The 288,358-nt window shown below is 42.2% G+C and overlaps 2 protein-coding genes, 1 long non-coding RNA gene and 3 pseudogenes across 8 annotated transcripts; 3 read left to right on the forward strand and 3 right to left on the reverse strand.

The window, feature by feature from the left end:
- Window positions 1-74,177: 74,177 nt before the first annotated feature.
- On the forward strand, window positions 74,178-76,139 carry LOC133771931 (nucleolar protein 58-like). The gene is given in 2 exon segments (XM_062208354.1): window positions 74,178-74,403; window positions 74,515-76,139. Coding segments are annotated over 2 exon segments (1,602 nt in total). The 5' UTR covers window positions 74,178-74,283; the 3' UTR covers window positions 75,997-76,139.
- An 874-nt stretch (window positions 76,140-77,013) lies between these two features.
- On the reverse strand, window positions 77,014-200,845 carry LOC133771316 (uncharacterized). 2 transcript variants are annotated; one of them, XR_009867560.1, is made up of 4 exons: window positions 199,786-200,845; window positions 198,888-198,947; window positions 78,276-78,339; window positions 77,014-77,300 (listed from the first exon to the last, which is right to left on the reverse strand). It is a non-coding gene; the product is annotated as an uncharacterized LOC133771316 (long non-coding RNA). The 2 variants fall into 2 exon arrangements; XR_009867559.1 differs by lacking the exon at window positions 199,786-200,845 and having other exon boundaries at window positions 198,888-199,153.
- LOC133771881 (SRSF protein kinase 1-like) lies at window positions 163,153-164,561 on the reverse strand (annotated as a pseudogene).
- Window positions 183,537-183,932, forward strand: LOC133771315 (prefoldin subunit 4-like; annotated as a pseudogene).
- Window positions 200,846-216,408: 15,563 nt separating the features above from the next.
- LOC133771030 (sphingolipid delta(4)-desaturase/C4-monooxygenase DES2-like) lies at window positions 216,409-218,174 on the forward strand (annotated as a pseudogene).
- A 23,730-nt stretch (window positions 218,175-241,904) lies between these two features.
- Window positions 241,905-250,111, reverse strand: DMRT2 (doublesex and mab-3 related transcription factor 2). 5 transcript variants are annotated; one of them, XM_062208358.1, is made up of 5 exons: window positions 249,109-249,469; window positions 247,844-248,405; window positions 246,504-246,606; window positions 244,760-244,838; window positions 241,905-242,368 (listed from the first exon to the last, which is right to left on the reverse strand). In XM_062208358.1, exons 2-4 carry the CDS (start codon window positions 248,360-248,362, stop codon window positions 244,783-244,785), a joined length of 678 nt encoding a protein of 225 aa, XP_062064342.1. In that variant the 5' UTR covers window positions 248,363-248,405; window positions 249,109-249,469; the 3' UTR covers window positions 241,905-242,368; window positions 244,760-244,782. The 5 variants fall into 5 exon arrangements, with proteins under 5 accessions (XP_062064342.1, XP_062064339.1, XP_062064343.1 ...); XM_062208355.1 differs by lacking the exons at window positions 241,905-242,368; window positions 244,760-244,838 and adding exons at window positions 242,382-244,368; window positions 250,040-250,111 and having other exon boundaries at window positions 249,109-249,253; XM_062208357.1 differs by lacking the exon at window positions 241,905-242,368 and adding an exon at window positions 244,282-244,368.
- Window positions 250,112-288,358: the final 38,247 nt, after the last annotated feature.

Here is a 288,358-nt window from a genome sequence, read left to right on the forward strand (position 1 = left end):
GTATGAGTGTCTACTAATGACCATAATTCTGCATTCAAAGGAAGTGGGGCTGGTCATCTACTGACAAACTCTATAACCCTCTACAACATAATCTAAAACCAGAACAACCTGTTAAACCTGCTTTGTTACCCAGAGTGCCTGGTCTGCCCAAGTTTTAGCACTAAAAGTCCACACCTATAGAAAAACCTCATTGCTGGACCAATCTAAATAGTGGTTCACACTACTTTAATGCATTCCCAGCAGGCAAGTTTTTCTAAAGAGAAAAAAATAGGATTTTCTGCCACTTTGCTCTGCTTCCTTTCCTTTGGCCTATATCCAAGTACCACAAAGTCTCATAAGGTTGTTTTTCCATTTCTATGAATTCTGTAGAGGGAAATGGGGTTGCTTTGCCCTAACCTTTAGTTTCCCCAACCACACCATTTACTTCCTACTGTGTTGCCCTAGTGTCTAGCATTGGGTGTTGATGAGGACTGCAGGACAAGCGCAGGCTATCTGAGAGTAAAGCATGCCCTCTCTCTTACACTTTGAGGGTAAATTACCTCATGACTTCTGACTCCCATTATATGATCAAGGAGTGGAATCCCAGAACACCTGTTTCTAGCAATGGAGCAGTGTTTACAGCATCTCACGCTCGTCTCCTCAAAGTGAATACAGATATAGGAGCCTTCCTTCTACATACACTAGTTTAGAAGCAGGAATCTTTCACTATCTCAGCATTTCTCTCATCTTTGTTCTTTTTTAACTAGACCAAATGATCAATGCAATCACCCAACAGACTTTTTTTTTTTGACAGATAGAGATAGACAGTGAGAGAGAGAGAGAGAGAGAGAGACAGGTCTTCCTTCTGTTGGTTCACTCCCCAAATGGCCACCACAGCCGGAGCTGCACCGATCTGAGGCCAGGAGCCAGGTACATCTTCCTGGTCCCCATGCAGGTGCAGGGCCCAAGCACTTGGGCCATCCTCCACTGCCTTTCCGGGCCACAGCAGAGAGCTGGAATGGAAGAGGAGCAACCAGGACTAGAACCCAGAGCCCAATGGGGTGCTGGCACCAGAGGAGGATTAACCAAGTGAGTCACAGTGCTGGCCCCCACGGAACAGTCTTACAAAATAAGAATGTCACTTGATCATCATTAAGTATTGTTCAGCTATAGTTATTAATAAAAGGAGTTGAACTCACCCAAGTAATGAAATTTACTTCATTTTATTTGAAAAACTGAGAGGCAAACAGAGAAAGATCTTCCATCTGCTAATTCATTCCCTAAATGCCAGCAACAGTCTAGGCTGGACTAGGCTGAAGCCAGAAGCCAGGAACTGCATCTTGGTCTTCCATGTGGGTTGCAGGGACACAAGTACATGAGATATCATCTGCTGCCATTCAGGATGTGCATAAGCAGGAAGCTGGATGGGAAGTGGAAGACCCAAGACATGCACCAAGCAACACGATATGAGATGCAGCTGTCCCAAGCAGCAACTTAACCAGTGCACCAAATGCCCATCCCAAAATCCATCTTTAAAAGACAACTGCTTTATTATTCAGTAAAAATTCAAAAAAAAAGGATTAGAGAACATCAGTTTTTTTAATTCATTTTGAATATGAACAGAGGAAAAATTAGCACATATATAAAAACATATTTGTGTTTCACCACAAAAATGTTGACAGAGAATACTACTAAAATGTCTTTTAAAAATTAAACATTCAGAGCAGCAAGATGGCAGAATAGGAAGGGAGTACACTGATAGTCTGGGAGGAGACAGTTTAATAAAAGTGGAGATACTGCAGGTTCAAGGAAGAGTTGGGGAAGAAACAGCAGAGGAAACTCTTCTGGAACTAGTGATTCACAGTGGACCTGCGTGGAGGGCATGGGAGCCCATGGCTCGGGACACCAGCAGTGGAACCAACGCACCAGCACTGGAATGCGAGGTGAGCCAAACCTCAATAGGCCAAAACACCAGCGGGAAAGCAGAAGGAGGATCCGAGAGGGAACAAGGCTTGAAGCCCAGAGGGGGAAAGTTCACCAGGCTAACTAGAAGAGAGAGGAAAATTAAAAAAAAGTGACCAGTACGGACACGAGTTTCTCTCTCTCCGCTCACCTCTCAAAGGTGAGCAAGACAAAGAGCAGGAGCCATTTTGGACATATGTGAAAGCAGCACAACCTCAGGGCTGCACCTGCCCTCAGCCAAGTAAAAGACCTGACTCTGGGGGGGTGAAATAACAGGAGATTAGGACCTAGTGAATGTGTGGTGCTAACAAACTGAGACTGTGAAAAAAGAGACGGTGGGTGAGAGAACTCACAGAGTTCACATGAGTACTCTCCAGAGACGCTACAGTTCGGTAACCTTGGCAACCCAGTGGGAGACTGCAGGAGAATTTGAGCCCACACTGAGGGAAGCACAGATTTCCTGTGTGGTCCTTGGGAAAGAGCAGGCAAATGTTATAGCCACAGGATCCAGAGATCGGAAGCTGACTACCTTCAATTCCGTTCAGCTGTGTGGAATTACTCCCCTTCTGAATAAAAAAAAAAAGAAAAAAGAGAGAGAGAGAGAGAGAGAGAGAGAGAGAGAGATTGATTTACCATGCCTAATCTGGGAGTGTCACCTTTGGCACACCCTTAAACCTGAGGAACCAAACAGAGCTCTCTGGCCATACCCACCTCAAGCCTCTAAGTCTCCATCAAAAGCAGACAGTCCACTTAATACAGTCATAGTATAACAAGGAAAAAAAAAACAGTGAGGGAAGAAGAATCCAAAGAATATCTCTACAATGCCAAGCAACAAATGCAAAAACCGAGGAAACAAGAACAAGGAAGACATTATGATGCCCCGAAATGAACAAGACACCCCAAGCCAAGATTATGAAGATGATGAGATAGAAGAAATGCAAGATACGGATTTCAAAAAATTTATGATAACAACAATTAGAAATGTTCAAACAAAAATGCTTGAGCTATGGAAATCCTTACTGGACAGGATAGAAAATCTCTCTCGTGAAAATGAAATCTTAAAGAGGAATCAAAATGAAACGCAGAAACTAGTACAACAGGAAAGTGTGATAGTGAAGAGAAATCAAAATGAAATGAAGAACCTAATAGATCAAATGACAAACACATTAGAGAGCCTTAAAAACAGTCAGTGAGGCAGAAGAGAGAATATCGGACTAAGAAAACAGAGAACAGGAAAGTATACAGTCAAACCAAAGAAAAGAAGAGGAAATTAGAAATCTAAAAAATATTGTTGGGAATCTATAGGATACTATTAAAAAACCTAACATTTGGGTTCTAGGAGATCCTGAAGGCATGGAGAGAAAGAGAGGATTAGAAGGCATTTGTAGTGAGATAATAGCAGAGAACTTTCCGGGTTTGGAGAAGGACAGAGACATCCTAGTACAGGAAGCTCATAGAACCCCTAGTAAACATGACCAAAAGAGATCCTCACCACAACACATTGTAATTGAACTCACCACAGTGAAACATATAGAAAAGATTCTAAAATGTGCAAGAAAGAAACGTCAGATTACTCTCAGAGGATCTCCAATTACACTCACAGCTGACTTCTCATCAGAAACCCTACAGCCTAGAAGGGAATAGCGAGACATAGCCCAGGTACTAAGAGGGAAAAACTGCCAGCCCAGAATATTATATCCTGTAAAGCTCTCATTTGTGAATGAAGGTGAAATAAAGACCTTTCATAGCAAACAGAAATTGAAAGAATTTGTCGCCACTCATCCAGCCCTGCAAAAGATGCTTAAAGATGTGTTACACACAGCAACACTGCCATCAATATGAAAGAAGGTAAAGGAAGGAAACCTCACAGCAAAAGATCACAGGAAGTTCAAAGCATGTATTAGAAAATATCTTTGGCAAATGGTAGGGCAAAGTTACTACCTATCAATAGTCACATTGAACATTAATGGCCTCAACTGTCCAGTTAAAATACAGATTGGCTGATTGGGTTAAAGAACAAAACCCATCTATTTGCTGCTTGCAAGAAACACATCTTTCCAACAAAGATGCATACAGACTGAAAGTGAAAGGCTGGAAAAAGATATGCCATGCCAACAGAAATGAAAAAAGAGCGGGCGTAGCCACCTTAATATCAGACAAAATAAACTTTAACACAAAAACTGTTAAGAGAGACAAAGAGAGGCACTATATAATGATTAATGGATCAATTCAACAGGAAGATACAATGATTATCAATGTATATGCATCTAGTTACAGGGCACTGATTTATTTAAAAGACTTGTTAAGGGACTTAAAGGGAGACTTAGACTCCAATTCAATAGTATTGGGGGACTTCAATACTCCACTCTCAGAAATAGATCAACCGGACAGAAGATCAACAAGGATACAGTAGATTTAAACAACAAAATAGCCCAAATGGATCTAACAGATATCTACTGAACTTTTCATCCTACATATAAAGAATTTACATTCTTCTCAGCAGTACATGGAACCTACTCTAGGATTGACCACATACTAGGCCATAAAGCAAGTCTCAGCAAATTCAAAAGAATTAGAATCATACCATACAGCTTCTCAGACCACAGGGGAATGAGTTGGAAATTAGCAGCTCAGGAATCCCTAGAGGATATGCAAACACATGGAGACTGAATAACATCCTCCAGAATGAATACTGGGTCATAGAAGAAATCAAAAGAAAAATCAAAAACTTTCTGGAAGTAAATGAGGTTAACAGCACAACATATCAAAACTTATGGGATACAGCAAAAGCAGTGTTAAGAGGAAAGTTTATAACAATAGGTGCCTACATCAAGAAACTGGAAAGGCACCAAATAAATGAGCTTTCAATGCATCTTAAGGATCTAGTAAAACTGCAGCAAACCAGATTCAAATCTAGTAGGAGAAGAGAAATAATTAAAATCAGAGAAGAAATCAACAGAACTGATTCCACAAAAAATTACAAAAGATCCGCCAAAGGAAGAGTTGGTATTTTGAAACATAAAGAAAATTGACACCCCATTGGCCCAACTAACTAAAAAAAGAAAAGACCCAAATCAATAAAATCAGAGATGAAAAAGGAAATGTAACAACAGACACCACAGAAATAAAAAGAGTCATCAGAAATTACTACAAAGAGTTGTATGCCAGCAAACAGGGAAATCTATCAGAAATGGATAGATCACTGGACACATGCAATCTACCTAAATTGAACCAGGAAGACATAGAAAACCTAAACAGACCCATCACTGAGACATAAATTGAAACAGTAATAAAGGCCCTCCCAACAAAGGAAAACCCAGGACCGGATGGATTTACTGTTGAATTCTACCAGATATTTAAAGAAGAACTAACTCCAATTCTTCTCAAACTATTCAGAACAATCAAAAAAGAGGGAATCCTCCCAAATTCTTCCTATGAAGCCAACATCACCTTAATTCCTAAGCCTGAAAAAGATGCAGCACTGGAAGAAAATTACAGACCAATATCCCTGATGAACATAGACGTAAAAATCCTCAATAAAATTCTGGCCAATAGAATGCAACAACACATCAGAAAGATCATCCACTCAGACCAAGTGGGATTTATCCCTGGTATGCAGGGATGGTTCAATGTTCACAAATCAATCAATGTGATACACCACATTAACAACTTGCAGAAGAAAAACCATATGATTATAACAAAAGATGCAAAGAAAGCATTTGATTAAATACAATACCCGTTCATGATGAAAATTCTAAGCAAATTGGGTATAGAAGGAACATTCTTCAGTACAATCAAAGCAATTTATGAAAAACCCACAGTCAACATCCTACTGAATGGGGAAAAGTTGGAAGCATTTCCACTGAAATCTGGTACCAGACAGGGATGCCCACTCTCACCACTGCTATTCAATATAGTTCTGGAAGTTTTAGCCAGAGCTATTAGGCAAGAAAAAGAAATTATAGGGATACAAATTGGGAAGGAAGAAGTCAAACTATCCCTCTTTGCAGATGATATAATTCTGTATTTACGGGATCCAAAGAACTCTACTAAGAGACTATTGGAACTCATAGGAGAGTTTGGCAAAGTAGCAGGATATAAAATCAATGCACAAAAATCAAGAGCCTTTGTATATGCAGGCAATGCCACAGCTGAGAAAGAACTTCTATGATCAATCCCATTCACAATAGCTACAAAAACAATCAAATACCTTGGAATAAACTTAACCAAGGATGTTAAAGATCTCTACGATGAAAACTGCAAAACCTTAAAGAAAGAAATAGAAGAGGATACCAAAAAATGGAGAAATCTTCCATGCTCATGGGTTGGAAGAATCAACATCATAAAATGCCCATTCTCCCAAAAGCAATTTATAGACTCAATGCCATACCAATCAAAATACCAAAGACATTCTTCTCAGATCTGGAAAAAATGATGCTGAAATTCATATGGAGACACAGGAGACCTTGAATACCCAAAGCAAACTTGTACAACAAAAACAAAGCCGGAGGCATCACAATACCAGATTTTAGGACATACTACAGGGCAGTTGTTATCAAAACAGCATGGTACTGGTACAGAAACAGATGGATAGATCAATGGAACAGAATAGAAACACCAGAAATCAATCCAAACATCTACAGCCAACTTATATTTGATCAAAGATCCAAAACCAATCCCTGGACAAAGGACAGTCTATTCAATAAATGGTGCTGGGAAAATTGGATTTCCACGTGCAGAAGCATGAAGCAAGACCCCTACCTTTCACCTTACACAAAAATCCACTCAAAATGGATTAAAGATCTAAATCTATGACCCGAAAACATCAAATTATTAGAGAGCATTGGAGAAACCCTGCAAGATATAGGTACAGGCAAAGACTTCTTGGAAAAGACCACAGAAGCACAGGCAGTCAAAACCAAAATTAACTATTGGGATTGCATCAAATTGAGAAGTTTCTGTGCTGCAAAAGAAACAGTCAGGAAAGTGAAGAGGCAACCGACAGAATGGGAAAGAATATTTGCAAACTATGCTACAGATAAAGGGTTGATAACCAGAATCTACAAAGAAATCAAGAAACTCCACAACATCAAAACAAACAACCCACTTAAGAGATGGGCCAAGGACCTCAATAGACATTTTTCAAAAGAGGAAATCCAAAGGGCCAACAGACACATGAAAAAATGTTCAAGATCACTAGCAATCAGGGAAATGCAAATCAAAACCACAATGAGGTTTCACCTCATCCCAGTTAGAATGACTCACATTCAGAAATCTACCAACAACAGATGCTGGAGAAGGATGTGGGGAAAAAGGGACACTAACCCACTGTTGGTGGGAATGCAAACTGGTTAGGCCACTATGGAAGTCAGTCTGGAGATCCCTCAGAAACCTGAACATAACCCTACCATTCAACCCAGCCATCCCACTCCTTGGAATTTACCCAAAGGAAATTAATTTGGCAAACAAAAAAGCCATCTGCACCTTAATGTTTATTGCAGCTCAATTCACAATAGCTAAGACCTGGAACCAACCCAAATACCCATCAACAGTAGACTGGATAAAGAAATTATGGGACATGTACTCTATAGAATACTATACAGCAGTCAAAAACAATGAAACCCAGTCATTTGCAACAAAATGGAGGAATCTGGAAAACATCATGCTGAGTAAATTAAGCCAGTCCCAAAAGGAACAAATATCATATGTTCTCCCTGATGAGTGACAACTAACCGAGCACAAAAAATGAAACCTGTTGAAGTGAAATAGACACTATGAGAAACAGTGACTTGATCAGCCCTTGTCCTGACTCTAGATATACAATTTAATACTTTATCCCTTTTAGTATTTTTTTTCTAGTTAATACTATTGGTTGAACTCTGTAATTAACATACAATTATTCTTAGGTGTTTAAATTTAACTGAAAAGTTATCCCTGTTAAATATAAGAGTGTGATAAAGAGAGGGAGGAGATGTAAATGTGGGACATGCTCAATCGGACTTGCCCCAAATGGTGGAGTTAGAAATGTGCCAGGTGATTCCAATACAATCCCATCAAGGTGGCATGTACCAAGGCGATCTCACTAGTCCAAGTGATCAATTTCAGCTCACAATTGATCATAATGATAGGTCTAAGAGTCAAAGGGATCACACAAACAAGACTAGTGTCTGCTGATACTAATTGATAGAATCAAAAAGGGAGAGAACGATCCAACATGGGAAGCGGGATACACAGCAGACTCATAGAATGGCAGATGTCCTAAACAGCACTCTGGCCTCAGAATCAGCCCTTAAGGCATTCGGATCTGGCTGAAGAGCCCATGAGAGTATTTTAGGCATGGAAAGCCAAGACACTCTGGGGAAAAAAAAAAAAGAAGACCACCTAAATGAAAGATCTCTGGGAGTAAGAACCCAGTAGAAACAATGGGGCCATCAAAGAAGGAGGTACCTTTCTCTGAAGGCAGGAGAGAACTTCCACTTTAACTATGACCTTGTCTGAATAAGGTCGAAGTTGGTGAACTCAAAAGGTTTCCATAGTCTTGGCAATTCATGACTATAGCCGAGGGAGATTACTGATGCCATAAACAAGAGTGTCAAATTGTTACGTCAACAACAGGAGTCACTGTGTACTTACTCCTCATGTGGGATCTCTGTCCTTAATGTGTTGTCCAATGTGAATTACTGCTATAAATTGTACTCAAACAGTATTTTACACTTTATGTTCTGTGTGGGTGCAAACTGATGAAATCATTACTTAATATATACTAAATCGATCTTCTGTATATAAAGAAAATTGAAAACGAATCTTGATGTGAATGGGATGGGAGAGGGAGTGGGAGATGGGAGGGGTATGAGTGGGAGGGAAGTTATGGGCGGTGGGAAGCCACTGTAATCCTTAAACTGTACTTTGGAAATTTATATTTACTAATAAAAGTTTAAAAAAAATAAATGTTCAGGTTTTATTTACAGCATCCAAAAACTGAAAACAATAGAATGAGTACACTGGCATTCTGACAATGAAATCCTACACAGCAGTGCAAAAGAATAAACTGCTGCTAAACTTAGAAGCATGCATAAATCTGAGATTTGCTCTTGAGTTTAAAAAAAAAAAAAAAAAGACGGGCCAGCACCATGGCTCACTTGATTAATCCTCCACCTGCGGTGCCAGCATCCCATATGGGTGCTGGGTTCTAGTCCTGGTTGTTTCTCTTCCAGTCAAGCTCCCTGCTGTGGCCCGGGAGGGCAGTGGAGGATGGCCCAGGTGCTTGGGCCCCTGCACTTGATTGGGAGACCAGGAGGAGGTGCCTGTCTCCTGGCTTCGGATTGGCGCAACTATGGCTGTAGCAGCCATTTGGGGAGTGAACCAATGGAAGGAAGACCTGTCTCTTTGTCTCTCTCTCTCACTGTCTGCAACTCTACCTGTCAAATAAAAAAAAAAGAAAGAAAGAAAGACACAAAAGAACATCCAGCATATGATTCCAATTATATGAAATTTCAGAAGCACCAAAACTAATCTATGGTAAAATTAAGGCACCAGCACACTTGAGTATTCTAACATGAAGAAGTGTGAACAACAGGGAGTCCCCCTCCTTTGCAGTAGAGAAGGTAGGGATGGCCTTACAGAGCCACATGATCCCAGTGCATCACTGCCTTTTCCTAATGTCTTCTTCTGGTGACACAGATTTAGTATCTTTAATATACAAATCCGAAATCCAAAAGTTTTTGGGTAAAAACAAAACACCAAAGGTAGAAAATTCTATACCTGATCTCATGTGATAAGTAACGGTCAAAACACAGGGGTACTACAAATACTGTATGAAATTACCCTGAGGCTTTGTGACTAAAGTATATATGAGATATAAATGCATCTTCTGTCTCGATTTGGATTCCAACACCAATATATCTCATTAGGGATCTGTAAATATTCCAAGACCTCCCAAAAAATGTAACATCTGAAATACCTGTGGGCCCAAGCACTGTGGATAAGAGATAAAAACAAATCTATGTAGTCAGAACTCATTCTTTTCCCCCAGTCAAGAGCTTGCTGTTTATGTACCTTGTAGAAACCCTTCCTTGATCTCTGCCAACCCAGAAAGTTCCAATATGTCACACCATTTAATAATAGTGGTAAGGATAAGAACAAAAAATTAATCATGCTGCAAATTCCAGGTACTGTAGCCAAAGGACTTTGGTAAAGTATTAGGAAATACTTTTATAGCGCTTAGGATACGAGTCAATTTAATCCTCCCAGTTACCTGGGATATGGATACTTTTAATATCTCCATTTTACAGAGAGGGAATGGGACACTAATGAGTAGCAGAAACAGGTTTTGGACCAGGGAATCTGACACCAGGGTCTCTATCCTTAAGCAGTATATATAATATTACCTTTATCCTGCTTCATACTTACTTATAATATTTCCTGAAATATAACAAGTTTGCTTTATTATTATTCTTTTCTATTAGAAATTTTTATCATTTTGTTCTTAATGCTTTTAGGGTCATGATGGGCCTGGATTTCAGAATGTCTATATGGCTTTTTGCTCCCTCCATCTTCTTCTCCTTAAAGTAAGGAGAAATGGAAAATCTCTTACTTTCCATCTTCATACACTACTGCGACCAAGGCCAAGGTCCCCAGTCAGCCAAGCCTGGCAGTTCCAGCAATAATCTAATGTGCCATAAAATGTTTCAGAAAGATATTGTTTCACTCCTTGGACTGTCGATTAAATTCTACTCAACAGAATCAGGGTGAATTTTATACCAAACTGAGACCAAATAAGGGAAGGAACTGAGGGTCTCTGGTTCAAGGTAGAGTTGTTTCAATCTTTTGTGTTTCTTTCTCTGCGGTGAAGGAAAAAGTGCTCTAAATCACAACCATCATTGTCAATGAGTATTAGAAAACATAATGCACCAGAGGGCAGGAAGATCAAAGCTTTGCACCTGGAGAGCTCCACATGGTGTAGATTATTAAAACAATGCCCTCCATTACATAAATCTTGAGCAGGATTTCTCATAGACACACACACCCCAAAAAATTATTGTAGGAGTCAGGTAACTGACATATAATACATGCAGTACCCTATCAGGGAGCATTCCGTTGCCCTAGCCCAGTTGTTGACACAAGGCAGGGAGACTATTTGGTTTTAAGCTTCTTTTGTCTAAAATTGACATTGCAGGTTTTGGATCTGGACACAGCACATCTGCAAGCCAGCGGAAATACCAAGATCCAGCTTGCTCCTTTGATTGTTACATTTAAGATATCATGTGTGCTACCAGCTCAGCTGCTGCAAGGCATTAGACACCCTGACTCTGGGCTTGGAAAGTATTTTAGAAATACTACAGATCAGGCTTAGGGAAGATGAGTATTCCACATGGTTTCAAGAGAGATGATAACCAAGGGCAGAGCCGTACAGTTAAATTGATCTATGAGCTACATGTGGGAAGCAATAGCTTAAGAATCCCATTGAAGGTGTATATGTGAACGTGTGTCTAAGTGATTTTAAGACCAACATATTAGTTAAGTGCTAGAAGAGGAAAACCAGTGAGGTGAGGGCGAGCACACACAAGTTCAGCCTTTCTGAAGTTTTTCTACAGTCTGAAAGCAAAACCAAAGCTGAATCCAAATATCCACTGCTGAATGTCACTTTGGAATTTGGCTGACAAGTTCTGTGGCTTTTTTATAACTGAGAGGCAAATCATATGGAAGCTGTGAGCCCAAGCATAAAGTAGCAGAGGTTTCAGTATTACATTCTATGTAGGAAACTTTAGCACGTGTTGATAATGTCCTGGAAGCTTTCCCAGTGATAAAAATAAGATAACTTTCATTTGGATAGGCCATTTCATGCTGCTGGATCCCAAACAACGCATAAAAGTCTATGCAGGTATATCTAAGAATTGTAAGTTAATGATTCATTATGGTCATATGTTTTATACACACATGAATTGTCCATGTAAGAAACCAATATAGTTATAACAAACAAGCATAAGCATGAAATCAATACACCATATAAATGATAAACCTCTTGCAATTTTGCAGCATAGTACCTCAAACACTTTTCTCATTTGAATCACTCATAACCACCATGCAATGTGGACAGACTGCTATTATCATACATAATTTACAGATGAGCAAACTGCATCCCAAAGAAATTCAGAGGTTTTTTTGAAGTTTTTACAGTTATAAAATAAGAGAACTTAATAGAACTGCAATTTGTTTTCAAACAAGTACAACATACATTTCATAATCCATTCTGGGGGGCACAAGCAGTTGACTTCATCTGCTCTGTCCCAAACCACTATCAAGAAACTTTGAGACTCACCAATACCCCAAAGGTGACTTTGTCATCATTGCCTCTCTAAGAATAAACAGTTTCTTGACAGGAGATTAGGCAAAGATGGCATTTGGTGTGGGTACTAGTGACCAGGTGTTGCCCTTCATTCTATGAGGATTTACATGTTAATCTTTTGTTGATGAGTCTTCTACAACAAATCTTTTGGTTTATTTAATGCATTGGTTCTGAGGTGTTTCACGAGAGAAAGCAGAAAGTAAAAAAAAGGCATGCTCCAACTGAGCTTATACTTATATTTTTTTATTGCTCCTTATGAGCACATAAGCAATATAAACTCACTCCAAAACTAAGAATCTAACTGCAGAACCTGTCTACCAACTGTTTTGTACATAGTTGTCTATATTAGTGCACCAGAATTATAAAATACTATTCAATTTAATTTAAAAATTGCTATTTGTATTCTCGCACAGGAAACAAAACTAGAAGGGTCCCATGGGGAGGAGTTTGATATGGGAGTGAAGAGCATTGTGATGCTGCATGCAAAATCACAGCAGATTCTGATGTTTTCAGATGCTGAAGGGGGACATAGGAGCTGCTCCACAATGCATACCCTGGGGAGTAGTCTGTTTACCAGAGGATGCACAGAGAAGACTTGGTTCCAGAGGAACTGAGAGCTTGGGAACTGGGTAAGAAGCTCAGGCACAATTACATGAGAGAGGTTTTTGTTTTGGTTTGGTTTGTTTGCTTTTTTTAGTAGTTTTGTAGGGTCTATATTAAATGGTTATTTGATTAACTTATTTACTTAATGTTTTTAATAAACTTTTGAGGGAAGAACTACTAACATTTAAGCAATGAAGCAAATAAAATTCAGAAAGATGAAAAGAACTTTCCCAATATCACACAGCTAGCAAGTGCTAGAGCTCGAAGGTGATAGTTTGGAAACCATGGAAACAGAACCCTTAGGAAAAATGGGTGTATAAGTAATTTCATGATTCTTAAGGACCAGATAACTTGCTTTTCGCTCTCACATACACTTTTTTTCACTAAATTCTCATCCAGATTTCCTGAAGTGGGTAGTATTCACCCATTTTATGTGGAAAAATTGAGGTCCAAACAGTATAGGGAGTCTGAAATCATCTTGCTGCAATCTAAGGTTGGATGTGAACCCCAAAATTGATGAAATCTTGGGATATCTTCTGGGGTTCACTGTGAGCAGAGAGGCCAAGGCCACACTTTGTTCTAAGTATCTTCTTAATGCTATTCAGCCAAAAAGCAGTCATTTGTATATTGCCTCCCTCTTTCCCAAAACAACCGAGAAGCCCACTGTTAACCACTCAACTCATTACACTCCCATCAAACAGCGGTGAAAATACAGGGGGAAAAAAACCTGAGAAAGCATTTTAAGCCAAACCCTGTTACACAAGCTAAGGTTTTAACTGTCTTGCCACTGCTGTTTCAGAAAGAGCAGGCCTGGCTGTAGAAGGCAGTAGAACTTGGAGAACAGCTGGCCTATCGAAGGCAGATTGAGATGCTTTAAGCTGATGGCTTTGATCCACATTTCTTCAGCTCCTGGCCTCCCTCCTGTGAGAAGCCCTCCCATTGAAATCTTTGAGAGTCCTGAACCCCTGGGAAAATAGGTAATATAGAATACAGCCCTTTGTTCTTTAGCTAGCCTGTCAAAATTCTTTAATTTAAAATATATCCCCTTTTGCACTTGCATTCACTTATTCCTTTTTGACTAACATGTCTCTATGACTGTGTGTTATTTCCTGCTTAGTCTTTTAAGGTTTTTGTTTAAAAAAAAAAAAAAAGACCTTCTATCTTGGAGAGCAAGTGTGTCTTGCACAGTTTGAAGCAGAAACCATACTGACAAAAAGCTTTTTATTTTTTCAAATACATTAGCTGTGGTTGTAACTTCAAACCCTGGTAGGGTTTCAATCACATAGGGATACACACAATTTATGACAAAATAAAATAATACCAGGTCATTTGGAATAGAAGAATATTCCTAATTTACTTTTTCTGCAATACTGTAAAAATATACCTTTGTGCATAAGTGAATGTATCAGGTTTTAAAAGTTCTTTTCTCCACAATCATAGTAAGGATCCAGGAGTAAGGGCTCTGAATGACTTTTCCATGAGTTTTGAGGAAACTTAGGTTTCTATCCAAGAGTCAGCTGTACAGAGGTTTTGCTGAGCACACTATATTTTCATCTGCCTCCTGCCTTTAAATTCTGAAGGACACAAATTACTAACCATAAATCTGCCTTCTTTCCTAAGACCAAATTCAGCACCAAGTGAAGCCCATGTCTTTTCAGTGATAGTCTGTTGTGACTGGGAACACTGTAGGCAATTCTCTCACTTATCTGCTTAATAAACTATTTCCAAGTGATTTCAATTCTGTATCCTGTATGTTTTGCAGGGGAGCCTAGTCTTTCTATCCTGAATGAATTACATTTACTCTAATCAGTCTTCAGGCCAACATTGTTGACAACTGCCTTTACCACAAGGTACACATCTGATGCTCAGTAATCTTGGATGGTTAAATTCATTATGTAAATTAATTGGGCAAATAATCTTTAGGAATTCCAGGTACAGAGTTAAATTCTTTTTTGACAGTGGTCAAAAGCACAGAGAAAAAAGAGAAAAAAACAAGTATGAGCGAATATGTGTCAATATTTATGGTGCATATATTTATGAGTGTATTCAAATAACATATACATATATACACACATGATTATATAACTACATATATAAATAACTGCATATTTACAATTAAATACAAGGGGCTTTCAAAAAGTCCATGTAAATGCATATTATAAAAAACTATACATGGCTTTGAAAATTTTTGCATCAACATAAACTTATCTTTTAAGTCCATTTTCCACGTACTTTTTGAAGCATTCTCATATATACATAGAAGGTGATACCCAATCAAAACTGACCACATCCCTTTCCTCTCTTTAGGGCAGGGACCAAGCTTTTTCTTATCCCCATAGGGAAATCAAATTCATTTATAAACACCTCACCATGGGGTTGTGTCTGCCAGCTGATCCCAGCCTCTGTTAAGTCCGTGGGCCCACCAAGCTGTCAAAATCCACCCCTCTGTGCAGCTTTGCCACACATCAAGCCACAGGCTTTCGTACTTAACAGAGATGCAGTGAAAAGGCAAATGCCTTGGCAGCCATTTAAAATATGTGTAAAAAGGCACTGAATAGAACCTCATCAGATATCATTTTGGCATTTGAGGGAGCTTGAAGCCTGCCCCAGCACCATAATTTATTTTGCCAGAAGGTAAGAAATTGACCAGGGTTCAGAATGTAATCCTTCTTCAAATATTATTTCTGGGAACACTTTTCTCACCAAGCATGACCCCACAAATTGAATCTTGCCTTCCCATCCCAGGTCTACATTCCATAAGTTCTGTTCTAAAAGTAATTTGTTTATACAGGCAAGAAGAAAGGTGGTCCTCTTATGCAGCAGAGAAAGATTTAGGGTTTTATTCTAACAGCTTTTCACTCCTTTCTTTTCGACTCCCTCCACATTACCAGAAGAATTTTTAGATGTTTTAAGTGGATCCTGTGAAAAGTGGCCATAACAAATTCTGCTCTCTTTCAATTAATCATGGATATGGATGGTCAGAAAAACAAGCAACACTGCAAATAACAGACAACACAAAAGGTTCAGGTAACTGAATGATCTCATTTGTTTTCCTTTGCAAATATCATGCAGATGCTTTGGTTAGCAGGGCAACTAAGCAGAAAGAAATGCTAGCACAAGAATTTCAACTGAACAACAATCTCGGTTACATTAACATTTATGGCTTACTATTTGCAAAAGACTATGGTTTTGTTTCCGTTAACTGTCAAAGTATGAGAGCCTGTTATCCCCATTTTATACATGAGGAAGCTAAGGCCTTGGATGTAACTCGCTAAGTCACAACTATAAGCAGAATTGTGTGGCCCAATAATCCACTGCTGGGAAGAAAATAATCCAAGAAAAAAAAAAAGGTATATAAACAAATATATTAATGGCTTTGAGATATTAAATAACTTGCACAGATCACACAATCACAGACCTGGCCCACTGTAACTAATTTTTCTTTCAATCTAGGAAGATCACTACCTTTAAAAATATTGCTTTGTAACTTGCTGAACTTATTTTTGCAATTTATTTTAACAGGTTTCCGGGTAATCTATACTCAATGAAACAGCAATGGGTAATTAATACTTGTCTTAGATGAAGGCAATTTTAATTTTAATTAAATTCAGATAGAGATATCAGCATCTTAAGTCATTTTGGTGTAACTGCTAATTTAAGTTGGGTAAAGGCGAATGAAATAATGTGTCTAAATGTAAACTTTGGGCCGGCGCCATGGCTCAATAGGCTAATCCTCCGCCTTGCGGCGCCAGCACTCCGGGTTCTAGTCCCGGTCGGGGTGCCAGATTCTGTCCCAGTTGCCCCTCTTCCAGGCCAGCTCTCTGCTATGGCCCAGGAAGACAGTGGAGGATGGCCCAAGTGCTTGGGCCCTGCACCCCATGGGAGACCAGGAGAAGCACCTGGCTCGTGCCTTCGGATCAGCAGCGCAGCAGCTGCAGCAGCCATTGGAGAGTGAACCAACGGCAAAGGAAGGAAGACCTTTCTCTCTGTCTCTCTATCTCTCTCATTGTCCACTCTGCCTGTCAAAAAATAAAAATAAAAAATAAAAAAAAATGTAAACTTTGTATACTCAGCATGTTATATTCTATAAAAAAACTATTTGGGTTAGTTTATAAACTGTATGAAAATAGTTCAATATTGCTTGGAGTAACTCAGGCTGAAATTTGTGTTACCTTATTTAAAAATGTTATCTTAATCTGAAGATTTTTAACAGGTTATTTCAAAATGTAAATCAAGGACATTAGCAGATGGAAAATGTCACAAGTATACTAATCTATTTCTCTTTGACATAAAATTAAAATCTGATTCTCTGTTAAAGCAATGTGTTAATCTATTATGTTCTCTTGATGTCTCTGTTAAATTCTAATTGTTTAAAAACAGCTGAGTTTTTATTAAGCGCTATGGGTTATTTAAGTATGTGTTTATTTTCAAATATTTGAATAATCACCTGGTAACAATGAAGAAATTTGGTCTATATTATGTCAAGATGTTAAATCTTATTTCAACTAGATATTTTGGATTTTGAGCCTTCTTGACATTCTTGACAGGCATTCAAAAAATCAAAAATCAAAGTTTCAAATAATTTGGACTGTGAAATTTCCAGTAAACTTTGGACTTTGGTTTTTCCAGTTTGGGCCCAACTGAAAAAATTGAAGGATATATGTCTCTCATCTTGAAGAAACACCAACTAATCAGGCTATTTGGACTATATTAGTACTGTCAAGATGTGAAGTGGTGTTAAATTTTAAGTTTCTATAATATAAAAGTCTAATGATAATATGAAATTCTATTGATAGAAATGTCTGAGAATTAAAAGGTCTAATGATCTTGTGTTACTAGACATGATAGTTATCTTAATGAGGAAGCCCAAGAGGTCTAAAGAATTAAATGCTTTGTAAAATCCTACAGGTGCTTTAAAAAAATACTGTGAAGTAAGCAAGTGCCTCTTGTTGGTTAATGAGTTTATAATTTTAGACGTGGCAACTTAAAGTCTTTTGTCATCCACAGTTTTATATATCAGATTTGCTGCTCATAAAACTAAAACATTGTTGGTTCTATGTTTAGCTGTCCTCCCATAGGTTCTGATGAACTTTTTCCAGCCACTTCTATTGTATTCAGTACTTTGGGATGGCTCTGTAAACTGATGAAGCCAATAATGTATTAAATATACCAACTGAGAAAGTATGGTTAACTGAGGTTACTAAAAACAAAAATTCAAATCAATTGGTAATTTACAACCAGGAGTTAGATTTTAAAAAAAGCTATTAAAACTGCTATATTGGTCTATTATGTTATATGTGTATACATATTGTATGTCTACATGAGAAAATTTTATTAGGAGTTTTATTTTAATTGGCTTATAGATAAGACTGCCCATAAATTTAAGCTGCTAAAATTAATCAGATATATTTTAATTTGTGTGACCTGAATCTCTATCATATGTTTTAAACTTGTTGGTAGAAAGAAACTAAAAACACTTTATATGTTTGTGCTTAAGTTTACTGGTTAAACAAGTTACACCATGTTAGATATTTAAGAGATGTTTCCAAGTATATGTGTTCTTAAAATTTATAAAAGGTGGCCGGCGCCATGGCTTAACAGGCTAATCCTCTGCCTTGGGCGCCGGCACACCGGGGTCTAGTCCCGGTCAGGGCGCCGGATTCTGTCCCGGTTGCCCCTCTTCCAGGCCAGCTCTCTGCTATGGCCCGGGAAGGCAGTGGAGGATGGCCCAAGTCCTTGGGCCCTGCACCCACATGAGAGACCAGAAGAAGCACCTGGCTCCTGGCTTCGGATCAGCGAGATGCGCTGGCCGCAGCAGCCATTGGAGGGTGAACCAATGGCAAAAAGGAAGACCTTTCTGTCTCTCTCTATCCACTCTGCCTGTCCAAAAAAAAAAAAAAAAAAATTTATAAAAGGCATTGGACCTTCTGGTAAATGTTTTTTAAGTTGTTATCTAATGGTTGAATCTGCTTTCTAAGTTTTCATGTGATATTGCTATTGTCAGTAAGCAATCTGGGACTGGCTCCCCCATTTCTCTATTCTAAGCCCAACTTGTTATCATTTCTCTGTTCTCTTCAAGGTAGGAAACTAATTCTATACTGAAGGACTCTCTAGGATGCACAATTTAATCTTTCGACCTTATAAAAGGGATGGTTAACATTCTTACGTAATAGCATAGCCAAAATAAGAGCTTAAATTATAATTTCATAGCTAGATTTACTTCGCCATCAGCGAAGTAAACAGTAAGTAAAAAAGACCTCCCTTTCAGACCAAAAGAAAAGTAAGTTTTAAAGTAAGAACATAGTTTTCCTCATGGGCATTGTCTACCTCAGAAAAACTACTACAGAACATGCCTGAGACTACAGACTTCTAGTTTAGGCCACTAAAGATTAGAGATGGGACTTGAGCACCCCCTCCAGTCTGTTGGGTGTTCTTTAGGCAACTTCCTAGAAGTAAAAGTGCTGACCTTACGTAAAGCATAAATATTTTAAAGACCTTGAATATATGTATTGTAAAATATTCCAGAAAGTTTACACCAGTTCACATTCCTGCCAATTGAACAAATGTACGAATTCTTATTAGAATTGAGTATTATTATTACTAATAAAACCATTGCTTATGATAATTGAAACTGTTATTTTTACTTCACTTTTTAAATTACTAGTGAGCTTTATAAAAATATATTAGAATTGAGTATTATTATTACTAATAAAACCATTGCTTATGATAATTGAAACTGTTATTTTTACTTCACTTTTTAAATTACTAGTGAGCTTTATAAAAATATATCAGCAAGCAACAAATGCATAATTAGTACCTTTTTGCGACCTTACTTGTAGGGACAGAAATGTAACATTTTGAAGTACTGAAATATATTTGTCTTTTCCTTGTTTTTAGTTTTCTCTCTAGAGGGTCCTTTTACCTTCAGAGGTCATCCACATTTTTCTTAGATTTTTTAAAAATGGTTAAGTGTTGCAAATTTATTTTTTAATGTGCATGAAATTTATTTTAATGTGAATGGTATGAGGTGAGAATTTAAATGGATTTTTCTTAAATTCTACTGCCAATTTTTATGGGTGATTATGTTAGGTATAAACACCACCATCTGCTCTGGTTAACTGAAGCAGACACAGAATCTAGTCTTGGTTTCACATGGCCCACAAAATCACCAAGCTCAAGAGTAGCCTTCTGGTGATTGCCTCCAGAGCTGTGTCCCAGGACTGGCCAGGGGAAGAGTCTGCCCACTGCCTCTGCTGCCACCTGTACCAGCAAAATATTTAGAAATGTTTTCTTACTTTTGAGATTGTTTTGGGAAGGCAGTCATCACAATGTGAGGAATTATCAAACATTAGGGGGACTGTGCATGAGATGAGGTGACTACAAGTGACAGACAAGTAAGCAAACCAGTTGTACCATGCCTTTCACCATGTATTACGTTTATATTTTTATAATTAGTGATGCCAGGTTCCTCATGTATTACATTTATGTTTTTAACAATATAGATTAGCAGCTTAATTTTCTGTATTAGGCAATCAATTCTATATGATTACTTTTTTTTTTTTTTTTTGACAGGCAGAGTGGACAGTGAGAGAGAGACAGAGAGAAAGGTCTTCCTTTTCCATTGGTTCACCCTCCAATGGCCACCGTGGCCGGCATGCTGCGGCCAGCGCACTGCGCTGATCCAAAGCCAGGAGCCAGGTGCTTCTCCTGGTCTCCCATGCAGGTGCAGGGCCCAAGGACTTGGGCCATCCTCCACTGCACTCCCAGGCCACAGCAGAGAGCTGGCCTGGAAGAGGGGCAACCAGGACAGAATCTGGTGCCCCGACCGGGACTAGAACCCAGTGTGCCAGCGCTGCAAGGTGGAGGATTAGCCTATTGAGCCATGGTGCCAGCCTATATGTCTTTTTTACATTTCTCGTTAAAGTTATCCCCAAGCAATATGTATGAGGGTACTTAAAAATGATTGGGGCATGGTGATGTGGCATAGCAGGTTAAGCCACTGCATGCAAGACTGGCATCCCATCTGGACACCATATGGGGTCCTGGATGTTCCACTTCTGATCCAGCTCCCTGCTAATGGCCAGGGAAAGCAGCAGAAAATGGCCTATGTGCTTGGGCCTGTGCATCCACATAGAAGACCCTGATGAAGCTCCTGGCTCCTGGAGTCATCCTGGCCCAGCCTTGGCCATTGTGGTCATTTCAGGAGTGAACCTGCAGATGGAAGATCTCTCTATCCAGCTCTCAATCTCCTACTCTGTAACTCTGCCTTTCAATTAAATAAAATACATCTTAACAGTAAGAAGGTTGTGGGAAAATGGAATTAAAAGATAAGTTTATTTTAAAGATTTATTTGAAATGCAGTATTAGAGGGAGAGACAGAGATAGAGGAAGATCTTCTATCCACTGATTTGCTTTCCAAATATTCACAATGGCCAGGGGTTGGTCCATGCAGAACCCAGGATCTTGGAGCTCCATCTGGATCTCCCATGTGGCTGGCATGGGCCCAAGCGCTTGCACCATCTTCTGCTGCTTTCCCAGGCATGTTAGCAGGGAACTGGATTGGAAGTGGAGCAGCCAAGACTCAATCTGGTGCTCATATGGGATGCTGGCTTTGGCCACAATACCAGCTCCATAAATTTATTTCAGTGCAATTTTTTTTTAAATCCATGCACATTTTCTTCATAATACATATTTTCATGAACTTTTTGAAGACTCTTTGTATGAATGGCTTTCAAGCATTTTGTACCAAGATAAACTTACCATTTAATTCCATTTTCTGTGACTTCTGAAGTGCCCTCATATTCTTAATCTAAATAGATTTCCCCTGTTTTTGCAGCTGGGCAGGAAAGCTATTAAATTGTGCATATGTATTTTGTGTTAGACACTTCATTTTAAGAGAGTTTCAGTTAATTTGGGGCTATGAATATATGCAAATAACTAATTTTGGCATGTGCAAAGGCAAACAACTAAAAGACATGAAAAATGATCTATATATAATTAATTCAATAAGCTAAGTGTAAAAATACCTTGAATGGGAGATGGTTTTAATATTGCAATAATGCTTGTGTTCCCTCTGTACAGATATTCTAAGTAACATGTGTAAAGTTGCTGATTTATAACTTTCAGATATGCTCTGTAAAGCCAACCACAGGCCTCGGTTTCCCTGTCCATCTGCACAGCATACCCAGACACACATGGCACTTTCTCCCCAAATACAGGTTGTTATGCTCACCATTCAGAATCTGGGCAGCAGCATATTATTTCAAGCAGATTGATGCCTCCAGCAGGCTCTGTTGCCTTCTGTCTCCATATAGTTGCTGGTGGGGAGGTGTTTTCATAAAGGAAAACAGGCCAGGCCTTACTCAGTACAGTCTTCCTGCCCTGAGCCATTTTTTTCCTTTCAACAACTAAGTCAGGTGTTTGGAGAACAGTGGTGGTGGTGTCTGTGGAATGTTACACTTAGAAGTTAAAAAAAAAAAAAATTCAGTAAATAAGCCCCAACAAGTGGAAAGAATTTGGTAAATGCCTGCTTTTTAGACTTCAGAAACTCAAAATAATCCTGCCTCTCCCAGACTAGCAAATGACTAAAAAAAGGCATCAGTTACATGAACTTAAATAAAAAGGCATGGGAAGATTAGTGCCTTGGGTTTATAATGAGCATTGTTGGATTTGTGGCATCTAATTCCATAGAGTGCAAGGGATAGAGACAGAGAAACATCCTGAATATGGAAAGGACTGGATTCTGTTTGTTAGATTTTCTTTAGAAATAAAAAAATTTAATAAGCATTCATTTAAAAATTTGATTTACTTGTTATTTATTTGAAACACACACACAGACAACACACAGAGATTAATTTTCCATCTGCTGGTTTACTCTGCAAATGTCTGTAATAGTAGGGGCTGGCCAGGCAAAAGCCAGAAGCTTGGCACTTAATCTGTGTCTCCCACATGGGTGGCAGGGACACAAGTACTTAAGCCATCACCTGCTACCTCCACAGGTGTGTCATAACATGACTGGAATCGGAAGCAGAGCTGGGACTTGAACCCAGGCATTGTGATAGAGGATGCTGGCATCCCACGTGTGTCTTCACTGCTCTGCCAAACACCTGCCCCGCTTTGCTTTTTATTTGTAGCATTCACAGCAGTTCATGGCAGTCCCATTTCGTGGTTGCCCATTGGGCATCCAGCCACACTCAGTAGTATCTGCGCTTGCTGTTTAGAGAACCAATAATGAGGATGAGCAAAGCTGACTTGATCTGTTTATCTGGCTCTGTCCACTCTGAAATCCATGGAAGAGGGTGCCATCTGGGGATGTTTTTGCCCCAAGACCAGCAAAGAACCTTTGTATTTCTCTAGGTTTTTTACTTCCGGAACTCTCTCGCTGTGACTGATCATTCTAGAATGGTTCTTAATGATCTTGGGAATTTTCATCTGAGCTTAACCCAAGCACAGCTTGTATTCTGCTGTTTCCGGTCAGAAACAGAACAGTGAGATGGATTCGGGGAGGCCTTTTGGTGACAAGGAGGTGTGTTAAGTAAAACATGAAAAGACCAGGGTAGGAGCTTTCTAAGTACTTGAAGGATTCAGGATATTTGAGGTTGAGGGAGGTTGCATTTATAGCCGGAAATGCAAGGAGTCCCATCACATTTTGAAGGAGCTCAACAGGGTTTGTAACATTCTCCAGCTGGGCTTAAATACTGGAATCCTTCTGCAGCCCTTTCATGCTAACCTTCAAAACCTGCCTCTCCTGGCTTCACTGTGAAGCCACCAAGCACGGCTGCTCACATTTCTTGCCCACCTGGCAAAGACAGCATGCACGATTGTGACAAAAATAATCTGATGTTGGAGACAGGTCATAACTTGTGGTGATGTCTTTTTAGAAAATCTGTATAGTTGACCAGTTTTGCTATTTAAAATAGTTGGAAACTTATCTTCAAAGAAAAAAAAAAAAAAGGCCACAGTCCCCTTGAAGCTTAAAGACCATTTTGGAAATGAACTAGTAGATAAATGATTAAGAGGCTAGTTATTCAATAACCAGTTAATTTATTGTGGCAATCAGTGTCATGAGGGAATTTGCATTTTTGAGAAAACATCTTACTTCTGATTGAAGAGGGGCTAGTAGGAGTTTTGACATCAAGAAAATTAGACCAGTTTTTTAAGGCCTGGCTATCTGGGGTTTCCTGCCTTTGAAATGTTTTCTTGAGGCCAGCACTCTGTTGCAGTGGGTTCAGTGTCTGTCTGTTAAACTGACCCATATAAGCTGTGCTCCACTTCCATTCCAGCTTCTTGTGGAGGAAGAAAGCTGGGAAAGCAGCAGCAGATGGCTCTGGTGCTTGGCCCCCTTCCACCCACTCTGGGCTCCTGGCTCTGGCCATTGCAGCTATTGGGGGGTGAACCAGAAGATGGAAGATCTCTCTCTCTCTCTCTAACTCTGCTATTTGAATAAATAAATCCTCAAAAAACACAAGTGTCTTAAATGATACTTATTTTTAAGGTAAGAAGTGGCAGATTACTTTAAGTTAATTGATATGCAAATATGATCAAGTGGACACTGTTGTTCAGTCCTATTTGTGTCTCTTGATAGCCGTGTATGCTTGGACTCCAAGGCTCAAGCACCATGGTGGTGAAGTGTGACCCAGTGAAAACTATACATCATGGACACTCAAATGCAGGTTCTGAGGGGAAAGGCACAGACCACATAATGACTTTTTCCTCATTGAATTAACTGCCTTTGGCTGTGTGACTAGACAGATCTTGAAAGATTAGTTTGCATTCTTTTGTCTCTGGAGTCACTTAATCTGAAGAAGTCATTGGCAGAGTTGAAGGTAAAAGAACAAGTCCTCTGTTGTGTCTCTCTTTTTGTTTTCAAGGATGACACCTATAGGAGAGATTAAAGTATCCAAGAAGGGTGAGAAAAGTAGAAAGTGGTAAAGTGGTTGGCAAGAAGGAGGACAGGGGTGTGGCAGGAGCTGTGATTCCCAGAAGGGCTTGCCACAGGTTACAAGAACATTCTCCTGGGCTGGCTGGAAGAGAGGAGGGAGGTCAGGGGGCCTTGGAGATGTGGGGAGACAGAGCATCCTGCAGAGGAAGCAAGGCCCCAGAGGCATGTGTAGGCAGCGGAGGCCAATGATGTTCTCACAGAAACCGTTATTATTGTGCCATGTAAAGAACAGTGAGAAATTAAATTAGGGCACAGAGATTCTCTTGGCAAATTGTGTGGATAAATGGCTGATTACCAACAAACACTCCTTGGTTTCATCCCATAGGACCCAGTTACAAACTAAAGAATGAGGAGCAACTACAGAACCACCGAGATTGTTTCCTAGCAGCTTGATGTGTGCTTGCATTCCAAATAAATTTCTAGGAAATAAAGATGTGCCATTTCTTTCAGATTCGATTTTGTGGGCTGAGGTTGATCACTACTGCAATTGCTTAAATAGATCAGTTATCCCCACACTGAAAACTATAAAACTATTTCAGGTGTAGATATAGTTTAAGAATGGTTCTCTTTTGGCACTGAAGGAAGTAATGGTGAGAAAAATATTCACATTCTGGGGCCTGCACTGTGGCACAGCGGGCTAATTCCCTGGCCTGAAGCACCGGCATCCCATATGGGCACTGGTTTGAGATCCAGCTGCTCCACTTCCGATCCAGCTCTCTGCTATGGCCTGGGAAAGCAGTAGAAGATGGCCCAAGTTGTTGGCCTCTGCACCCACATGGGAGACCCAGAGGAAGCTCCTGGCTCCTGGCTTCGGAATGGCGCAGCTCCAGCCATTGCTGCAAACTGGGGAGTGAACCAGTGGATGGAAGACCTCTCTCTCTCTCTCTCTCTCTCTCTCTCTCTCTCTGCCTCTCCTCTGTTTAACTAACTTTCAAATAAATAAAAAAATTTTAAAAATTCACATTCCATTGTAAGAGAACAGTGAACTGGGATATTTAGAAATAGAATTAAAATTAACCCTCTGCATGAAAATTGAGTTATACAATTGATTATTGGGGTTATTGCAAGTTACCTATTGAATTTTATTAAATTGCTAGAGTCCCAGAAAGAAACACGTGGAAATTCAAATTAGAACACTTGAGGAGAATCTAATAAAAAGGGTCTGTTTACAAAGGAGTAGTTATCAAAAGCAATTCATTCCCATCCCTAGGTCTAAAGGGATGAAAGGAGCTGTTATTGGAACCCACAGAGAGGAAGGGTAGGGGAGTGAGGGAGAAGGGAGATTTATGATTGGGGCCACTTTTCAGGAGTATGGCCTTTAATAGAGAAAGTGGCAAAGGGAAGGAAGGGAGGGAATGAATATCCCACCTCACTGCATTCTCCCCTTTCCTTCTGATTTTCTGTTTGTGTCTTGCTTTGGCTGATCTCAACTAGAAGTTACCAGGGAGCCCCACGATACAGTACAACATGAGTCAACCTCCTGGGGCACAATAAATATTAGACAGTAATAGTAGTTATAACCACCGTGTAGCCATGTGGGAAGATGGTCATTTCTCACTATTGCATGATTAGATTGTAACCTTTGGTTGTTTTGTTTTGCTGTGGCAAATAACATCAAGCAAAAATAATTAGCTTAAAATGAATTAGAATTGACAACAAAACGAGTGAAGAAAACATCTTAAATTCTAAAAAACAGGTGACTTGAGATGTTCACTTTTTTTAACCAGTCTTTGCTTTAATTATTTTTTTATAATAACCAATTTGCTTTTGTGGTTTAGCAAAGTCATCTGGATCCATTTGTTATAGTGTTGAGTAGTGTTGACAGGTTCAGATGTGGACTGACCATATGGTTCATCCCTTTGAAGGAAATCTGGTAGGGTAAGCAGTGATCATGATCTATGTTAGGAAGGCTTTCCATGTCCCCCCCTCCAAGGTGGGTTATTGCAAGTATAGGTGGCCATCTGCTAGTACTTGGTGCTTTTTGAGAACTTGTATCGATCCATCTGATGTTCAACCTCTGTTATCTATAAAATAGGATTATGTATTAATAAATTTAATTCTGAACATATGCCTTGAAAAGTAGCCATAAAAGATACTTGCTGAATATTCGCTGTGTGCATGATATTATTAAATCAAGTGGTCTTATTTTCTAGCAGAGCTAATTATTATCTTCATATTGATGGATGTGGAAAGGTTCAAAGAATTTAAGTAATTTACCTGTATTTTCTCAATTCATAATTAGAAAACTTTTAATTCAGGAGTCTTTGTATCCAAGACCCACACTCTTGAAAACCACTAGCTCCGTACTCTTTGTATGAAAGAAAAAAAATGACTTATGCCTTTAAGCAGTCTCATAAATTCTAAACGAGTGAAGTCACAGTTTATATGCCCATTGGCAGCATGATTGCTCATGATAAAAATGTTTTTACAATAGAAGATACCATATACACATGGGTCAGTGATGGCCATTGGCACTTCATCATCGAAGACATCAGGATTTCAGTTGTAAAAAGGTAGGGCAGTTGTTATCAAAGATGGTCAGGTGCTCTGAGTTTCCATTTCGTCAGCCTGTAAACGAACTTCATGTCACTGGATTTAAATGAATGTGTTATCTGCTACTTACCTATTCTCACTGAGGGGATACATTGTTCATGAGATATGGCCTTCTACTTTCCTGACCTTTTCTGTATTCTGGTTTGGTTTATTTATATTTTCTATATAAGGCAGAATAGCCACTAGCAAAGGAAAAATTAGCTAATCAAATTAGAGCAGAGTAAGGATGTCAAGATACAGCCGCAGGTCACTATAATTCATAGACTGGGTGAATATTTGAACAAGGGATCCTTCAATAAGAATGGAGAGTCACTGACTAAGAAAGTACATGCATTGTAATTGTCCCTTCTGTCCACTGTGATGGTTGTAGATAGGTGGAATATTTTTAATGTGGTAAGAGTTTTACCATAGAGATCATGACCCAAATTGAAGAAAGAAATTGAATGGAGCTACTGTAAGGCATTGGAATATTTGACAGGCAGACTTAGACAATGAGAGAGAGAGAGACAGAGAGAACGGTCTTCCTTCCGTTGGATCACCCCCCAAATGGCTGCTATGGCCAGCGAGCTGCACCGATCCGAAGCCAGAAGCCAGGTGCTTCCTCCTGGTCTCCCATGTGGGTGTGGGACCCAAGGACTTGGACCATCCTCCATTGCCTTCTTGGGCCACAGCAGAGAGCTGGACTGGAAGAGGGGCAACCAGGACAGAATCTGGCACCCCAACTGGGACTAGAACCCGTGGTGCTGGCACCACAGGTGGAGGATTAGCCTAGTGAGCCACAGTGCCTGCCAGGCATTGGAATATTTTAAACCTTCTTCTTTTCCCTGCCTGGCTTTTGTCTTCTTGTCTTAGGTCAGGCTCTCTGAAAACAGAGCCTGAGATGAGGTATCTTGTGCAAATGATTTACTGAGAGTTTGAGGGAAAATCAGTAAGTGAGCAAAGAAATGAAGCACTGGCTGGCTTCAGCCAGATTCTAGCTTCATCCTGATTCTTGGGGGCTGTGGAGGACAGAGGCCCCATGGAGGATTCCAAACTTGAGGCAGTGGAGCTGGGCTTTTGACCCTATATCAATCAGTTATTGGCTGGAGGCTGCACCTGGTGGGAGAAGGATGGTGAGGTGGGGTTCAAATTTTTGTGTTATTTCTTGGTAATATGGTGTCTGCGTGTTAGGGCAGATACCCAGAGGAAGGTGCAGCTGTAAGCTGTTAGCAGTCAGCACTCACAGATGCTAGTGCTGGTAGGTGGATGCCCAGGTTTGGGAAGGGGCATCTCCTGCGCTTACATACTGCTGCATTGTATCACTTCTGCTGTGCTTTGAATGTATGTATCCTTCCAAAATAGCGATACTGGAATCTGCTACTTAGTAATGGTAGCAAGAAGGGGGCTGTTTGCGAAGTTGCTAAATCATGATCACTACCCTCAAGAATGGGATCAGTGTGCTTATAAAAGAGGTTGAAGGGAGTGCACTGGTCCCCTTGGGTCTGTTCTTCACTATGTGAGGGTGAAGCATGCAGGTGCCATCTTGGAGCAGAGTGTGAGCCATCCTCAGACACCAGATGTTCAGGCTGCTTTATTTTGAACTTGCCAGCTTCCAGAGTGGTGGGGAAGACATTTCTGTTGTTTATAAAATACTTAGTGCCTGCTGCCTGCAGCTAAAACAGAATATATTAAACTAAGACAGCTTCTTTCCTAACTCATATATTGCAGTACTTTAGTGCTTTGACTGAAGTAAGGATAAGAACTGTTTTGTGAAACTTCTTTAATGTGTGTTGCATGCCAGATGTTTTGTGAAACATATTTCTAGTTGTCTTCCACAGTCAAGAAAATTTGAAAGCTACTCCATAGAGGATGGATTAGAGAGAGAGAGATTTTTGCTTTTGGTTGTATTTCCAGAGGATTTGCAGACTGATTCAAGCTTTAGTTAGGGAGGAATCTGTCTTGATTATTCTTACCTCGAAGCAGATGGTTGGAAATTGGAATGACTGCTGTTAATATTTGTTGAGAGATTAAGTAGGACACAATTAATTTCTCCCCATTTCCCTCGTTCTCTATCCTGCCCCACAAACTTCCTACAAAACAGGTTCTTCTGTCTATGCAAAAGCTTGCTCTTTAAAGTAGAGCATACATAGGGTCAAAGCCTCTCTCTCTCTGTCTCTCTCTCTCTCAAAAAACTTCTAGTGGAGTTTATTTTGTCATCCACTTTGTTCACTCTACCTAGGGGAAGTGAATGACTCATCCAATTGATAAATTTTGAACGAATGACCTGTCATGCTTATCTCAGCTTTATCATCTCTTCCTTCAGGAATGTTCCTTTGTGCAGAGGACATGAGTTCCCTGGTGCCATGCCAAGTGTTGTGGAGGGGCCTCCCTTCTGGGAGGGCCTGCTGAGCAGATCAGCTTTGCCGTGACTGGGTGGGTACATGTATCTTTTTAATTGTAGAATTTGTTATTAGCAACCCCATTTGGATAGCAAAATTATTAATGATAAAACTCTTGCCAAACTGGGAATACAACAGATTTTCTTAACTCAATCTAGGGTAACTATACACACTTGTGTCAGAAATCAGAGTGGTAGCATGTTGAAAGCTCTCCCTCTGAGATCAGGAGCAGGACAAGGAGGTTCTCAATAATCACTTCCAGTCAACATTTTCAGAAAGGTTCTAGAAAATGCACTGAGGCAGGCAAAAAAAAAAGCAAATAAATAAAAAATTAGTTATTAGGAAGGTGGAATTAAAACTTATTATTTGAGATGAAATCATTGTGTAAAAATGCAAAGGATTTTTCAGTAAGTCATTAAAATTAATATGTACATTAGCAAGATTCTGCATTTTAAAACAGTATAACTAAGTCAGTTTTACTTCATGCACCATCAGTAATCACTTAGACAATGTAATATCAAACAGTTTCATACTTTATAATATTATAAAATTATTAAGTAAACAAGGATCAGTAAAAATGAAATATAAGTCTTGCATCAAGAAAACTAGGCTGCCTTTAAAAGGAAGTCAAGTTCTTGTCTATTCTCCCAAAAGCAATTTATACATTCAATGCAATACCAATAAAAATACCAAAGACACTCTTCTCAGATGTGGAAAAAATGATGCTGAAATTCATATGGAGACACAGGAGACCTTGAATACCCAAAGCAAACTTGTACAACAAAAACAAAGCCGGAGGCATCACAATACCAGATTTCAGGACATACTACAGGGCAGTTGTTATCAAAACAGCATGGTACTGGTACAGAAACAGATGGATAGATCAATGGAACAGAATAGAAACACCAGAAATCAATCCAAACATCTACAGCCAACTTATATTTGATCAAAGATCCAAAACCGATCCCTGGAATAAGGACAGTCTATTCAATAAATGGTGCTGGGAAAATTGGATTTCCATGTGCAGAAGCTTGAAGCAAGACCCCTATCTTTCACCTTACGCAAAAATTCACTCAACATGGATTAAAGACTTAAATCTATGACCCGAAACCATCAAATTATTAGAGCGCATTGGAGAAACCCTGCAAGATATAGGTACAGGCAAAGACTTCTTGGAAAAGACCACAGAAGCACAGGCAGTCAAAACCAAAATTAACATTTGGGATTGCATCAAATTGAGAAGTTTCTGCACTGCAAAAGAAACAGTCAGGAAAGTGAAGAGGCAACCGACAGAATGGGAAAGAATATTTGCAAACTATGCTACAGATAAAGGGTTGATAACCAGAATCTACAAAGAAATCAAGAAACTCCACAACATCAAAACAAACAACCCACTTAAGAGATGGGCCAAGGACCTCAATAGACATTTTTCAAAAGAGGAAATCCAAAGGGCCAACAGACACATGAAAAAATGTTCAAGATCACTAGCAATCAGAGAAATGCAAATCAAAACCACAATGAGGTTTCACCTCATCCCAGTTAGAATACTCACATTCAGAAATCTACCAACAATAGATGCTGGAGAGGATGTGGGGAAAAAGGGACACTAACCCACTGTTGGTGGGAATGCAAACTGGTTAGGCCACTATGGAAGTCAGTCTGGAGATCCCTCAGAAACCTGAACATAACCCTACCATTCAACCCAGCCATCCCACTCCTTGGAATTTACCCAAAGGAAATTAATTTGGCAAACAAAAAAGCCATCTGCACCTTAATGTTTATTGCAGCTCAATTCACAATAGCTAAGACCTGGAACCAACCCAAATGCCCATCAACAGTAGACTGGATAAAGAAATTATGGGACATGTACTCTATAGAATACTATACAGCAGTCAAAAACAATGAAACCCGGTCATTTGCAACAAAATGGAGGAATCTGGAAAACATCATGCTGAGTGAATTAAGCCAGTCCCAAAGAGACAAATATCATTTGTTTTCCCTGATCAGTGACAACTGAGCACCAAAGGGGAAACCTGTTGAAGTGAAATGGACACTATAAGAAACAATGACCAGCTCTTGTCCTGACTCTTGGTGTACAATGTAATACTTTATCCTTTTTAGTACTTTTGGTTGTTGTTGTTGTTGTTGTTGTTGTTGTTCTAGTATTAGTGGTTGAACTCTAATTAACACACAGTTATTCTTAGGTATTTAAATTTAACTGAAAAGTGATCCCTGTTAAATATAACAGTGGGAAAAAGAAAGGGAGGAGATGTAAATGTGGGACATGCTCAATCGGACTTGCCCCAAATGGTGGAGTTAGATACGTGCCAGGGGATTCCAATACAATCCCATCAAGGTGGTATGTACCAAGGCGATCTCACTAGTCCAAGTGATCAATTTCAGCTCACAATTGATGACTCTGATAGGTCTAAGAGTCAAAGGGATCACACAAACAAGACTAGTGTCTGCTGATACTAATTGATAGAATCAAAAAGGGAGAGAACGATCCAACATGGGAAGCAGGATACACAGCAGACTCATAGAATGGCAGATGTCCTAAATAGCACTCTGGCCTCAGAATCAGCCCTTAAGGCATTCAGATCTGGCTCAAGAGCCCATGAGAGTATTTTAGGCATAGAAAGCCAAGACACTCTGGGAAAAAAAAAAGAAGACCACCTAAATGAAAGATCTCTGTGAGTGAGATCCCAGTGGAAAGAACAGGGCCATCAAAGAAGGAGGTACCTTTCTCTGAAGGGAGGAGAGAACTTCCACTTTGACTATGACCCTGTCGGAATAAGATCGAAGTCGGTGAACCCTAAAGGCTTCCATAGCCTTAGCAACTCATGACTGGAGCCTAGGGTGATTACTGACACCATAAACAAGAGTGTCAAATTGTTACGTCAACAACAGGAGTCACTGTGTACTTACATCTCATGTGGCATCTGTCCTTAATGTGTTGTCCAATGTGAAGTGATGCTATAACTAGTACTAAAACAGTATTTTTACACTTTGTGTTTCTGTGTGGATGCAAACTGATGAAATCTTTACTTAGTATATACTGAATCGATCTTCTGTATATAAAGATAATTGAAAATGAAAAAAAAAAAAACCCTGGTGTTAAATTGGAAATTAATTAATTTTTTAAAAATATATCATGTAGGATCTCTGTCTTTAATGTGCTGTACACTGTTATTTAATGCTATAACTAGTACTCCAACAGGATTTTTTCACTTTGTGTTTCTATGTGGGTGCGAACCGTTGAAATCTTTACTTAATATATACTCAATTGATCTTCTGTATATAAAGAGAATTGAAAATGAATCTTGATGTGAATGGAAGTGAAGAGGGAGCGGGAAAGGGGAGGGTTGCGGGTGGGAGGGAAGTTATGGGGGGGGGGGGAAGCCATTGTAATCCATAAGCTGTACTTTGGAAATTTATATTCATTAAATAAAAATTTTTTAAAAAAGGAAGTCAAGTTCTAACTAAAAGGAGGGATGTTTCACATAGCTGGAGAGAAAGAGAAAGATAGAAGTCCCCTTCCAGTTTATTTGTAGACTTGGAGTAACACAACTTGATTAATTAATTCATTGATTGGTTTTTTTTTTTTTTTTTTTTTAGTTTAGCCTCCTGACAAGTTCATTTGAATGAGCAAAGTGCCAAAGTGCTCCTTAGGAATAAAACCACTCTAGAAGATGAACAAGATATGTCCTACTGTGACTTTTAATAAGGCTGTCATAATTCAGACAGTTTTATATTGATGCTTGAATGGAGGAAAAGACCAGATGAATGGAACAGAAAGCCCAGAGACAAAGCTAGGGCATGCAGAAATGTGTTTAATAAAAAAAGTTGGATATGTGGATATCCTATGAATCAGCAATTTTACTACTAAGGAAAGCCTTCAGAGCTCTTAATTCTTGTGTACCAGGAAAGGGGTTCAAGAATGGTCACAAAAGAAATTTTTATAAAGTAAGCAAGCAAAAACACTTGAAATATTTCAGCAGTGCCGGCCGCAGCGCGCCTACCGCGGCGGCCATTGGAGGGTGAACCAATGGCAAAAGGAAGACCTTTCTCTCTGTCTCTCTCTCACTGTCCACTCTGCCTGTCAAAAAAAAGAAAAAAGAAAAAACAAAGCACTGCAGGGTGTATCCATGTAGTAGTATACTGTATGTCAGTAAAAAGAAATTAACCCTACCTAGAGATACCAAGATAAATGTATCTCTGACATAATCTTATTTCTTTGGAGGCCACAAAAAAGTATATTTAGTATTATTTCATTTATTCAAAGTTCAAAGCCAGGCAGAACCAAGCAGTATATCGTTTTGGCTTTGTACTACCAGTAATAAAATCTTAAGAAAAACAATGGAATGGTTATCACAGAATTCAGAGTAGTAGCTACCTCTGCATGGGTAAAGATAGAAGTGGAATGAAGTATACATAGTTTTTTCCCAATACACATTTCAGCAAACTATCTGATGTCCTGTTGTATATGCATATTATATAATCTTATCTGTTTATATTTCAAAGTAAGTATGGCCACATATCAGAGTTGGCAGGATTTGAACTGTTGTCAGAAAAAGGTAGTACAGGCAACACCTGACTTTAGGAACATTAGGAAGCAAAGCATGGCAGCCTTTAGCTGCGTGGGACATGAACTGCTGCCTGCAGCAGCTTGGGTCAGTGTTCCTGCTGGATCTTGACTTTTATGACCTGTGATGGGTGTAGCTCTGGACAAGAAGAGGAAAGCCAGGGATTTGATTCTCTAGGAGCCATGGTAAGAGCAATAGGCACACCCTATGGGCTTTGCAAAGAACTAGAGATGAAACCACTAAGGGTCAAACCCACCTGTAGCACTCTTATAGTAAGAATGGAGCTGATGGATGCTCTGACATCTTCAGAAGTCAGAATGCTTCCTGGATTGCTGAGTGGTTGAGGCGATGAATCACACTGAAAGTGTAGCTGTGAATTGTGTTGTCATTCACCTTTTAGTTACTAGTGACCACAATGCTTGTTTCTTAATAATTTAAATTTTGAATAAGTGATTTGAAAGTTGCTTAAGTGTTAGGGCCCTGTGCACTGATATTCTGAAGTACCTTCTTGAATGGGAGAGTACAGGGGTGCCTTTCATGAGAGGTAGTGTATAGCGATTAGAGATGAATGGTTGTCTTTTCTGTCAAATATTCTTGTGAATGGGGGTGAGCTTCATAAGCTCTACCTTTGCCCATGAGCCAGATGTCATTGGCCTTTGTCACTGCAACAAGAACGTTGAGAATTGCAGGTCTAGGGTACTATAGAAGAACATTACCAGGCTGTTTGGAAAAATTCTCAAGCACTTAAATAACTTCAAACAGGACTAAAGCTAACTAAGCAATGAAACGTTCTGAAGGTGTTCTGGGAAAGATAGTGGCATTATGCAATGCCCTTGTGTAGGTCATGGCTGTTAACTTAAAGTACAAGGCCAGGCTGTCAGGCAGCAAGCCTCTCCCTTCACTGCTTGTTCTCCACTTTCTCTCAAATGCATTTTGAAAACTGGAGTCCTGAACAGAGACTAGCACAACAATGGTTCCTTGAAGTCAGTGGTAGAGCAGTGCACATCATTCTCGAAGCTGACAGGAATGGATTCCAGCTGTTCCTGGAGGAGAGGCTGTTATGGCAAATGCTTCCTTGTTCAGCTGGAAGGATGGTGAGAGATCCATTTCCTGAGAATTACCAGTAACTGACAAATCCTGTCGGACCCTGGGTCTGGATGGGAAAGTTCAGGAACCATGTGTGTGAACAACTGGCACATTGGAAATATTCACTAAAGGGAACACACCTAAAGCATTGTTTTTTTGGCTTAGTTGGATTGGAGGCTAATGAAATAGTAGAAAGTCCATGCCTTTTCTTTTCTGGGACTCAGGCCAGAATGGTGGAAGACTGATCATAGTAAAAGGATTATGCAGTACTCATGAGCTAGGAAGTGGCATCACTGTGTCTCTTCTCAGTTCCTTCTCAGGCTACTGATTGCCTCTCAGAAATGAGTTTCCAAAAACCCTACTGTCTTTTTTCTCTTGTGTTCCTATCAAAATCCTTGACAAACTATTTTCTGTTTGTTAAGAGAAATGTTAATGAGTCATAGTTTCAAACATAAGATGTGAAACCTAGATCTAGATCTTGTATTCTTTTTTTAAATGAACACTGAGAGCTTTTATTGATGTCTTATTTCTTTTTAAAAGATTTATTTTTATTTGAGAGGCCTAATTAGAGAAAGACACACATGCACACACATATACCCACGTACCCACACACCCACAGAGAGAGAGAGAGAGAGAGGGAGAGAGAGAGGGAGAGGGAGAGGGGGAGGGGGAGGGGGAGGGGGAGAGGGAGAGAGAGAGGGGGAGGGGGAGAGAGAATGAATATGAGAATCTTCCATTTGCTGGTTCACTCCCCAAATGGCTGTAAAGGTCAGGGCTGAGCCAAACTGAAGCCAGGAACCAGGAGCTTCCTCCAGGTCTCCCATGTGAGTACAGGGGTCCAAACACTTGGACTGTCCTCTGCTGTTTTCCCAGGTGCACTAGTGGGGAGTGGGATATGAAGTGGAGTAGCTGGGATTCAAACCAGCGCCCATATGGGATGCTGGTGTCACAGGCAGCATCTTTACCTGCTATGCCACAATACTGGCTCTATCTTATAAATATGTCACAGATTTTTACATTTTAACTCCAAAAGTACATTAATTGATATATTATCATACTTCTCCATATCTACTTTTTATTTATAAATAAGCTATTCTTTTTTAAAGACTTATTTATTTGAAAGTTACAGATATATTATCATACTTCTCCATATCTACTTATTTATAAATAAGCTATTCTTTTTTTAAGAGATTTATTTATTTATTTGAAAGGCAGAATTACAGAGAGAGAGAGAGAGAGAGAGAGAGAGGTCTTCCATTTGCTGATTACTCCTCAGGTGGCCACAATGGCCGGAGCTGCACCGATCTGAAGCCAGGAGCCAGGAGCCAGGAGCTTCTTCCAGGTCTCACATGTGGGTACAGGGGCCCAAGGACTTGGGCCACCTTCTACTGTTTTTGCAGGCCATATATATCTTCTTGGTGGCACTTATTAGCATTAGTCAGGTCCTGTAATTCCCTTGATGGCTAAACTGTGTCCTCTTGGTTTAGGGATTGCAATTTTCTTCCTTGAGCAGGGCTGCATCTGACCCATATGAGTTCCCTGAAGGCAATGAAGTGTCAGGAGGAAGAACAAGTGTTGTTGCATGAGGCCATAGAAGGGAAGACTTTCCTCTTTTGGCAAGAGGGAAAGGGCTGCTTCTGCCATCCTAGAGGTTTCAGGGTACCCAGGGCAGTCAAGATGCAAGACTTGTCCATCCAGTAATTATCATAATATTTGTACTGATTAGGGCCTACAGGCTATATACATGTTGCTATCCTGCGTTTTTCAAAGTCATGGATCCACTTGTCTGAAGAGCTGTAAGTGTCAAAAGTGAGGACAGAGGCAAGATAATAAAACTTTGGCTTGTCATATTTTTTTTTAGATTGAACCTCTGTCTCTGTCTTAATTTTGTGCGTTTGTCTCTCTTGGTATCCAGATCTGGCATTGTAGCCACCATAACTACTCTGAAGGATCCCTTTGAATATGAAGATGTTAGCAAGATATGGACAGATTTCTTTGCTTTGATTCAAGAAAAAAAAAGTGTATAATTTCCCTAAAGGAAACTTGATTTGTAAAGGGCATTCTTTGTGTCAGGTTTTGTCCTCTCATTTTTTATCTTTTTTGTCATTCTTGATCCTTTCATGAGTGTTTTTGACTAGTGACTTTTGTTCTTTTTTAGATGAGGACAGGAAAGATCAAAGAGTTTTTATGATTTACCTAAAGTCACATTGAGCCAGGATTTTATGTTTGGCTGTATGCTTTGTACTTCTTTCACTATCTCAAGACTTAAAACAGAAATAATGGCTACTCTGGCTCATTGAGACTTAATTATTTCTGAAACATGTTAATATATTAAAAGTAAGAAATTATTTTTTCAGTTCTACTGTTAACTAGCTATGAGAGCTTGATTGAGTCTGTGAGTTTGTTAACTTATCTAAAACAAAAACATAGAAAGGGTTGGCTCTGAGGCTTTTTAAAGGTCACCATGATCTTGAGTTGTTGTGTGATGATGTACTCTATAGCTGTTGCCTTCCTAAAGAGAGGCCAGATGGGGAGTAGGAAGCACTGGGTGCAGGCTGGGAGACCACGGAGTATTCAGTCACAATGTTTTTTAATGTTTGAGATCTTGGCTTCAATCCTTATTTTTGGATTTCCCCAGTTGGAGGTTCATGGCAATGGATTCCAAATATTTTTTATTTTTCCCCCTCATGGGTGGCAGGATAATAAAACCCCTTGTGGGTTTCAGTCTGAGGACATAGTTTGGAGTCAAACAGGTTAGTCCTGCTACTAGATCCTCATTTGCCAGTTGTCTAAATTTGGGATTTTTTTTTATTTATCAAAAGAGAAAGGGAATCAGTACCCCCTTTTTTAGCCTTGATATAAGAATTATATAAACTAACAATATCTGTGAAACACTTGGCATATAGTTTTGGCACATAGACCAATGAGCTCATAGTAAACATGCTTGCAGTTATTATTGTGTTTTTGGACTTTTGGGAACTTGGGGGTTAAGAGGCCAACTTTTTTTTTTTTTTTTTGCTCCAGAAACCTTTTATTTAAGGAGAGAACACAGTGATAGTGATTCTTCTAATTGTACTCACCCTCTTTCCCCAATCCCACACTTCTTCCTCCTCCCTCTCCTATTCCCATTCTTATTTTTTTACTAAGGTCTATTTTCAATTAACTTTATATGCAGAAGATTATACTAAGTAAAGATTTCAACAAATAGTATGGAAACTAAAACTTGTTCCTCAACACTGCTAATTTGTCTTTTGATTTCTTCTGTGACTCACTGTTCATTCAGGAGCATACTGTTAAGTCTCTTTTTTTTTTTTTCCTGTTAAGTCTCCATGTATTTGCATATGTTCTAGAAACTCTGAGCTGTTGATTTCCAGCTTCATTCCATTGTAATCAGGGAAGATGCATGGTATGATATTGATTACTTTGAAATTGCTGAGATTTGCTTTATGGCCTATGGTCTATCCTAGAGAAAGTTCCATGCAGTTGTGAGAAGAATGTGTGTTCTGCAACTGTAGGATAAAAAGTTCTGTAGGTATCTGTTAGGTCCATTTGGCCTATAGTGTTAACTAAATGTTGTTTCCTCACTGATTTTCTGTCTGGTTGATCTGTCCATTGCTGAAAGGGGGAGTATTAAAGTCCTTCCATTACTATTGTATGAGAGTCTATGTTTCCCTTTAGATCTATCAACATTTCTTTTAAATAGCTAGGTGCCCTGTAATTAGATGCATATACATTTATTATAGTCACATCTTCCTGTTGAATTGATCCCTTAATCATTTCACAGTGTCCTTGTCTTTTTTAACAGTTCTTGTGTTGAAGTCTATTTTGTCTGATAATAGGATGGCCACACCAGCTTTTTTTTTTTTTTTAATTTATTTGACAGGTAGAGTTACAGACAGTGAGAGAGAGAGACAGGGAGAAAGGTCTTTCCTCCATTGTTTCACTCCCCAAATGGCCGCCATGGCTGGCGCTGTGCTGATCCGAAGCCAGGAGCCAGGTGCCTCTTCCTTGTCTCCCATGCGGGATCAGGGGCCCAAGCACTTGGGCCATCCTCCATTGCCCTCCCGGGCCACAGCAGAGAGCTGAACTGGAAGAGGAGCAACCCGGACTAGAACCCGGTGCCCATAGGGGATGCCAGTGCCACAGATGGAAGATTAACCAAGTGAGCCACAGTGCTGGCCCCCATCACCAGCTCTTTTTTGGCTTCTGTTAGCATGGGATATCTTTTTCCATCCTTTAACTTTCATTCTGCGTGTATCTTTGTTGATCTGATGTATTTCTTGTAGGTAGCAAACAGATGTATGCGTGTGAGTGTGTGCACATGTGTTTTCTATTCAGTCTGTGCCTTTTAACTGGAGAGTTGATGCCATTTACATTCAATGTGACTATAGAAAGTAATGACTTGGCCCTGCTGTTTTTCCATAAATATTCCTATTGTTTACTTCAGATTTCCTTTGTAATTTCACTGGGAGATATTCACTCTTCACCTTCTTTTATAATGATGACCATGTTTCTGTGTTTCTGTATGTAGCACATCCCTGAGCATCTTTTGTAAGGCTGGACGAATGGTGACAAATTCTTTCAATTTCTATTTGTTTTGGAAGGTCTTTATTTTACCTTCATTCATAAATGAGAGATTTGCAGGGTACAGTATTCTGGGTTGACAGTTTTTTTTTTTTTTTCTCTCTCTCTCTCTCTTAGGACTTGGAATATATCTTGCCATTCTCTCCTAGCCTGTAGGGTTTCTGATGAGAAGTCTGCTATGAGTCTTATTGGAGATTCTCTGAAAGTAATCTGGTGTTTCTCTCATGCATACTTTAGAATCTTTTCTTTATGTTTTACTTTATGTTTTAGCCTCATAGTGGAAACACGACATAAGTTTTTTTTTTCTGCTACTGAAGACATATCAAGGTTTATTCATTTAAAATTTTCAAAACATCCCCATTAGCACTGCTGTTTAGTTTTAGGCCAGCATTTTAATTTTTGAAGGCAGAATTCAGCTGATAAAGCTTCTGGGTCACCATGTTGTCTGTCCTTCCCTAGATTGTGACCTCTGACCTCCAGAGATTAGGTACCACTAACTATCCCATCCTCCAGTCCTCAAATTTAACAACATCTACAGGGTGTTAGGTCCAATTGTATTCCCTCAGACAAGCATTCTCTTCTAGCTCTAAAGGGAAGAACATTAAGTTCTACCCCTTCCCCTCCTCCTCTCCCTCCTCCTCCCCATGACCCTCCACACTCCCTCCCCATCCCCCTGTCTCCCCTCCTCCCTCCCCCTCCTTATTTCTCATCCTCCTTCACAGATGGAGTGATCATGTGTTTGTTGTTCGAAGCAGTGAGATTCAGCAAAAGTTTTTGGGTACTGAGAGTTATACTCAGTTGTGTTTACCTTCTTTTTTGTTTTATAAAAAATATTTATTAGAGAGAAAGACAGAGAGACAGAGAAAGAGGTGGGAAGATGAGACAGAAGATGACAGATGGAACTCTCATCTGCTAGTTCATTCTCAAAATGCCAAAAATTACTGGGACTGAATCCTGGAGCTTTGATTCCAATCCAGGTCTCCTGTGTGGGTGGCAGTGATGCAATTACTTGTGTTACCGGTGAATGGCAGGTTCTTGTCTTCACACAAGAAAGAATTCAGGTGTGAGACAGAGTAGTGGAAAGTAAAAGTAGCAAGGTTTATTAGGGTAGGGACATCCACAAGAACGGATGGGCACCTCTCCAGATAGGACCTGAGAGAGAGTGCACACAGTCACTCGGACTGGTTGGGGGGTGGGGGGTAAGGATCAAGGTTACATGGTTGAGTGGAGAGATTACACCTGGGCAGGCCAGGTGGGCAGCTCAGCAGAGAGGCAGAGGGCTGAGCACGCCATCCTGTTGAGGCCGGGGGTTTTTAAGGAGATGGGTCTTTGTCTTCACACATCTCTGCCTGAAACAAAGGATCTTATGGATGTAGATATTAAGAAGCTCCTATCTGAGTTTTCCCCTGAAAGTATCAGACAGGAGCAAGCCTAGCTGGTGCCTTCCTCAGTTTAGAGGAAGGGTGAGCAGGACCCCCTGGAGAATGGGGATCAGAGCAGGGTGTTTGAAATGCAGATACTGGGCTGTATCTGGGAGATTGTGGAAGATTTGTCATGCAGAAGGGTCGGGGACCCCACCTGGCAGGTTATCGAGTAGGAGGGAGGAGGGCAGGATGTGAATACTGGGCTGCCCCTGAAACTTTTATCGGGATGACTTTGAGATGCAGATGCACATGCTGGACATAGATGTCTTTTCTTTAGGCCTTTATGTCACACACACATAAGCTCCTATCTGACTTCCTACCTAACACTACCCATATCAGAGATCTGGATTGAGTTCCCAGCTCCTGGCTTTGGCCTGGGGTAATGTGGCATTTGGGGAGTGAACCAGTGGCTGGGAGATCTCCCTGTGTCTGTGTCAGTCTTCTGTATGCATTTCAAAACAAATTAATTTTTTTAAAGATTTTATTTGAGAGGTGGAGTTAGAAAGAGAGAGAGAGAGAGACAGTGAAAAAGGTCTCCCATTCACTGATGCACTCCCCACATGGCTGCAATGGCTGGAGCTGTGCCTATCCAAAGCTAGGAGCCAGGAGCTTCTTCTGGGTCTCCCCATGCATGCAGGGTCCCAAGAACTTCGGTCATCTTACACTGCTTTCCCAGGTCGTATCAGAGAGCTGGATTGGCAGAAGAGCAGCCAGGACATGAACTGGTGCCCATATGGAATGCTGATGCTGCAGGCAGAGGCTTAGCCTACTATGTCACAATGCCAGCTCCAAAACAAATAAATTTAAAAGAAAAAAAGTTGGAAACACAATGAAAACTGGTAGGCTATTGGTTGTTTCTTTAACATGTATTTATCTAAGAAATAAAATAGTAATGAACAAATAAGTTGAGGAAAGATTTTTAATACAAAACAGAATAATAGGACTATAATGAATTTACACCCTCCAAGGAAAATTTGCATTTACTTTTTAAGCATCAATGAACCGTAGACCTGTAAGAATGTTTCTTGATGTCAAAATTCTCATATTCTTTGGTTGTGAAGCTCATAATCCCAATGACTGCTTTTAACTTCAGGTGTATAAGTGGAGGTGGCTGTTTTAAGATTACAAAGTTAAGGTTCATGGCTAGTGTGCAAGGAAAATGGTATGTGGTGTTTTGGAAAGGCTTATTGAGAGGAGGCTGTGTTATATATTAATGTTAGCCATCACAAAACACACCAAACACCAGAGTAAGGGAAAGGGTTTCTTGGGGAACATCCAACAGGCAGAGTGGACGGTGAGAGAGAGAGAGACAGAGAGAAAGGTCTTCCTTTTCCATTGGTTCACCCCCCCAGTGGCCACTGTGGCCAGCACACCGTGCTGATCTGAAGCCAGGAGCCAGGAGCCAGGAGCTTCGCCATCCCTCAACCCAAATCTTTAAGATTACATATCAATGAATGAAACTAAAGAAGGATACATTTAGGCCAGCGCTGGCTCACTTGGCTAGTCCTCCACCTGTGGCGCTGGCACCCCGGGGTTCTAGTCCCAGTTGGGGCGCCAGATCCTGTCCCGGTTGCTCCTCTTCCAGTCCAGCTCTCTGCTATGGCCTGGGAGTGCAGTGGAGGATGGCCCAAGTCCTTGGGCCCTGAACCCGCATGGGAGACCAGGAGAAGCACCTGGCTCCTGGCTTCAGATCAGCGTGGTGCGCCGGCCACAGCAGCCATTTCGGGGGTGAACCAATGGAAAAAGGAAGACCTTTTTCTCTGTCTTTCTCTAACTCTGCCAGTCAAAAAAAGAAAAAAAAAATACATTTAGACTACAGAAGCCTAGAAAAGCAAGGTAACTCTGTCCTTCAAACAGACCAGAAAAAAGTCTATAGAAGTGACCACATTTTCTCTTTCAAGCAGCACAGAAAGAAGGCACAGTCAAGGGTCTCTGATGCCTCTGTGACTTTGGCAGGGTGCAAGGGGAAAAGGAAGGAATGGCTAAATCTCTCTGGGGGCTTCCTTTAGTCCTAGGCTATGTGTATGTAACCTACACTGACCAAAAATACCAGAAAGAAACTTAACCAAAGTCACTGAAAAACAAAGAGGTAACAGTCATAATAACCCAAAGCCATTCATTCCAAATGAAAGCAAAGCAATCCAACCCTGGAAGCTGATGGCAAATGCAGCTGGAAAACAAACTAGAATTCGAGCGTCAAAAAATCCACAGGGTTGTCAGGGTACAGTCAGCACCAGGCCAGACCAGGCAGGTCAGCAGCTATCCTGCAACACCACAGCCAGCCCAGCCAATGAGTTCAGGAAGGTCAGAGAAGAAATACGAATTATTTTTTAAATTAAAATTGGAGACATGCAATCTAACAGATAGCATTGCACTTACATTGACTATAATACTGATCATTTAGGAACTATTCCAGATCATTCAGTCTCATGATCCCCATACAATTCTGACACCTCCTCCATACTTACAATATGGCACTCCAATAGGGTCTAAGCTTCAAGGGTGAGCAAGAATATTTTCTACTACTCAGGTGTCCACAGTGTACAGCCTCTGCCTTCTTAAGTCCCAACCACAAAAACAATAAGCTAGAGAGTAAGAGTCAAAATTTAACTTAAGCTAAACAAGTTCTGGAGGCACCAGTTAGACATAATTCATATATACAGTACAATACAGAAGAATGGCTCTCATCTGAATTTTCATGAATAGTGTTAGCACACTTAAAGTTGGAATTTACTTATCTCAAGAATTTTACATTGAAATTTCAGATACTTCTTCAAAAACTTTTAACAAATTATTAATTTTAGTCCCCATTTATAACTGTCTCAGATCTGCTTCTTAAGTATCACCTCAGCTATAAGATAACTGAGACCTGGAAGTCAACCATATTCAAGATGCTACAGAACATCAATGTGAGAAAGAAAACATTCAAGGGATGAAGGGGTTCAAAGATGCAAAGGCGAGCAGCAGGACGTGGGTGAAGCTGCAAGATGGACACATGGAGACAAGCAGACCTTGTGGTCTGAAACTGCTCCCTGCAAAGAGGGCAGAGTAGTGTCACCCTTTTCAGTCACAAGAACAGGGCTACAGTGTGTGTGTGTGGTGTGTGTGTGTGTGTCCTTCTCTCTGCCTCTCAAATTAAATACAAAAGAGCCAAAATTTACCCTACTGTGTAACTAGAAAATAATCAATCCTCATGTTCTTTATGACTATTCAAAAAGATTATAGGATATAATTCAAGATATATTCTATACATCTTTGAAATTCCATTTTAGTACTATTTATTAACATATGTAATAAATATCCATTCTATGTACACATAATACAGTCAATTAATTACTTCATAGTTAATAGAGAAATATACTCAGCTTGATTCTTTCAATCTCACCAGAAGTAGAAAGGTCCCTCTTTTGCATGTTAACTTTTTTTTAAAAGATTTTACTTATTTATTTGAGAGGTAGAGTTACAGACAGTGAGAGGGAGAGACAGAAAGGTCTTCTTTCCATTGGTTCACTCCCCAGGTGACTGCAACGGCCAGAGCTGCGCCTATCCAAAGCCAGGAACCAGGTGCTTCTTCCTGGTCTCCCATGTGGGTGCAGGGGCCCAAGCACTTGGGCCATCTTCCACTGCTTTCCCAGGCCACAGCTGAGAGCTGGACTGGAAGAGGAGCAGCCAAGACTAGAACCGGTGCCCATATGGGTTGCCAGCACCTCAGGCAGAGGATTAACCTACTGTGCCATGGTGCCGGCCCCACGTGTAACTCTTATTCAAGAAGATATGCTTAAGAGACATTTTCCAAGGAAATCTGAGAAAATGGGGGGCTTAAAACCAGAAGTCAAAACAACCACTTCTCTTCTCCACTCTGCCACACACCTCAGCACACCTTCCCTATTCTTAATCCCCTCCAAAGGACCCAGGTGATATCATGGAGACTGGAACTTCCTGAACTGAAGCTGAATAAGAGCTCTGGCTCTGTGAGAGATTCATGATGTTTTCAAGGCCCTTCTACATGAGGATACCACTGTGGCCTGTATTCTGTGCAACATGGCCCCTGCAGCCCCAGGAAACTAACACTCTAGTCTCTTGATCATGCTCAGCCTTTTTCTTCCTAGACTTATGAACTCTGTGTCTGTTAACAAGGCCACCACTTTTTCAGCCATCCTCCTGTAGAGATCAAGGCATTTTTCCCCTCTCCCTACCCCAAAGCAACTCCAACAAGGATTAACTCTGGAAGGCCCAAAGACCCAGCACAATTTCTGAACCTATCAGGATGGGGGCAACAAGCACATCAGCACCTATGGCTCCAGCTTCACCTGATGGAATCAAGAACTAAGTCAGCTATCTGTAGCCAAAGACCCTGGAAAGCTTTGCTCTGAATCACAACACTCTCAGTTCCGCCCCCATTTCTCACCACACTAGAATTCTCCAAAGGGCAGAGTTTGTGCTCAGTTTCCCTGGTTAGCATTCTGATTGCTCATCAGCACTAGAGTGATACCCATCCATTGTCTGAGGCCCAAGAGCCTAATTTGGAGTAAACTTCTCTGACTACCTGTAGTCACAAATAGACAAATTGCACCTGGCACTGAGCAACTGCATCTAGTAGGTTTCTAAATATGCTAGGTTAACCCCCTCAACCCCGTCTACTCTTCAGCCTTCTATGCCTTTTTCTGTGCCCCACAGGGCTGGCCTCATGGATTCCCTCACTGCTGGATTCAAGTTAGCTTTGAATGACTTGAGGGGGAAGGATAGCGGGGAGGGGAGAACACCAGGAGAAAATTGGAGGGAAGGAAAGTCAAGAGGTTAGGGCACTTCTTCCCCACACCATGCTTCATGCGGTCCTTTGTCTAACAGTAGCTATCCCTTCCCCAGCACCCAGATCACACCACTGGCCTGGCAGCCTGTCTTCCACAGCTTCTACTTTCACCAGGGTGCAGATACACCATGCTCTGCTTCCTCCCTCAGACTTACTGTAGCAATAGCTCCCAGTGGCTGTTAGCCCCTGAGTACCTACCATCACTTCTTGGCTCCCTGAATTCTGTACACATCTTTCCAGGATATCCTTTCATCACCTCATGAATCATCTGAATTATATTCTGTTTCTTACAAACTCCCAAACTCACACCTACCATCATGTCCTTGTTGCCACCCTATCCCACCAACCAGCTTCCCCATCCTCTACCTAAGCCAACTCTGAAATGTGCAGTTATTCTTAGCATCTGCATGCCACCAGAAGTGCCAGCCATGCCACATACACTAGACATTGGGCTCTGCTCTATCCTGGACACTGCCTGGAGATCTCTGCATACTCAGACCTTAGCAAGACATTCATGGCTTCACTGTTTACCTGGACCACTTATGACCTGCAACTATTCATGTCCACCCTGCTCCTGAATCACCATGAACCGCCCCCCCATTTGTACAGCAGATGTACTATACTCGGGGCTATTTCACTGTATTGAAGCCCAATTTTACCCTGACCACCAGCTTCCAAGTACTCCCAGGACTTAGGATGCCATCACATCTGCCCCATCCATCCTTTAACCCTGCTCCAGCTAGTACCCAGAGCATTCCCAGTTCTTCCAGGTGGGGCAAAAGGAGATGGTAGCCATAAGATTTGCCATTAAATAGTATCTCTAATTTCTGGAAGATCCTGTGTCTGCCAAACTGAGCTACATTTGGGATCATATGTAGAAGCAGTATGGTCCTGAGTGACTTTAAAGGAGCTAATAATAGCCACTGTTAGAATTCCATGATGTTTAAACCTAAAAGCTTCCTCAACTTGCAACAGAGGTATGACTAACTCCTGTATAACGCCTTCACCCAGGGCTTGACCTCACTCTCTGGGAAGCACCCCCATCATGGCAATATCCTAACCCAAAGGCAAACAAAACACCACTTCCCCACCCCCCCTCAGTTAGAGTCCACCTCCTCACTCCCCAAAATGCCACTCCCTTTCTTCTGAAAGAACCTTCTCTTTGACATCAGCCCTCCTGCTAAACAAATAATTCCCACCCCTTCCTCTTCCTCCCTTGCCATGCTCACTGACATACTGATGTTGGGGGTCGGTGGCAGAGGAGGGCTCTTGCAGACAGAAGATACATTACTTTCCTGGCATTTTCTAATAGGGTCTTTTTCAAAATTTGAAGGGGAGCTACAAAAGCTGGAACAAATTTCTTTCAAGCCCATTCAGCCTTTCTTGTGCTTTTTCCATTATCATTTTTACAGCAGATATTTCAGTGAGGATTCACAGTGAGTCATTTTATGAGGCAGCTCCATGTGTACCATCTGCAGGCATGACTTTCCCATCACTCTAGACATTACGTATCTCCTTATGGCAGCCCGGACAGGGGGTGGAGACTGCCAAGCCAAGTCACATGTCAGAAGCCCATCACTCATCTGAAGGGGGTGGGCAGAGTCTGCTTACAATTAAGTTTAACTCCTGGTTCTGGATAATATGTCCCTCTGACTTCAAATTCTTTCCTGCCAGCTTCCTGCTGGGCTCAAGAGGAGTTAGGGGTCTTGCTTTCTTGGTTTTTTTTTTTTTTTTTCTTCTCTCTCTCTTTCTCTGATTTCTCTCTCTCCTTTCTCACTCCCCACTGCCCCCATCTGTACAGTTCTCTTACCATCATTCCTTCTCTCTTTCTCCACCTCTCTCTCACTGAATCTTTCCTCTCACATCTGTCTCTCTTGGTCTCATTCTTCATCACTCTTTTCTTGTCTTTTCCTTTTCTTTCTCTCTATCTCTGGTCCTTTGCAAAGGAAATCTTCATGTCTGGCTAACAGAGAACACAGCTGTTTCTTACAATGTAACAAGATGCCAGGATGCAGAACAAATTTAAAAACAATCCATCTCCCAAGGGAGAAAACCTCATGTTGAAAATGTCTTTAAGACTAATCAGGGATTTTATATAATGCTAATTGCTGGGGGAAACAAACCTAAATCTTTAGAGGTAGAGATGGGAAGAGGAAAGTTATTTGTAAAATGTGGATTAGGGAGGCAAGGTCATCATTAAAAGAGAAAATAGAGCTCCTCAGGACAGTCATTACAAAGCTATTTATCATGAATGCAACCCAAAAGGTAACTTAGAATAAGTTTTCCTGATGTCAAAAATCCCTCCACATTCTATTAAATTGATGGTAAAGCATCATAACAAAAAATGAAATTCTGATAATGGATTTTCTCTGTAACTCATTTTATCTGTAACTCATTCATTTGTATATAATTTGCATCTTACTTGTAAATGCTGTAAAAATACATAAACCAAAGACTTGTGAATCTTCAACACTGTCAAATCAATGTAAAGGATTCCTAATGCTGGCAAAAAAAGGGGAGGGGGCTTTTAAAAATTCAGTGGAGGGGCTGACGCTGTGGCACAGTGGGTTAAGCCACCATCTGCAGCACCAGCATCCTCATATGGGTATTAGTTTAAGTCCCAGCTGCCTTAATTCCAAACCAGCTCCCTGCTAGTGCTCCTGGGATGGCAGCAGAGGATGGCCCAAGTCCTTGGGCCCCTGTACCCATGTGGTAGACCCAGAAGAAGCTCCTGGTTCCTGGCTTTGGCCTAGATTAGCCCTAGCAACTTGGGCCATTTGGGGAGTGAACCAGTGGATGGAAGATCTCTCTCCTTTCCTCTCTGTAATTCTTTTAAATAAGTAAATAAATTTAAAAACTCAATGGAATTACATTCTATTAAACAAATGAATCTACCTCATGATTTCTTGATGTCCACCAAAATAAATATTTTAAATATCAAGGGGGATTATTGGGGCTTCTGTTTTTGGTATCACAGAGATATTTAAGCAGGCGGCATAAGAGATACTTAAGGTATTATTAAAATTTTTAAGATTTATTTATTTATTTGAAAGTCAGAGTTATATAGATGAAGAGAGAGAGAGAGAGAGAGAGAGAGAGAGAGAGAGAGAAATCTTCTACCCTCTGGTTCATTCCCCAAATATCCACAATGGCCAGGGCTGGGCCAGACCAAAGCCAGAAGCCAGGGACTTCTTTCAGATCTCAAATGTGAGTACATGGGCCCAAGCACTTGGGCCATCCTCTGCTACTTTCCCAGGAGCATTAGCAGAGAGCTGGATTGGAAGTGGATCAGCCAGGTCTCGAACAGGAGCCCACACAGGATGCCAGCATCACAGGTAGTGACTTTACCCACTATACTACACCACCAGCCCAGGTATTAACAAATTAAAATGGATGATATATGCTTTGCTAGCCAATGTGCTATCTGGTAGTAAACTTCTAAAAGTTTCAGCTTCCTCATCATAAAATGGGCACTTAACACCACACAGAATTCTTAGCAAAATCTTATAAAATACTCTCTCTACTCTAACTAGAACTGAGAGAAGGTTCAACACCTCAAAATCTTTCAAAGATGTACACTGTTGGGTAATAAACCGCCTCAGTGATTTCCAGTGTTTTAAATATTGTTTGACAGCATTTTGCATAACATATTGCATCATCTCACTCTAGAACTGTCAATAACAGCAAAAGCAATAGTTCATATTTATTTAACCAGGTAATATACAACGTGGCTTATATGAGTTTGTCTCACAACCTTTTAAAGTAGATGTTTCCCTTCTATTTAAAGAAACTGAGGCTTACAGGTATCAGAGAATTTTCCTAATGCCACACAATTAGTAAGTGACACAGCTGGGAATTTTAACCAATCCTGATATCAAGACAGGGGGTAAGGGAATTAATTCAGCTAAAAATTATGGCCATAAGAATAATCCTACAACCAGCATTGTGGCATCATGGGGTAAGTCACTGCCTGCAACACTAACATCCTATGTAGGCTCTGATTTCAGTTTCAGCTGCTCCACTTCCAAGCCAACTCCTTGCTAATGAGCCTGGGAAAGCAGCACAGGACAGCCCAACTGCTTGGGCCCCTGCACAACTGGAGGAAGTTCCTGGCTCCTGGCTTCAGCCTGGCCCAGCCCTGGCCTTTGCAGCCATTTGGAGATATCTCTCACTCTCTCACTCTCTCAATATCTCTCTCTCTCTCTCTCTCTCGCTCTCTCTCTCACACACACACACACACACACATACACACACACAGGTATGTTGATTCACCTTCCCACTTTTCAGGGGATAAGTGTCACTTTGTTGTAGCACTTATGTCTTCTCACTTGGTGATTTCCAAAGGATCTAGAGAACACCAAACACTTTCCTGGCCATATGTAGTGAGTTTCTATTTTGAACCATCCATTCAGGATTCAACATAGGCATGAACCTAATGAAAGAAACAGGAATTTAGATTCGTGCTTGTTTTGCCATCTGAAAATATAGTGACTCTTATTGCACTTTCTGCTGAATCCAGGTGGAAAGATTTACTTTTTGGTTTTTTTGTTTTGTTTTGTTTTGTTTTGTTTTGTTTTGTTTTGTTTTGTTTTGACAGGCAGAGTGGACAGTGAGAGAGAGACACAGAGAAAGGTCTTCCTTTGCCGTTGGTTCACCCTCCAATGGCCGCTGCGGCCAGCACATCCCGCTGATCTGAAGTCAGGAGCCAGGTACTTCCTCCTGGTCTCCCATGCGGGTGCAGGGCCCAAGCACTTGGGCCATCCTCCACTGCACTCCTGGGCCATAGCAGAGAGCTGGACTGGAAGACGGGCAACCAGGACAGAATCCGGCGCCCCGACCGGGACTAGAACCTGGTGTGCCAGTGCCACAGGCGGAGGATTAGCCTATTGAGCCGCGGCACCAGCCCAAGATTTACTTTCTTAACTACTTTCCACCAGAGAATAGCTGACCTGGGATGAGGATGAAATGGAATGATAGCCAAGTGGATAGAAAACTGTTCTCAGATGACACCAGCCAGTAGGAGAAGAGCAGCACACAAAAGCTCCAGGGTCTAGTCAGCACCTCTCTCTGGGATCTTGAAAAGCCCCTTAATCCTTCTCATCTCTGTTTTCTCATCTATAAAATTATAACGTCAACTAAACAATCTCTAAGCTGAGCATTCTGTCCAGTCCTTTCAAATATTCGTGGGATTAGGTAAAGATAAAATACATAGATTTCTGCTTAAACTCCTTTAACTATTTATTCCAAGAGAAAAGAAGGTTCCCCTTTAAAAAGAGGTAGACTAAAAAACTGGTAGCCCTGGGAGAGGTAGTATCTCTTCCCTTTTCATGTTAGGTCTGTTCATGGTGGACGACTTTGAAAAAGCCGAGTATATCACTGATAAGTCTACAGTGAGACATAGACTTATCAATGTAAAATGAGCCCCAGTAAATCTTATCTCCCCTGCACACAACCATTCCTCAGATCTACAGTGTACTCCCAAAATTTCAAAGAGGCTGATTTTAGATCTCACCCATCCAATGTCAAAAGAAACTTTCTATGTCACCTGGCAAGCAAGAGACCAATCCCTACAACATCCACATTAAAATTTTACTTGGAGTTTCTTTTGCTTTTCATGTTAGGTAATTCTTCCTTTGTACAAGACAAGCTTTGGGTTCTTTGCTTAGAAATAACTGTGGTGACTTATCACCAGAATGGCACATGATTAACAAGCAAAAACCAATTTAAGTGAAGGTAGTTTCTTTTTTTCTCTGAAAATGGTCTCAAGGGTATTTCTGTCTGCTGAAATTTTGTTTCTCCAGTAGCAGGGTCATGGTATGGAATGTGAGAAGACTACACAAAATTAGGGTCATTTTGGAGGCCACTTGTATTAAAACCTAAGACCTTCTACTTCATGTTAAAAGAGGAATGGCAAATGTCCTAAACAGCACTCTGGCCTCAGAATCAGCCCTTAAGGTATTCAATCCAGCTGAAAAGCCCATGAGAGTATTTCAGGCATGGAAAGCCAAGACACTGTGGCAAAGAAAAATAAATGACCTAAATGAAAGATCTTGTGAGTGAGGTCCCAGCAGAAAGAACAGGCCATCAAAGAAGGAGGTACCTTCAATGAAGGGAGGAGAGAACTTCCACTTTGACTATGGCCTTGTCTAAATAAGATCGGAGTTGGCGAACTCAAAAGGATTCCATAGCCTTGGCAGCACATGACAAGAGCCTTGGGTGATTACTGATGTCATAAATAAGAGTGTCAGTTTTTAAATCAACAACATGAGTCACTGTACACTTACTCCTCATGTAGGATCTCTGTCCTTAATGTGTTGTACTTTGTGAATTAATGGCATAACTATTACTCAAACAGTACTTTATACTTTGTGTTTCTGTGTGGGTGCAATCTGTTAAAATCTTTACTTAGTATATACTAAATTGATCTTCTGTATATAAAGATAATTCAAAATGAATCTTGATGTGAATGGGATGGGAGAGGGAGTGGGAGATGGGATGGTTTGAGGGTGGGAGGGAGGTTATGGGGGGAAAAGCCACCATAATCCAAAAGTTGTACTTTTGAAATTTGTATTTATTAAAAAAAAGTTAAAAAAAGAAATAAAAAAGGCAAGTACAATGGAAAAAATCAAGATGGTGTTTTTTGATAACACCACACTGCAATAATCAGACAGTTCACTATCTAAGCTGCCACCTGCAGCACTGGCATCCGATATTGGCACTGGTTCACGTCCCAGCTGCTCCACTTCTGATCCAGCTCCCTGATAATGTGCCTGGGAAATCAGTAGAAGATGGCCCAATTGCTTGGGCCCTTGTACCAATCTTGGAGACCTGGATGAAGCTCCTGGCTCCAGTCTGGCCCAGCCCTGGCATAGCAGTCATTTTGGGGAGTGAACAAGCAGATGGGAGGATCTCTCTCTCCTCTCTCCCCTCTCCTCTCTCCTTTCTCTCCTTCTCCTTTGTAACTCTGCCTTTAAATAAATAAATAAATATTTAAAAAACTATAAATGCCAGATAACACCAGTTGTCTCTTTTGTTGACTAAAATTCAGAGTCAAACATTCATGAAGCTCCTGGAACCAACATCTAAATGCATTCTACAATTCTAAAATTGTAAAATGCTGAAACAATATACTGTAAACTTCACCAAGGAGCCTTTCTGCATGTCTCCCCATCTACCTTTTCAGGGTCCCTGTGGTGCTCTGTACCCCAACAAGCTGCTTAAGAATGGACTCTGCTTCCTGTTCAAATGCAATGAAGCCTAGTTTCAAACTTCCTGCCCTCTGTCTGGGCAGGCTCACCTCCATTCTTTACCCAACCCACCCCCATTCTGTCCTTCCTAATATAAAGTTTTCTCTGATTAAAAGGAGAGAGAGAGAGAGGCCAGCACTGCGGTGTAGTGGGTGAGGCTGCCTCCTGCAGTGCCAGCATCCCATATGGGTGCTGGTTCTAGTCCCCACTGCTCCACTTCCAATCAAGCTCTCTTCTGTGGCCTGGGAAAGCAGGGGAGGTTGGCCTAAGTGCTTGGGCCCCTGCACACATGTGTGAGACCTAGAGGAAGCTCTTGGCTTCAGATCAGCGCAGCTCCAGCCATTGTGGCCACTTCCGAAGTGAACCAGTGGATGGAAGACCTCTCTCTCTCTCTCCCTGCCTCTCCTTCTCTCTCTGTGTAACTCTGACTTTCAAATAATAAATCTTTAAGAGAGAAAGAGACCAACAGAAAAGAAGACAGCCAACTGGTACCCTTGGTTGCAGGTAAGAAACAGTGCCATTTGCAGCAATGGTGAAGTGGTCCACATTCTCCCAGTAAACCCAAAACAAGATCATTAGACGAAAGACATCAATAAACAGAATTTAAGAGGAGTGGTCTAATGTGTTCTTTGAAGTCCAACCCTCCTTCAGGCAGCTCCATTTAGCACAGGAGGCTGTGTCTTAACACCACAGGGCTGTGACAGAATTGATTCTGCTGGACCCTCCATGCAGGTCAAATGAACACAATCTCAGGGTTCAGGGCAGTAACCCACATGCACCAAGGACCACAGAAGATAAGGGCAAGACTCATTTTGCAATACATATAATCCATGTTTATTATGGCAAATACAGGGGGGCTAATGTTTTAGAAAGTCATTCATATTCTAACCTCCTAAGGATAACCAACTTTTTCATATTTGCATATGTCCTTCAAGAATCCGTTCTAATACAGAACAGTATTTCAAAAAGTTCAGGGAACGTAGAATTAGAAGATGTTCACTTTGGCAAAAAAATTAAAATCCATGCATATGAGTGGTCTTCAGAAATTTCATAGAAAATACATTTATGACAAAAATTGTATGGATTTCACTATTTTTATACCAAAATAAACCACTTTCCACAAATTTTTTGTATATATTCATTCACTAAAAATATTTTTCTACCAGAGTCAGCACTGTGGCATAACAGGTACCACTGCCTGCCAAACCAGCATCCTACGTGGGCACTGGTTGAAGTCCTAGCTACTTGATCTAGCTCCCTGCTTACAGCCTGGGAAAAGCAGCAGAAGATGGCCCAAGCAATTGGGCTCCTGCCACCCACGTGGGAGACCTAGATGATGCTCCTGGCTTTGGCCTGGCCCAGTCCTGGCCATTGCAGGCATCTGCAGAGTGAACCATAAGGTAGAAGATCTCTCTCTATTCCCTCCCACTGCCTCTGTGACTCTGAATATTTTCTTGAAAGTCAAACTAGACATATATTTTTCTGCCTTGGTAAACCATAACATTCTATAGTGCTTTTTAAAACACCAAATCCCCAACTTTGGCACATTTAAGTTGTTTCCAAATTTTATTTGTAAAAATGTGTCTGTACATACATTTCCAAGACATTATATTCTGGAAGATATCAGTGAAAGATAAAAATGCTCTGAACAGGCACCTTTTTTAGAAAACTTTTATTTAATAAATACAAATTTCAAAAGTACAACTTTTGGATTATAGTGGCTTTTCCCCCCATAACCTCCCTCCCACCCTCAAACCATCCCATCTCCCACTCCCTCTCCCATCCCATTCACATCAAGATTCATTTTGAATTATCTTTATATACAGAAGATCAATTTAGTATATACTAAGTAAAGATTTTAACAGATTGCACCCACACAGAAACACAAAGTATAAAGTACTGTTTGAGTAATAGTTATGCCATTAATTCACAAAGTACAACACATTAAGGACAGAGATCCTACATGAGGAGTAAGTGTACAGTGACTCATGTTGTTGATTTAAAAACTGACACTCTTATTTATGACATCAGTAATCACCCAAGGCTCTTGTCATGTGCTGCCAAGGCTATGGAATCCTTTTGAGTTCGCCAACTCCGATCTTATTTAGACAAGGCCATAGTCAAAGTGGAAGTTCTCTCCTCCCTTCATTGAAGGTACCTCCTTCTTTGATGGCCTGTTCTTTCTGCTGGGACCTCACTCACAAGATCTTTCATTTAGGTCATTTTTTGCCACAGTGTCTTGGCTTTCCATGTGAACAGGCATCTTTTCAATGACATCCTCTTTCTGATTTTTTTTCTTTGAAATATCTCAAGAAGTAGAATTACAGATTCCAAGTCTTTGCACGTTTTGAAAGCTACTGAGACTTGTCCCTAGACTGCAGTGCATTTTTCTTCCAGGGGAGCCCCTGTGCTAAGTGTGGTGGCAGGAGAATGCCCAAGAATAGATGCTGAACAGCATGCAAATCCCAACTGCCAAGAAGCCCCTGGGAAACAAATTGGAACACTTTCTCAAGCATTAAGGTGATTATTGCTTAGTGCCCAGAGATCTTTCAGCAATTTCATATAAAATATTCCTTCATGTCAGACCCATAACCACCTTTTCTAAATTGTGCCGTGGAGAGTCATGGATATGCATTCAGTGTGCAAGGCATAAATCTCTCCAATCCTCACTGCAATCTGCAGAGCTTCCCTTCCCACAGGAGCGAGTTGCTCCAGGCAGCCCAGGGCAGCTGAAAAGCACATGTTCAGGTCCCTGATTCTTACCTTCTTTCCTTCCACACCCTCCCCCAGCTCCCTTCCCTCTTTGGGCTTGCATATTTTACCTTAATAAATTCTTTCAGAAAAAAAAATTTATATGGGTCCGGGGCTGTGGTGCAATAGGTTAATCCTCAGTCTGCGGTGCCGGCATCCCATATGGATGCCGGTTCTAGTCCTGGCTGCTCCTCTTCCAATCCAGCTCTCTGCTGTGGCCTGGGAAAGCAGCAGAAGATGGCCCAAGTCCCTGGTCCCCTGCCCCAGCATGGGAGACCAGGAAGAAGCACCTGCCTCCTGGCTTTGGATCAGTGCAGCTCTGACCGTTGCGGCCACTGGGGAGTGAACCAATAGACAGAAGACCTTTCTCTCTGTGTCTCCCTCTCACTGTAACTCTACCTCTCAAATAAATAAATAAAAATCTTTAAAAAAAAAAGAAAAAAATTATAAAATATTGATGGAAATCTATTCTTCAAAATGCTACCCAAAATCCAAACTAAATCCACAAAAGGACTACTGTACTCACTGAACAACAAATGGGAATGTCAGTGTTTTCTGTAGCAGTTGGGATTTTCTGAGTGCCAGCCTGAAGCCTAGTGCCTTACTGGCCTGAGTCATTTGTCCTGATGAGTAGAAAGCAGAACTTGCACTCAATGAATTGGGGACCTGACAGAACATCAACCAGCTCACGTCATTCCCCAAGAAGTTGACATGAAGGCTGATAAATGATGGGCACCCTTCATACCTCATAGTCCTGGGGTGCTCCACCATCAAGAGTTAACACCTCTTACTTCACTCAGGAAAAACAATTCCACTAAGTGTAAACAGCTTCCCAAGCCCAAGGCTAAGGATTCTGGCTCCTCCAAAAGCTGCCAGGAGTCTCCATCCCTATTTCCCAGAGTTTTTTGCATCAGGACGGGCGTGGCTGCCCTCTCTCACACTACCACCCACAGACTTATCCAAACCCAGCTTGTTCATATGCACAATTTTCTAACATGGCAGCCTGTGAAACAGCTGGCCTCTTTTTTCCAATGCAGTATTACCACGGCCAATGCCAAGTGACCTACAAGCTCCTGAAATGCATCCTGAGCCCCTGTCATGGTGGGCTATTTCAACTCCCTGTTTGTGCTGGATCTGGGGTGTCTGCAGAAATGTCCTAGTGCTGTGCACTAGGTCATCGCTGCCAGAGTTCAGAGACAGTTGCTGAGTGAAGGGACAGCTGGTAATGACTGTGTTATGGCAGCTGGACAAAGGAAGACCTTTCATGCGGGTCAGGGAGGCACACAGGCACCCCCGGGGCTTCTTAAAGAAAACACTTTACATCCCTGCTGAGAGGGTGTCTTCCTCCAACCAGGCTCTTAGGAAGGGTGAAGGCTTTTATCTCTGCTCAACAGCTCCAGAGTGATGAAAAGTTTATCAGTGAGACCCCACACTCTGAACAACTTCAGTCCTGAAGCCCCAAATCCTCAGTCCCAAACCCATTGATGGGTAGACAGCAGTCACTGTGAGCAGCCAGGCAGCAGAGACAACAACTGTGACAGGACCTGTGCCATGTGCAGTACTATGTGCCATTATGTGTATCCTGGTGAATGACAGTACATGGTTTTATTTGATCCTAGTCTCTTTGGGAGGCTAATTTACTGTTCACTTTACAGATGATTACACTGAGGCTCAGGGAGGTTACACTGATTGCCCAGGTCACATAGCTAGTAAGTGGCAGTGCTGGAGTTAGAAAACAGATCTGACTCTGAAGCACTGGCACCAGGCACACACCTGCCTGCTCACTCAAGGCTCAAGGCCAGGGCATTACAGGAAGGGGAGACAAGCACACTCTCAAGCTGATACTCTTCTTTCTTTCCCATCGCCAGTTTACGCATCTCCTATCTACATGTGCTTTACAGGGTATATTATTGGGAGGTTGACCCCATATCAATAACAGCACCCCATACAGCCCAAAGAAAAATCACCCTTATTTATCTGGAGCATTTCCTCCTTCAGCTCTGACTATGGACCCACAATCCACATCAACCAGGTGTGAAACCAGAAATCATATTTACCTAATCCTTCTTCCTCACCTCCATGCAGTCAAATAAACCCTGTCTTTTCTCCTTCAAAATGCTCCTTCAGTCCTGTCACTCATTATTACCTCCTCGTTACCTTCAAGCTGTACTCCCTGCCTCCATCTCCCAGCCCTATTAACCACCCCAAAGACCATTTCCAGGTTAGACTTCATTCAACAGCGCTTCTGTCATTTCATACTTTCCCCAAGGCCTACAATCTCATGGCTAAATTCCTCTGCCTAGATAGCAAGACCACCTATAATTGGCCCCAACTATCCTTCTGTACTCCTCAAAGTTACCTGTCACCCTAAAACCGAGACCACCTCCACCACACTTACAACAGCAGACATTTCTTCCACTGAGTTTTTACTCACACCATTTCTCTCACCAACAAAATTCATCCCAACAGTGTTCACTAGTTTCATCTATATCAATGTTTAGGCTCCAGGGCACGTCCCAATATTTCCACAAAGCCTTATTTTATGTCTGCCACCACCACTGCCCTAATTTTGCTTTGACAAGCACTTTTGGTCTGCTGAACATAATTTGTCACTTCCCCATACTATTCATCAATTGCCAATTCTTGATCTTTGCCTTCCATATGAATGATACACTTCTTGAAGTGTATTTATTATTTCTCAAGACAGACTTACAAATGAAATGATCAATGACACTTTTTCTTCTTGATTATACAAATTTCACATTAAAACATTTCACAGAGGACCCAGTATTCAGGCCTAGTCAACACACCCATTTCTAAAGTAAATGAAGTCAAGACACTTTTCCTGAAACAAGAGGCTTGGGTTGATCTGACCTTGTGTGAAAGAGATCTCAGCCAATGCTGGACCACAAACTATGTGAAACATGTGAGAGGCATAGCAACTTTAAAAATCAAACACAAGGCTCATGTTAGAAGAGGCAGATGAACATAGGTCCCAAGGCAGCCTGCACTGACTTGGGCACATCCCAAGTACCCTATTCAGATGGCATGTGCCACATGGTCAAGCTCTTCATCACCCATGGGAGTAGGACAAAAACTGAGGAGAGCATTCAGAAATGACTACTAGTGAAAATTCACTGTAGAAGCCAGTAAGTTCCAAGGCCTGTCCCACAGAAGGGACACTCTTGTGAAGACAAAGATTTGTTCTGTGTCTACTATGGGGTAGAACCAGCAGATGAAAATTTTAGATGAAGAGTGCAAATGCTCCTAGTTTGGTGCATGTATGAACCATGTATAAATACTCATTCCCCAATTATTGAGAATGTTGGAGTGGATATTACAGGTCTGGGTCAGGACTGCTTCACAAAGGATTCCTACCTTGAGGAGATGCCACACTGTGCAGGCCCACCTTCTCGGCTGCTTCATGTGCTGATAGTAAAGGATCCAGGATTTTCCTTGATCATAAAAAAATACAGTCATTTAGTTTCAACATCCACAGACCACAAGCCCTTATTTTCTGAACCAGTCACAATGAACTATATCAAGAATAGAAAATTTGAATTCTTTCAGGGGACAGACAAGTAACTAATAGTTCATATCAGATGGGGATTCAAACAATAGAGTGGAAAGCCCACTGCAGAACTAGTGAGTGTGGGCACCACCCAGAAAGATTCAAATGTTAGTTATTTTATAGTACTCAAACAGTATTTTTCACTTTGTGTTTCTATGTGGGTACAAACTGTTGAAATCTTTACTTAACATATACTAAACTGATCTTCTGTATATAAAGAGAATTGAAAATGAATCTTGATGTGAATGGAAGGGGAGAGGGAGTGGGAAAGGGGAGGGTTGCGGGTGGGAGAGAAGTTATGGGAGGGGGGGGGACCCATTGTAATCCATAAGCTGTACTTTGGAAATTTATATTAAATAAAAGTTAAAAATAAATAAATAAATAAACAAATGTTAGTTATTTTAAAATACTGTGCCAGAAACTGGTATAACTACTAAATAATCCCTGAAACACAGTATGGAACAAAGTATGGAAGGAGTTTGCTTGATTTTGTTCTGTTTTGCTTTGGCTATGGCTGCAGACCACAGCAATTAACAGCATGGACTCTGAGTCACAATGACTTGGTTCATGCACCAGGTAACTCACTTATTTCTAAATTATTTCACATCTCTGGATCTTAATTTCTTCACATTAAAAATATTCTTACCTAATTGGTGGTTTTGAGGAAAAAATAAATAAATGCATACAAAGGGGATTCAAACAGCTTCATGGAAATTTTGCATTATGTTTTAATCACATTTTTAACTAAATTTTTAATTTTTTATTTTCTTAATTTATAAAAAGAGAACAAATTTCATGTAATTCATATAATGATACCTCCCTCCACAAACTGTTTGGCACAGCCTCATATAACACACTTATAAAGCAGTGCCTACCAGTTAATAAGCACCCAAAACTTACGAAGCTATACTTGGAAGGGTATTCTAAGGTACCCTTTTTGGGATTCCTAAGTGGTCAATATTAACCTACAGCAGTAATTTGGGAGCCAGTCTTTTAAACAGCTAATAGTACAAAAATTAGTACCATTGTTATATGCCAATAGAGAATTATCTTAAAAACAAAATAATGCATTTGCTTTTTCAAAACAATACATTTTCCAGTAACTACCCAAAGAAAACTAGTAATAGATTTAACCAAAGAGATGAAAGATCTCTACAATCAAAACTATAAATTATGAAACATAAATATAAATGGAAAGACATCTTATGTTCATGGATTGGGTAATATAAATTTAAAATATGTTATCTCAAAAAAATGGAGAGGGATAAGGAAGGACAACAGGAGGAAAAAGAGGAAAGAAGGGAAGGAGTAAGGAAATATTATTATGTTCTTAAAACCATATACATACTACACTGAATCTGTTAAAAACTAATTAAAAATAAAAACTTTTAAAAATATATTGTTAAAATGTTTATAATACGTATCCAAAGCAATTTATAGATTCAATGCAATGCTTGTCAAAATACCAAGGACAGTTTTTACATAGCTAAGTAAAAACACTATTAAAATCTGTATGGAACAACAAAACACCCAAAAAGCCAAGACAATTTTGAGCAAAAAGAACAAAGCAGAAAGCATTATACAACCTGACTTTAAAAGACTACAGGGAACAGCGTTGTGGTGCAGCAAGGTAAGCCTCCACACACAACACCTGCATCCCATATGAGCAGCAGTTCAAGTCCTAGCTGCTCTATTTCCAAGCCAGCTCCCTACTACAGCACTCTTAGACCCCTGCCACCCACATGGGAGACCCGGATGGAGTTCCAGGCTCCTGACTTTGGCATGGCCTAGCCCTGGCCACTGTGGCCATTTAGGGAATGAACCAGTGGATGGAATATTACTTTCTCACTCTTTCATGCTATCTCCCTCTCCTTCTGTAAGTCTGTGAAAAAAATAAATATTTAAAATATATATATGTACACACATATATATACATCTACACATATACATAATCATATACATATAATAAACATACATATATAAAACTGCAGCAATTAAATCAGCATGGTATTGTCATAAAATTAGATACATAAACCAATGGAATACAATACAGACCCTGAAAGTAATCCCTTACATTTACAACCAACTGATTTTTGACAAAGGGGCTAATAACATACATTAGAGAAAAGACATTCTTTTCAATAAAAGATATTGAAAAAATTGTATATTTTCTGAAGAATTCAGTTCAACCCCCCTTTCTCTCTCCAAGTATAAAAGTCAACACAAAATGAATTAAAGACATAAATTTAAGACCTAAAACTTTGAAAGTACTAGAAGAAAGCATAGGGGAAGTCTTCAGGACATTAGAAAGGCAAGAAATTTCTGCATCAGACCCCAAAAGCATACAAAACAAGAGTGAAAACAGACAAATGGAATGGCATCAAATAAAAGAGCTTCTGTGCAGCAAAGAAAACAACCTACAGAGTGAAGAGATCACCCACAGGATGGGGGAAAATACCTGCAATTATACATCTGACAAAGGGTTAATAACCTAAATATATAAGGAACTCAGACAACTCAAGTAGCAAAAAACAAATGTCCAATTCAAAATGGATGGCAAATCCAGACACTGCTCAAAGGGAGACACAAAAGGTCAACAGATCATGAACACTCACATCACTCATAAACTGGGAACTGCAAATCAAAGTACAATGAGTTGCCACAACACATGTTGATAAGGATGCTGAGAAAACAGAACCCTGGTATACTATTGGTAAGAATATCAATTCCAAAGCCATAGTGGAAAATGGTATAAAATTTCCACAAGAAACCAAAAACAGAACTATCATTTGATCTAGCAAACTCAGAACTGGGTATATATCATAGTGAAATGAAATCTATTAAAAAGACATCAGTACATTCATGTTTATTGTGGCACTATTCACAATAGCCAAGAAATAGAAACAACCTAAGTTCCATTGCTGATAAACAGATAAAGAAAATTTGGTTCATATACAAAATGGAATACTACTCAGCCATAAAAATGATAAAATCTTGTCAATCACAATAACATGGATGGGACAAGAGGTCATTATGTTGAGTGAAATAAGCCAGGCACACAAAGACAAGTATCACATCATCTCATGCATGTAGAGTATAAAAGAAAAAGGTAATTGCATAGATGTTAAAAGCATTTATGGTACTTATCAGAGGCTTCAGAGGGAAGAGAGATGGAGAAAGGTTGATTAATGAGTGTCATTATAATTAGATAGGAAAAGGGAGTTCTAGGTTTCTATTGCACAGTAAGGTGATTATAGATCATATTAATTTACTATAACTTCCTCTATTTAAAAAAAAACTAGAAGAAAGGATTATTTGTGTTTTCATCATAAAGAAATGTTAAATGTTTGAAGACAGAGGCCAATGTCATGGCAAAGCAGATGAAGCCACTGCCTGTGATGCTACCATGCCATATAGGTGCCAGTATGAGTCCCAGCTGTTTCACAGAGAATCCAGTTCCCTATTAATGTGCCTGGGAAAGCAGCAGAAGACAGCCCAAATAGGTGGGTCCCTGCCACCCTGGCTTCATGCTTCGGCCTGGTCCAGCCCCTGCTGTGTCAGCCGTTTGAGGAGTGAACCAGTAGGTAGAAGATCTTTCTTTCTTCCTTTCTTCCTTTCTTCCTTCCTTCCTTCTTTCTTTCTTTCTCTTTCTCTTTCTCTCTCTCTCTCTCTCTCCTTCCTTCCTTCCCTCCCTCCCTCTCTCTAACTCTGCCTTTCAAACAGTTTTTAAAAAATGTGTAATGAGATTATAAAACGTACAAATGCATCAAAATGCCTCATGGGACACCAAAAATACGTACAATTTTCATACATTTTTAGAGATCATAGAAAGTGTTCTGTACAAAAGGCTTCCAGGATAAATAACTGTGAGAAATAATATGCACCATAGAAATCTCTTGGAAATCTGCAACATACATCAGCCTATCAATGGCACCAAAAACACGCCAACTTGGTTTAACCTGGTATGTCTGGAAACATTTTATTGTAAGAGTTTCCAATCTTGTTTCTCAAAATATTTACTTGCTCACCATTTATACCCACTTTGATTTCAAAAAAAAAAAAATTTGAAGCAAATGTTAACTGGATCAAAGAAACTCATTTCTCTGGGGTCATGAAACTATAACACTTTTACCCTTTCCTTTTTCACTGGATTTCCTTTCCTTTTCGAAATACACCACGAAACTTCTAAGGCCAGCACTGGCATCCCCTTATTGATCCTGGATGAAGGTCTTAACGTCTACACACTCTGCTTAAATGGCCACCTCTTCTCCACTACTATCGAGCAAACAGCCCCCTTCCCTTCCTGAAAGCCCTGGGCCATTTGATTCCTCTCTGGGTCAAACTATTCCAACCACTGCTCTATGAGTTTTAAGGGATGCAAAGATAGTAAAAAATACACAGCCTCTGACCTCATGGGTCTTATCACATATTGGAGGATGTGAACCTACAATCATGCAAGAACTGCAGAGATTCAGAAATAGAAGACTCAGTGACAATGATCTGGTAGTCTCTCTCAATTTTTGGAGTGACTGGCAGATTCCATTTTCAAGGGGACAGGACAAAGCTACAACGAACTCTGTCAGAGATAAGTAGTAGGCTTATTAGACCTTCAAGGACGAATGACAAGATTCAACCTCTGCCATTCACAGCCTAACTTGAGAAATGTGGATGGTTTGTATTCCTGAGGGTTTCTCCAATTTGCTCCTAAGCTGACTTTGCCTCTAAAACTCCTTGACTGGTTACACGGTCTAGAATTCAACTGTCTAATACCAAAGCAGGAATTTTGGATATCGAGGGGCAGTTCAGATTGAATGTGGGGGTGCTGCAAGTTGACTGGAGCACTCTCAACTTAGACCAGCCTATGAGATCTCCAGGATTCAATGTGTGATTTGGGGGACAGATGTGAATTTATGAGAATAAAGGAAAATTCATTCATAAGCTATAAGTGCAGAGCAAATATGACCCCTGAACTTGATCACACTCAGCAAAAACTGATCTTCAGTGTAGAAAAATGGCTGTGAAGTTTTCCATCATCAGGAGAGCTGGGGGGCAGAGTAGAAGCAATCCAAGGACAATAACATGAAGGACTCAGTCACTTCATTTAGAACAATGAGTAAGTGATCATTGGACTTGTACTGTGTGACTTGTGAAGCAGTATCAGTAGCACTACTTAGTTCTCCCAAGTTTCCTTCCAGTGGGTATCACTCTCTTCCCTGTAAAGATGGAGAAACCATGGTACAGAAGCAGAGGTAACATGATTTTGCCAAGAACCTTGAGTTCTTCAGTGGCAGAACCAGTACCCAAACACAAACCCTTTTCTAAATTCCACACTCTTTTCCCTTTCCTGCCAACTGGTATCTCTGCTCCCCTCTGATGGCAGCAAACTCTAAACAAAAATTAGAGGGGGAAAGACAGAAAAGGTTTCCCATGCTCCCTACACCATTGCAAAAAAAAAAAAAAAAGTGATGTTCCAGTGTCAACAAAGAGAAGAAAGCCCTTGGGGACTCAAGGCTCATGCAGCCCCCAAGAACTGCCTCACTATTGAGACAGCCCTTGTCACCATGGAACAATCCTGCTATTTCAAAATCATGTGGGACTGATACAGCCAGACAGTGGAATCTTATTCATTACTGAAAAGAAATGAGCCTTAAATACTTCTTATTAAATGAAAGAAGCTAGCCTTAAGAGGCTACAAACTGTGCGATTCCAAATACATGATGGAAAGATCAGTGATTATCAAGGATTAGGGCCAAGGATGCTATGGCAGACTACAGATGATTTTTAGAGTTGTGAAACTACTCTGTCTGATACTATCACGGGGGCACATGTCATTTTACATTTGTCAAAACCCACAGGGAGTACAGTGTCAAGACTTCAGGTGATAATGATGTGTCAGTGTAGGCTCATAGCTTAAAACAAACGGCCCACCCTGGAGGTGATATTAATACTGAGAGAGGCTATGCACAGGTAAAGTAGAGGGCACAAGGGAAATCTCTCTACCTTTTTTCAATACTGCTCTTATCAAACTGCTCTTAAGGGGCCGGCATTATGGTGTAGCAGGTTAAGTCACTGCCTGTGATGCCAGCATCCTATATGGGGGTGCTGCTTCATGCCCCGGCTGCTCCACGACCAATCCAGCTCCCTGTCAGTATGCCCAGGAATAAAGCAGAGAATGGCCCAATTTCGTGGGTCCCTGCACCTATGTGGGAGATCTGGAGGAGGCTCCTGGCTCCTGGCTTTGGCCCTGCCCAACACCTGCCATTGCAGCCATTAGGGGAGTGAACCAGCAGATGGAAGATTCTCCCTCCCTCCCTCCCTCTCTCTCTCTCTGACTCTTTCAAATAAAAAAAACTTTTTAAAAAAGGCTCTAAAAATAATATCTGTTAAAAATAAAAAAGTAGGCTCACCTACTCAAGTGATTATAAGCTACTTAAAGATCCTCCCCCTCCTCTCCTGTGATTGGAGCTGGCAATGTGGCACAGTGGATTCAGCCACCACTTGCAAAACTGGCATCACATTTTGGAGTGCAAGGGTTCAAGTTGCAGCTGTTCTGCATTCAATCCAACTCTGTTAATAAGCCTGAGAAGGCAGCAGAAGATGCTCCCAGTACCGGGGTCCCTGCCACCCATGAGAAACACTGAAGAAGTTCTTGGATCCTGGGGGGGGAGGGGAAAGGGGAGTAGGAGGAGGGGGAGGAGGGGGGAGGAGGGGAGGAGAAGGAGGAAGAAAAGAGTCACCTTCCCGGCTCTACAAGCAATCTGTTCACACCTGGCTTCGTGAGCTTTGATAGTCCTTGACTCCGGCTGTGTAACTACAGGTGTCTCTAATTTTCACAAAGCAAAGGGGCTCTTGTCTGGAATAAATGAGATAGATAAATTAGATGGGGGGAGGGAAAGAGTCAAAGGTGTCTCCCCTACTTTTCATCTGTGGGGATCTGGGGGTTCTAATCTATTGTACAAATGTCTGCACACAGCAGGCCAACACTTGCCTGTAAGCTCACGGGAGAAATCTCACCTGGAGACGATGAATAATGTCTGTTTCATGCCTTTCGCCCCTAATATACTTTTTGTTTTGAAGGTATCATATGGATTAAGTTAGTAACACCCATCCTCACGTTTTCAAGCTGCTATCTCCCCCTAAATCATCTCTCTCTGGAACTTGACAGGTTATCGCACCTTGTCTCATTTCATGCTGCAGCTTCCCACGAGCAGATTAGTCCTGCTTCACAAATCACAGACTCCCTTCCTCAGCGAAATACCTTCGAAATTATAGCAACTTTCCCCAGGGGTAAGCAAAGTTCTTTCTTCCAAGGTCTGTGGTGTTGCACCAAAGGGCTTCACTGTCCTGAGGCACCACAGCCAGCTTCATCTCCTTGGCTGATGGTATTATCATGAAACAGCCAGAGCAGAATTCCCCAAGCCCTATGACATCTTCATCTCTGTATTTAACAGGGTGTCCTCTGGGCAGAGCTCCAGGCTGTCTCAGCCTTCTCAGCCTTAAGAAGGGCAAGGAAATGCCTGGAGCTGCCCTCCCAGGCCCAAGGCACAGAGAAAGGAGGCACACATTGTCAGCATTGTCCTAGTTGTTCTGGAGCTCAAGAAATTCAAGCACAACTGCTTATTTGTAAACTGATTCCAAACCCTGGCTAGACCAAACACACCAGATGAAGCAGTTTTTGTAAAAACAGACAGAGAAGGGTCAAAGAATGTGACTGCTTCCACCACACACTTCTTTGATATACTTTGTACTTGTAGAGGCCATCTGTGCCTTCCACCTGCCCAGAATTCTCTGTCTTGTGCCATTACCACCTCGATTTTTCGTGGGGGATCACGTCTCAGTAGATCCAAAGTGGGAACAGTATGCCCATGCCCAACTAAGGTGAACATTTGCCCAGCTCTAGACAATGTGAAGAATCCATCATCCTGCCCATCGTGATTCATTCAGAGACAGACATGTGACACTGGTCTGAGAACTTCTCCAGCAACCATTAAAAAAGAAATGTTTACCTTCCCATGGTTTTGCTAAGCTCTAACTTAACTTGGATCTGGTGACATCTGGTGAAATTCTGACATCAAGCAAGAGTCAGGGAGAAGATCCTTACTGTGTGATAATGGTGTGTTTTAAGAACAAAGCACTGTCAAAAGTGAGACATAAACATGAATCTGTGGCTTGATACTTGGAATCAGTCATGCCTGAAGTCATTCTCACATGTAAATTCATGAGGACTAATACATTTATTTTCTTATTTAAGATAGTTTTATCTGGGGCTGGTGCCATGTTACACTTGGTTAATCCTCCACCTGCAGTGCTGGCATCCCCTATGGGCGCCAGTTCTAGTCCTGGTTGCTCCTCTTCCACTCCAGCTCTCTGCTATGGACTGGGATAGCAGTAGAAGATGGCCCAAGTGCTTGGGCCCCTGCACCCGCATGGGAGACCAGGAAGAAGCACCTAGCTCCTGGCCTCAGATTGGCACAGCTCCAGCCGTTGCGGCCATTTGGGTAGTGAACAAACAGAAGGAAGACCTTTGTCTCTCTCTCTCTCTCTCTCTCTCTCTCTCTCTCTCTCTCACTGTCTGTAACTCTACCTGTCAAATAAGTAAATAAAACCTTAAAAAAAAAAAGATAGTTTTATCTGGTTTTTATCTTGAAGATAAAGGTTTTGATAAAGATATTGCTCTAAAACAGAAAGGAAATAAATGTATCAACTTCCCAAATGATTCATGAATTGATTTATTATAAAGCAGTTACTGAACACTTAACCTATGGTAATTCCATGTTTGGTATTAGAGACATGGAGATAAGTAAGACACAATCCTTGCCTAAAATGTCATCAATATATTATACAATTTGGTAACCAAGTGTTTGGAGTTTAAGGTACACTGAGGATGTTTGAGTTTATTAGTATTAAGAAATAGAACAGTCTGTATCTGCTCAGGAACCCAGTAACTTTATATAATCCAGATCAGTGTGCCTTGGTACCCCATAAGGAATTTACTTTCACATACTTCGGTGAAATAGGTAAGTGAATATTAAAAAACTTCTAGAAAGAGAGGTGTGGCAGTTACATGTTTTGATGCCTGTACAAGGTCCATTCTTTCCGATAATGACTTGGGGAACCACCTGCACCACTGCCCACTAGTGTTGTGAGCCAGTTAAACATGGTACTCCCATTCCTAGACCCAGGGAAGACCAAGATGCAATTTTGATTAAATTAGGTCACTCCTTCCAATCTCCCTTTTTCTAGTTTCTCTCCTCAAGTCACAGCTTCATGTCTCTTTTCTTTTCTTCCAACTCACTCTCATGTTGATCTCAGCCAGTCTTGTGGCTTTAAATATCAGGCACCTACTGATGTTTCCCAAATGATATTCACAGTACAAGGCTCTCCCTAGATGCCTACAAGCATGTCCACCTGCCTACTCCTGACACCTCTACTTGGTGTCACCCTTAACACACCCAAACCAAGCTCTCAATCTCTACTAAACCTGCTGTTTCCTGTAGCCTTTTCCATCTTCAGAGTGATTCAGGCCAGAAAATCTGGAATCCATCTCTTTGTTTCAGCCTCATATACAAGCTACTATCTAATCTTCTCAGTTCTTTCTTGAAAAAAAAAAAAATCTGAACCCAATCATTTCTCTTCCCCTGCACTGGGATCACTCTCCCAAGCCATAATCATCTCCCATATGGATGACTGCAGACACCGTCTCATGGCTGGCCTTGATTCTGCTTTACATGGCCTTTAGTGTATTTTCAACAGAGCAGTCAGAGGGAACCTTGTAAAACGCAAGTCAGCACTAGCCCCCCTACCAGGAAAGTCACTCCCCAGGCAAACATCAACCTCTGTCAGGTCTTCATCCAAACACCACCTCCTAAGGTAGAACCTTTCTGGATGCTCAATTTAACCCTGCAGCACTGTCTCCATTTCCCTCCTTTATTTATCATCCATAACATGCATTTCCATCTACCTCACTAGAGATTTCATTCACTGTTTCTGGTGAGGCATTGCAAGTCTCTCCTCACTAGAATGGAGGTACCATGCTGGCAGGGATGTCTGCTTGCTTCTCTACTGTGATGCTAGAAGCTAAGAGGGTCCCTTGCACTAGATAAATATGTGCTGAATTATTGGTGAATGGGGGAAAACATGGTATTCTCTTAAAGGAGGGGACCAGTAACAGAAAATGGGGGATGCAGACTGATTCTAGGACCAGTGCCCATATAGAGACTGCACTGACACTGACCACCTGGATCTGCTGAGCTGCCCCACCTTCCTTGAGGCCCACTTCTGCTTTTCTGTCAATTTTATGGTTGCCCATATCCATCCAGGAAAGTTCCCCCTTTACTGTAGTTAGAGTCAGTTTCTGTTGCTGGCCACTAAAGATCCCTGGCCGATTTAGACAGTTTCTTACTACACCGTCATCCTGTGACAATGTGAAAACAATTTTAACTGCAAAGGCACAGGGAGAGTAGTTTAAGTTCATTGAGAATAATATTAATAAATTACTTTTGAACCCTTCCTGAAATGCTGTGGGAGTCTCGGTTCTTACCTCACGTCAAAGAATTTCCATGTGGACAGGGCAGTGAGCAAAGTGAGATTTCTGAAGGCAGAAATCCCTTGCCATAGCAGTCACGGGGGTGGGGGGGGGGGGCAAGGGAGGAGTTGCCAAAGCAGCTTCCCAATATCTTCCCTTTATAAACATTAACTGGCTCCGCCTGATTGGCTCCTTTCTGAAAACCAGGCATAAATTTAACCAATCAGGGCCAGAGCAAACTAAAGGCTATTTAGAAGGCCGGGATTACCAAAATGTGTAGCCTTGATAAATCTAAATGCAATTAACTGATCTTTCTCCCGATAGAAATAACTATTACTTCACCTAACCAGTCACAAAACGACCACTATGTTGCTTGTTTTAAACCGGCAACACCTTATTCATTTATCACATACATCTTTTCTTCAGAAAACAAAAATATTTCCACAGCCTACAGAGGTGAAACCACACGCAGCCGGGCTAAGGGAGAGCGACCTGAAACTTCCGGGCTTACCTTGCCTAACCCCAGGAAATTCTGGGAAACTTCACTTGGAGAAGAACTCGTCAGGACGACGGGACAGCAAACACTAATGTAAGCTACCGACCGCTCTGTCAACTTAACGACCTTTAAGGCCAAGATCTCCAGCCACCGAAGGCGCTAAGACCTCCGTGTGCGCCTCAAGAGGCAGGTTGAAGATCCGCGCCTGCGCAGCCAGGGCCCGCCCCTTCTTCAGCTGACCAATCAACTTCCACGCCTGACGCAAATGCACGCACCGCCTTCCTCTTCTTAATACGAGGCTCCGGTGAAAGCTGTTAGGAGCAGTTTGAGTACAGCTGCCGGTTCCTTGTTGGCGGCTTCAAAGTAAAAAAATTCCCCTACAAGTGTCAGTGAAGGGCCGGTGCTGCGGCGCAGTAGATGAATCCTCCACCTGCGGTGCCGGCATCCTGCATGGGTTCTAGTCCCGGCTGCTCCTCTTCCATTCCAGCTCTCTGCCTGGGAAGGCAGTGGAGGATGGCCCAAGTGCTTGGGTCCCTGCACCCGCATGGGAGACCAGAAGCACCTGGCTCCTGGCTTCAGATCGGTGCTCTGGCCGTAGCGGCCAGTTGGGGAGCGGAGACCTTTCTGTATCTCCAAGCCAGAAGCTTCTTCCAAGTCTCCCAGGCAGGTCCAGGGGATCAAGGATTGGAGCCATCCTCTGCTTTCTCAGGCCATAGCAGTGAGCTGGATCAGAAGAGCAGCCAGGACTCAAATCACTGTCAGAGGCTTAGCCTACTGTGCAACAGCACCGCCCTGGTGATCACTGTCAAATGGCGACCTCCCTCACCTTCCAGCACCTGAACTCCAGTCCCTGGTGTCTAGTTTTCTGTAGCACCTCCCTGATGCGCTAGTTAATTTAATCATTTCTTGGAACATTTACCTGTTCTGTCATTGATCTATTACCCAAATATAACCTATAAAGCATACAGAAGAACAGGAGCTGGCATTTGGTGGAGGTTGGTACATTTTGCTGATTGAAAAAATGTGTACAAAAGGCCGGCGCCGTGGCTCAACAGGCTAATCCTCTGCCTTGCGGCGCCGGCACACCGGGTTCTAGTCCCGGTTGGGGCGCCGGAGTCTATCCCAGTTGCCCCTCTTCCAGGCCAGCTCTCTGCTGTGGCCCGGGAAGGCAGTGGAGGATGGTCCAAGTCCTTGGGCCCTGCACCTGCATGGGAGACCAGGAGAAGCACCTGGCTCCTGGCTTCAGATCAGCGCGATGCCTGGCTGCAGCGGCCATTGGAGGGTGAACCAATGGCAAAGGAAGACCTTCCTCTCTGTCTCTCCCTCTATCCACTCTGCCTGTCAAAAATAGGCGACATGCTCAATTGGATTTGCCCCAAATGATGAAGTTAGAAAAGTTTCAGGGGATTCCAATACAATCCCATCAAGGTGGCATGTACCAATGCCATCTCACCAGCCCAGGTGATCAATCTCAGTTCACAACTGATCACACTGATAGGCCTAAGAGTCAAAGGAATCACACAAACAAGATTAATGCCTGCTAATACTAAATGATAAAAAAAAAGGGGGGTGGAGAGAAGGATCCAACATGGGAAGCAGGATACAAAGCAGACTCATAATGACAGATGTCCTAAATAGCACTCTGGCCTCAGAATCAGCCCTTAAGGCATTCGGATCTGGCTCAAGAGCCTATGAGAGTATTTTAGGCATGGAAAGCCAAGACACGCTGGGGGGAAAAAAAAAAAAAAAAGATGAAGAAGAAGACCTAATGAAGGATCTTAGCGAGTGTGATCCCAGTGGAAAGAACGGGGCCATCAAGGTAGGAGGTGACTTTCTCTGGAGGGATGAGAGAACTTCCACTTTGACTATGGCCTTGTCGGAATGGGATCGAAGTCGGCGAACCCTGAAGGCTTCCATAGCCTCAGCAACTCATGGCTAGAGCCTAGGGAGATTACTGATGCCATAAACAAGAGTGTTAAATTGTTAAATCAACATCAGGAGTCACTGTGTACTTGCGTCCCATGTGGGACCTGTGCTTAATAGGTTGCCAAAGGTGAAGTAATGACATAGCTAGTACTGAAACAGTATTTTTACACTTTGTGGTTATGTGTGGGTGCAAACTGATGAAAACTTTGCTTAGTATATACTGAAGCGATCTTCTGTATATAAAGATAATTGAAAATGAAAAAAAAAACTATTGATTTTAAATTGGAAATTACATAGAAAAATAATCAATCTTTTTTAAAAAAAATATCTTGCAGAATCTTGGTCATTAATGTGATGTACACTATTATTTAATGCTATAACTAGTACTCCAACAGTATTTTTTCACTTTGTGTTGCTATGGGAGGACAAACTGTTGAAATCTATATATATATACTAAACTGAATTTCTATATATAAAGAGAATTGAAAATGAATCTTGATGGGAATGGAAGGGGAGAGCAAGTGGGAGGGGGGAGGGTTGCGGGGGGGGGGGGAGTTGTGGTGGGGGAAGCCTTTGTAATCCATGAGCTGTACTTTGGAAATTTATATTCACTAAATAAAAAAAAAAAAAGTGTACAAAAACCCATGCATCCTCAAACAGTCCCAGAAAGGTGAGGCCTAAAGTGGCAAGGCTTCAGGTCCCCCACACCCCCGCCCACCGTTCTCTCCCTCTCTCTCTCCACTTCTACCTTCTGCAACTCTGCTTTTCAAATAATTAAATAAATCTTTTTAAAAAATTTAAGAATTAAATGAAAATGAACAGATTATAAATTTTATTGAAGTATGTCATTACAAAAATTAAAGAAAAATGAAAAATATACAAATAAAATACATGCAATGGGTTTTCTTTAAATAAACAAGCTTTAAACTATGAAACTAATAAAATAAAATTAAAAATAAAAATTTGAAACAAATTAAATGAAATTTTAAAAGCTAAAGATAAAATATGATTAAAATTAAAAACAATATTTTCCACAGGCTAAAAACTAAAAATTAAATTTAAAATTAAAAACTAAATCTGAAATTAAAATTTAAAAATAAAATAAAAACTAAAAGTTATGAATTACAATGAAACTAATAAAATTAAATACATGAGATGGCTCTTCTTTAAAAGAACAAAATTTTAAAAGTAAATCAAAAATTTAAAAATTTAAAAATTTAAAAATAAAATTTGAAACAAATGAAATGAAATCTTAAAATTAAAGTTAAGATAAAATATGATTAAAATTAAAAACCATACTCTCCCAGAATCCTTGGAGAAGGAGAAGCGAGTTCCTGCGTTCCACATGCAGCACAGCGTGGAACCTCCGCGTCACGCGGTGTGATTCTGCGGGAGATGTGCGGCTTCGTGCTTTGCCAGCCGCGGCCTAGCGCGCTTTTTGGGGGACGCGCGTTGGTCCTCGTGCATTGCTGTAAAGCCCGTGGCGGGCCGTGCGGCCCCCTGACCCGGCTTCACCATGTTGGTGCTGTTTGAAACATCGGTCGGCTACGCCATCTTTAAGGTTCTAAATGAGAAGAAACTTCAGGAGGTTGACAGTTTATGGAAAGAATTTGAAACTCCAGAGAAAGCAAACAAAATTTACCCTCAAAGCCTGCAACTTTATGCTTCTTCAAGCATTAGTAGCCCAACATTTGGAAAACCTGGTCATTTCATGAAAAATATGTAACTGCCCTGATACCCCAATGACAGAGTAAAGCTAAAACATTTTGAGAAATTTCAGGATACAGCTGAAGCATTAGCAGCATTCACAGCTCTGATGGAGGGCAAAATCAATAAGCAGCTGAAGAAAGTTCTGAAGAAAATAGTAAAAGAAGCTCACGAACCTCTGGCTGTAGCTGATGCTAAACTAGGAGGGGTCATAAAGGAAAAGTTGAATCTCAGCTGTATTCACAGCCCTGTTGTTAATGAGCTTATGAGAGGAATCCGCTCACAGATGGATGGATTAATCCCTGGGGTAGAGCCACGTGAAATGGCAGCTATGTGTCTTGGATTGGCCCACAGCCTATCTCGATCTAGACTGAAATTTAGTGCTGATAAAGTGGACACAATGATTGTTCAGGCTATTTCCTTGTTAGATGACTTGGATAAAGAACTGAACAACTACATTATGCGATGTAGAGAGTGATATGGCTGGCACTTCCCTGAACTAGGAAAAATTATTTCAGATAACTTGACATACTTCAAGTGTCTACAGAAAGTTGGCGACAGGAAGAACTATGCCTCTGCCACACTCTCCGAACTACTGCCAGAAGAAGTTGAAGCAGAAGTGAAAGCAGCTGCAGAAATATCTATGGGAACAGAAGTTTCAGAAGAAGATATTTGCAACATTCTGCATCTTTGCACCCAGGTGATTGAAATCTCTGAATATAGAACCCAGCTCTATGAATATCTACAGAATCGCATGATGGCCATTGCACCTAACGTTACAGTCATGGTCGGGGAATTAGTTGGAACACGGCTTATTGCTCATGCAAGTTCTCTTTTGAATTTAGCCAAGCATGCAGCTTCTACAGTTCAGATTCTTGGAGCAGAAAAGGCACTCTTCAGAGCCCTCAAGTCAAGACGGGATACCCCGAAGTACGGTCTCATTTATCATGCCTCTCTTGTGGGTCAGACAAGTCCTAAACACAAAGGGAAGATTTCTCGAATGCTGGCAGCCAAAACTGTTTTGGCTATACGTTATGATGCTTTTGGTGAGGACTCCAGTTCTGCGATGGGAGTTGAAAATAGAGCCAAGCTAGAGGCCAGGTTGAGATCTCTGGAAGATAGAGGGATAAGAAAAATAAGTGGAACAGGGAAGGCATTAGCAAAAGCAGAAAAATATGAACACAAAAGTGAAGTGAAGACTTATGATCCTTCTGGTGATTCTACACTTCCAACCTGTTCTAAAAAGCGCAAAATAGAACAAGTAGATAATGCGGATGAAATTACTGAAAAGAAAGCAAAAAAAGCCAAGATTAAAATTAAAGTTGAAGAAGAGGAGGAGGAGGAGGAAGACAAAGTATTAGTGGTAGAAGAGGAAACACCTGTGAAGAAGAAGAAGAAAAAGGATAAAAAGAAGCACATTAAGGAAGAACCCGTTTCTGAGGAAGAGCCATGCACCAGCACCGCAGTTCCTAGTCCAGAGAAAAAGAAGAAAAAGAAAAAAAAGAAAGATAATGACAACTAATAGAAGGGAACTGTTATTCTCTGACCGGGACACATCAGCTTCAGTTGGGAGTGTACCAGAGATACCATCTGCAGTAACCAAGGGGTGATTGAGTAAAACAAAGCGAATCATCCATCCATAGCTTTTCAAACCAATTTGTGTCTTGACATCAACTCTGTTAACCTTGTTATATCATTTCTTAGAGTCTTTGATAAACAAATAAAAATATTTTATTTGTAAAAAAAAAATTAAAAACCATTACTTAAAACTTTTAACAAAATAAAAACTAAGAAGTTAAATTTAAAACTAAAAGTAATTAGTTGCAATGGAAACTCATAAAATTCAATAAAAATGAAAAATATAAAATAAAATTAAGACCTGAATATTAACAGATAAATTTCTTGAAAGATTGTCCAAAGTGAGTCCATTTTGAATTGTAAAATGGGATAGTTCTGCCTAAGGTAGACAACATCATGAAGAACATTTCAAGCACAGCAGTGTAGGGTTCTGTTCCAGGTATCCAGACTGAGACTGTTCCAAGTGTCCTAAAGGAGAGAGGTATCAGAAGAGAGAGATCTGAAGTTGAAATGAGGAGACAATTCCACCTGAAGTGGCTTCCAATAGACTCAGCAACCAATCACTGTAGGGATGACGACCTCCACAACGTGCAGTGATGCAACCCCTACAACATGCAGCAATGCACCCCAAAAATCTGCTGCACAGCAACCACCAGTTTGCAGCAATGCAACATGACAATCTGATCATTGCAACGACAGTTTGCAGCAATGCATAACTATCTGCTGCAAGGCCACCACAATTTGCAGCAATGTGAGGCCACAATCTGCATCAATGCACCAACCACAATATGCAGTGATGCGACCACCGCAGTGGGCAGCATTGCGGCCAGCACAATTTGCGGTGCTTCAAACACTTTAGTCTGTGGCAATGTGATCTCCTCCAACTGAGGGATATGAACATCACACACTGGAGCCATCGACCTCTCTGGTCTGAGGGACGTGACCATTGTCTGTACTGACTGGGACACTCTTGGTCTGGAATGAGTGTGCCCTCTGGGTCAGAGGAGTTGCGATCTCTTCAGTCTGCGACCTCCTCTGTCCATGGTGAAGGTGACCTCAATGTCTGCAGCCATAGTAACCTCCACGGTCAAGGGTGCCCATGACCTCTGCAGTCCAGAGAGTCTACAAGCTCCACAACTCTGACATGTGTGTGCCCGGTCACATGACAAGAGCTTCCCAAATAATTGATCGACCCTTTGATTCCTTTTTCTCCTCCTTTCCAGGCTTGAATGATGCAGAGATTCTCATCTGTAGGAGGAGGGATTCAGAGAGGAATGGGTAAGTCTTGGGATTTGGGGGAGATCAGAAAGGGAGGTGATGGAAACAGGGATGAAGTTTTCTGTAGCACCTCCTTGATGTGCTGGTTAATTTAATCACTTATTTTTTACTACTTGTTCTGTCATTGATCTATTACCTAAATATAACCTGTAAAGCAAACAGAAGAACAGTAGCTGGCATTTGGTGGAGGTTGATAAATTTTGCTGATTCAATAAATGTGTACAAAAACCCATGCATCCTCAAGTTTATTGATTTAAGGACTGATGAAAAGGGGGAGGTGGGAGGTTTTGAACAAGGTTCTATGAGAAGCAGTATTGGAGTTTTCACACACCTAATACATATATGTGTTTGTTCATTTAAGTCAGCTTAAGAGAGGAGCTCAGAACTGGTTAAGGAAGATACATCACAAACAGTTTTACTGTACATTCTTTAGAATTCTATTTAAGTAAATACAAATATTGAAAACATACACATGCATATAAATGTCTGCTTATTGATTTATTTAATGCTTCACAAAAGCCCTTGAGATAGATAAAGTATCAGTATCCTTATTTGACAGACGACCTCATTTCCTCAAAGTACATCATCATTTAGTTAAGGGTGTAAAATTAGACTCAAAGTTTTTGAGCAGATCCTCCCTAGAAACCTACAACTTATTAATAGGATCCTGGTAACCTACAAGAGTCATTCAGCATCCAACAATTCACACACTGCAGACCCAATTACATGTTGTCCACTTTAATGAAGGGAAGTAGAGATTTAGCCACACAAAGTAAAGACGATATTAAGTACTATTCTCTGCTAATATTAGTGATGGAAAAGTAGGTGTCTCTGCCAGTAAGATAGTTGAGATCATCATAGCAGCATTATGGTCATGGAGGTGTTCAGAAAGTCTGCCTCTCTCTTTCACTCAGAATAATTCCCATAATATGTAATTATACTTACTTAAACTAAAACGGACAGTTGGGTAATTAGGAGTTCTTCAGTCTTATCCTCCCAGAACTTTCACCTATAAAATGAAAATAGTTTCTCTGAACACTTTCAGCTACAAAGAAGTTTTTTGGTTCTGAATTTCATGGTGAATGAAATCAGTTTCTTTCATTTTTAGACCTTTTACATATTTCTCTGTTTTGTGTTTGGACAGAATGAAGGAGAAGTGAAAAGTCAAGATAAACAAATGATAACTTAAATGATACAGGAAATATTTTGTTGACTTACATGAACAGGTAGAATTCAATGCAATTAAGCTCAAATGTTTATATTTTAGCGCTGTTTGGTAGGGTAGAATCTTTAAGTAAAAAAAAAATCATGCATCCTATTTGGGAACTGCAACCTGCAAACCCCTTCAGTTACTGGTTAGACTCATTCCAGAGAATCATCTTCAGGTACTACCCCTTTCTGTACCTGGTGTGTACCTCAGTTTTCATCCTATGCCAGATATCTGTTAATACTCAGTGCCCCAATTTCAATCTTGCCAAGACCTGTACAGTTTTACAGGACAGAGAATCATATCTTTTATTTCCCTGTGGTCAAAACATGGTGAAAGTGCAAGAGGAAGAGTTCAAGGAGATGTGCCTGGGTTCCTAATTAAACAGAACAGAATATTGTATTTCATAGAATATTGCTCAATCATGGGAGATTTTTGGCTCTATTTTCATACCAAGCAAGTTGCGCAGGTGGCAAATTTAAATTTAATTTTACAGTAATGACAAAGCAGACATGAGCTCTTCCTTTCTTGGTCACATTAGATACATGGAGCTAAATACCAAGCCCATCTGCTCTGGGAGAATCAGGAATGCATGAGCATGTCTGGCTTTAGTATAAAGAAAAATGTACCTACATTTGAGCAGTTTTATAAACCACTAAAATTATAAGCACAGTATCTTAACACAGGACAGAGAGAACCTAGCCTTCAGTGATGTCACGGTGCTGGGAGAGAAGCACAGAGGGAAGAGGTGAGGAGGAGCAGAGGGGGGCCCCTGGTCGTTCCCCCTCTGGGACTCACTTATGCCTGGCTCCTCCTTCTTGACATTCAAACACAGAGACTTCTGGAGTCAGCCTGTGCAATCATAACAGACAGCTACTTGCTCATGCTATTCTCACTGCAAACTGGCACGGCCTGGCCTGATACATCACCACTGCCCATGTGGACTCTTAATCCACAGGTGAGTCACAAAGCAAAGAAACAGGAGCAGAAGCAGGACAAGAACACAGTTTTACTGATAACAGGGCTGGGAAAGTCCAAGGAACAGGGAGTGCTGGTGGGCAGCAGGGTGAGTGAGTCCTCCAGACTCTAACAGTGAAGACGCTGTGCAGAGTTGGGTCCTCAGGCGACCACGTGAAGTCAGGGAGGGTGCAGCCGATGATCTACACAGAGCTCCCATACAGTCCACACGGGGGCCTTCATATCTACTGCAGTGCTCATTAGGCTCGCCTGCCCCATGCCTTCCAGCATACACACACTTACAACATACACACATGCACATCGCACACATAAAATAAGCTTTGGGGCCTCTGGCTTCTCTAAGAAGAGTGCAGGATAAGTTTTAAAGGGAATGATAGGGAAAAAAGGAATGCTTTGGTAGTTACTATGAAGCCAAGCGCAGGGGAGTACTCCAGCAGCTGCTGACTATACCCACAGAACACACAGAGCACAGGTCTCCTAACAGATTTTGTTTCACCAAAGTCATGGGTCTTCAAAGTGTAGGTATCTGCTATATAGATAAATCCCAGTTGTACTGGTAGGAAGCAAGCACAAGGGCATAGACATGGGTGCCATTCACTACAAAGTATGGTGTGTGTGTGTGTGTATGTGTGTGTAGGGCAGGTGGGCCACAGATGCCTGGAATGTGAGGAGCACTGGAAGTGAGTCCACACATAGCAATGTTGCTGGCCCCTCCCCTTGCAACAGCCATGCTCTGGCCAGGTGGCTCCAAAGTTATGGACCCAAAGCATGGACAGGATTGGTGCTAACTGTCCCTGTTCCTAAGCACTGGAATTGGAATGGGGGGTGGGGGTGGGGGCTGGAAGGGAGACAGAAAACCTAAACTCCCACCATCCAGAGGGACTGCTGGCTCCAAAGACATTACTGGCTCTAGAGGAAGTTGCCAAACAATGAGGTACGGTCCACAGTGCTGGGAAGTCTGGTGGCAACTACAAAGCCAAAAAAAGTCTCTGTCCTGATAGGGTGAGCCAGTCAGTTTTTGTCTAGTATCACAGATGCAGAACATGACCACATCAAACCCACATACCTGATAGCATCAGGCAGGCTCTAGGTGGCTGAGCAGCAGGAGAAGTTAGTTCAACTGCTCACGCTTAGATCATTGGTCTCCCTCCAAAAGAGCTCTCACAATGTGACCCCATGTGTCAGCAGAGTAGGAGCTCCTGGATTATAGGGATGATTGGTATTACAGTTAGTTGCTGGGCTGACCATGCAGGCAAACCAGCAGGAAGCGACTTGACTAAGGCAATGCTATGAATGGTGGTGTGTTCCCAGCACCAGCAAGCACCATGGAGAATGGGAGGCAGGTCTCCTTGGACACTGAGGGAGGATGGAAGATAACAGACTTGGAAGGAGGACAACATCCTTCAAATTAGTGATGCCCCCACAGGCTTGGACAGCGACGTTGCAGAGGCACTGCCTGTTGGGGTGGAGGGGACTGCAGGAGACATTGTGGGATGGCCTATACATTCAGAAGCATTGACGAGAGTCTCTTTGTTCTAGTTATTCAGGGTTCTTAAGGTTGGAATGAAGAGCAGTTTCTGGGCTAAAGGGATGGTCAAAAATTGTGGTGGGAACCCTTAGTCTAAGTGAGCTGGTGCCTTATCTCTTTTCACCGGATCCTGGAACCACTTGAAAGAGAAGGTGGAGCATGGGATCAGAAATGGGGGTTGCAAGTATGGATGAAGATGCAACCCCTACATTGGGACTAGAACTAAAGGGAGGAAGAGGGTCAGCAGAGACAGAGGAGCAGACTTGGGAGTTATGTGTGCTGTTACCTTAGGAAAATGTAGTGGGGGGGAAGGCAGAGAGACAGATAAGCTTGGAGTGAGGCAGGCAGTTCTTCCAAGCCAAGCAGTGGTAGCAACACTCGGGACCTGCCACATCTATGTGGGCAGGGACGGGGAGTCTACACTCTCTGCCACTGGTGGACAGGGGCTGGCGTTGTGTCACAACAGATAAAGTCACCACCCGTGATGCTGGCATCTCATATGGGCATTGGTTCAAGTCCCAGCTGCTGTACTTCTGATCCAGATCCCTACTAGTGTGCCTGAGGAAAGCAGTAAAAGATAGCCCAAGTGTTTGGGCCTCTACACTCATGTGGGGGACCTGGATGAAGCTCCTGGCTCCTGGACTCAGCCTGGCCGAGTGCTGGTTGTTGTAGCCATCTGTGGCAACAACAAGCATATGGAAGATATCTCTGCCTCTTTCTTTCTCAGTAACTCTGATTTTCAAATAGATAAGCAAATATGAGAGAGAGAGAAAGAGAGAGAGAAGGGGAGGGGAGGGAAAACTGAAAGGGCAGTTTAATTTACCATCCCAAGGCCTCTATTTTACCCTCCATGGCCTTAGTGTACAGTGCCTTCTCCCCCTCAACAGCAATGGAATTCTATTTGGGAGGCAGGGGCAACTCACATGAGTGACACAGGAGAGGAGTCCTGCAGGTGTCAGAAGTGACAGAGTAAGAGGCATCCTTGTGGGCCCCAGGCTCAACTGAAGACCAGCAGAGGTAGGTGTCACAGTGCTATTGTCAAATGGACCATCTGTGAAGTTTGCTGCCTGCATGGTCTGGCCTTCTGTCCATAGGCCTCGAGAGTGGGGCTCCTGGCATTCCCTTTTAGGGGAGCGAGGGACAGCCTACAGCTGGTTCTGGGAGCACTACCAGCTGCAGAAGGGGCTGTGCCTGAGGCAGGGTCCCTGCAGTGAGGCTGTGTGGCCATAGCACCAGCAGGCACTGCACTGCAGACCTGGAGGCTTTCCTGGATAGGCCCAGCCAGGCCTGCTATGCCAGGGAGGGAGCACAGTCTCCCTGGGCAGCCAGCAGTCTAGACGGTTTTTCTTCAAAGGGAGAGGGGCCGGTTTTCTCCTCTTGCTCTGCCATTTCCCTTCGATTCTTCAGTCTCTGTGGGCTCAGGAAGGTGTTGACGACTTATTCTGGGCCCCTCATAGTCACTGGGGCGGCCACTTCCTGGACGACACTGGGCCTCCTCTCTCTGGCTGTCCATGGAGTAGCAAGGCTGCAGGTTTTCCTTCCAAAGGCCAGAGGCACCTGCATGGGAAGGAGGTCTTCCTGGTCTCCAGGGGTCCAGCTGGTTTGTTCCTAGGAAGAGATCTGATCTGCTTCTCTTCTTTTTCCTTCCCTTCCCCTGGCTGCTGGTCTCCTTCACTGGGTGGCCTCACCCTCAACATTACTGGGCCCAAACAGCAGGACACAACTTGATTCAGGTTTTTCATTGCCAATGTTGCCCTGGGCCTCCTCCATGGGGGAATCCACCCAATGGCAGGGACGGAGATGCCCCTCCAAAGGCCTGCCTGCTGTGGGAAGGAGGTCTTCCTGGGCCTGCAGGGGCCTGGATGCTTCCTCACTTGGGTCTAGGAGGGTGATCTCCTCCAATTCCTCCTCTTCCTCTTCTTTCTCCCCTTCCTTCAGATGCTCACTGGCAGGGTCCTCAGTGTCACTCTGCCCTGCAAGAGAGTGTGGATGTTGTGCAGAGTCTTCACCACTAGCACCACCATGACCGCACTCAGGTACACCCTGGGTCTCTTCACTCACAGTGTCCAAAGAATGGCTGGGCTGGTAGTGTCCCCTAAGAGTCCCAGGAGTGCTCTCTGGGGGAAGGAGACCGCCTTCTGTCTCCAGGGATCTGGCTAGCTCATCTCCTGGGCAAGGGGCACCACTTTTCTCTTCCTCCTTCTTATTGTTCACCCCTTCTTGCAGCGGTTTCTCAGCCTCAGCAGGTGGCAAGGGAGGCTTGAATACCCGGAACCTCTTGTTGGCCACGGGGGGGGGCAGAGTCACCCCGACGCGCCTGTTTCGTAGCCGCTGGAACTTCCGCATTTTGCGGACTGGCTTCTTAGAGAAGTACTCCGGGAACAATCGGGCTAGGAATTGTTGCACTGGTCCCAGGGGATCTGGATCCTCGGAGAGGTCGTGGTAGAGGACAGAGTCGGGTGTGGCCTCGAGCTCGGGCTGGGGCTGGGGCTCAGGCTCGGGAGCGGGCGCAGGCGCAGGCGTAGGCATAGGCGCAGGCTCGTGCAGAGGAGCTACAGAATCATCCTCTCCCAGAGCCACGGCATCCTGGGCCTCAGGTGCCACGCAGCAGGAGCTGCAGTGACATTTTCTAAAACAATTTCCCATCGTGAAAGACACGCTCCCGGGTCTGATGGATGCCCTGTGGAGGAGATGCTCTCCTCCATGTCCAGTCCGTGGATGACCTCGTGTGCAAATGCTGAGATAAGTGCCTGTGAAGCCACATCAGAGGTGACAATGAGGGGGCGTGGCACAAAAGGGAGGGGCGCAACAGCAGCCCAGGGGTGGGGGTGGGGACGCAACAGAAGGCACCAAAAGGCAAAACACCAGGCTTGGCTCTAGGCCCATCATGACTTTGTAGCACCTGTGGCCGTCCTGCTGCTGGCTGCTGGCGTTTGGTGCTACAAGGGCCCCTGCAGAGCCTGGGCTTCAACCTGGGCTTGGCCTCCACGGACTTCTCTCTGATTTTCCCAGGGCCCACCCCAAGCCCCTACTGGCCACATGTTGCAGACTCCCTCCCCTAGCCACCAAGGGAAGAACCAGCTGAAAACAGCCTGGGAGCACCACAGATCCCACCAGACTCATCCAAGTGTCCTGTTCAGCACCCACAGGACACAGGTGCACCTTCACCATGGCCACCCTGGCTGCCAGCATCAACAGGCTTGGCTTCAGGGTCTCCTGGGAGGGGATGTGGTGCCCTGACCTGACTTGGTGCTGTCACCCCTGACAGCTGTTGCTGGCAAGCAGGCTCTCCTCCCTGTTATCTACCAACGAGGTTGAACACAGTCCTCACACTGTCCTTTAGGTCACACACAGGGTGGTCTCCCAGATGGCTCTGACCCCAGGCTTTGTGATTGCAGAGCATGCACTCTGAAATGTGCTGCCTCCTTGTCTTTTATGCATCAGGCATGGCTGGGATTTCTATACTCTTTAGGATCCTTGGCACCATGGCAGACCCATCATGAGCACATGTGGCTCTAATCTCCTCGGAAGTGCTGGGGCAGCATCACTAGCTGCACATGCTATCATCCCATTTCTCTTTACTGAAGGAGCCTTGTAGCCCAAATGTTCTTCTTGGCCTAGGTGGAAGTGTAGAAAATATGTAAAGACTATACTTTAGATCCAGTTTGGTCTCTCCTGATGGAAATGTGCCAGTGGATTAGTTCGTGTAGATAAAAGGCCAGTTTCCCTGACCTTCGTGGTCTAAGCCTAGAAAGCAAAGATGATTTATTCACGAGTCCACAGTGGAGCACTGTATTGGATTAAGGTCAGGTGAACATGTTTTGGTCCATGTGCACCTGCTTCAGTATACAGTAGTGTCACCTCTGTCACTTTAGATTTTCTTATGCCCAAGAGAGGAAACATACTCCTGGATGTCAGCATAAGGGAAACATGTCACCCTCCTAGAAGCTGGAATTCCAGCATGGCATGCAAGAAGGACCATATTAATTCTCATTTCTTTGCTTTACTTCATTAGAGTGTTTTTCTCTCTCAAGGGGCTGATGTGTGTCAGCCATATGACAGGCAGAAGTTTGATAACAATGAATCTTAAAAATAATCATGTTTTTTTATATATATTTTATTTGAAAGGTAGAGTGACAGAGAGAGAGAGGGAGGGAGGGAGGGAGGAAGATATTCCATCTGATGGTTCAGTTCCCATATGGCCACAAAGACCCAGGCTGAGCTAAGGCCAGGAGCCTGGCATTCCATGCAGGTCTACTACATGGGTAGCAGGGATCCCAGCAGTTGCACAATCTTCCACTGCTTTCCCAGGCACATTATCAGGGAGCAGGATGGGAAGCAGTGCAGATGAGACTTGAAATGACACTCAGATTTGGGATGACAGCATCGCTGGCCGTGGCAACTTAACCTGCTATTCCACAACACCAGCCCACTGTAACTTTGAATATAAAAATCCATTTACAGTGGCACTGAACATAATTTATGAATTACAAAATTTGTTTTAGCCTTCTGCTCATAGATTCCTTTCATAGTAGTATCAGAACAAATTGGAACATCTACCCCCAATACTCTTTGATGTTGGCAGTTTGCATAGGTTTTACTAACACCCAAATTCTTTTTGAAAAGAGAATTATACTAGAAGCCCTTTATAACTTCTTGGAACAGAAATCATGTACACTTATAGCCCTTAACTTTAACTTCTTGATACCATTTGAGAAGTTTCAATAAGGAACATGATTTTGTTTGGATAAGAACAGGTTAATACATATTTTAGCATTATTTCCTACAGGGACTCTAAAAAGAGGATTCTATGCCACATATATTTGAAAACAATAAATTATAGTCATGTTATTTATATTTTCACAAAAGAAGAAAAAAGTCATCCAACTTATGATGAATGTAGGGAATCTGGGGCAATAATATGTAATTTGGACCAAAGAATTATACAAAACCACTTCTCAATATTTATTGTCAAATGGATATAGGTGGACCAGATGCTTTATTTTTCTTTTTTTAAAAGATTTATTTATTTGAAAGTCAGAGTTACACAGAGAGAGGAGAGGCAGAGCGAGCGAGCGAGCGAGAGAGAGAGAGAGAGGTCTTCCATCTGATGGTTCATTCCCCAATTGGCCGCAAGGACCAGAGTTGCACTGATCCGAAGCCAGGAGCCAGGAGCTTCTTCCAGGTCTCCCGCATAGGCACAGGGACCCAAGGACTTGGGCCATCTTCCACTGCTTTCCCAGACCATATCAGAGAGCAGGATCAGAAATGGAGCAGCCGGGTCTTGAACCGGAGCCCATATGGGATGCTGGTGCTTCAAGGCAGGGCATCAACCCGCTGCGCGACAGCACCGGCCCCCAGATGCTTTCTTTGAGATCTAGAATATTCTGACTTGTTTTTGTAAGGTGAAAATAACAATAGGTTCTAAGTAGTTATTCTGACATAATTTGGTATGGCAATAGCAAACATGGTAAGATAAAATTTGTTAAGACAAAACACATAAACAGGATTCAACAATGAAGACACTGCTTAGGGCACATGCAGTCCACACAGGAGTATCAGGTTGGAGTCCAGGCTCTGGTTTGGATTCAGTTTCCTGCTAATGTGCATCCTGAGAGGCCTGGGGTGATGCTCAAGTATGTGAGTCCTTGTACTCAAATGGTAGACCCAGACTGGGCTCTGGGCTCCTTACCTCAGATTGGGCCAGCTCATTCAGATCCAGCTAAAAAGCCATGAGAGTATCTAAGGCATGGAAAGTCAAGACACTGTGGAAAAAAAAAATTACCTAAATGAAATATCTCTGCGAGTGAGATCCCAGTGGAAAGAATGGGCCATCAAAGAAGGAGGTACCTTTCTCTGAAGGGAGGAGAGAACTTCCACTTTGAATATGGCCTTGTCTACATAAGATCAGAGTTGGCAAACTCAAGAGGCTTCCATAGCCTTGGCAGCATATGGCAAGAGCCTCAGTGATCACTGACATCATAAATAAGAGTGTCAATTGTTAAATCAACAACATGAGTCACTATGCACTTGCTCCCCATGTAGGACCTCTGTCCTTAATGATTTGTACTGTGAAAATTAACAGTAAAACTAGTCTTCAATCAGTACTTTATACTTTGTGTATCTGTGTGGCTGCAAACTGTTGAAATCTTTACTCAGCATAGAGTTGATCTTCTGTATATAAAGATAATTAAAAATGAATCTTAATGAAGAATTGGATGGGAGAAGGAGTAGGAGATAAGATGGTTTGTGGGTGGGGGGAAGAACTGCCATAATTCAAAAGTTCTACTTTAGAAATTTATATTTATTAAATAAAAGTTTTCTATTAAAAAACAAAAACACCAGATTGGCCCAGCTGCAGATGTGGCAGGCACTTGGGAAGTGAACCAGCACACAAAAGATGTGTGTGTGTGTGTGTGTGAGAGAGAGATCTAAGTAAAATTTAATTTATGGTAAAAATTTTTAATAACAGTAATTTAGATTTTATAAGTGAGATTACTTTTAATTTGACAACTTTATTTTTTTTAACTTTTATTTAATAAATATAAATTTCCAAAGTACAGCTGTTGGATTACAGTGGCTTCCCCCCCCCCATACTTCCCTCCCACCTGCAACCCTCCCCTCTCCCACTCCTTCTCCCATTCCATTCACATCAAGATTCATTTTTAGTTATCTTTATAGACAGAAGATCAATTTAGTATATATTAAGTAAAGATTTCAACAGTTTGCACCCGCACAGAAACACAAAGTGTAAAGTATTGTTTGAGTGCTAGTTATGGCATTAATTCACATCATACAAGACATTAAGGACAGAGATCCTACATGGGGAGTAAGTGCACAGTGACTCCTTTTGTTGACTTAACAAACTGACACTCTTGTTTATGCGTCAACAATCACCTAAGGCTCTTGTCATGAGTTGCCAAGGCTATGGAAGCCTCTTGAGTTTGCCAACTCTGATCTTATTTAGACAAGGTCATAGTCAAAGTGGAAGTTCTCTCCTCCCTTCAGAGAAAGGTACCTCCTTCCTTGATGGCCCGTTCTTTCCACTGGGATCTCACTAACAGAGATCTTTCATTTAGGGTTTTGTTTTTGTTTTTGTTTTTGTTTTGCCAGAGTGTCTTGGCTTTCCATGCCTAAAATACTCTCATGGGCTCTTCAGCCAGATCCAAATGCCTTAAGGGCTGATTGTGAGGCCAGAGCACTGTTTAGGACATCTGCCATTCTATGAGTCTGCTGTGTATCCCACTTCCCATATTGGATCATTCTCTCCTTTTTAATTCTATCAGTTAGTATTAGCAGACACTAGTCTTGTTTATGTGATCCCTTTGACTCTTAACCCTATCATTATGATCATTTATGAACTGAAACTGATCACTTGGACTAGTGAGATGGCATTGGTACATGCCACCTTGATGGGGTTGAATTGGAATCCACTGGCATGTTTCTAACTCTACCGTTTGGGGCAAGTCTGATTGAGCATGTCCCAAGTTGTACATCTCTTCCCTCTCTTATTCCCACTCTTATATTTAACAGAGATCACTTTTCACTTAAATTTAAATACCTAAAAATAATTGTGTGTTAATTACAGAGTTCAACCAATAGCATTATGTAGAACAAAAAAAAATACTAAGAGGGATAAAGTATTAAGTTGTTCATCAACAGCCAGGACAAGGGCTGATCATGTCACTGTTTCTCATAGTGTCCATTTCACTTCAACAGGTTTCCTTTTTGGTGCTCAGTTAGTTGTCACCGATCAGGGAGAACATACGATATTTGTCCCTTTGGGACTGGCTTATTTCACTCAGCATGATGTTTTCCAGATTCCTCCATTTTGTTGCAAATGACCAGATTTGACAACTTTAAAACAGCATCAATCTTCAATCAAAACCAATGAATCCGAAGATGGCGGATAGTGAGGACGTGCGCCTTTAGTTTGGGAGAATAAAGTTTCATAAAAGTGGAATTACTGTAGCCTCAGGAAAAGACTCAAGAAAAAAACTGCAGAGGAAACGCTTCCGGATCTTGTGGATGGGACACAGAGGACTTACAGGGAGCCCACCACGTGGAAAACCAACCAAGACGAGCCGAGCGGCGGGAGAGGAGCCAGAGCCACAGATTCTCGCCAGCGCGGGAACCGAGGAGGGTAAGACAAAGACCTCAGAAACCCGAAAAACTGGGGGGGGGGGGGGGGGACAGAGGCCTCTCCCTTCACTCACCAAGCAAAACAAAGAGCACCGCGATTTTACATATGTAAAGCGCAGCCAAACTCAGTAACTTTAGTGAAACTGGAGAACACATTGAGGGCTGCATAAACTCTGTGTGTGGTCCCAGGGGTAGATCAAACGAACACTCACAGAGGCCAGATTTCAACTACCCTCAACTCCACTCCCAACTGAGTCAAAAAAAAAAAAAAAAGAGAGAGAAAGCGAGCCAGCAAGGAGCAAGAGAGTGAGCAATCTGGGACGCTCTTTACACAGCCTTAAACCTCAAGAGGTTACCTGAAGCATAGCTCTCTGGCCACACCCATTACAGCCCCTAAGGCTCCAACAAAGCAGACAGCTCACTTAGAGGAATAGTATAACGAGAAAAAAAACACCACAGCAAAAAAAAAAAAAAAAAAAAAAAAAACACCATAAATTATCTCCAACATGCCAAACAACAAACATAGAAGCCGAGGTAACAAGAGCAAGGAAGACACTATGACGCCCCCTAGTGAACAAGGCACGCCAATGCAAGATTATGAAGATGAAGAGATAGAGGGAATGCAAGAAGCAGATCTCAAAAAATTGATAAGAACATTAAGAAGTTCTCAAAAACAAATTCTTGAACTACAGAAATCCTTAATGGACAAGATAGAAAATCTCTCCCGTGAAAATGAAATATTAAGGAGGAATCAAAATGAAATGAAACAACTAGTAGAACAGGAAACTGAGATAGTGACAAAAAACCACAATGAAATGAAGAACTCAATAGATCAAATGGCAAACACATTAGAGAGCCTTAAAAACAGAATGGGTGAAGCAGAAGGGAGAATATCGGAATTAGAAGACAGAGAACAGGAAAGGAAACAGTCAAATCAAAGAAAAGAAGAAGAAATCAGAAATCTAAAAAATACTGTCAGGAACCTACAGGATACTATTAAAAAACCCAACATTCGGGTTCTAGGAGTTCCTGAAGGCATGGAAAGGGAGAAAGGATTAGAAGGCCTTTTTAGTGAGATACTAGCAGAAAATTTCACAGGTTTGGAGAAGGACAGAGACATCCTAGTACAGGAAGCTCATAGAACCCCTAATAAACATGACCAAAAGAGATCCTCACCACGACATGTTGTAATCAAACTCACCACAGTGAAACACAAAGAAAAGATCCTAAAATGTGCAAGAGAGAAACGCCAGATTACTCACAGAGGATCTCCAATTAGACTTACAGCTGACTTCTCATCAGAAACCCTACAAGCCAGGAGAGAATGGGGAGATATAGCCCAGGTACTAAGAGAGAAAAACTGCCAGCCCAGAATATTATATCCTGCAAAGCTCTCATTTGTGAATGAAGGCGAAATAAAGACCTTTCACAGCAAACAGAAATTGAAAAAATTTGTCACCACTCATCCAGCCCTGCAAAAGATGCTTAAAGATGTATTACATACAGAAACACAGAAACACGGTCACCAATATGAAAGAAGGTAAAGGAAGGAAACCCCACAGCAAAAGATCACAGGAATCTCAAACCAGATATTAGAAAATATCTTTGGCAAATGGCAGGGCAAAGTTACTCCTTCTCAATAGTCACATTGAATGTTCATGGCTTGAACTGTCCAGTTAAAAGACACCGATTGGCTGACTGGGTTAAGGAACAAAACCCATCTTTTTGCTGCTTACAAGAAACTCATCTTTCCAACAATGATCCATACAGACTGAAAGTGAAAGGCTGGAAAAAGATATACCATGCCAACAGAAATGAAAAAAGAGCGGGCATAGCCATCTTAATATCAGACAACATAAACTTTACCACAAAAACTGTCAGGAGAGACAAAGAGGGGCACTATTTAATGATTAAGGGATCCATTCAACAGGAAGATATAACGATTATCAATGTATATGCACCTAATCACAGGGCACCAGCTTATTTAAAAGACTTGTTAAGGGACTTAAAGGGAGACTTAGACCCCAATACAATAGTACTGGGGGACTTCAATACTCCACTCTCAGAGATAGACAGATCAACAGGACAGAAGATCAACAAGGAGACAGCAGATTTAAATGACACTATAGCCCAAATGGATCTAACAGATATCTACAGAACATTTCATCCTACATCTAAGGACTTTACATTCTTCTCAGCAGTACATGGAACCTTCTCTAGGATTGACCACATACTAGGCCATAAAGCAAGTCTCAGCAAATTCAAGAGAATTAGAATCATACCATGCAACTTCTCAGACCACAAAGGAATGAAATTGGAAATTAGCAACTCGGGAATCCCCAGAGCACGTCCAAACACATGGAGATTGAACAACATGCTCCTGAATGAACAATGGGTCATAGAAGAAATTAAAAGAGAAATCAAAAATTTTCTGGAAGTAAATGAGGATAACAGCACAACATACCAAAACCTATGGGATACAACAAAAGCAGTGTTAAGAGGAAAGTTTATATCAATAGGTGCCTACATCAAGAAATTGGAGAGGCACCAAATATGAGCTTTCAAGTCATCTCAAGGATCTAGAAAACCTGCAGCAAACCAAACCCAAACCCAGTAGAAGAAGGGGAATAATTAAAATAAAAGAAGAAATCAACAGGATTGAATCCAAAAAAACATTACAGAAAATCAGCCAAACAAGGAGCTGGTTTTTTGAAAAAATAAACAAAATTGACACCCCATTGGCCCAACTAACTAAAAAAAGAAGAGAAAAGACCCAAATCAATAGGATCAGAGATGAAAAAGGAAACATAACAACAGACACCACAGAAATAAAAAGAGTCATCAGAAATTACTACAAGGACTTGTATGCCAGCAAACAGGGAAATCTATCAGAAATGGACAGATTCTTGGACACATACAACCTACCCAAATTGAGCCAGGAAGACATAGAAAACCTAAACAGACCCATAACTGACACAGAAATTGAAACAGTAATAAAGGCCCTCCCAACAAAGAAAAGCCCAGGACCAGATGGATTCACTGCTGAGTTCTACCAGACATTTAGAAAAGAACTGACTCCAATTCTTCTCAAACTATTCAGAACAATCAAAAAAGAGGGAATCCTCCCAAATTCTTTCTATGAAGCCAGCATCACCTTAATTCCTAAGCCGGAGAAAGATGCAGCATTGAAAGAGAATTACAGACCAATATCCCTGATGAACATAGACGCAAAAATCCTCAATAAAATTCTGGCCAATAGAATGCAACAACACATCAGAAAGATCATCCACCCAGACCAAGTGGGATTTATCCCTGGTATGCAAGGATGGTTCAATGTCCGCAAAACAATCAACGTAATACACTACATTAACAGACTGCAGAAGAAAAACCATATGATTCTCTCAATAGACGCAGAGAAAGCATTTGATAAAATACAACACCCTTTCATGATGAAAACTCTAAGCAAACTAGGTATGGAAGGAACATTCCTCAATACAATCAAAGCAATATATGAAAAACCCACGGCCAACATCCTATTGAATGGGGAAAAGTTGGAAGCATTTCCGCTGAGATCTGGTACCAGACAGGGATGCCCACTCTCACCACTGCTATTCAATATAGTTCTGGAAGTTTTAGCCAGAGCTATTAGGCAAGAAAAAGAAATTAAAGGGATACAAATCGGGAAGGAAGAACTCAAACTATCCCTCTTTGCAGATGATATGATTCTTTATTTAGGTGACCCAAAGAACTCTACTAAGAGACTACTGGAACTCATCGAAGAGTTTGGCAAAGTAGCAGGATATAAAATCAATCCACAAAAATCAAGAGCCTTTGTATACACAGGCAATGCCACGGCTGAGGAAGAACTTCTAAGATCTATCCCAATCACAATAGCTACAAAAACAATCAAATACCTTGGAATAAACTTAACCAAGGACGTTAAAGATCTCTACGATGAAAACTACAAAACCTTAAAGAAATAGAAGAGGATACCAAAAAATGGAGAAATCTTCCATGCTCATGGATTGGAAGAATCAATATCATCAAAATGTCTATTCTCCCAAGAGCAATTTATACATTCAATGCAATACCAATCAAGATACCGAAGACATTCTTCTCAGATCTGGAAAAAATAATGCTGAAATTCATATGGAGACACAGAAGACCTCGAATAGCCAAAGCAATCTTGTACAACAAAAACAAAGCCGGAGGCATCACAATCCCAGATTTCAGGGCATACTACAGGGCAGTTGTCATCAAAACAGCATGGTACTGGTACAGAAACAGATGGATAGACCAATGGAACAGAATAGAAACACCAGAAATCAATCCAAACATCTACAGCCAACTTATATTTGATCAAAGATCCAAAACCGATCCCTGGAATAAGGACAGTCTATTCAATAAATGGTGCTGGGAAAATTGGATTTCCATGTGCAGAAGCTTGAAGCAAGACCCCTATCTTTCACCTTACGCAAAAATTCACTCAACATGGATTAAAGACTTAAATCTACGACCCGAAACCATCAAATTATTAGAGAGCATTGGAGAAACCCTGCAAGATATAGGTACAGGCAAAGACTTCTTGGAAAAGACCCCAGGAGCACAGGCAGTCAAAACCAAAATTAACATTTGGGATTGCATCAAATTGAGAAGTTTCTGTGCTGCAAAAGAAACAGTCAGGAAAGTGAAGAGGCAACCGACAGAATGGGAAAAAATATTTGCAAACTATACTACAGATAAAGGGTTGATAACCAGAATCTACATAGAAATCAAGAAAATCCACAACAACAGAACAAACAACCCACTGAAGAGATGGGCCAAGGACCTCAATAGTCATTTTTCAAAAGAGGAAATCCAAATGGCCAACAGACACATGAAAAAATGTTCAAGATCACTAGCAATCAGGGAAATGCAAATCAAAACCACAATGAGGTTTCACCTCACCCCGGTGAGAATGGCTCACATCCAGAAATCTACCAACACTAGATGCTGGAGAGGATGTGGGGAAAAAGGGACACTAACCCACTGTTGGTGGGAATGCAAACTGGTAGGCCACTATGGAAGTCAGTCTGGAGATCCCTCAGAAACCTGAACATAACCCTACCATACAACCCAGCCATCCCACTCCTTGGAATTTACCCAAAGGAAATTAATTTGGCTAATAAAAAAGCCATCTGCACCTTAATGTTTATTGCAGCCCAATTCACAATAGCTAAGACCTGGAACCAACCCAAATGCCCATCAACAGTAGACTGGATAAAGAAATTATGGGACATGTACTCCATAGAATACTATACAGCAGTAAGGAACAATGAAACCCAGTCATTTGCAACAAGATGGAGGGATCTGGAAAGCATCATGCTGAGTGAATTAAGCCAGTCCCAAAAAGACAAATATCATTTGTTTTCCCTGATCGGTGACAATTGAGCACCAAAGGGGAAACCTGTTGAAGTGAAATGGACACTATAAGAAACAATGACCTGATCAGCTTTTGTCCTGACTCTAGATGTACAATGTAATACTTTATCCTTTTTAGTACTTGTTGTTGTTGTTGTTGTTGTTGTTCTAGTACTAGTGGTTGAACCCTGTAATTAACACACAATTATTCTTAGGTGTTTAAATTTTAACTGAAAAGTGATCCCTGTTAAATTTCAGAGTGGAAAAAGAGAGGGAGGAGATGCACAGTTTGGGACATGCACAATCAGTCTTTCCCCAAATGATGGAGTTAGTAATGTGCCAGGGGATTCCAATACAATCCCATCAAGGTGGCATGTACCAATGCCATCTCACTAGTCCAAGTGATCAATTTCAGTTCACATTCGATGGCTTGGATAGGTCTAAGAAACAAAGGGATCACACAAACAAGACTACTGTCTGCTAATACTAACTGATAGAATCAAAAAGGGAGAGAAAGATCCAGCATGGGAAGTGGGATACACAGCAGACTCATAGAATGGCAGATGTCCTAAACAACACTCTGGCCTCAGAATCAGCCCTTAAGGCTTTCGGATCTGGCTGAAGAGCCCATGAGAGTATTCTAGGCATGGAAAGCCAAGATACCATGGAAAAGAAAAAAAAAAGAAGACCTAAATGAAAGATCTCTGTGAGTGAGATCCCAGTGGAAAGAACGGGGCCATCAAAGAAGGAGGTACCTTTCTCTGAAGGGAGGAGAGAACTTCCACTTTGACTGTGACCCTATCGGAATAAGATCAAAGTCAGCGAACCCTAAAGGCTTCCATAGCCCTGGCAACTCATGACTAGAGCCTAGGGAGATTACTGACGCCATGAACAGGAGTGTCAAATTGTTAAGTCAGCAACAGGAGTCACTGTGTACTTACATCTCATGTGGGATCTGTCCTTAATGTGTTGTCTAATGTGCAGTGATGCTATAACTAGAACTGAAACAGTATTTTTACACTTTGTGTTTCTGCGTGGGTACAAACTGATGAGATCTTTACTAATTATATACTGAATCGATCTCCTGTATATAAAGATAATTGGAAATGAAAAAAAAAACCTGATGTTAAATTGGAAATGGCATAGAAAATTAATTAATTTTTAAAAAAATAATATGTAGGATCTCAGCCTTTAATGTGCTGTACACTCTTATTTAATGCTATAACTAGTACTCCAACAGTATTTTTTTTTTCACTTTGTGTTGCTATATGGGGGCAAACTGTTGAAATCATTACCTAATTTATACTAAACAGATCTTTTGTATATAAAGAGAATTGAAAATGAATCACGATGTGATTGGAAGGGGAGAGGGAGCGGGAAAGGGGAGGGTTGTGGGTGGGAGGGAAGTTTTGGGAGGGGGAAGCCATTGTAACCCATGAGCTGTACTTTGGAAATTTATATTTATTAAATAAAAGTTAAAAAAAAAAAACCAATGAATCCGAAAGTAGCCAGCAATGGATGGGATGTTGGCAGTGATAAGAATTACAGCTGCCCACCTATCTTTGAGCCCCCTCAGTCCCTGTTTTCTTCTCTTGACCACCAACAATTCACTGTAAATCATGTGGCATTAATGTGTGGGGATATATTTCATGATCTATGGGACTCATTAAATGAAACTTTTTCTTTAAAATATCTTTTGTCTCATTAGTGTTAGTCCCTTTTCTCTCATATCCTTTACAATATCCAGGGTTCAGCAAAAACAGACTGGCTTTGTGTAGCCCCTTCTCAGGGTGGTCTCTTCTTTACAGTTTTATCAATCACCTTTCCAATATACTTTTGATTTCCAAAAATTTACCAATTTTGGCTTTTATTGATCTACTAATGTTGATATTTCCACACATTCATTCAAGTGTGATTTCAGGGGAAGCACGAGGTCAAAACATGTTCCTGGGGGCCAGTGTTGTGGCACAGCCAGTTAAGCCACCACTTGCGATGCCAGCATCCCATATCAGAGTACCATTGCATGTCCTGGCTGCTCCACTTCCAAGCCAGCTTCCTGCACATGCACTTGGGAAAAAAACTGGAAGATGGCTCTGCCATCCATGTGTGGGAAACCCTAATGAAATTCTTGGCCCCTGGCTTTGCCCTGGCCTACCCTAGACTGTATCAGTCATTTGGGAAGTAAACCAGCAGATGGATGATCTCTCTCTCTCTCTGACTCTGTCACCCTGCCTTTTAAATAAGTAAATCTTCCAAATGAATTGTTTTCCTGATGTGGCATCTTGAACTCAAAGTCGCTGTTGATTGTAGCATTCCCATAGGAGTAAATCAACCACAACATAAATAGATGTAACTTTCAAGGATTCAATTTATATTATGCAATCACTAAGGGTTTATGCTGGGGCCAGTGCTGTGGCATAGCGGGTAAAGGGACCATCTGCAGTTTCAGGCATCCCATATGGGCGCCAGTTCAAGTCCTGGCTGCTCCACTTCTGATCCAGCTCTCAGCTATGGCCTGGGAAAGTAGTATAAGATGGCCCAAGTCCTTGGACCCATGCACCCACATCTGAGACCCAGAAGGAGCTCCTGACTCCTGGCTTTGGATCGTCACAGCTCTGGCCATTGTGGCCAGTTGGGGAGTGAATCAAAAGATGGAAGACCTCTTTCTCTCTCCACCTCTCCTTCTCTCTGTGTGTAACTCTGACTTTCAAATATTTCAAATAAATAAATAAATCTTTTTAAAAAAGTTTATCATATGTTTATTTCTAGTGGGGGAAATAATACCTATTCCATGGAACTGGTCTGAAGATTAAATTAGATAACGAACATGAAAATGCTTTGTAAAATATGAAGCTCTTTAAAAAATGCTTTGTGCAATTATTTTATTTGTTGTTATATCAACTTTACCTGGCAGCTATTTATAACACTGTTTAGATGAAAAAGCACTTTGAGAACACCAGACTGCATATTTCAACAGCTCAATTAAAATGCATGATATTGTTTCTAAAGGTTAAGGAGAAAGCCCTAGATGTTTCTGGGATGCTCTCACTTCGCAGTATTTTAAGTGACACATTTACTCATGTAGTTCTCCCCTCAATTTTGTTGAGGACCTACTTCTAGCAAGGTGCTTTACATACTGGCAGTTAGGTTCTGTGGGTCTTGGGCAGTTCCTTCCCTCCTTGTTCTTCTGCAATCCCTTCTAAGTGTGAGAACCATTCTTAGCTCCAAGGTACACAAAAATAGGCTCAAAGCCTGATTTGATCTGTGGCCCACTTTTGCCAATCCTTACTCTATATCTTCACTGAGTAGAAGACACATCTTTCACTCAATTACTTATTCAGATCCCTTATGGATCTCCCCAGTCTTGCCCTTGCTCTCTGACAGTCTCTAATGGAAACTGTACTCTACAGGGTTAAGAGCCAGGAACTAACTACAACTTTGGAGCTCACATGGTTGTAGAGCAACAGGAATTTTTGTTAAAAGTCCTCAAAATGGGGCACCATGGTACACTAGGTTAATCCTCTGCCTGCGGTGCCAGCATCCCATATGGGCGCCAGTTCTAGTCCCGGTTGCTCCTCTTCCAGTCCAGCTCTCTGCTGTGGCCTGGGATAGCAGTGGAAGATGGCCCAAGTGTTTGGGCCCCTGCACCCACATGAGAGACCAGGAAGAAACTCCTGGCTCCTGGCTTCGAATCAGCACAGTTCCAGCCATTGCAGCCATTTGGAGTGAACCAACAGAGGGAAGACCTTTCTCTCTCTCTCTCTCTCTCACTGTAACTCTACCTGTCAAATAAATAAAAAAATAAAAAAATCTAAAAAAAATTTTAAAAATCCTCAAACTGCCTAAAACCTTGTCAGGGCTATGGGATGGCAAACAGCACTTGGGCTACTAACCACTGGTTGAACTTGACATTTTGTGCCAAAATGTCTACCCACAAACACAGTCAGACCACACTAAGACTACTGTTAAACATATGTTGTATGAGAAGTACTACCTGATCAGAAATACCAGGAATGCACCTCCTTCTACCAATAAATTCATTCCATCCCTTCCCATAAACAATTCCCATCCCTTCCTAATAAAAATCTTTTGCAAAAGCTGTCTGGTGAGTTAGGTTTTGAGCAAAGGTCCCAACTCCTTATTGACTGCTTAACAATAAATTTCTCAGCAAAAGACTGTGGCTTTGGTGTCTGGCTTTCCCATGTGCATGAGCAACTGATCTCAGATTGGTTCTGTAAGACAGGCTTATAAGGTAATAATGAACAGGAGATTCATGGAGAGAGTAGAATACCTTCACCTCCATGGTAATAATCAGAACCTTACACCAATATGTCTGTGAAGTTCAAACATGAAGCATATGAAAAGCAGCACTAGTATCTTTAAATGCATTGGATTCCAATCTTTATGTAATAAAAAAAGGAGGAAGAAATATGAATAACCAGGGCCTTAACAATGGTTCTGTTTAGACGGAAGACTGGCAATGGTGTGTCACCAGACCATTAACCAATTGTTCTGTTTAGATAGAGGACTGATGATGGTGTCTATTTTCTCATTCATCCTTTCCTGGATTTTCACAAGTTTTGTAGTTAAACAAGCAAGTACTTCTTTGGAATTCAAACACATAAAACATTTTAAGAGGGATAAAGAATCTAAAAACAGTACAACCTGGAAAGAATCCTCCCTACCACAAGCAGAAAGTCACGGGAGGTGAAATGAGATCATCATCTTCCAAAGCTCATTTCCTTGTGGAAAGCACTAGAACATGGATACAGGGGAAGTAGAAATACAAGGCCTAGACTCTAGATCCATGCTTTTTAACTGACACTCAGAAAACCAACTGCAACACAAGGGGAACTTACTAAAAATGCAGATTCCTAACAACCAGCCTACACCTGTTACTCTAAAACTTCAGAGAATCAGACCCATGAATCTGCATTAAACAAGGTCCCCCAGTAAAAGTGATGCATGCTTAAGTTAAAAAATCATGGGAAAGATGTAGCTTCTTGGAGGAGTCACCAAATTTTGCTTTAATGACCTCAAATGAAAAATAAAGCATAACCCAGTAGAAAATGAAAAATTCAGTGAATCAGAACCATCACCAGGTTTATAGTTTGCTTTCTATCATGTGGATAGAATTTATTATCATATGAAATTTACTGAATATCTGCTCTCCCAACGCCTATCAGTCTCTCAGCCTGTTTGATAATACAGTGAAATCTTCATTAGGAAAGCTTATTTGACAACGTGTAACAATTTATTCTTATCATAAAAAAAATCTATTATCAGTGAAAGTTGATTAGCCCAGGTAGTACTACACATCTTTTTTAGCCTTCCCAGAATCTTAAAAATATAGAACTTAAATAATAAATCATTCTGATACCTCCTTGGTATTTCCCATCTTTCCACAGGACACTTAGCAGCCAGGATCAGTGACTCTTGAGACTGTTCTATTCCTTTTTCCCAGGTTATGTCACATGCATTCCCACACCTATGCCTGAATACCCTTTGCTTTTCATAATCAGCCCTCCTCTATCTTGCCTGTTTTTCTGGATCCTTTCCATCAACACTCTATGAATTAGGATTTGGCTTTACTGAGTGGAAATCCAATGACAGTCATTAACAGGAGTTCACTTTTCTCATCTAACAAGAAGTCTTGGGCTAGCACAGGTGCTTGAGGATATCACTGAAGGCCTCAGCTCTTTCCCTCCTCCTGCTCCACCCTGGCATGTGGCTTTGGTTCTCTTGATGTTAAGATGTGTACTGGGCATCACATGTGTATCCCCTATGAAAGAAGGAGGCAAAGGGAAAGGGTGCAAGTCTTTAAGCTGTGAGCTCAGGCTCTGTATTAGAAAAAGAAGAAAAGACTTCCTGAGAACCCTTCCTCATTAATTTTATTGGCAAGGAATATACAACATTTCCACCCAAGCTGCAAGGATACTAATATTTTAGCTGGAGTCTGACTGGTAAGAGAGACTGGGAACAAAGATATAGTGTAGGCACCAAGCAGTTTCTGCCACAAAGATGACATTGAAATCCCAAACGCGCAGGGAAGTCTTTCTGGGCCTCTTTTTTCCTATAAAGACATCTCCCACTGCAAAAGCTCCTCAGCACTTTGAATCCCACCCATGATAATGAATCTGGTAAAGAAATTAATCTACTTATCCATTCTGTTCATTTCCCTTGGCTACCACCTAAGTGTTGGTTCTCTTTATCTCAGATCTCGAGTGTTGCAAAATCTTCTGAACCATTCTGCTTATGATGACACCTGAATTACACAGCTGTCTTTTCCCAGTGTTCATGTCCCTGAGCCTTCCCAGGGAGAGGAATGAGACTTGCACCTCTGTTCTGCAACCAACAGAGACCACAGAAACACATGGGTCTGCACAAAATACCAGATCATCTGGCATCATTATTTAATCTGGATGAGGTCAGCTAGACATTGCAGCCAGGAAGCTGTGCTGTGGAAATGGAGTAGGGCTTTCTATCTATACCATGCAGATACCATGTGTTCATTAGGCCACAATCACATCTCGCAAACATGTATTTGTTTAAAAATAACTGTAGGACTGCACTGCGGCTCACTAGGCTAATCCTCCACCTGCAGTGCCGGCACCCCGGGTTCTAGTCTGGGTTGGGTCACCAGATTCTGTCCTGGTTGCTCCTCTTCCAGTTCAGCTCTCTGCTGTGGCCTGGGAAGGCAGTGGAGGATGGCCCAAGTGCTTGGGCCCTGCACCCGCATGGGAGACCAGGAGAAAGCACCTGGCTCCTGGCTTCAGATCGGCGCAGTGCACCAGCCGTAGCGGCCATCTGGGGGATGAACCAATGGAAGGAAGACCTTTCTCTCTGTCTCTCTCTCATTTTCTTTTTTTTTTTTTCCTCTTTTTTTTTTTTTTTATTTTTGACAGGCAGAGTGGACAGTGAGAGAGAGAGAGAGACAGAGAGAAAGGTCTTCCTTTGCCGTTGGTTCACCCTCTAATGGCCGCCGCACCGCGCTGTTCCGATGGCAGGAGCCAGGTGCTTATCCTGGTCTCCCATGGGGTGCAGAGCCCAAACACTTGGGCCATCCTCCACTGCACTCCCTGGCCACAGCAGAGAGCTGGCCTGGAAGAGGGGCAACCGGGACAGGATCGGTGCCCCGACCGGGACTAGAACCCGGTGTGCCAGCGCCACAAGGCGGAGGATTAGCCTGTTGAGCCACGGCGCCGGCCTCTCTCTCATTTTCTAACTCTGGTTATCAAAAATAAATAAATGACTGTAATTCTTTTATCTAGCAAGCAATTATATGAACTTAATTTATATTAACTCTGTTTTCTTTGGCAAAAAATGTGATGATTTTTTTATTTGAGAGGCACAGACAGATAAAGGTCCCTCTGTTTGTTCAGGCCCCAAATGGCTGAAATGACCAGGACTCAGCTAAACTGAGGGTGGGACACAGAAACTCAATCCAGGTCTCTATTACATGGATGGCAGGAAGGCAATTTCTTGAGCTATCACCACTACCACCCACACACAGTCCTTGTTAACAGAATGCTTAAATGAGGAGCTGGAGCCAAAATCAGATCCAGGTACTCTAATGTAGGACACAGGCATCCAAACAAGCATCTTAACTGCTAGGCTAAACACCACCCAAGTGAGAAATTTTGATATAGGTTTCAACATGGATAACGAATGAAGACATTATGCTAAATGAAATAAGCCAATCACAAAAGGACAAATATCACATGATTCTCTTGTGGGCCTGAGAAGCTTAATTTCTGTTTCATGTGCTTGCCCTCATAGAAATAAGAATTCAAAGTGGAAATTTATATATATATATATATATATGAATATATGAATGTATATATATATGAATGTATATATATATAAGAATGTATATATAGCATAAGTGAGAAAAGGATTTATTTAACAGTGAGGGAACAAACATACATTCACTCACGATTGTGGGCCCATCGCACACGGAGAAATACCCCTCACATCAGGAGTGGGCCAGAGGGTTGCCCATGAGAGAAAGAGAGAACAGTATATCCAAGTGAGGGCTGTAGGGGGCGGGGGAGGGGGGACTGGCAGTGTGACATAGTGGGTAAAGCTGGAGCCTGTAGTGCCAGCATCTCATATGGGTGCCAGTTCGAGTCCCAGCTGCTCCACTTCCCATCCAGCTCTTTGCTATGGCCTGGGAAAGCAGTAGAAGATGGTCCAAGTACTTGAGCCTCTGCACCCACATGGGAGACCTGGGAGAAGCTACTGGCTCCTGGCTTCAGATTGGCACAGCTCTGGCCACTGCAGCCACTTGGGGTATGAACCAGTGGATGGAAGATCTAATCTTTCTATCTCTCTCTCTGCCTCTGCCTCTTTGTAACTCTGCCTTTCAAATAAAATAAATAAATCTATGGGAAAAAAAGAAAAAAAAAACTCTCCCCCCCACTCCCCACCATTATGTGTCTCGTATGTGGTAAGGGGTGGTACCTAAATCAGATATACAAATAGGGTAGGGTCTTCACATGTGCCCTGGTTCTGGATGACACAAGTTCATACTGAGAAGATGGGCAATGTAAAGGCATAAACATTACATTGCAAAGCTGCAAGAATTCCAGCTCACTTAGGCCTGACTAGCTGCCTGCCTATTCACATCATATCAAGTCCACTTAGATGAAGTTCACAGAGAAATTAAATTGCTAAAGACATAAAGTAGATGGGCCGAGGCTGTGGTGCAGTTGGTTAACGACCTGGCCTGAAGTGCAGGCATCCCATAAGGGCACTGGTTCTAGCCCCGGCTGCTCCTCTTCCCATCCAGCTCTCTGCTATGGCCTGGGAAAGCAGTAGAGGATGGCCCAAGTCCTTGGGCCCATGCACCCACGTGGGAGACCCAGAAGAAGCTCCTGGCTCCTGGCTTCAGATTAGCGCAGCTCTGGCCATTGCGGCAAACTGAGGAGTGAACCAACAGATGGAAGACCTCTCTCTCTCTCTCTCCCTCTCTCCCTCCCGCCCTCCCTCCCTCCCTCTCCTCTGTGTAACTCTGACTTTCAAATAAATAAGTCTTTAAAAAAAAGACATAAAGTAGAACACTGATTGCTAGTGACCCAGGGAAGGGGGAATGAGGTCTTATTTAATGGGTACAGAGTTTCAGTGGATGAAATGAAAACAGTATGGGGGTGGATGGTGGTGATGGCCACACAACAATGTAACTTGTACTTAATGCCACAGAACTGCACTTTAAAAATTCTTAAAATGGTAAATTTCATATTATCTATATTTATCACAACAATCGAAGAGAGAATGGGGGGCACCTAACTGAAACTGATGGTGTCTCCCTTTAATTCTCTGGAAGTGTACTTTTGGTAGGGGCTCCAGGGGCACCTGAGAGGAAAGGAAGAAATACACATACCCATAACCATCTTGTAGTCCTGAGGGAGGAGAAGAAACATTTGTAACATAACCTTCAGATGCTGCTGCATGTGACAACTGTGCAAGCTACCATGGACCTTTGTGAACACACCCTTATATTTTTTTAAGTTATTTCTTTTTTTTTTAATTTATTTGACAGGTAAAGATGCAGACAGTGAGAGAGACAGAGAGAAAGGTCTTCCTTCCACTGGTTCACCTCCCAAATGGCTGCTATGGCTGGTGCTGTGCCAATCCAAAGCCAAGAGCCAGGTGCTTCTTCCTGGTCTCCCATGTGGGTGCAGGGGCCCAAGTACCTGGGCCATCCTGCACTGCCCTCCCAGACCACAGCAGAAAGCTGGACTGGAAGAGTAGCAACCAGGACTAGAACTTGGTGCCCAAATGGGATGCCAGCGCCACAGGCGGAGGATTAACCAAGTGAGCCATGGTGCCACCACTGTGAGCACACTCTTAACTTTCCTGTGTAATATGAGCTCCATGTTAGACCACTGCTGATTGGTTCCCAGCTGAATCTGTCACATTCAGGCTCTGACAACTCACTGATTGGTTCACATATGACTTTTGCTCACACCTTGAATGTCCTCCTTTAGAAACACTCAAAAATCCTAAGCAAGGAAGCCAAGATGGGCAGTGCCTTTGGGGTAGCTCTCCCAGCTGCTAGGAGGGTTTTCTCTGCCTCTTTCAGTAAATGTCCTTTGCTTTTCTTGCTTCTTCCATGTCTGTGTGCCTCATTCAATAATGAGTTGCAATACAAAGAACCCAATAGAGAAGAGAAGCTGTAGCACAAAAGACCACAACACTCAACTAACCCAGCACAGAGAAGCATGACCCAATATGAGAAGAGACGCTGAAGCACAACGAGCTGTTTAACACGGGACCTGTGCGGTTCCTAAAGAACCCAGTGGAAAGAGAAGAGCCTGCTACATTTATTGGGGACAAGACAGACCAGAGCAATGGAAGCTACAGTGCCCCACTGCTGCCACTACTGCAATATTTTGAAATATGTTTTCTCTCGGACATTTCCCAATATTTCTCTTCAATGATATTTTTTCTCAGTTCTGCATATGAACTGATGCTCTCAATCTTTTTTTTCTCTTTCATCAGTTCAATATAACAGTATAAAACCTCCTAAAATGTTGAGTTTCTCTTTGGTTTCTTTTTCATTTTTTTTCTAATGCTTCCAGTGGATCCTGTATATAGGTTTTCCTATTCTACCATCTTAAATGTATAAATGGAATTACTGTTGAAAAACTCCAGTTTTCCAAAAAGCAAAGGCAAAGCTTTACTTGTTTACTTCAATCCCTTCTCCATGCTGTCTACCCAATCATGCAATCTACTTTCTGTAATGTTCCAGAAAAAGTAAAGCATTTGAGAAAGTTTGTTCTGTAAACAGAACACTTTGTGAACAACTTAAGAAAAAGCTTAATGTCTATACATAAACACCTCCTCTGTGGGTACAACAAGGTTCATAGTTGTAAACAGTTTATGGTCAATTACTTAATCAACAGTCGATGAAATAAAAGGAATTCTGAGTTCCCTTCTGTGCCTCTGTGCTACACATCCTCCTCCCTTTCCTAGCAGAAAAATGCCTTTCAACTGGCTGCAAGAGGACCTGTTCACAAATGTTTCTAATTCAGCTAAACATCTTGATAGGAAATATCATAAATTATATGTATAGGCCTGTCAGTACAATTTTCAACAGGGGTAACATGGGTTCAGTTTAAAGAAAATTTCAGACCAATTTCTGAACTTGCTACCTTGAGTTTTAATCCAAAACCCCCTTGTGTAGACAGAGAGCAAAATTCTAGTACTATTGGATTAAAATCTACAACTAAGAAATATGCATTTGATCTTTTTTAAATATACTCTCTTGGGAGCTGGGGGAAAATATAGATAAAAAATGTTAAGGTAGAAAGCCTACCTTAAGATTGAGGAAGACTTTTCGTGTACTTCAATATTAATTTTGTTATTTAAGTATGTGCTTGGTTTCTAGTAAAGAGGCTCTGAGGAACCCAGACAAAGAAAAAGAGACACCAATGGTCAAAAGGTCATAAATCGGCCGGCGCCGTGGCTTAACAGGCTAATCCTCTGCCTTGAGGCGCCGGCACACCGGGTTCTAGTCCCGGTTGGGGTGCCGGATTCTATCCCGGTTGCCCTCTTCCAGGCCAGCTCTCTGCTATGGCCCGGGAAGGCAGTGGAGGATGGCCCAAGTGCTTGGGCCCTGCACCCGCATGGGAGACCAGGAGAAGCACCTGGCTCCTGGCTTCGGATCGGCGTGGTACGCCGGCCGCAGCGGCCATTGGAGGGTGAACCAACGGCAAAAAGGAAGACCTTCCTCTCTGTCTCTCTCTCACTATCCACTCTGTCAAAAAAAAAAAAAAAAAAAAAAAAGGTCATAAATCATTTGAGACACCAAATACAGAAGGAGAGAAAGAAGGTGGGGGAAATAGCACATACTTTTTAAAGTTTATTTGCACCTCTCTCTCAGTAGTGGAATTGTCTAGAAAGAAAAATAGCATATTAACAACTACCTCTATAGAACACAATCAGCTTACTAGAAAATCAGTGTAATATGAAAATGCAAGAAATACACATTTTTTACAACATACATGTGCATTCTGTCACTGTTTGTTTACATATATAATGAACAAGACTGTCCCTTTCCCCATTCTGAGAGAATAATCCTAGACTCAATGAAATAAGTAAGTAACACAGTGGAAATTTTATGGTTTTGCATATTTTTTGGTTTTGAGTAAGTATAAAACTTAACAAGGAGAAAGATTTAGATGAACAGATTATAAGTACCAAAACAAGATTTCTTTCTACTTCTGTATCATAGATAAACCTATTTTAGAAACCATTTGGGAGCTATTACATAGAAAATCTAAAATTATATAAAATAAAATCTATCTTGGAAAATTCTATGTAGCTGGTAACAACATTTTCTTTCTGCTTTTAGAAGGAGCAGTTCCGGCCAGCACCACAGCTCACTAGCCTAATCTTCTGCCTGCGGCGCAGGCGCTCCAGGTTCTAGTCCCGGTTGGGGCGCCAGTTCTGTCCCGGTTGCTCCTCTCCAGTCCAGCTCTCTGCTGTGGCCCGGCAAGGCAGTGGAGGATGGCCCAAGTGCTTGGGCCCTACATCCGCATGGGAGACAGGAAGAAGCACCTGGCTCCTGGCTTCAGATCGGCGCAGCGTGCTGGCCATAGCGACCATTTGGGGGGTGATCCAACAGAAGGAAGACCTTTCTCTCTGTCTCTCTAACTCTGCCTGTCAAAAAAAAAAAAAAAAAAAAAAAGGAGCAGTTCCAAACCTGGTCCCACAAATTTTCTGTTTGTGTGAACAAATTAACTATCAATACAACAAACTTTTAATTCTTCTTCTAGATAACTGAAAATAGATTTAATCTACTGTTCATTGCACATACAGTTGAAAGTCATGTAGTGAAAGCTCACTGGTTTCTAAATTTCGGTTGAGAGAACTGGAATACACTCTTGAAATAACCACTACATCCTGTAAGAGCCCACATATGTGACATTCTGGAAAAGGCAAAACTGTAGGAACAGAAAACATATCTGTCTTCATCAGAGGCTGAGGAAGGGGAAAGATTACTGAGTACAAAGGGGCAGGAGGGAACTGTCTGGGGTGATGGGACTCTTCTAGATCTTGACTGCGATGGTGCTTATGTCTTTGTATATTTTGTCAAAAATCTTAGAACTATAAGCCTATATAATGTCCTGGGACTATACCTCAATACACCTGGCTTTAAAAAGCATCCCCTAAAAAACAGTTTGTTAAACAGTTTTAGTACAAAAGTAAGATTATAAAAGATTATCCAATGAGGAAGTCAAATTTTTCAGATTGGAAACAAGATTTGCCTACAATAATGTAATCAACTGAAATGTCAGTGTAACCAAAAAAAAGTTGGGCCACTACTGAGATATGTGAACAATAATGCCTCCTAGCTGGTCCTTTAACAAGGGCCTCTGGGAACTGGGTAACTGCATAGTGGGTTCAGCCTCCTCATCCCATATTAGAGCACACATTGGAGTCCCAACTCCTCTGCTTCTGATCCAGCTCTCTCCCTGCAAATGCTCCTGGGAAAGCAGTGGAAGATGGCCCAAGTGCTTGGGCTCCTGCTACCCATATGGGAGACCCAGATGGAGTTCTGGATTCCTGGTTTCAGCCTGCACCAGCCCTGGCCCTTGCAGCCACTGGGGGAGTGAATTGCACATGGAAGCTTGCTTGCTCTTGCTCTCTCACTTGCTCTCTCACTCTCACTCTCCCCACCACCACCACTTTGTCACTCTGCCTTTCAAATAAATAAATCTTAAAGTAAGAGTGGAGGAGGGTGGCTCTGTAGATGACAAGTGGTTACCTTGTCCTCTTTGTGCACTTGAAGAAATCTTCATTTTAGAAAATACTGCATTCGAGTCTAGCTTTTCCTCATTTGTACAAATTAGTGATGTTTTAGTCCAAGACAGAGGTTAACTAACTTTTTCTTTAAAGGATTAGATGGTAACTATTACAGCTATCTATCAAAGTAGGCATAGGAAATAGTAAATGAATGAGTATGGAAATGTTCTAATAAAACTTTACTAATGAACATTCAATTTGAATTTCATGTAATTTTCAGGCGTCACAAAAATCTTTAGTTTTTTCAACCATTAAAAAATGTAAAAGCCATTTTCAGTTCAAGAAATGTACAAAACAGTCAGTAGGCCAGATGTGATGCATGAGCTATAGCTTATCAACCTCTGGTGTAGGTCTTTAGTGGGTAACAAGATGTTCTTTGAAGTATGAGTCTCTCCCGTATCACAAACTATCTTAACTTGCTTAATAGCCACATTCATTCACTTACTATTTTCTATGCCTGCTTTCTGTTAAAGATGTTCACTCCAAGAGTTGTTTTAAAGTCATAAAACTTTTCTTCTCACACACAGACAATCCGATTGCTTTCACTAAAATAGAAGATAAAAGTTGAGGAGACTCTGGGAAAATATGGGCTATGAAAAAGACATTCTGCCTGCAATAAAAAGTTGCAGAAGAAAACAATGGATCCACACCATTCTACTAAGATTCTTCAGGTTTCCAGACCACAAGAGCCTGATGAAACCAGGTCTGTGCACCTCTACTTGGCACCCCCAGTGGGTAAGAAGTGTCCTCTGTTTCTGTGATGAATTGCTGATGGTAGTGTTCTTTCACGCAGTAGACTGCCTGTGACTTATGAACATGTATTTTTTAGATACACAGGATGGATTTTTTTGTCTTAGGACAGGAACAGGGAGCGTTTATCTGAAACAGATTTGTGTGATGGAAACATTTCCAGCTGCATGAGTGCTGTAACATCTACACCCAAATTAGCTCATGAGTCAACACATTTCATTTGGTTATTACATTTATTGCATCAATTATCTACAAATGAAATACAGCTGCGTTGTTGGTATGTCCTATTCAAGCACACACCTAATGAGCTTGCAAGGTAGGGAAGATCAGGAGCACTTGCTGACAACAAATAAAGAGAAACCCAATCTGTACGTCCCACTCAGTCATGGCCCAGCTGAAATTGCTTTCTTGTATGGGCAGTAGTCATCATATTTTAAGAGAACCTAATCAGGTATTTATCCCAAACATGAGCAGCAGTACATTCAATTTGTTTGCTAAACAGAAATTGGGTAAATCTGGCATCCAAATCAGTCCCCACTTTGTTCCCCCAGCCCAAGGTCACTTAGGTCGCCCTGATGGAGGGGAAGGGGCAAGGCAGCAGACAAGAGCCACTTTCCTGGCCTTACCAGGCCCAGTCTGACATGTTAACAGAGTTTCTCTAATCTTTTTCACATTTCTTCCTATGGAAGTGGGTAGTGGAACCATATGCTCTCAGTTTCCCTGAAAGATTTTTAGATTTTTAATTTTTTTTTTCAGAGATGGGCCTGGAAATCAGGTAAGATCTAGGCAGAGTCAGATTTGGGAATTGTCTCCATATTTCTACCAGTTGAAAGAATCTCCAAGGATCTCCCCCATTGCCAGTATATATTTTATAGGCACTAGGTGAACACCTGTTTTCAATTGCACCTTCAGACAGACGAACCCGCTAGGAGTGGCCTGGGAGTGCAGGCCTGGCCCAGAGCAAAAGGAAAAGTCACCTGCCCAGGGCTGTCTTTTCTGTTGGCTTTGTAAATGATTTCTGAGCCACGTGTGGAAGAAAGGCCTCACTTACATCATGTGTGTGGAACTCAAGTCTCGCCATAGGAACGCCATAGAGAAGGACATTTATTTAAGCTTCTGGTCAGCAGGGTCTTCCTCATTGCAAATGGATTTGGGCTCATAAACTATGGAAGATTAGTTTTAAGCCCTCACAGTAGACCTTGCTGAGCAGGCTCCAGGTAACATGAAAGGCAGACCAAGGGCAGCAGGGTGCCTGGCCCTGTACAGCCTTCCAGATGGCCAAACTCAGAAACCAAGGCATACGGCTGAATCATGAAGATGTAGCCTGGGCAAGTTCCACCTAACAGCAGCCACGTGTGACACACCTCCCTCTAAAAATAATTCACTGGAAAACAAAAACTCTTCATCTCCAGCTATGCATGGAATTGTCATTACAGAGCCGGCCCCCTCCTTGGCTGGGACCTAAACTCTTAAGCATATGCTGAGAAAATCTTTAGCCACCAAATCTCTTAAGACCAAGAAAAAGAATTTAGGATATCTATTCCCAAACTTAGAGAAATCTCACCTGTCCTTGTGACCAAGAACTAACTTCATGATCTCTAAACCAACACACAAATGACAATTCCTTTCACTGACAATGTGCAACCATGAACCACAGCCCCTCACTATTTGGACTGGCATGTCTTCATGTCATAACCCTGTGGTGTTTCCCTTTCTGTTACCAGACCAGACTGACTGTCCCTGCTTCCCACAGCCAAACCAGGACGTACACCGTTGGATAGGTGCTATATTGAAAAGACTTAGATAAACCTATTCTGTATATATATGTCAGAATAGCCAAAGAGGATGTGCACAGTGGACCAAGAGGATGTCTTAACCTCACCCCACCCCCCAAAAAATGAGTACATAGCTTCAGTACTGAAGCAAAGGTGGAGAAGGGCACTGAAAGGGATACCAGGGCATTCATGTCAGCTTTCTGAAGCTCTTGCTATGTCATTTTTTTTTTCAGGGATATCAAAGACAAAACTTAGCCAAGGACTAGAGAGCCAGAAGAGGAGGCCTATCAATACCCAGACCTCATCCCAGGATCCTCCCAAGACCAAGAGGCAGGAGCACAGCCAACCAGAGGCACTATTAGTTCAGACAAAATAGGAGGTGGCTGCTGCCTACTGTCCACCAATGACATCTCTTGCACCTTCTCCATTTCTTCCTCTCCAAGGAGCTTCAGAACCTTTCAGGGTTTTAGATGACAGAAAATTCCTCCTTACGCATCCCTTTTCTTTTCCCTCAGCTTTCTCCCCACTCTCAACCAAGGGAGATGAGGACCCAAGTTTCCGATGTGAATGGTAAACCTGTGAGTCACTGAGCCATGAGCATTGGTATCTGCCACCTGTGCCTGAGCTGCCCCATATTCTTCTTGACAATGCTCATTTTGTTCTCTAAATTAAAAAAACATGGCTCCATGCTGGCAGGTTCTGTCAACTTGAGGAGCTGTAGTTTAGAGTGAAGTACCTGATTTCGTTTTCCTGGAGACTCAGGAATGATAGCAAAACACCTCATACTCTGCATTCCTGTTCACAAAGGATTTTACACCACAGAGACTCCAGTGTTTTCCTTCCTTCTCATTATCATCAACATTTCACAGTTCGTAATAACACCCCAGTTTTAAATTTTTTTCATTTTTATTTTGCCTTCATTTTATTTGTCGTCGTATTGTTTTGCTTCTCTCCCACACACTGAGGCCTCTCAACAGACACACACTTTTCAAGATGAGCCTACACTTGAAAGGCCAAAAAAACAAGATCAAAAAGGAGTAAGGGGAGCAGATGTCAAGTGGTCCCCCTGGACTCCTACTTAACCCCTTCCAGAGGTCTGGCTGGACCCTGACAAGGAATTGATTTGGTGAAGAAAGCAGCAGGCATGGTAAACATGGCCCTACTCATCCTTATAAATCTCCAAAACTATGGACAGTGCAGGAATTCAACACAAACGCCACTGGCTCCCAGGACAATGCTCACACAATGGCTTTTCCAAAGCCAGCTTGGTGAACACGCTTTGCTAACTGGGGTTGTTTATGACCCGCTGCAATAAAATTTGATGTTGCACCCTGGAAGCATTTTCCTTGTTTTGTTTCCTTAGACCCTCCTCTTAACCAACTCAAAAGAAAAAAAAAAAAGTTACCTAAAACCAGGTGTGTGAAATGTCTGAGCAGCAGTTAAGTAATCAGGGCCTTTTATCTATCTGACAGAGATATATGGGGAATTTTAAGAACTAATGATTACAAATAGGCAGGAAATTAGCATGAAGGAATTTCTTCTGTACCTTACCTCTAAACACAATAGGCATCTCTAATTTATCATATTAAACTAGGGACACATTGGGATGGCCTACAGATTTTTCATACAGAAGAAAAAACTACAAGTATTTTTTGAAAGCCTCAAAGCCATCTTCTGAACTGCAGCTCTTTTCAAAACTAGAGGAACACTACCCAAGTTGTTTATACACAATAAGATGAAAACATGGAAACTTTCTGAGGGTGCTTGGTTAGGACAAGCTTACAAAAATATTTACAGTAACCAGAGTGATCAAATTATTTTCCTGTAATCAGATAACTTTTGCCTTCAGTTGAGTGGTCTCTCAAAGGAGAAACTCTGTTTGCAAATCAAATATAGAATGTGATGCAGCACTGGAAAATTTCCAACTCCTTGAACTAAAGTCCTATGGTCACAAAATAGCCCTCAAAAATGCAAGAAATTTCTTTACTTTAAAAAGAGAGAGGGAAAGGGCCGGCGCCGTGGCTCAACAGGCTAATCCTCCGCCTTGTGGCGCCGGCACACCGGGTTCTAGTCCCAGTCGGGGCACCGATCCTGTCCCGGTTGCCCCTCTTCCAGGCCAGCTCTCTGCTGTGGCCAGGGAGTGCAGTGGAGGATGGCCCAAGTGTTTGGGCTCTGCACCCCATGGGAGACCAGGATAAGCACCTGGCTCCTGCCATCGGAACAGCACGGTGCGCCGGCCACAGCGTGCCTACCGTGGTGGCCATTGGAGGGTGAACCAACGGCAAAAGGAAGACCTTTCTCTCTGTCTCTCTCTCACTGTCCACTCTGCCTGTCAAAAATAAAAAAAAAAAAGAGAGAGAGAGAGAGGGAAATTGGCCTTCCACATGCCTTTACATTCACATTCCTTTCCATCAAAAACATTTGATGGTCATCAATTACATGTTTGTCAGAGACTCTTGTTTCCAGCATTGTCCTTTGAACTTGAGTTTCATACTCAAGTGCACTGCCAGCCTACAGTGGGTTTTACTGCACTTTTACTTCACCTTTTCCCCTATGTCAAGCGATTCAGGTTGTGTATGAGCTGACAAATATCAGCAATGAAGTCATTGGGGGTATGATGGACGGTGAAGTTTGTAACTTTCAAAGATGTGTGTAGCCACATTTCAGGGGAGACCCCAGTGACGGATCTGCTTTCATGTACTTGTGCATGAATGCTTTGGTCCTAGGGCTCAGTTATGGAATTTGACATCTCCTGAGGTGCTCAAAAAAGTTATACCCAGCAAAAAAATGTGCCAACCATGGCTTAATCACAACCAGGATACAGAGCATTGTGCAGCTGGCCACAGCGGGCACCCCATCCCCCAGACTCAGTCTGTTCCGGTGGGAGAAGCCCAACAGGAAGTGGGATCATAAAGATCCGGGCTCCAAATGCAGCAGGAAAGATGAGAGTCAGCTAGCTACATACTAGGACTGCAAGGGACCTCAAGTCCAAAGTTTTGTACTGGCTGGTGCATTTCAAGTAGAGACTTGGTGTGTTCAATCCCCCTCACCTGGTTTATAGAATACAATAGGCATGTTCAGTGGCTGGACCCAGGTAACAGTGGCACCCAGCACCCTCTTGATTGGTGCCTTTGCTTATGCTCATTCCTCCTCCTGGAAGATCCTCATCTCCCCAAACATTCACCTCTGCTGAAATCCAACCCATACTTCAAGGTCTCAGTTCAAATTCTGTCTCTTTCAAGAGCTGTCTCTTTCTTCTCAGAAATGCAGGGAAACTTGGCCAGCGCCGTGGCTCACTAGGCTAATCCTCCGCCTGTGGCGCTGGCACACCGGGTTCTAGTCCCGATCGGGATGCTGGATTCTGTCCCAGTTGCCCCTCTTCCAGGCCAGCTCTCTGCTGTGGCCCGGGAGTGCAGTGGAGGATGGCCCAAGTGTTTGGGCTCTGCACCCCATGGGAGACCAGGAGAAGCACCTGGCTCCTGCCATCGGAACAGCGCGGTGCGCCAGCCACAGCGCGCTGGCCGCGGCGGCCATTGGAGGGTGAACCAACGTAAAGGAAGACCTTTCTCTCTGTCTCTCTCTCTGTCCACTGTCAAAAAAAAAAAAAAAGAAAAGAAAAGAAAAAAGAAATGCAGTGAAACTTGGCCAATTTCCAGTGCCTCACCCTGGGCTGGTGTGAAGCTTTCCTCCTGATAGCTACAAGTTCCTGTGAGTTGTATACTGGTTCATTCTGCCACATGTCCCTTGCATCCAAACTGTCTTCATTCAGCTAATTAGAGTCAGAACATGGATCTCAGTCCAGGAACAAGTATGTAGGTTAAGCATTTAGTAACATTTATTGAAGATTTAGCCCTTCCTAGGGAGGAGTTACAGAGAAACACACTGCCTTGCATCATCATCTCCTAATTTCATCTCAACTTCTCACCTCCTCTCTTTCCCCTCATTCTCTTTTCCCCCCTCTCATCATGCCTGCCCCTTATTCTGTCCTCTCCACCACAACCAAGCTTGTACCCGGTAGGGCAACTTATTTAGGACACCTGGGATCTCAGCATCCAGCCAAACAAATTTGTCAAGAAATTTATTTAGAAAAAGTCACAGCAGTTACACCAAATAAAATTTATCTGAAAACAATATTCACCAGTTATATTCCCTTTAGAATTAATTTCCCTCATAAACCCCCACTTTAGTGCGTATATGCAGCCGATTCTTATATAATAATAATACATGCATAGTCTGCTGTTTTATCTGCATATTTTATATGAGTCTGATTTCTTCATTATTTGAGCAAGTCAGAAAAGCACAAATCATGTATAATTTTTAAAAATATGCCTAGCGCGGTGCTTTGTCCAAATAGGACTGTCAAGGGTTTCTGAAGTTGGATTACAGAGTGTGAAATGATAATGAATCCCTTATCCAAGTAATATCTAACTAGCTGAGTTCTTGAAGGGACATTCACAGAAGTAAATTCAAATACCACTGCCACCACTCTATGTATTGATAATCCAGGTAAGTAGACCAGACACAGATGTGCTTTGAAGAAAGTAGTCAGATTTTCTATTCAACATATTAAAAGACTTTTCCCCCCAAATTATTCACTTTTCAGATTAAGTCCCAATGTAATTATTCTTTGTGGTTCATTATTCTGCCATAAACTTTAATGTTAATTTAAGTATAACTACTATTATACCTTATACCTAAAAATGCCAATTACTGAAGCCTTTGTGGATCCACTTCTATTATATGTTGTTTCTATTGGTTCCCATTCATGATAACTTTTTACCCTATGTGTTCAGTGAATTATGACAATAAGTTTCTTATTTTCCTGAATGGAGTGAAAGCCATTTCCATCAGTGTGGTTTTACATTTTCTCACACCAGGAGCCATGGGGCAAGATTGCATGTATTAGTACCAGCTTTTAAACTAAATTTTTAGGATTTTCTCAGGCCACACAAGTGGTGTGTATTCAGGCTGAACACACAGTTCAGGTGGGCTTGTGGTTACAGCTCTTCAGGAGCTACTATTTGCCTTTCTCCCCTCTACCACTAGACATTTTCTTTCCAGTCTCAACTGTGGAAATGTGAGCAGGCAGAGAGAAAGAGGGTTTTTAGTTCATCCTTAAACTGAAAGTTAACAAAAACTAAAAAGGAAAACCAGAAAGGAAACTCCTCTTAGACACTGAAGAATACTGATATTATATTTAGATATCTAAAATATCTTAAAACAACCAGAGGCCAGCGCCGCGGCTCACTAGGCTAATCCTCCACCTGCGGCGCCGCCACCCCGGGTTCTAGTCCCAGTTGGGGTGCCAGTTCTGTCCGGGTTGCTCCTTTTCCAATCCAGCTCTCTGCTGTGGCCCGGGAAGGCAGTAGAGGATGGCCCAAGTGCTTGGGCCCTGCACCCGATGGGAGACCAGGAGGAAGCACCTAACTCCTGGCTTTGGATCGGCGCAGCGTGCCGGCTGTAGCAGCCATTTGGGGGGTGAACCAACGGAAAAAGGAAGACCTTTCTCTCTCTCTCTCTAACTCTGCCTGTCAAAAATAATAATAAAATAAATAAAATTAAAAATAACCAGAGAAAAAATATGGATTATATTCAAGAGAGAGGTTGTTAGATAGGAAGTTATAATGGAAGGTGGAGAAAAAAGTAACATATTTTCAATGTGTTGAAAGAAAGCTAAGTCACATCAAGTTCCACAGCCAGCTTTAATGTATTCTTCAAGAAGGAAGGAGAAACAAAGACATACCCAGACAAACCACAAGAAAGAAATTCTAAATGCAGAAGAAATTATTCCAAATGGCACTTAAGAGATACAGGAAGAATGAGGAGCAAAGAACATGACTAATACTTGAGTAAAGTTAAATACACCTACACCACACATCAAATAAAAATTATAAAGTCTTTTGAGGTTAAAAATAAACAAAAATCAAATACATAGCACTAGCATATATTTCAATGATAAGTGGTTTTTAAGGACCTTGTTTTGTTTCAAAGTAAGTAAAGATATTGATTTCAAACTTTGATAAACTGGGTGTCCATGTACTAATATCATAAGTATAAGTACATAAGTACATATGATAATACTCTGAAACAGAGTACAAACAGGGCCCAGCAAAAGAGGATTAAATGAAAAAAAGAGTCAGTAAAGAACAAAGAGGCTGAAAAAATCAGACTAATAGAACAAAATAACATGATAGATAAAAACTCAAATTGTGGCTAATTACAATAATATAAATATAGGCTATATGCTCCAATTAAAACACAAAGATCTACAGGCTAATTTTTAAAGGAAAAAGGTAACATCAATTTTTTTCAGTCATCATACTAGCAGAAGAAGGACAATTTACCTATAATCACATTTCATAGAGAAAACCTGCCTCTGAATGTTTTATTGTTTATCCTTATCTTTTTCCCCCTAAAGAGGGGGAAGTCAGCAGTCCTAAAATGTTACAAGTAAGAGACGCTGGGAAAATTAGTCATTTTTACTGCAAGGGGACTTCAGATGAACAGAGTGCTAGAGTTAATAGCTATTTTCACAGACATTTTTATGGCAAATGTCAGACCCACCACTTCAACAACCTGGAAGACAGATAAGTGTGTTTGGTTTAATAAAAGATAAACAAAGAAGGGGGGAGGATGAAACTTCAAACTTACCAGTATTTCCTCTGCTTAAAATATAAAACCCACACTTGATCACTGAAGCTGACCATCACATGCCTCTAGCTCACCTATCATTTGTATCTCTCCCTACATAAATTCCCCAGCATCTGCTCTTTGCATCCTAGACACCTGTGTTTACTGTGCACCTTCTTCCCATCTGCTAGGCAGTTGCTTCCCCTTCATTCTATCTAAATTCTTATCTTTCAAGGTCTAGCCAAGAGTCTTGTTTTCTCCATGTTGCTTTCCCAACTACACAGGTACACTATTGTCAGTAGACACAGAAAGATCAACGCAAAAATCATGAAGGACTCTTCAGATCAATGAAAGGAAGAAAGTACCACAACAGTAGAAAAAGACCAAAAATAAAACAAAAAGAATGCTCAACTTCAATTTTCCAGTACACCTTTGTCTTGCTCTCCACATTTGCTTTTCATTTTTCCTATCAGTTTTCTCTGAGAACTATTCCCTATATTTTTGGGTCTTGTATTTGCTTACTCTGATTGTGAATATTTTTATTCGCTTTCTAGAATCAAACCTCTGTGCCTACATTCCATATCTTTCACTCTCTGTCCACCACCAGGATAAAGTCTGGCTTTCTCACTCTAATATTAACAGTTTATAGAGAACCAGAAATGTGGTCCACATGTGGTTCATATGGCTCCACCAAATATTATGAAAAAATCCATACACTTAAGCCCTATCTTGCCAACGACCTATAAATTCTTTGAAATCTGTTCTTTTTGTCCCTCAGTGTTTTTAGAGAGCGAAATGACTAATATTACTAATATAATATATAACACATATTGAGTTCTTCCTGTCCCCAACACCATGCCAAAGCTTTAAAAACATTACCTGTTTAATTCCCACAGCAAACTTTTGCAATATTATTATATCTCCATCTTATGGATGAGCCCAGGAGAAGACAATGCTAGTAAAATATCCAGTTAATAAATATTCATTATTAAATTGAAAAGGTTCTCAAAGACAGCTGATGTAACACTATAACTTTTAAGTTTATAAAATTTTCAGAGCACCAGAAGCAGGGGAATTAACATCACTTAGAAATTTCAAATTTTCTTAAAAGAAGAAATTTTAGAGAAACTTTGTAATCCTCCAAATACAAGTAAAAAATGTCTCTAGCCAAAAATGCCCTTGTGTAGTCTTGTATATGTAGTTTAGAAACCATTACTACAGTAAAAGCTTTGTCTTCCTATTGAATACAAAGAAAGCAAATTTATGGGAAAGTACATTCTCTTTTTCTCACTAATAATAGTTTTCTTATTCATGACTCCCCCAAAAAAAGTTTATGGACCTGTACTCCACCTTACATAAATATGGCACAAGCTAAAGCCCTAACAACATGATAGTAGAGAAAAACGCTGTAAAAATATGCAACACTTCATCATGTTGACTTTTCTTTGGGGGGGGGCAAAGATAGCCAAGATAACTCCTTCCCTAGAAAGAATTGGACTGCCTGCCTGTCTACCACACTAACATTATATCCTTGGCAAAGCATGACCTCCTGTGTTGGAGAAATACCATTCTTTGGGGGCCAGCATCAAGTTTGGAGCACTGGGGTATAAGGGATACTCTGATAGGTAATGAGTCTAATGCAGTCAATAAGAGTGACCATCATAGTCCTACAGTCACTCAGGCTTTGCATTCAATGTTGTCTATTTTGAGTATTGTGTTATTTGTTACTGCTGCCCAAGGGACTATTGCTCACATATGATTTCACTTAAAATGAAGATTTCTTCCAGGTACTTCTAGAGATAATGCCAGCAAATCCTGGAAAATATCACTATCAAGTTTTTATAGAAGGCAGGCCAACAAAAAAGTTCCAAAATCAAAGGTGAATATTGATTCCAGAGGACACAGAGTCCTGGCCTGCATCACTTCCCTGGCACATTCTTCTTCCAGAATCTAAGATACACAACTTTAATATTTAGGTGACCACCAGAGACGCCAAATCATATTTGAAGGAATGAGTTCAGATTTGACCTAGGACAGAATTGCAATTATCATCATACTCAGAAGGAAAGGATGAAAATGAGTAAAATCTGAAGAAAATAACATTAAGAAAAATTCAAGTAGATTTTATTCTCTAAGTCTTCAACACTTCAAAATCAAAATTCAACAAGTCAAAATGCTAGTAAATAAATTCAAAATCCATTTAAGACTCAACATCAGCAAGGAAGAACAGTAGCCTGGTCAGCACAGCAATGAGGGATAAATTAAGCTGTACTCTTATCTCTACTCCTTGAATGAATCTTTCTTCATATGTGTAATCAAATCTACCTCAGCAAAGTAAACAAATACTTCAGTCACCTCCCCAACACATGGAAGTACACAGAAGCTGTAGGACTATGATGGTCACTCTTATTGACTGCATTAGACTCATTACCTATCAGAGTATCCTTTATACCCCAGTGCTCCAAACTTGATGCTGGCCCCCAAAGAATGGTATTTCTTCAACACAGGTCATCCCATGGAACCAATCAATGGGATCACCCAGTAGTGGATTATATTTGTTCATAAAGTTACCCAAAGGCATCCAATGAGTATGCCATTTGCTTATTACTCTAGCCTATATAGGCTTATCACTATAACCTGTATTTCCTTATGACAAAAGAATGGAAAAAAATCTTCAGAGTAACAGTGAGTTAGTGAGTAATGACAGAGGTATTAACAAGTATTTCTTATCACAGTAAGTGTCTGGAAGAAAAAGAAGTGATACAAATTGTAGGGCAGGCATCTGAAGGTTAAATTCCAGCCAGAGGCAGAGTTGGGATATTGCTAATTCAAAATCAGAATTATCACTTATTTCAAAGAACTTCTCTAGTTGGTATGTTATGACAAGAGTAATTAACTCTTCCCAGCGTTCCTGGGACCAGGGTTGGGTTTAGCACTGAAAGTCTCACATGCTTTTCTGGAAATGCATCACTTTAGAACTGAAAGCCTTGCCTCAGAGAAAAATCTCTCATTCACAGGGAAACAGAAATACCTGATCATTGTAGGTGTAACAAACAGAAAATAAAAAAATATTATATACCTTCATTTCGTCTATCATGAAAATCTGTGCTTTCACAGTAGACTTCCATGCATACATCAACAATACTAAAATACTCAAAAATACACTAACATTCATTTCTCTGTGTAACTCTCATGATAAGCTTAAAAAGAACATGAGCATTACATTTTCTTCATTTTGTAGAGGAGAAAACTGAGGGAACAAGATGTTTAATAAATTTCTCAAAGTAAATATTTTTAGACATTTTATTTATATGAAAGGCAGAGTTACAGAGAAAGAGAGAGAGAAGAGAGAGAGAGCTTCCATCCGCTGGTTCATTCCTCAAATGGCTGCAATAACCTGGGCTAGGCCAGGCAGGAGCCAGGAGCCAAAAGCTTTTTCCAGGTCTCCCATGTGGGTGCAGGGGCCCAAGGACTTGGGCATACTTCTGCTGCATTCCCAGGCACAAGAGCAGAGAGCTGGATCGGAAGTGGAACAGCCAGGACTTGAACCCATGCCCATATGGGATGAGTGCATGGTGGGAAGCTGCTTAACCTGTTACATCACATTGACAGCCCCGAAGCAAATCTTTTAATTAGAACATATATATAGTTCCACAATAAGGAGACCAAATAATACAGATACTTCAAAAAGTTCATGGAGGAGGAATGCAAGAAGACTGGATAGTGAGAAGACAGATGGATTTAAGCCACAGAAAGATATCAGAGAAACAAAGAAAGGACCATATACCCAGGAGACTGATTGAGAACGTTTCAGTGGAGAATACACAGAACAGAGGCTCCAGGAGCAGCGAGAAGAGAGGACAGACACACTGCAGCTGACTGTATGCTCTGAGCATCTCCTGCAGCTGGTGCCCAACCGGCAAGTGTCATCTCCAGGGCAAGATGAAAGGAGTCTGCCTTTAACCCCTCCACTGGCAGTTTTGACTGAGAGAGAATTCCATGGCCACTGCTGACTTTGAATCTGGCCTAGAGAACTGGCAGGGAGCAGGGCATCCACTCTGCTCCATGAAGAGGGGCCGGCCCTCTCCTGCCTGCACCAAAGTACCAGACTCAGTTTGCTGAAGTGGACCTGCAACTGATCACTGTCTTGACTCAGGAAATGCTAGGAGACCTGCTCCAGGGATGGGGCAGCTCACAAGACAGAGTTGACCTCCTATATCCTGTGACTGTAGGAGTTCTGGGTATATGCCACAGAGCTCAGAGACATGCTTATTGTGGCTGGGATCCTGGGCACATGCTTGGTCCAACTCCAGGAGCTCAGAGCTCCATGAGTACTGGGGATGGGCTTCCCAGAGCAGTCCAGGGTCACACTACAGAACACAGAGCATGTCTGAGTGAATGGGCTGCGCAGGTACTGTGAGCTTACTCTAGGCAGCGAATCAGCTGGTTCACCTTGGCACAGAGGGAGGCTGCGGCTATAAACACACCAGCCAGCATCAACATCCCCTCCCTATGTTGACTATAGTCAGAGGAAATCCACCATGATCAACTTGGGCATCACTGGGGAGTCTTGTCCCAGCCACAAACGGTGATCAGAACATACACCTCTGGAACTCTGGTGCAGGCCTAAGCCATTCCTCCAAGCCATAGAGGCTCACTTCCAAGAACAAAGCCTTCAGAGGAGATAGTAACAAGTGATTCCCTAGATGAATAAAAATCAATGCAGAAATACAATAAATATGAACAAGGAAGGCAACATGACTCCCCAAAAGGAATATAATAATACATTAATATCACACTGTGAAGGTAGGGAGATATAAGAAATTCCTGCAGGGTTGGCGCCGTGGCTTACTTGGTTAATCCTCCACCTGAGGCACCAGCATCCCATATGGGTGCCGGGTTCTAGTCCCAGTTGCTCCTCTTCCAGTCCAGCTCTCTGCTGTGGCCCAGGAAGGCAGTGGAGGATGGCCCAAGTGCTTGGGCCCCTGCACCAGCATGGGAGACCAGGAGGGAGCACCTGGCTCCTGGCTTCGGATTGGCACAGCGCCGGCTGTAGCAGCCATTTGGGTAGTTAACCAATGGAAGGAAGACCTTTCTCTCTCTCTTTCTCTCTCTCTCTCTCTCACTTTCTGTAACTCTACCTGTCAAATAAAACAAAAATGCCTGGAAAGGAATTCAAAAGAATTATTGTAAGATTACTCAAAAACATAGAAAAACCAGCTACATGAAATAAGCATTTCCTTATTATGCAGATAGAAATTATGCAAATAAGAGTTATTGAAGAAAACTCATACAGAAACACTAGAAATAAAGTACTCAATAAATTACATTTAAAAATACCTTAACAACAGATTTGGTGAGGCAGAAGAAAGAATATCCATTCTAGAAGACAAGTCTTTTGAAATATCTCAGTCATACAAAAAAAAAAAAAGAACAAATTAGAAAGACATGAAATTGTTCAGGATCTACAGGACACATTCAACAACCACATGTGTAAGTCTTCGGGATTTCTGCAGGTATGTGGAAGAAAGAACGGCTTAGAATACTTAGTGAAATAACAGCAGAAAATTTTCCCAATTTGGTTAAAAAAATGGACATCCAAATACAGAAAGTGCACAGAACCCAAAATAGCACAATCAGAAAAGATCTTGACACAAACACATTACAGCCAAATGTCCAAAAGTAAAACATAAAGAAAATATAATGAAATATGCAAGAGATAAATGCCAGGTTACCAGTAAAGGATCTCCCATCAGATTAACTGCAAATTTCTCAACAGAAACTCTGCAGGCAAGGAGACAATGAAGACAATCCAAGTCCTAAAAGATAAAAACACTCAACCCAGAACACTTTATCCAGCAAAGTTCTCATTCATAAATCAAGGTGAAATAAAAACCTTCCAAGATAAGCAAAAATTAAAAGGATTTGTCACCACCGTCAAATGATACTTAAGGATGTACTACACACAGAAGCAGAGAAAGATAATCAGCATCATGAAAGAATGTGAAGGTAGAAATTTCCTAGTCAAACAACAAGGGAGATTCCAAACAAACAGTAAAAATGTTTAAGGGGAAAGTAGCAGAACAAGTTATTATTCATTAATAGTAAACTTGAATGTAAGTGGACTAAATTCTCCAATTAAGATACAAGACTGGGGTGAGTGCCATGGCGCAGTAGGGTAAAGCTGCCCCTGCATTCCCAGCATCTCATAAGGGCACTGGTTCAAGTCCCAGCTGTTACATTTCCAATCCAGCTCCCTGATAATGTACCTGGGAAAGCAGAAGATGGCCCAAGTGCTTAGGATCCTGCCACCCATGTGGGAAACTGGAATGAAGTTCCAGGATCCTGAGCTTGAGCTGGCCCAATCCCAGTCACTGTGGCCACTAGGCAAGTGAACAAGCAGATGGAAGATTCTTCCTCTCTGTCTTTCCTTTCTGTGTAACTCTGTCTTTCAAATACATAAATCCTTGGAGGAAAAATATAGATCAGCTGAATGAATTAAAAAAAAATCAACAGTTCACCAAAAACTGTACATACAGACTGAAAGTGAATATCCCATGTTAATAAAAATTGAAAATGAGGAGGAGTAGCAATACTCATGTCAGAAATAAAATAGGCTTTAAGACTAAACTGTTAAAAGTGACAAAAAGTCATTATGTAATGATTAAGAGATCAATTCAGTAGGAAGATGTGACTGTGGAAAATGTATATGCATCCAATGCTAGTGCACCCAGCTATTTATAACAAATGTTAATGGATCTAAAGGCAGACTTTCATCGATGGACAGATCAACCAAACAAAAGCTCAACAAAGAAACAAAAGACCTAATTTACACTATGGGCCAAATGGAACTAATTAATGTATACAGAAAATTTCATCCCCCGGATGTAAAATACATATTCTTTTTATCAGTGCAAGAACATTTTTCTAGGATGGATCATTTATTAGGCCAGGAAACAAGTCACAACAAATTCAAAAACCTGAAATCATATCACATATCTTTTCTGATCACAACAGAATGAAGCTGGAAATTAACAACATAAGAAACCCTAGAAAACATATAAACATATGGCAAATGAACAACATGGTCCTGAGTGAACAGCGGGCCATAGAAGAAATCAAAAGAAAATTTTAAAAAATGCCTTGAAATGAATAAAAATGAATACATGGGGCCGGCACTGTGGCACAGTGAGTAAAGCCACCGCCTACAGTGTCGGCATCCCATATGGGCACCGATCGAATCCTGGCTGCTCCACTTCTGATCCAGCTCTCTGCTATAGCCTGGGAAAGCATAGAAGATGGCTCAAGTGCTTGGGCCCCTGCATTCACGTGAGAGACCCAGAAGAATCTCCTGGCTTCGGATCAGCACAGCTCCAGCCCTGGGGGCCAATTAGGGAGTGTGAACCATCAGATGGAAGACAGACCTCTCTCTCTGCCTCTCCTTCTCTCTCCGTGTAACTCTTTCAAATAAATAAATAAATCTTAAAAAATAAAATAAAATGAATACACAACATGTTAAAACAGCAAAAGCAGTACTAAGAGGAAAGTTTATGGGGCTGGCATGTGGCACAGCAGGTAAAGCTGCTGCTTATGACGCTGGCATCACATAAGGGTGTTAGTTTGTGTCCCAGCTGCTCCACGTCTGATTCAGCTTTCTGCTGATGTGCCTGAGAAAGATAGGCTAAGGCCTGGGGCCCCTACACCCACATGGGAGACCCAGAAGAAGCTCCTGGCTTTGACCTGAATCAGCACTAGCTGTTATGGCCATTTGGGGAGTAAACCAGCAGATGAAAGATCTCTCTCTCTCTTGGCCGGCGCCGTGGCTCAACAGGCTAATCCTCTGCCTTGCAGCGCCGGCACACCGGGTTCTAGTCCCAGTCGGGGCACCGATCCTGTCCCGGTTGCCCCTCTTCCAGGCCAGCTCTCTGCTGTGGCCAGGGAGTACAGTGGAGGATGGCCCAAGTGTTTGGGCTCTGCACCCCATGGGAGACCAGGAGAAGCACCTGGCTCCTGCCATCGGAACAGCGCAGTGCGCCGGCCGCAGCGCGCTACCGCGGCGGCCATTAGAGGGTGAACCAACAGCAAAGGAAGACCTTTCTCTCTGTCTCTCTCTCTCTCTCACTGTCCACTCTGCCTGTCAAAAATAAAAAATAAAAAATAAAGATCTCTATCTTGATCTCTCTTTCTCTCTCTCTCCCTCCCTCCCCGTTTCTGTGTAAGTGTGCCTTAAAAAAAAAAAAAAAGGAAAGTTTATAGCATTTACTGCCTATATCAAAAAATTGGAAATGTATCAAATAAATGATCTAGCAGTACATCTCAAGGACTAGGAAAACAAGAAGAAACTGCAGCCAAAATTAGTAGGAGGAAAGAAATAATAAAAATTAGAGGGGGCCGGTGCGGCGGTGTAGTGGGTAAAACTACCACCTGTAGTACCAACATCCCATATGGGCACCAGTTCAAGTCCCAGCAGTTCCACGTCTGATCCAGCTCTCTGCTATGACCTGGGGAAGCAGTAGAGGATGGCCCAAATCCTTGGGCCCCTGAACCCATGTAGGAAGACCCAGAGGAAGCTCCTGGCTCCTGGCTTCAGATCAGATCAGTGCAGGGGTGAACCAGCAGATGGAAGACCTCTCTCTCTCCCTCTCTCTCTCTCTCTCTCTCTCTCTCTGCCTCTCCTAATCTCTCTGTGTAACTTTGACTTTCACATAAATTAATAAATCTTTTTTAAAAATTAGATAAGGAATAAACAAAATAGAATTTTAAAAAACTATACAAAAGATCAGTGAAATGAAGAGCTGGTTTTTTAAAAATATGTATTTATTTATTTTAAAGTCAGAGTTATACAGTTATACAGAAAAGAAGAGAGGGGAGGGGAGGGAAGGGGAGCAGAGGGGAAGGGAAGGGAGGGAAGGGGAGTGGAGTGGGGAGGGCTTCCATCTGATGGTTCACTCCCTAATTGACCCCAAGGGCCGGAGCTGAGCCAATCCGAAGCCAGGAGATTCTCCCGGGTCTTCCATGTGAGTGCAGGGGCCCAAGCACTTGAGCCATCTTCTATGCTTTCCCAGGCCATAGCAGAGAGCTGGATCAAAAGCGGAGCAGCCGGATTTGAACCAGTGCCCATATGGAATGCCAGCACTGCAGGCGGTAGTTTTACTCACTATGCTACAGCACTGGCCCCCACAGCTAGCTTTTCAAAAAAAATAAACATAATTGGTAACCTGGCCAAACTAACAACAACAACAACAACAACAACAAAAGGCAGAAGTCCCAAATTAATATAATCAGAGATGAAAAAGGAGATGTTACAAGTGATACCAAAGAAACAGAGAATTCAACAGGAATTATTACAAACAACTATATGCCATTAAACTGGAAAATCTAGAAGAACTAAATGGATTTCTTGACACATATAATTTACCAAAATCAAGGCATGAAGACATAGAAAACCTGAACAGACCAATAACCAAGGCTGAGATTGAAGCAGTAATAAAGAGCCTCCCAAAAAAGAAAAGCTCAAGACCACATGGCTTCATTGCTGAATTCCACTAAATTTTTAAAGAAGATCTAATCCCAAGTATTCTTAACCTAGCCAAAACAATTGAAAGGGTGGGATCTTTGCCAAACTTGTTCTGTGAAGCCAACATTACCCTAATTTCAAAACCAAAGAAAGATACAACAAAGAAAGAGAACCACAGACCAATATCCCTAATGAATGTTAGTACAAAAATCCTCAAGCAAATCGACTCCAAAATATCAAAATAGCACATGCAGGAACTAAAATTTTAAAAAATCAGAACATAAGCAAAAAAGAAAAAAATGCCTGTGCTTATCAGTACTGATGCAAATACAGTTCTGTCAAATGTTTTTATACCTTTGGAAAAATAATGGTTAAATATGTAATGCTACTATAGTTTTGCTGATCTGTGATAATTTTAAAATTTACTGTATATGAGTAAAATGGTCATCTTCCCATTCTTTATTAATATAAAGAGTACAGATTTCATGTATTTCATAGGCACAGTTCCAAGAAGATAACCATACTTCTTTCCCTCCCCCAATCCCTCTTTCACTCCCTTTTTTCATTAATTTTTGCAAAGACAAAATTTTAATCCATTCTATAATCACAAGCTTAATTCCCCACTAACCACAATATTCCATTCATGTATTCCTGCTGAACTAAGGTCTTTTTTATTTTTTGCCTGCTGAACTCTATTTGTTGGAGGATTAAGCCTTTGACTGCAATGTAAACTAGAAATATGATATCTCAAAAATTAATAAAAGACAAAGGAAGAAAAGAAGAAATGAATGAATGAACAGGGAGAGAGGGAGAAAGTATATCATTATATTCTTGGAATTGTAGCTAGGAGCTACATTGATTCTGTTCCCTATGTATTAATATTACATTAAAATGAAAAAAAAATCCAACCAGACCAAGTGGGATTTATCCCAGGGATGCAGGGATGGTTCCACATATGCAAATCAATAAACATGATATATCACTTCAACAAAATGAATGATGAAAGCTGGAAGCACTTCCACTAACATCCAGAACCAGACAAGGATGCCCACTCTTACTATTTTATTGAATATAATTCTAGAAGTTTTAGTCAAAGTCATCGGGCAAGAAAATCAAATGGATACAATTTGAAAAGGAGGAAGTCAAATTATCTCTTCTTGTAGATGGAATGATCCTTAATTTAGGAAAACCAGACTCCACTAAGAGGCTATTCTAACTCATAAAAGAATTCAGAAAAGTTGCAGGATGTAAAATCAACACATAGGAATCAGTGCTGTGGCACAGAAGGTTCAGTCTCTGCCTTCAGTGCTGGCATCCCATATGAGTGCCAGTTCAAGACCTAGCTGCCCCTCTTCTGATCCAGCTCACTGCTAATGTGCCTGGGAAAGCAGCAGCAGACGGCCCAAGTCCTTGGGCACCTGCACCCATGTGGGAGACATAGATAAAGCTCCTGGCTCCTGGCTTCAGCCTGGCCAAACCCTGGCCTTTGCAGCCATTTCGAGAGTGAACCAGCAGATGGAAGATATTCATATTCATTCATTCATTCATTCATTCTCTCTCTCTCTCTCTCTCCCTTTCAAACAAAGAAATAAATATTTTTCTAAAAAAGTCAATAGCATTCTTATACACCAACAATGCTCTGGCTGAGAAAGAACTTATAAAATCAATCCTATTAACAGGAGCTACAAAAAGACTTAAATAGCCTGATATAAATGTAACCAATGATTTGAAAAATCTCTACAATGAAAATTACAAACATTAATAAAAAAAAAGAGACACAAAAACATGCAAAAGCTTCCATGGTCATAGGTTGGAAGAATTAATATGACCAAAATGTCTATAACGCCCAAAGCAATTTACAGATTCAATGCAATCTCAATCAAAATACCACAGACATTCTTCTCAGAGAGCCGAAGCAATCTTAAATAATAAAAACAAAACTGGAGGCAACACAATAAAAGATTTTAAGACATATTACAGGGCTGTTATTACCAAAATATCCTGGTACCGCACAACAATAAACATATGGTCCAATGCAACATAACAGAAAGCCCAGAAATTAATTAGTACATCAACAACCAACTAATCATTTACAAATGAGCTAAAAAGACTCCCTGTAGAAAGGACAGTCTCTTCAACAAATGATGTTGATAAAATTGGATTGCAACATGCAGATTTATGAAACAAGACCTCTACCTTACACCAACTTAGAATGGCTCAAGGACCTAAACCTGAGACCTGAAACCTTTAAACTACTAGAGGAAAACATAGCAGAAACATTGCAAGACATTGGTTTAGGCAAAGACTTCTTGGATAAGACCCTAGAAGAACTAGCAAAAAAATAGAATGATAAAGATGGGATTACATCAAACTAAGAAGCTTCTGCACAGCAAAGGAAACATTCAGCAAAACGAAGAGGCAACTACGCACAGCTTTCAAATATTTACAAAATAAATGTACTTTTAATTCCCTTTTCCACACACTTTTTTGAAGTCTGTGTGTGTGTTTATGCATGTATATAATTAAAATAAGATTCCTCAACAAAACATTAGCAAACTTAATTAAATAATGCATTAAAAGGATAATACACCACGAACTAGTGGGATTTAACCCTGGGATTCAAGGATGGTCCACACTACCTACAAGTAATCTACAGAGTCAATGCAATCTCTATCAAAATCCTACTGGCATTTTTTACCAATATAAAATATGAATCCTACAATAAATACAGCACCACAAAAAATTCCAAATAACCAAAGAAATCTTGAGCAAAAGAACAAAGTTGGAGGCATCACACTATCTGATTTGAAAATCAACTGCAAAGCAACTGAAATCAAAATAACATAATATTGTCATATAGACCAACAGAACAGCATTGAGAACCCTGAAATAAATCTCATATTAAGTGAACTAATACTCAGCAAGGATGCCAGAATACAAAATGAGGAAAGGATAGTCTCTTTAACAAATGGAGCTGGGAAAAACTGGTATTTATAAGCCAAAGAACAAAATCAAACACTTATACCATACAGTCAGCTCAAAACTGATTAAAGATTTAAACATAATACCTCAAACTGTGAAACTCCTAGAAGAAAACAAAGGGGAAAAGCTTCATTACATAAGTCTTGGTAATGATTCTAGGATAGGATTTCAAATGCATGAGCAACAAATGCAAAAATAGGTAAGTAAAAATACATCAAACGAAAAAGTTTCTGCACAGCAAAGAAAACAACCAACAAAAAAGGCAGCCTACAGAGAATGATACAAAATATTTCCTTAGGTATAAAGTATCTTCAAACTATATATATATATATATATATATATATATATATGGGGTTAATAGCTACACTATATTGAACTCCTACAAGTCAATAGCCAAATATAATTACAATAATAATATGACTAAAGGGCAAAAGACTTGAAGAGATATTTCTTCAAAAAAAGACATAAGCCTCAATAGCTATCTATTGCACTCGCTCTCGCTCTCTCTCTCTCTCTTGCTCTCTGTTTTTCAAATAAATAAATCTTTTTAAATAGATACATACAAATGGCCAATAGGCCTATGAAAAGAAGTTCAACATCACTGTCAGGGAAATTCAAATCAAAACCACAATGGGATATCACCTCTGTATTAAATTAATCTTCTGTTGCTGCAATTAAACACCTACAGAAGGGTATTTTATAAAGAAAAGAGGTTGGTTTAGCTCACAGTTTTTGGGGCAGGAAATCCAAATAGCGCTGTAATGGCTCGGGCCTCCCTGGGAGCATTACACAGCATCATGGTGGCAGTGTGTAGGAGAAGTAGCTATCACATGGCAAGACAGGAAACCAGTGAGAGATTCAAAGATCAGGTGCACTCTGCTTCAACAGCCCTTTCAATTCTTTTTGAGGGCAGTACCCTCAATAGGCAGTACCTATTCACTTCCTGCTAGGCCTCATCTGTTAAATGTTCCACAGTCCTTCCCAACACTATCACACTGAGGCCCAAACACCCTACACAAAATTCCTCAGGGATGTATTCAAACAATATGCAAGGGATAGCAACCTCATACCTGTTATGACAGCTATAACAGAAAGGCTGCCACTGTGGTGCAGTGAGTAAACCCGTCTCCTGCAGTGTCAGCACCCCATATCGGCACTGGTTCGAATCCTGGCTGTTCCACTTCCAATCCAGCTCTCTGCTATGGTCTTAGAAAGAAGTAGAAGATGGTCCAAGTCCTTGGACCCTGCATCCATGTGGGAGACCAGGAAGAAGCTCCTGGCTCCTGTTTTAAGACTGGCCAAGCTCCAGCCATTACAGCCATTTGGGGAGTGAACCAGTGGATGGAAGACACACACACTCTCTCTCTCTCTCCCCCGCCTCCTTCCTCTCTGCCTCCCTCCCTCCCTCCCTATGCCTCTCTGTAACTCTACCTTTCAAATAAATAAATCAATCTTTTAAAGAAAAAATATTTTTTTAAATGGCTCTAATGGAAAAGAAAAAGAAAAAATAGGTCTTCACAAGTAGTGGAGAAACTCAAACTTTTGCACATTGTCAGGAATATAAAATGTTATATCCATTATGGAAAATACATTCCTCAAAAAATTAAACAAAGGAACTACCTGTGATCAAACAATCCCACTTCTGGGCACCTATCCAAGAGAACTGAGATCAGGATCTCAAAGTGTCTGTACTCCTATGCTTACTGCAGCATTATTCACAATAGAAAAGATATGAAAACAACATAAATGACCCTTAATGGATGAATGGATAAAGAAAATGTAATATACACATGTAAGTAAATATTACTCAGCTTTTCCAAAAAAAGGAAAGCTTACCATACATATTCAACAACGTGGATGAACATGGAAAACATTAACCTGAGTGAAATAAGCCAATCACAGAAGGAAAAATAGCAAATCACTTTCCTTATCTAAAATAACTTCACTCCTTATAATAATGTAACTTGTCCCACAACATTAAGATACCTGAAATAGTCAAACTTCTAGAAACAAAGAGTGGAATGGTGGTTGCCAGTAGCTGGGTGGAGGGGAAATGAGGAGTTCCTGTTCCATAGGTTTCACTGATGTAAGATGAGTAAGTTTTAGAGCCCTGAGGTACTACATTGTAAGTATTTTGAACAACGCTTTGTTGTGCAGTTAAAATCTTGTAAAGAGAGTAGATCTTCTGTTTGGGGTGGAGGGGTGGACAGCTTTGCTTTATTCTTTTAGTCAGTGATTATCCATTTAAATTTACTCACAAATTTCATCTGTAATTTTTCCCTTGATAAAATGAATATAAAATTCTAAATTGGCAAAATTTTCCTTTAACATTTAGAAGGAATCATTCCATTGTTCGTTGATTTGCATCTTTTTTGTTAAGAAACTTGGTATTGGGGCCGACACTGCAGTGTAGTAGGCTGAGTATCCACCTGCAGCACCAGCATCCCATATGGGCACCAGTTCAAGTCCTGGCTGCTCTTCTTCCAATCCAGCTCTCTATTATAGCCTGGAAAAACAGTGGAAGATGGCCCAAGTGCTTGGGACTCTGTATCAGTGTCGGAGACCCAGCAAAAGTACCTGGCTCCTGGCTTTGGACCAGCCCAGCTCTGGCTGTTGCAGTCATTTAGGGAGTGAACCAGCAGATGGAAGACCTCTCTCTCTCTCTCTCTCTTTCTCTGCCTCTGCCTCTAGTAACTCTGCCTTTCAAATAAATCTTAAAAAAAACACACACACACACACAATCTGGTATCAGGGTACTTTTTGCTCCTTTTATAAAGGTGAAAAGTCTGTCATTGCTTGCTTTTAAGATTTTTATCTTTCTGTTTGGTTTCCAGTTTTTCTCTTCTGTACCAAAATGTGGTTTGGTGTTCACTTATCAAGCTTAATATTCATAATATTTATTTTCTCTGTACATTCTTGTCTTTCATCAGATTTGAAATGTTCACATCCAGTACCCTTTAAATATTGCTCCAATTACATTATTTCACTCTACTCCTTTTGGAATTTCAATTTCAGGAAGTTTTCATGACATTTCAAATAATTCTTATTCTCCTGTATCTATTTCCCATCTTTTTATCTCTTCATGCCTGAGCTGGATTGATTTTTCTTTCAGTACACTGAAGCATTGTTCAGCATGGTTTTAATTTGCTGTCAAATCTATTTGCTGAATTCTTAATTGCAATAATTGTATAGTTTTATTCCTAGAATTTTCCTATGTTTTTTCCCACAGTTCCAATTTATCACTAAAATTTTTTATCCTATTTATTAAATTCCTTAATAATGGCTATTTCTGACTCTGAAAATCTCATTATCTGGATACCTCAGAAGTCTGTTCCATTATCTGTTGTCCACCTTAATTTAAAGGCAAGTCTTGTCTGATTTTATGCCTGATTGTTCTTCCTTGCTCTTTTAAATTTGAGAGACAATTTTAATTTTCTTGTATATGTTAACCTCCTAGAAAGGATTTAACTTACTTCTGGGAGGCAAATAGGCTGGGGCACAAACAAACCCAGATTACCATAATCCAATCAAAGATTGAGATTAGTCAGAGATAAACTTGAATTCCAGAGAGGGCTGGTCTATTTTTGGTCCACATTTATTCATATTCTGACTCTAATCCCAACCCTTTGTGATTTCAACCCAAAGACTGCCATTTACTACAGTGCCTGGACTTTGAAGGACTCTGAACTCCAGTTTTTGACCCTAAAGGCTCATGGGTCTGTTGAAATCTCTGCTCAGCCCATTATCATCAAATAAAATAAGCAAGTGTCTCCAGGGGAAAATCAGTTACACATGCTAGACTCAGTGTCCCGGGCCATTTTTTCAAGACTGTGGCCTTATAGTATGTCTGTGCCTTCCTTATAGATTTACAATGCCTTTAAACAGATTTGTTTAAATATCTGTTTCAGCCTTTCTAGCTGCCTCAAGTGGAAATGTAGTTTAAAGCAGCTTGTATGCCATTTCCAAAACACTGAATTTTTAAGCTCAAATCTCACAATCACATCCTTTTAGGTACCACCTATATTTGGAAGGATTTTATATTTATGGCCTCCATTTCTGCACTGTATACTCACAATTCAGTCCATTCCATTTTTTAAAGATTTATCTATTTAAAGGCAAAGTTAGAGATTAAGAAAGAAATAGACAAAGAGAGAGATCCTCTCCATCCGCTGGTTCATTCCCCAAATGATCACAAAAGTCAGGACTGGGCCCAGTCCAAACCAGGAACCACGAACTTTGTCTGGGTCTCCCACATGGGTGGTAGGGGCCCAAGCACTTGGGCTATCTTCCACTGATCTCCCAGGCACAGCAGCAAGGAACTGGATCAAAAGCAGAGCAGTAGGGACTCAAACTGACACTCTGAGATGGGATGTTGGCATCACAGATAGACGCTCAATCCACCAAGCCAAAATGCTGGCCCCAATTCAGTCTATTACTAATTTGATTTCCACCACAGTGATCCATCAAAAATGATAAGATTCAAGTCATCAATACCTGTCATTTTGCGAAGCCATCACCTGCTGCCTCCCAGAGTGCTCATTAGCAAGAAACTGGAATCAGGAACAGAGCTGGGACTTGAACCCAAGTAATCCTATGTGGAATATGGGAGCCTCAAGTGGAGGTTCAACCACCGTGGAAAACACATACCGGCCGGAGCCGTGGCTTAACAGGCTAATCCTCCGCCTTGCGGCGCCGGCACACTGGGTTCTAGTCCCGGTTGGGGCGCCGGATTCTATCCATTTGCCCCTCTTCCAGGCCAGCTCTCTGCTATGGCCCGGGAAGGCAGTGGAGGATGGCCCAAGTCCTTGGACCCTGCACCCACAAGGGAGACCAGGAGAAGCACCTGGCTCCTGGCTTTGGATCAGTGAGATGCGCCGTCTGCAGTGGCCATTGGAGGGTGAACCAACAGCAAAAAGGAAGACCTTTCTCTCTGTCTCCCTCTCTCACTATCCATTCTGCCTGTCAAAAATAAATAAATAAAAATAAATAAATTAATTAAATAAATAAAAAATAAGAAAGAAAGCACATACCTCTCATTTATATTATTTCATATTTTATTTTTATAAAAGACAGAGTAGAGGATGGGAAGGTGAAAGGATGTTTTATAGAAAAAGAATTTGGGCAGGGATAATGTTGTCCATTTACCCTCTTTTCCATTTTCTCACATATCTATCAGTTCTTTATCCAGTAAAGCTAGCAGCATTCTTGCTCTGTCCAGGACTGAATGGTGATGCAACTATGATGAAATTGGGACAACTCTAGGAACACAAGGATGGCAGACCACCTATCCCTGAAGGTGAGTGAGGAAATATAGAAAGCGAAAATTAGGAGACATTTCTGGACTCCATTCTGGAACTAGATAACTGCAATTGTCAATAAAAAGACAAGGGGGAGGTTTTGAGGGCAAATAAATAGGTTACATTTGAGATGTCTGTAAGGCCTTCAAGCAGAAATACCGAGTAGACAGATCTGTGTGAACCTGGACCTCAGGTGAGAGGTATGGGCTAGTGATAGGGCTTCCTTTTTATTTGTATTTTATTTATTTATTTTTACTTGAAAGGCAGAACAACACAGAGGAGAGTGAGAGGGGGAGAGGAAGAGAAGGAGGGGAAGAGGGAGAGAGGGAGGGAGAAAGAGGGAGAGAGGGAGGGAGAAAGACGGGGAAGGAGGGAGAGGGAGACTCTTCTATCCCAAATGCCAATACAGCAGAGGCTGGGTGAGGCTAAGCACTCCATCCAGTCTCCCACATGGGATACAAGCACTTGAGCCAATATCTGCTACCTCCAGGATGCACTAGGAGGAACCTAGATCACAAGCTGAGGAGCCAGGACTCCAACTGGCACTGTGGTGTGGGATGTGACTGTCCCAAGTGACAGATTAACCCACTATGCCACAAAGCCTATCTCAAATAGGGCTTCTTAAGAACAACAGGTGATTCTAATACACAGACAACACTGAGATTTAGTAAATGAGGAAACTTCAGGAAAGGATAGCTGTGAGAGCAACCTTATAAATAATGAGCATTCATTCAAGAAGCCTTGAGAAGCAAATGCTTCAAGAAGAAAAGTTAGGGCCTAGTTATTAAGAAACTGGTTAAGATATCCCCATTCCCCAACAGAGTGCCTGGGTTCAATATCTGGCTCCAGCTCTTGATTCCAGTTTCCTGCTGATGAAGAGCGTGGGAGATACAATCCCCAATCCTCACTGAACTCAGAATTGGTACCAAGTCAGGGGCGGCTGGGGCCTGAGGAGTTTCTTCAAATATGAAAGAAAAGACACCAAAGGAAGTCTGCAACTGCACAGGCACAGAAGAAAAGAAGACATATATAAACGATCTATTTTCCATGAAAATAGAATTGAGGCACAGATGAAACAAAATTTCTCAGTCCAAAATCATATTTAAGGGCCAATTAATTAATGCAACAAATACTTCAAATGGGGAATAGATGACAGAATAGAGTCAATTTGTCTGATTTAGCAAATACTACACAGGATGCCTAGTTAAATAAGAAGTTCAAATAAACAAGGAATAATTTCTCAGTATTTAGAACATGCACTAGTATTTTTGTACATGTGGTGAGATTCCAAAATTCGAAGTTAATTAGCTGTCCTGTCTTTTAATGGGAAATCCTAGACTACAAGGAAAGAAAACAACATTATCACTTTCCTGCTGAACTTCAGTAAATAAACATAATCGGTTTCAGATGAATTTGAGTTGTTTCAGAAACCCAGGGTACCATGTGGGACTTGGTAAAAGTGAAGAACAAAATGAGCAGATACTAAGGCACTAGTAAGCACGTGTGAGTCACCAGTCAGGGAGGGACATCAGCAGACCAGCTTTGTTTAAGGAAGCCTTGGCATTTCCTCTTTGCATTAATTATATGTTCGTATCTTGTTTTTCAGATATTCTAGCATCTGGGGCCTGGCTGAGTACAAGTTTAATTAATTCCTATAGACAGCAAGCAACTCACCTGGGAGAACATCTTCCATTGCTAACTAAGCAACCTAAAGCCCAAGGCCCCTTAGTCTCCTTTCTGGAGCTCTCACAGGGCTTTGGGGCTGAGATACCACACTCTTACCACCAGAACCACATATCAAATAACCACAGACACCCCCTATACCCCAGAACCTGCCAAACTACTCAAACCAACCAACCACAGGCCTGCTCACCTAGTCTCCGTTGCCTTCAAAGAAACCACAATAGAAACTTTGACCCATGTTCTTCCTTTACCCTCTGCTTCCTGACAAATCCCGTTGCTTTCTGTGTGATCCTATATGACATATCTTGCCCCCTCCTCTTGGAATTGTAACAAACTCTCTTTTCAATGGCAGTCGTTTCTGATCCATGTGCCTCACCATACCTGAATAATAATAAAACTTATATATTATAGCACTCATCTAGATGGCTGAATAGGAAAAAGACATGCTGATTTTTGACCACAAGAAGATACCAGAAGAAAAGGGGAGGAACTGCATTCCCCGGAGAGAAGAGAGAATTCTGTAGCAGAAAGTATACAGAAAGAAGACAGACTCTGTGGAGCACCAGGGACAGTCAAATCACACAGCAGTGACCGGGACACCCTGGGAACTCCCTCAGCCCATGGCTAGAAATGACACCATCTTCTTGCAGTGAGGTGAGAGGAACTTGTGGCAGCCCATGCCACTGGTGATACTGACTAAGAGCCTCAGGGTCCCTACTGACTTTCAGTGTATCCTGAAGCACTAGGGGGATCAGTGGGGGCAGTGAGTGTCCACCTAACCCTGTGAAAGGAGAACACATTGCTTTCTTCCCTCATCCCATCGTGCCCAGTGACCAGCAGGGAGGAGGCACCAACTTAATAAGGCTAGTGGAGGATTCTGTGGCCCACATGCAATTGGGGGAATTTGTCACCACTCATCCAGACTTACAAATGACACTTAAGGATGTGCTACACACAAAAACAGAGAAAGATCATCAGCATCATGAAAGAATTTGAAGGCAGGAAATCTCCAAGTAAAAGTACAAAGGAAACCCAAAGCAAACAATAGGAATATTTATGGGAAAAATGGCTTGGCTAAGTTGTTATTTATCAATAATAACCTTAAATGTAAATGGCCTAAATTCTCCAATTAAAAGATACAGACTGGCTGAATGGATAAAAAAACAGAGATCCACATATTTGCTATCTATAAGAAATACTTCTCACCAACAAAGGTACACACATACTAAAAGTCAAAGGATGGAAAAAGATAATACATGCTACTGGAAAGCAGAAACAAGCAGGTGAAGTACCCATACTAATAACAGACAAATTAGACTTTAACACAAAAACTGTTAAAAGAGGCAAGGGTGGGCAATGTGTAATGATTAAAGGGATCAATTCAACAGGAATATTTGACTGTAATAAATGTATATACACCCAATGCTAGGGAACCTAGATACAAATGCTAATGGATCTAATATGGGATCCAATACAATAATATTTGGGGACTTCAACAGCCCACTTTCATCAATAGCTGGATCATCTAGACAAAATAACAGCAAAGATACAATAGAACTAATTAGACTATGACCAAATGGGCCTAACTGGAATCTACAGAACATTTTATCCCACAGTGACAGAAACATTCTTCCTATCAGTGCATGGAATTCTCTCAGGATGGATCAGATGCTAGGCCACAAAACAAGTCACAACAATTTAAAAAAAAATTAAAACTGTACCATGTATCTTTTCTGACCACAATGGAATGAAGTTGGAAATTAACAACATAAGAAACTCTAGAAAATATACAAACACATGGAGGCTGAAAAACATGCTCCTAAATGAACAGTGGGTCATAGAAGAAACCAAAAAGGAAATCAAAATATTCCTAGAAATGAAGATGGCAACACAACATATAAAAATTTACAGGATACAGCAAAAACAGAGTTATGAGAAGTTTATAGCTATCAATGCCTACATCAAGAAATTGGAAAGGCATCAAATAAGTGCTCTAACAATGCTTCTCAAGGATCTAGGAAAACAAGAACAAAACAAACCCAAAATTAGTAGTAGAAAAGAAATAATAAAATTAGGGAAGAAATAAACAGAATTGAAACAAAAAAAGAAAGGATCAGTGAAATGAAGAGATGATTCTTTGAAAAAATAAACAAAACTGATAAACCATTGAGCAAAAAACAAGGGAGAAGACCCAAATTAATAAACTCAGAGATGAAAAAAAGATATTACAATGGATACCACAAAAAATAAAAAGAATCTTAAAGAATTACTACAAATAGTATATACCAACAAATCAGAAAATCTAGAAGAATCAGATTTCTAGATGTATAATTTACCAAAATTGAGTCTTAAAGACATGGAAAACTTAAATGGACCAATAACCAAGATGGAGATGGAAATAGTAACACATACCCTCCTAAGAAAGAAACACCAAGGACTACATGGCTTCACTGCTGAATTCTAGCAACTTTTAAAGAATTAATCCCAATTATACTTACACTGTTCCAAACAATTGAAAGGGACAGAATTCTCCCAAACTCCTTCTATGAGGCCAGCATCATCTTAATTCCAAACCTTACCACCACCCCCCCAAAAAAACACAAAGTGAAAGAACTACAGACCAATATCCCTGATGAATATAGAAGCAAAAATTCTCAACAAAATACTGTTTAATTGAATCCAACTACATATCAAAAAGATCATTCACCTGAACGAAGAGCGGTTTATCCCTTGTACATAGGGGTAGTTCAACATATGCAAATCAGTAACAGTGATATATCCCATTGAATAAAAGCCATATGATTATCTCAATAGATGCAGAGAAAGCATTTGACAAAATACAAGCTTCTTTCATAATGAAAACCTTAAGCAAATTGGGTATAGACAGAACATACCTTGACACAATCAAGCCAATAAACATCAATCCCACATTCAGCATCAGATTGAACTGGAAAAGACTGGAAGTATTTTCTTAAGATCTAGAAGCAAAGATGCCTGCTATCACCATTACTATTCGATACAGTTCTGCAAGTCTTAGCCAGAGTAATTAGACAAGCAAAAAAAAAAATTCAAAGAGCTATAAATAGGAAAGCAGAAAGTCATTTCTCTGTTTGCAAGTGACATGATCCTTTACATAGGTGAAAGAAAAGACTAAACTAAAAGATTATTGGAACTCTTAAGAGTTTAGCAAAGTTGCATGGTATAAAATCAATATACATAAATCAATAAATCAACAGAACTTGTATACACGACCAATTTCAATGCTGAGGAAGAACTTGTAAGATCAGTCTTATTCACAATAGACACAAAAAACTTAAATACCTTGGGATATTTATCCAAGGATGTGAAAGATCTCTATAATGAAAACTGCAAAACATTAAGGAAAGAAATAAAACACGACACCAAAAAAAAAAATGTTCATATTACCCAAAGAAATGTACAGGTTCAATGCAATCTCAATAAAAATACTAAGAATGTTTTTCTCAGATCTAGGAAAAAAGGCCCTAAAATTCTGGAAATCACAAGAGACCTCAAATAGCTAAAGCAAACTTTAATAATCTTTAATAATAAAGGCATCACAATACTAGACTTCAAGACACATTACAGAGCAGTTGTAATCAAAACAGCCTGGTATTGGCACAAAACGAGTTAAAATCACTCCCTGGAGAAAGGCAGTCTCTTTAACAAGTGTTGTTGGAAAAATTGGATCTCTGCATCTGGAAGTATGAAACAAGACTCCATAACTTATACACTTATACAAAAAAAAGCAATACACAGTGGATTAGGGATCAAAACTTAACACTTGAAACATCAAATTAATAGAGGAAAACATAGGGGAAACACTGCAAGACATTGACATAGGCAAGGACTTCTGGATAAGACCCCAGAAGCACAGGCAATAGAAGCAAAAATAAGCAAATGTGACTGCATAAAGCTAAGAAGCTCCTTCACAGCAAAGTAAAGAGGAAACTGACAGAATGATCAAAAACATTTGCAAGCTATACAAGCAATAAAGAACTAACATCTGGAATATATAAGAATCTCAAGAAATTCAACAAAAAACCAAACAATCCAGTTAAGAAATGAGCTAAGTATATGAACAGCGCTTTTCAAAGGATGAAATACAAATGGCCAATAGACATATGAAGATGCTAGCCATCAGGGAAATGCAAATAAAAACTACTAGGAGGGGGTTGGCACCGTGGCTCACTTGGTTAATCCTCCGCCTGTGGCGCCAGCATCCCATATGAGCATCGGGTTCTAGTCCTGGTTGGGGTGCCGGATTCTATCCCGGTTGCCCCTCTTCTAGGCCAGCTCTCTGCTGTGGCCCGGGAAGGCAGTGGAGGATGGTCCAAGTGTTTGGGCGCCATTATGGAAGACAGTATGGAAATTCCTCAGAAATCTGAAAATAGATCTACCACATGACCCAGACATTATACTCCTGGGCATTTACCCAAATGAAATGAAATCAGTTATGAAAGAAATGAAATGAAAGAGCTATCTGCACCCTTATATTTATAGCAGTTCAGCTCACAATAGCTAAGAGATGGTATCAACCCAGATATCCATCAACTGATGACCGGATAAAGAAATTTTGGTGTGTGTGGGGAAAAGTTGGAAGCATTTCCGCTGAGATCTGGTACCAGACAGGGATGCCCACTCTCACCACTGCTATTCAATATAGTTCTGGAAGTTTTAGCCAGAGCTATTAGGCAAGAAAAAGAAATTAAAGGGATACAAATCGGGAAGGAAGAACTCAAACTATCCCTCTTTGCAGATGATATGATTCTTTATTTAGGGGACCCAAAGAACTCTACTAAGAGACTACTGGAACTCATTGAAGAGTTTGGCAAAGTAGCAGGATATAAAATCAATCCACAAAAATCAAGAGCCTTTGTATACACAGGCAATGCCACGGCTGAGGAAAAACTTCTAAGATCAATCCCATTCACAATAGCTACAAAAACAATCAAATACCTTGGAATAAACTTAACCAAGGACGTTAAAGATCTCTACGATGAAAACTACAAAACCTTAAAGAAAGAAATAGAAGAGGATACCAAAAAATGGAGAAATCTTCCATGCTCATGGATTGGAAGAATCAATATCATCAAAATGTCTATTCTCCCAAAAGCAATTTATACATTCAATGCAATACCAATCAAGATACCGAAGACATTCTTCTCAGATCTGGAAAAAATAATGCTGAAATTCATATGGAGACACAGAAGACCTCGAATAGCCAAAGCAATCTTGTACAACAAAAACAAAGCCGGAGGCATCACAATCCCAGATTTCAGGGCATACTACAGGGCAGTTGTCATCAAAACAGCATGGTACTGGTACAGAAACAGATGGATAGACCAATGGAACAGAACAGAAATCAATCCAAACATCTACAGCCAACTTATATTTGATCAAAGATCCAAAATTAATCCCTCGAATAAGGACAGCCTATTCAATAAATGGTGCTGGGAAAATTGGATTTCCATGTGCAGAAGCTTGAAGCAAGACCCATACCTTTCACCTTACACAAAAATTCACTCAACATGGATTAAAGACTTAAATCTACGACCCAAAACCATCAAATTATTAGAGAGCATTGGAGAAACCCTGCAAGATATAGGTACAGGCAAAGACTTCTTGGAAAAGACCCCAGGAGCACAGGCAGTCAAAACCAAAATTAACATTTGGGATTGCATCAAATTGAGAAGTTTCTGTGCTGCAAAAGAAACAGTCAGGAAAGTGAAGAGGCAACCGACAGAATGGGAAAAAATATTTGCAAACTATACTACAGATAAAGGGTTGATAACCAGAATCTACATAGAAATCAAGAAAATCCACAACAACAGAACAAACAACCCACTGAAGAGATGGGCCAAGGACCTCAATAGTCATTTTTCAAAAGAGGAAATCCAAATGGCCAACAGACACATGAAAAAATGTTCAAGATCACTAGCAATCAGGGAAATGCAAATCAAAACCACAATGAGGTTTCAACTCACTCCGGTGAGAATGGCTCACATCCAGAAATCTACCAACAATAGATGCTGGCGAGGATGTGGGGAAAAAGGGACACTAACCCACTGTTGGTGGGAATGCAACCTGGTAAAGCCACTATGGAAGTCAGTCTGGAGATTCCTCAGAAACCTGAACATAACCCTACCATACAACCCAGCCATCCCACTCCTTGGAATTTACCCAAAGGAAATTAATTTGGCTAATAAAAAAGCCATCTGCACCTTAATGTTTATTGCAGCCCAATTCACAATAGCTAAGACCTGGAACCAACCCAAATGCCCATCAACAGTAGACTGGATAAAGAAATTATGGGACATGTACTCCATAGAATACTATACAGCAGTAAGGAACAATGAAACCCAGGCATTTGCAACAAGATGGAGGGATCTGGAAAGCATCATGCTGAGTGAATTAAGCCAGTCCCAAAGAGACAAATATCATTTGTTTTCCCTGATCGGCGACAACTGAGCACCAAAGGGGAAACCTGTTGAAGTGAAATGGACACTATAAGAAACAATGACCTGATCAGCTTTTGTCCTGACTCTAGATGTACAATGTAATACTTTATCCTTTTTAGTATTTGTTGTTGTTGTTGTTGTTGTTCTAGTACTAGTGGTTGAACTCTGTAATTAACACACAATTATTCTTAGGTGTTTAAATTTTAACTGAAAAGTGATCCCTGTTAAATTTCAGAGTGGGAAAAGAGAGGGAGGAGATGCACAGTTTGGGACATGCACAATCAGTCTTGCCCCAAATGATGGAGTTAGTAATGTGCCAGGGGATTCCAATACAATCCCATCAAGGTGGCATGTACCAATGCCATCTCACTAGTCCAAGTGATCAATTTCAGTTCACATTCGATGGCTTGGATAGGTCTAAGAAACAAAGGGATCACACAAACAAGACAAGTGTCTGCTAATACTAACTGATAGAATCAAAAAGGGAGAGAAAGATTCAGCATGGGAAGTAGGATACACAGCAGACTCATAGAATGGCAGATGTCCTAAACAACACTCTGGCCTCAGAATCAGCCCTTAAGGCATTCGGATCTGGCTGAAGAGCCCATGAGAGCATTGTAGGCATGGAAAGCCAAGATACCATGGAAAAGAAAAAAAGAAGAAGACCTAAATGAAAGATCTCTGTGAGTGAGATCCCAGTGGAAAGAACGGGGCCATCAAAGAAGGAGGTACCTTTCTCTGAAGGGAGGAGAGAACTTCCACTTTGACTGTGACCCTATCGGAATAAGATCAAAGTCAGCAAACCCTAAAGGCTTCCATAGCCCTGGAAACTCATGACTAGAGCCTAGGGAGATTACTGACGCCATGAACAGGAGTGTCAAATTGTTAAGTCAGCAACAAGAGTCACTGTGTACTTACATCCCATGTGGGATCTGTCCTTAATGTGTTGTCTAATGTGCAGTGATGCTATAACTAGTACTGAAACAGTATTTTTACACTTTGTGTTTCTGCGTGGGTACAAACTGATGAGATCTTTACTAATTATATACTGAATCAATCTTCTGTATATAAAGATAATTGGAAATGAAAAAAAAAAACCTGGTGTTAAATTGGAAATGGCATAGAAAATTAATTAATTTTTAAAAAAATATTATGTAGGATCTCTGCCTTTAATGTGCTGTACACTCTTATTTAATGCTATAACTAGTACTCCAACAGTATTTTTTTTTCACTTTGTGTTGCTATATGGGGGCAAACTGTTGAAATCGTTACCTAATTTATACTAAACTGAGCTTTTGTATATAAAGAGAATTGAAAATGAATCATGATGTGATTGGAAGGGGAGAGGGAGCGGGAAAGGGGAGGGTTGTGGGTGGGAGGGAAGTTTTGGGAGGGGGAAGCCATTGTAACCCATGAGCTGTACTTTGGAAATTTATATTCATTAAATAAATGTTTAATAAAAAAAAAAAGAAATTTTGGTGTGTGTGTAAATATATACATATATATTGCGTATATATATATACACATATACATATACATATATTGTATATGTACTTACATATATTTATATTTACATATATTTATATATTATATAAATTATAAATTTATATAATAAAATATATAATTGTATATTTTATATTTATATACATATTGTGTATATTTATATGTAAATATGCTTATATTTACATATAAATATAAACACATACATATACATATATGATCGAATACTAACCAGACATAGAAAAAGAATGAAATGCTCTCTTTCACAACAAAATGGATGTAACTGAAGATCATTATGCTTAGTGAAAGAAGCCAGTTTCAAAAAGATAAATGGTTTCTCTGATTTGTGCTAATATATAGAATACAAAAAAGAAATGTAAATGAGTAAATTTGATATTTTAGATTTGATTATTGTTTATATTCATTCTCTACACTATTGAGGAACAATGTTTTTTCTACTTACTACTTGTTGAATTCTTTATCCAGTGGAGGGTTAAGCTTGTGATTATAAAGTAAATTGAAAGTATGTTACTATAAAAATTAAAAGAAAAATAAGAAAGGAAAGATGAGGGAAGGTAGGAGCAAGGGAGGGAAGGAGCGTAGGTAGGGAAGGAAGTATAATTATGTTTTTAAAATTGTATATATGAAATTTGTTTCCTTTACATAATTTAAAAAAAAACACTCTTCTATGGTTACTGTGAAATCTCCCTGTAATGATAAAATGTAATAACAAGAAAATGTTCTTCCTCTGGGGAAAACAATCAATAAGTTAGAAAGTTTAAAACATCAGATGAAGTTGGAAAAGCATTTCCCTGGATTGTGAGAAGAGTCACAGAAAGCAAAGGGTTCTCCTGAAAGAAATGGAGAACCTGTGCAAACCTGCCCCCAAGTGTGAATGTGGGGTTTTGTAAAGGCTTTAAGACATGGTTCCTCAATAATATCAGGGGTCCTGTGGCACCGCATCCGTGTTGATTGGGATTAAAAGGTTTGAAAAGAGTAGATTTCCTGACCATGTTGAATAATGAGGATACTCAAAGAGTTCATTGAAAAAACAGAATCAAAAGGCAATTTTATCTCGGCACAAAAAAAAAAGAAAATTGAATTGCTTTTCTCATAACATGCATTTTTGTGAACCTTTTGAAGATCCCCTCATATGCATGAATTTCTAAAATTTTTGTACCAAAATAAACTTTATCTTTTGATTCCAAAGACTTTTTTAAGTACTCAAGTATAGGGCTAGATCTCAATCCAATCAATTCGGGGAAGTAACTAAAGCTGTGCCTACACAGGTACAAACATTCAAATAAAATACGAGGTAAAAGCTCCTGGATCATAATGCACAGCAAAACCTAGCCTCTGTATGAGACATTTAATACAAGTCAAGAGTTTATCATGTGGCAATGTTCTTGCTAGATGCTTCACATCCATGAATTTATACAATTCCCACTAGTGTGTTTGACGTAGGTACTATTATAGCCCACATCTTACAAATGAAGAAACTGAGACACAGAGTCTTGGTCAAGTTACTTCCTCAAGGTCACAGAACCAGAAAGGGTCAGAGCTAAGATGTGGCCACAAGATGACTGATGCTGCACATTCAACCCTGTGTGTTCTGCCTCTACTTCAGAAGGAAGGAGAGTGTTGAGTTGACCATAGACAATCCTCAGAGTACATCAGTTAAAGCTCACTGATCAACATCATACTATCACCTTTTTCTCTGAAACTCATCAGCTGTCTCTTCGAGACAGCTTTCTGGAAGGCTATGATTCTCAAAGTGCAGTCCTTCAATGAGCAACACCAGTATCCCCCAAGAACTTGTTAAAAATGAGATACTCTCCATCTCACCCCAGTCCTGCTGGATTAGAAACGACAAGTAAGAGGTCCAGCCATCTGTGCTTTAACAATCCTCCAGGTGATTCCAATGCAAACTAAAGTATGAGAACAGTTGCTCTGAAAGTGCTTAGCTCATATATCAAGGCCATATAGGCTTGCATCCTTATCCCACTAACCTTGGAACCTGTTCTTGAAACAGATTACATGCATTCAGTCTGAAAGGGAAGGTTCATTCTGTTTGGTCTGACATAACAAAATACCACTATAACAAAATACCTTATAAAGGACAGAAATTTTTTTCTCACAGTTTTGGCAGTTGGGAAGTCCAAGATCAAGGCTCCAGCAGACCCAGTGTCTGCTGAGGGCCAACTGGCTGACTCAGATCACCACCCTTTTTTTCTGGCCTCACGCAGCAGGAGGGATGAATGTGCTCTCTGGGGACTCTTTTAGAAGGGCATCAACCCTATTAATGAGGGCTCTATTACCTTGGAGGTTAGGATTTCAACACATGAATTCAGGTGGACAAAATCATTCAGACCACAGCAAAAGATTTTTCATAGAAATCCTAGGGTTTGGGGCCAGTGTTGTGGCACTACAAGTTAAATCACCACCTGTGATGCCAGCATCCCATATGGGTGCCAGCTGGAGTTCCAGATGCTCCACTTTCAATACAGCTCCCTGCTAATGCACCAGGGAAAGCAGCAGAAGATGACCAAGTACTTGGGCCCATGGACAGTGTTCTAGTTTCCTGGGTTTGGTCTGGCCCAGCCCCAGCTCTTCAGGCCATTTGGGAAGTAAACCAGTGGGTGAAAAGTCTCTTTCTCTCTGTAACTCTGGTTTTCAAATAAATAAATAAATCTTTAGAGAGGGAGGGAGGGAGAGAGAGAGAAATCCTACGGATGATAAAAGAGGGAGTTAGAATGGGTGGAGCTGAAACTCATTACCCATCAGTGTTCAATGAACTTTTAAGGTACCTAGAGTTCAAATCAATAAAACCCCACAAAACAAAGTATCAACAGTAACAATGTTACTCTAGCATTTTAATTGAGGAAAGTCATGAAATATTCAAAATTCAAAATCAAACCCCTATATCCTTAATAAGTTTTCTAAGTCCAACCCTTGTCAGACCTCTGACTTTGACCCCACTTTGCCTTTTTTTCTCTCAAGACTTTGAGCTCCCTGAGAACAGCAACCTTGACTTGTTTTTCTTTGTACTTCTGCACAAAAAACCATGCCTTGCTCATAATGCTCAGTAAGTGACTCTCAAACATCAGTGCACCCACCAGTCGCCAGTTCACACAGATGTTCCACAGCCTGTTGTAAATCAAGCCATGAAATTAGCATTATTTAAACCCACATTTTCCTTTGGTTACTTTCTATCCCTGGGGAAGAGTTACTGTAGAATTCACAATATTATGGGGAGGAGGCTATTTCTTCATAAGCCACAAGTAAAGTTTTGGCCAAAGATCTTGATTTATGGGATACTGGGAGAATCTGATCACCACATATTTATAGCAGTAGCCAGAGATAAGTGCATTCAGCAAAGTGCTACTGAAATGTGTTTCCCTCATTTCCTTGACAGCAAAAGGAAGCAATGAATGCTGTAAATCATGAAAAATATTTAGAATATGAAAGACAAATGGAAGTCACATCTTCCTCAACCTGCAGAATAGCCAATATTTTATAAGGTTCACCAAGAGTTTGTGGGAAACTTTGATCCCTCTTCTTTCTGATTCTAGAAGAAACCATGAAACCCCCATTTGTTTACCTGACTCTGGCAAGAAATCATCACTAAAGAGGCAAAGTTGATACCAAATGGATGATCTCTGCTTAAAACAGGTTCATTCTCTACACCTCTCTCATTGTTCAAGGATCATAGAGAAATTTTGAAAGAGCCTAGTCCCATGTTAATTCTATTCCCCTTATTTCACACCCACTTCAAGTTTGAAACCACAACTTCAGGCTGAGTTCTACTCTTAATATTTTTACAAATGAGACCAAAAATTACGACAGTCTACAAATATATAAAGAAAGCTGGGGTCCCATCCCTTTAGGCACTCATGCTCTTAGAATAACCACTACTAATAGTTAGAATGCATCTTTTCAAAATGTTTCTACATAGCTTCTCATGGGTGTGTATACATTTTCACATCATGTATACACACAATTGTATATACAGTTTTGAATGTTATTATCCTAGTCATCTGTGTTCATTTTTTTCTCCCATGTCAACTACTCACTACCATTTCAGACTTTAGACTGCCTAGGTTTCCTTTTAAAAATCCCTATAAATTACTTTTTAAAGAACTACAAAAAAGAAAATATATAGATGAATGCTCATGAACATTTCCAACAAAGAAATACATGAATAAAAAATGGAACATTTTCCTCCACCCTCTTCCATATTTCCTTGCACTCCCAGAATTTTCAGTTTGAGGAATTTCATTCCAATCTTTTTTTATATTCATAGATATTTCAAACATAAATTGGATCATTCTGAAACTTACCTTTTTCATTATCACTGTCTTAAAGATTGTTCTACTTCAGTATAAGTAGAATAACTTCATTATTTTCATCTCTATAGTATAATCCAAAGGACATATGTACCAAAATTTTAACATTTCAGCTGTTTCTAATATTTTATTCATCCAAATAGCCTTTCACAAGCTATTTAAAATGACTTCCATGTTTAATTTTATTCACGCATAAGGGTGTCAGCTTATGAGTTTTTGTGTAGGGCAAATTCCTTGGATTTTAAATCGTAGCCCCAGTGAAGCGAAACTCCAAAAAGGATATGTGCCAATTTAAAGTTCTATAAACTACATGTAATATTTCCCATTTTCCTAAAGCTGTCCCATCTGATAGACATCTGATCAGCACCTCATTGTGGCTACTCATTCACCTTTCTCCTGAGTTAATACATTTTTCTTATTGGTTTCTAGGAATTCTTTATTATGTCAGCTCATTGTATGACATAAAGAATCCTTTGGTATTTTTGTTAGAATTTTAAAATTTACTTTGGATGGAATGAACATCACTGTATGTCTCACTGTTTTGAGTTGAGCTTTTTTTTCTGATCACTTCATTTGTTACTATTAAAATGTAAGCATACTATTAGTTTACATAGATTATTTTATTTTTAGACTTACCCAACCTCCATTTTACTATTTATAATAATAATTTATAATTGACAGTCCAGGGTATTCCAGCTGTAAAATTAGTTTATACATAATTACAATTTTATCTCTTACTTACTCCTTTGTTTCACTCATTGTATTGGCTAGTACCTCCAAAAAATGCTGAATCAATACCTCATTCTTAATTTTATGGTATTTCTAATATGTCATCATTAAGTATATAACCAACTATTGGTTTCTTATATATTCTTTTTTCCCAAGTTTAGAAATCTTGCTTTTGCTCTTAGATTCCCATTTATTCCAATGGGAATGAGCACTGAATTTTATCAAATTCTTATTTTATGTCCACAAGATGATCTCATGTGGAAAACATAGTGAATTCTATCAAGAGGTTTCCAAATAGTGAATCCTCCTTACATTCCTGGGATATGTTTGCACTGGGTTCTGACTCAATGCAGATCTAAGTACAAGGTGAACTCCTAAAGAGAGGAAATCTGGGGAAGATTCTTTTCCATACTTGAGAAGATGTATTCTTGAGAACACAAGAAAAGGAGCAGAGCTATAATACCCTCCCGGTTCCAAGCCCTGATGTAACACTAAGAAACAAATCAAGTCATGGGCCTAGTTTGTCATTAAATAGTGTTATCGAGGGGAAAATAGTAAATCCAGTAGAAAACTTAAACCAAAAGAAATCATATCCAAGGAAAAAAAGACTACCTAACTTGGAACATTGCTTGAACAGCTGCCTTTGGTACTGTGGCTGGTACCTGTGTAACCTTATATCCAGAAACATTTTATCCCACTTTATTTACAATCTGATCTTTTCTCAGCACTATGCTCCCAGGGGACTTTAGATCAAATGTGAACCATAAGAAAATTATAAACTAGCAATAATGGATACTTTTAATTTCAAGACTTGATAGGTTCAGAGAAATGCCAGCAGAATGATGATCCTAACATACCTGTTAAAATCAAGAAGACACGCAATCAAGGGGTCAACAATGCTAGGATAACTTGGACTAAAGTTGCCAGAAAATTGAAAATACAAGGTGCACAATTAAATTTGAATTTTCTCACATAAGAGTTGGCACATATTTTTGCTTTTAAAGAAAGTACTTGGTCAAGTGTTTAACCTAGTGGTTAAGACAGTAAGTAACTGAAACACTTCTGTAGGGCCCAGTGCTGTGACATCACAGGTAAAACAGTCACCTGTGCAGGTGATGGAATCCCATGCCAGTTTGAGTACTGACTGCTATACTTCCAATCCAGCTCTCTGCTATGCCCTGGGAAAGCAGTAGCAGATGACCCAGCACAGCTCCAATCATTGTGGCCATCTAGGGAGTGAACCAGCAGATAGAAAACCTCTCTCTCTCTCTCTCTCTCTCTCTCTCTCTCTCTCTCTGCCTCTGCCAATCTGTAACTCTGCCTTTCAAATAAATAAATAAATCTTAAAAAAAAAAAAAAGGAAACTGTGTCCTATATTGGAAAGCCTATGCTCAACAGCCAACCCTGATTCCTGATTCCAGCTTCCTACTAATACAGAGCCTGCGATACAACAGCAATCACTCAATCACTCAAGTAATTGTGCTTTTTCCACCCACATGAGAGACATGGATCAAACTCCCCTCTTCTGACTTCTTTCTAGTCCAGCCCCAGCCAGTGTGGTCATTTGGGGAGTGAAACAGCAGATGAGAGCTCTCTGTGTGTATGTGTGTGCGTGTACATGTGTCTGTGTCTCAAATAAACTATTAAAAATAAACAAGTGTTCCATGTCTGAGGAAATGGTGTTCTCTATTTACCTTAGCTCGAGCTTAATGTGCCTTAATTTCTATCCTGTTCCCACCTCTTATTAGCCATGAAACTTTAACATGTTAGTAACTGGTCTATGCCCAATTTCCCTAAAAGTTAGTAACAGCTCTATACCCAGTTTTCCTAAAAGTGAGTTATTTTGAGGATTAACTTATCTAAAAATCCCAAATGCTCAGCACATAGGAGACAATAAATGGGAGGCAAATCTTAGGGTTTAATGGTCAAACAAGGGAATTCAAGTAAAGAAAAAAAGTGCTGAACTGGGAGTAAAGGAGACATATGTTTTTATTTCTACATATGTTTTAAACTAGCTGTGTGCCCTTAAGCAAGTCCCTTAACCTCCCTGTGTCTCCATTTTGTTATCTATAAAATGAGGAAGTTATAGTAAATGGTCTCTTTTTACTCTGAAGAGTCTGATTCCAGGACCCCCTGTTGCTTGAACTTCGGGGAAATATATAAGACCATTGTCAATTCCCCTTAAGTAACTTTTTTCCACTGAGCAGTGCATGATTAATATCTTTTGAATACTACTGAGAGTAAAAGAATGCTGAGTTGAGATTTTAGTAGCATTTGCTTTGAGGAATACAGGTGCAATTGGTCATACTTATTCTCAGACAGCAGTCCATGTGGTTTCATGGTTTCATCTCAAGTTATAAATCAACTCCTGGAGCCTGAGACAATCAAACACCCTGAATGTGAGTTACAGTATCTTCAGCCTTAACCCAATAAGCCATTAGTATCTTTGTTACTGCATAGTGGGTTATGACAGATAGAATTGTGAGGTTTCCACATTAACACATAAACATGCATACTTACTTATCTTTCAAACTAAGTATTTTCCTCAAATTTCATTTTAATTTAATTGAGAACTAATTTTGTGATTTTTCTCTTTCTAGAGACCATTAATAAGCTTTTTACTTTTATAGTAGTTATTATTACTGTTGTCCAATAAGCCAAGAAGAAATCAGCTATATACAACAGAAAAGTCACCACAACCCATATTATCTGATTTTCAGAACTGTAAAATCACCTTCTCACATATTATGTCCCCAGAGCAAGCCATACACCCCACACACATACTTCCATCAAAATTCGTATTACTGAAAAGTTCATGGTAGGGCCAACGGATCATATAATGTCAGCATAGAAATTAACTTGGTCCCTTGTTTCAAAAATGAACTCAGGGTCACAAGAGTTAGATGAATTCTTGAAAATGAAAAGGCAGCAAGATCATCTTTTCTCCGAAGTTCTTCTGATTCTAGTGTACTCTTGTCAACAGTGCTTCCTCTGACATTTAAGTGAAGTAGAAAATAAAGACAGGCGACATAACTCAGAACTCCTTTGGAAGGCACCAGCAAGAGTTTCTGCTAACACATCCTAGAAATTCATGAAACTTTGGGTAGCTAGTTTATGTTGGGCACGATACTGAACAGTGGGACATGAATAATAAATAAGATAAAGTCCTTCCCTTGAGAAGGTAGTTCTTCCTAATTAACTGAACAACTGATAGGCCAAGCCACATGCCCATTTCACATCACAGGAATATCATGACATGAATCCAAACATATTATGGCTATTGGGTACCTTAGTTCATATGAAATTATTAGAAGCAGTTTTCCAAAGACATTATGTGAATTACTATTCCTGAAGGCCCATTCTACTATTTCAAGAGTTTTTCCCAGCATCTCCGTAATTTGTGCCACAGACATGTAGTCATGCCCAGAGTATAACACATAATTCCTGCCAAGTCTCATCCCAGAAGTGAGTCCAATAATGGAGCAATGTTCTTGGGTCTAAACTACATTTAGGAGCCCAGTAGTAGCTGGGGCCTAATTCACTGACACAGTTTTGTAGGAAGAAGGTAACTCAGTTGAAAAAATAATACATTATACTCTACTTCTCATCTCAGGATTTAGCCAAGCCTGAAACACTATCATATCCTATCCATTCTCTTTAGTAGGGATTTCAGAGGCTGTTTTCATAATTCCCAAAATTCATTTTGACCTAATAGGGGAAAACACTGACCCTAAACTGCGGCAAAACTATTGTGGATTATAATAAATACACTATTTTGGGGGTGGGGTTATTTCCCAGAACATTTTCTTCTTTGCAATACCATCCCAGGGAGATGTCTGCTTTGCTCAATTCTCACACTGCATTCAATTTCAAGCAATCAGGCAGCACAGCTTATTGTGTCAATTTTGCAAGAGTGGAACATGTCTCACTTGAAGATAGGGATGCTAGGATTCTTCTTGGTTATATTTAGATCCAATTTAGGAAACTGTGCTAATGGGGGCCCAATTTCACATGCTTCACAAAGAATTTCATCCTCAACAAACATCATGCAGCACAATACTAGGTCATTGATGTTTCCTGTCAAGAAGGGGGAAAACCACTACTGTGAACTCACAAACACAAAGTGCTATGCAAATGTCAATGAATGCTTTGCCACAAGATTTATGGTCATTTTTATTAGTTACTGGATCTTAGGCAAGAGAGCCACATAAGCAGAAATAATGCCTTGAGGTCAGAGAACCTAGGTCAAGACCACTTCTGAAAGTAAATATATTTTGACTATAGGTGAGTCACATCACCTTTGAGTCCCAGTTGCATCCTGGGTTAAGACAGATTAACTGGACTATCTGATTCCCAAGAACACCCTGCCCACCTCTACCCTAATATCTCTGACTCCATATTTCTGGCCAGTAAATTAATTACCTGCTTTGGAAGAATACCTGCTTTGAAAGATGCATTAACTCTCTGGGGCCACGGGGGTACCATTTAACACACTCCTGATGCAATAAATCAACAGGCCTCCTTTCCCTTTATGTTAACCTTGCGTTTTTTACATTATGCTGGCCACAGAGAATTCCAAAAGACAGGTGCCTCCAGGGTTAACAGCAGGGTGAATCCTGGAGCTGGGACCTCTGACAACAGTTCCCTCATCACAATTCTATACCTTACTCATTGGAAAGGCGGCAACTGACTTTGGGCTCCTGTTAAGTAATGAAAAATTACTTAACATTCAAGTGGGGAACAGAGGGATGTGGCAGCTTAGGATCTTGTTTGAGAGAGAGAAAGTAGGTATTGTTAGAGGTTGTGAAATGGAAAACATCTTCCACATACTTTCACATGACCTGCCATTAATTTTTTTTATTATTATTTTTATTTGAGAGGGAAAGAGAGTTTTAACCTGCTGTTTCATTTCCCAAATGCCCTCAACAGTAAGCGCTGGGCCAGGGCTGAAGCCAGGAGTCAGGAACTTGATCCAGATCTCCCAAGTGAGTGTCAAAAACCCAACTACTTGTGCCATCACTGATGTCTCCCAGAGTCTGCTTTGGCAGGAAGCAGGAACCAAGAGCTGAAGGCAGGAATCAAACTCAAGCACTCTGATGCAAACTGCAGGCATCTGAACCACTGGACCACCTGCCCATCTCCATGACATTTTTCACTTGCTATTTAATGCTATGCTTCCCTAGACACCGGAATTTCTGCAGAGTTCAAGTCCTCAGATGCCAGGCTGACTCTGCACACATATTGCCCTTGGTTGTCAGTTCCTTATTCACCCAACCTGGATCAGGGAAATCAAGTCACCTCTTTTCCTTCCCATGACCTTATACCCTATTTCATTGTGAATGAGCAAACCCTATAGGCATTGCAAGCTCTGCACAAGGACATGCTTGATGTCTGTATCAGGGGTGGACAGTAGGCTAGGCCCCTCCAACTCACCTGCAGATTGTACTTTTGTGTGTTGCCATCCAAGGCCAGGAATGGCCATTGTCATGCCCAACTCCAAGATGCTACATGCACCCTACCCATCCTTGCACTCTCACACAACCAGGCCTCCAATAAGGAAAAGGACAGCAGCGGCTTCTGGCTGGGAGGAAGAAGAATGAACGATGGGGAGACAGTAGGGCCTGAAGCCTGGGGATAAGGGGAAGGAAACAGGAAGCCAAGACTTGCTTCCCCAAGAGCAGGACTATGGGTGAGCCAAGGGTCCAATACCTTTGCATGTGCTCCATCATGCCACAGACTCTAATTACCAACATAAATTCAAAGGTAACATTAAGACTTTTCAGGGAAAGGTGTGAGGAGTATTTGGCACAGCAGTGAAGACACTGGTTGGGACACCAGCTTCTCATATCAGAGGGCCTGGGTTTGAGTTCTGATCTCACTCCTAATTCCAACTTCCTGCTAATGTACACCTTGGGAGGCAGCAGCTGATGCCTCAAGTAGTTGGTCCCTTGCAACCCATGTGGGAGACCTAGACTGAGGTTTCAGTTCATATTATAATTTATTATGATAATATTATAATATAGTTATAATATTATAATTGTACCTCCCTTGTCAGGATCTGGTGAAGACCAGAATAACATACGGGAAACATAGAGAACAGTATCTGGCAACTACTATGTACAATAAATATGGTGGCCACTATTATTGGCATTCTCTTTCTCTTAGCACACCTGCTGTAACTTCTCAGTCCTCTAACACAAATGCATTCCTCTGACAGACAGAAGTCATGCCCAAAGAAGTACAAAATAGAAAATCAGATTTCTTAAATAATAATTTTCTGTTACACATATTATCTCATTCAGCATTCAAAAAGTTAAACATGTAGAGGTGGAAAGGCACTATGGGACACTCAAGAACATAAGCATCTAATCCCACATCATACAGTTATGACAAGACCCAAATGACATTGTAAGTACAGTCACAGGCACTACTTGCAGATTCTGCACACAAAAATGCAACTACTCACTAAAATTTATTTGTAACCCTAAAATCAATACTTTAACATCTCCATAGTCATTTGTGGGCATGCATAAAGTGCTAAAACCTGAGTCATTCAAAGCCCATATTCCCAACTGAGGTCAAACAAGAGGGCCTATGTTGTGGCAAGTGAGTTTAGTTGCCACCTGTGATGCCAGCATCTGCCCATGTTGAAGACCCAGATGAAGTTCTGGGCTCTTGACTTCAACCTGGCCCAGGTCCAGCCGTTGCAGCCATCTGAGGAGTGAAACAGTGGGTAGATCTCCCTCTCACTGTCCCTCTTCTTCTCCCTCTACCTCACAAATAAGTAAAGCTTTTTTAAAAGGCTACACTGTAGCTTATTTTGGCTCTCATATGAAAAATAAGTGTCCTTTTCATGGTATACACTTTTCTCATTCTTTTGTGTGTTTTTGTTGATGACTCTGCTATTAAAAATGTTCCCAAGCAAAGTGCTAAAGTGCTGTCTAGCCTTCCTAAACACAGGAAGGCTGTGATGTGCCTCACACTGAGAACACGCATGTTAGATACGCCTTATTCAGCCGTGAGTTATGGTGCTTTCATCTAGGCCCACATTCTTCCACGTGATGGAGATCAAATGGTGAAACAACACAAAGGTCTTGAAGACAACAAAGGGAAGGGTGGTTCTGAATTGAAGTGTGACATCTCAACAGGAACTTGGTGCTGTTTCTTTCATTTCAAGATTGCCTGCTTGTGATCCCCTCCTCACAGAGATGGGCGGCAGATTGGGACATTCACACTCTTGGGAAAACACAAATGTAAATGTCTTTTCCCATGAAGTCCAAGAAAAAATGTCCTACACCAGGTGAAGGATTAGAATATTCCAGCAGGGGCTTATGTTGTCAGACCCTATCAATAAAGCACCAATCAGAAGGGATTAGTCTGGCATTGTCAACATTTTTGTCCAACAATCATAGTTTAGAATTTAAAAGTGTACTGTCTCGCTCTGTATCAACACTGTTGTACAGTAACATTGACTAAACAGAGAATAAATTGCACAGAGAGTAATTTTTTGACATGCAAGTTTAAATATAACAAAGGAAGCCTTTTAAGATGTCACTGCATTCAGAGGCGAAAACAGATCTTTTATCACTTTGATTATGTGCATGTGGATGTTTAAGTATTAAAAACCTCTGTAGTTTCTTTTAAAAAGAGGACATTATTTGTTCATGAGGGAGAGAAATTTCACCTTTCACCAACTTCATACACATGTGCTTTAGAATATTTGATACCTTCATTCACATTCTTCACCTCACCTTTGCAAAGAGCCAGTAAAATACCAACAGAAATTGGCTATCTTGCCAACAGAAAATTGGCTATCTTGTTCCCTGAAGCCCCATAATCCCTCCAAGCATCAGAATTGAACTCTGCTTCCTGAAGAAGCAGACTGGGAGCATTTTACAAACCTCTGACCAGACACAGCCCAAAATAAGCTTCCATTAGCTGCTAGCATGTAAAAATCAGACCTCAGGTTGGGAGTTAGTCACATAACACCCAGCTTGAAATTTTTCTACGGCTCCCATTTGCCAGAGAAAATGGTTTTACCTCCTTAGCCTGTTCTAGAAGGTTCTATCCTACCTCCCAGGGTTTCTAAACTGCATCCTGCCTGGGATCCTTCTTTGCAGTCACAGTGGATGCTCTATTTCCTGCAACACTCCCATGATCCCTGGGATTTTGTCATTGCTCTTCTCTCTGCCCAGTGCCTGCAGCCCCCTGCTTACAGCTTCTTCAGTGTAAATACTGCCTCCTCCATGAAGCCTTCCCTTACTCTTCCTCCTAGAACACACTCACCTGCATGCATGCAAGCCTTTCATATTGAGCACTCTCTTCCTCTGTATTGCCACATCCTTTGTCTCAAGCCTTTGCCTCACACTAGATTGTAATTATCTGTCTGTACCTCTTGGGAATCGCAGTTCATTTGCCCAGAATCCAGCAGAGCACCGCTCAGTCATCTGCACAAACACACTTACTGCATCTGTAATGTGTCTTTCCCATTCCTTAGGGATATCCTGATGGACAGAGCAGATGACAAAGACCTCCTCCTCCTGACAATGTTTAGAGGAACAGCTACTTAAAATTAACAAGGGAAATCAGGAAACTTCAGAGCTGAAAGAAACATTAGCAATTGTCCAATGCTGTCCAACTCTTGTTTCATAGATAAAGAGGCTGAGGTCCAGGAAGGGGAAGCAAATGCTCCAGGCCCACACCGTGAATTAGCAGCAGCTCTGGGGCTACAAGACACATGGGTCCTGACTCCTACCAAGTTCAGTGGGTTTTAGTTTGTTTTGTCCCAATTCAGCAAAATGTCTCCTTCCATTAGTTTTTCAGCACTTCTAAACACCAAGTCTGTACTTGCTGGGTGAAAATACTCATGAGATTTAAAATATCATGCCTCTGTTTGTACAGTTGCTTCCAAACAGGGCAGCAAATGTCAACAATATAACTGTCTATCAACTAGGATAAGCAGTTGTAAGCAACAGAAACTGGCCATGCCTGATTTCAGCAGAAGAGAAATTGATACAAGATAGCTCAGAAAACTCTTACTAAGTCCAAAGAATCAGGCTCTGATAATAGGCAGGAAGAAAGGAATCTGGGAAGCCAGAACAGAACCAAAAGCACAATGCAGGAGCCACTCAGGAAGGACAATGTTGCAGCTGACATCCCCGCCTCCCTGGCTCTGGACATGCTGCTGCAGCCTCCACTGCTTCTACTGCAACTTCTTCCCTGTCCTTTCATCTCTGGATCATTTGTTCTACGTTTTAAGTCCTAGGCTGGAGTGTCTGGTTGGCCAATCCTGAATATATTAAGTCATATACCCGGCCTTAATGGCCAAAAAGAGAAGAGCTATTGTTATCATCAATTGCTGCCAGCAAACCACCCCAACACTGAGCGTTCTTATATATGAAGCGTGGACTGGTTGGAGATTCCATACATAATCTCTTCTGGGCAACTGTCAGTAGCTGTTGGCTGACCAACTACCCAGGACCTCTTCAAGCAGCCTGAGTTTCCCACATTACCATGGTTAAGTTCTTAGAGGAAAGCATCCTTAAAGTAAGCTACATGAGCAACGAAAGCAGAAGCTGCAAGGCCCATCTTGAGTTAGCCTTGGAAGTCGCACAGCCTGTTGCTTCCAGGTCCAGCCCACACACATTCAGGATTCTCCAGAGAAAGAAACCAAACAGGATACATACAGATAGAAGAGACTGATGAAAGGAATTGGCTCACTTGATTATGATGGTCAAGATGCCCCATGATACACCATAAACCACTTGCAAGTTGGGGACACAGAAAAGCTGGTGATGGTGCTCCAAGTCACCCAGTGTGTGGTATTTTGTTCTTGCAGCCCAAGGAAACTGCTATAACTTTCATTATTAATTTTTAAGTTTTGGTAAAGATGATTTGGGCATAATTTTTTCACAAATAACAATTACTGAGAAAGCCCATTTTGAGAAAGCTATTTGCTATCACTATAGATTAGAAAAAGAAAGGGAGAATGGACAAACAGCAAAAGAAGAAGGCCATGTTATGTGTATTAAGAGTGTTCTATGTGCAGAAAAAAACACTTTAAGTGGATATAAAAAGTATGACATTAGATCTGTGTTTTAGGAACTCTATCAGTGTGCAGACCGAATGGATTAGAGAGCAGTTAGAGGACTGCAAACATGATCTGGACAAGCCATGATGGTAGATGGGACAGAGCCAAAGAAAAAGAAGAGGAATAGATGAATAGGAAGAATATTTGGGAAGTTAAATCAATATGACTCAGTGATTGGGACACTGTGTTCAGTGAAATAAGCCAGACATGGAAAGACAAAAACTGCATGTTCTTTCTTGTGTAAGACAAAAAAAAAAAAAAAATCTCAAAGAAAAAGAGGAGGAAGAGTGATAACTAGAGGTGAGTAGGGGAGGTGCAGTGAAGGGTCGATGGAGTATGGGTAAAAAGTACAGTGAGACAGGAGAAAAAAGTTCCACAGGAAAGCTACTGTTGACAACAACCTATTACATATTCTCTGAAGAACTGAAAGACTAAGTACCCAAATATGAGAGTACTTACAATAAAAGTTCACAGGAAAATGGAATGGAAAAAGTACATTTTGAAGCAAAAATTGTGAAGTCCATGCATATAAGGGTCTTCAAAAAGTTCATGGAAGATATGTATCATGAAAAATTTTTTGCACCAAAATAAATCTTTTTTGCAGGTTACTAAATAATTTGTTTATTTTACTGCTATAAAGAAAATAGACAATGCATTCAGTATAAATAATAAAAATGTATTCAGAGTTTTATTTCTAAGTAACAGCCAACAGAAATCTTTTAGTGAGATTCTGGCAATTTGACAGCATGTGGTTAAGCCCAGTAAAGGTACACAGGGTACTTAGAAGATTGAGTTCTACAGCTCCCTATTTTCATATTTTGTAATTCATTTGGCTGATTAAATGACAAGAGAAAAAATTATTTGGTGGGAAACATTTCCAAAATGAAGTCACAGATTTTCTCTCCTATTAAAAGTTCCTTTCACTTGTTAAAATCAGGTCTTCTGTTTACTCATGTGGTTTTTTTAGTTATTCCTCCTTATCATCCTCACTAAAATTTTTGTTACCCCACAACTGTGATTTTACAATGTAGAAAAAAGTTAAGTGCTAGTGTACTGTTGCTTTATATGTAAATATAGCTGAAAACCGAAACTAGATTCAATTGCTGAAGGATTTCTCTGCTGTCATTTGATGCAATCTATTCTATTTATTCTTGATAGCTGCACTGACAGTGAGACTTAAAATTCTTTCTACAGGAACATGTCTGATTTCAGGAGTACCCAATCAGGGATCCAATGACTGGCTGGACAGTTATTCAGAATAATGTTTTTATAGTTAAGTGGATAACATAATGACACCAGTTTTTCCTGGTGGATAAATGACAGGGGCTGCCACTGTGGAGCAGTAGGTTAATCCTCCACCTGTGGCGACGCAATCCAAATGGACACCGGTTCTAGTCCTGACTGCTCCTCCTCCAATCCAGCTCTCTGCTGTGGCCTGGGAAAGCAGTAGAAGATGGCTCAAGTGCTTGGGCCCCTGCACCCGCAAGGGAGATCAGGAAGAAGCACCTGGCTCCTGGCTTCAGATAGGTACAGCTCCGAACTTTGTGGTGTGTACCAACAGAAGGAAGACCTTTCTTTCTGTCTCTCCCTCTCACTGTCTCTAACTCTACCTCTCAAATAAATAAATAAGAATCTAAAAAAGAAAAAAAAAGAAACAAATTCCAGTCTCCCACACAGAAAGATACCTAACAGTCTCCCATAATAGCCTGCTGCTAGAATTTCAAGTTACACTTCCTTGCTTTCTGGGGTTTACAGTCCTATAGCCACTTCCACAGGATGCTGTAAGCCAAGGCCCACTCGGTCTGTGCTCAGTAAGCAACAGTGACCCCCATCCTGCCCCTCTGTGCTTCTTAGTATCACTTGAGGAATATGTAATGTCTAGGGAAAGTCTAGGAGAAGCTAATCCTTTTCTCATAAACAAAAGCCTCAAGTACATCTTAATCATAATCTTAATCACATCTCTCTCTCTGTGTAACTCAGACTTTCAAATAAATAAATAAATCTTAAAAAAGAAAATAGAGAAAAAGCCATTTGGGAAAAAAAAATAAAAAACACAGGATTGTTTGGGAAAGAATTAGAATTCTAGGACATTTCCTTCCTAGATGGGAAAGATCTGAAAACTTGATCTCTTGTCTAGAGTCATCCTAATTCTTCAGTTATGGGGCAATAAACTGAGTACACTGAGTAAAGGTAGCCAAGGATTATTTAAAAAAAAAATAGAAAGAAACAAAGTAACCTATCAAAATAACTCTGCTCTTAGGGTAACAGAAGACAGGTAGGAAAGGGCTGTTTGCAGAACACATGAAGTTCTCAAGAAATTATTCAATGTTTCCATTTTTGTTTATGTTAAAATTGGACTGAAGAATCAAGGATCTTCGTTATTAAAGGATGAAAATAATATGACAGTGCTTTGGAAAGTGATAAAATGGTACCTAAATTCAATGTTTATAAAGCTCATTTTAGAAGTTATATAAAGCTTAGAAGTTGCAGGAAAAAAATGTGAACATAAGGAACAACAGAAATAATCCAGGAAGACAACCCAGCCTGGACAGAGCATATTGAATGTCTCTGCTGTACACAGAATAAACACACTTAGCTTCCACATCCTTATGCTGGCAATAGGATATGCACTAGAAAATTCTACTCTCACAGTCAGTGAGTAAAAGGCTGGGTTCATACATCTTCATAGCTCTTTTGAAATAGCATGATTATAATTTAAAGGATGCACTAAGGGAAAGGCAAGAGTACAAGGCAAGAGGCTGTTTCACATTTTTGTCCATTTGTCTTTGGCCAAATTCAGCAAGGATGTCCAATGGCTTTGGGGTCAGCTAAGCAAATTCAAATGAACACACGGCCTTATAAAATAAAACGTAGAAGCCCCTGAAGGAAGAGCTTAACCCTGAGAAGGTAAGAGGGGAATGCTTGAAGGGAGGGGCAGGGCAGTGTGGTGATCTCTGTTACAGTACTGGGCAAGGGCTTAGGAGTTGAGCAGAGGATGCTACAGACTCTCAGCAGTGGTGGCTCTCTTCTCAGGGAGGAAAGAAAGCTGTGAAGCCAGCTGCCTCTTGCTGAAACCACCCACACCTCTCCACCAGAGCCTCAAAAGGGCCCCAGGATTTTGGCTTTGTGATGTGTTTCAGGTCACCTTTCTTGGTGAGAAATTCCTTGGCATATTTTTCTGCCATAATGAGCTTGTGGGACACCTTTCCCAGAAGTTGTATGATCAACACGATGTGATCATCTCGAGTATACTCTTCCCCTGAATGAGGCCCATACAAATAGCTGCTGGTGGCTAGTGCAAAGGCCATGCAAACCGTGGTCTGAATGTCAGCAGGGGAATTATATCCAGGTCCCATCAGAATTTCTAAGGAACAACACCGCCTTGTTCCAATGCCTTTGGTGAAATGTTTGTGTACCCAACAGGCATTTCCAAGACCAGCAGTTTTCACTTTGAGTTTTTCTGCTTTTTTTTTTTTTTTTTTTTTTTGCCCAAGGGGATTAACAAGAAAATTTCCAGCAGATTTTCCTTTATGGCCCAGTGGGGTCTGTTCTTGCTCTTATTCATCATCACAGGGTATCTCTGCCCAAATGCTTTCTTGAAGGTGGCTGATGTCCTGTTCATTAAAGGACTGCTCTACAGTTCAGGGAGACTGGCATACCATAGTATTTGACATCTCAGAGGTTACATGTGTACACAAGTCTGTTTCTTGAGATGTCATGCTGTCTCCATTACAGGAGCTTAGGAAACTAGGTTCTTCCTTCAAATTGTGTACATCACAGCCACTAGCATTAAGCCTCAATGTTTCATTACTACTGTTCTCAGAATAATTCATGAGTTTAATTATTCCATTGAAATTAATTTCTGCCACAACACCTCTAAACCCCATTCCTTAGGCGTTTGATCCTGGTGTTTACCTCTTCAACTTTCCTGGGTCATTTTATTAAGTGGGTTCTTTTTCAAAGGTATTCCAACAAGAGTCTCTGATTCTTCTTTTCAGGTCTTTTTTGCACAGGGACCAACTCTCCATTTCCTAAATTCACTTCCTAGTAATTCTGCCTGGCACTTCTGCTTCTGATTCAATTTCTTCTTATTATTATTCTTTGACATTTTGTCAGCTGGTTTAGACTGGGGAGCAGTACTAAGTGCTGATCCAGAAGGTGGAGATGCTCCAGATCACTGCCATTCTATTGTGAATGTATTGTTTGTTCAGTTTGTTCACTAACTATAAGATGTTTTCTGGTTTAATGTCAGTGGTGCTGACATGGCATTTGGTGTTGTAAATAATCCAGACCCTGTAGCGCTTGTTGAATAACTTTTTGTAGACAAGGCAGTGGAGGCCCCTGATAGTTGGACTTGATGACACACTTGAGTAGGGCAGCAAACATACTTTGTTCTATCACTGTTTTTTAATTTGGTTCAGTGCACATAAGATGACCATCACTATCATCCAATTCAATGTATTGCTCATGCAATCAAGGTGCAAGCTTCCCTGTTCAGAGAAATCCCAGTGAAGTTCATTTCTACTGTCTCCAGCAAATCCAATGTCTGAGTATAACTTCCTTCTATTAATCCATCACAGTCTAGGACCACATTCAGTCAGCCTACCACAGCTTAATGCATCAGTTTAGGGAGAGATGCTGGAATCAGACAGAAACCTGCAGCTAGAACCTTGCCTTTGTCACCTTCACTGTAAAATGATGATAATGATTGCATCCACCTCAAGGGTTAATAAATGAGCTAATCTAAAGCACTTACCACATTCCTGCCTACACATAACATGCACTAAGTAAAATTTCTTGTTGTTGAAGAAGATGATATTTACACAAATCCAAAGTTCCAAATGCAAATCAGTTATGAGGTTTTCACCAATCTGCTGCAAAATCATTAGGGCAACATTTCCAACTGCCTTAGGAAGCATTTTATTTCTCTAAGATTACAGACTTTCCATCTGGGCAGGGGAGGATTGGTAAAAATATCCCTCTCTTTACAAAATAATATTAGTACACGACAGTTGGCTGCATATTTTTAAGCCCAAACTTACAAAATAAAAGGTGGTAGCTCTTGCTCAATCAGAAAACTAAATTTGAAATCTTATCCTAAGAATATAATGTCGTGAAGGAGGTAGATGTCATCAAAGCTCTACTACACTGAGAAATGGCACCAAATAGTAATGAATTCAGAGAAAGAGATGAAGAGAATCATAATTCGGCAGGAGAGGAAAGCAAAGAGTGAAAGAAGAGAAGGAAAATGGGAGAAAGAAAGTCACAGGAGAATGTTAGCATAATAAATTTAACAAGTGTATATTTACTCTCCTTTCTTCTGTCAACCTTTTCAAAGACATAAAATAATTCTATCAATGTATTTTTGAGTTATGACATAATCATAATATGCATAATAGTGTTAAAAGGAGAGAAAACAATAATTTCACATAGGAGTAAAGTTCTATACTTCACTAGAAGTGGGTTACTATAAAGTATATTTAATCATTGCACCTGTAAATAGTAAACCAGTTTTTTAAACTATACTTACAGAATTATTAATGGATGGGGCCGGCACCGTGGCTCACTCGGTTAATCCTCCACCTGAAGCGCCAGCATCCCATATGGGCACTGGGTTCTAGTCCCGGTTGCTCCTCCTCCAGTCCAGCTCTCTGCTGTGGCCCGGGAAGGCAGTGGAGGATGGCCCAAGTGCTTGGGTGCCTGCACCCGCATCAAAGACCAGGAAGAAGTAAAAGGTTACACTAGAAAAAATTCACTTGGTACAAAACAAGGGAGTGAAATAGGAACACAAGAAAAGAGAAGACAGAAGGTACACAGAAATCAAAAAGAAAATATCATACAGAAATCTGACCATGGTAATAACATTAAATGGAATTATATTAAACAATCTAAACAAAAGATAGATATTATAAAGTTGGATTAAAAATTAAGATCTAGGAGGAGATCCAGGATGGTTGAGTAGGGAAAAGACACTCTGATTTTAAACACAGGAAGATATCAGAAAAAACAAATGAAGGACCACATTTCCAGGGTACAGTTGGAGAGAAATTTTCAGTAGAAAACTTATAGGACTAACATAAGACTCCATGGAGCAGCAATAACAGTGAACAAACACGCAGCATCCAGAAGCGTGTTACTAGCAACTTCTAGTGGTGAGACACCATCTTCCCAGAGCAAAGTGAGAGAAGGCTACAGTCACCAGCATTCCACTGTTGGATTTTGTCTGAGGGAGAACTGTGCAGTCCCCACTGACTTTGAATCTGGCCTGCAGAGCTGACAGGGGCAGAACATTCACTTAGTTCCATGCAAGGAAGCCACACTGCCTCCCTCTGCGCCTCCCATTAAAGCACCAGACTCAGGTTGCTGAGGCAGAGTTCCACCCTGTGGAGTGGGCAGCTAACTCCAGGAATGACCCTCTGAACCCTCTGACTATGGGAGTCCTTTGCCCTATTACTGAGGGAAATTTGTGATAGTGCAACTTCTGCATGGGCAAGGAAACTAAGAAGGGCATGGGGTATGATAGGGTCTAGGAGAGCTGCCCAATTTGATTCCAGAGCTCAGAAGTCCATGAATGCTGTGGAGGGACCTCATGTAGGGCTTGGCACTTACACTGTGGAATACACAGATGCTACATGCAATCTGTGAGCCTGAGTGGGTTGGGTGCAAATGCACTGTGAGCTCACCCTAAACAATGAGTCAGCTGGTTCACCTAGGTACAGAAAATGGCTAAGGCTGTGAACATACAAGCCAGCATGATCACCTGCTCTCTATACTGATAGAGGAGATAGACCACGGCCAACTTAGGTGTCCCTGTGGACTCTTGCACCACTCCTAAATGCTGGCCAGAACTCCCTGGCCCCACACAGCACACCCCTCTAGATATCCACTGTAAACTACAGGGATTCCAGCAAGCCACAGAGGTACATGTCTACGAACAAAGCCTTCAGAGGAGATACCAACAAGTAATTCCATTGATGCATAAAAATAAAAGTAGAAATATAAGAAACATGAATAAGGAAGATAATATGACTCCCCAAAAGGAATACAATTATACATTGATTACAGACTGAAGACAGAGATTGATGAAATGCCTGAAAAGGAATTCAAAAGAATGATTGCAAGATTACTCAAAAACACAGAGAAGCAGTTACATGAAATGAAGAAATCAGTACATGACATGGAGGAGAAATTCTGCAGAGAGACAGATAGCAGAGAAAAATCTAGGGCCAGTGCTGAGGTAAAGTAAAGACACTGCCTGCAAAGCTGGCATCCCACATGGGTACCAGTTCAAGTCCCAGTTGCTCCACTTCCAATCCAGCTCCCTGTTAATGTGTCTAGGAAAGCAGTGGAAGATGGCCCCAAGTTCTTGAGTCCCTGCACCCATGTGGGAAATTTGGAAGAAGCTCTTGGCTCCTGGCTTTGGATCAGCATGGCTCTGGCTGTTAAGGCCATTTGGGGAGTGAACCAGCAGAAAGAAGATATCTCGATCGATCGATCTCTCTCTCTCTCTCCCTTTCAAATAAATAAATAAATATTTTTTAAAAAAGAAAAAGAAAACAGAAACATTAAAATGAAGAATTCAATACATCAATAGGGTGGCCCTGTGGCATATCAGGTAAGGCCACTGCCCACAGTGCCGGCATCCCATATGGGCATGGTTTCAAGTCCTGGATGCTTTACTTCCAATACATCAATAAAAAATTAAAGTGTAAAGCCTTAAGAACAGACTTGGTCAGGCAAAACAAATAATATCTGAGCTAGCGAACAAACTTTTTGAAATACCTCAAACAAAAAACACAAAGAAAAAATAGAAAAACTGAAAACAGTAATCAGGATCTATGGGATAGCATCAAACAAACAAAACACACGTGTCATAGGGGTTCCTCAAGGAATGGAAAAATAGAATGGCTTAGAAAATTTATTCAGTGAAATAACAGAAAGTTCCCCTAATCTGAATAAACACAGTAACATCTGAGTACAGAAAGCACACAGAACTCCAAATAGGGACCATTAGAAAAGATCTTTACAATGACAAATTATAGTCATACTTTCTAAAGTAAAACATAAAGAAACTACCCTAAAATGTACACAAATGCCAGATTAACTTTAAAGGATGTCCGATTAAACTGATAACAGATTTCACATCAGAAACCTACACACTAGAAGAGATGGACAAATACAGCCAAAGTTCTAGAAGAAAAAAACTGTCAACCCAGAATACCATACCCAGTGAAGCTCTCATTTATAAATGAAGGTGAAATAAAGACCTCCCAAAATCAATGAAAACTGAAAAAATTTGCCATTACCCAGCCAGCCTTACAAATGATAATTATGATGTACTGCACTTAGAAACAGAAAGATAAAAAGCATCATCAAAGAAAGTGAAGGCAAAAAAAAAAAAAAAAAAAAAAAAAAAAAAAAACCTCAAGTAAAAGTGTAAAGCTAATCCAAAACAAATAATAGGAATATTTATGAAAAAAATGGCAAGACCAAGTCTTTATTTATCAACAATAATCTTGAATGGAAATGGCCTAAATTCTACAATTAAAAGATACAGGCTGGCTGAATGGATTAAAAAAAACACGACCCAACTATTTACTGCCTACAAGAAACATATTTCACCAACAAAGATGCACACAGACTGAAAGTGAAAGGGTGGAAAAAGGTTTTGTGTTCCATGCTAAGAGAAACCAAAAAGAGCTGGTGTAGCCATCCTAATATCAGACAAAATAGACTTTAACACAAAACATGTTAAAAAGGTCAAAGAAGATCATTAAGTAATGATTAAGGGATTGATTCTACAGAAAGATGTGACAATAGTTAATGTATATGCACCCAATGCTAGGACACTAAGCTATTTAAAACAAATATTAATGACCTAAAGGGAGAGATATACTTCTATACAATAATAATTGGGGACTTTCATCAATGGACAGATCAACTAGACAACATATCAACAAAGAAACAACAGAGCTAATCTACACTGTTAACCAAATGGATCTAACTGACATCTATAAATATGTCTTTCCACAGTTGCAGAATACACATTCTTTTTTATCAGTGCATGGAACATTCTCTAGGATAGACAATGTATTAGGCCATACAATAAGCCTCAATACATTTTTTAAAAAGTTAAATCATACTATATGTATCTTTGTTTACCACAATAGAATGAAGTTGAAAATTAACAACATAAGAAACTCTGGGGGCAGGCGCTGTGGCATAGCAGGCGAGGTCACCGCCTGCAGTGCTGGCATCCCATATGCATGCTGGTTCGAGTCCCGGCTGCTACACTTCCAGTATGGCTCTCTGCTGTGGCCTGGGAAAGCAGTACAAGATGGCCCACGTCCTTGGGCCCCTGTACCTATGTAGGAGACCCGGCAGAGGCTCCTGGCGAGTGGCTTCAGATCGGCGCAGCTCTGTCCATTGCAGTCATCTGGGGAGTGAACCAGCAGATGGAAGATCTCTCTCTCTCTCTCTCTCTGCCTCTCCTTCTCTCTCTGTGTCACTCTAACTTTCAAGTAAATAAATAAATCTTAAAAAAAAAAAAAAACTCTGGAAAATATACAAATACTTGAAGACTGAACTACATGCTCCTGAATGAATAGCAGGTCACAGAAGAAACCAAAAACTTCTGTATAATGAATGAAAATAACAATACAACATATAAAAACTTCTGAGATAAAGCAAAAGCAGTATTCAGAGGAAAGTTTACAGTAATCAGTGCCTACACTAAGAAACTGGAAAGGTATCAAGTATATCTCAAGTACCTAGAAAAACAAGAACAAATCAAACCCAAAATTAGTAGGAGGAAAGAAATAATAAAAATTAGAGAAGTAATAAACAAAATTATTATTTTTAAAACCACATAAAAGATCAGTGAAATGAGGATGTGGTTTTTTGGGGGGCTAGCAATGTGGCATAGTGGGTAAAGCTGGCACCTAGGACACTGGTATCCCACATGAGCACTGGTTCATATCCCAACTGTTCTACTTACTGATCCAACTCCTTATTAATGATCTGGGAAAACAGCAGAAGACATCCGAAGTGCTTGGGCCCCTGCACCCATGTGGGAGTCCTGGATGAACTTCCTGGCTTCAAGCTTCAATCTGGTCCAACCCTGGCCACTGTAGCCATTTGGGGAGTAAACAAGTGAATAGTAGAGAGATTCATTCTTTCTTTCTCTCTCTCTCTCTCTCTTTCCCTTCCTCCTCCCTCCATTTCAGTCTCTCCCTCTCTATCTGTAACTCTGACTTTCACATAAGTAAACCAATCTTAAAAAAAAAAAAAAAAAAAAAAAAAACCCACTGGGACTGGTACTGTGGCCACAGTAGTCTGTGCCTCTGCCTGCAGCTCTGGCACCCCATATGGGCTGCTCCTCTTCAAATCCAGCACCCTGCCATGGCCTGGAAAGGCAGTAAAGGATGGCCCAAGTACTTGGGCCCTTGTGCCTTCGTGGGAGACCCAGAGGAGGCTCCTGGCTCGTGGCTTCAAATTGGCTTGGCTCAGGCCATTGTGGCCATTTGGTGAGCTGACCAGCAGATGGAGGACTTTTTTCTATTCTCTCCCTCTTTCTGTCTGTAAGTCTACCTCCCAAATAAATAAATAAATAAATCCTTTTTAAAAATTAAAACTTTTTAAAATAAACAAAAAACCATTGAACCAACTAACCAATAACGAAAAAGTGAAGAAGATTCAAATTAAAATCAGAGATGAAAAAGGAGATGTTACAATGGATACCACAGAAATAAAAGGAATCAAGAGTTATTAAAAACATCTATATGACAACAAATTGGAAAATCTAGAAGAAGTGTATAGATTGTGGGACACAACTTTCCAAAATTGTGGCAGGAAGACATAGTAAACCTGAATAGACCAACAATCAATACAGAGATTGAATCAGTAACAGAGATCTTCCCAACAGAAAAGCCCAGGATAACAGGGCTTCAATGCTGAATTCTATCAATCTTTTCAAGAAAAATAAATCTCAATATTAAACTATTCAAAACAATTGAAAGGTAGGGAATTCCTTCAAACTCTTTCAAAACCTAAGGTGAGGCCAGCATCACCTTAATTTCAAAACCAGAAAAAGTCAGAACAAAGAAAGGGACCCATAGACCAATATCCCTGATGAACATATGTGTAACAACCCTCAACAAAATACTAGCTAACTGAATCCAACACCACATCAGAGAGATCATTCATGCAGACCAAGTGGGATTTATCCCAGGGATGAGGGATGGCTCAACACACACAAATCAACAAATGTGATACACCACACTAACAAATTGAAGAATAAAAGCCAGATGATTAGATCAATAGATGCAGAGAAAGAATTTGATAGAATAAAACATCCTTTCATGAAAAAAACCTTAAACAAATTGGGTGTAGAAGGAACACATCTCAACACAATTAAGGAAATATAAGCCAAACCCACATTAGGCAACATATTGAATAGGGAACCACTTCCACTACTATCTGGAAGCAAAGATGCCCACTCTTATCATAATTATTGGATATAGTTCTGGAAGTTTTAGCCAAAGTCATCAGGCAATGAAAATAATGAAAAGGATACAAACTGGAAAGGAGGAAGTTAAATTATCTCTGTTTGCAGATGGCATGATCTTTTATTTAGGGGAACCAAAAGACTCCACTAAGATACTATTCCAGCTCAGAAGAGAATTCAGCAAAGATGCAGGAAAGAAAATAAACACACAAATATCAATAACATTATTATACACCAACAACTTGTAAGATCAGTCCCATTCATAATAGATGGAAAAAATAAAATACATTTGGATAAATTCAACCACTGATGTGAAAGTTCTATACAATGAAAATTACAAAACATTAAGGAGGGGCTGATGCTGTGGTGTAGCGGGTAAAGCTGCTGCTTTCATCCCATATAGGCGCCAGTTCAAGTCCTACTTCCTATCCAGCTCTCTGCTATGGCCTGGGAAAGCAGTAGAAGATGACCCAAGCCCTTGTGCCCCTGCAACCACGTGGGAGACTCAGAAGAAGCTCTTGGCTCCGGGCTTCGGATCCACGCAGCTCTGGCTGTTGTGGCCAACTGGGGATGGAAGACCTCTCTCTCTGCTCTCCTCTCTCTGACTTTCAAGTAAAATAAATAATCTTAAAAAAAAAAACATTAAGGAAAGAAATAGAAAAAGATACCAAAAATGGAAAAATCTTCCATGTTCATGGATTGGAATAATTAATATAATCAAAATGTCTGGGTTCCGGTGCCATGGCTCACTTGATTAATCCTCTGCCTGCGGCACCAGCAAGCCATGTGGGCACTGGGTTCTAGTCCCGGTCGCTCCTCTTCCAGTCAAGCTCTCTGCTGTGGCCTGGGAGGGCAGTGGAGGATGGCCCAGGCGCTCAGGCCCCTGCACTTGCATGGGAGACCAGGAAGAAGCACTTGGCTTCTGGCTTCAGATCGGCGCAGCGTCAGCCGTGGTGGCCATTTGGGGAGTGAACCAACGGAAGGAAGACCTTTCTCTCTGTCTCTCTCTCTCACTTTCTATAACTCTACCTATCAAATAAATAAATTGTAAAAAATTTAAAAAGTCCATGCCACTCAAAGCAATTTGCAGATTCAATATGATTCCAATATGATCCCAATACTAAAGACATTCTCAGATCTAGAAAAAGCAATTCTAAAACTTAAATGGAAACACGAGAGACCCCAGATAGCTAAAGCCATCTTAAACAATCAAAATAAAGTCAGAGGCATCACAATACTAGGTTTCAAGACATACTACAAGGCTGTTATAATCAAAACAGCCTGGCACTGGCACAAAAACAGAACAGTGGAACAGAAAAAGAAATTTCAGAAAGTACCTACAACCAACAAATCTTTGACAAGGTAGCTAAAATCACTCCCTGAAGAAAGGAGGGTCTGTTCAACAAATGATGTTGGCAAACTGGGATCTTTGCATGTATAAGTATGAAACAAGACCCCTACTCTACACCCTATATAAAAACCAACTCAAAATGCATCAAGGATCTAAACCTAAGACCTAAAACCATCAAATTTCTAGAAGAAAACATAGGGAAAATATCACAAGGCATTAGAATAGGCAAAGATTTGTTGGTTAAGATCCCAGAAGCATGAGTAATAAAAGCAAAAACAAACCAATGGGATTACATCAAGCTGAGAAGCTTCTACACAGCAAAGAAACTCTCAACAAAATGAAGAGGTAACTGACATAAGAGGTGAAAATATTTTCAAACTATGCATCTGATAAAAGATTAATATACAAAATATATAAGGAATTCAGGAAACTGAACAACAGCAAAATGAATGGTCTAGTTAAGAAACAGGCAAAGGACATGAACAGGCCTTTTTGCAAAGGATGAATTGTAAATGGCCAACAGACACATGAAAAAATGCTCAAGATCACTAACCATCAGGCAAATGCAAATAAAGACCACAATGAAGCTTCATATCACAGTAGTTAGAATGGCTATTATTCCAAACATCAAAACATAATAAATGCTGGTGAGGCTGTGGAGAAAAAGGTAGCCTACTATACTATTGGTGGGATAGTAAACTAGTACAACCATAAAGGTGTGGGAAACGCCTCAGAAATGGGAGATCTCTTTCTCTCTCTCTCTCTCTCTCTCTGCTTTCAGAGTGTCTTCTTGAACCACAATGAACTAAAATTAAAATCAACAATAAAAATAAAATTGAGAAATTCACAAATATGTGGAAATTAAACAACATGCTCCTAATCAATTAGTCAAAGAAGAATTATAAGATAATAGAAAATATTTTAATATGAATGAAAATAAAAATACAGCTTACCAAAATTTACTCAAAACCAGTAAAGCAGTGCAGAGAGGGAAATACACAGTTGTAACAGACTGCATTTAAAAGAAAAAGGATCTCAAATCAGCAAATGTACATCTCAAGAAATTATAGGTAGAGTAAGCCAAACTCAAATTAAGCAGAATAAATAAAAAAGAGTAGACCAGAAATAAATAAAATAGGGAGTTTTATCATTGGAGAAAATCAATGCTGCCAAAACGTAATCCTTTGAAAAGATCAACAAAAAATGACAAACTTTCAGCTAAACTGATCAAGAATAAAGAGTGAATTAAATTACTAAAGAAGTGAAAGAGGTGAATCATTATCAGCAGAAATAAAAAGGAATACAAGGTATGAACAAATGTATGTCACAAATTAGACAACTCAGATAATAAATTTCTAGAAAAACAAAGACTCCTAAAACCTTTATAAGAAAAAGCGACTAAGTTCAAATTAATTGTGTAAACTATTAATTTTAAAACTTAAAAAGAAAAATCCAGGTCTATTTTGCTTCATCAGTGAATTAATTCTATCATACATTAAAGAAAATATTCATGGGGCTGACACTGTGGTGTAGCAGGTAAAGCTGCTGCCTGCAGTGCCACTGTCCCATATGGACATTGGTTTGAGTCCCAGTTGCTCCACTCCCAATCTAGCTCCCTGCTATAGCCTGGGAGAGCAGAAGATGTCCCAGGTCTTGGGGCCCTGCACCTGCGTGGAAGACCTGGAAGAAGCTCTTGGCTCCTGGCTTTGGATTGGCACAGCTCTAGTCATTGCAGCCATCTGGGGAGTGAATCAGAAGATAGAAGACTTACTCTCTCTTTCTCTCTCTCTCTCTGCCTCTGCCTCTGCCTCTCTGTAACTCTACCCTTCAAATAAATAAATAAATCTTAAAAAAAAAAGAAATAGTCACACCAACCCTTCAGAAATTCTTCCCAACAATCAACAATAGGAGAAAATACCTCCCAGGTTATTCTATCAGACAAATAATACCTTATCCCAAAGCAAATATTAGTCAAAGCCAACACAAAAGCAGAAAACTTCAGGCCGATCTCTTTTTTAAAAAAAAAATTATTTATTTTTACTTGAAAGAGTTACACAGAGAAAGAAGAAGAGGCAGAGAAAGAGACAGAGAGAGAGGTCTTCCATCCATTGGTTCACTCCCCAGATGACCGCAGCAGTCGGAGCTGTGCTGATCCAAAGCCAGGAGGCAGGAGCTTATTCTGGATCTCCCACATGGGTGCAGGGGCCCAAACACTTGGAGAGGTAGAATTACAGACAGAGGGAGGGGGAGACAGAGAGAGGTCTTCCATCTGCTGGTTCACTCCCCAAATGGACACACCAGCTGGAGCTGTGCCAATCTGAAGCCAGGATCCAGGAGCTTCTTCCGGGTCTCCCACATGGGTGCAGGGGCCCAAGCACTTGAGCCATCTTCCACTGCTTTCCCAGGCCATAGCAGAGAGCTGTATTGGAAGTGGAGCAGCCAGAACTTGAACACCGTGCCCATATGGGATGCCAGCACTGCAGGCGGCAGCTTTATCTGCTACAGCAATAGCCCCAGACCAATACCTCTTATAAATGTAGATGCAACAGTCCTCAAATACTAGCAAAATGAATGCAGCAACTTATAATAAAAAGGATTTTACAAGGTGATCCAAAAGGCTTTACTTCATGAATGCAATGTTGAGTAACATTCAAAATTTACCAACAATACACACTGATAGAATTTAAATCCATGTATATCTCAACAAACATAATGAAAGCACAGACAAAATTCAATGTGTCTTCACGACAATGCTTAACGAACTAGGAGAAAGAAGGAATTTCATAAAATTGAAAAAAGACACAGCTAAAACCACACTTGGTGATGAAAGACTGAATGCTTTTCCTCTAAGATGAGGAACAAGGCAAGAATGTTCACATTTACCACATCTACAAAACATTGACCAGAGATTCTAGCCAGGGCAATTGGGCAATAAAATTAAATAAAAGGCACACACACTGGAAAGGAGAAATAGAACTATCTTTACTCACAAAGACATAATTTTGTATGTTAAAAAACCCTATATAATCCACTAAAAAGTTGCTACAAAATGTGAGTTCAGCATGACTGCAGTACACAAGATCAATGTACAAAAATCAATTCTATTTCAATACAGAAGTAATTAGCAACCCAAACATGAGATTAAAAATACAACTTCACTTACACCAATACTATAATAGTACTAAAAATAACACATAACAAATTTGGGGTCAGTGTGTGGCACAGCAAGATAAGATGCTGGCACACACGTGCAATGCTGGCATCCCACATCAGAGCACGGGTCTATGTCCCAACTGCTTCTCTGTAGTTCCAGTTCCCTACATAGGAGATCCGAATGAAGTTCCTGTTGTCTGGATTCAGCCTGGCCCAGCCTTGGACATTGAAGCCATATGGGAAGTGAACCAGCAAATGGAAGATTCTCATTCATTCATTCATATTCATTCATTCATTCATTCTCTCTCTCTCTCTCTCTCTCTCTCTCTCTCTCTCTCCATCTGCTTTACAAATAAATCCAACAAACCTTTAGGAATAGAACAAATTTAAAATATATTCATAACATATTCTGAAAACTGTAAAATATTAGTGAAACACACCTAAGAAGACCTAAATAAGGGCTGGTGCCATGACATAGTAGGCTAGGCTTTCACCTGCCATTCCAGCATCCCAAACAGGCACTGGTTCATGTTCCAGCTGTTACACTTTTGATCCAGCTCTCTGCTACGTCCTGGAAAGCAGTAGAGATGGCCCAAGTGCTTGGGCCTCTGCACCCGCATGGGAGACCCAGAAGAAGCTTTTGGCTCCTGGCTTTGGATTGGTCCAGTTCCAACCATTGCAGCCATTTGAGGACTGAATGAATCAGTGAGTGGAAGACCTTTCTCTCTGTCTCTCCCTCTCCCTGTCTATAATTCTACCTCTCATATAAGATGGTAGTTCTCGGGGCCATCAAAGAAGGAGGTACCTTTCTCTGAAGGGAGGAGACAACTTCCACTTTGACTATGACCCTATCAGAATAAGATCAAAGTCAGTGAACTCTAAAGGCTTCCATAGCCCTGGAAACTCATGACTAGAGCCTAGGGAGATTACTAACGCCATGAACAGGAGTGTCAAATTGTTAAGTCAGCAACAGAAGTCACTGTGTACTTACATCCCATGTGGGATCTGTCCTTAATGTGTTGTCTAATGTGCAGTGATGCTATAACTAGTACTGAAACAGTATTTTTACACTTTGTGTTTCTGCGTGGGTACAAACTGATGAGATCTTTACTAATTATATACTGAGTCAATCTTCTGTATATAAAGATAATTGGAAATGAAAAAAAACCTGGTGTTAAATTGGAAATGGCATAGAAGATTAATTAATTTTTTTAAAAAATTATGTAGGATCTCTGTCTTTAATGTGCTGTACACTCTTATTTAATGCTATAACTAGTACTCCAACAGTATTTTTTTTCACTTTGTGTTGCTATATGGGGGCAAACTGATGAAATCGTTACCTAATATATACTAAACTGATCTTCTGTATATAAAGAGAATTGAAAATGAATCATGATGTGATTGGAAGGGGAGAGGGAGCGGGAAAGGGGAGGGTTGTGGGTGGGAGGGAAGTTTTGGGAGGGGGAAGCCATTGTAACCCATAAGCTGTACTTTGGAAATTTATATTCATTAAATAAAAGTTTAATAAAAAAAAAAGATGGTAGTTCTCTCCAAATTGATCTACAGATTCAATAGTCTCTATCAGAACCCCAAACAGTTTCTGTATAGAGATTCCCAGCTGATCCTTAAATTCATCTGGAAGTACAAGTGACCCAGAATAGCCACAACAATCTTGAAACAGAGGACAAAGCTAGCAGACAGACACTTCCCATTTTCAAAACGTCCTACCACCCAAATAGTAATCAAAACAATGTGTTATTAACACAAGTATAGAGTACAGAAAGGAATAGAGTCCACAAATGAGCTCTCACAATGCCCATCTGATCTTAAAAAAGGATACCAAAATAATATAATGAAGAAAGAATAATTTTCTTAACAAATGGTGCTTGGACAGGATGCAGAATACATACATACATACATACATATATATATGTATGTATGTGTATGTGTGTATATATATATGTATGTATGTATGTATGTATTCTCTCTCTCTCAAACACACACACACACACTTGGGTCAGGGCTGTAGCATCCCTGGGAGCAACCTCTGGTGGGCTTAACTGGGCTGGCCCCCATGACCATAAAGCAGGGCCTAGGGCTGGGCAGCAGATACATCTACATATTTTGTCCTTGGGCCATCTATACCACCTGCCCGGCAAGCAAGTTACTTTTGTACTGAAAGGGAAACCAACTCAAAGGGAAGGTGTTTTCCAACCTGCCTTCTGAAACCCTAGGATCCATAAAGTTCCTGAGTAAGAGTCCAGGTGAAATTCATGATGGGCATGTCTGTCCCTGGAGAAAGCACAGCCTCGGACTGCAGGGAACACGGGCTTACCCCATGCCTCCTCGCTGGTCCCTCTAATTCTCTTGACAGACTTGACTTCTTATGCCTCTTCCAGGAAACTTTCTGGGTGCCGAGGACTCATTCAGCACCTGAAGCAGCAGTCGCAGAGAGCACTGCAATGGCTGCAGGACGAGGGTGCAGGCTGCTGCTGAAGTGGCCACAGTACCTGGGGCAGCCCCTGGACAGGACAAAGGACTGGATGTCAGCAGCCTGCAGGCCGTGGTTCAGAGGATCAAGTATGCCTGGACTGAAACGAAAGCAATGCCCAGGCTGCAGATGGGAAGGGACGTCTGACTAAGATGCACCACGTGAGGGCCACAGAGGAAGTGCTGAGGCTCCTGGACAGCACAGGAGGCTATGGAATACCAGGGCACATCCGAGCTGTTGGCAGGAAGCTTCACCTATGAAGACCAAAAGGCCATTCTGGAAGAGCTACATCAACCACTGAGGAGCAGACAGAGCTGCCAAAGTTTTTTTTCTGAGCCCTTGCCAGAAGAGAACCCAGAGGGAATCCCTGTTACAGGCAGGCCCCAGCAGACAGACTTAGTGGCAGCTTCTCAACTCAGCCTCCTTTCAATACATTCTCAAGAGTTCCCCACAGAGCATTGGGTACATGGCAACCAGAAGGGCTCCCAGGAGGCTGTGCATACACCAGGCCTGTGTATCAGGACCACTTCAGAGAGTTCCCTGTGTGATGCCAAACCTGAATGCACTGAGCCACTGCTGCCTTACTGATTTCTGGACTGAATGGCAATATTCAAACTCCCAGGCAAGTCTAGCCTCTGGCAGCTGCATTTCCCATGGTAGCCACAGCCCAGGCCCACTGTTCCTGATGCTGGGCATGCTGTGAGAAAGGTGTCATCAGGCCTTGTGGCTCTATGCTTCCTTGCCACTTCCTTGCTGTTCCCATCAGCTGGTGTGAACTTCCATTAAGGGTCCCCTACCCTGCCCTGACTTCCTGACATGCCTCAGTTTCCATGTAGGTTAGGCATGGAAACCATTGTTCTGTGGACCTCTCAATGCCTCTTCCTTGGCACCCCAGATTCAAGCCTCTGGCACTTGGGGCAAATGGGCCATGGAGCCCATCTCAGTTGTATAAATTACTCCATGAGTCTTGACTCCATCCCTCCTCACTCTCTTGGGTCCATAGGCAGTTGCTGATACCTGCCAAGAAAGGACATCCAAAAGTGATGGCAGGTGGAGGGGGTCCAAGATGGCTGAACAGGGTTATAGCCACACTAACTTCAGCTGTTAAAGAGTAAAGAAAAGGCCACATTTCCAGGGTCTGACTGAAATTTTTGGCCAAAAAGTTAAAAAAAAAATGAAGACTCCATGGGACAAGAGGCAAGAAGACAGAGACTACAGCCATCTGTGAGGTGCCATCTTACCAAATCAAGGCAGGAAGAAAATGCTTTGGGCTTCGCCACTCATACTTTGAGCTTAGATGGAATGCCACAGTCACCCATTGACTTTTGCTGCAGCCTGGGGTCTGAGCTTGGAGCAGGGAAGCCACATTGCTGCCCACCCTCTCCCCTACCCACAGAGTGCCAGACTTGACAGGGAAAAGTCATGCAGCAGGCCTCCTATGAAAACCAATCATGGTCAGAGTCAGGGCAACTTGTGCAGCAAAGCACAGATTCCCTGTAACCTGCAACTGTAGGAGTTTTTGAGCAATAGCTCCAGAGCTACACTCATGCACTCTATGTGAGCCTCCAGAGAAAAATCTCCTGTATATCTGTAGTCACCCTATAGGACTGGAGCAGGATTAACTTCACATCCCCTAGTCCCAAGGCTAGGGTTGTCAGTGATATAAGCCACAGCATCAGTTGGACTCTCCCAGCATCACCTGAGGAAGAGTCCATCTGGATCACACAGTCTTACAGATACAGCAGTTGGTGCTACAAGCCCCAGCATCACTTGCCAGTGGGATAAGGAGTCAGCCACCTTTGTCTCCCTCAGCATGAAGAACAAGTACCTGGCCATCACAATCACCGGGGAGACTGACACTGAACTCTCTGTGGACCAAAGATTTACACTCTAGGAAATTCATATTCAACTCAAAGCCACACTTCTATCCCTGTAAACTGCAGCTAACTAGACCACTGTGTCACTTATAGACACAACTGACACTGATTAAGACAAAAGAAGTCACTCAGAGACTATTTGGCTCACCTAGAACCAAAGCCAAAGCAACAAGTCAAGTGATATCCTGCATTCCAGCTAAACCATAAACTCTTTTCCAATAAAATCTCCTCCATAAAGAAGAAGAGACGATTATACCAGATGCACAGATGTCAGTGTAGGCACGCAAGAGAAATGAAGATGCAAGATAGCAGGATGCTTCCAAAAAAGCACAATAATCCTCAAGAATTAGATCCTGAACTGAAGGAACTCTAAGATATGACAGATACAGAATTAAAAATGACTGTAAGGAAATTCAATGAGATGCAAGAGAATACAAACAAATTAAAGCAATGAGGAAATCAATGAGTAACATGAATGAAAATATTACTACATAGATAGTCCTCATTAAGAGGCAAATATAAACTCTGGAGATGAAAACTTCAATCAGTAAAATAAAACGACTGAGAACTTTAACAGCAGAAGAGACCAAGTGGAAGGAAGAACTTCTGACCTTAACAAGACTTTTGAATTAACTCAATCAGACAAAAATAAAGAAAAAGAATTAAAAAGAAGAAGGTATACACAAAATATAGAATATGAAATGACCAAATATTTCTAAAGTATTTCTGAAGAAGAAAAGGGAAAATTTTATTAAGAACCTGTTGAATGAAATAATAGTTGAAAGTGTCCTGCGTCTTGAAAGTTACATGGACATCCAGATACAAGAAGCTCAAAGAATCCAAGCAGACTGAACAAAAAAAAGATCTTTTCCAAGGCATATTGTAGTCAAATTGTCAAAAGTTAAGAACATGCTCAGCACTGCAGTGGGTGGCGGGTAAGGCCACTGCCTGTGAAGCCAGCATCCCATATGGGTACTTATTCAAGTCCTGGTTGCTCCACTTCCAATCCATCACCCTGCTAATGCACCTGGGAAAGCAGCAGAAGATGGTCCAAGTCCTTGGGCCCATACTCCCTCATGGGAGACCTGGAAGAAGCTTCTGGCTCCTGGCTTCGGCCTGGCCCAGTGCAGGTTATTGCAGCCATTTGGAGTGAACCAGTGGCTGAAAGACCTCTCTCTCTCTATCCCTCTCCTTCTCTCCCTCTCTCCCTCTCTCACTCTCTTTCTCTCCCTCTGTAACTCTTTTAAATAAAATTTTTTAAAAATAGGAAAAAATATGTTAAGGACAAGGAAAGAATCCTTAAGACAGTAGAGAAAAATCTCAAGTCATAAATAAAAAAAAATCAATTAGATTAATATCAGACTTCTCAGCAGAAACCCTAAAAGCCAGAAGAGAGTGGAATCAGATATTTAAGGTCTTAAAAAAAAGAAAAAAACTTTGAACCAAGAATATTATTTCCAGAAAAGCTATCTTTTAAAAGTGGAGAAATATTTTCCAAATAAGCAAAAACTGAGACAACTCACCACTACACACAGCCTTATAAGAAATTCTATGGCCAGCGCCACAGCTCACTAGGCTAATCCTCCGCCTGCAGCACTGGCACCCCGGGTTCTAGTCCCAGTTGGGGCACCAGATTCTGTCCCAGTTGCTCCTCTTCCAGTCCAGCTCTCTGCTGTGGCCCGGGAAGGCAGTGGAGGATGGCCCAAGTGCTTAGGCCCTGCACCTGTGTGGGAGACCAGGAGGAAGCACCTGGCTCCTGGCTTCAGATAGGTGCAGTGCCGGCCGTAGCGGCCATTTAGGGGGGTGAACCAACGGAAGGAAGACCTTTCTCTCTGTCTCTCTCTCTCATTGTCTAACTTTGCCTGTCAAAAAAAAAAAATCTGAAGAGCATCCTGCATTATAATGAAACATCATGAAAACATGTGACACCTCTACATTCACTAACAAAGAAGGTAGAATCAGTATCCAATAACAAAATGACAGGTGTTAGTTCTTTTTTTTTTAAGATTTATTTATTTGAAAGGCAGAGCTAAAGAGAGGCAGAGGCAGAGGCAGAGAGAGGTCTTCTGTCTGCTGGCCCAGCAATCAGAGCTGAGCCAGTGGCCCCAGATGGCCACAGCAATCAGAGCTGAACTGATCCAAAGCCAGGAGCCAGGAACTTCTTCCGGGTCTCCCACTTGGGTTCAGGGCCCCAAGCACTTGGGCCATTTTCTACTGCTTTCCCAGGCCATATCAGAGAGTTGGATTGGAAATGGAGCAGCCAAGACTCGAACCGGTGCCTAAATAGAATGCTGGCACTACAGGCAGTAGCTTTACCCACTATGCCACAGCACTGCCCCAGACGTTAGTTCTTAATTATCAATACTTACCTTGAATATAAGTGGATTAAATTCTGCAGCCAAAAGATTTAGGTTGGCTGAATGGATTAAAAGAAATTTTTTTAATAATAATAAAGAAGAACCCATGACATGCTGCCTATAAGAAACTCACCTCACAAACATACACACAGACTGAGAAAAGAGCTAGAAAAAGATAAACCAGAAAAATGGAAACAAAAATGAATAGGCATAGTTATCCTGATATAAGATAAAACAGACTTTAACTCAAAAACTGTAAAAAAAAAAAAAGAGATAAAGAAGAACATTATATTTTGATAAAAGGTTCAATTCAGCAAGAAGACTTAACAATCATAAATATATACTCACTCAACACAAGACCACCCAGAAATATACAGAAAATACAATTAGGCCTAAAAGTAGAGATAGACTCCAATACAATATAAGTGGGTGATTTCAACACCCCACTGTCATCAATGGACAGATCATCCAGACAGAAAATCAATAAAGATACCTCAGAGTTGAAGCATACTATGAAGCAAATGGACATAACAGACATTTATAGAACATTTCACCCAACAGCTACAGAATACATATTTAGTACACAGAACATTCTGTAGGACAAGATATTTTACCCCAGTCCCAAGATGGCAGCCACCATGAAGAAGGCAGCTGCAGAAGATGTCAATATTACTTTTCAAGATTAACAAAAGATTAACAAATTTTCAAGGAATATGAGTGGAATCACAGAGCTAAAGGAAGAAATAGAAGTAAAAAAGAAACAACTCTAAAATTTAGAAGATGCTTGTGATGACATCATGCTTGCAGATGACTGCTTAATGATTCCTTATCAGACTGGTGATGCTTTCACCAGCCACTCGCAAGAAGAAACACAGGAAATGTTAGAAGAGGCAAAGAAGAATTTGCAAGAAGAAACTGACGTCTTACAATCCAGAGTGGAATCAATTCAACGGATGTTAGCAGATTTGAAAGTTCAGTTATATGCAAAATTTGGGAGCAACATAAACTTTGAAGCTGATTAAAGTTAAATATTTTATAAAACTTTTTTTAATTTGCTTAATAAACTTGAGTATTGTTTAAAATTATAATTTTTCTTTTTCAAATGACATGGAAAGGAAATTTTCCTTTTTAAAATTTTTCATTTATTCAATGGAAACTTGCCTATTTTCACATCTTGCTTATCTATTTTATATTTTTAAAAGAAGACAGTATGCATCTATGTATTTTGCATAACAATTATACAAAGTCTAGGGGCTTTATGTCATGTAATTAAAATCAGTTAAGCAACCTCTTATGTTTCTATATTATCATCTAGAATGTTTGTTAGTTTTTATTTATCAGAAAATCTGACAGTTGTTCCCTGTTTATGTTTGATTTCAGTTGCTATCCATTACTACATAAAGATGTACAATCTTGAATTTGTCAGTGTATTTCAAAACAACTTTTGTCACATAGTAAAAAACATAAATGTATATATTTAAATCTATGTAACATATATTTAAACATTTCACATCTCGTACAAAACTATCAATATAAATGATGTTGATAAAACAGGGAAACTGGGGCACACTGATGCATGCTAATTGCACCTAGATATTGGAGTAAAGCAGAGTAACAGAACAAGAGATGTGGAAACCAAGAGATGCATCTGTGAAAAGACATGGTTAGTGTTTACTGTTTTTTGTATTTTTAATGATCAGTTTTACACTTTTAGTGCTTTGTAATTAATTGGGGTTTGTACTGTTAATGGTGTGGAAGTTAAGCCACTGTGTATTTAAAAGTAAGGCTTCTTAGCAGCTGGCACCTCAAGGCTCACTTGGTTAATCCTCCACCTGAGGCACCGGCATCCCATATGGGCGCTGGTTCTAGTCCCAGCTGCTCCTCTTCCAGTCAAGCTCTCTGCTGTGGCCTGGTAGGGCAGTGGAGGATGGCCCAGGTGCTTAGGCCCCTGCACCCACACAGGAGATCAGAAGGAAGCACCTGGCTCCTGGCTTTGGATAGGCGCAGTGCCGGCCATGGTGGCCATTTGGGGAGTGAACCAATGGAAGGAAGACCTTTCTCTCTGTCTCTATCACACTGTCTACTCTACCTGTCAAATAAATTTTTTAAAAATGGTAAGGCTTCTTAAACAACATATTTTCCCCCTAAAAAAAGATATTTTGCCACAAATTAAGTCTCAGCAAAGTTCAAAAAATTCAAATCATATTATGTATCATCTCAGATCATTGTTGAGGTGGATTCATTCTGAGAGGAGGAGCGTGGTGGGGGCAAGAGGCGCAGAGTCACCACACAGACCCTGGGAGTCGGGTGAAAGCAGGCCAGAGGTGAGCAGCCCGCAGACTCCTTTATTTCAGTTGGTACAGCAGCTTATATAGCCAAGGCAGCCAATCCGGTCAAGAGGCAGTCTATGCCCTAGCCAATCACAGCCTGTTGCCAGGCAGTTTCTGAAGCCATCCAATCACAGCCTGTTGCCAGGCAGGCTCCATTGTCATGTGGTTTCCGAAGCCATCCGATCACAGCCTGTTGCCAGGCAGGCTCTGTTGTCAAGTGGTTTCCAAAGCCATCCCATCATAGCCTGTTGCCAGGCAGGCTCCACTGTCAGCAGCCATCTTGAAATGGCCTTCTCATTCCACCACATTTCCTTCTTTTCATTTATTTTTGAGCAATGGGAGGCATGATTCTTGGCCATACCATTGTTGACCCCATATCCATGTGGTCTCCGTATGCAGCTGTGCCTGTCTTAGGTTGTCCCCCAGCGGATCTTACCCGTCATTGACTAACCAGTGCTCAAAACAAGAGACCACAGGAGTGCTTGCTCAGATGGGGGTAGGAAAGAAGAACAATGGTAATCAGGAATGGCATGACCACACACAGGCTGTGGGCCATTTGAGTGGCTGACCAGAGCTAATGGGTATAAAGCAGTAGCGGGGCTAGCACCGTGGCTCAACAGGCTAATCCTCTGCCTAGCGGCGCCAGCACACCAGGTTCTAGTCCCAGTCAGGGTGCCAGATTCTGTCCTGGTTTCCCCTCTTCCAGGCCAGCTCTCTGCTATGGCCCGGGAGTACAGTGGAGGATGGCCCAAGTGCTTGGGCCCTGCACCCCATGGGAGACCAGAAGCACCTGGCTCCTGTCTTCGGATCAGCGCGGTACGCCGGCCGCAGCGCACCAGACGCGGCGGCCATTGGAGGGTGAATCAACGGCAAAGGAAGACCTTTCTCTCTGTCTCTCTCTCTCACTGTCCACTCTGCCTGTCCAAAAAAAAAAAAAAGCAGTAGCAGATGTGACTATGGGCAGTTTCTCAGCGAAGGATGATAGGGAAGGTGTTTTTTCCCATTCAATGGGGATTGGGCCTGGCTTTTGTATGAGGTGAGCAGTGGCCCTTAGAATTGGGGGTGAATCTTACTTATAGGCTCTCCATTAAAGCTGATGGCTCGTGGAGATTTGTGATCTGTAGTAAGGACCGCTTGCATTTGTGAGAGCATATCTCCCCCCACAGCAACAGATCATAAAGTAGTAACACTAGAAATCAACAAGAACAATAATAGAGCACTCATAAATACTTATAAATTAACATGTTACTAAAATAGGTCATTGAAGAAATTAAAAAGGAATTCAAAAACTTTCTTGAAATAAATTAAAATGAAAACACAACATATCTGGACAAGTGCTGTGACATAGCACAGATTAATGGAACAGGACAGAGAGCCAAGAAACTAATCCATGTACATACAACCAAATGAGTTTTTAAAAATTTACTCAGACCATATAGTGGAGTAAAGATAATCTCTTCAACAAATGATGCTAGCAAAACTGAATATAAATATACATATATGCATGTATATGTGTGTGTGTATTCAATCAGATGCATACCTCACCACATTCAAAAACCAACTCAAAGACCTAGATTTAAGACCAGAGACTATGAAGCTGCTGGAAGAAAATGTAGGGGAAACATTCAAGGCAATGGTATAGGGGATGACTTCTTGGATAAACCCCAAAAGCATAGGCAAGTGGAGCGCTCCAAGATGGCAGAATAGGGAGGGAGCACACTGATAGTCCAGGAAAAGATAGTTTAATAAAAGTGGAGATACCATAGTTTCAGGGAAGAGTTAGGGGGAAAAACTGCAGAGGAAACTCTTCCAGAACTAGTGGGACACAGTGGACCTAAGTGGAGGGCACGGGTGCCCACAGCTCAGGACCCCAGCCGCCAAGTCTACACACCAGCGCTGGAAAGGGAGAGGCCGGTGCTCAGGCACTGACTGCCTTCAAGGAGAATAGCTCAGCTGTGTGGAACTACTTCCCGTCTGAATAAAAAAGAGAGAGAGAGAGGATTTACCACGTCAAACCTGGGTGTCTCACCTTTGGCACACCCTTAACCCTGAAAAACTGAACAGAGCTCTCTGGAAACACCCATCACAAGCCTCTAAAGATCCACCAAAAGCAGACAGTCCCCTTAATCTAGAGTCATAGTATAATGAGAAAAGCCACCAAACTGAGGGAAAAAAAGAAACCAAAGAATATCTCCACAATGCCAAGCATCAAATGCAGAAACGGAGGAAACAAGAACAAGGAAGACATTATGACGCCCTCAAATGAACATGACACTCCAATTCAAGATTATGAAGATGATGAGATAGAAGAAATTCAAGGTACATATTTCAAAAAATTTATAAGAACAGCCAGCGCCGTGGCTCAACAGGCTAATCCTCTGCCTTGCGGCGCCGGCACACCGGGTTCTAGTCCCGGTCGGGGCACCGATCCTGTCCCGGTTGCCCCTCTTCCAGGCCAGCTCTCTGCTGTGGCCAGGGAGTGCAGTGGAGGATGGCCCAAGTGCTTGGGCCCTGCACCCCATGGGAGACCAGGTTAAGCACCTGGCTCCTGCCATGGGAACAGCGCGGTGCGCCGGCTGCAGCGCGCTACCGCGGCGGCCATTGGAGGGTGAACCAACGGCAAAAGGAAGACCTTTCTCTCTGTCTCTCTCTCACTGTCCACTCTGCCTGTCAAAAATTAAAAAAAAAATTTATAAGAACATTTAGAAGCTCTCAAAAACAAATTCTTGAACTACAGAAATCCTTAATGGACAGGATAGACAATCTCTCTCGTGAAAATGAAATCTTATGGAGCAATCAAAATGAAATGAAGAATCTAGTAGAACATGAAATTGTGATATTGAAGAGAAATCAAAATGAAATAAAGAATTCAATAGAGCAAATGACAAATGCATTTGAGAGCCTTAAAAACAGAATCAGTGAAGCAGAGGAGAGAATATCGGACTTAGAAGACAGAGCATAGGAAAGTATACAGTCAAACCAAAGAAAAGAAGAGGAAATTAGAAATCTAAAAAATATTGTTGGGAATCTACAGGATACTACTAAAAAACCCAACATTCAGATTCTAGGAGGTCCTGAAAGCATGGAGAGAGAGAGAAAGGCTTAGAAGGCCTTTGTAATGAGATACTAGCAGAAAACATCCTGGGTTTGGAGAAGGACAGAGACATTCAAGTACAGGAAGCTCATAGAACCCCTAATAAATATGACCAAAACAGATCCTCACAGTGACACATTGTAATCAAACTCACGACAGTGAAACATAAGAAAAGATTCTAAAATACGAAATAGAGAAACATGAGATTACTCTCAGAGGATCTCCAATTAGACTCACAGCAGACTTCTCATCAGAAACCCTACAGGCTAGGAGGGAATGGCAAGATATAGTCCAGGTACTAAGAGGGAAAAACTGCCAGCCCAGAATATTATATCCTGTGAATGAAGGTGAAATAAAGACCTTTCATAGCAAACAGAAATTGAAAGAATTTGTCACCACTTGTCCAGCCCTGCAAAAGATGCTTAAAGATGTGTTACACACAGAAACACAAAAACACGGCCATCAATATGAAAGAAGGTAAAGGAAGAAAACCTCCCAGTAAAAGATGACAGGAAGTTCAAAGCATATATTAGAAATATCTTTGGGAAAATGGCAGGGCAAAGTCACTACTTATCAATAGTCACATTGAATGTTAATGGCCTCAACTCTCCAGTTAAAAGGCACAGACTGGCTGAATGGATTAAGGAACAAAACCCATCTCTTTGCTGACTACAAGAAACACATCTTTCCAACAAAGATGCATGCAGACTGCAGCAAACCAGACCCAAATCTAGTAGGAGAAGAGAAATAATTAAAATCAGAGAAGAAATCAACAGAACTGATTCCACAAAAAATTACAAAAGATCAGCCAAAGGAAGAGTTGTTTTTTTGAAAAAATAAACAAAATTGACACCCCATTGGCCCAACTAACTAAAAAAAGAAAAGACCCAAATCAATAAAATCAGAGATGAAAAAGGAAATGTAACAACAGACACCACAGAAATAAAAAGAGTCATCAGAAATTACTACAAAGAATTGTATGCCAGCAAACAGGGAAATCTATCAGAAATGGATAGATTCCTGGACACATGCAATCTACCTAAATTGAACCAGGAAGACATAGAAAACCTAAACTGACCGATCGCTGAGATAGAAATTGAAACAGTAGGCCGGCGCCGTGGCTCAACAGGCTAATCCTCCGCCTTGCGGCGCCGGCACACCGGGTTCTAGTCCCGGTCGGGGCACCGATCCTGTCCCGGTTGCCCCTCTTCCAGGCCAGCTCTCTGCTGTGGCCAGGGAGTGCAGTGGAGAATGGCCCAAGTGCTTGGGCTCTGCACCCCATGGGAGACCAGGTTAAGCACCTGGCTCCTGCCATCGGATCAGCGCGGTGCGCCGGCCGCAGCGCGCTACCGCGGCGGCCATTGGAGGGTGAATCAATGGCAAAAGGAAGACCTTTCTCTCTGTCTCTCTCTCACTGTCCACTCTGCCTGTCAAAAATTAAAAAAAAAAATTGAAACAGTAATAAAGGCCCTCCCAACAAAGAAAAGCCCAGGACCGGAAGGATTCACTGCTGAATTCTACCATTTAAAGAAGAACTAACTCCAATTCTTCTCAAACTATTCAGAACAATCAAAAAAGAGGGAATCCTCCCAAATTCTTCCTATGAAGCCAACATCACCTTAATTCCTAAGCCTGAAAAAGATGCAGCACTGGAAGAAAATTACAGACTAATATCCCTGATGAACATAGATGCGAAAATCTGCAATAAAATTCTGGCCAATAGAATGCAACAACACATCAGAAAGATCATCCACTCAGACCAAGTGGGATTTATCCCTGGTATGCAGGGATGGTTCAATGTTCACAAATCAATCAATGTGATACACCACATTAACAACCTGCAGAAGAAAAACCGTATGATTCTCTCAAAAGATGCAAAGAAAGCATTTGATAAAATACCCTTTCATGATGAAAATTCTAAGCAAATTAGGTATAGAAGGAACATTCTTCAATACAATCAAAGCAATTTATGAAAAACCCATGGCCAGCATCCTATTGAATGGGGAAAAGTTGGAAGCATTTCTGCTGAGATATGGTACTAGACAGGGATGCCCACTCTCACCACTGCTATTCAATATAGTTCTGGAAGTTTTAGCCAGAGCTATTAGGCAAGAAAAAGAAATTAAAGGGATACAAATTGGGAAGGAAGAACTCAAACTATCCCTCTTTGCAGATGATATGATTCTTTATTTAGGGGGATCCAAAGAACTCTACTAAGACACTATTGGAACTCGAAGAGTTTGGAAAACAGCAGGATATAAAATCAATGCACAAAAATCAAGAGCCTTTGTATACACAGGCAATGCCACAGCTGAGAAAGAACTTATAAGATCAATCCCATTCACAATAGCTACAAAAACAATCAAATACCTTGGAAAACTTAACCAAGGACATTAAAGATCTCTACGATGAGAATTACAAAATCTTAAAGAAAGAAATAGAAGAGGATACCCAAAAAATGGAAAATTCTTCCATGTTAATGGATTGGAAGAATCAATATCATTAAAATGTCCATTCTCCCAAAAGCAATTTATAGATTCAAAGTGATGCCAATCAAAATGCCAAAGACATTCTTCTCAGATCTGGAAAAAATGATGCTGAAGTTCATATGGAGACACAGGAGACCTCAAATAGCTAAAGCAATCTTGTACAACAAAAACAAAGCTGGAGGTATCACAATACCAGATTCCAGGACATACTACAGGGCCGTTGTAATCAAAACAGCACGGTACTTGTACAGAAACAGATGGATAGATCAATGGGACAGAATAGAAATACCAGAAATCAATCCAAACATCTATAGCCAACTCATATTTGATCAAGGATCTAAAACCAATTCCTGAATCAAGGACAGTCCATTCAATAAATAGTGCTGGGAAAACTGGATTTCCACGTGCAGAAGCATGAAGCAAGACCCCTACCTTTCACCTTACACAAAAACCTACTCAAAATGGATTAAAGATCTAAATCTATGACCCGACACCATCAAATTATTAGAGAACATTGGAGAAACCCTGCAAGATATAGGTACGGGCAAAGACTTCTTGGAAAAGACCCCAAAAGCACAGGCAGTCAAAGCAAAAATTAACTATTGGGATTGCATCAAATTGAGAAGTTTCTGTACTGCAAAAGAAACAGTCAGGAAAGCGAAGAGGCAACCGACAGAATGGGGAAAGATATTTGCAAGCTATGCAACCAGATAAAGGATTAATAACCAGAATCTACAAAGAGATCAAGAAACTCCACAACAACAAAACAACCCACTTAAGAGATGGACCAAGGACCTCAATAGATATTTTTCAAAAGAGGAAATCCAAATGGCCAACAGACACATGAAAAAATGTTCAGGATCACTAGCAATCAGGGAAATGCAAATCAAAACCACAATGAGGTTTCACCTCACCCCGGTTAGAATGGCTCACATCCAGAAATCTACCAACAACAGATGCTGGAGAGGATGTGGGGAAAAAGGGACACTAACCCACTGTTGGTGGGAATGCAAACTGGTTAAGCCACTATGGAAATCAGTTTGGAGATTCCTCAGAAACCTGAATAAACCCCACCATACAACCCAGCCATCTCACTCCTTGGAATTTACCCAACGGAAATTAAATTGGCAAATAAAAAGGCTATCTGCACCTTAATGTTTATTGCACCTCAATTCACAATAGCTAAGACCTGGAATCAACCTAAATGCCCATCAACAGTAGACGGGATAAAGAAATTATGGGATATATACTCTATAGAATAGTATACAGCAGTAAAAAACAATGAAATCCGGTCATTTGCAACAAAATGGAGGAATCTTAAAACATCATGCTTAGTGAAATAAGCCAGTCTCAAAGGGACAAATATCATATGTTCTCCCTGATCGGTGACAACTGAGCACCAAAAAGGAAACCTGTTGAAGTGAAATGGACACTATGAGAAATGGTGACTTGATCAGCCCTTGTCCTGACTGTTGATAAACAACTTAATACTTTATCCCTTTTAGTATTGTTTTTGTTCTACTTTATACTTTTGGTTGAACTCTTTAATTAACACACAATTATTCTTAGGTGTTGAAATTTAACTGAAAAGTGATCCCAGTCAAATATAAGAGTAGGAATAAGAGAGGGAGGAGATGTACAACTTGGGACATGCCCAATCGGACTTGCCCCAAACGGTAGAGTTAGAAACATGCCAGGGGATTCTAATTCAATCCCATCAAGGTGGCTTGTACCAATGCCATCTCACTAGTCCAAGCGACCAGTTTCAGTTCACAATTGATCATAATGATAGGATTAAGAGTCAAAGGGATCACATAAACAACTAGTGTCTGCTAATACTGATAGAATTAAAAAGGATCAAGAACAATCCAACATGGGAAGAAGAAAACACAGCAGACTCATAGAATGGCAGATGTCCTAAACAGCGCTCTGGCCTCAGAATCAGCCCTTTAAGGCATTTGGATCTGGCTGAAGAGCCCATGAGAGTATTTTAGGCATGGAAAGCCAAGATACTCTGTCAAAAAAAAAGACCTGAATGAAAGATCTCTGTAAGTGAGATCCCAGTGGAAAGAAGGGGCCATCAAAGAAGGAGGTACCTTTCTCTGAAGGGAGGAGAGAACTTCCACTTTGATTATGACCTTGTCTAAATAAGATCGGAGTTAGCGAACTCAAAAGGCTTCCACAGCCTTGGCAACTCATGACAAGAGCCTAGGGTGATTACTGATGCCATAAACAGGAGTGTCAATTTTTTAAGTCAACAACAGGAGTCACTGTGCACTTACTCCTCATGTAGGATCTCTGTCCTTAATGTGTTGTACAATCTGAATTACTGCTGTAACTAGTACTCAAACAGTACTTTACACTCTGTGTGGGTGCAAACTGTTGAAATCTTTACTTAATATATACTAAATTGATCTTCTGTCTATAAAGATAATTGAAAATGAATCTTGATGTGAATGGAATGGGAGAGGGAGTGAGAGATGGGAGGGTTGTGGGTGGGAGAGATGTTATGGGGGGAAAGTCACTGTAATCCAAAAGCTGTACTTTGGAAATTTATATTTATTAAATAAAAGTTAAAAAAAAAAAAGCATAGGCAACAAAAGCAAAGCTAAGGGGCCAGCACTGTGGCACAGTGGGTTAACGCCCTAGCCTGAAGGGCCGGCATCCCATATGAGTGCCGGTTCGAGACCCAGCTGCTCCACTTCTGATCCAGCTCTCTGCTGTGGCCTGGGAAAGCAGTAGAAAATGGCCCAAGTCCTTGGGCTCCTGCACTCACGTGCGAGTCCTGGAGGAAGCTCCTGGCTTTGGATTGGTACAGCTCCGGCCATTGCGGCCATCTGGGGAGTAAACCAGCAGATGGAAGATCTCTCTCTCTCTCTCTGCCTTTTCTCTCTCTGTGTAACTCTGACTTTCAAATAAATAAATAAATCTTTTAAAAAAAAAGCAAAGCTAAACAAATAATAGTACATCAAACTCAGAAGCTTCCTCACAGCAAAAGAAATGATCAACTGAGTGAAAAGAAATGCAATAGAATGGGAAAACAGATTTGCAAGCTACCTATCTGACAAAGGATTAATATCCAGAATGTAACAGTGACATAAAAAACTCAACAAAAAATATCAATCCAGTTAAGAAATGTGCAAAGTGGGAGTGGTGCAAAGTGGCATAATGGGTGGAGCTGCTGCCTGCAGTGCCGGCATCCCATATGGGCGCCAGTTCGAGTCCCAGCTGCTCCACTTCCCTACTACTATTATCTAGAAAAGCAGTAGAAAATGGCCAAAGTCCTGTGACCCCTGCACCCATGTGGGAGATTCAGAAAAGGCTCCTGGCTCCTGGCACTGGATGGGCACAGCTCTGGCTGTTGTGGCCAGTTGGGGAGTGAACCAGTGGATGGAGGACCTCTCTCTCTCTGCCTCTGCCTCTCTAACTCTACCTTTCAAATAAATAAATAAATATTTTTTAAAAAATAAAGAAATGTGCAAAGGACCTCAACAGACAGTTCTCAAAAGAAATACAAATGGTCAACAAATATATGAAAAAACTGCTCAATATCACTAGCCATCAGGGAAATGCAAATCAAAACCACAATAACATGCCACCTCAACCCTGTCAGAATGGCTAAAGTCCAAAAGGCAAAGAGTAACAGATGCTGGCAAGGAGGTAGAGAAAGGGGTACACTTATACACTGCTGGTAGAAATGTAAATTAGTGCAGCCACTGTGAAAAACATTGTGGAGATTTCTTAAAAAACTGGAAATAGACTTGTTGTATGATCCAGCAATCCTACTACTGGATATATATCCAAAACACATGAACATGTTGTATCAAAGAGGTATCTACACCACCATGTTTATAGCAACATGCTCACAATAGCCAAAACTGGGAATCAACCAGTGTGTCTGCCATCAGATGAATGGACAATGGAACATTATTCAACTATAAAAAAGAACGAAATTCTACCACTTGCATCAAAATGGATGCAACTGGAGGACATCACAATGAGTGAAATAAACCAGACATGGAAAGACAAATACCACACATTCTCTCTTTTTAAAAGAAAAAAAAAAAAACACAAAACAAAAACAAAGAAAGAAATGCCTATGTGTATCAGTACTGGTGCAAAATTAGTTATAGTTTTAATTATCTGTAATTAAAATTACCAGATAATTTTAATTATCTGTGATTACTTTAAGATTTACTGTATACGGGTGAAATGGTCATTTTTCCATTCAATTACTATATATAACCATTGTCTCTATTCTCACTTAACTAGGGGTTTTTGCTTTTTATTTGTTAAAGTTCTTATTCAGTGAAGCATTAATTCTTTTAACTGTAGTATAAATTTAAAAGATGTTATTTCAAAAACTATAAAAGGAAAGAATGAGGCTGGTGCCATGGCTCAAGTGGCTAATCCTCCGCCTTGCAGCGCCGACACTCCAGGTTCTAGTCCCGGTCGGGGCGCCGGATTCTGTCCCGGTTGCCCCTCTTCCAGACCAGCTCTCTGCTATGGCCCGGGAGTGCAGTGGAGGATGGCCCAAGTGCTTGGGCCCTGCACCCCATGGGAGACCAGGAGAAGCACCTGGCTTCTGCCTTCGGATCAGCGTGGTGCGCCGGCTGCAGCGTGCCGGCCGTGGCAGCCATTGGAGGGTGAACCAACGGCAAAGGAAGACCTTTCTCTCTCTCTCTCTTACTGTCCACTCTGCCTGTCCAAAAAAAAGAAAAGGAAAGAATGAAGGGAGAAGGAGGGAGAGTGGGAGTGAGATATCATTATGTTCTTAGAATTATATTTAAGAACTAAATTGACTGTCCCGGTTGCCCCTCTTCCAGGCCAGCTCTCTGCTGTGGCCAGGGAGTGCAGTGGAGGATGGCCCAAGTGCTTGGGCTCTGCACCCCATGGGAGACCAGGATAAGCACCTGGCTCCTGCCATCGGAACAGCGCGGTGCACCGGCCGCAGCGCGCTACCGCGGCGGCCATTAGAGGGTGAACCAACGGCAAAGGAAGACCTTTCTCTCTGTCTCTCTCTCTCTCACTGTCCACTCTGCCTGTCAAAAAATTAAAAAAAAAAAAAAGAACTAAATTGAATCTGTTAAAAACTAATTAAAATTAATTTTCACAAAGGTGGTGGCAAGACGCTGTTCCAGCAGGTACAGCCCTGCCTGCACCAAGGGAAGCCCCTAAGGAAACCTGGGACACTATCCCTGACCTGCCAGCTCCTAAGCCAACAGTTGCTGAGACCAGAGGCTGCAGACTAGAAATGACTCCTCATGCACAGCTTGTGGGGGTAGAGGGTGTTGTTGTTAGACAATTGTGCTGGATCCCACTCACCTGAGCAACATAGAAGCAGAGGTCCAAGGACTTATGAAACTCCAGGGGCACCCCCAACAGGTCAACCCCTATCAAAACCCCATATTAAAGCTGGCCCTTGGCCAGCACCGCGGCTCACTAGGCTAATCCTCCACCTGCAGCGCCAGCACCCCGGGTTCTAGTCCCGGTCAGGGCGCCGGATTCTGTCCCAGTTTCTCCTCTTCCAGTCCAGCTCTCTGCTGTGGCCCGGGAAGGCAGTGGAGGATGGCCCAAGTGTTTGGGCCCTGCACCCGCATGGGAGACCAGGAGGAAGCACCTGGCTCCTGGCTTCGGATCAGTGCAGCACGCCGGCCATAGCAGCCATTTGGGGGGTGAACCAACGGAAGGAAGACCTTTCTGTCTCTCCCTAAAAAAAAAAAAAAAGGCTGGCCCTCTTCCCAGAAAGAAAAAAATGCTCGTTAGACCTTTACCTCTCATCATGCAAGTGAAATATGTAAGGGCACTTCAAAAAATGCATGAAAAAAATATTACAAAAAGACCATGCATGAATCTCAATTTTTTTTTCCAAAACAAGTATCTTTTAATTCTATCTTTCACAAACTTTTCTTTTCATTTGAGAGGCAGAGAGTGCAGTTCCATTTTCTGGATCATTATCCAAATGTCTACAAAGGCTAAGGCCAAATCCAGGAGACAGGAAGGCCACCCAGGTCTCCCAGGTAGGTGACAGGAATACCCAATAACTTGGGCCATCACCATTGTATCCCAGAGTCAGCATTAGCAGGAAGCTGGCATCTAGAGCCAGAGCTGGGAATCAAACCCCAGACACTTCAATTTGGTATGTGAACATCTTACCCATGAGGCTAAATGCATGCCCCTACAAAAACTTTTTGAAGAATCCTTGTACATCTATTGGAAAATGCTTTCAGTAGTCATTTCATTAGTTCTCAGGGAAGTGCAAATCAAAATCACTTTATACCCGTTAGGATAGCTAAAATTAAAAAAGACAAATAATAGCTTATGCTGGCAAGGAAATTGATGGAGAAATCACAATCCTTCCATTGCTGGTAGGAATGTAAAATGGTACATTTTTTATGGACAATCTGGAGTTACTCAAATGGTTACTCAGAGGCATCTAACCATGTAATGTCACCCCTTGGTATACATCCAAGAGAAATGAAAACACAGGCCCAGACAAAAACTTGTACATTATCTACTGCAGTGCCATTCATAATAGCCAAAAGGTACAAACAATACAAATGTCCAGCCGCTGATGAGTGGACAAATGTTTTCTTCCCATACAATGGACATTATTTCACAATAAAAATGCATGAAGTACTGAGGCATGATAAACTAGGATCCTTTGGGGCTGGTGCTGTGGTGTAATGGGTTAAGGCCACCTCCTGCAGTGCCAGCATCACATATAGGCACCAGTTCAAGACCTAGCTGCTCCACTTTGATCTAGCTCTCTGCTATGGCCTGGGAAATCAGTAGAGGATGGCCCAAGTCCTTGGGCCCCTGCACCCATGTGGGAGACCTGGAAGAAGCTCCTGGCTCCTGGCTTCAGATCCGAGCAGTTCCGGCTGTTGTGGCCAGATGGGGAGTGAACCAGTGGATGGAAGACTTCTCTCTCTCTCTGCCTCTCCTTCTCTCTCTGTGTAAATCTGACTTTCAAATAAATAAATCTTAAAAAAAAAAAAAAAACTAGGAACCTTAAAAACATGCTACTCAGTGAAAGATGCAGGCCACATAAAGGAGCACACTGAATGATTGTATTTAAAGGATTTATCCTAAATAGGCAAATCTAGACAGAAACCATACATTTATTTTTAGATACTCCTAGATTCAGAGTGTTAATTGGCACAGGGTTTCTTTTTTGGGTGATTTCTGCACAACTCCTAAATACCCAAAACCCTAGAATTGTATATCAAATTGATCCATTTATATGGTGTGTGGATTATTTCAATGAAATTTTGAGTTATTTTTAATGATCAAGAACCACTTCGGCAGAGAAGGGAAGAAGATGTACCATATGTAAAGAGTTTTCAAGCAAAGACACATTTGCACAAATATCCACGAGACCCAAGTGACAGGAATCCAGTTAGCAGAATAGACTAGTGGAAGAAAACGTTAGCTATATGAAGTATTGGATGTGGAAGCCCTCAAACGACAAGCAAAGATGTTCTGTGTTTTCCTGTCAATGGAGGGGGACGCGTGGATGCCACAGTACCTCTGCAACATTTCCTCGCCAAACAATCAGGACAGTTTACTTTCCAAATCAAATTACAGAGAGCTGTGAGTAAGACCGAATGGTCTTTCTGAAATGGGGGACTTAGTAAAACAATCTCCCTATTAACAACTACGTTCTCAATAGTAGTTTCAGGTTTGTTTATTTTCCGTTTACACAGCTGCCCACATTCTTAACCCACACTTTACTCATATGGATAAACACTCAAGAACCCTTTGCTTTGAGTATGGCACTCTGAAAATAGCAACGACAAAGTGAGCAAGAGAAAGAGATTTGCTCTCTTCTTCCCTTTCTTTCCTGCCCTCAGTACTAACCCAAACTATATTGACTTCATTTTCTTTTACCTCCTCTAAGAAATACCACTGGTCATAAATATCACAGCTGTCCCCTAGACTCTGGCTGACATTTCATGCAAAATTCATTTTAAAGAACATCCACCTTTCAATGATTTATAGCCAAGTGTTAAGATTTTCGGAAAGCAAAAGATTTGAAATACAACCAAACAAAGACCTCACCTTGTCAGTCACTGTGTGCTCTTTTTCCAGTGGGTGGTGGTGCACTGGAGACTTATTGTTCTGAAATTAGAAACAGAGCAGAACAAAAATCTCTGTGTTCTTGTGGAAGGGATTTCACGGTCATTATCTGAAAGATAGACAGGAAAATGCCTGCCCACCCTGCCATCAACCCGACAGATGAATATTTCAGTGTGTCTGGGGGAACACCATTTCTGATGGGGACTCCGATTATAACGAGACAAGACACAACTACAGGAAACTAAGTGGAAATTTGCCCAGAGTCACGGTGGAAGGGCAGGGCTAAAAAACAGAGACAGAGCCTGGAAACTAAAATCCAGGGACTAGGTCTTGCTAGTTTGCCTTCTAACCAGCCTCCCTAAACCATAGCCCTCACTTATAAAAAGGAAATCATCAGACTACTCCTATCTTGTGCTGCAGATCATTTAGAAAGAAGTGGAGTTGCTGGCACCATGGTGCAGTAGGTTAATCCTCTGCCTGCAGCGCCGGCATCCCATATGGGCGCCGGTTCTAGTCCCGGTTGTTCCTCTTCCAGTCTAGCTCTCTGTTATGGCCTGGGAAAGCAGTGGAAGATGGCCCAAGTCCTTGGGCCCCTGCACCCACATGGGAGACCAAGAAGAAGCACCTGGCTCCTGGCTTCGGATCGGCACAGCTGTGACCACTGCAGCCATTTGGGGAGTAAGCCAGTGGATGGAAGACCTCTCTCTCTGTTGCTCCCTCTCACTGTCTATAACTCTGCCTCTCAAATAAAATAAATAAAATCTTAAAAAAAAAAATATATATATATATATATATAAAAAGAAAGAAGTAGAAAAGGCCTTTCCATGCTACCCAGAGAGGAGTCCATACAAGGTTCTTCTTGGTTCCTGGCATAACTTACAGGGAAGCTGTCACAATGTCCAGAGCCCTTGATGTCCTGCAAATGAAGAAGGAGCATGCCCTCAAATTCCTTCCATAGAAACCCACCTAGGTGGCACCAACGCAGACTTCCAAATGGAAAGGGCATTTAGGAAAAGAAGAGTGACGGCAGCATCAACACTATAAACCTGAAGAAGACCTGGTGCCACCGCTACCACTAAAAACCCTGCTGATGTCAGTGTCTCATTCCCCAGGAACACTGGCCACAGCGGCTGAGCGGAAGTTTGCTGCTGCCACTGGAGCTACTCCTATTGCTGGTCACTTCATGCCTGGGACCTTCACTAACCAGATCCAGGCAGCTTTCTAGGAACCACATCTTCTGGTGGTTACTAAGCCAGGGCTGACCACCAGGCCCTCACAGAGCCATCTTCTGTGAACTTGCTTACCACTGCTCTGTGAAACATGGAGTCCTCTGGGCTATGTGGAAATTGCCATCCCATGCAATTACCAGAGAGCCTACCCAGTGAGTCTGATGTGGTGGCTGCTGGCCCGGGAGGCTCTCTTCATGTGTGGTGCCACCTCCCACAAACACCCATGGGAGGTCCTGCCTGAGCTCTACTTCTACTGAAGAGACTGAAAAAGACAAGCAGGCTGCTGCTGAGAAAACTATGACCAAGGAGAAATTTCAGGATTAATGCAGTGCCCCACTTCCTGAGTTTACTGCTGCTCAACCTGACGTTGCAGAGGGGTCTGAAGGCATGCAGGGGCCCTCTGTGCCTATGCAGCAGTTTGCCCATTGAAGGCCAGGGCATTCAGTCCTCTGCTGATGACTGGGCTGCAGTTGCCACTGCTCAGGCCACTGAATGGGTAGGAACAGCCACCTACCGGTCTTACGCCACCTTTCACAGTCTCTAAAGCAAAATGGAAATAGGGTTGATGGAAAGTAAACACAGATATCTAGTTTTAAAAAAGAAGAAGAGGGCCAGCACTGTGGTGCAGTGGGTTAAACCTCTGCCTGCAGTGCTGGCATCCTATATGGGCACCAGTTTGGGCTCCAGCTGCTCCTCTTCCAATCCAGCTCTCTGCTGATGGCCTGGGAAAGCAGTGGAGAATGGCCCAATTGCTTGGGCTCCTGCACCCATATGGGAGACACAAAAGAAGTTCCAGGCTCCTGGCTTTGAATCGGCCCAGCTCCAGCTGTTGCAGTCATTTCAGAGTGAACTAGAGGATGGAAAACCTCTCTCTCTGTCTCTCCGTCTCTTTCTAAAAAATGAAAAAAAAAAAAAGTAAAAAAGACATAACATCCAAAAATCTATACAAAGAGGCTATGTCACATAAGGAAACACTGAGGTGTACTAAACACATACTTCAAGAGCAGTCTGGGAATAATGGGAAGAATTATATTTTCACACAGACACACCCACTCTCTTAGCCCCTAAGGAACCATAAGAGCTTACTGAAGACATTCAGAAACCTGTATGAATGTGCTCTCGTATAACCTTTGTAACCTTGATTTGACTGTCACTTTAAACATTTAGCCATTTAAAAAGCACTTGAACACCTGTGATACAGAGATGCCATTTCATTTCCCTACTAGAAAAACAATCAAGCAAATTTAAATAAATCACTTCAATGTATCTCTAGCAATAGCCCAGCTGCCTTTGTCCCTGGCTTGCCATTAGGTTTAATGTATCCCTGTCTGGTAGGGATTCATCCAGAAAATTCATCCAGAAAAAGCACAACACATAGGAGACATTCTCTGGAACAAGGAGAATGTGGGAAGAGCTGTAGGAAGAAAGGAAGCAACTGACTTTTGCTGTAGCTCAGTGTGTCCCATGCCCCTTCCAGCCCCACACCTTTCTCCATACCAGCGTCTATCCCAGGCATATTTACAACAGAAAGACTGTTGTGCTGTGGTTCTCTGGGTGAGGTCCCAAACCAGGAACAACAGCATCCCCTTGGAACTTGTCAGAGGTGTAAATGCTCAGCCCTACCCAAGGCCTTTGAAATCATAAACTGTGAGTGGGCCTCAGAAACACCTGGTTTACCAATCCTTTCAGGTGATTCCAATCCACACTCCAGCTTGGGAACCACGGCTATCATGAAAGATCATCACACCTGTCTACAATGTTGTTTCTAGAAAGCAAACATATCACAGCTAGCACTGCAGCACAGAGAGTTAAGCCACTGCCTGCATCATCAGCATCCCATATCTGAGTGCTGGTTTTAGTCCCAACCTCTCCACTTCCGATCCAGCTCCCTGCTAATATACCTTTGAAAACAAAGGAAGATGGCCCCAGTGCTCGGGCCCCAGCCACACATGTGGGAGACTTGGATACAGTTCCTGGCTCCTGGTTTCAGTCAGGCCCAGATCTGGTTGTTACAGCCATTAACAGTGAACCAGCAGACAGAATGAAGATCTCTGTCTGCCTCTCCCTGCCTCCCTCCCTCACCCTTTGCCTCTCCCTCTTTCTCTCACTCTGCCTTTAAAATAAGAAAATCTAAAAATTTTTTTTTAATTTTCACATACCAGGATACCTCAAGAAGTTCATGGAAAATGGAATTAGAAGATAAGCTTATTTTTATAAAAAGTTTTTGAAATCTATACATGTTTTCATAGTACACATTTGTCATGAACTGCTTCAAGATGATTCTTAAGCAGGGATTTCACATTTTTGCATGAAAATTATCTTCTAATTCCACTTTTCCATGAACTCTTTGATGTGCCCTAGTAATTCAGTTTGCCACCCTAGGATCATGGGAAGTCAATTTCATTTGGGAAACTTTGTTTGCATTTGTAAAGCAGTTAAAACCTACCCAGGAATCTGAAGCTGTTCAGCTTATACATGGTTTTGAGGGAGTTTTTTTCTCCTGCTTTTATAATTTGATCACTGCCTATACTAGTACTACACAGAGACAACAAAATCCCCCATTGGAAGGAAATGAGCTGACATCACATGCCCTCTCACTAAGCAGAGGCACTAAAGAGTCCCTTCGGGTCTGGCCACTTCAACATCTACCCAAGACATCAGCCTGGGAAGGAAAGAGAAGAGGGCTCATATTTCGTAGAGCCTGTTCCATTCACAGGCGTCACCTAGTGGGCACTGCTGAGAGGGAAGGATCCTGGAGGCGGTCACCACAGGACTGACATCCTGCAACACTGCTGCAACCACATAGACCTTGTTTTGCATCAGAGCACCAAGGAGCAGAAAGGAGAGGCCACACTAGCCACAGAGGGAGGCTGGGACTCTCATCAAATGGTGCTAAGCTGCTCAGATCCGAACTGGGAAGATGAAAAAAGTACCTTTAAAAAGGAACATACTTAAAATACCAAATTTAAAAAGCCTGAGAAGTTCATCACATCCCGGGTTTTGGGTTACAGGAGCAAGAATTACCAAAATAAAGACAAGCATCTCTTGTCCTGCTGTAGCCAAGTGATGCAGTCCTGGCTTTGTATCAGCATTTGTCCTGTAAAACCCACCAGATTGAGCTTTGCACTTTGTTCTTAATGTTTTAGGATGCTGTGATTCCCCAGGGTGTCCTGATGTGGGTATTAATCTGCAACTCCTGAATCCGTGTGACCCCTGAACCGTGGACTCCACCTGCAGCTTGCCTCTTTGGGTCTGTGGTTGGCTCCAGCTGCCGCCGGGACCTCTCCTGCATGATTCATCGGCGCCATAAACTGGGCTTTATGGCACCCTTCAGACTCAACTCCAGTCCTGAGAGAGGGCAGAACATGCTTTGGTGATACAATGCTGTTTAATGTGAAACTCCGGGGCAACCCTCCCAGGGTAGAAAGGGGACTTTACACAGGAGGATGTGTGCCTGTTGAGTCAGGATGTTTTCATATGTGTGCTCTTGCTTCTGTCACTAAGCATAGTTATGTGGAAAACAAAGGGAACGTCTTATAGAACCAAATTTAATTCCCAGGGCTGCAGAAGTTCACTCTCCCTCCTGCAAATTTGCATGTTAGAATGAAAGTGTGTTGGCACATTCATGGTTCAAGATTTCTGTGAGTGAGATCCCAATGGAAAGAACAGGCCATCAAAGAAGGAGGTACCTTTCTCTGAAGGGAGGAGAGAACTTCCACTTTGATTATGACCTTGTCTAAATAAGATCGGAGTTGGCGAACTCAAAAGGTTTCCATAGCCTTGGCAATTCATGACAAGAGCCTAGAGGGATTACTGATGCCATAAACAAGAGTGTCAATTGTCAGTCAACAACAAGAGTCACTGTGCACTTACTCCTCATGTAGGATCTCTGTCCTTAATGTGTTGTACAATGTGAATTAATGCTATAACTAGTACTCAAACAGTACTTTACACTTTGTGTTTCTGTGTGGGTGCAAACTGTTGAAATCTTTACTTAATATATACTAAATTGATCTTCTGTCTATAAAGATAATTGAAAATGAATCTTGGCCAGCACTGTGGCTCAACAGGCTAATCCTCCACCTGTGGCGCCGGCACACCGGGTTCTAGTCCCAGTTGGGGTGCCTGATTCTGTCCCGGTTACCCCTCTTCCAGGCCAGCTCTCTGCTATAGCCTGGGAGTGCAGTGGAGGATGGCCCAAGTCCTTAGGCCCTGCACCCACATGGGAGACCAGGAGAAGCATCTGGCTCCTGGCTTCGGATCAGCACGATGTGCCAGCCGCAGTGCGCCAGCCGCGGCAGCCACTGGAGGGTGAATCAACAGCAAAAGGAAGACCTTTCTCTCTGTCTCTCTCTCTCTCACTGTCCACTCTGCTTGTCAAAAAAAAGAAAAGAAAATGAATCTTGATGTGAATGGAATGGGAGAGGGAGCGGGAGATGGGAAGGTTGTGGGTGGGAGGGAAGTTATGGGGGGGGGGGGGCACTGTAATACAAAAGCTATACCTTCGAAATTTATATTTATTAAATAAAAGTTTTTAAAAAATGTTTTAATATTCAAAGGGAAAGTAATTTTTAAAAAAACTTTCCTAGAAAAGTGGTTGAATTTTAGCAGGCTAAAACATTAGAGTTATAAGAACCCATTATTGGAAGACAGGGTGACCTCCTCTATGGAGAAAGAGTTCTAGAACAGAACAGGAGGAAACCTGAGCCACAGTAAAAAGTACAGGGCTAGCACTGCAGCCCAAGGGGTTAAGTCAATGCCTGGCACATTGGCATCCCATAACTGAAAGCTGGTTTGAGTCCCTGCTAAGGCTCCTAGAAAAGTAGCCAAATATGGCACAAGTATTTGGGACCCTGCCACCCATGTGGGACACCCAAATGGACCTCCTGGCATGTGGTTTCAGGCTGGCCCAGCCCTGGCCACTGCAGCCATTGGGGAGTGAACCAGCAGATGGAAGATCTTTTTCTCTTTGTTTCTCCCTCCCTCTGTCATTTTGCCTTTCAAGTAAATAATTTAAATCTTTAAAAAACAAAAAGGGGGCGGCGCCGTGGCTCACTAGGCTAATCCTCCGCCTGCAGCACTGGCACCCCGGGTTCTAGTCCCAGTCGGAGCACTGGATTCTGTCCCAGTTGCTCCTCTTACAGTCCAACTCCCTGCTGTGGCTCGGGAGTGCAGTGGAGGATGGCCCAAGTCCTTAGGCCCTGCACCCGCATGGGAGACCAGGAGGAGCACCAGGCTCCTGGCTTTGGATCAGCGCAGTGCGCTGGCAACAACGCGCTGGCTGTAGAGGCCACTGGGGGGTGAACCAATGGAAAAAGGAAGGCCTTTCTCTCTGTCTCTCTTTCCCTCATTGTCTAACTCTCCCTGTCAAAAAATAAAAATAAAAAACAAAAAACAAAAAGATTACAGCTCTTCACAATAGGTGGAACCAAGTGCAAATTCCAGTTCTATACTGGGACAAATAACTTCAGTTTCCTTATTCCTGAAACGAAGAGGAAAATCTACCTTGCAGCATTGTTGAGAGAAATAACAGGTGCTCAGTTGATGCTATCTTTTATCTTTAATTGCTAAATATTGAATACTGTTGATGAATATAAATTATTTCTTGCTAAGTACTAATTCAAAACAAATGCTTGTATTCTCAGTATTAGAGCACCTTTGAAATGTACTGTGTGTCCTTCTCCACTAATGCAACGATGAGTTCTTCCTACATTCTGAAGTCTCCTAATCAGCCAGGCTTTCTAGGTTAGCACCTGAACAAGAGTCACTTCTTATTCACTGTCCCAGCCAGAAGTCCATAAGAAGGCCTTGCATCATTGTTGAGCCCTCCCATTCCTGGGTGCCTCCTCCCTAGGCATTCCTTGTCACCTGATTTCTGACCCATCCTCGTGCAAAGCTCAGTGTGTTCCCTGCTTTCTGACCACGAGCTTCTGGCCACTTCCTGGCACAACCTATTCCTGGGTCTGGCCTCCAGCCTTTCATTCCCAGCCTTGCCTCAGTTCTCTCCATGCTGATCCCTGTTGCCATCCTTTGTCCAAAATCCCAGCATAATGTCTGTCAGAAGGGGTAACCACTGTCCTCAGGCTGAACGAATTAGGGACACCAGGGAACAGGGTGAGAGAAAGGCCCCTTGGAGAGAAGAGAAAGATTGTGAAGCCAGAGACACAGGAGATGAATTGCCCCTCTTTGGAGCCTGTTAGTAGCACGACAGAGAAAAGTTAGTCAGACTCCACCACCAAGAAGACAGCATGCTAGGATGGGAATCTACCATTCTGGGCTAAAACACCACCATTTATTTAAAATGCACAAAGTTGTATACAGGTATGTCAAGTTTCCAGAACACTGTGGGGTTGTTAAGCCCATCAGAAATGGCTGGTTCCCATTTTTCCACATTCACTCACCCATCTCTTGTCTCTTTATCATTCTCCCTCAAGCCAACAATTCACTCATATATCTTTAGAGCAATTTATATGGTGCCAAGTCCACACCGTCAGATGAAACCATCTGGTTCACACTAATGGATGAGGCCTGTTCACAGGGCACAGGACATGCCAAGGGAAGGCAGAGACCTGGCCTACGCCTAAGAGACATTTGTAACATACCAGAGATCTATCATCAGCCCAACGTAATATGAGTGAGAGGGCATAGTATGGAGCTAATACTTTATATAAGACCAATTACAGTTGTTTAGTTATAAAGTCCAAAGGCAACCATTATGAAAGTATGACACCCAGGGCTGGTGCTGATATAGAGGATAAAGTCACTGCCTGAAGTGCTGGCATCTCATATGGGTGCCAGTTCATGTACTGGCTGCTCCACTTCTAATCGAGCTTTCTGCTAATGAGCCTGGGAAAGTAGTGGAGGACAACCCAAAAGCTTGGGCCCATGCACACATGTGGGAGACCAGGAAGAAGCTCCTGGTTCCTGGCTTCGAAACTGCTCAGCTCTGACAGTTGCAGCCATGTGGGGAGTGAATCAGCAGCTGGAAAGTGTCTGACTTTCTCTCTAACTCTACCTTTCAAATAAATGAAATAAATTTTTTAAAAAAGTGTGACTCAGCAGTACCAGTAGCACTTGAGAACTTGCTAGAAAAGCAAATTCCCAGCCTCCTCTCAGATCTACTACATCAGAAATTATGGAAGGGGGATGCAAAGGTGATCAGTCTGTGTTTTAATAAGCCTTCCAGAAGATCCTGATCACCACTTAAGCTTGAAGCCCACTGCTCCACAGCTGGGTTTCTCAGTACTGGCACTACGGACAATGGGACCAGATAATCACTGTTGTGGGTGCTGTCCTGCATTGCAGGATGTTTGGCAGCATCCCTGACATCTATGCACTAGATGCCCGTAACAACACACCTCTCCAGGCCAGCAACAATCCACCTCTCTAGTCACAATGATAAAAATGTCTGACATTGGGAAATGTCTCCTAGAAGACAGACTTTTCCACCTGTTGAAAATTATAGTGACTGATTTATAGGATTGTTATAAAAATACAGCTATAGAGTATCAATGAAAGCACAAAACACAAGAGTATACAGAAGTGTTTTTCTATAACACCAAAGAGAAACAACAATCTGCAAAAACCCTCAGAGGACTTTCAATCAACTACATCTAGTTTCTGGTTATTTTTTAATTACGGAGTTACAGGTGACTATTATTTTCTCCTTTGCATGCAATTTGTTTTCCAACTGTTAAGTTAATTGTGTGTACTACAGTCACAACAAAACAGAGCCAGAAAAGAATAAGACTGGAATAAACATTGGGATTGTTTTCATCCAAGTATTTTTCTATCAATTCAATTTCAATTTAGCAAGAAAAGAATGAGTCCCCAGTAACACTTGTGCTTTGTCAAATCTGCTCTCATCCACAGTCTTAGTAATGTCAATACATACTGCTTTGTAAATTACCCATTGCTTTCATATATGTCCTCTTGTCGGAATATCACACACAAAAAATATTTTTTAAAAAGCTTAGACCTCTAAGTTCCCTCCATTAGGAAGTTTCAAATCTTTAAAGTCAGATGATCATTCCAACCATTTTCAACATCTAAAATCTGAACCATTTTGTCTATTATGACAACTAAAAGGCTTTACTGTTCTTGGCTGCCTAGCTTGTACAGCAGACCTACCACCTTATCACTGCTAAACCAAGCGTGCTCCTAGGACCAACAGTATCAACATCAAGGGTCAAGTGCAGGATTCCCCAGGTGGTTTTCGTGCACATGAATCTTTGAAGATCACTGACTTGGACCCCTGGGATGATAACCATCAAAACGTTAGAATTTATCTCATTCATCTTTATGTTTTCTCATCCCTTACACCCTTTGGTACTCATTCAGTGTGTTAGCTCTTCATTGTTACTGTAACAAATGACCACATGCCTAGTATTTTAAATGAAAACAAATGGTCATAGATCCAACATGGGTTTCATTGGCCTAAAATCAGTGTTGTGTTCCTTCCCCATTTAGCTTCTAAAAACCACCTGCAATCCCCAGGTGTAGCCTCTCTATGCAATTTCAAAGCCAACAGCACAGCATTTTCAACTCAAATCTCCACCTCCTTCTCTCCTCCTCCCCTCCTCCCCAGCTTCCTCTCTGTACTTCTTTATACCTACCTCTTCAACATATCAGAACCCTTGTAATTACTATGGGCCAAAATAAATAATCCAAAATAATCCCCCATCTCAAAATCATGAATTTAATCACATCCTCCAAGTCCCTTTGGCCAAGTAAGGCAGAATATTCCCAGGTTCCTGGGATCTGGATATGGATTTTTTGGGGGTGCTGGGGGGTTGTCGATATTTTTATCTATGACACTCAGTAATGTTCACAGAATTCAGTTAAAAAGACTTAACTATGGTGGTTTATTTCTCCCCACACCCCTACCTTCTTGCGAATGTTATTTCCCTTCTAGGCACTCAGTGCTTCTCCCATCAGTATCTCCTTTTCTATTTTCCTGTCTGGACCACAGCACCCACGGCTGGCACCCTTCTCCTACCTGACATTCTCACATTTTAGCTCTATGTAGCACGACTGTTGTTCTCAGCTCTGATTTCCTCCCACTCCTGTGTCCTCTGCCCAGACCTGACCATCTGCTTTCCTGTCCTCCTTCCAGTCCTTCTTTCCACCGTCTTCCCCATAGAGCCTCTCTGCCTGAGGCACATGGCCTGCCACCATCCTGTGGGCCCAAATACCACCCTTACCTCTTTCAAATCTTCCTGAATATCCACTTTTTCAAAAACACTATTAACATTTACTTCCTGTAATGATATGATTTCATTCTCCACTCCCCTTCAAGCTCACAAAAAATTTAAAAAGAGAAATCACCAATAAATATATTATTTCATATTTACAAAGTACATTTCCAAGGAAAAACAACACACGTGCCCAACTTCATTAGTGCCTCAAGTTCATGGGGAGTGGACTTGAGAGGATGAGAAAATCATAAACGCTAGCTGAGAACACATATTAAAGAAAATTTTCCATACAATGACAACATAGACAAGGCTGGGATTTTGCCTGAGCAATTAAAAGCATGCCCTGTTTTCTACTTGAAGAGCCGACAATGTGATGATTGGCTACAGAAACTCAGGCAATAAAACTCAAAAGAGATACAAAGGGGAAGGAACTGCTATTCTCACAACTACAAATAGGGCCAAGCCATCTCTCAGGGTGATTCAGAAAAGCAAATGCACTAATATGAATGAAAGTGTTCTGAAATTTCAATCTGCCACAAACACTAAAATACTGATGGCAGCAGCCACACACATACACAAAGTGCTCAAATGTAAAATAAGAATGAGAGAACTCAGACTGGCAGCTTTTCCCATGGTGGTCTCACTAGGTGCAGGAAAAATTAAAAATCTAGGATAGACTGCAAGCATATTCCATCTTTCTAACATAATCTTAATTTAGTTTGGGTTAGCAAGGTCCTCAAACAACATTTTTTAGCTAAACTATGAATGGTCAAGAAACAGCTTAGGACATTTAGGCATAAGAAGAAAACTGCTGAGAATTTCTGGGAAAGTTTTGCCTTCCTAATACAGATGCTGACCTTTCCTCCTGGTCATTTTCTCTTCATATCTTCAAGGAAAGCAGATGTAATGGCTGGACCTGCAGCACCCATGTTACACACACATGAAAGGGACAAGAAAATCACAGACCTCAGTATTGAAACCTTCAAGCCCCTGAACCATTAACTTTCTACCTTTAAGATTATTGTTCCATGAGAAAAAAAAAACAAGACCTTACATGTTTAAGTAGATGTTGTTATGCCTGTTCATTGGGCTTTCTCTTCCACACAGCCAAACAGAATTCCTTACTGAAGCCTCAAAGAGGAGGCAGAATTGATTCTGGGGAAATTTGCACCTTAGTTTTTAGCACTTTCCCAGCTTCATTCCCAAAGCCCATATCTTTCTTGAAATTGTTTCCTTGCTGGCTCACTTCTCAGAATGCTCAAGTCCCAGAGATTTTAGTGCAGTCCTGAGAAGTGCTGCTCTACTGGATTCCACTGCCTTTTTCAGAGGACCTTTCTATTCTTGCATGATGAAATCAATTTACGGCATTTCATGGTGCTCAAAAATTGCATGAAATTATTTCACTTATATTACCTGACTCCTAAAACTAGCCTGTAAATCCATGGTTTTCATAGTGTGGTCCCTGGGCTCACATCATCTGCAGACATGCAACTCTCATGGTCCACCCACAATCCAGTGAATCAGAAACTTAGGGTAGATGCTGCAATCTGTTCAACAAGCTCTGCAGGTGATTCAGGTGTGCACTAAAGTTTGATAACCACTGCTATATCATATTATGCACATGTTTTCAGATAAAGACACTGAAGCACTGTGGATTCTATTGACTGATCAACAGCATCACAGTAATATGTCAGAGAGGCCCCTGACCTCAAGCTCAGGGCTCTTTTTACCATACAAAGATACTTCCCATACAGATGTATCTGTTGGCTGCCTTATTCAAGACAGCAATCATTTTCAGAAAAAAATATATATTATTATGCACTAATACTCTAGTGTATTGATAACTGATAATATTTCTGTTTTCTTCTCAAAGAAATTTGCATTTAAAAGAAACACACTCAACCAATAAGATATCACCTGACACCCATTAGGACAGACAGACAGAAAGAGGAAGGAAAAGAAGGCAGGGAGGCAGGGAGGCAGGAAGGCAGCAAGGCAGGGAGGCAGCAAGGCAGGGAGGCAGGGAGGGAGGGAGGTTAGGGAAGAAGGGAGGGAGAGGGAAGGGAGAAAGGAAGGAAGGAATGCAGGCTTGGAGGGAGGAAGAAAAGAAGAGAGAGAAAGAGAAAGAGAAAAAGCAAAAAGTTGGTGAGAATGTGAAGAATTCAGAATTCTTATGTATGTCTGGTGATTGAAACATGAAATATTATAACCACCATAGCAAGTGGTATGGTAGTTCCTCAAAAAATTAAACACTAAGAGTTGGCGCAGAGGGTAAGTACCATTGAGATGCTCACATTCAATATCAGAATGCCTGGTTCAAGTCTCATCTTTTCTTCCAACCTAGCTTCCTGCTAATGTGCACCCTAGAAAGCAGATGATGGCTCAAGTATTTGGGTCTCTGCCACCCACATGGGAGACCTGGATTGAGTTCCAGGACCCTGGCTTTAGCCTATCCCGGCCCTGGCTATTGCAGTCATTAGCATAGTAAACCAGTAGATAGATCTCTCAGTAGGACTCTGTCAGTCTCTCACTTGCTATTGCTTTCTCTGGAATGAAAATAAATTAACCTAAAAAATTTTAATTAAAATACTTGAATTATCATATTGTCAAGCAATTTCACTCTGGGTACATGCCCAAAAGAATTAAAAATAGGAACATAACTGGATATGTATGCAGCAATGTTTAGTGACACTCACAAGAGGCCAAAGATGGACATAAACCAAATGTCCACTGATGGATGAACAAAGAAATTATGGTATATTCATACAATGGAATGCCATTTAGCTTTTACAACATGCTATAATATAGATGAATATTGAGGACATTATGTCAGGGGAAATGAAACAGTAACAAAAGAACAAATATTATTACACATATGAGAGTACCTAAATCCACTGTCACAGAAAGCAGAAAGACAGTTGTCATTGTCTGGCGTAAGGGATATTAGAATTATTGTTTGATGGGTAGAATTTCAATTTTGCAACATGAAAAGTTCTGGAGATGGATTATAGTGATGGTAGCACAACAATGTGAAATGTACTTAATGCTACTGAATTATACAATTAAAATGGTTAAGGTAATAAATGTCATATTCTATGTATCTTATCATAATTTAATTTTTTTAATATGAAAGGGAGAGACAGAGAAGGCAAGCACTACCATCTACTTACTCACTTGCCAAATGCCAGCATTGGTAAGAACAGGGTTGGGACAAAGCCAAAGCTAGACACTCTCCCTTAAGGGTGGCAGGGACCCAGTTACTTGAGCTATCACTGATGTCTCCCAGGATCTGCATTTTCAGGAACCTGGTGTAAGATGCAGGCATGCTGGCTGGCGCCGCGGCTCACTAGGCTAATCCTCCGCCTGCAGCACTGGCACCCTGGGTTCTAGTCCCAGTTGGGGCAACGGATTCTGTCCCGGTTGCTCCTCTTCCAGTCCAGCTCTCTGCTGTGGCCCAGGAAGGCAGTGGAGGATGGCCCAAGTCCTTGGGCCCTGCACCCACATGGGAGACCAGAAGAAAGCACCTAGCTTCTGGCTTTGGAACAGCGCAGCGCACCAGCAGTAGCAGCCATTTGGGGGGTAAACCAATGGAAGGAAGACCTTTCTCTCTGTCTGTCTCTCTCTCTCACTGTCTAACTCTGCCTGTCAAAAAATAAATAATCATGCTAACTAGTGTCTTAATCACTGGGCCAACCACCTGCCCCATCACAATTTTTAAATGTGTGTCAAACAATAATTAAAAAAAAGAAATATAACTCAACTTGTGAAATCTCTATTCATATCTGATAGGAAAAGCATTAGAGATAATACAATCAGGATAACTTTGGTGCCACTTAAAAAATATTCCAAAAGTTACTCAGAACTCTGTACAGAACTTTGGAGCACAGTTAGAGAGTAAATACAGACTAAGAGTTATTTTCAGTCTCTGCAGGTGCAGGGTGTCATAGAGGGCTGGTTTCATAAAGAATATTAATATAAATATATCATGCTGGAAATAGAGATGCAAGAATCTTGGCAAAATTGAAATGATTAGGCTTGGCATATCCCATTTTGAGTAAGGAAAAAAACAAAACCCTATAATCACCAACAAATACCTCCTTTACCTATAATAGCATCACTAAACCTACAAACAAGAGAAGTTAGTTAAACCAACAACTTTTCTTCCAATTACTGAATCTTGGTACAAATATGCCCTTCAGTAGTTCTAACCCATTCTTATGGAGAAACAGAGACGTATGAATCAAATGTTGACTGTCAAAATCCATCAGTGTTTTTGACAAACAGCCACACTTACTAATTTTTGCTCAATTTTTTAAGTTCTCAAATAATTTCAAACTGACTGGAAATATATAAAAACGATTTGGAGAACCCCCAATGTCCTTTACTTAGTTTCACTAATCTTTTTTACCATATTGCCACATTTGCTTTCTTATTCTTCTATCTATATACCTTTTATTATTTACTTCTTAAACATTTCAGAATGCCCATTTTGTCCTTAATACTTTGATATGTACTCTAAAGAATATGGATTTTTTAAATATTTTGGTAATTATCTAATTCAGGAAATTTAACCTAAATATAATAGTTTTATCTAGTCTATAGTCCACAATCCAGTTTTGTCAATCGTACCAATATCATCTTTCAAAATAGTTCCATCTCCACTACATGATCTGTCAAGGGCCATGTATTGGATGTTGTATGTTATATCTTTTTCATCTCTTTAAATATGGAACAGTTTCTTGGTGTCTCAGCAAAGGTCAGCTACTCTGTAGAATGGTCCTCAATTTGGATTTGGCTGATGTTTCCTTATGGTAAGATTCAGGTTACACATGTTTGACCAGAATACTACATAAAGTGATGTTGTGTCCTTCACAAACTATAACATCTGGAGGCATATAAGTTCAAACTGGTGATATTAATTTTTATTATTTTGTCAAGGTGTTGTCCAGTTTATCCACTGTATATTTATTACTTTCTTCCCTCACACCTAATAAATAATGGATGGAAAAACATTTTGAGACTATGAAAACATCATGGTGCATATCAAAATTTACACACTAGATATGGCTCCCATTGATGACTGAAGCCTAAACCAATCTTTTTTGTGATGATTTTAAAATTGTGATGTTTCCAATTACACCAAGCCCTCCAGGTCTACTGGTTGGCATTCTACTTCAAGGAAGAAACATCTTTTCTCCTCTCTTTTTATTTATCTATTTTCTTACCACTGTAGACTTGTAGATTCTTATTTTATTCAATGAGTTACAATGAATTGTTATTCTTACTTCTTTTGATGTCCAAATTTTTCCAGATTTGGCCAGCTGGAGGCTTTTCAAGCTGGTTCTTATATCCTTTTGACAGATTTCATCACATTTTATAAGGGCAGTTTTACTTTCTGAAATAACAACATATTCCAAGTTCATCTTGTTCTAGTGCTGGAATCATTCATTTCTCAAAGGAGCTCTGGGTTTCTTTTCCCTAAATTTGTAGATATTAGGGTGAAACATTTTTGTTTTGCTGACTGGCTAGGTTTTAGCTCCATATTTCTTTCATATTGTCATTAGAAACCTTTTAAGGAACAGATAGGGGAAAATCTAAGCTTTGGAGACAGACCTAAGTTTTAATAGTGGCTCTGTCATTTGCTGGCCACCAAAATTTGGACAGGTTTAAACTTCTTCAAACTTTTGTTTCCTCATCTTTAAAATGGCATAACTTTACAATGTTGTTCTGAGGCTTAAGGGGTACAAAAATTTTTAAATCACCAAACTCAGAACCAGGAACATAGGAAATAACAAATTTAGGTTACCTTTCCTTCTTTTTTCATTTTTTTAAAATTTTGTTTATTATTACCATTTACCAATGGGGAGATGCAATTTATTTGAAATAATAGCCATAGGGTCAAAGGGAATACACAGTCATCTATCTATACAGGATGGACTACTTAAGCAAAAATAAAAAAAAAAAAATCTAAAAACCAAAGGACAGTGGTTAGCTTCACTACCCTCCCCCAATGTTCCCAGCATGTGATTATGTGGCGGGTTACTTTTCCTTTTAATCACAGCATTATACAATTAATATGACTTTGTTTCTCTCACAATCCTTTCCATTGCTTTCAATGAAGCCCTAAAGAGCCATAGACTCCCTGCCCTTATATCATTCATAGAGCCTGTCCATGATCTCTTATTCTCACTTTAGTCTATGAGTATTCCTTGGCATGGGACAGATGCTTAATTATCCCACCTTCTCTTTCTTCCCTTTTATTCCCCAGAGTGAGAGTCATTATGGTAGGGAGGACAAAAATCTTGATTAAGAACATGCAGACAAAGAAGTTCAGTGACTCTAGAGAATTATGAATATGAGATAATTCCTTGGCTTTAAATAAGCTACATACCAAAAACCTACATTAAACATCACATCTAAGGGAAAAACTTACTCCAAATAATTTTTGGACACAAAATAAGAATTCCTTATCATTTCTTCATTTAACATAGCGTTACAAAGAATAATCAATAAGAAAAAGATGTTAGAAATATAAAGATTCAATGGGAAAGGTAAAACACGATTTTCAATTATATTACCACACAGAAATATTAAGAGATTCATGAAACTATTAGAATTTCCAAGTTTAGCAAACTTATTGTATTATAATTTATCAAAAAACACAAGTATTCTTCTATATAAATGACACCCTTGAAAATAAGATCCCACTTACAAAAGTAACACAAATGATAACATATCTACATATGAACCAAAATATGCTTTTGGCCTTTTTAAATAAAAACTAAAAATATCCCATTAAAGGACATTAAAAAAAAAGCCTGAATAAATGGAGAGACATCAATTGCTCATGTGTAGAATGACATACAAAGTAAAGGTGTCAGTGCTCCCAAAATTAACCTATATGTTCAATGAACCCTTCTCAAGTTTCCAAGATCTTTTTAAAGAATTCCACAAACTCATTCTAAAACTGATGTAGAAAACTAAATTGCACAAATGGCAAAGGTCATTTTGAATAGATAAACATGCAGATACTCACCCCAGCAGACATTGAAACTAGGCCAAAGCCATAAAAACAGCATGGTGCAGAATCAGAAACAGCAAAGGGACCACTGGAAAAGAAGAGAATTCTCAGAAATAGCACCACACATCATGGGAACTTCTTGTAAGATAAAGGTGGAGGGGCTGCTGCTGTGGCATAGTAGGTAAAGCCATCATCTGCAGTGGCAGCATGCCATATGGCCGCCGTTTGGAGACCTAGCTGCTCTACTTCCAATCCAGATCTCTGCTATGGCCTGGGAAAGCAGTAGAGGATGGCCCAAGTTCCTTGGGCCCCTGCACCCAAGTGGGAGACCTGGAAGAAGCTCCTGGCTTCAGATCGACATAGCCCTGGCCATTGGGGCCATCTGGGGAGTGAACCAGTAGATGGAAGATCAATCTCTTTTGCTCTGCCTCTGCCTCTCTTTAATTTTGCCTTTCAAATAAATAAATAAATAAATATTTTTTTAAAAAAGATAAAGGTGAAACCACAAAACAATGGAGAAAGTATGGATTGTTTAAGAATTCTGAGGAGAAAGTGGATCCCTATGATGAGGCAAAATAAGGCTGGACCTTTTAACTTACATAAAACTATAAAAAGGTGCGCTCAGATAGATTAAAGACGTAAATGCAGAGGTGACAGTATAAAAGAAATATAGAGAAAATATAAAGAAACTAAAATAAATGCATAGAAAAAAATTTAAATATACTCACAATGGTATGTTTTTCACATGAGGTGGGGTAAATACTTCTGGAACAACATACTTAAAACACAAACTCTTTTCTTTTTTTGACAGGCCGAGCTGGTGAGAGAGAGAAAGTCAGAGGCAGCACGAGCCGCAGCGACTTCAAATGGGTCTACACTGACCAGCCGCACACGCAGCGGCGCCAGGAGATGCTCGCCAAGTACCCTCGCCAAGGCCCTGATGCGGTCGGACCCTCACCTCAAGTGGGCCATGCTCGGGATGGTGCTGGCGCAGCAGCTGGCCTGTTGGCTGGTGCGGGGGCTGGCCTGGCGCGGGCTGCTCTTCTGGGCCTACACCTTCGGCGGCTGCGTGAACCACTCATTGACGCTGGCCATCCACGACATCTCGCACAACACCGCCTTCAGCACGGGAGCCACCGCCCACAACCACTGGTTCACCATCTTTGCCAATCAGCCCATCGGCATGCCCTACTCTGCCTCCTTCAAGAAGTACCACGTAGACCACCACCGCTACCTGGGCGGCGATGGGCTGGATGTGGACGTGCGCCCACGCCTGGAGGGCCGGCCGGTTCTTCTGCACACCGGCCCACAAGCTGCTCTGGCTTGTGCTGCAGCCCTTGTTCTACTCGCTGCGGCCGCTCTGCGCGCACCCCAAAGCCATGACGCGCATGGAGGTGTTCAACGCCCTGGTGCAGCTGCCAGTGGATGCCGCCATCCTCCGCCTCTGGGGGGTGAAGCCCATGGCCTGCCTGCTGGCCAGCACCTTCCTGGGCCTGGGCCATACCCCATCTCGGGCCACTTTATTGCTGAGCACTACATGTTCCTCAAGGGCCAAGAGACCTACTCCTACTACGGGCCCCTCAACTACATCACCTTCAACATGCGCTACCACGTGGATCACCACGACTTCCCCAGCATCCCCAGCTGCTACCTGCCCCTGGTGCGGGAGATCTCACCGGAGTACCACGACTACCTGCCGCGGCACCACTCGTGCGTGAAGGTGCTCTGGGACTTTGTATTCGAGGACTCCCTGAGGCCCTACACCAGAGTGAAGCGGGTGTGCAAACTGGCAGAGGACCCTGCCTCCGGGTCTCCATCCTGAGCGGGAACCCTGGACTCCACCGGCCCCACCACAGAGCCAGTGCCACGCACGCCCCACCGCCTCAGGCCGAGTGCAGGCTTGGCTGCATCTGGCCCCCAAGGAGCCCTGGAAGCAGCCATCGGTGGCCGCACCCAGTGGCCAGAGAAGCCCATCTGCTCGTGGACTCGCTGGGCACCTTTCCGGGCCTTACCAGGTAAGGCTCGGACCCCTGCCCTGACCTGCCAGCCCTGTACCCGTGGTCTCCATGGAGCTGACTTCACTGGTGCCCCGTGCTCTAAATTAAATCCAGCGTTTGTTTCCACTAAAAAAAAAAAAAAAAAAAAAAAAAAAAAAAGGAAGGTGCTGGCCAGCAGGCAGGCCGTGGGCTTCACCCCCCAGAGGCGGAGGATGGCGGTGTCCACTGGCAGCTGCACCAGGGCGTTGAACACCTCCATGCGCGTCATGGCTTTGGGGTGCGCGCAGAGCGGCCGCAGCGAATAGAACAAGGGCTGCAGCACAAGCCAGAGAAGCTTGTGGGCCGGCGTGCAGAAGAACCGGCCCTCCAGGCATGTGGGCACGTCCACATCCAGCCCATCGCCGCCCAGGTAGCGGTGGTGGTCTACGTGGTACTTCTTGAAGGAGGCAGAGTAGGGTATGCCGATGGGCAGGTTGGCGATGATGCAGGGCCCAGGCATTTGGGCCATTTCCACTGCCTTCCCAGGCCACAGCAGAAAGCTGGACTGGAAGAGGAGTGACCAGGACAGAATCCGGCGCCCCAACCGGGACTAGAACCCGGGGTGCTGGCGCCGCAGGCGGAGGATTAGCCAAGTGAGCCACGGCATCGGCCTTAAAACAAACTCCTGGCCGGTGCCGCGGCTCACAGGGCTAATCCTCCACGTGGGAGACCAGGAGGAAGCACCTGGCTCCTGGCTTCAGATCGGCACAGCACGCCAGCTGTGGCAGCCTTTTGTGGGGGTGAACCAACGGAAAAAGGAGGACTTTCTCTCTCTCTCTCTAACTCTGCCTGTCAAAAATAAATAAATTAATTAATTAATTTAAAAAACACAAACTCTTAACAAAATTAAAGAATTGGATTCTGTTAAGATGCAGACTGTCATAGACAAAGTAACAAACAGGTAAGTGATGATTTGCAGGGGGAAATTCTCCTCTTTCTCTCTCTCTTTTTTTTTCTTTTAACAGAGAGGCACAGGCAGAGAGAGAGAGAGATCTTCCATCTACTAGTTGCTCCCTAAATGGTCACAATGGCCATGGCCAGGCCAGGCCACAGCCAGGAGCCAAGAGCTTTACCCAGGTTTCCAATGCGGGTGCAGCGACCCAAGCACCCAGGCCAAGGAACTGGATCAGAAGTGGTGCAGCCAGGACTCAAATCAGTGCCCATATTGGGTGCTGGCACCACAGGCAGCAGCTCAATCCATTGCAGCACAGCACCAGCCCTGAAACACCCTCATTTTTAATATTCCAAACCAGCAAAAACTTAACAATTATAATGTACAAAATCTCATTAAAATTAACAGAACATAGGGCTGGCATTGCGACACAGCAGGTAAAGCCACAGCCTGCAATGCCAGCATCCCATATGGGTATCTCAGCTGCTACACTTTTTTTTTTTTTTTAAAGACTTATTTTATTTATTTGAGAGAGTTACAGAGAGATGTAGAGACAGAGAGAGAGGTCTTCCATCCATCCACTGATTCACTCCTCAGATGGCCACAACGGCTGGAGCTATGCCGATCTGAAGCCAGGAGCTTCTTCCATGTCTCCCACATGGGTGCAAGGGCCCAAGGACTGGGGCCATCTTCCGCTGCTTTCCCAGGCCACAGCAGAGAAGTGGATCAGAAGAGGAGCAGCTGGGACTAGAACCGGCGCCCATATGAGATGCTGGTGCTTCTGGCCAGAGCTTTAACCCACTGTGCCACAGTGTCAGCCCCATGCTCCACTTTCAATCTAGCTCCCTACTAATGGCCTAGGAAAAGCAGCAGAAGATGGCCCAAGTGCTTGGATCCGTGCCACCATGTGGGTGACCTGGAAGAAGCTCCTGGCCCCTCACTTTGGCTTGGCCCAGCTCTGGCCATTGTGATCATCTGGAGAGTAAACCAGAAGGTGGATGATCTCTGTCTCTCCCTCTCTCTCTGTAACTCTTTCAAATAAATAAATAGATCTTAAAAAAAGTTAACAAAAACAACGTATGAAACTGAATTTTAAAATAAGAAAAGTATTAAATAGTCAAATTCTCAAAAAGGAACGCTCAAGTGACTAATACAAATATTAAGAAATACCAAATTCCCTAATAAACAAAGAATTTCAAGTGAAAAGACTATCAGAATTTTTAAAAATGGGAGGAGGATATATACAGAGTAGGCAGGAGGACTAAGACGAGAACACTGTAAGGCTGCTAAAGACACTGTGGACGGTACAGTCACTCTAGAAAGCAATGGATCCTGTGTGATCCCCAAACCCCCTTCTGGGTCTACATGACAGAGAAACTCTTACACAGCTTCATAGGGGATCTGCCTGAGGTCATTGGTTGTGGTATGCTTTGTGGTATTGTGTCTTGAAGACAACCTAGGTGTCCATCAGGAGGGGAGCAGTAAAATGCAACAGATGCAATAGCGATTGCCAAAGGATAAGCATACAGAGGAGAAGAGTTACTGCTCAACAGTTTCATTTTGGAAAAATGAGAAAATTCTGCAGATGGCTGGTAACGACAGTTATAGAAAAATATGAATGTACCTGACCCCAGACACTGTACATATAAAAATGGGTACAATGGTAAATGTTTTCCTCTGTGTATTTTACCACAGTTTTTACAAGACATACAAAGTAGAGCGAATGTACACTGTGGGATACCATACAAGAGTTAAAATTAATGAACTAACTATAGTTGTAGCAACATTAATCTTTAAAACAGTATTGAATTATAAACATAAAACAGGAACATGTTCCAAATAACACCCCATATTTTACTAGAATGCATGCATCTGCAAAGATTCATTACCAACATATTAGTTCAAAAACTTATTGGGAAGAAGGAACTAGGGAAGGAGGTTGGGAAGTAAGGAGGGAAAAATCATGCAGTAAGAGTATTACATGGACCAATGACAAATGACAATAAGGTATTGCGAACTGAGAAGTTTGCATTTTCAGTTAAAAAGAAATGACATCATACCCATGAAAACCTTTTTAAAGGATATAAAGTTTTATAGTTTATTCTTTGTTATTTCCTTCATTTGAAGAGGAGTGAAATGAACCAAAATAAATCTTATTCCTAATATCTTGGATCTTCACAGTATTCTGACAAATATGATTTACACATTGGCTAAGCATCACACATTGGAAGTTTATCTGCATTTTATGAGCTTTTAAATAGTTCCAGTACTCTCTCATTACCACACATTTCTTCTTCCCTCTTTTTTATACTCTGTTCTATACAGAGCCTGACTAAAGGGTGGGTCAGACAGGAGTTGCCTGGGGTGCTAGTATTTAAGAGGTGCTAAAAATTTCACCAGAATTCTAGCAAGATGAAAAGAGTTATTTTTTTTTTTTTGCACGCCTGTTACTGAGAGCACTTTGCAAGGTTCAGAAGAACCCAGTTATAAATTGGGGGGGGGGGGCGTGTGTGTGGCCCCTCTCTGAGGTCAGTACATGAATAATAATGGAAGTTACTTAAACACAGGGTCACAAAGCCACAATGCAGAGTTGTGCCCAAGCTCAGCAGATGTCTTTCACAGATGACCCTGTTTTAACTGCCTCTCAGAGAGTGACTTAACTATTAAGTGAACATATATCCCACTCAACCAAGAATGCAGGGCTTTTGTTTTGCGAATCCAGTAAGTGTGGTTTACGCTAGAGTTGAACTGTTTGGGAGAAGAGAGGGTTAGCTGAGCGAGCTGCTGATGGTCCTTCTTTCCTATCCTTCCTCCATGCAACCTAAGTAACTAGGAGATGTATATTTAAAGACCAGCAAGAAAAAGAAAAAAAAAAAAAAAAGACCAGAAAGGCTCAAATTACTGGGCTGTGGGGAGGGTGGGGGGTATTACCTATTTATTTCTTGATTTCTGGATCTGTTCCTAAATAAGGGGAAACAGAAGATCCTCCATGTTAAAACGTTGAAGCCCATATGTCACACCCAGCATGTGACAGGCCTTCAGAGTCTCACTGTGTCCTTAATCTGGCCATCCTACCTTACGTGGCAGGAAAAAGTAGGAAGAGTGGATGCTGGTAAGGAGGTTTTCTATGGGCTACATTTGCTAAGGTAGCAAAGCAAGCTAGCCAAGTAAACAAAAGGGTACCATAGTACTCCAGAAAGCTCATGGAGGGGCAGGGATTTAGCTAGCAGTTAAGATGTCTGAATCCCATATCAGAGTACCTGGGTTCAATTCTCAGCTTCCTGCAAACACAGAACCTAACAGGCAAAGGTGATAGTTCAAGTAACTGGGTCCCTGCCCTCCATGTGAGAGAGCTGCATTTTGCTCCTGCTCCCAGCTGCAGGCTGGTACAACTCTGGCTATCACAGAATTTCAGTAGTGAACCAAGGAATAGCAATACCTTCTGTCTCTTTTGTCTCATTCTCTCACTCTGTTCTGCCTTTCAAGTAAGTTGAAGACATCAAAAAATATTTTTTAGGTTCACGGAAAAATGAAATTGAAACCTAAGTTTATCTTGGTTCAAAAATATGAAATCTGGGCCGGTGCCACGGCTCACTAGGCTAATCCTCCACCTGCGGCACCGGCACCCCGGGTTCTAGTCCCAGCCGGGGCACCGGATTCTGTCCCAGCTGCCCTTCTTCCAGATCAGCTCTCTGCTGTGGCCCAGGAGGGCAGTGGAGGATGGCCCAAGTGCTTGGGCCCTGCACCCGCATGGGAGACCAGGAGGAAGCATCTGGCTCCTGGCTTCAGATCAGCGCAGCATGCTAGCCGTAGCGGCCATTTGGGGGGTGAACCAACGGGAAAAGGAGGATTTTTCTCTCTGTCTCTAATTCTGCCTGTCAAAAAAAAAATTTTAAAACATATGAAATCTACGCAAGGAGACAGACATAAGAGGTCTTCACATTTTGAGATTTGATTACTGTTTATAGCCCTTGTCTTCATTCCTGAGGAACAGTGGATTTTCCACTTACTACTTGTTGAATTCTTTATTTAGTGGAGGGTTAAGCTTGTGATCATAAATTGAAAGCATGTGTCATTGCAAAAAGTAAGAGAAAAAATAAGAAAGGAATAGGGAGGGAGAATAGGAGCAAGAGAGGGAGAGCGGAATGGCAGAGTGGGAAGTATCATTATGTTCTTAAAACTGTATATATGAAATGTATGAAATTTGTTCCCTTTGTCTAAATTTTAAAATTTAAATCAAAACGTACACTAAAATAAATATTTATAACCTTTTAAAAAAAAAAGTCTTCAGAAAAGTTCATGAAAAATGCCTAGTATGAAAAAACTATGCATAGATTTCAAAATCATTTTTCCACCAAAATAAGTGTAACTCTTATTTCTATTTTCCACTTTTCCACCAACCTTTTGAAGTGCCTTTGGGTTTTTGAAAAAAACAGGGGCCTTTATTTTATGCTAGTTCTTAGGAAAAGGAGATAGTGCACTACTAATTATTTTTAGTTATTTAGTTGTTTGAAAAGGAGAGGAAGAAAGAGATCTTCCATTTGCTGATTCACTCCCCAAATGGCTGCAAGGGCTGGGACAGGGCCAAAGCCGAAGCCTAGAGTCAGGAGCTCCATCCAGGTCTCCCAGAAGGGTGGTGGGGGCCCAAGCCATCATCTGCTCCCTCCCAAAACACATTAGTAGGAAACTGGATCCAGAGCAGGGAGTAGCTGGGGCTCAAACCAGCATCAGCCAGAGCAATGCAGGCATTCCCATTCCCAGCAGCACTTTACCCAAAAAGTACCTCTGCTCAAAAAAAAAAAAAAAAGGAAAAAAAAAAAAAAAAAAAAAGAGCCTGCCCCCCCCACTACTACTTCTTAAAGGCATTCTGGGAATATCAAGAGAAATATTTGGTTTTTTTGTTTGGGTATATCTCTGTGGGTTACCTGGAAATGTGTAATTCTGTAACCATTTTTGACTCATTTAATATAATACAATTTTAAGTATAAAGTAAGCCTCTAAAAAAGCATTTTCTGATGGCTAAACTGGGGTTGAACTGTATTTTCATGTCAATTAGCAGTTTTTCTTAAAAGGAGCCCATTTGTTTCCTTAGTTCGCATTTTAAACTGTTGAACACCTGCCATGTATTAAGCAAAATTGTGTTCGTTTACTATTCAGAAAGAACCTGAAATACAACAAAAAGCCATCTTTGTGGCCAAAGTTGCCACCTGCAGAGGTGTGGGTTCAAGTCCCAGCTGCTCCACTTCCCATCCAGCTCCCTACTGCTGAGAAGGCAGAAGATAGCCCAAGTACTTGGGCCCCTGCACTCAAGTGGGAGACCCAAATGGAGTGCCAGGCTCCTGGCTTTAGCCTGCCCCACTGCAGCCATTTAGGGAGTGAACCAGAGGATGGAAGATTCTTTCCCTTTCTCTCTCTCTCTCTCTCTCCACCTTTCAAATAAATAAATCTTAAGGGAAAAAAAAAAAAAAAAAACCTCATCTTTTCTGCTGTCGTGTCTATAACCCGTGATTTTCTTTCGCCAACAGCGCAATCTTTCTGAGTGCCAGGCACTGCAGCAGGTGCTGAACACACCTTTGGGGACCCTGCCCTGGTGGCACTGAAATACGGTAGTAGAGAGGTTTTGAAAAACGAGCGCCCTTCCAGCCTCCGGCAATCACTATTCTAAGCTCGCGTGTTTAAACAGTCCATTTAATTTTTGTCAAATAGGGAGTAGCCGCCTACACTGGAACACTGGGCTAAGCGGTTTATTACGCACGTTCTTTCCTCGTCCACCCTCCCAGTCCTCCAGGGGAGGCACTCGTATCCCCGGTTTTCAGGGCAGAACACTTTAAGTGCATACGGCTGGCAGAGGAAGCGCCGGAACGCAACCCGGGTCGTTGCCTTTTCCCACAGCCGCTGAGGTGTGTCCCTAGCTAGCAGCAGTGTCGTGTTTCTGCTTACAGCCGAGTCCGGGGGGCACAGCTCTGCGCGGCTCAACACCTCCTAGCCTCCGTCCTGAGGTACCAACAGCGTCCTCGGCCGGGCTCCGGCAACGCAGGCTCCAAGTCCCAGCGTCCTCCAGGAGCCTGCGGGAGCCGCTCTTTCCCGAGAGGGGCGGGCTGCCGGATGACTGACGGCTGCGCCGCGCATGCTCCTGGCCGCTCTCCAGCACCCGGCGCCGAGCGGCGTTCTCGTACCGCACACGCTCCGTAGATGCTGAAGTACCAGAGTTAAGTATCTGTGATCTTGACTTTTTAACCAGAGAGTGCTAGTTTATTGCTGAGCTTAAGGATAAAAGAAGTAAGAAATGAAAGTTAGGTTGGTTGGTTGGTTGGTTTTGCTTTTTTTTTTTTTTTTTTTTACGTTTCCTCCCCACTAAGTACAATCAGATGTGGGATTCTCCACAGGGTACTGAAGGGAGGCTGACTTTGCTTTGCCTCTTAGTTTATCGGCTCGTTTGTTTGAGGTAATACTTTTCATCGCAAGGAAAAAGCCAAAGTTCTACAAACATTTTTAGTTAAATGCCTCGAACTGCCCCGATGTGCCAGAAAATAAATAATAAGGAAAATGATTTATGAGGCTTAGTGGGGGAAACAATTGTCCTTTCATCTCAGGATAGAGTTTATCTTTGACCCGGAAGCACTCGCTGGAATTCCAGGCAAACAAAACCCATTCAGAAACAATCTATCCAAAACCAGGAGAGCACCATCGTGAACCAGACATCCGACGGCTTTTATGCCCCTTCTGGTCCAGGATTAAAACATATTATATTTTTGGCCGGCGCCATGGCTTAACAGGCTAATCCTCCGCCTTGCGGCGCCGGCACACCGGGTTCTAGTCCCGGTTGGGGCGCCGGATTCTATCCTGGTTGCCCCTCTTCCAGGCCAGCTCTCTGCTGTGGCCCGGGAAGGCAGTGGAGGATGGCCCAAGTCCTTGGGCCCTGCACCCACATGGGAGACCAGGAGAAGCACCTGGCTCCTGGCTTCTGATCAGCGAGATGCGCCGGCCGCAGTGGCCATTAGAGGGTGAACCAACGGCAAAAAGGAAGACCTTTCTCTCTGTCTCTCTCTCTCACTATCCACTCTGCCTGTCAAAAAAAAAAAAAAACTATTTTAAAGCACAAATAAAGAATCGATGAGAGAAATCTGCTGCCTCAGCAAACACTTGCATTTGAAAGAAATTATTTGTGTAAAACCCAGTGTCTCCAGTGAGTATCTCGAAGATGGGGGGAGGGTGTGAGTCTTTCTGAAGGACTGCAAAGTGAATGAATAACTGACTAGTTTGATCTGTATATCACAGGGAAAAGAAAAGGTAAATGTGCTTGTATTCACCCTGGCCCTAAGAAAGGCATGGTCTTTCAGGAATTTCCTGCACATTGCCCATGCTTTCTCCTTTGGCTAAGAAAAACTCTCCCCCGTCCCACAGATTTATATGTGGTCTCCAGGTGTATCACTCAGGATGCCTCTGGGTTTCTGCGCCTGGAAATCAACAGACACCTAGCCATCAGGAGCACGGAGTTTTGTCTTTATTTTTGTGCCCCACCTCCAACCCAGTTCAGGAAGTGCGGAGATGCCTGAGTACCTAGAGAGAATTAGGACCAGCACAGTAGTCTGGGGGACCAAATGGCGGTGCACCTGGCTCAAGAGTCTCTTTTCTGGTCTCCAATAGCCCTGACTCTGCTTTGTGTCTTCACCTTCCCAGCCAAGAAGGATTGATCCAAAGATGACACTTTACTCAATCCTGGCCAATCAGAGTTCTTTTTCAGGATTTTTAAATGGAACAAGAGCAGGAATTCAGTATTATAAGAGATGAATATGATTAAACATGATGCTTGAGAGAATCCTGGTCTGCAATGAGAGAAATGATGGAGAAATGCAACAAACAAGGAATGACTGGAGACAGATGGGAGGGGATCCTGCAGAGAAATAAATGTCCTGGCTCCAGTTGTTCAGAAAACACAGATGTTTCTTTGTTTTTTCTGAGATTTCGCTTCCATGTCATGTAAAAGAAAAGGCTAAATAGCTCACATGTTCATAGGTTCTCTGTGGAGGAATATATAAGGATTGGGCAAAGGGGTGTCCTCTGGGGAGAGGACATGAAGAAAACTGACTGCACTGTGTACTTCACAGTCCTATACCATGTGCATTCATCACCTGTTTTTTTTAGATAATAATTTAAAATCTATACAGGAGGCCCACACTACAAGGGGGTGCAAAATGGGTAATTATCATTATAGTGTATTTCTACCAACATGAATTTTTCATTTATAATAGTTTCATGTTTATGATAATATTTAAAAATTAAATGAAAAAGGTTACAATTCTACAGAATATTTAGGCTGAATTTTTCCACTTTTATAATTAGTCCATAACAGTGCAGATAAACATGAAAAAATATTCTGTTAAGTGAAATAAGCCAGGCACAGTTAGACAAATGTCATGTGATCTCACTGCAGAGTAGAATGGTGGTTACCAGAGGCTGGAGGTGGGGGTAAGGAAAGGGGAGATATTGATCAGTGGGTACAAACTAGATAGGAGGAGTAAGTTCTCATGTTCTATTGCACAGACAGATGACTATAGTTAATAATAATATATTGTACATTTCCAAATAGCTAAAAAGGATGATTCTAAATTTTTTCAACACAGAGAAATGATAAATATTTGAGATGATGGATATGCTAATTACTCTGATTGGGTCATTCAACACCTATATTATTATTACCACCTAACTTACAGTTGGAACTAGATTTTGCAAAATACTTGAGATACGCGGGTGTTTTCCCTTCAGTCGGCTCTGAGCTCTTAAAATGCAGGTACTGTGTGTTTCTTATTCATCTTTGAAACTAACGAGAGAAGAATTTGTCATATTCCAAGAACCCACTGCACCCACCCACCGAAGGCAGGCCTTCGGTGAGGAATTTCATATGGGAGATTACCCTGTCTTATAACACAGGACTCTCCATACTGGCCAAACGCAGATACTTCACCTGTAACCGTGCACCCAAAGGAGGTAACAGGAATTAACTGAACTCATCGGATCTCACTCCCAGACTTTAATAAACAGCTGCAGTTGGAGGGGACAGTAGAGAGCAGTAACAAAATCCAAAATATGTACACATAGAAAGAAGCTACACAGGGAAGAAAACTAGAGAGGAGTCAGTGAAAACCTTAGGATAAGCAAATAAAGTCAGTAATGCTTCATCCAAATGGAGGAGGCCTCCTGTATCAGGAGGAATTATGCTCAGCTGTTTGTAACTGAAACCCAATGACAATGGCTGATGCACATGAAGAATTATTATCTCCTATAAAACAGGAAGGAACAGAAGAAAGCAATCCATGGCTGGTATGGCAGATCCTCAAAGGGAACAGGCACCCAGCCTCCTTTGATTTCGCTGCTCCAAGCTCCTTTGAACATGGCTGCCAACCTCAAGGTCATAAGATGATAAAAGAGGTCCAAATTCCGGGGGAAAGAAGGCAAAAGAAAAAAAAAAATTGTTTCTCCCTCTTGTTTCAGTCCCTTCTAGATTTACTGAAGCCTCGTGTATGGGTGTCCACCTGCAACCAACGGCCACACCTAAATGCAAATTAGGCTGGGAAATGCAGCCTTTTAGATGGCACATTGCCAGTCCAAATAAAACCAGGGCTCTATTACTAAAGAAGAGAAGAATGGATAGTGAAGAGGCAATCAGCAGTTTCTGGTCCTCTCCCTAGATCAAGCATTTAGCTGCCCAGGGAACAAGGAAGTGAGGTTGAGCCCCCTTCTAGTGCCCAGACTATGTTGCAGTCATTGAGAGGCCTGCTGAGTGCTGACATGCCAATCTTCCTTATTCTATTCTCTCTCCTTAAAATAAGCCATTATGTTTTTAATTTATTTATTTTTATAGATTTATTATTTCTTTGAAAGGCACAGTTACACAATGAAAGAGAGAGGGAGAGGTAGGAAGAGATCTTCTATCTGCTGGTTCATTCCCCAAAAGGCAGCAATGGCAAGGGTCTGGCCGAAGCCAGGATCCTGGAACTTCACATGGGTCTCCCATAGGGTTGTAGGATCCCAAGTACTTGGGCCATCTTCTGCTGCCTTCCCAGGCTCATCAGCAGGGAACTTGATCAGAAGTGGAGCACGGAGCTGGCACTGTGGTGTAGCAGGTAAAGCGGCCACCTGCAGTGCTGGCATCCCATATGGGCGCCGGTTCCAGTCCCAGATATTCCACTTCTGATCCAGCTCCCTGCTATGGCCTGGGAAAGCAGCAGAAGATAGCCCAAGTCCTTGGGTCCCTATACCCACGTGGGAAACCCGGAGGAAGCTCCTGGCTCCAGGCTCCTGGCTTTGGATCATCACAGCTCCAGCAGTTGTGGCCAACTGGGGAATGAACCAGCAGATGGAAGACCTCTCTCATTCTCTGCCTCTCCTTCTCTCTCTGTGTAACTCTTTCAAATAAATTAATTAATTAAAAAAAAAAAAAAAGAAGGGAAGTGGAGCGGCAAGGACTCAAACAAGTTCTCTTATGTGATCCCAGCATCACAGATAGCAGCTTAACCCGCTGTGCCACAATGTGGACTCCAAGCCATTATTTTCAAAAAATAACTTAAATAGGCCTGTATTTTTTTCTACTTAAAAGAACCTAAATAATACATGGCTCAGATACAAGCATTTTTTTCAGCACATAGAAGTTTCTCAATAAATGTTCATTAAACTGAGCTGAATTCCATGAGCCATTTTTCATGCCTGAGAGATGGCGCAGGGCACAAGATGAACTCTGAAGTTCAGATGACCTGGAATTCCTCTCTACTCAAGTACTTGCAGATGTATAACACTGGGCAAGCTGCATCACTGTTGTAAGCCTGTGTCCTTATCCTCAAGTGTAACATGAAACTAACCACTACCTGAACTTCCCATTTTACATGGACAGCTCTGTCATGTACCACCTGCTCTCTGCCTTCCTGAAGCTCCAAACACAGTATCACAGAAGACAGTGCTGGGGCTTTGTGAATTTTGCAAATGTTTGGTGCAAAATTATCATCTTTCCATGTTATCCAAAGAATGGTCCACGTAGTGTTGTCTTTTTTTTATTTAACATTTTATTTATTTATTCAAAAGGCAGGAGTGACAGAGAGAGGAAGAGACAGAGAGAAGAAGAGATCTTCCATCTGTTGGTTCACTCTCCAAATGCCCACAATGGCTGAGGCAGTCTGAAGCGAGGCTTCCTGAGGTGACAGAAAAGGAAGAGCAGAATGCTGGTGACAAAGCTGTGATCAAGGAGGATTTCCAAGGTGAGTGGACCACACCAGCTTCACCTAAGGTTGCAAGCTCACCTTGAGGTTGCAAGCTGGTCTGAAGACACAGGTGCTCTCCATGCCTGTTGAGCAGGCTCCTACCAAAGACTGGAGCACTCAGCCCACCCCTGAACTCCCACTGCTGCAACTCCCACTGTTCAGGTCACTGAATGGATTGGCACAACCACTGAGTGGGCTTAAGCTGCTCTCCCGTTAGCTCTTAAGTAAAATGAAAGTAAGGTTGATGGAAAATAAACATGAGGTTTTTTTTAAAAAAAAAAAAAGAATATATTTTCATTATTTTTCATCGTGCCAAGTGTTTAGGTGCTTTTTGGCTTGAGGATTGCACTGGGTCACTAGTTGCATTAGTGGATGGATTAAAAATAATGGCTATTTGTTGTATTCATAGAAACGGTCATCAACCTTAAGTTTCATAACCAACTGGGACAACTGAGACCAAATCCACTACTTTGTTGCAGGGAATTTCTGAATCTACAAGTTTCGTTTTAAAAACTCTGATCAGCATGGAGACAGAGAGAGTAAAAGAGAGCTGAGCCACATCCCAGAGATCCACACCTGAAGAGACAGGAGATAGCTGTGGAATGGCTCCAGGCTGGAGATAGAAGAGGTTGGCAAACAGAAAGGCTGACAGTCTGAGTATTCACAACACATAAGGAGAGAAAATAGTCAACATAACCTGCATTAACCTCTGATTATAGATTTTTGAAAGCCATGTCTCAGGTGGCACTACCTTTCAGAGCTCAGCATTGCTCAGCCAATATTTGGTGCCTGATAGTTATAAATGTTCATTGAATTAAATGAGAACAGTAACTCAAATCTCAAGAACAAGATTGACAGACTTATCCAAACAGCTGTGAGTAAAACTGAAGTTCAAGTTCACTATTCTTGAACAGACCCAGACTTTACCTAGTTTAATAATCTCAATTAAGTCTATTTTGGTTTTTAACCATATTGAGTATAATTTTCAATCAAAATTAACCAGATATTAAATTAGCTAAACCATAGGAGAAGCCATTTTCAAGATTCAGTATTTATCAACATACAATGATCTTAATCTAATTAATTCTAAGAACTCATATATAAGGTTAGTTTTTCAAACACAAACCAACTGTTTAAATATAATAGAGCCTTCCATGCCACTAAACCCCAGAGAACATCACAATTGGGGGAAATCAACAAAGTTAGGGCATTTGTCCACCCAGACATTTTTGAGAATTTCATCACTCATTTGGGATTATATTCAATAAAGGTGCAATGTTCTTTTTGACATTGACATCTGACTTAATACCTAAAGTGTGTTGTTTCTTTATTCCATCTTTTACCTCAAAAGAATAAATTCTATAATAAAAACACCTAAAATCTACTTTCTTAACAAATTTCTACTAATGAATGCAAAGTGTCAACTGCAGTCCTTTGGCTGTGCATTAGATTTCTGGATTTATTTATTCCACAGAACTGCGATTCTTTACACTACATCTCCCCATACCTCCTTATGCCCTGCCCCTAGAAACTACTATTCTACTCGGTTTTTATGTATTTGACATTTCTTTTTAGATTCCACATATAAGTGACACGTATATAACATAGATATTATATTAACTTACTTGATGATAGTAACTATTTCGCTATGTCTATCAAAAAAAATCATGCTGTGTACCTTAAATGACATAACATTTTAAGGAATAAAAATAAAAATAAGAAATTGGTGGTGTACTTTCTGAAGACTGTGGCTGTGAGGAAAAAATACTTCATCTAACTCTTCCTGTGATAATTTTTCATAATATCAGCAATTCTCAGAATTGAATAAGACTCTCCTCATTCAGCAAATATTCCTTTTTTATAATTTTTATTTTCATTTTATTTGAAAAAAATATAGCCATAGATAGAGTGATCTTCCAATTTCTGGCTCACTCCCCAACTGCTTGCAATAGCCAGGGTGGGGCCAGGCCAAAGCCAGGATCTCGGAACCTCATCACAGTCTCCTATGTGGGTGGCAGGGTCCCAAATACTTGAGCCATCACCTGCTGCCTCCCAGGATGCACATTAGCAGAAAGCTGGGATCAGGAGTGAAGGAGCCAGGACGCAAATCAGGTATTGGATGTGGGATGAGCGCATCTCAGGCTGCGATTCCGTAGCTGCACCAATCGCCTATCAAATATTTCTTGACACTTGTATGCTAGGTCCTGACATACGAAGATAAATGAAGACATTTCTGCTTGCTAACTCAATCTCATGCTCAGTACAAAGTTTCCTTGCTTGTTCCACATGAAGACCTCCAAATGTACTCTTTCACGAGGCAGACAAGTTCATACATGGAACAAGCCAAAATGAAACAGAGTCTTCCTTTAGTCATGCTATACTTAACCCCTGTAACATTCTCTGCTTAGTCCTGACTGTATCTTCCAGAGACTCTCAAGGGACTGTAATTCCCTCTTTAAAATGACAAAATTTCAAATATGTAATGACACAAATCAAGCCCTTTCTCTTTAAGCTATCTCTTCTCCAGACTACATCCCCAAAATCCTTAACTGTTTATAGTTAGGCAAGTCTTGCTATCCTTTCCCCGTGCTCATCACAAAGTTCATTAATGTCCTCACTGAAAATGCAATATTCCAAACTGGACACAGTCTAATAGAGGAAAATGAACTGTAGTTGGTATTTCCTTTAATCTGGAGGCTGGATTAATGGAGTCCAAGTTTATATTTGAAATTTCTGATAGTCATAACTCATTCTTGATTCCTTTTGAGCTTTATGGTTCCCTATGACTCCCAGATCATTTTCACAGAAACTAACCCTAAGTCTCACTTAGTGTAAAGTTTCATAATTGTATGACTCTTCTTAAAATCTGAATATAAGATTTTGCCTTTGATCTACAGTGCTAAGCTAGACCACTTCTACCATTAACAATACTGGCCAGACCTTCCAACTTAATGCCATCTACAGATGTGATAAGCATACCTTTTATGCCTTCATTTGCCTGCTAGGATGTGGTACAACACAAGAAGATCCATGAATCATGACACTGACTACCTTCCTTGAAGTTGATATTGATTTATTACTCAATATCTTTTGAAAGTAATACTTCAAAAAACTACAAAATCCTTGATTTCACTGTTACTCATCCTAAAATACCTATCATAAAAGATTTTGTTCAAGCCAAAACTTGTCTATGACATTCCCATGGTATCTCTTCAGTAACTCCAACAAAAGAAAAAACAGTGTGAGTTTGGATTCACAGCTTCATAACATCTCAGATACCTTCTTATAACCTTACATGTTGACATTCCATTAAACAATCTGGTGATGACTAATAGCAGCAGGAGTCTACTTGGGGCTGTGCTACTTAATAACATCAAATGATGCATTCATCAGTAAAATGATACTTCAGAGCTTGCCACCAAGCTAGTGTAGGGTAGATGAAGTCATTTCTCCAGTTTTCTTGTTTGTACTAAAAGGTAATACACACAGTCTTCAATCTCATTAGCACAAATAAAGAAATTACACCATTCCCTGTTCCCCAGTTTGTATCTTCAGCAATGACTTAAACTCTGGCTGTAGTCATCAAATTGAAGTGAATATGGTTTTTGGATTGATCTCAGTTCAAAACAAAGAAAATAAGGGCAGGTAACTGGCCTAGCAGTCAAGATATTGGTTAAGGTGCTCGTGTTTCATATTGGAGTATCTAAGTTTGATACCTGGCTCCAGCTCCTGACTGCAGCTTTCTGTTAATGCAGGCTCTGGGAGGCAGCAAGTGACGGCTCAAGTAATGGGTTCCTGCCACCTACATAGCATGGATTCAGTTCTGGGCTCCTGTCTTTAGTCCAGCCCAATACTATTCAGCCGCTTAGGACATTTGAGGAGTGAACCAATGGATGGGCATGCTCTCTCTGCCTTTCTAATAAAATTTTAAAAGAAAATAAGAGTAACTTGCCTGACAGTGGTTTGGAGATAGGGAAAGGGGCATGGGTAGCTCTTTCTCTTCCTCTCCCTTTCCTCTCAAGATCCAATCTGCACACATAGAATCCAGACTCTCAATCATTGGTGTAAGCAGGGAAGGTGTGGTAGGCCAGCGCTGTTTCCAGGTGGGTAGCCTGTGTAACTCTGGAGTGCAGTATTAAGAAGTTCTCTTGCTCCTAGATACAAGCCATGCTCTCAATGTAATAGTAATCAGTAGTAAAGGTAGGTAAGAGTGTTCTATTCTCCAAATGCCAATGTTTTAGTATTATTTCTTGATTGGTTCAGAACCCTAGACATGGAGCTGTTGGACTCAACAACTTTAACAACATATTTGGATGGGGAGTTTCCCAGCCACAAGCCTGTTGGGAGAAGAAATAGTTCCTTTCTAGCAACCCTGTTCTGTTCAGTTATGTGCTAGAAGCAGCCCAGGAAAAGTATGACATTGGTGTGAATGCCACAGTGGATCCAAAGGTGTGACAACTAGAGCTATCAATAATGTCTCACAAGTAAATTCTTTCTCATTCTTTTTTTTTTTTTAAGATTTATTTATTTAGTTGAAAGGCAGAGATATGGAAAGTAAGAGGGAAGGGTAGGGGGAGGGGAAGGAGGAGAGGGAGAGGGAGAGAGAGAGAGAGAGTATCTTTCATCTGCTGGTTCACTCCCCAAATGACTACAATGGCTGGATCTAGGCCAGTCTGAAGCCAAGGGCCAGAAGCTTATTCTGGGTTTCCCATGTGGTTGCAAGGGACTCCAGGACTTGGGTAACTTCCACTCCTTTCTCAGGCACATCAACATGGAGCTGGATCAGAAGTGGAACAACCAGGATTCAAAGGAGTACCCATATGGAATGCCAGCACTGCAGGTGGTAGCTTAAACTACTATGCCACAGCACCAGCCCCTTTCTCATTCTTTACCTCAGTTAGTCTCACAACAGTGGGACACCCGGGGGTATGTGATTGTGTGTGTGTCTGTGTGTGCAACATAATGAAGGTAGCATAACTATGGAAATGTTTTTACATATATATGTAGTCATACAGGTAAAATTATACATATATAATGAATCATATATGCATGTAATCATTATGTGCACTTAACATCTAAATACGTAACATCTACATACAAAATTTTAGAGATAGATTGGTTCATTTGAAGTCAGTTTGTTTAAAAGAAAAGATTTCTGGGGGCCAGAACTGTGGCACAGTGCGTACAGCCACCACCTGAGACGCCAGCATCCCATATTAGCAGTCCCAGCTGCTCCACTTCTGATCCAGCTCTTGTTAATAGCCACAGAAAGCAGCAGAAGATGACCCCAGTGTTTGGTCCCTGCCACCCATGTTGAAGACCTAGAGGAAGCCCCTGGCTCCTGGCTTGTACCTGGCTCAGCCATGGCCATTGTGGTCATCTGGAGAGTGAACCAGTGGATGGAAGATTGATCTCTCTAACTCTTTCATATAAGTAACTCTTTTTAAAAAATTTCTATACATGTACATGCACAAAAATGTAAATCCAACATTCTTAAGTATTTATTTTCATGTATTGGAAGGGCAGAAAGAAAGAGATGGATGGGGACAGGAAGCAAGAGATCTTCTATCTTCTGGTTCACTCCTCCAAATGCCTGCAACAGCCAAGGCTGGACTAGACCAAAGCAGGAGCTCAGAACTCAATTCAGATCTCCAATAAGGGTGGAAGTGACCCAATTATCTGAGCCACAATGTGCTGTTTCCCAGGTTGTGCATTAGCAAGAAATTGGAATTGGAATTGAGGCTAGAATTTGAACCAGGCACTCCTATATGGTATGTGAGCATCCAAAGTGGCATCCTAACAATGGGACAAAATACTCAGCCCTAGATTCAATTCCTGACATGGCCACTTGCCAAATCTATATAATTTATATCAATAATAAAAAGATAATCAACCGGCGCCGTGGCTCACTAGGCTAATTCTCCACCTGCAGCGCCGGCACCCGGGGTTCTAGTCCCGGTTGGGGCGCCAGTTCTGTCCCGGTTGCTCCTCTTCCAGTCCAGCTCTCTGCCGTGGCCCAGGTAGGCAGTGGAGGATGGCCCAAGTGTTTGGGCCCTGCACCCGCATGGGAGACCAGGAGGAAGCACCTGGCTCCTGGCTTCGGATCAGTGCAGCACGCCAGCCATAGCAGCCATTTGGGGGTTGAACCAACGGAAGAAAGACCTTTCTCTCTGTCTCTCTCTCTAACTCTGCCTATTAAAAAAAAAAAAAAGATAATCAAGTGAATGGACTGTGTAAATTGGAAATCTCTAGACACATGTTAATTATTATTACTACATTTACCACTATACCACATGCCAACTATTTTCAGGTGTCTCTGTTCAGCTTTACCAAGACACATTTAGAGATTATAAATCAGAAAGTAGAAGAACAAAGAGAATGGAGCATGATATTAAAAAAAAAAAGCTTAAGATAATCATTAAAATAAATGTAAGTGGATGCCATAGACCTCAGTTTATACAAAGCAAGGGCCAGGCATTTCAAGAACTATCAGTCCTACAAGTTATACTATATTTATGGAAATAAATCTGAGCATATACATCTAGAATAAAAACAGAGAAAAGTAGAAAAAAATTAATGAACCTAGGTACACCAGTAAGAATTCTAATTCTGGAGTGGGTGTTTGACCAAGTGGTGAAGACACACTTAGGATACCCACATCCCAAATCTGAGTGCCTGGGTTTGAGTCCTAGCCCTGCTTTCAACTCCAACTTCCTGCTAATATTCACTCCAAGAAGCAGCAGATGATGGCTCAAGTATTTGGGTTCTGGCCATCCCTGTGGGAGACCAGATGGAGTTCCAGGCTCCTGGCTTTAGCCTCACCCAGTACTGCTGGTGACACTGCAGACATTTACAGAATGAACCACAAAACGGAAAATCTCTTGATCTCTCTCTCCCACTCTCTCTCTCGCTTTCAAATTAAAAAAAAAAAAAAATCTAGTTCCAACTGGAAGCCCAGCTGACACTAAAGGATGTCTTTATTATTCGCTAGGGAATTGCAAATTCTCTTTATTTCTTCATCTTAACCTTCAGGCATTTCTTAGTTCTTCTGAGTCTTTGCAGAAGGAATTCTGGAAAGTTTCTTAATACAAGTTAGAGTCTTTCATTACACAATAGAATTAAGCTTTTAACTGCAGATGATCTGATGTTAAAATTCATCTTAAAAGACACACAAATACTGGAGCCTCACTATGCAATAGCAGTGCTGAGTAGAAAGTTCCATGCACTGAGGGAAGGGGATGGTGTGGAAGAGATGTATGCATGAGAAAACTCAGTTCCTGAAACCTGAACACCAGTGAAATTAGTCAGTAGGACAGGGTGGAGAGGCATATATACCCACTCACATTGAAAGCAGGATTTCAAAAATATATTTGCACATTGATATGGTTTGGATATGGTTCAAAATGGCACTATTGAGGTGTTAGAAACTTTAAGAGGTGGGACCTAGTAGAAGGCGGTTAGATCACTGGAGGCTCCACACTTGAAAGTGATTAATGTAGTTTTCACAGGACCCCAGTAAAGTTCACCACAAGAGCAGGGTGTTACAAAAGAGCAAGCCTGACCCCTGAATCCCTTGATTCCTGTCTTGCCATGATTGCTCTGTCTCTGTCCCTCTTTCACCCGTGTTCCCATCATGACACCATCCACTGTGTTGTAACAGAGCCAAAAGGTTTTCACATGAAATCAAACCAATGGGGCCACCCAATTTTGGATTTTCAACCTCCAAAACTAAGAGCAAAGGAAACCTATATCCTTTGTATACTACCCAGCTGCAGATATTTTGTTAAAGCAACCAAAACTAGAGTAATACAAACATCATGTTCATACCAGAATTATGCACAATTCCCCAAAGTTGGAAGCAGTCTACAGATGGCTGAGTAAATGCATAAATAAAATATGAAATATATGCATCTATATATGTATGGACATGTATATATATTATAAATATATATAGTACTTCAAGAATTTGAAAAATTAAAATACAAGTTTTATTTAAGCACAAAAAAAATTTTGAAGTTTGTACATACAAGGGGTCTTCAAAAAGTTCACAGAAAAAAATGCATATAATGAAAAATACATTTGCACCAAAATAAACTTGTGTTTTAACTCCATTTTCCCACAGAATTTTTGAAGTCCCCTCATTTAACATGGTTTTAACCAAGTTAAAACAATTGCTGCCTTTGGGAAGAAAAGAGAGAACAATACTTCATGACTTTGCCTACAACTCCTCCTACTTCTGCCACCAAAGAATTAAGACAAAGGGAAATGGTTTTTAACTATTCATGTATAATATTCATGTTAAGAATGCTATTATTGGCCGGCGCCGTGGCTTAACAGGCTAATCCTCCGCCTTGCGGCGCCGGCACATCGGGTTCTAGTCCCGGATGGGGCGCCGGATTCTATCCCAGTTGCCCCTCTTCCAGGCCAGCTCTCTGCTATGGCCCAAGTCCTTGGGCCCTGCACCCACATGGGAGACCAGGAGAAGCACCTGGCTCCTGGCTTCGGATCAGTGTGATGCGCCAGCCGCAGCGGCCATTGGAGGGTGAACCAAAGGCAAAAAGGAAGACCTTTCTCTCTCTCTCTCTCTCACTATCCACTCTGTCAAAAAAAAAAAAAAAATGCTATTATTGAATTAGAACCCAAAATCTAAGGCAGATTCCATTAAATGTGCATTAAAAAACAGATACGTTTGAAATGTTTGCAGTTGCCAAGTGTGATCTTAAGACCAGCAGCACCAGCATCTGGGAGTTTGTTAGAAATGCAGACTCTTGGGGCCAGCACTGTGGTGTAAGCACAGTACCACAATGCCAGCATCCCAAATGGGTGCCAGATCAAATCTTGCCTGCTCAACTCCCTATCTAGCTCCCTGCTGATGTGCCTAGGAAAGCAGTGGAAGATGGCCCATCTTTGGTCATGTACCCATGTGGGAGACTCAGATGGAGTCTGGGTTCTTGGCTTCAGCCTGGCCCAGCCCTAGCTGTTGAAACAATTTTGGGGAGTGAACCAGCAGATGAAAGATCTCTCACTCTTTCTCTGTCCCTCCCTCTCTCTGTAACTCTGCCTTTCATATAAATAAAACTTGAAAAGAAGAAAAGAAATGTAGACTCTCAATTCCACCAACATGGATAAAATAAGAATCTGCAGTTTATCAAGATTCCCAGGTGATTCAATCATCTACCAAAGTTTGAAAAGCACTGTTGTACATTTTTAAGAATTACAAATTACATACACACACAAAATCACTTGATCAGCTGAGATGGAAAGAAACCATGTCATTAAAGTTGCCTTATTATACTGTGAGTTAAATTAAGTAAAGGTCTATGTTTTACTTTAGGTTCTCAAAAATTATTAAAGCCAAATCTATTTATTTATTGTCTTTAAACCTGAAAAATGTTTAAACTGAACAACATATCTGAATTAATATGTTGTTGACAGTATTCCTTGAACACAGCAGGTTTCATAGAAATGAAGTGTTTTGAAAAGCAGAGACCAATCTCAAAGCTCTTATTAAGTATATGGTGGCAGATTTGATAAGTTTGAAATTCTAAGAATTCATCATTTCAGCATAACTAATAAACAATCCTAACAATAAATTTTCTACACAAAGTATTGACCCTCATAAACATCTAACAAGAAAATTCTGGTCACTGGTAATGTGAGAAAAACCAGTACAGCAAACTGAATACACATAATGTTATACTAAAATGATAGAACAGAAAAAAAAGTCCCAATATGTTCACTAAATACAAAGCATAAAAATTCAACACCTCTAAGTATCCAAAATATAAAATGGAGTAAGAGAGAGTTCATGTTTGGAATAAGAAGGCTTTCCCAGTAGGATCTTTTCAATGTGATTTTCTTCTAATGTGTCTCTCCTCATTACCTCTCAAGTAGTTTGATTCAGCACTGTTTACAATTAAGACTTGAAACCAAAAATAAACTTGTGATAGAGAGATAAAATCTAGTGACTGTACAGATAAGCAGAAATGACTGGAAGGGAAAAAAGGAATAAGTTTCTGTCTCTGACACCAGGGCTTACTTGGCTGGAAAACATTTTGTCCACTTAATGACGTCTTCAACAGTTGTTGGAATCTCTGCCTGCTTTCATTTTGCAAAAGCTCTGGATTTGGCAATCATAAAAATAAATAAAACTGACTCAACAAAATCAAATACTATTTTATAAGTGCAAAGTGAAAACCAACCTAAGGTTTGGCTTTTTGTTTTTGAAATTAATGCTAATTTTAGGTAACCATTCAGAGACAACCCCCCCCCAGAGGTTTATGTGAACTCATCAATAGCAAAATAATATTTATTCATGTTTTTAAGAGCAAGGAAGAAAGTCTTTAAACTGCTGACTCACTTGCCACATTCCACATGTCCACCTAATATTCCTGTTACCCAGATGAGTACAGAGCTAGAAATAACACCTCACTCCACAGCAGATTAAAGGTGAGATATTTTCAGAAATTCCACTACTGGGTATATACCCAAAAGACTTGCACACAATCTATCCAAGAGATATCTACACCACCATGTTTATAGCAGCACCATTCACAACAGCCAAAATCTGGAATGAACCAAGACATTCATCACCACCAGATGATTGGATAAACAAAATGTGGCATATATTTCCAATGGAATATTATTCAGCCATAAAAAATAATGAAATTCTACCATTTGCAGCAAAATGGATATAACTGGAGGACATCATGTTGAGTGAAATAAGCCAGACCCAGAAAGACAAATACCACATGCTCACCCTTAAATGTGAGAGCTAAAATTTAAACAACAAAGAAATGTGTGTACCAGTATTGCTGCAAATAGTTTTATAAAGCTTTACTGTATACTTTTGTCAAATCAGGTCAAACCAGTGCTTAAGAATGTTATACTAAGGCCGGCACTGTGGCGCAGCAGGTTAACGCCCTGGCCTGAAGCGCCAGTATGGCGTCATATGGGTGCCAGTTCCAATCCTAGCTGCTCTGCTTCCAATCCAGCTCTCTGCTATGGCCTAGGAAAGCAGTAGAAGATGGCCCAAGTCCTTGGGCCCCTGCACCCACGTAAGAGACTGGAAGAAGCTCCTGGCTTCTGGCTTCGTATCGGCACAGCTCCGGCCATTGCAGCCATCTGGCGAGTGAACCACTGGATGGAAGACCTCTCTCTCTCTGCCTCGCCTCTCTCCGTGTAATTCTGACTTTCAAATAAATAAATAAATCTTAAAAAATGTTATACTATAGTTTTAATGATTTGTGGTTACTTTAAAATTTACTGTAAGTGGGTGAAATGGTCATTTTTCCATTCAATTATTGTTTATAGATGCCACTAAACTAGGGTCTTTTTGCTCTTTACTTATTAAAATTCTTATTCACTAAAGTATTAGGCCTTTTTACTATAATTTAATTTTAAAATGTTATCTCAAAAACGTAAAAAAGGGGGGAAGGAGAAGGAAAGAGGGTAGGGAAGAAAGGAGAGAGGAGAAAAGTAATATCATTATGTTCTTAGAATTGTATTTATAAATCACATTGAATCTGTTAAAAACTAATTAAAATTGAAATTAAAATAACAAAGAGGTGATTTATTTGACTCTTGGTTCTCTGTATTGAGGTGACTATGACTTATTAGAACTGGATTTGGGGTACACAAGCTGAGGTCTTAAGGGATGAATAACTTCACAAATATCTTAACTCATTCTATCAGTCAGATGGAACAACAGTTAGCAGTTTGTTAAGCAAAACAAGAGTGACAAAGAACTTAAAAACAGGTATAACAGATATCTTGTACCTTTCGTAAAAGATGTAAGAATCAAGGAGCTGGGATAAACATCTGCAGGTTTCAGCAACTGTAAGTCAAAACAATTTGAATGGTGAATGTTTTTATCTCAGAAGAAAGCTACACTGAAAGGTTTTACTCTGCTGCAAATGTGGGAGCCAAAAAGCTAGATACTCAGGGACCCCCTGCGAGCTGTGACTGGGTCTGCATCTAAATGCCTACTGCCACCAGTCCTGTGACAACAGTGGACAAGAGCTGGGAGCACAATTGGGGCAGAACTGACCACACCTTACGAGGGAATCTGCTTTGTTGGTCCCAGTAAGCTAAAACTCTAGAATATCCAAAAGAATTATTAATGGTCAAAGGAAAGCTTCTATCTCCAGATAGAAGATCTGAGCCCCCCACACATACACTGCCACCTCTCACCATTATCCAAATACTACACTTGACTTCCTTTCAAATTAATTCAACTTCATCCAGTCATGAAATTAAGACTCAGTAAACATGCAAATAGCTCTATGTTCTTTTTAAAGCTATTTTTTGCCTTAGTCTTGAACAGCTAAATTTATATGCTTTCCAAAGTACAAAACATAAACATTGTAAGTGGTCTCCTGTGGTCCCCAGGGACAAGTAAGAGCACCTGAAAATGCACAGAATCACAGAAAAATAAAGAACATACTCCATAGACAGTAGCTTTTTCATTTAGAGAGACAGCTTTTTGCTTCAGCAAGATCTAGGTCTTTTAGAAGACAGTGTCAACTTTATTGCTTTTTGAAATGCTATGTAAAACATAGAACTTTACAATCTGTACATTAGGCAATTTTCATCTTTAAGTTTAAATATATTTACGTGGTAAGAAAAAGTACATGCATAGGAATATATAGAATTTCTAGAAATCATCATCATTTACATTAGAAATTTCTTTATACAAACATCTTCACTTTTAAAAAACATGAGCAAATAGCAAGAACCTCTGAGACTACAGAAAATCCAGCTTTCCATTTAGCAGCTTTCATTGAGAGACATGAGTGATGGCAGACGAAGGCCTCTTAAGAATAGACTCAACAGAAAACGACAGCGGCTCATTTACTGCGAGTTTTGTTCCAACTTGTTTGGCTACAAAAAGGTCTTTGGCACATCTATCTATTGTAAATGTGTACTTCTGGTTTTCCTTGACTAAACATTCTCTGTGTTTCTTTGGGGTCTCTTCAAAGGCCTCTTTGACAAATGGGGTTTTCAACTCAGGGCCTGATTTGTCATGAAGCGTTTGCTGGAACAACGAGTGGAATGGATTATGTTTAAGTGGCAGAGGGTGCCTGCTGTTTTCTTTGCTGATCTTGGTTAAGACGTGCCCTTGAGCAGCCAGAGAGTCCGTGTCAACAATTGGAGAGAAATTCCGCTGGGGTGGGGAGAATGCAGACCTATCGGGGACAGCCTGGTGAGCCTGAAGGTCACTTCTGGAGGTCTGGACCTCGGGCGTGTGAGGCAGCACCAGGGAACCTCCCAGTTTCAGCGGCATCATGTCATGGTCTGCACCGTGTTCATCCGGGACTCGCGTCCCCTTGAAGTCCCAGCTGGTCCCAGGTTTCAGGGCTTGCACTGAGGTGCTAGCATTTAGGAGGCATTGCTGGTAGAGGAGGGTGTCACTAATGGGGCCACACTTGGGCCAAACTAAAAACCTTGAAGACAAGGGATACTGTCTGTAAGTTGTGGCCACGCTTACATTAGAAGAAATTAGTTCCATATTCCCAGACCCTGAATACTGCATGGTTAGATCAAGGCAGGTGGGCAAAAAATTGCAGAAGTCTTTGCTTGCTGGTTCCACCGGGGTGGGGCTATAAGGACTCTTGTAGGAGTTGTAGTCAGGTCCAGGCACCATGCGGTTAGGCAGGAACAAAGCAGCAGCTTGGGAGGTTTCCAACATTTCCCTCTCTTTATATTCTCTCTCCAGCATAATGTTCTCCAACTCTTTATCGGCAAAGGCCCTTCTTTTCCTCATCCTGTCACTAACTGGGGGAGGCAGAGGTAAAGTTCCTCCTAGGTAAGTCTCCGCGGGAATGGGACGATAGCCTAAAATGAGCACACACATGGCACAGGAAAGAGATTAACATCTAGGGAAGAAAGATCCCAAAAGCCAGCAGAGGCAACAGAAACACTACAAATGTGTGCAGCAATGATTTTCAGTTCTATATTATGATTATTTTTATACAGAAAGCAAAAGTATAGGCACAATTTTAAATATTTCCCTTTGGGAGGAAGAATATCCATATTTTAAGTTTGTCATTGTTGTTTTTGTTGCTAGAGGTTTGTTTGCTTGCTTTGATGGGGGTATTTTATTGATTGAAATGTTAATATTTTAATGTTCTTCCCCGGCCCCTGTACAGTAAGGCTGTTCATGTAGTTTCAATCAATGTTTTATTATCCAAGTCATCTTTTCATTATTAACAAAAGATATCTATACCTAGAGCTGATGTCACTTATTTTCTAAAGATGGCTCATTATGTACTCATTGCTACAGTTGTAGAATAATCCAAGGAGAACTAGGAAAAAAAGAGAAAGAGAGTTAAAGAAAATTGGCAAGGAGGAAAAGAAAAAAGATTAAGGAAACAGAGAAGCATAGAAAATTGAAAAGAGATATTAACTAGTCAGTCACACTCTGCAGTGAGCAATTTAACCAGGCCCTTCCCTGGCTACTTCTACAAATAAAACAAAGAGAGGTGATATTCCCTACTATACTGAAAATAATCAGTCCAAAACATCTTTCTCAGCTCTAATCAGGTTGGCCAGATGCCAAAATGGTTGAACGGCTATCATTAGAACATAAATTAAGTCATCGCACTTTTCATGACTAGAGACAAAATCAAAAGCAAAGACTAGTGTAACCTAAATAGAATTCCTGATGGCATAAAATACTTCGAGTATTTAATCACATCCAAGCACTCACCACTATGAATGTTTGAAGGATCCATTATATCTGTGGATATAATGAAGTGACAAACCCATCATACTCATTTGCAAATAAAATAAAATGTGAAAACTAACATTTCTACTTCTACTATAAGTTTTTGCCAGGAACTCATTTACTTGAATTTATTATTTCATTTAGTATTTGTAATTCTCAAGATGCTCTGGCACAATTTCAATTTATCAATGTGGCCCCTACGGCTATAAATCTGTTTACCAGTTCATAACCAACTTAATTTTTAATTCATGAGAAACAACTGTGGAGTTAGAAGTACATACACAGTACAGGGTGAGACAGGAATAAACTTTAAAACCTGCCCAGAACCAGATAAATTAAAAGTCACAAAAGAAAAAACAAATTCAAATGTCTAACTTAAAAAAAAAAAACGCACTTTTCAATCTGAATTTCACTAAGTGGCAATGATTAAAGCAACCATAAATTTTATTTAATCATAAGAAAAATTTTAAAGACAACGGTAAAAGGTAGTCAATATATTATCTAGCAAGCCAATACATAAACCCCATTCCTAAACAGAGATGCTTTTAAGAGTTATTAATATTTTAAGGAAAATTAATGTATTACCAGGCTTCAAAGAAAGTGAAAACATGGACTGAGACTTCACATCGCTCAGATTTAATCTACACTTCTCTTGATTGATTTAAAACCTTTTTTGGGCTTCTAAAACCTCGACAGTCAAAAATGGTGAAATGAAATGTGGAACAAGAGCAATCATCTAGATAATGCAGGAAAGAAAACAGTACAACGAAACAGAGTGGGATCTGAGGTTGAACACTCAGATAAGAGGTCTTTATTGGCCAAGAGCAGCTGTTAAATTCCTCATTTAACTCTACTCATTTAGCTCCTGCCAACGACTAAGGAAAGCATATGTGGTTTTTTGTTATTGTTGTCCTTTTTTATTTCTTTCCTTCTGTCCAGGACATCTGCTCCCGGCTCAGTTGGCAGTGTATGTTTGTTACTGGGGCAAATTTCACATCACTTCATGCTGACGGGTTAACTGTGAGGCCACAGAATCATCAAGATTCTCAAAGTGATGGTGACAAAAACCTTGGCAGGTGTTTGAGCCTCATTTTCTCTGGTCTTGACCTCCTTTGAAGAGGAGGGCGCTAATACAGTGTGGAAGCCTCAGAGGGTTTCTTCACAGGTTAACAGAAACGCCATGTGGCTAACTGCCGTTCAACTCAGCCAAACCAACCAAAGCATCGATTTTGCGTCGCGTTACCTTCCAAAATGCTTTTGGCCAGCAAGCTGGGCGCCCTGACTTGTCTCTGGTACACGGCCTTGCGCTCGAAATTATTCTGTTTCCCAGAAAGCCCCTTTTTGTCCTGGAAACATAAGAAACACAATCAGTGAGAGAAAACGAGACAAGAGGCGTCAGAAGATCGTCTGAAACCACTCCCCTATTTGAATGCACTGATTTTCCCCAACCCTGCTGAAAACTGACTCCAAATAAGCGTTGAGCTGCAGGGCCCTCCTCCATCTGCCCCTGGCCTCTGCCCAGACTCGCCCACAGAGGGTCTGGGACCAGAAGCAAGGCGACACCTGGAGCGAGAGGACTGCAGCCCTCAGTCTTGGCCAGGGTGCTCACACGTTGGGCAGAAGGAGCCCAGGTCCCGTCGGGCGGTGACCATAGTCAGGGCTCCCGTGCAGTAGGTCAGAGGGATGGCCTGCTGGCCAGCGAGGGCACGATCATAAGGGTCTCTGGGTGCGGCTGCAAACTCCACATTGTTCCTTGTACGACAAGGCTTTTGGAGACCTCCAGGCACGCCGGACAAAGGGATCCCTGGCTGTCACCACCAGGCAGAGCGGATTCTCATCCAACCCAGCGGGTTGCCGAAAGGCAGCAGACGCAGGGCGCGGGATTGCCCAGGAGCCTGAGGCCCTCTGGCTCTCAAGCCTTTCCGCGCGGGTCCTTCAGCCTGTGTGGTGATCCCTTCCGCTCGCCCCAAGTCTGCGAGGAGGCCCCGAGAAGCCTCTCAGTGGTCCACGCGAGCGGGAACACGGGGAAGGACAAGAAAAAGCCCTCTACTCCAGGAAACCCTCACAGTGTGGGAGGCCCGCGGCGCGAGGCCGAAGACAGCCGGCCCGCCAGCGCCTCTCGGGCCGACCTCGGGCGGAGGGCACCTCGCTGCGCACGCACTCTGTGACCCATCCTTAGAATGGACAGCACGTGCTGCCCATCCCCAACGGCCCGGTGCCCAGCGCAGCACCGAGGGCACCGTGCGCGCCTCAGTACTGCTGGACGCCCAGGGAACCGGACCAAGCCGTCTCTCCCACCAGCCCCCAGCATCACCAATATAAACTTCAGAATTTAAAAAAAATAAAATAAAGAAATAAAACGACGCTCTCGACACGTCCCAAACGCGCCTGCCCATTTTCAAGGCCTGCTTTTTAACACAAAAGATTTCTCTGCCGAATTCCGCCCCCTCCGCGACGCCCGCGGCTTTCTCCCTCCCGACCCCGCAGGCCCTTGAGGGCCGGGAAGCGTCCTCGCCGCCCTTCCGGGGACGTGCGCGGCGCTGCCCGGCCCGGAGGCTCCCCGCCGGCTCCCCGGGTACGCACCTCGGTGGCCTGCTGCCTCCGGAGCGCCACCTGGGCGGCCATGACGCGCTGCCGCTCCACCACCAGCAGGCAGTTGGCGCACTGGCAGTCGCGCCAGCGGCAGAAGCGCTTGTGGCCCTTGAGGCACGACACCACGCCGTGGTTGCGGCAGCGCGCGCACTTGGGCGTGCGGCTCAGCTTGCGCGGCTCCGCGACGCCGCCCGCGTTCGCGGCGCGCTCCGAGGCCCCGGCCGCGGCGGGCAAGGCCGGCGGCGCCGGCGCAGGCCTGGGCAGCTGTTTTCCCTGCGACTCCGGCCGGCCCGGCACCTCCGGCGGCGTGCCCGCCTCCTCGCCATAGCCCTCTTCCTCCGCGTCTTCCTCCGCGTCGTCTTCCTCTTCGTCGTCCTCGCCGTCGGCCGGTGGCGGGCTGGGTCCGGGCGGCGTGGACGGCGGCCCCCCGCAGCCGTCCTCCTCCAGCTCCAGGCTCTCCACGTCGATCTCCCAGTCTCCAGCGGCCGGGCCTGCCTGTCCGTTGGCCATAGTGCGCAATGCCTGGCTCCGGCTCGCGATCTAGGACCGCAGTCTAGAGAGACACAGAGACCCAAAGATCCACCGGCCGCCGTCAGGAACCGTCACCGAGCCTCGGGCCCCAGAGCTTCTGGCCTGCTTGCCTCCACCTGGAGTTACCCTTTATTCTCTCCCTGCCCCTTACGTCGAGACCACACGTGCCCAGAGATCCAAACTCAACAAGGATTTAATTATTATTTTTGGTGTTTTGTGAGCCCCTGACCTTTAACAGAGCCCCATGTGACTCTACCCAGGCTTATTGTACAAGTTCCTAGGTAAATCATGAGCACACACACAAAATTCTTGTGTTCAACTAGGCTGACCTAGGCCACTTGTCAGCCTTCTCTCCAGCCGTCTTAAACGGCCATGAAGAACATGCAATGTCAATGAAATCATTATTCCTCTTTTCATTACAACGCAGTGCCTCCCAAGGCCCCTCACCCACCTACACACCACCAGGACCTTCCTTGGAACTCTCCCCTAATCCCCCCCAAATCCACTGGAAATCAAAGTTCCGCTGTCATCAGCGCCCCACGGGACGCTGGCCACGAAGCTGCAGATGCCAGCCTAGCATCTACAGCACTTGGACGCACAGGGCTGCGCCGCACGGGACCTACGACTGACGTCTTCATGAAGCATCAAAGCCTAACAGCCGGCAAGGAAAGGTGGCTCCTGCCCTTGACCCTCCCAGAGACCCCAGTCGGCATCACAACACTCACCAAGACTTTGCAGCCCGGGCAAGCAGCCGTGTCAAACGATATCCAGCTTTGGGTTCTGGCTGTCAGGCTGCTGGCAGCGAAGGCAAAAGGAAACCCTGTTCGCCACTCCGGTCACGAAATCGGGGGCGGACAGCTGTACAGGGGACTTAAAGGGTGAGGAGGGCGGGGAGTAGGTGACTTAAGCTCTCAGCGACCTAGCCCCACACACATCCCGAGCTCTTCAAAGGTGAAACTGGTCCTCTGCAGCCTCGCGTGCTTCTGAGGTCACTTTCGGCTTCCTCTGACCCAAGCCGGGCCGGGAAGGTACCGGGCCTAGCTCAGATGACCCGCACCTAGGGCAGGCGGGCAGGCGGGCGGGCAGGCGGGCAGGCGGGCGGGCAGGCGGGCAGGCGGGCGGGCGGGCGGGCGCGGCTGCGTGCAGCGCAGTGCCACTCGCCGAAGTCTCCAGCCGCCGCCGCGCCCCTCCCTAGTATTATCCGCTCCGGCCTCCGAGCTCCGTGCCCTCTGATTGGATGATCGTCAGGCGGTGTGCACGCCGATTGGCCGACGGGCGCCGGCCGGCCGCCCTCCGCCTCCCCGCGATCGATCGACGCGCTCCTCCCCGCCGCGCTCCGCCAGAGTCCGCCTGCTGGGCCTTCGCTACAACCGGGTCTCGGGTGCAGAAGCTAAGCCCGAAGAGTGAGGCGCCTGCTGCGGGGGGGAAGAGTCGCCTACCTCGCGGAGACACACTCTTAGGGATCGCGCTGTCGACAGCAGAAGGTAATTAAAAGTGAGGCAGAGATGAGAAAGGCTATCGTTGGTCCCTTGAAATCAGCACCAACAGTGTTTCTGCGACCCAATCATTAACCCAGAGTTGAGCGCGGACAGGAGGCCTCTGATGGGCGCGCCTTAGCTCCTTCCCTTCTCCTGTTTAGAGTAACTCGGTCGTTACCTTGCATCTCAGCGTTCAGCCTACAAACGACCTGTGGCTGGCTGTGTGCGGCTAGTTCCGTTCATCCCTGAAGCGCAAACTGGTTCCTCTTTAACTTTCATCGGATTCGTGAGGAAGGTGGCCAAATCAACCACCAGTCACGTTACTATTTTTTTCTACGTCAATCAACGGCTGGTTCAGTTAATTTTCGAAAGAAAGTAAATGCACGCCATTAAGAGACTTATGTACATTATATTCGCTCTAAGACTACATGTAAACAAGATTTTTTTTCTTAAAAAAAAAGATTGCTTTTAGCGTGCACGAATATATTTATGAAGAAAGTGACCTTTCAACCGTCTCCCTCAAAAATCCTTCACGAAAACATTCAAAACAAAGTTCCATTTCCAACATACTGAAAAAAGGAATTCGTTTTCCCGTTTCAGTGCTACCTTCTTTCTTGAACTGAATTTATAATCACATAGACGCTGGCATAGTTGCAGTTTTAAGTACCCACGGCCCCTCGCGCAGGGTGGGTTTAAGAGACAGATTAGGAAGTTGCACATCGCTGCACCACGCACACAGTGGTCCCGCTGTACCTGTACCTGTCTGTCGGAGGAAGGGAACTGCTGCCGTGGTTCTCACGTTGCTTCTCTCCAAGCCCGAGCCTGAGCCCGTGAAAAGGTGAGAAGTTAACGAGGCTCCGGGAAGCAGGGACAAAGGCGATTGAGGAATGACGGACAGATGAAGGCAGCCGGCTGGCAGCGCCTTCAGCTGCATGGGGAAGTTCTCCCCCTGGGGCCCCGGCACTGGATTCCCATCCTTAGGAGTGCTCTCTCAGGGCGGCTTGCAGTGCCCACTGAAGCTTATATTCCCTTGGGCTCCTCAGTGTCTCTGGGCGTCTTGGAAGAGGTGCTGGCTGGGACACGGGAGTAAGGGTCACACGGCCCGTGGGTGTCTCCCCCTTAGCACCACCAAATAACACGCTTCAGCTTTTGCATTTTCCTCCACTCATCAATGCGCTTTGTATTCACGCACGTTGGAGAGCTCGAATTCTTGACCAAAGCAGAAATGTGTTCTCCTCCCCAAATCTTCAGTGGCGAAACTGAGATCCAGAGGGGAGCCCGGGATCACGCAGTAGTCCGGAGGAGAGCAGTTAACTGGCCAGCATCATAGTCCTAACGAGGCCTCTGCCCGCAGAGGGGCAGGCTCCCTGTGGGTATGCGGATTAATTGTACTAGGCTAGCATCCTTTCTGACGGTAGTACCGGGTCTTAGGCGCAGGCTTCCTGGAACAAGACTCAGCACATTTTTATCAGTCACTCTGGTTTTTCCCAGCGTCTCCCCCCTGCTAAGCCACACTTCTGCCTTTGCAAACCGGCGTTTGGGTGCCTCTGCCGCGCGCCATGCCTGCGCGGGCCGTGAACGCACGGCGCTGGGCAGGCTGTTCTGTTATTTTATTTATGGCTTATACCGCCGGGCGTGGGGTAAGGAGTTCAAGCCATTAGCGCTTCACCATTGATTTTAAATATTAAGGAATCAGATCAAGACAGCGAGTTTGCTAGCTCTGAGTAACTAAGACGGAGGGGAAAGCGGCCCGGGGGAGGGAGCAGGAGAGGAAAACGGGTGTGAGCGACCGAATCTCCTAAACTGAAAGTAAACCAGGAGCCCAGACACCCGGGAACTAGTTTGAGCTTCGAAGACTACTATAAAAAGAAGGAAACAAGTGGAGTTTGTGTACAGTAAACCACGCCGGCTGAAGCAAGACCTGAGGTTGGACTGGACCGGGAGGACCAGGCCTTCGGAAGGTTCCGACGGAAAGGGGCAGGCCTTCCTCCAGAGCGCTCCTTCGCCCCCCCCCCCCCACGTGGGGAGGGCGGCGCCCCAGGGCTTCCCAGAAGTGCAGGGCCCAGAATTCGCCGTCCTGCATTTCCCCAGCCCTGGCAAGCCGCGCGAAAGAACCCCCACAGCGCCCTCCGTCCACTTGCCCCCCCCCCCCCGCACCCCCATCTGCCATACTTCAGGACCTGCAGCTGCAGTCACGATCCAGCTGAACTATACTCCAGCCCGCTGCCCTGAAGGCCCCCAGGGAACCTCGAGGCCAGCAACCTCTGGGACGATAAGGGGGTGGAGGTCCTCCAGACACCTCCGAAATTGATGGAGAAATTATGTGTATTTTTCTGGGGGTGGGGGCAGCAGGGATGATCCTAGCTTTTGATCGAATTGTGAAACGAATTCACGGTTGCACAAACTGCTCAGTAAACTAAATATTCAGGAAATAGTGGCCAAAGAACCTGGGTTCAAATTGATTGTTCCACGGAGTACGTGTCTGGTCAGTTGTTTTCGGGTGCCCGGGATGCTTCATCTGCAAAATGGGGAGACCTGCCACGACTTGACCCAGCTCGTTGTGAAGACTCAATAATCGCGACACTAGGACGTCTTCGCGTACTAGAAGCTCCGATTAAGTCCTGCGTCCACTCCGGAGAGGGTGCTACTTCATGCATCCTAGGGAAGCCCCTGCCCGCTAGACGCTAGACAGACGGGTGAAGGCGCAGGGAATCCTGCTCTCCGCAGGTCCTTCTCTTAAAAGGGATCTGGCTGGGACTGAAGACTTCCGAGATGGGGAAACAGAGAAGTTCTTTTGACTTGTAAACCGACACCAAATTGCAAGGTACCATTCCGAGTTCCTCCTGTAAATTACAAAGCAGCGGGGGGCCCCCACAGTGGACTCAGCCTGGGGGAGCTCGGTGAGGGCGGCCGGCGGGGTGTGCTTCTCTCCTAGCTGGCCGCCTTGCGTGGTGTGGGCGGGTTCACCCTCTGCCTCCCTCTCTCTATCCTAAATCTCTTTCATCCTGCACCCTTTCCCATTAGGGCACCGCGCAGACCCACGCAGTGGGAAGCCTTCCTTCAGCCAAGTCAAAAAAGGGAACCCCAACAGAATGATTCTTTTTCTTTTCTTGCTAAGGGTTTCTCTCTCTCTCTCCCCCCACCCCTCTAAAAATAAAGGAGGGAAACCTGTTTCAAGTAGGCTCCTGCTCATCAATCCAATTCCTCACAACAATCCCACCTGACTGGCAGCTTGGCCGTGCACAGGCTTGGATCCCTCCCACACAACTGTCTGGCTGCCCGGCAGCACCCCGCGCCTTTAAGCCCCGTCGCCCGGCACGGATTCTGTAAGCTGCACTTCAACTGGAATCGGAGCTCCGCATCCCTGAGTTCGACCCGCTTGATACAGTGCGGGATTTGCCATGCCCCTTCCGGAAAACGTCGAGCAGGGTACTTAATCGTCCTTTGTGCCTCACTAGCCTCAACTGCAAAGCGGATTTAACCTCAAAAACAATGACCCCTTGGAGCCCTGACCCGCGCGTAGGGAGCTTTCAGTACCAGAGAGTTATTGTAGTATTTCTATTATCGTGCTTTTATTTTTATAGCAGCCTTTATTGAGATACTATCCACACACCATGCTTATTCCCTCCCTTAAAAATGCACAGGGAGCATCGCTGATACGAGTGCCTACTCAGAGCCTCGGCTCTGCTTTGCATTTCAGCTTCCTGCTGATGCGCACTGTTGGAGGCAGCAACAGTGGTAACGCACTTGGTAATGGTCCAAGTGCTTGGGCCCCTGACACCCACGTGGGAGATCCTGATGATGGCTCCTGATTTCAGCCTGGCCCAGCCCTGGCTGATGTGGACTTTTGGAAGCGTGGATCTGTTGGTGGAAGGTCGCTCTCCTCTCTCCCCCAACGTGTGTGCCTTTCACGTGTTTGTTTAAAAAAGACAAAGTGTACAAGTCAGTGTTCCTAAATTACATGTGCCCCATTTCGGGACAAACTATGAAACACTCCTGCTTTCAGATACTATTGCCGAGCTGCAAGGAGCTTGGAACATTCCATTTCCCATTGTTGCCATTCTAACTCCCGCCATCTGGCCTGCAGAGAGCTCAGAGCAGGAGAAATTGGAGGCCCGATTTCCTTCCAGCCCCGCCGACACTTCCAGCTCCTGGGGCCTGGAGATGAGGAAGGGGGGCCGGGAGGAGCCGCGCACGCCCCTCCCACCCCGGCCGCCGCACCACCTGCCGAGAGCGCGCAGGTGGCCAGTAAGGCGCTTCTCTGCTGACCGCTACGCTCTCATTCCTCCAGAGGTGACCCCGAGTCCACCTCCTCTGCAGAAAGCTACTCTTAGCGTTGTACCGCCTCGTGACTCTGACCCGCGGTGGACTCGGCGAAATAAATAATCCCAGATGGGACTACGGAGAGATGATTTCCCAATGCACTTTGCGTAATCAAATATACGACCTGTCACAAGCCACAGGGGCGGTGCTGAGGAGAGCTCGCGGGGGATGGCTGCTGTCCTCTGGGCTCAGAGAAGACTCCCTTGCTGGCTTCGCGTGTCCAAGACGCTGGGAGAAAAAAGGATGAGGCAGGCTGGGCTCCTCTCCGATGGAGGCAGGGTTGAAGTTATGGCTGTTTAGGACCGTAAGGGATGCTGGTAGTCCACGCTCCGTGGTTTACAAACGGAAAGGGAAAATGTGGGAGCACACGGCAACTAAGTGGGCTGCGCCGTCCCAGGAGTCCACAGCAACCTCCCCTGCAGGGCGGTGCCTCTGTTCAGTTTTGCCCACTGTGCCCACTGCGGCGGGCCGCGCGGTCAGATGCAGGGAGTGCGGAGCGACCACCCGCCCAGAGCTTTCTGGAGACCCTGCCAGCTTGCGGGCCCATCCTCCGCGCTGGAGAACGCTGCTCAGTTCCCTTGGGGGTCATGGGGCAGCCAGGAGATGAGGCAACCGCAGACTTCCTTAACCTCTCATGAGGTCCTCGGGGGAGGTGATATCAGGACCTGGGTTCCACCGCAGGGGTAGTGGTCTTGTTCCAGGAGGCAGTGGTGAGAGGGCTACTCTCTTGGTGACGTACCACAGCCCCCTCAGGACTAACTGCAGCGAGAAGGTCATAACCCTGAGAACTTTCCACCCCTGCTCCTATCCCAGGTAATCGTGTAACAATTCAAGGGGGGCAGATTTGACCCATTTTCAAATCTCTCTCCGTATTTTCCCAACAGTCCAGCCAGCAGGTGGGAACCAGGAAAGGGAGAGGGGAGCCAGGTGTTGCTGGGCAAGTACTGTGGTGACAATTTAACCTCTTCCCTGAATCAGCCACTGAGCACACCACTCCACCTTCTTGGGCCAGGGTGTTAACCTGCTGCGCCATAGCGCCAGCCGCAAGATCCAGTAATTTCTAACTTCTCTGTCCAACATTAACATCTGTAACAAATGCTGCCTTCATGCCCTGGCCTGAAGCACCGGTATCCCATATGGGCACTGGTTCTAGTCCCAGCTGCTCCTCTTCCAATCCAGCTCTCTGCTATGGCCTGGGATAGCAGTAGAGGATGGCCCAAGTCCTCGGACCCCTGCACCTATGTGGGAGACCTGGAAGAGGCTCCTGACTTTGGATCTGCTCAGCTCTGGCTGTTGCGGCCATCTTGGGAGTGAACCAACAGATGAAAGACCTCCTCTGTCTCTACCTCTCTGTAACTCTTTCAAATAAATAAAATAATTCTTAAAAAAAATAAAAAACAAATGCTGTCTTTTCTGTAGTGGGTTGCATGTTCAGGTAACAAGAACCAGGGCACAAAGAAAGTGCAGGGACACAGGGAGGACGAGGAAAAAGGGAGGCAGATGGGACAAAAAAAGATGATTTTTGCCACTTTGGTGACATTTCTGCTTCTCCGTAGTTCTGCCATTGACCCTATCCCATCGGAAGCCCAGTGAACAATGTGAAAAACACACCAGATCTGCCTACCAGTGAAAGCATGGAGCTCTTCACCAAAGATTCAGCTAAGATTCCTTCAAGTAATAGGGCGGGTACCCACACATCTCAAAGCTTCCACAACCCTACGGCTTCTAGGTTAGGCCTGTTCCGGCTGGATTTTAAGCACAACATCAACAGGTCTATTCAACAGGCCTCTTGAGCCCTGTCCTATGCGATGTGTGCTGAAGCCTTCAGTTAGTGGAGCCTAATTCTAGGTGGGATGAGAAAATGGAAAAGGCTTGCAGGCTGGCATTTCCCCAGGGTTGTGTGGGGAAGACAGAGGGGACCAGCAGGGACCAGCTGGGGCTGGAGCTTCTTAGATCCAGGCTCTATGTAAACTTGACGGTCAAGAGGAAATCGCTTTGAAAACGCTGACCCCAGAGCGCAGGCGGGTTTTCCAAAGGAGGGAGATGTGCAGTTGGGAGAGGGCGGGCAAGGGGACATGTCACTTGTTTCACACTGATTTAACGCGGCCAGAGTGCAGGTGCAAGAAATACCGCACTCCTGTTCCTCCCAGCCACCAAGACCCCCTGAGCCCTGCACCCCTGCCCCTTCTTTGCAGAAAATTTATTGACGAGGTGAAGCCAGGCTAACAAAACTGCAACCTCAGGCACTTCAGGCGCCACAAGAATGCTTTGATCCTTCCCCAGCGTCTAGCGGTCCCCAGGCGACTGCGTTGCCAAACGCCAGGGCTCCCCGCGGCCGGTCGCTGTTGCCGGGCCCGACTTCCTAACCCCGGGGCCGCGCACGGCGGAAAGAGGCCGCGCGGGGGCGCTGTGCGGCGGACCCGCAGACCCGCACTAGGGAGCCCGGGTGCAGCTGCGGCGGGGGTCCGGTCTCGCCTGCCCCTTGCCCTCTAGTCTGCTTGCCGTGGACGGCCCACGGTGAGCGGTGGTCGGTGTGGCAGTTCGGAGGGGCATCGGTGGACCGAGGGGAGATTGTGGAGCTGCTCTGCGCGCCTGGAGGCTCAGAACACTGATCCTTCCAGCCTTCTGGCGTGTTCTCCAAGGAATGGGGAGGGACCCTTCTCACGCTGCCTTGCGATGATCTTGCCAAGGCATCAGTCACCATCGTTGAGGGCACTCCGTTTAGCATGTTCGGAGCCAGACCCTTCCAGCCTGGCATTCCCGACCCTTCACATCTTTCATCCTCCAGTTGCCCAAGCAGTTCCGGAGAGGCCGTCCTGTCGCGGCACGGTTCTGGAAGAAGCCAGATCGCAACTCCCAGCAGGAGTCAGCTGGAGCGGCGGATGAAAATGCTTCAGCTCTATACCACCCCCGATCGCCCTGGCCCCCAGGTTCCTGCTCCAAAAGAAGCCGCCTGCGTCCCCCATCGCCAGCGCACAGCTGCGGCAGAATGTCCTCGCCCCACTGCCAGGCCCAGGGGTCCCGTGTCCTGGTGCCTCGATGCTCTCCCCTCCACACCCTCCTCTCCCGCATAGCTCTCCGTGAAGAAACGGTTCTGAGGAACACAGCGCTTTTCCTGGGGCCACCAGGTTTTCTGAACAGGACTTTAGAGCCAAGGAGAGATTTAAAGTTTGGCGGCAGCAGATGACCCTAAAGACAAATGGGTGCCCGGCAGAGGTGACAGGAAGCTGTACAGACCAGCCTGGGCTCTGAAAGCATGGAAGACACCACATCATTTCTGGAGACCCAAGAATTTCTGCACAGTCCCCTTAGCCTAAGCTCCAGTTTCCTCATTTGTAAAATGGAAATAATAAATATTTTTCATTGCCTACATCAATAGTTTCCTAAGGTTCTAAGGTCAAAATGGGGAGGGGGGTGATTGAAATTCTTTGAAAATCAAAAAGATAGCCTGCTTTGTGGCACAGCAAGTAATGCCACAGCACTGACATCCCATATGAACCATCCCAGTCCCACTGCTCCATTTCCCATCCAGCTCCCCGCCAATGTGCAGAAGGAGTTCCAGGTTGCTGGCTTCAGCCTGGCCCAGCACTGGCCATTGCTGCCACTTGGGCAGTGAACTAGCAGATAAAAGATTTACCTCCCTCTCTCTCTGTAACTCTGCCTTTCAAATACATAAATAAATCCTTGAAAAAGTTAAAAAGCATTTTGAGCATGAGGTATTCACGAGGTCTCCATGTCTTCATCCGTTGGCTTTCATGTTCAGACCATTAGGTAACAGGTTAATAAATAAAAATAAGATTAAGTCCATGAGAGGCCACAGAGGGGAATACCAGGTGTTGTTTAATAAATGACTTTTAAGCAATGCCTTTCCCTCAGATGAAGTTGCCATTATATTCCTTCACTGGCCAACAGAAAATCCAATGCGCCCCCTCCCTCCTGGCCACTGGGGAACAAGGGTTCAGGTAGAATGTTTGCATGGACTTCTTTAGCACTGTGGAAGCCACTGGGAGGGAAATACTCCCACTCGGCAGAGGAGGCGGGATGCAACAGGGTAACAAAACCTTTCTGAGTCAACAGGTCGGTCCCAATGCGTTTTCTCTTCCAAAGAAGGGTGGTGTTCCTGCACAGGAAGGGAACAGCCCTGCCTCAGCTCTCCCTGTCTTAGTTGGCTAAGTCTGGATGCCAGCGGGAACTATAAGCTGCACTGCTTTCCTCCTCTTTTCCTTATTTTTTAATTATAGAAATTTTAAACAGTGCACAAATGTAGGCCAAATAGTACACTATCCATTACTATAATCCAATAAAGTAATATCCACTACCGCTCTATATCTATATGGATATATAATCTCTATATATCCACTAGCCAGATTCAACAATTGTCATTCTTTCTGCCCCTCCCAGGACACAAGAACGCTTCAGAAAGTCCACTGCATTTCTGTCAGTTAAAACTGACAGCCCTGTTGACTGAGTGGGTAGATTTAGTTATAGCAATGGAATGGAATTTCGGGGACCTCAGACCTGATAGAACTTACCACCTTGCCATGAATCAAATGGATGAGATGCTCATTAACTGAGCCCCCAACGTAATGCCAGTCGACTGGGGACAGAGACACAGGTAGCAGAAACTGAATTCTGCACAGCTTGATTTTCTAACCAAGCTCGGAGCTTTCCTCTACAGTACACAGTAACTACCTCCTCCAAGGGTTTGAGACTGTTACACTGTCAGGGCTTAGAGTTTGCTCTGTTAGTAAAGAGTTGATCCAACCCTGGCTTTAGAACTAGGAACCTGTTGGACTCCTCCGCACTCAGAGGCCTTTACTCTTTGGTCCGGAGCAAAACACCTCTGGAGCCCAGCCTGAGACCTCTCCAACTCCATCATGTTAGCAGCCACACCCCGGGATCTCAAAGAACAGGGTTTCTATCATTGCTGTTGTGTTTCATTTCTTGCAGTTTTTCTTCATCCCAGTTTGCACAATGCATGCAGACATCTGTGCACTTAACTTTCATCCACTTAGGAATTACAAAGTCAGTAGACTTGGCTTATCTTTTCCAAAAGAACTAGATCTGGCCTCAGGAAACAGTGCAATACATGAAAGCACATAATCAAGTCTCCAGTTGCAGCTTTCTCTTTCGTATTCCCAGATGTGTTGTGTTATTTGGCATACATATCTACAATGCAATAAATATTGATGATTCCCTGATAAGTGGTGTTAAGAGTTGCTCAGCCAAAACCAAATTTTTTTTCCTGCACTCTCTTTTAAAAATATGTCACTGGAGTTGTTGTCCTGAAATTGGTTTCTACTCTGGCAGCTTTATTTAAATGTCAACCAGATGCAGAGTTTCATTATAATGTTTCCCTATTTTCTAAAAAATTTTTATTTGTCCCTGTGGATGGTTGGTGTTTTAAAACATTTTTTAAAAATAAGTCTTTCTCTCTGTTCCCGACTGAAGATAAATTAGTGTAGGAGTCTGAACTTCCTCGCTTACCACATGTTCTAATTTTCCATTCTGGCTACAGCATCATGGTTCCTGAGTTTCAGATGTTGTTAAAGTCAAGACACAAGTAGAAACAACCACCTAATTGAGTGTAGCTTACTGTTTCTGTAATGGTGTCTCTTGCATCACAGAAGGGAACTGTCAGTTCACCCTCCACTGAGTTATACACACACTTCCATTCAAAGCTCCTGTTTTCACTCCTTTCCAAAAATATTATCCTTCTGGGATGAAATTTTTCATGCATAAACTCAGCTTGATCAGTGATTTTTTTTAAAGGAATTTGAAAAAAGTAATCCTTAGTTACTTGAGGGAATTAATACACATATCAGTTTTAGTTAATTTGCATATGTTGATAAATAGTGGTGTGTTTAGCCTGCAATAAGAAAGACTCTCCAAAGACTTAGGAGTAAAAGCAAAAGTAACCGGTTTTTTGATCATTTTAGATTACAGATTCCATAACAATATTAAATATGTAGGATGACAGAATTATTTCCATTTCTCTAAAGTATTTCAATAATTGTAAGTATTCATTGCTACAGGCATATATGTATTTGGGAGACTTTGATAAACAACTATAATTTTGTTTTCACAGTTACAGGAAAGATTTTTACTACTGCTGTTGTGAAATAACCTATTTTAAAAAAAACACAGGAAATAAAAGAAGCTTTGGTTAATATGTGTTATACACAGAAATATAAAATGAGCCCAGAGATTTTAGAATATTCACCTAAAATACTATATTGTGGATGTACAGCATTTTCTGGGAAGTTGTTTATTCTTTATTCTTAAATTTGGGATTTTGTCTAGAAATTTTGTTCCCATTACATGATAATGTGATTTACTTCAAATTTGCTTTTTTTTTAGTAATAATCAAGTAACATTTGCTTTTGTCTATAAGTTCATAAGACATTAAAATTTATTTTTTAAATTTTATTTATTTATTTATTCGAGAGGTAGAGTTACAGTCAAAGAGAGGGAGAGACAGAGAGAAAGGTTTTCCATCTGCTGGTTCACTTACCAAATAGATGCAATGGCCAGAGGATAGGCCAGGCTGAAACCATGAACCAGGAGTCTTTTCCAGGTCTCCCACATGGGCGCAGGGGCCCAAGCATTTGGGCCATCTTCCACTGCTTTCCCAGGCAATAGAAGAGAGCTGAATTGGAAGTGGAGCAGCTGGAACTAGAACTGGTGCTCAACACAGGTAGAGGCTTAGCCTACTATGCCACAGCACTGGCCAAGGCTTTAAAGTTCTATTAGCCAAATTTATCATACTTTATGCAAATCAGAAATAGAAGTTCAAAGTAGATTTTCAACTTATCCAATAATTACGACATTCTAGCAAAGAAACTTGGAGTGCAATTTATCACACACACCAGAGTTATTCCGTGGGATTGACAAGGGATATTTCAGGTGGTGCTGCTTGCTACTGTGCTATTTGATAACCATCTCTGGGGACTCAGCTCCTATCTGACCTTGGTTTGGAGTCTCATCCAACCAAGAAGTAATTCATTTCAACCCACATAGCCCTACACCACAGTAGAGTCATGCTGAAATCTGGGGCAGCTGCTTACAGAAAATGGAGCAAAACCTTGATATCCAACAATTCATTTCCTCAGTGAGAACAGAGCCTAAAGTGTGTGGGCACTCATACAAATGCATTTATTTTCACTCTCGTTTTTGTTGTTTTCACTTCAGTCTCCTAAATAGCGAAAAACACTTGAAGGTGTTTCGTTTGTACGCAGTGAAGTTGTTTTGGGATTCTGTTTATTTCTAATTCAACGTTCCTGAGACTGTAAGAACTTTAAGGCCATAGCATGATGGTGCTCCAGGATTCCAAGTAGTAACCAAATCGTTCTAATGGGTTTGAGAAATTCACATCCAGAGGGCAGTTGTGACATCGAGCTGAGTAATTCAGAGACTCAGACTGCTCTGCCTTTCACACTTGGGTCTGGGGAGGCAGGGAGCAGGCCCCATCTCCACACAGACAGAAAGAGCCAATTCCCACAAGCAGTGGTGCACTGACCTGACAGGGCCTCAGGGACCGGCAGAACACTTGCTCAATGCCTTTGTTAGGCCAGGCCAGCAGAGTGGTTTCCTGGCAAAGCACTATGTGAGACAGCTGAGACAGTCTGGACGAGGGGCCGTTGTCTCTGTCTCCACAGACTTGGGGTTGGGATAGACAGGTGGCTTGGACCAGCCTCGCTAAGCATGAAGCTCCTGCTGTAACCAATGTTGATAGAACATTATAAAATTTATAAAACATGAAAATTACTGTTTTAATGCTCATTTTTCAAGATGTTTATAAACTCTGTAGTTCCAAACAGACAGAGCTAAAGAGAGGTAAAGGCAGAGAGAGAGAGAGAGAGAGAGAGAGAGGTCTTCTAACCACTGGTTCATTCCCAAAATGGCTGCAATGGCCAGAGCAGAGCCTATCTGAAGCCAGGAGCCAGGAGCTTCTTCTGGGTCTTTCATGTGGGTGCAGGGCCCAAGGACTTGGGCCATCTTCTGCTGCTTTCCCAGGCTATAGCAGAGAGCTGGATCAGAAGTGGAGCAGCTGGGTCTCAAACCAGCGCCTGTATGGGATGCCAGCACTGTAGGCGGCAGCTTTACATTCTATGCCACAGTGCTGGCCCCAAGAAAGATTTTATAAGACAAGTTTTCCCCCTTCTTTTCGAGATAAGCTGATGAGCTATGAAGTGATCAAAAGACTAAAAACTAAAATAAGAAAGACAAAAGAAGACAATAAGCTTGGATAAGTCCAACACTCTCTAACACTCTCTAACCAGCCTCTGTGTAATCAAGTTTATTTTCTCTCTTTTTTAAAAAGTATTTATTTGAAAGGCAAAGAGAGAAATCCCCCATCTGCTGGTTCGCTGCCAAATGCTGCGAACAGCCAAGACTAAATCAAGCTGAAACCAAAAGCCCAGAACTCACTCTAGGTCTCCCACATGGTCAGCAGGGACCCAAGTACTTGAGCCATTATCGGCCATCTCCCAGGGTATTAATTAGCAGGAAGCTGAACCCAAGCACTCTGATGCAGATGCCCCAAGCTTCTGTTGCTCCAAGCAACAGCTTAACCACTGTGCCAAATGCCCACCCCTCAGGTTTTTTTTAAAAATATATTTTTTATTTATATAAGGTGAACTAATTTCATATATTTCATATATGCAACTGTAGGAGCATACCCTCCCTCCTGCCCATACTCTTGCAATGACATAATTTCAGTTTATTTTATAATCATAAGGTGAACCCTCCACTTCGTGAAGAATTCAGCAAATAGTAAGAAGAAACAAAAAAAAAAAAACATCATTACTAAACAGTACAGACAAGAACTGTAAACAATAATCAAATCTCAAAATGTTAATTTCACTCATGTACATTTCTTTTTTTTTTTTTCTTTTTTTGTACTCTATTAGTTACCACAGGTAACGGGAAACATATGGTATCTGTCTTTTGGGGACTAGCTTATTTCACTATATATAATGGTTTCCAGTTTCATTCTCTTTCATGGCTGAGTAGGTTTCTATATATATATATATATATATATGTATGTATATATATACACACACACACACACCACATTTTCTTTATCAGTTGCTGTGATTTGTGTTATCATTGGTTGATGGACATCTGAGTTGATTCTATAACTTATTGTGAATTGAGCTGCAATAAACATGGGGTACAGATAACTCTCATATACTGATTTCATTTCATTTGAGTAAATTCCCAAGAGTGTGATGGCTGGGTCACATGATAGATCTATTTTCAGATTTCTGAGGAATCTCCATACTGTCTTCCACAATGGCTGTACTAGTTTACATTCCCACCAACCATAGATTAGGGTACCTCTTACCCACATCCTTGCTTTTATTTATTGTCTTTTGATTTCTGATTGAGAGCCATTACAACTGGAGTATGGGGAAACCTCACTGTAGTTTTTATTTGCACTTCCAGCATCTCTGAAGGCTTTGCTCAGATCCCACATTTTATGAAAAACCTCCTCCTTTGACCTTTGTCTTCCTGTCATTGCTCTTTAAATATACCACCTTGTATATGTAGTTATTTTTATATCATTTTTTTAGTTTCTATCATTTTAGTCATTTTCAAAAATCTAAGCTGTAAACTCCTTAAAGGTAGGGACCACATCTTAAAACTCATCATGCTCCCAATAGTACTGACAATAGTACATTAAAGAAAATATGTGGCCGGCGCCGCGGCTCAATAGGCTAATCCTCCGCCTTGCGGCGCCGGCACACCGGGTTCTAGTCCCGGTCGGGGCACCGATCCTGTCCCGGTTGCCCCTCTTCCAGGCCAGCCCTCTGCTGTGGCCAGGGAGTGCAGTGGAGGATGGCCCAAGTGCTTGGGCCCTGCACCCCATGGGAGACCAGGAGAAACACCTGGCTCCTGCCATCGGATCAGCGCGGTGCGCTGGCTGCAGCGCGCCTACCGCGGCGGCCATTGGAGGGTGAACCAACGGCCAAGGAAGACCTTTCTCTCTGTCTCTCTCTCTCACTGTCCACTCTGCCTGTCAAAAAAAACTAAAAAAATATATATATATATATGTCCGCTGGTGCCACGGCTCAATATGCTAATACTCCGCCTGTGGTGCCGGCACCCCGGGGTTCTAGTCCCAGTCAGGGCAATGGATTCTGTCCCAGTCACTCCTCTTCCTGTCTAGCTCTCTGCTGTGGCCCAGGAGTGCAGTGGAGGATGGCCCAAGTCCTTGGGCCCTGCACCCGCATGGGAGACCAGGAGAAGCACCTGGCTCCTGCCTTCGGATCAGCGTGATGGGCTGGCCGCAGCGGCCATTGGGGGGTGAACCAACGGCAAAAAGGAAGACCTTTCTCTCTGTCTCTCTCTCTCACTGTCCACTCTGCCTGTCAAAAAAAAAAAAAAAAGAAAGAAAAAGAAAAAGAAAATATGTCATTGGTGAATATTTATTAATTAAGTTATTAATTGATGGGTGGCCAGGAAAAGGATTTCATTCATTAATGAAACACCCATTTATCAAGCACTTCCTATGGATTGAGCCAGTTCTAAGCTCTGGGGACACAACAATGAACAAAACAGACATAGTCTCCTTGCCTCATACAGGACAGACAGACAAATAAACAAGAAAGCACAGAATGTGCCAGATGGTGACAAGTTCCACAAAGGAAAACCTGAGGAAGGGAGAGAAGTGGTGGCTGGGTTGAAGAAGGTGTTTTATGCAGAGTAGCCTCACCAATTGGGGCATTTTTTTAAGTTTATTTATTTATTTGAAAGGCAAAGTAACAAAGAGAAAGGGAGACATACATATACCAAGAGACAGAGAGAGAGAGGGAGCACTTCCCTCTGCTGGTTCACTCCCTGAGTGGCCACAACAGCAAGGACTAGGCCAGGCCAAAGCCAAGAGCAGGAATTCCATCCCAGTCTCCCACATAGGAGGAGCCCAAGTGCTTGGGCCATCATCCACCCTTCTCAGGAGCATTAGCAGGACGCTGGATCAGAATATGAGTAACCCAGGCTGGCGCCGCGGCTCACTAAGCTAATCCTCCACCTGCGGTGCCGCCACCCAGGTTCTTGTCCTGGTTGGGGTGCTGGATTCTGTCCCAGTTGCTCCTCTTCCAGTCCAGCTCTCTGCTGTGGCCCGGGTAGGCAGTGGAGGATGGCCCAAGTGCTTGAGCCCTGCACCCGCATGGGAGACCAGGAGGAAGCTCCTAGCTCCTGGCTTCGGATTGACGCAGCACGCCAGCCATAGCGGCTATTTGGGGGTTGAACCAATGGAAGGAAGACCTTTCTCTCTGTCTCTCTCTCTCTCTGTCTAACTCTGTCAAAAAAAAAAAAAAAAGAATATGAGTAACCCAAACTGAAACTCTGATATGCCATACTGGCATCATATCCAAGCAGCAGCTTAACCCACTGTGCCACAATGCTAGCCCCAGTTAGGGAACATTCGAGCAAAGATCTCAGGGAGGTGTTGGTATCAGATGTAAAAATATTCTACCTAGAGAAAACAGAAGTGCAAAGGCCCTGAGGTAGGAATGTGTCTGACATGATGAACATTTTACAGGAAGTGTTAAGCGCATTTGTATCAGAGTGAGCAAGGAAGACAGTAGTGGTGAATGAGTGTTTGGGGGTGGGGAAGATGGTTCATAGCGCTGTCACTCTGAAGGAGATGGAGAATCCTTGGGGGGAACTGCAGCTGAGTAGTGCAGTGTCACTTCCCACATAAATAAACAGACACGTAAACATCAAAACAGTTTGTTCCATTCAGCATGAACATCAGTGTCCAAGATGAAACCAGCACTCAGGCTCTCAGTATAAGACAAAAACATTGCTACATTTATAGAGCACTCACCTAGGCCAGATGCAAGAACAGATGATCTCACTGATCTCTCAGAGAAGTGCTCTGAGTCAAGCATAATGCCTATTTCATAGACGAATGGATGGATTTACAGAGGTTAGGAAGCGTGCCCAAAATCACACATCTGATCAGTTAGTGGTGGGCCTGGAATTCAACCCCAAGCACACGTAACCCCAGACTGGCCTTTCACCACCATCTGGGAAAACAGCAGAAATCTCAAACACACAGTGCTCCTGTGTGTATACACTTGAGCACAGATGATTTGTACATAAAATAGTTACCATCATCTGCGTGCATGCCCCTTCTGTATCACCAGCCCTTGAGGATCTGCACATAGATGGTTGGCAGGTGGTACTGCAGAGGCAAGTGGCACATTAACTGCCATGAACCTACTGACAGCAGTTCTCCTATGGCTCTAAATCATGTGGAGTCTGGAGACCAAGAGCCCTGTGCCTAGCATTCCTCAGCACCCAGGCTCCAGCACTCTCTTACTGTAGCTGGTCCACTTGCCTGCACAATGCCCAAAGGGGCAAACACTGCCTAACCCCTAAGCCACACATCCTCAACTTGTGGAAAACATGGAGATGATCTGTGAAGTTTGGGAAAGGTCAGTACCCCCACAGGTACTGAATCAGCAGCTTTGAAGTGGGAATCATGTACTTTGATGCCCACCAAAGAGTAAAAACTGGCTGGCCCTGTGGTGTAGCAGGTTAAGCCACCATCTGCAGCACCAGCATCCCATATGGGCGCTGGTCCAAGTCCTCGTTGCTCTACTTCTGATCCAACTCCATGCTAATATGCCTGGGAAAGCAGCAGAGGATGGCCCAAGTGCTTGAGCCCCTGCACCCATGTGGGTGACCCAGAAGAAGCTCCTGGCTCCTGGCTTCGGACTGGCCCAGCTCTGGTCATTGCAGCCATATTCTCTTTCTCTCTCTCTCTCTCTCTCTCTCTCTCTCTCTCTCTCTCTCTTTCTCCTTCTCTCACTGTAACTCTGACTTTCAAATAAATCAATACTTTAAAAAAACAATAAAAACTGTGGACAATAGGTCAAGAAGTCTGTTTGTGCTACTGGATACAGGGAATGGGGGCAGCTGAGTTAATACCTGATGGGCTCACCAGGCAAATACGTATCCCACAAACTCCCTTTTCTGCATCAAAAGTCATACCACTGTACCAGTCAGGTGAACTTCTAAACTCAGTATTTAGGTCTGGATATGTAAAAGGAAGAGACATTGACAGGTACTCTAAAAAGCAAAAAAAAAAAAAAAGAGTAGGAAGTGTTATTATTGCAGAGAGACCCACTGGCCAACTGTATCTGTGAATCAGAAAACAACAGTAGCAGGAAGGCAAATGGGTTAACTGTATGTGCCATGGCAAGGATTCCACAGCTGGGCAGGAAAGATGGAACAGCTGATGAGCAATGCCTGCCGTGGATGTGCAGATGAAACACACTTAATATGAGTTAAGTGGGAGGATATCAGGTTAGAAAAAGGCATTTTCTTTGTTCTAGTTGAAAAAAGAAATTAAACAGCAGGAAACATCAAATTTATATTTAGCAAGTAAAACTCCTTCTATTCACAAACATGGAAGCATTCAGTACGCAGTCCCAAGTGGAGATCCAGTCTTTATTACTTACTAGTTTACTTTATAAAGCAAATAAGTCAGAAGAAGTCTAAACTTAGTTATCATGTGGTTTACCAAGCATGTTGTGGTTGTAAGACTGTATTTTAGAAGAAACCTTCAACTGGATAAAGACCGTCAACAATTAGCTAGCTATCAAATTGTCACTGCACTGACACTGTCTCCTTAATATAATGGGTTGTTTATTTAACTGCTGACTACTGTTCATTATGGGGCTTTTAGCTTCTTCCTCTGATGGCTTTTGAGTCTGGTAGTGTGAGTGTGACATCGTTTGTTTTTTAGTTTTTGTTTTTGTTACTTTGTTCCCCAGGCTTGTTTCCAATTGGCTGTAATATTTTTCCCCCCGACATGCCTACTGTGGGATAAATAAATAAATCCTTAGGCTGAGGATATGATAAAAAAATCCATCACTTAGAAACACCCTGATCTTTTTAAAAATATGTAGGCAGAGAGACACAAACAATTTTGAGACTATCTTTCTCTCACCAGGCAATACAACTCTTAAAACTATTTTTATTTTTTCTTTTTTTCTGGAAATATTTGTCATGTATAATTTTTAAAATGCAATACCATGGATGATGCACAGTTATCATTTCCTATTTCTAACTCATCAGTACATGATTTCTTAAAATATTGCAACATATTACATTACGAATAACTATGTTTTTTCTGTATTAACATATTAGGCATACTTCAACATGAAAAGATGTGTGATTCTGCAAAGATAATAACAAACATCTCACATGCAAACAACTTCTAACCATGCTACAGAAGGATAGATGGATAAAATTAAGAATCGAGGGCAACATTAGAAAATATACTCAAGTGACTTTCAAACACACTTAGCCCAAGAACACTTTCTACAAAACAAAGTATCCCAGAAGGTCCCGTGTGAAGCAGCTGAACTCTGAGCCACCCTGAGTGAGACAAGAGTGGGCATCCGAGCTGCCTCCCTGCTTCCCCCAGCCTGGCACAGGGTAGTGCTCCCTAAATCACAGAAGTGGACTTAGGAAAGTGAGCTACAGGCAGATGCTGTATTGTGCAGGATTTTTTCGCTGAGCATTTCAACACCCGACCATGAACACTTCATCATGGGTCCCTTGCATTACTCCTGAATGAGAGGCTTTTAAAGCAGGCATTTTTTTATTTTTTATTTTTTTTGAAAGGAAAAAGTGGGGGAGAGAAAAAAAGAATCTTCCATTGCTGGCTCACTTACAGAATGCCTGTAACAGCCAGTCCTGGGCCAGGCCCAAGCAGGAGCCCAAATGCCTGCCCCTAAAGCAAACCTTTTAAACACACATTGAGTATTCCTTACCCAAAATGCTTGGGACCAGATATGTTTTAGATTTTGGAATATCTGCATATATATATATATAATGATAAATCTTAGAAATAGCACCTAAATCTAAGCACTGGATTTCTTTATGTTTTGTGTATAACTTCTGCTCATAACCTGAAGGTAATTTCATACACTATCCTTAGTGCACCTATGTTCTGAGTATAACCTATCATATCATGTCAGCTGTGGGATCTTCCACTTGAGGTGTTATGTTAGTGCTCAAATCTTTTCAGTTTTTGAAGTAGTTTAGATTTAGGGTTTTCAGATTAGAGATGCTAAATCTGTATTTTATATATTTACCATGACTAGAATATGATCCTCCACCATGAATGGGCTTTGAACATGTACTTCTTTTAAAAATATATGTTTACAGCCATAACCATTTACATTAATAAGACTAACCACAAGATTTGCTACCCAGAGCTAAGGGTGTCACGTTAGCATCAGCACCCATTTCTATGTACTATTTATATTATAAGACTTTCAGAAACTCTTGGTTCATTCAGAAAAGTTGCTGCAAAAGGTAATTTTTCAAACTTTTTTACTGAGGGAAAATTCTGTATGAGAGTACTTCAAAGAGTTTGAGGAAAATGGAGTTAAAACATGCTTGTTTAGAACAAAAAACTGAAAATCATGCACATGAGGAGTCTTCAAAACATCCATGAAAAATGCCTATACATGGATTTCAAAATTTCCAGGCCAGAATAAACTTCTAATCCCATTTTTCCATAAAACTTTTTGAAGTACCCTTGTCCAGGGGGAAGCCCAGATATGAAGTGTACCATTCAGTGATTTCTGATAAATACATAGACTCACATGACCCACGTCCGAATCAAGAGATAGAGGCCTGCATCTCTATTTGGCTGACTTTGGGATGGGAGATCAATACTTTCTGAGCAATCCTCCGGACATGAAGTCTCCTTGTGAGGCTCACTCGAGAGCTGTGGACCAGGCAGGGCCTGAAACTCCAGTAGGCCCAGTAGCCCAGAACGTCAGAAAAATATTCCCACCTCCCACTCAGGCACAGCTTGGGACCCAGGCTTCCAGGCAGCCAGTCCGCTGCCTTGTGGGCTCATGCACTGTCACCCAGAGCACAGATGAGGCGACAGTGGCCCCAAAAGAAATGATGCCCAACAGCACTTTCTATTGGGCACGACAGGCTGAGCCAGGCAGAAGGGGCTGGCGCTCCTTTTCCCAACGTGTACTCTGGTTGGGTCAATAGTGAAATTGTTATGAGAGCGAAACCTGAGCCGGGTAATGTGTGTAAGATCTGTGTCTTTATTGTGTCCCTGCTATGTTAATTAGTATTAGGAGCATGATGGATTGGCAACACGTGTGCGCTCTGAGTCTTAAACCAGCCCTGAGAGTTTAGCACTCCATTAGTTACACATCACAGAAACCCAGGGGATGTTTACTCAAAAAGAGGATCACTTACAGGAGGGAAACATGCTAATTCGTTCCTGATACCGTCTGGGGAGAGGGACACCCCATCCGCCACGAGGGGTGTAACCTGTCATCCAAGACAGAGATGGAATTAGAGGCTGGCGGGAAACTACAGAAAAGCCGGGCCCCTGGCCTGGGAACCCTGAAATCTCAAATCCTCAGTTGTTCCTACGAGAATCCCTCTGAGACCCAGGTTCAGAGAAGGCTCTGGGCTGACATTTCAATTCATTGCCCTGTTCCAGAAGCCCAGAGCCCTCGACCCCCTCTCTCCCACACCCTTGCCAGGCCTCAGAGAAGGGAACTCCAACTCTGCCATGCCTCTTACCAATTTCCCAGCAGCTGCTGCCCCTGGGGCCTGGCCCAGCTGCATCTACCCCAAGCTCAGCATAGGGGGCACCCAGCACCCATGAGGCACATTGCAAACCCTGGGACTCCACAGAGGCAGGCGTCATCAAGGCCTGATTGACGATTAACACTTGGAAGTCATTAAAAATTACTGTATTTCTTATTAATCCGAGAGCTTTAGGGAATATAAGCTCGAAGCTCCTTTCTGATTTTAGGGTGCTGGAATTTTCCTGTTGTTAAAACATGTTTGTAAACGTGAGAAAATATAAGCGTAGCTATAACATTAACGAGTCCACTAACAGTGCTGACTTTAAATTAGCCAGTGTAATTTGTATGTAAAACCTACTAATGTCTGTAACCATATACCCACTGGTAGATACATTTAAGTGCTGCTGTGCTGGCCAATATTTAATAACTGGTTGGGGGGTGAGAAGGACCCCCAAGTTGCAGTGCTTGTGTCAGTTTCTGTGGTGTAAATATTCCCACCATGGCCCATTGGGAGTCGCCTCCCCGCCCACCCCTACCCCCACTCCAACATCACTGACCACAGAGGAGGGAAGATATGTTTACCATGTACCCCCAAAAGCCGGTGGGAGCAGATCCAGCACACCAGCACAAGTTGGGATGAAAAGCGTCGCTGTTCCTCTCTTGCTGTGAAGTTTGTCTTCCTCCTTTTCCCTCTGATCTTGGGCCCTAAGTTAGCTTATCTGGGTTCAAATCCCAGCCACACTGGTAAGAAACCATAGGTGTATTCCTCCATTTCTTCTTCGCCTACAACATGGGGCTTTTAAAAGGAGGGCAGAGGAGTAGTTAGGGGTCGGGGTGGGGGAGATGAAGGGGTGTCAGCCAGAGGGAACAAAGCTTCAGTTGTGAGATGAATGTGTTCTGGTGATCCTGAGGCACAACACGGAGACTGTGGTTAACAGTATGGTACTACATACTTGGGATGTGCTAGGGAAGTGGCTCGTAACAGTCTCCCCCCAGCCCACCACAAGGTAACTGTGTGATGTGGCGGTGTATGAACTCGATGGAGGACGTACACATCTATCAGCTCACCCCATTGTGCCCTTTAGATATGCCAGGAGACTCTAAGTGGAATTACATGACAAGCTTATTTTGGTGCAAAAAATATCTGAAATTCATTCATTCTTTTTTCTTAATACCCACTTCCCATGAGATTTTTGAGGACCCTTTGTAGGCAATTTTATTTTTCAATTGCACCTATGTACAACGGAAAAAGAAAGGCTTTAAAAGGATTGTGTTCTACAAGAAAGTTGTAAGTATGAAATACTTTCTTATCAAACCCTCAAACAGGGCTACTCAAACTGCAGAGTCCATCAGGGTCACCTAGAAAGCTCCCTACATGGCTTGCTTGGCCCCACCCCCTAAGTTTCTGATCCACCAGACCTGGGTGGGGGCCTGGATTTTCGTTTCAAACAAGTTCCCAGGTGATGATGAAGTGGTCGGTGCACAGTCCACACTAGGAGAACCACTATGTTGAGGACTTCAGTATGTTGCCTAGAATTTACTAGTATCAGCTATTCTAGTCAGTTCCAAGAGGCCAGAGCCATTACCTCTAAACAAAGATCACGTTGTGAAGACCACAGCCCCTGCCTAAACGAAGGTGTGTTCCCAGAAGAGCTCCCCGGGGCCCATGAGACACAGGAGCTGACGGAGCTGACTTGGAGCATCAGACATAACTTGGTCTTGAGAAAAAAACACATAGACTTAATTCATGTTCAGTGTCACTAACCCTTTGCAAATCTCCAGTTGTGTGTTTCACACTGTACCTAAGGAGCTCCGAAGTAATGTAACTTCATACAAGAGGACCACGAGAATTTCATGCATAGTGGAGTTAAGGAAGAAGGGGAGGGTCAGGCTTTTGGCTTAGCAGTTCAGCTACTGGTTGAGATGCCTGTATCCCATATCGGCGTGCCTGGGTTCAGTCCTGGCCCTGCTCCCGGTTCCAGCTTCCTGCTAATGCACATCCTGACAGGCAGCCGGTGAGGATTCAAGCACCAGGGTCTCGGCCACCCGCCTGGAAGACTGAGATCGAGTTCCTGGCTCCTCGCTTCAGCCTGGCCCAGTCCCAGCCATTGAGGGAATTTGGAGAGTGAATCAGCACATGGGCAAGATCGTGTGTGTGTGTGTGTGTGTGTGTATCATCTCTCTCTGTGCCTCTCAGATAAATATTTTTTTGGAAAAAAAAATGTTTATTTTGGTATAAAGCATTTTCAAATCTAGTTTTTCACACTGCACATTTTCTATGGATTTTTTTAAAGACTTCTCCCAGTACACATGACTTTCAGATTTTTTTTTTTTTGCAGCAAAATAAACTGGCCTTTGATTTCATTTTTCCACAAACCTTTTAAAGTACCTTCATATAATAGCTTCTGATTTACAATTCCTAATTGTCCCAAGCCCACAACATAACCAAAGGGGTTGTAGGAATGGTTAAATCCTCATGGCTTTTTAGGTCAGTTATGCCACTCACTCGAGTAATTGTTTTTGTTAAAATACATCACACAAGCCACATTCTGGGGTCAGGCCACAAGGTAATGGGAGCTTAATGCTTAAAATAACACAAGGGAAAGTAGGACTCACCAACTGAGATACAGAATTTTTAGCCCCCTCATTCTCACGTGAACTGCCTGGACAGCAGTTCCCGGCACTTGGGGGGTTGGGACCTGCCCTGGTTCTGCATCAGCCAGCACCCCCTTCCCTGCATATAGCAGCCACAGGAAACACCACAGAGTGTGGGAAACCCGGGGACGTGGGTCCTTCAGATCTCACGCGGACATGAGCATTTAGAGCTGCATGTGCTGATCGGCAGGTACAACTAAAAGAGGACTGGCCCGACATTTCCAGCTGCTTTCATGGCTAACTTTTACCTTTCACTTAATACAGCTCCACACTGGCGCCAGCCAGCACAAACATTCTCACCGTGCACAGACCCCCATCTAACCTCTTAGGCTAGCTATGCCAGAGCCAAGAAATACTGACTCCATCCTTCCTCTTTTCCGTGTTTCTCATCTGGAAGGTAGTGGTTTCCTCCAGATGCATTTCAGGGCACTAATCCTCTTCCTTCCTGCACCACTCAAGCCAGCTGCCCGTCTCCTCTCCTGCCTTCTTCCTGGTCTGCACCAAGGGCAGGTGGAGGCAACATGAGCCTCCTGCCATATCATCAGACAATAAAAGGCCCAGTGTAGTATCAAGGAAATTGATGGCAACTGTCCGCAAGGCCCCCTTTACTATTTAAGGCATCTAGATATGAGCTTTGTAAAAGTCAGGGTAGACAATTAGGTCAAAGGCTCCCAGTAGCCCAGAATCCTCTGCTTTAAGAGACTTCGGTGTCCTGCAGCCCCTAAGCCAGGCAGGCAGTTGCCTTCAAAGAGCCCTATAAATGTTTACGGGACACCTGGTCTCTGGAGGCCATGGAGGGGACAGGCAGAAGCAGGTGGTGAAACAACTTCACCCTCCCAGAGTGGGAAGGAGGTGCCCTTCTTCAAAACACATGCCCTCTGCCTGACCATGAGCCAAGGCCTGCACTCCAGCTCTCTGGAGGCCTCGTTGAGTGTCCAGAGAGAGTCAGGGAGAGGCGCGTGTGCTAGGAAGAACAGCAGACAGACAGCGGTTCAGCCTTGGGGCCCCCAGCTGCTGTGGAAGGGCTGCGTACATGAGCCACTTGTGCACAGTGGCTTTGCCTTGCCAAGCTATGGAAAGCGGAACCTTCTTGGGAAAGTGGCCGCTCCTGGTGCTGCTGTCAGCTGTGGCCCCACCACCAGGCTGTGATCAGCAACTCAGCCAAGATATCCGTGTCAGAAATTTTTTAAAAAAAAGTCATTTCTCCCTAAAACTTGAGCCTTTTTGTCAGTGAGCAACGAGCCTTCATTTCATAATTAGAAATAAGGCTTAAAACCGACTCCCCTGGCAAAGAGAAGAGGGGCAAAATGACAAACTTAGAATTCAGGGGAATACTTGCTATGTGCTAGATATTGCTCTAAGGACTTTACAGGGAGCAATGCACTTAAGTCCAGGACAGTGCGAGGAAAGCACTGGTACTGTCAATCTCGTCTCACACAGGGCAAAAGGTAACCAGAGCATGGAGACACCGAGTAACTTGCCAGATCACACAGTCACCCAGAGGTAAAGCAATCCAGAAGAGGGGAAATATCTACAAATGTACTTGTGGTAGCATTATTTAACACAGGAAAAAGCTGGAAACAAGAGCAATAGGTGGAGAAGTGCTAATTCATGTATCCTTTACTTACGTGATTGTGTAACAGGCAGGCTGGCTCTAGCACCTCAACCATTGTACCTTCCACCTCTTTAGAAGGACAATAACATCACCAAATTTTACACTGTGCACAAGTGGCTCATGTGCATAGCTGTTCCCACAGAAGTTTTGGGATGGAGGAGATGTAGGTGCTGACTTCCCAGTTTAGCCTGTACCGGGTCTGGATCCCCTGTTTATCCCCAGAATCAAACTCATTACATCTTCCCTTTTCCCCTTCAAAACCAAAAGCAAGCAGACATTAATCTAGTTCCTGACTTGGGTTTGTGTGTGTGTGTGTGTGTGTGTTTTAAGGAAATGTTTTTTTTTTCCTCCCCAAACCCTTAGAACCACTAAGCCATAAACCAAACCAAACCAAACCTTCTATCCACTGCTTGGCTTCTGAAAAAGGAACATGTTGACAGCTTTTGGTATAGGCTTTGATCCAAAAACCTCAGGCTGGGCTACTCGGCAGCCAAGCAGAGACCATGATTGCAGGCTGCTGAGCAGCACCCCTAAGCTTGTCAGTCATGCCAGAGGCCAGGCCAGGGCACAGAGCACAGGCAGGCTGGGCCTGCCATCGGCAGCAGCTTCCCACACCACCTCCTGCCCACTGCTCACAAATGGAGTGCACAGAAACCACATTCCACCTCTCAGCCAGCAGAACTGCTCGTGCATGCACCTGCCTGCCCACACATATATTCTCTCCTCTCCAGTTTGCTTCACTCCTGCCTGCCTGCTCCACAGCACTCACTTCTGAAAGCACACCTTCCCTGAGGACCTGCTGGCAGGTGGCTGGGCACATGGGTAAGGCCCCATGAGCCCCCGCTTCTGGATGGATTGGTTATTTTTCCCTTTTACTTTTGAAAAAACCTTTCATCATCCCTTCTTTAACTTAATACTCCACGGCAAAAGTTATTTGGCACAGAAACCAAAGGCTATTGTGGTCTGAGTAGTTGGATGCTTGATGTTCCCTGCTTTGACATCCACAGCTCCATCTCTCCACAAGTGACAGCGAAGAGCCAGGAGGTGTGGATGCTGGTGATGTTCCTGGAGCATAAGCCTGAATCAGACCCACTGCATGAATGGTGTGGAAATGAGTCCCTCAGTGACAGTGAGTGAGCCTGGCTGACCACCCAGCATGTACCTCTCTGCCCAGCATTGTGGCTCTCTTCTCAAACTTTAGATCATGTCTGATGCCTATGTGGCTCTCATGAAGGTCTTAAAAATGTAACTTCAGAACACCCTGGTTCAGCTTCTTTTCCATTTTTTAGAAAAGATTTTATTTATTTAAAAGGCAGAGTTAGAGAACAAGAGATCTTCCATCTGCTGGTTCACTTCCCAATGCCTGCAACAGATGGGTTTGACCCAGTCCAAAACTAGAAGACTGGCACTCCATCCGGGTCTCTCTTGTGGGTGGCAGGGGCCCAAGTACTTGAGTCATTGTCCACTGCCCTCCCAGGTACATTAGCAGGGAGCTGGATCAGCAGCAGAGCAGCAGAGCAGGTGTTGCAAGTGGCAGATTAACATGCTGTATCACCATGCCGGCCCCTCTTTACACAGTGAGAGAGAGAGACAGAGAGAAAGGTCTTCCCTCTATTGGTTCACCCCCCAAATGGCTGCTACGGCCGGCGCGCTGTACCAATCCGAAGCCAGGAGCCAGGTGCTTCCTCCTGGTCTCCCATGCGGGTGCAGGGCCCAAGCACTTGGGCCATCCTCCACTGCCCTCCCGGGCCACAGCAGAGAGCTGCACTGGAAGAGGAGCAACTGGGACAGAATCTGGCACCCCAACCAGGACTAGAACCCGGGGTGCCGGTGCCACAGGCGGAGGATTAACCAAGTGAGCCGCAGCGCCAGCCCCCACTTTCTGTAATAAATCAGGAAACAGACCCCTCGTGTGTGGGGGGATAAAGAATTTGGTCCTGGGAGCTGTGTGCTCAGAGCCACCTGAATGGCTCAGTGTGGACATGCAACCCCCATTCCCATCAGGAACTCAGTCCTCAGCCTAGGAGTTAGAATGGCAGTGGTCTTAGCACTTCCTTGGGGAATTGCAGGGTCGGCGAAGGAAAGACAAAGTGTGAGCTAAAACAGGGTCTGAGGGCTTGACAAGTGACAGATACGGGAGCACACCTGTCTGCGCAAAAAGCTCAGGTTTGGTGACAGACTTGGGTTAAGGGCCCAGCTCTGCAATTATTGGCAAAAGTATCTCTATCAAACCTGCTTTGCTCATCTAAAGCTGGGGAAAGATACAAGTTCCTCCCTCACCGGCTGCCATACAGTTTCAGTGAGAAGATGTGTGGGAACTGTCGAATGCAGTTCCTAGCAACCAGCAGTAAGTTCTCCACCAATGTTAAGCAGGGTTGTGTATGATTTTACTATCAGGGAATAATGGAAATCTGAAATCGGCTCAGCGCAGGTGTTAGGCACAGCTGGTAATATGCCCTATCAAGAGTGCCTGGTTTGATTTCTGGTTCTGCTTCCTGCTCCAGCTCCTGCTAATGCACAAGGGTAATGGTGCCAGTACTTGGGTCCCTGCCACCAACCTGGGAGACCACAGAGTTCCAGGCTCCTAACTTTGATCTGGCCCAGCCCCAGCTATTGCAGGCATCTGGGGAGTGAACCAGCTGATGGAAGATATCTCTCATTTCCCACCTCCTCTCTCTCTCTCCAGCTTTCAAATAAATAAAAATAATTTCTTTAACAAAGAAAACTGCCTGGCTGCCTAAACCTCCACTTTCCCCTTCAGTTGCTTTTGGTTCAGAGGTTTCTTCCTGCTGCCTCTGAGGTTTTACTGCTGTGGACACAGCGTGACCCCCAGCGTCCCTCCGCTGAGGACCCACATTGCAGATACTAAGTAACTTTAGTGTTTGCTGTAAAGCCCAGGGAGGCCAGGGAAGGCAGGCCCATCTGGACAGACGGCTCCCTAATCAAAGCCAGGGCGATACAGAAGAGAGGCAGCAACTTTTCAGAAACGTGCTGGGCCCCCTCCTGGACAGACAAAACATCTGTTTGTTCCATCTTGCAGATTTGGGAATGCTGGTCTGGGAGCTGTTTTTTCTGACAGCACTAGATGGAGTGCTGTTTCTGTGCCCACGCCGGGTGTCTTTTCAACTCCAAATGTAAACAGCTCCAAAAGTGGAAGAAATGCCAGGTTGCAGGAGCACACAATTACGCAGTGTTGTTTTAAGGGATCCTCTGGCTTGAGACGACCTGATAGTAAGTATGTTTTCATCAACACCAAATATAGCTGGGAAAGAACAATGGCCGTAAAAGCCAGAAAGGCCTGCCAGGAAGAAAACAAACGCAATACACATATTCTTGAAAAGAGGCAAGCATGGGTGGGCGCTGTGGCACAGAAGGTTAGGCTACTGCTCTTGACATTGGTGTCTCGCACGGGAGTGCCTGGAATCCATCTCACCTCTGTTCTGCCACAGAGCCCTCACCAGGGCACTGGTACCATCCTGTATGCACCCCTCAGCCATCTTTATCACAAGCCACATGTAATTCTTTACAACTACCCAGTCTCAGATATTTTATTACAGCAACAGTCATTCGCCTGTTGATGGACATTTGTCTTGCATTCAGTTTTGGACTACTATGAATAAAGCTGCTATGAGCATTCATGTAGAAATCCCTATGTGATACATGCTTTTTTACTTCTCTTGGGTAAACCTCATGAATAGGATTGCTAGGTCATATGGTCAGTGCATATTTTACTTTATAAGCAGATTTCAAACTAGTCATGCCATTTTTCATTCTCACCTACAATGTAAGAGAATTCTAGTTCTTCCACGTCATCACCAGCACTTGGTATTGTCAGGTTTGGTTTGGTTTTCATCATTGCCATTGTAATAAGTATACTGCAGTGCCTCATTATGAATTTAATTTGCATTTTCCAGGTAACTAGTCATGTTGAGCATATTTTTAGGGGTTTATTATAAATTTTTGTATATTCTTCAAGTAAGTTTCTGTTAAAAATATTTTACCTAGGGGCCAGTGCTGTGGTGCAGCGGGTAAAGCTGCTGCCTGCTGTGCCAGCATCCCACATGAGTGCTGGTTTGAGTCCCAGCTGCTCCTCTTCTGATCCAGCTCTCTACTAAGGCCTGGGAAAGCAGTAGAAGAAGGCCCAAGTGCTTGGGCCCCTGCACCCATATGGAAGACCATGAAGAAGTCCCTGGCTTCTGGCTTTGGATCAGCACAGCTCCAGCCATTGCGTCCACTGGGGAGCAAACCAGCTGATTGAAGACCTCTTTCTTTCTTTCTTTCCTTTCTTTCTTTCTTTCTCTCTCTCTCTCTTTCTCTCTCTTTCTCTCTCTGCCTCTGCCTCTCAGTAACTCCGCCTCTCAAATAAATAAATCTTTTAAAAAAATTTTACTTAATTTCCTTTGAGTTGGACTACTTGCTCCTTGAAGTTTATTTATTTAATTGAAAGGCAGAGTGGTGAGGGGGAGGTAGGTTTGCACAGTAGTTAAGTTACTGCTTGAGATAGATTCAATATGGGAACATGCAGGTTTGAGTCCCAGCTCCAGTCCTGATCCCAGCTTCCCGCTGATGCAGAATCTAAGAGGGAGCAGATGATGGCCCAGGTACTTGAGCCCTTGCTACCCATATGGGAGACCAAGATGGAGCTGTCAACTCCCAGCTTTAACCTCACCCAGCCTGGGCCATGGCAGGCATTTGGGGAATGAACCAGTGGATGGAAGATATTTATCTGTCTGTCTCTGCCTCTATTTCTCTGTCTTTCAAATAAAATGAAAGTAAATAAATAAATGCAAAAGTTTTTAAAAAGAAATTTCATGTTTCTCCATGCACGTATTTCTTCGGCTTGGAATATATGTATTAGTGTTCCTCTTCATTTTCTACCCAGTAATTAACAGAAACTAAGAATAGCTAAGAGTCTAATAGTGTTCTAATAAATACATCACAAATAGCTAACAGTCTACAAATAGTTACTTCCTGTGACTGAGCTGACACAGTCATGGGGAAAGCTTACAGGGCATTCACTGCGTTCCAGGCCCTGACCCAGACGCCCCGGGCAGTCAGTCTTCTTGGGAGCTACATAGACCCAGGCACACAGGATGCCCCAGGTAGGAGGGGCCTTGACTAACACAGGACAGAGCTAGAATCAGGCCAGGTAGGGTGGCCCCAGGAACCTTCTTCCTTAACCACCCTCCATCACTGCTTCTCTTAGAAAGGATCACGTTTTGCTCTTAGGAAGTTTAAATTGCCAGAATTGAAAAAGGTCTCCTAGGAACAGCAGCCACACTAAAAATAGCTCCAAATGACAGGAGGAGGGACTTCCAAGGAGGTTCAGTAGATTTTCCTGTCGGAAGCTTTTTGGATGAGAATGGGCAGTTCTTTACCAGGTCCCATGTTCTGCAGAAGAACAGGCCGGATGGAATAACATCTGTCAGTCCCTGGCCAGCCCTTGTCTCTGCTGGAGTTTATAAGAAGGCTTATTTGTGCCGTGAGTAAAGAAGACACATGCCTGGGCCCATGTACTGAGTCCCAAGCAAGGGCCATGTGAAGAAACCTGAGGGAAAAAAGCAGTAAGAAAGGAAGAGTCCACCACATGCCCCTGGGTGAGGCCAAGAGTCCACTGGACAGAAATGACATGTGGGGACACATGTGCAGCCAAAGATTCAGCAGAAAGACAAGAAAACCAAATCTCAAGGCCTAATGCCCCTTTCTGATGCCTACTGAGGGCAGAGATGCAGCAGGGTCAGCCCTGGTGCCAGCCTTCATTACAGACATCCTATAAAGTCATCTGACAGCTGGCGCTGCAGCTCAATAGGCTAATCCTCCACCTGTGGTGCCGGCACCCCAGGTTCTAGTCCCAGTCAGGGCACCTGGTTGCCCCTCTTCCAGTCCAGCTCTCTGCTGTGGCCTGGGAGTGCAATGGAGGATGGCCCAAGTCCTTGGGCCCTGCACCCACATGGGAGACCAGGAGAAGCACCTAGTTCCTGCCTTCAGATCAGCGCGGTGCGCCAGCCACAGCACGCCGGCCACAGCGGCCATTGTGGGGTGAACCAACGGTAAAGGAAGACCTTTCTCTCTGTCTCTCTCTCACTGTCCACTCTGCCTGTCAAAAATAAAAATAAAAAATAAATAAATAAAAATAAAAATAAAGTCATCAGACCATGGATGTCTTCCCACACAAGCCATGTGTGAAGATGCACCAGCCCCTTCCCAGAGCACAGGGGAATGTCAAAGGATCCCCTGGGAACCCCTGCTTCCCAACAGGATTCGGACATTCAGCCCCATCACCCTTCATAGCCTCTTCCCACCAACTTGAGCTGGTGGTCCCTGTTCTGAACTCCTTTGTCATACTTTCCATACTCTGCCTAGCAGACACTTCAGAGCTTCAGTTCCCACTAGGATGAAACCTCTATACAGCCAGGAGCCTTGCTTGAATTTCTGTGCATCCATCTCAGCATCTCCTATTGATCAGCCAATAAACATAGTGGATGGACCAAAGGGAGAGGACATGAGCAAAGAAGTACATGAACAAGACCTCTATTTTCTTAAAAACACTAATGATAGTTACCACAGGACCATGAAGCTGACTCCTCCAACCTGCCACGGGCTCGGGCATAGTGATGAGAGAGCCCCCAATGGCTTTATGTCTTTAAGAGTCTGCGGCTTGAGAACCAAGTAAGGACTTCGGCTTCCACGCTGTTAGTCTGCCATCCCAACCCTGAATCACAGAGAACCCTCTCTGGATTGTCATTGGTGAGTGATACTTTCCAGGTGCTAAATGTTGGATAAATACATTTGTCTTACTGGAAAGTTCAGGAGTTGTTTTTTTTTTTTTTTTTTTAAATGGGAAACTATAAAACTCCAAATGGATTTGCTTCTGCTGGGCCTATCCTCCTGGAACATCCTCACCCTGGCTAAGTAACAAGATCCAGATGAACTGTGACGTGGCCTAATTTCTCTCCAGACCCTGATTTCCTATGAGAAAGAAAAGTGAATGACATTTCAAAAGAGCTGGTGGTGATTTATGCTTCTGTACCCATGGAGGTCTGTCCAGAGCCCGGTATTTCTCATAACCTCTGGAAGTTCCTTTTGTCTGCCTTTGAACCTATTTATTAGCCCAACAATTTCTGAGGGCAAATTGAAAAAAGAAATAATCTTCAAGTAGAAACAGAGAGGGCTAGGAAAAGTTATAAATTATAGGTGAATCTCCAGTGGTAAGAAATGGCCTCACTTGAGAAAGTTAACATATTTGAGGGTATTCTACAGTGTTCACATGGAAAAATGCAGTTAAAAGATCAGTTTATTTTGCTACAAAAAAATTTTGAAATTTATGCATTGCTTTTTCATAATATACAATTTCCATGAACTCTTTGAAGACCCTTGTATGCATGAATTTTAAAAATATATCTGCACCAAAATAAGTTTATCTAATTCCATTTTCCCATAAGCTTTTTGAAATACCCTTGTATATGCACACGCACACACACATTATATATGCCCATGTGCACATGTACAAACACTAGCATATATATATGTATGCATGTATGCATGAAGAGAAAGGCATTTATCCTTTTATTACACAAAATAACCCTAGCACTCCCATGTTGTGACACAGGGACCACAGATACGCTAATTTTCATACAGCACCACCAAACAAACCTGTGAGCCAAAAACGGATTCCTACACAAATTCCCACCAGGCCTGTGTGATATGCACAGCACAGTGCAAGCTGTGTGGGACAGATAGAGAAACAGGAGGCCCCAGCCATGCTCGGAAGCTCTCCCTGCCTCAAGGAGACACGCTGGATGAGCTTAAGAACATGTGGCCCAGGGTGGGCGTGTGGCACAGCAGTTAACATGCTGCCAGGGACGCCCGCATCCCATGCTGGAATGACTGGGTTTCAGTCCCAGCCCTGCACTGATTCTAGTTTCCTGCTTATGTGCAGCCTTGGAGGCAGCAGGTGACAGCTCCAAGGCTTGGGTCCCTGTTACCCCCTTGGGAGGTCCAGATTGAGTTCTGGACTCCTGGCTTCAGCCTGACCCAGTGCTGGCTGTTGTGGACATTTTGGAAGTGAACCAGTAGATAAAAAATACCTACCTATCTCCCTCCCTCCCTCCCTGCCTCTCTCTCTCTCTCTCTCTCTCTCTCTCTCTGTCTCTCTCTCTCTCTCTCATTGTGTTGAGGTTGATGTGTTTTGAGAGAAGGAGCGTGGTGGGGGCAAGAGGCACAGAGTTACCACACAGACCCTGGGGGTCGGGTGAAAGTGGGCCAGAGGTGAGCAGCCCACAGACTCCTTTATTTCAGTTGGTACAGCAGCTTAAATAGCCAAGGCAGCCAATCCGGTCAAGGGGCGGTTTATGCCCTAACCAATCACAGCCTGTTGCCAGCAGTATCCGAAGCCATCCCATCACAGCCTGTTGCCAGTCAGGCTCCACTGCCATGTGGTTTCCAAAGCCATCCCATCACAGCCTGTTGCCAGGCAGGCTCCACTGCCATGTGGTTTCCAAAGCCATCCAATCACAGCCTGTTGCCAGGCAGGCTCCATTGCCAGGTGGGTTTCAAAGCCATTCCTGAGTAACTGACACTCACTTGCCAGCAGCCATCTTGGCATGGCCTTCTCGTTCCACCACATTTCCCCCTTTTCATTTATTTTTAAGCATCGGGAGGCATGATTCTTGGCCATACCATTGTTGACCCCATTTCCATGTGGTCTCCATATGCAGCTGTGCCTGTCTTAGGTTGTCCCCCAGGGGATCTTACCCGTCGTTGACTAACCAGTGCTCAAAATGAGAGACCACAGGAGTGCTTGCTCAGATAGGGGTAGGAATGAGGAACAATGGTAATCAGGAATGGCATGACTGCACACAGGCTGTGGGCCGTTTGAGTGGCTGCCCAGAGCTAGTGGGGTATAAAACAGTAACAGTGGAGCAAGATGGCGGAATAGGAAGGAAGCACACTGATAGTCCGGGAAGAGACAGTTTAATAAAAGTGGAGATACTGCAAGTTCAAGGAAGAGTAGGGGAAGAAACAGCAGAGGAAACTCTTCCGGAACTAGTGATTCACAGTGGACCTGCGTGGAGAGCGTGGGAGCCCAAGTTCGGGACACCAGCGGCAGACTCAACACACCAGCACTGGAACGAGAGGTGAGCCAAACCTCAATAGCCCAAGACACCAGTGGGAAAGCGGAAAGAGGAGACTAGAGGGAACGAGGCTTGAAACTCCATGGGGAAAAGTTCACCAGGCTAACTAGAAGAGAGAGAAAGAGAGGAAAAAAAAAGTGACCGATACAGACACGAGTTTCTCTCTCTCCGCTCACCTCTCAAAGGCAAGCAAGACAAAGAGCAGGCACCATTTTGGACATACGTCATAAGCAGGGCGACCTCAGGTCTGCACCGTCCTTGAGCCTAGCAGAAAAACCTGACTCGGGGAGGGGGGGGGAGGTGAAATAACAGGAGATTAGGATCTAACTTGGCAACCCAGTGGGAGACTGCAGGAGAATTGGAGACCACACTGAGGGCAGCACAGATTCCCTGTGTGGTCCTTGGGAAAAAGCTTCCAATCTCTGGCTCCTGTGGGTATATCATTTGCCTGCGAACTACATCCAATTCCGTTCAGCTGTGTGGAATTACTTCCCTTTTGAATCCAAAAAAAAAAAAAAATGAAAGAGAGATTTACCACACCTAACCTGGGAGTGTCACCTTTGGCACACCCCCAAACCTGAGGAACCAGAGCTCTCAGGCCACACCCATCTCAAGCCTCTAAGGCTCCATCGAAAGCAGACAGTCCACTTAATCTAGACTCATAGTATAACAAGAAAAAACACCACAGTGAAGAAACCAAATATCTCCAACATGCCAAACAACAAACGCAAAAACCGAGGTAACAAGAACAAGGAAGACACTATGACGCCCCCAAATGAAAAAGACACCACAATTCAAGATTATGAAGATGATGAGATAGAAGAAATGCAAGAAGCAGATCTCAAAAAATTGATAAGAACATTAAGAAGTTCTCAAAAACAAATTCTTGAACTACAGAAATCTTTACTGGACAAGACAGAAAATCTCTCTCATGAAAATGAAATCTTAAGGAGGAATCAAAATGAAATGAAACAACTAGTGGAACAAGAAACTGTGATAGTGACGAGAAATCATAATGAAATGAAGAATTCAATAGATCAAATGACAAACACATTAGAGAGCCTTAAAAACAAAATGGGTGAAGCAGAAGAGAGAATATCGGACTTAGAAGACAGAGCACAGGAAAGTATACAGTCAAACCAAAGAAAAGAAGAGGAAATTAGAAATCTAAAAAATATTGTTGGGAATCTACAGGATACTATTAAAAAACCCAACATTCGGGTTCTAGGAGTTCCTGAAGGCATGGAGAGAAAGAAAGGACTAGAAGGCCTTTTTAGTGAGATACTTGCAGAGAACTTCCTGGGTCTGGAGAAGGACAGAGACATACTAGTACAGGAAGCTCATAGAACCCCTAATAAACATGACCAAAAGAGATCCTCACCACGACATGTTGTAATCAAACTCACCACAGTGAAACATAAAGAAAAGATTCTAAAAGGTGCAAGAGAGAAACGTCAGATTACTCTCAGAGGATCTCCAATTAGACTCACAGCAGACTTCTCAGCAGACACCCTACAAGCTAGAAGGGAATGGCGAGACATAGCCCAGGTACTAAGAGAGAAAAACTGCCAGCCCAGAATATTATATCCTGCAAAGCTCTCATTTGTGAATCAAGGTGAAATTAAGACTTTTCATAGCAAACAGAAATTGAAAGAATTTGTTGCCACTCATCCTGCCCTGCAAAAGATGCTTAAAGATGTGTTACACACAGAAACACAGAAACACAGTCATCAATATGAAAGAAGGTAAAGGAAGGAAACTTCACAGCAAAAGATCACAAGAAGCTCAATTTCTCTTTGACATAGAATTAAAATCTGATTCTCTGTTAAAGCAATGTGTTAAAGTAATCTATTATGTTCTCTTGATGTCTGTTAAATTCTAATTGTTCAAAAACAGCTGAATTTTTATTAAGAGCTATGGGTTATTTAAATATGTGCTTATTTTCAAAGATTTGAATAATCATAACAACGATCAAATTTGGTCTATGTTATGTCATGATTTTAAGGAATCTTATTTCAACCAGATATTTTGGATTTTGAGCCTTCTTGGCATTCTTGACAGGCATTCAAAAAATCAAAGTTTCAAACAATCTGAACTCTAAAATTTCCAGTAAATCTTGGATTTTGGTTTTTCCAGTTTGGGCCCAACTGAAAAAAATCAAAGGACCTATGTCTCTCATCTTATAGAGACACCAACTAATCAGGCTATTTGGATTATATTAAAAGTCCTGTCAAGATGTGATATGGTAGGCCGGCGCCGTGGCTCAACAGGCTAATCCTCCGCCTTGCGGCGCCGGCACACCGGGTTCTAGTCCCGGTCGGGGCACCGATCCTGTCCCGGATGCCCCTCTTCCAGGCCAGCTCTCTGCTGTGGCCAGGGAGTGCAGTGGAGGATGGCCCAAGTCCTTGGGCCCTGCACCCCATGGGAGACCAGGATAAGCACCTGGCTCCTGCCATCGGAACAGCGCGGTGCGCCGGCCGCAGCGCGCTACCGCGGCGGCCATTAGAGGGTGAACCAACGGCAAAGGAAGACCTTTCTCTCTGTCTCTCTCTCTCTCTCACTGTCCACTCTGCCTGTCAAAAATAAAAAAAAATAAAAAATAAAAAAAAAAAAAAAGATGTGATATGGTACTAAATTTTAAGTTTCTATAATGGAAAGTGCTATTAATACAAATGTTTGAGAATTAAAAAGTCTAATGATCTTGTGTTACTAGACATGATAGTTATCTTAATGAGAAAGCCCCAGAGGCCTAAAGGGTTAAATACTTGTAAAATCCTACAGGTACTTTCAAAAATACTGTGAAGTAAGCAAGTGCCTCTTGTCGGTTGATGAGTTTATAATTTTAAACATGGCAACTTAAAGTCTTTTGTCATCCACAGTTATATATGATTTCCTGCTCATAAAACTAAAGCGTTGTTGGTTCTAAACTTAGCTGTCCTCCTATCGGTTCCTATGGACTTTTTCCAGCCACTTCTATTGTATTCAGTACTTTGGGATGGCTCTGTAAACAGATGAAGCCAATTATGTATTAAGAGTACCAACTGAGAGAAAGTATGGTTAACTGAGGTTACTAAAAACAAAAAGCAATTCAAATCAATTGGCAATCTACAAAAAAGCTATTATTAAAATTGCTATATTGGTCTATTATGTTATGTTATATGTGTGTACATATTGTATGTCCACATGGGAAAATTTTATTAAGAGTTTTATTTTAATTGGCTTATAGATAAGACTGTCCATAAATTTAAGCTGCTAAAATTAATCAAAGATACATTTTAATTCGTGTGACCTGAGTCTCTGTATCATATGTTTTATACTTGTTGGTAGAAAGAAACTAAAAACATTTTATATGTTTGTGCTTAAGTTTACTGGTTAAACAAACTACACCATGTTAGATATTTAAGAGGTGTTTCCAAATACAGGATTCTTAAAATTTATAGAAGGCATTGGACCTTCTGGTAAATGTTTTCTTAAGTTGTTATCTAATGGTTGAAACTGTTTGCTAAGTATTCATGTGATATCGCTATTGTCAGCAAGCGATCTAGGACTTGCTCCCTCATTTTTCTATTCTAAGCCCAACTTCTTTCATTTCTCTATTTTCTTCAAGGTAGGAAACTAATTCTATTATGAAGGAATCTGTAGGACGCACAATTTAATCTTTAGACCTTATAAAAGAGATGGCTAACATTTTTCTGTAATAGCATAGCCAAAATAAGAGCTTAAATTATAATCTCATAGCTAGATTTACTTCGCCATCAGCGAAGTATACAGTAAGTAGAAAAAACCTCCCTTTCAGACCAAAGGGAAAGAAAGTTTTTAAGTGAGAATATAATTTTCCTCATGGGCATTGTCTACCTTAGAAAAACTACTACAGAACATGCCTGTGACTATAGACTTGTAGTAGTTCAGGCCACCTAAGATTAGATGGGACTTGGGCACTCCCTTGACTTGCATCCTCTGGCCTGCTTTAATACAAACCAGGAGGAAAACAAAGCTAGGCATCAGAAGCAATGGGTGGCAGGCCTATTAATGGCTGATCTGTACAGTGATCTGCCCTCAAGGAGACCCAACAGGCCAGTCCACTGCAGTGGCTTTCAATGTGGTAAGCCTGGGCTTCAGCAGAAGTCAGCTTGTGAAGAGCCCTGGCAGCTCTGCCAAGAGTTGGATCACTG

The sequence above is a fragment of the Lepus europaeus genome, chromosome 12 (assembly GCF_033115175.1).
Source record: "Lepus europaeus isolate LE1 chromosome 12, mLepTim1.pri, whole genome shotgun sequence".
Lineage (NCBI taxonomy): Eukaryota > Metazoa > Chordata > Mammalia > Lagomorpha > Leporidae > Lepus > Lepus europaeus.

Excerpts from the sequence above, each read along its gene's own strand:
- DMRT2 (XM_062208355.1), bottom strand. The coding sequence starts at position 248,362 with ATGGCCAACGGACAGGCAGGCCCGGCCGCTGGAGACTGGGAGATCGAC. Across the intron at positions 246,607-247,843 it reads GGAGGCAGCAGGCCACCGAG|GACAAAAAGGGGCTTTCTGG; the intron begins GTGCGTACCCGG and ends TTATGTTTCCAG. Across the intron at positions 244,369-246,503 it reads GGCCAAAAGCATTTTGGAAG|GCTATCGTCCCATTCCCGCG; the intron begins GTAACGCGACGC and ends TGCTCATTTTAG.